The sequence below is a fragment of the Melitaea cinxia genome, chromosome 14 (assembly GCF_905220565.1).
Source record: "Melitaea cinxia chromosome 14, ilMelCinx1.1, whole genome shotgun sequence".
Classification (NCBI taxonomy): Eukaryota; Metazoa; Arthropoda; class Insecta; order Lepidoptera; family Nymphalidae; genus Melitaea; species Melitaea cinxia.
The window spans coordinates 7,947,050-8,190,866 of record NC_059407.1 but is presented as its reverse complement, the minus strand read 5'-3'; the positions used below and the strand labels follow the sequence as shown (position 1 = coordinate 8,190,866).

The window sequence follows — 243,817 nt, the reverse complement described above, 5'->3', positions numbered from 1 at the left end:
TACTTCCCTTGTATTGAACTTTTATGTAGTATTGTACAGCATGATATAAACATTTATTATGCAAAAATAGATGTAATCGTAATTTCGATAAGATTAAGTTTCGATTGCATGTTACGTTAATACTTACATCTATACGTACCTATAACAAAGCAAAAGAGTTTGCTTATTTGTATTTGTTAGATTTTCGAACGTGATTATTGAAAAGGCAGTATAATATCACCTTATAACTAATGGAGAGAATAAAATTGTGAATATATTCTAATATAAGAAAAATAAAACAACAACTACACAATATTTTATCTAGCAAAAGTAATTTTAAAACAAAGTAATACGAAATAACAGGTGGAACGTATAAAGGTATAATTACACAATATTTTAAGAAAATAAAGTACACAATGTATATATAACAAACAAGCAGCCCGCCCCGGCTTCGCACGGGTATTTAACAAAATTTCAAAATTAAAAATTATAATACATACAAAATAAGAAAGGTTGAATTTTTTTATTTTAATAAACTTCTATTTGGTTTTTAAATCTTTTAATGATTTCTTGTTTTGTTATTATTTTAAAAATATATATTTTAGCTAATTTTCTTACACCTTTGGTTACATTATTGAAGTTTTAGTAAGGATCTCTAATTTTTTTTTGAAAATATAATATAGCCTATGTCACCCGGGGATAGTCTAGTTTCCCAACAGTGAAAGAATTTTTCAAATCGGTTCAGTAGTTTCGGAGACTATTCAATGAAAAACAACCAGACAATCCAATCTTTCTTCTTTATAATATTAGTATAGATAGCTATTAATTACGTTAAAGTAGTTTAAAACCCATGATTAAATACATGTTATCAAAAACCAGTAACATCGGGTATGTGTAACCTGACAGAATTATAATTAGTTAACTTTAAATGCTAATTGAGTACAGATAATTCATTAAGATACTGTTTTATACATATATGTATCGCTCCCGTGAAACCCACCAGAGCACGTCGGTCATTGTCCTCGGGGTAAATGAAAAACTTTAAACAACGCCATATAAATAAGGTACCACAAAAAGTATATTTATTTGCACACATGCAGAACGTGTTTTGTACATAAACACGATTGAATATACCTAAGACTTTTGCACAACTTGTAACGTTAATTTCTTAATTTACAAAAATATCTATATTTCGTTACCAGGGTTGTTGCGAATCACCCGCATTGATTTGAAATCTGCATTCGTATCCGCATCCGCATGAATTGATGCGTATTTGCAAATGCGGATTTGGTAAATGATAACATGAAAATCAAATATAAAAATGTGGTGTCATGGCCCATGGGACACCAGGTAGGAACGAAGTTCCTTCGGATAGTATTGAAGCAACACAATTAAAAAAAAATGTTGAATTTTATATACATATATGTTCTAGTTTTTGTTTTTTTTTTTTAATTTTGTTCATTGTTTTTTAATTAAGTACATAAAAGTTATAATAATAGCATAAGGTTCGAACCCCGCTGGAGCGGTCAATTTTTGATATGATATTCCAAAATGTTTACATAAAAGTATTTAGGAAATTTAGTATTTTAGAAAATAACAAATACCGTAAAATAAAGTAAATCAAACAAAATAATAATAATAGTAATAATTTAAACTATTAAGTGAAATAAATAAACATATGTCTTTATTTATTTTTGTCGACAGTGTCAAATTACATAAATAATTTAAAAAAAATGTTTTAGTTTTACAAACGTCATATTATACAGTCGTGTGACTGATATTACGCCACTTCCGTTATATATTTTTTTACGGTTTTAGTATAACATTTTTTTCAGTTCGCTCGCCTAGCCAAATGTCAAGCCTGCCGCAAGGAACTTCGTTCCAAAAATCACTATTAATGATAAGGCCGACTGCACATTTTTAACCGACTTCCAAAAAAGGAGGAGGTTCTCAATTCGACTGTATTTTTTTATTTTTTTTTATGTATGTTACATCAGAACTTTTGACCGTGTGGACCGATTTCGACATTTTTTTTTTAATCGAAAGATGGCGTGTGTCAATTGATCCCATTTAAATTTATTTGAGATCTAACAACAACTTTTCGAGTTATATCTAATAATGCGTTTTTACTTGACGCTTTTTTCGTCGACCTACGTTGTATTATTCCGCATAACTCTACTGGATGTACCGATTTTGATAATTCTTTTTTTGTTGGAAAGCAGATATCCCTAGTTTAATACCATGATAAGGAAACCAGGATCTGATGATAGGATCCCAGAGACATCGAGGGAAACTCTTGAAAATCCGCAATAACTTTTTACTGGGTGTACCGATTTTAATAACTTTTAATTTAATCGAAAGCTGGTGTTTGTCATGTGGTCACATATAAATTTTATGGAGATCTGATGACTACTTTTTGAGTAATCTTTGATAACGCGTAGTTACTTGACTATTTTTTCGTCGATCTACGTTGTATTACTCGTCGATGTAATTGAAGTCGGTTTTCTTTCGTTTGCGAGCAAACACAATTATTAAGTTATACTATTGACGCCACGTTGGCACAACGGTCACAGCCATGGATTGTATCTATTGCGCTGGCGGTTGCGGGTTCCCCGCACATGACAAACATTTGTATTGGCCATACAGGTGTTTGCCGTGGTCTGGGTGTTTGTGCAGTCATTTTGGGTCTCCCCACCGTGCCTCGGAGAGCACGTTAAGCCGTCGGTCGTTATCATGTACACCTGATAGCGATCGTTACTTATAGCAGAGAATATATCCGCCAACCCGCATTGGAGCAGCGTGGTGGATTAAGCTCTGATCCTTCTCCTACATGGGGAAAGAAGCCTATGCCTAGTAGTGGGATATTACAGGCTGAAGCGTTATACTATTATATTTTCTTATGTAATTTCAAATGTCCAAGAAAGTGTTAAATGAAATAAATAATAGAAAAGAAAAGTGCATATTTTTGCCAAGATCCAACCTATTTTCTTATCTTGTTATAGTTGTCGATGTGATTCCTTTTGTGAATGAATCTATTACAGTGTATGTTTAAAGTGCATATTCAAGTTACTTATGTTGTTGATGAATATTTTAACGTAAGTGTTGAGTAAAAAGTAAATAAGTGTCGTGACTCACTAAGAACCAGGTTGGAGACTAAGGAGGATGCAATATTTACTATTTATTAAAGATAAATCATATTTTTTTTTATATTTAGCTATTAAACATTATTTATTATTATTATTATTATTTTGATTGATAGATTAAAACATTTTTTATAATATGCATAGAACTCTATACTTAAATCTATAATATAAAAATGAGTCGCTGAATGTGTTGCTAAGCGCAAAACTCGAGAACGGTTGGACCGATTTCGCTAATTCTTTTTTATAAATATTCCTTGAAGTACGAGGATGGTTCTTACGGAGAGAAAAATTCTAAAAAAAAAATTAAATTTCCTGAAAAAGTCTAAAAACAACACTTTTCTATACTCCCATACAAAAGATTTGTGATATAATACTTAATACTTAAAAGTCACTGTTAGGCGATACGAAGTTCGCCGGCTCAGCTAGTTTTTAATATAAGAAAGTTTAACAATTATAATTTTATTTTCAAAAAAGAGTTAAATAAAACATATTAGTAATTAATCGATTTTCATTGATTTTATGAGCATAAAATTAAAATATTTTGATAAACCCTGGTATACGCTGCCGCATCCGCTAATGGCAAAATTTTCGCATCCGTAACAACATTTACGTTACAGTAAAAAATAGTTTTACAGTAAAATATAGGTAAGGTTATATTATAAGGTTATATATTTTATACGATATAATATTTGTGACCTGTACATTTATAATTTTATAGGATTGAATTAAACATTTTCAAAATCATTTGATAATATCATATATACAAATAGTCAATAAATAAAACAAAGTACTACTATTACTATTTAGCAACAGTAACGTACATATATGTATAACAGAATTAAAACTTCCTTAACTTGTAAGGCTTTCTAGTTGCTTCCGCTTAATATTGATGATAGCTTATAACGCACCTTTGTGAGGTTCTTGTCAGTTTGTCCAATACAAAATTACAGACATAGGTACTTTTTGGATTTACTTTTTTATAAATATCTGTCCAGAAAATTTCTCACTTTTTAAAATTTTTCCGCGCAATTCATAAAAAAGATTAAATCTAACATAGTAAATATACTTAAAGATAGCTTATAATTTATTTTTAAATGCTGTTGCTGACACTTCGCTAGTTTTTTTATTCTTTAAAAAGACCTAAAAAATTTATTACTATACTGACTATAAAAATATTGTCGATAAGAACATTATATTTTTGTTAAAAGAATATTTGAACGGTATTTATTATTTAAGATTTTTAAAAAGTAACTGTAATATTTTATTTTTCTTCCAGTCTAAAAACTAAAGAAAACTACATAATCATATATTTTTCCGCTGAGGCATCCGAATCAAATTCCTCACGTCAAATGTGTACGAATCTTTAGTAAACAAAGATTAAAGGTGGGCATTGACGATCAGTTTTTCGCGTCAGTTTAACTGATCAGTTTTTCGCGCTCTCTGAAATTTGATCGTGTGTGTAAAACCATCGCTCTAGAGTTTTAATTCGTCGACGTTCGACGCGCCACGAAAATCCAATCCGGCGCGTCGCGCCGAACTGCCCGTGTGTGTGTAATCGTCGCTCGAACCAATCGCGTCATTTTGCTCGCAGCGTCCGCGGTGATTGAGAGTGCACTAGTGTAGTTTTTGTTTTTAAAATGTCGGCGTCGGTGTCCCCTAGTGAGTGTCATAATGACAACATTTATTGAAAAATATAAAAATTCAGAATGTTTGTGGAAAACGGGCGAAAATTATAAAATTAAACAGCATCGACAAAAAGTTTTATTTTACACACCTACTATGTTTATTTTATTTTTATATTTATAACATATACACACGGTCGTCTCTTCCTACAGTAAGCAATGTAATACTTGTACTATAGGTATCTGCCGGCTGATACAGATACATTTTTTTTAAATAAATACATATAAATAATACTTAGAAATAAATAAATTTATAATTAATGTCTATATAATTGATGAATTATAGACCATTGTAGATGGAGATGGACCATATATGGCAACAAACAGTTATTAATGTTTCTTCTTCGGAATCAGAATCCATTTTTTTTTCTTAACAAAAATAGGTAGTTCCTACACGTCCTTAAAACAACCCGGTCGGTCAAAACTGAAGAGCCGGAGTGACGCCAGTCAGTGAGGAAATTTTTCAACTGAAGCGAAAAACTGAAACTGAATTAATGTTTCTTCTTCGGAATCAGAATCCAATTTCTTCCTTAACCTACACGTCCTTTAACCATCCCGGTCGGTCGAAAACTGAAGAGCCGGAGTGACGCCAGTCAGTGGGGAAATATTTCAACTAACGCAAAAAACTGATCAGTTTAACTGACACCAAAAACTGATCAGTTAAACTGACGCGAAAAACTGATCGTCAATGCCCACCTTTAAACTGACGCGAAAAACTGATCGTCAATGGCCTGCTTAAAGATTCATTTATAGCTATATTCTACATCTACAATATCGCCTGTTGCGATGCCTTTGTAAATGTAATCTATGGTTTCGCGAACATGAACTACTATGCACGTGTGTGTGTGTGAGTGTGTTTATTTAAAAGTTTAAAACGTTATTCTAATGCATTTTGAGCTGCTATTACTTTCATATTGTAAGCAATTTGTGTGCGACAAAGTATTCAACAAGAACAGTATAGATAGACACGTGACGATTGAAAATATTAATAGTTTATTTATTTTTATTCTCCTATTTGTTATTGGTAATTCAAAACACTCAATATATATATATATATATATATATATATATATATATATATATAAATTAAACGTAACATGCGGATACAGCCATGAATCTTTCATTCAACAACAAACTTTTGTAACGTACGTAAGAAAAAGTACGTTATATTTAGACATGTAAATATTCTTCTATATTAACATAAATCTATTATAGGCGCAGTGGTTATAAATACGAGGTGTGATTTAAAGGAGAGCAGCAGTTGGCGATGCCGTACGCAGTACGCACAGTGTATAGGTATACGCTGGTATTCCAGGGAGTGGAATGTCTTCTACTTACATACTCTTATTCACATCCCGCGCGTCTAGACATCGACATCAAAGGCTGATTTCTAAAACAAGTCTTAGTTCACTCACATAAGATTCTAAATACAATCAAAACTAAAAAATTTAACCCGTATAAAAACGGCCTCGCTGTCCTCGGAAAGTGCATTGATCTCATGGCGCGTCCTTCTATGGTACAAAAATCGCTGCACGTGATATGCGCATCCCTTTCTTATAGCAAGGCATTATACGTGTGCGAGAAGGATATGAAAACGTAGTAAGCAGGATGCGCGTAGCGAACTGCGGGCAATACACCCAGGCGGGCGCAATGAACGGCGGCCATTAACGTGGAAGTACCATACCACGTTTTGGCGCCAACCGAATAGGAAATAGGGAACAGTTCCGTAAGTGCGTGGCACATACGTTATTTCTTATATGTTTAAATCAAAACAGTCACGTTAAAAACGATTCTATAGACTTCACACTACGCGATGCTATTGACGACAATACTTATTGTAATTTATTGTAGTCAACATAACAAAAACAAGTTGACAATGACGTTGTTTTCGTTTTAAAAGTTTCTAATCGTGTATTCTGTTTCATTTTAATTTTTTTAAATTCATTAGGTAACAGGACAATGTAGGTATAAATCATTTTCGTAAACAAGATAGATTGAAATACGTTGACATACAATAGAATCAAGCATTTAACTTATTTACTTCTCGAATAAAACCTCTACTTACATATTAAAGTAAACTTGGCGCCAAAATCTATAAAACATCAAAATGGCGGCGGCGACCACGTGCTTCTCACGTTGCTCAGCAATTTCAATGTCTTAATTCTGTATGTTTTTTAAACGAGGTGTTATCCCATGACATGTTGATTTAAAAAATTTAGTAAATATTAAACCTATATATATATTTTCCTATTTCTTATGCTATAAATAAAAAAGATATATAATTATGTATATATGTAGTATAATAAAATATACATAGTGATTTAAATTAACGTGATATAAAATAAAGTGTCTACAACATTGCATTTTTGTTTCAAAAATTAACAATCAAAATAAAATATTTTAAGATTATATCGTTCTAAGTACCTATTAAGTACGAAAATAACCTACATAATCTAAATAGTCTAATTATTAATATAATATTTACTAAAAATTTTAAATTATAATTTTCAGGTGTGCTGGAAGAAATCTCTTCTAGGGATAACCCTACTTTATACGTGCGTTTCAATGACGAATATTGTACGTATAATAAAATGTTAAATAAATAAAACCTTGAGAGGTACTATGGGCTCCTAATGCCGAGATGCGTGAGTGCAAATTCCACGAAGGACGAGATCCCTTCGGTAATACATTGAACTCATCGGTCAGTTCGACGAGACAATTTGCGACGCCATTGTCAATTTCATTTTAAAATAACGTTTTTTTTTTGTCCACCCGAATGGATAGTAAGAAGGATAATTCGTAATGTTTATTCAAAAAAAAAAAAAAATTATTATCACATTTATGAAAATGAAATAAATGGTAGAGCTAATAACTTTTATACTAATTTAATAAAATAATGATATTAATATGTCTTCTGTTAGCAATAAAATAGTTTAAAAAGAAAATAATTGGTGCATCCAATTTAAATGCTTTGTGTATACTAACAAAAGGTATTTTTTTCAATTGCTTTCAAGACAATTTTCATTAAAGAAAATGAAACAAATTTGAACAAGACTCGTTCTTCGAATATTTGTACAGGACATTTTAAAAGATTTTTTTCATTGAAACTATTAAATAATAGAGGTGCTAAATATCATCGGGGTACGGGAGGCTGCCATACAAAACTTATAAAATGGGATAGCAAGAAAACATTAGAATACAATCGAATTGAGGACCTCCTCATTTTTTGGAAGTCGGTTAAAAACTAAAAATAATATACCGTGAATCAACCAAAGGGAATGCGCGCTAGGTCGGCGCGCGCCGACGCGGTCGTTAGCCGATGCAAACGGCATCCTCCGTGAGACCAAATTCCACACATTCATAGACTGCAAAATATTCTTACTGAAGAAAAAGGTATCCCTTACTTTTAGTTCTTTTTTCCAATTTATTACTCAGGTCAAAACAGAATATCTGATAGCATACTTAGCAATTTCAAAAAAACCGGGCAAGTGCGAGTCGGACTCACGCATCGAGGTTTCCGTATAAAGAAAATTATAAAAAATATTTTCATGATATGATTTATGAAGTCAAGTCTTTACTTTATTTATAAATTATAAGTTAATAATTTATACTTTTCGCAATTTTTTAAGGACGGAACCCCAAAAACAAACACTACTATCAAAGTATTTACTAGTCTCACGATCCGTTAAGCTACCCTAATAAAATGTTCACAAACAACACCGTATAGACTGAATATTATCGTCATTTTAATTAAACCTCTTACACTAAACGGCCCTCAGATGGATGAGAATCCTTTGTCGGTGGTCCGGAAATAAACACAATAACAGACGACAACCAAAATCTCTAGTACAGCACCCGATTTATTCAATTCGTCAATAGTACTAGTATTATTCAGTTTTACACGTTAGGTTAAATATAACGTTGATATCGAGTAAGACGGTTGGTTATACTGTGCTATGATTGTTTTTTACATACAAATATTTTGTTCACATCTGACTAAAAAACACTACTACACTACTACTAAAACAGAATTTACGTCTTAAAAGGTAATAGTCGTGATTGTTCTCAAAAAAAAAACCGCCATCAAATCATACAAGTAATAAAATGGAAGCATCATCAACGTAGTCGAGTCATCTAAATACGCATTGTTAGGGCTAACTCAAAAATTACTCGTCAGATCTGGACCACATTTAAATAAGAGTATATAAAAATAAACAGCTTTCGAATACAAAAAAAAAAAAACAATAAATAAATTAGTAAACACACATTACATAAAAACAGTATATTTGGGTCTTTTTTGAAGTCACTTGAAATTACACTAGACTTCTAGAGTATTGATTACAAAAACTAAGACTGCACTTAATACTCTTATAAACACAATAGTAAACAGTGCGTAAACAATGGAAATGTAGGGAACTCACCTTTAAGTCATTTAACCGACTTCAAAAAAGGAGGAGGTTACTCAGTTCGACCATATATATATATTTATTTTTTAAATGTATGTTCGGGGATAACTTCGTCGTTTATGAGCCAATTTTGATAATTCTTTTTTTGTTGGAAAGGAGATATCCTAAGTGTAATAACCAAGAATAAACCAGGATCTGATGATGGGATCCCAGAGAAATCGAGGGAATCTCTCGAAAATCTGCATAACTTTTTACTGGGTGTACCGATTTTGATGATATTTAATTTAATCAAAAGCCGATGTTTATCATGTGGTCACATTTAAATTTCATCGAGATCTGATTACAACTTTTGAAGTAATCTTTAATAATGCGTATTTAATTGACTATTTTTTCGTCTACCTACGTTGTATCACTTGTCGGTGTAATTGAAGTCGGTTTTTTTTCGTTTTACAGCAAACACAATTATGTTTATTGTTTTAAATTTGGATTTTACTTTATTATTTAATTTTGTCATAATTTGGTATTTTATTTACAAACGACTTGCTTGAGTGATAAATAACAACGGGACATAGTATTCTATGCCATCATTTAACAATATGATATTTAATTGAATCTCAATTAAGTGTTCCAAAGGTTCATTCAGTAACTTATATACGTTGATAATTAATAAATATGTCGTTTGACATAAGTATTATTATATTTTACATCGCACTCAAACGTTTTTTTTTTTTTTATAAACCACGATGAACTGCCAAGGTCACAGGACGTTAGGTAGCCTGCGTCATTGCGCTCAGGTTGTAGACCCAGTCATTCACACCACTGTAACTCGCTCTCGTACCTTCATCGTGGCCGAATTTTACTAACCATATTTTAATTCACATATTCGTCGCTAGTGACCACGTTTGCAACGTCGCCGAAATATAGCGAGTTTGAAAATGATAATCGCAGTAAATCCCGTTTAAGTAAAAGTGTTTACATAGTAATATATCCTCTGACGATCTTCAGACAGTAAAATCACACTTAGATGTCTCTCTTGAATTGTTGATTGGCAGTCTTGTTAGAAAATATCTAGCTTATATGATTTGACTAAATTACAAAACCAAAAATACAACCGTTGCAAATTCGAATTGGTTTCGTGCCATAAAAAGGGAACTCCTTAAAAGTCTGTCGTTACTGAAAATCCGCCTAGTATTTTTTTATAGGTAATTCCGTTCCAATTACTAGTCACGTGAAGTTATTGAGCAAGAATATTTTGATTTTATCTCAAATTCGGAAGTATATCGAGCCTATAGCAAAAGTATCCGTCAAAATCTCATTATTTTAAAAAAAGTGAATAGTCAGTCACTTTATGCTGAAACTATTCCTCAAAATGTAGCCAAATCAGGTTTTTATGATATACTGCTTGCTGCAAATATTTTGATGGATTTACCGAAACCACTACCGAGCTCCGTGTACTAGGCTCGACAGAATACAGGCGAATTTTCTTCGTTTAAAAACAAGACCGGTGTAATATTCTATGTTTATCGATTTATTTATTTTATAAAAGTACTCTTCGTGTGGTCAATATCCAGGCGTAGAACGCGCCAAATATCCCGGTTGTCCGCAATCCCTCATCCAGCCGCCGTCGAAGATCGTCGGTCCAGCGGGTCAGAGGATGATACTGCGTATGCGGAAACGCGGTCTCCGAGACATCGTTTGTTATAAATAAAAATAAAAATGATTGTAAATCAAGCGAAAAAAGGCTAAAATCATTTATTATTATTACGCTACGTCAGCTTAATTACGTTGCTCGAAAAATTACTTTTTTATTTCATTTCTTATACTGTTTTTTAAGTTAACTTAAAACCACCAAACAATAAATCAAGGATACAGTTAAAATGCGTAATAAATTATGTATACTTACACGAAAAACTGGCAAAAAGCTATTACGCATGTAGGTAATATGAATATAAAAAAAAACCTAAAGTCTAGATGTAAGGAGCGAGATGAGTGTGTAACATTTAATGTCGTAGAATTTGTTTGTATATAAGATCATCGTATCGAATTTTTTTAACTTACATATTTTAATGTGATTAAATAAGTTTTAAATATTTTTTTTTGGAAAAATAATAAATAAAGCATTTCCGAAGTTCTATTTTACTTTATATGTCATTGAAATAAACAGTGCCTTTTAATCAACAACAATCCCAAAAGAATATCAACTCTTTGATGTAGGTTTGTCATTTTTAAATTTCGCAACATATAACTACTATAACTATGTTCGTACGACATGGTTATAGAAATTATATTTCCTACTAGCTGTTCCCGCTACTTCGTCCGCGTGGAATAGTGATTTTGGACAGCATTTTTTGATTATATATTTTGGTTTATTTTGCATATCAGTCAGTATCAACTTTCATCCTCTATTCCCTATTGTTATTTTACACCCTTGAGGGTAAAACTTTTACAAACATTGAATGTCATATTTATTTATATCGAATCAACAGCCTAAAAAATAAGTTTAAAGCTTCTAGCTCTAAAAATGACGATACTTCCATACAACTTTTCATCCAGACCTTTCAACCCCTTACACCTCTTTTGCCTATATCCTTTCTTAGGCTCTAGACTATCTGTGTACCGAATTTCATTTAACTTATAAAAAAAATGTTTGAAAACACGAGGAAGATTTTTTTTTCATCAAAACATAAAACCATTTTAGCCTTAAGCAATATTTCAATTCTAATAATATTATAAAAACTTGTTTACTTAGCAACATTATCACTAAAAATAAGTAAACAACTTAATACTCGTCTGGATAGAACAAATATATCTTTAGGATTTTTTTTTTAATAATTTAATTAAATTAAATTCAATTGTCCCTTTGCAGTACGAGTTTCCTGCTTCAGCTCTTATTACCTACAAATTAAGACGCTAGAATTTATCTTGTACCTACAATTTAAACATTTATCGATATGTATCGTTGTATTATGTTGTATCGTACGATTAATATATTTAAATATACGTATATTGTAGTAAAAATTCACCTAGACTGATATAATTATGCCTAATATCGTTTTAATATACCCAATCTACTCTATATTAATATTCTATTTCAAATATCAAATTAACAAACATTTGTTTTACAATCATAGTCTTTAGACGTTAGTCACTAAATTTAAATGAATGTTTCTCAGAATACGGTCACGACTCACGAATGGCAATAACACAAAACCCCGCCTAAATCGCGTCTGCGTCTGGCCTCTTATATTTAAATGTGTCCTTGTCTGCGTGCGCCAGGCTGACACAAAGCCGGCGGACCACGTGAAGCGTCACCTGCCCCTGCTACGTATCGTTTTAAGAATATTGATCAATGTCATGTAAAGGTTTTTCTCAAAAAAATTTCATCCTACATGCACACAACGGCTGTGTATAATTTTACACATTCGAATAAAATAGGCGGAATCCTTCTAGAATTACACATGCGTCACTGTCTGTCTGTTCTGCTAACGTTTTAGTGACTCAACATGGAAATGCAAGATGAAAAAAAAGTTTTGTAAATTATTATATATATTTTTTTTTATAACAACTAGGTCGGCAAACAAGCGTACGGCTCGCCAGATGGCAAGCGATTACCGTGGCTTACAGACGTCTGCAAAACCAAAAGCATTGCAAGCGCGTTGCCGACACTAACCCCAATTCCCCCCTGTAGCTCTTGTCACCTTACTCAACAACAGAAACACATTACTGCTTTAAAACAGTATTATTAAGCAGCGCTCTTCTGTAAGGTCGAGGTCCTACCCCAGTCAGGCCGCTCCATATTTTGAGCATGATATTTTCTGCTGTGCCCTACCTCAGTAAATTTCCGTAAATTAATGAATTTTATATTAAAATTCACACGTTTGTTTTGAGGAGAAAATTGGATTTTGAAGTGTATTGTAAACATGAATTGGATGGCAGTGATTATCAAAATAACGAAAAAAAAAATATTGAACCAGAAATTATGTATCATATATTACATTTAGAGTTCCCAAAACAATTAAATTAACATATTCGTCATCATCACTTCAGCCTATCGCAGTCCACTGCTGGACGTAGGCCTCCACAAGTTCGCGCCAAAAATAGCGTGAACTCATGTGTGTTGCCCATAGTTACCACGCTGGGCAGGCGGCTGGCTTTGTTGCACCGATAAGACTGCTGCTGTGTAGCTACGGCAGTAAAGAATATAGCCACTCCCTCTCTTCTCGTGGGTGTCGTAAGAGGCGACTAAGGGATAACACAGTTCCACTACCACCTTGAAACTTAAAAGCCGACCGATGGCAGGATAACCATCCAATTGCTGGCTTTGAAATATACAGGTCGAACATATTCGTACTTATTGTTTAATTATCTTAAAACTAGGCCCAGCCTGTATCTCAGACAGGTAGTCTCTTCCCATTGTGTAGGTACGAGTTCAAAAGGAGAGTAAATCTCTACTAATATTATAAAGAGCGCCAACGTGTCGTCGTCAACTATATAAATTATTTAAAATGTCATCATATATGTATGTATATATATATTTATGTCTAGAAATCGGATTCGAAATATCTCGTATTAAAGATGAAACGGATATCCGGAAACTATACGGTATCCGGCATATCCGGTGGCCTGAATTCTATCCGCCTGAATACCGGGATAACTAGCGCCTATCCGGCCAAATACTGGATTTAAAAAATATTTATTTTTAGGTGATTACTTGCTTTATTTAACACTTAAGAAATACAATCACACCTTGTTGCCTTAGTTCTTGTATGTTCCAATACAAATTGTAAACTTTAAATGCATTCCTTTTTGTTTAAACTAAAGAAATTGTATTAAACGAACGGAAGGGACTGGACCCCACTACACCAGGGGACCAGACATATATTGTTTCTAGTGACTAAATATAATTGATGTAATGTGTTTATGTGATATACTAATGTTTGGAGGAATAAAGATTATTATAGATTATTATTATAATCAGTAGGTAATCTATAATAATATTATAAAGCTGAAAAGTTTGTTTGTTTGTTTGTTTGTTTGCTTGAACGCGCTAATCTCAGAAACTACTAGTCCGATTTAGAAAATTATTTCAGTGTTAGATAGCCCATTCATCGAGGAAGGCTATAGGCTATATATCATCACGCTAAGACCAATAAGAGTGGATCGCAAAAGACGAATGTTTCAAAATAGTTTTTTTTTTTTAATTTCATTTTAAGAGCTATCGCTGCGTGCGCTGCATAAACAGTTAAAGTTTCGCAAAAAATGTATGACAGAATTGTTCCCTTTTAAAAGTTCTAAAAAAAAGTCCGTGACATCATATGTCCATCTTTTAAGGTTGGCTCACTATAACCTTTTTTTGCTAACCCAATTTGTTCTAAAATAATGCATCTCAAAGTAACTATTCCGCGGATGAAGTCACCGGCAGAAGCTAGTCACAATATAATTCTACAACTTAGAAAATGAATTACTAAGTACTCATATTGCAATAAGGGCAAATTATTGTGAATTAGTACTAATTTTTCAGCATCAAGAGGAAGCAAGCGGCTTAGTCTTCGTAAATAAGGCCAGCTCAGAAAAGTCTGTACACGATGATGCAAGATAGATTTTGGCAAACTTTCTTAAATATGGGTGTAATGTTTAGCGTTAGCTGCCCACCAAGAATAAAGGTTACAGTTACGATCAATCGCATTGCCTGAAAACATCAAACTCACATAATATCGCGTTTCTTTCTTCATGTTGAACTTGGTAAGTAGTTTTCATTCGTTACCCCATCTAATCTCCTGGGCAATGTTCCACCAGATATTCGGCGGCCGAATAATCCGGCTATCCGGCTAAAAGGTTGGCCGAATATACGGTTTTCGGTATCCGGCTAAACTACTATCCGTTTCATCTCTACAATGTATGTATGTATGTATGTATGTATATATGCGTGTGTGAGTATGCGTGTGTGAGTGTGCGTTTGTGAGTATGCGTGTGTGAGTATGTGTGTGTGTGTGTATGAGTGTGAACGTGTATATGTATTGAGAATAAGAAGGAACATAAATCATAGTTAGGAGAAAGAATATCAAAAATGCTATACAAGTCAGACGAAATTAATTCGTTTTATTAACTTATTAATAATGTCAGCAGAAAAAAAGACAAAAAAAAAACAAAGCAGATTAACATTGTTTAATGATATGATATAATATTATAAAATAACAATAAAATAAATTTACACAATAAAAATTAGTGCATTATACCTAACTAATGCAACGTAACACGTCTCAAGTTGCGATATTTTCAAATGCGACAAATTTTTGGTAGTTGTGATTCACATTCAAGTTTATATAATTGTGTTTGCTCGCAAACGATAAAAAACCGACTTCAATTACATCGACGAGTAATACAACGTAGATCGACGAAAAAATAGTCAAGCAACTACGCGTTATCAAAGATTACTCAAAAAATAATTATCAGATCTCAATAAAATTTATATGTGACCACATGACAAACATCAGCTTTCGATTAAATTAAAAATTATTAAAATCGGTACACTTAGTAAAAAGTTATTGCGGATTTTCAAGAGTTTCCCTCGATTTCTCTGGGATCCCATCATCAGATCCTGGTTTCCTTATCATGGTACTAAACTAGGGGTATCTTCTTTCCAACAAAAAAAGAATTATCAAAATCGATACACCAAGTAGAAAGTTATGCGGTAAAATACAACGTAGGTCAACGAAAAAAGCGTCAAGTAAAAACGCATTATTAGATATAACTCGAAAAGTAGTTGTTAGATCTGAAATAAATTTAAATGGGACCAATAGACACGCCACCTTTCGATTAAAAAAATTTTTGTCGAAATCGGTCCACACGGTCAAAAGTTCTGATGTAACATACATTAAAAAAAATACAGTCGAATTGAGAACCTCCTCCTTTTTTGGAAGTCGGTTAAAAATATAGATTAACATATTAATAACAAAGTTATATAACTTATAAATTATTAACGTCCGTATTAAAAAAACATGATGAACAGTTTTGTTTTACATCACGTTTTGTTACACAGACTGGACTCGCCCTTAAAAATTTATATATATATATTCATTTTATTTTGAAATACCATCGAAATAATCTACTCATCAAATATTTATTTGAATAATTTATATGTATGTCTAATGGGTATTCGCGACCGAAGATACAAGATTTTTATATATTTGAAAATTGCTGTGAGTTAAGTGTGTAGCTATAATTAAATATAGCAAATACGATTTAGATATATGTACTATGAAAATAAAATAAAAAAAGTTATTTAAATCAACAATAAAACAGTGTCTACTAAATGATTATTTTAATTCGTACATTCTGCCGGAACCGGGCAGACGGTATTGAATTTCTAAAGCGACTATAAAGCAATGATTTATTTAAAAAAAAACCCGTATGTCGAGCAAAGAGGTCGTCGTGCACCTCGTCGCCTCGCCGTCTGCTCACCTTGGAACACCACTAGAGAGAACATCCGGCCAGCGACATCTTTATTTATATAATTATACTATGCATTTGTTTATCAACACGAGTATCGAATGAAGTGGGCCAACGTAGACCTCGTTCGTACTTCGTTACTTTCACTCGGTATTCACATAAACATACCGTGGAAACGAGTTTATAGTCGCCAGCGTGAGAATACAAATACCTACATCCTAGAGACAGCGCCGTTCAATCATTTTAATCTCTATTGCCTACATCTCATCGTTTCAATATAGGGGTACAGGGGGTCAACATTCGACGTCTAATAATCCAGCCACAATTATATATTTATCCCGTATAGCTTAATGAAAATCGATTACGATCGTAGAGCCACACTAAATTGAATACTGAACAGATTGACGACGAAAATAATTATTCAATATTTTTACAAAAAAGTGTGTAAATTGTAACATAGTAAATTAGCACGTGCAAAGCGATAAGAGTAAAAGGCAAAACACCTACAAGCATACTAACATACGTTGATTATGCACGGTTTCGAAAAGCTACGGTACAAATCTATACTGGTTGCATAACAGCATCTACCGTAGTTTAGTTTCCATAGTAAACGTACTTCGTTCTATAAGTGACGCTCGTGCAACGCTCTTACACGTGGTACACGCAACATTGCACTCGGCGACATTAACTTCTTATCGCCGACAAGGAACAATATTGAAAAGCACGAAAAACCAATAAAAATTTCCATTATCGAAATGAACTCGAATGAAAACAAACGTAATCTATATATATAAATTAAACTGGAATGTCTGTTTGTAATATTAAAAATACCGCTTTTTACTAAATGCATATGGATGTATAAGACCGGTCATCATTTCATCATCATCATCATCATCATCATCACCATCTAAGTTTATTGCAGTCCACTGCTGGACATAGGCCTCTCTAAGTTCGTGCCAAAAATGGTGCGATCTCATGTGTTTTGTGCCCATAGTCACCACGCTGGGGCAGGCGGGTTGGTAACCGCAGGGCTGGCTTTGCCGCACCGAAGATGCTGCTGCCCGTCTTTGTCTTGTGTGTTTAAAAGCCAGCAGTTGGATGGTTATACCGCCATCGGTCGGCTTTTTAAGTTCCAAGGTGGTAGTGGAACTGTGTTATCCCTTAGTCGCCTGTTACAACTCCCACGGGAAAAGAGGGGGTGGCTATATTCTTTATTACCACACACGCGATCGTAGCCATACAACCACACAGCCAAAGCCAAAATAACATTTTTTACAATTTTTGTCTGTCTGTCTGTCTGTTTATTCCGGCTAATCTCTGAAACGGCTGGACCGATTTTGACGGGACTTTCATTGGCAGATAGGTGATGTAATAAGGAGTAACTTAGGCTACTTTTATTTTAGAAATGTATTTATTTTATAACTTTGCGAACTGAACAATAACTTTTTTGTTAAATTCCACGCGGACGAAATCGCGGGCACAGCTAGTTTTGCAGTAATATCCAACAAACAACGAATAAAAATTGTATAAAGTAATGCAACAAACAACAAATGACAAACATGACGATAATAATAATTAAAATTTTAGATAGACATCCATTTTGCTACTATATGCATAGGGCCAATAAATGTCCCAGCTATTTTAAATTACGTCGACTAGAGGCATAACATTGTAAAGCAAACATTTTCTCTTCATTGGGTTTTGTTCTGGTATTTTTTTTTTAAATATAAGCGTCTTATGCTTGTATTCACAATAATACGAATCCAGTGCACACTAATAATACATTGTTATTGACATCCAGACACAGGAAGTATGTTCATGATCTTCCCAGAAACAATCGATCCCACTGTCGCGACAAACGACACTCGTATACGAACGTAGACCGACAACGGACTTCGACCTTTTGATTGCAACGCAGTAACCAAACTTAGCATATACATACATATACGTGCAATACACACAGAAGTACGTACTAAAACAGAGAAGGCAATGATCTACTCCTAAATAAATTACAATTACACAATTTGCATAAATAATAATGCGCAGTTTATATTGAAAAACAGAAATAAACATATATAAAAAATGTATGATTCAATTTGTAAAACGTAGGATAATCGTATTTGCTTACCGGTGCAGGGTTGTCGGTTCGATTCTGGCTCCGAGTCTAATTTTAATATGATGTATGTACACATTTATTTAAATATATAAAAAACGAATGTATTTTAGACCACACGACTGAAGTAAAACTTTCTATCTTCACTAACTTATATCTCCTCCTCAACTTCCGTTCGCCTCGCTCGATCTCACTTGTCGTAACGCTTTCGTCACGCATTCGCCAGCTTACTCTCCAAGTCAAGCGTGCGTAAAGAAGTTTTACTTCAAAAATATTTATAATTAATATCTACGATTTTATTTTTGCGTTACCCACACATAAGGAATTCTAAACATTTTTGAATATCATATCAAAAATTGACCGCTCCAGCGGGGTTCGAACCCGCGTCTCCGACTGACCGTGTCGGACACACGAACGATAAATATTTATAATTAAGTACACCCTTTGGCTGTTACCAAAACGAGCGTTAATTCGCCTTACGAACTGACGGCCGCGTATGACCGTGTCAAACATATTGATAATATTTATTTATTATCTGAAAACTATTACTATTTCCATGGTTCCGTCACAGTGCAATTCATACAAATGACTTATTTTCTAACGAATGTGTAGTGTGGTGACACTAGTCAGAGTTCGTGTAAAGGAAAACGGATCAGCAGGGCGCGGCGTCTACAAGCTTTATTTATATTTTCATTGAGTCTCCTTAGCCCCCGTCTGCCGCGCCTCTGCCATTTGACACGCCTTTTAAAAGTGCTTGGTTTCATACTTCATTATGTTTTGTATAATTAGATTGATTAAAAAATTCTTGATTACGTAATCCAAACACATTCATCAATCGCTTTGTAAGTATAGATTTAAAAAAACACTAACTACGTCACGCGGTGTAAAATACAAAACAAATTACGCTTACGCGTTACAAACAAATTATTCATTGATAAAACATGTCGTTATACCAAATACAAGCGCCACAGAATAAATAATAGCAGTATATTCAATTAAAACACGATTTTAATAAACATCTTATTTCATTATGAATAAATAAGATCTTATTTAATTATTTCTATTAATATCAATTAATAATTTAAAGTTACTAATTGCATCTATACCTAATATCGATGTGTTCAAGATTTCTAAGAAAAAAGGGTTCTAAAATAGAAATAAAAATTATGGGAATATTTATAAGTTCTAGCATTCCCAGTTAAAACATATAGTAATGCCATATAAATAACAACGCACAGTGTTTTGTATATAAGTTTTAGTGTCTTATCAAAATACGTCGAAAACTGCGGCCATAGATAAGATAAATATTACAAAATGCGTATTCTCTATTATTTATATGCGTATTCTCTATTATGTATAGGGTGAGCCTCGTCTCAAATCAAAAGTGAAGTTTATTGGTGTCAAAGGCAGTTTTTTGTATTTCAAAACATTTCAATCAGTTGGTATGTAAATGGAAAGTGAAAGTGAATTGTAGTTTTTAAGTTATAAGTCCTATCAGCAACCTTTAGACTTAAATTATGGCTTAATATAGTATTTTTTTGCTAAAGTTAATACAAAAATAATAGCTACATTATAAGGAAAAAATCGAAAATTCAAAAGCATAAACTATTTTAAGTTATTGTTAAATGCATAAAAATTTTACGGCCGAACACTATTACTGAGTAGGTATTCTTTTATTCGATTAATGGAATAGACTATAAACCTTTGGACACGCGAATTAACAACTGCACGAGTGATGCACGCTGTCGACATCGCATTTAAGCATTATTTATTGCATAATAAATTGCCAATTTCCTAAATGATAAAAAATTACGATAACGATGATAACAGCATACTAATTACGTTTCAGAGTCCAAAAACTTTTAAAGATATATCTGGACAAAAAAAAATTAAATAAAAATGGTATTTTACATTGTAACAAGGACAGATTTATGAGTTTTAATGCGAATATAAGAGTTTAATTTTAGTAAGTAACATTCCTAAGTGCAGCGGGTATGTAAAACAAGAACATTAGCGCGGCGTCCGGCGTCCTATTGTTGGCGCGATGCGCCTACGTGTGAATGTGGTACGTCGCCGCTGCAACACACTAGTATCATGTTGCGGCTAAATGCGGACTCGCCAGCGCAGCGCGCGCGGAAATAAACACAAACAACACATACACACACACAAATAAATCTGTCTTGTAGTAAAGTAAACCTACGACCCTCCTGCTACTAGTTACTACATAGACAGGCCTACTTCAAAACAGTTTAGCCCTGAGCTTACGTTACTATATGTAACTAAAATGACTTAATATCTATTTCGTAACGACTAGACAGAGGAACACAATCTTCAATTTAAATTCATTATAAATATAATCACTCAGTCAGCAATTAGTAGACAAAAAGTAGTAATTAGTTTTACTAAATTATATTTGAAGTACAACAAAACAACAACAACACATTTGGTAAACAGTTACTGTAAAATCCAACTATATTAAAAAACCACCGATTATTCGGCCGACTAAATCTGTACTTCTTATATGAATAACTGGCATTTCAGTGTAGAAACACTACCGTCTAGGCGTCTAGACCAAAATGTGTTGCAAGAACCGCCCGTCTAGACATTTGAGTTTATACCATATTTACACATCATTTGTCACGATCACATCGTGTTATTCCTTTATTATTTGTACGGGACGTCAGTATGGAGGACAAATATATTTAATACACGATATATTGAGTAGTTAATGATAAGAGTTTCCATTCACCAAACACTACTTTTTATGTGGACGCATATTTCGTTCTTTAAATAAAATAAAACAAAATTTTAAGCAATATAGAGATTAAATTCTTCTCCTACATGGGAAAGGAGGCCTATGCCCAGCGGTGAGATATTACAGGCTGAAACGTAGAAAACTTATATACTTACTTCCTAGATTAATCTTCAAATAAATCATAATTTACTATATCAGTCATTGAACTATTAAAGGAAAATTAAAGACACGTCTCAAATCTAACGCGTTGGCGCAACGGTCACAGCACTGGTTTGTGATTGTTGCAGGTTCGATCTTGTACCTTTGTATTGGCCATACAGATGTTTGCCGTGGTCTGGGTGTTTGTGCAATTTTTGTGGGTCTCCCCACCGTGCCTCGGAGAGCACGTTAATCCGTCGGTCCTGGTTATTATCATGTATACATGATAGCTATCGTTACTCATAGTAGGGAATATATCCGCCAACTCGCATTGGAGCAATGTGGTGGATTAGGCTCTAATCCTTCTCTTACATGGGGAAAGAGGTATATGCCCAGCAATGGGATATTGCAGGCTGAAGCTAGCGAGCTCAAATCTAAGTTTTTTTTATAATTTTATATCTAAAACTATAGGTACATTATGGTAGAAGCCACACTAAGGAGTGAATAATCACTAATTAATTAACAAAAACCTTTAGAAGTAATACAGTAGAAGCCTTTACAAATCAATAACACATTACGAAGAAGCTAGGTTTTAGCTTAAGTTACCTTATACTGTAATGAGGGTAATGTTTACCGTTGGGCGACTGAACGAATGAATCACGTGCGACGTGGGTGCCGGCGGCGGTGACCAAATCGGTCCCGTATTGTCGCACTAACTCATTTTCATTTTAAATCATACTATAAATAATATCATTGACATCAACACTCTTTTGACGTCAATTCACATGAAAAATCATAAACTGCCTAATGTCGTCACTAAACTAATTATTTACAAGTTAAAATTCAATAGGTGTTGCAAAACACAGAAATAGCACTGTTCTTTCATTCTACGCGCAGTACGCAGAAACAGTAATACCTCCAATAGGTATTTCAAATGTTTAGTTGTAGATCCGATATTATATGACAGTACGAGTATATCGTAACATATATATCACAACCTTCACAACGACATAAACATATGTAAAACTCGGTCGCTTGAGTATTAAGTCCATTGAGTACAAGAATATAAACATAAAATGACATCATCTATGAGCGACGATCTGAAAGCCGCGTCATCATATGAGGTAGTCAGTTCTGGTATGCAGCATTATAATGGACTTATGTTAAATATAGACTGCATGTATAGGTGTATAGCAAGTTTACCCTCGTGATCGGCGGCGCTCGCCGGCGCCGAGCCAAACCGGGGCGTTGCAGCGACGGCGTCGGCGAGGCCGCGTCATCCATCCATCACATCTCTCATCATCTGCTATGAATAGAACACAAGCCTAGTGTTTCATTCCTCGAATTCCGTTTTCCGTAAACAATTCTGTCATGCGCTACAAAACGAATAAGAAACTATGTGATATTTTTGTAGATATTTCCACGATTACAACACAGTTGCATCGATATCACTCGATAACCTTTTATAACAAGGTCTTGTTTGTAAACATAGAGTGTTGAATTTATTTATATTTAAATGATTTATTTGTAAAGGTTAGTACTTATAAAACATTGAGGTTAGCTTACATAATAACTAAGACATATATAAATTTTCTACGACATTCATAGCTCGGTTGCCAAGAAATTAGTCAAAGAATTGATATCTAATCTTATATATAAAAATGAATCGTAAAATGTCTTAGTAAGCGTATAACTCAACAACGCCTGGACCAATTTTACCAATTCTTTTTTTTTAATGTTCGTTGAAGTCCAAGGATGGTTTTTACGGCGAGAAAAATTCCAATAATTTCCGTGAAAACCCTAAAAACAGCCATTTTCATTTTCCCATACAAACGTTTTCTAACTAAAATATAGAGTCAATTTGAATATTATTGCTATTCAATAAAGTTCATGTTAAATAATATATTAGGGCGCATTTGACGTAAGTTATAAATGATTAAATTGATCTTATTCGTAGACCGTATTTTAATTTAATTTACATACAGTAAAAATGGTGTTAACTAACTATTTCACATTACTTATTATATTGTTGCAGGGGTGTTAACAATGGAAATTTCCCGTTTTTAAACTATCGACTCCAAATTTGGTACGAATCTCCTATATGTGATGTAGAAATGATCGATGAGCGGATTTTAGGATAACTCATGCCCAATAAGGATTACGGGGGTGGGCATTAACAATGAAATTTTTTAATGTATGTAACTCCGAAACTACTGAACCAATTTTTATCAAATTTTTTAAGCATCTGTAATTTGGTCCAACTTGGGAAATAGGGTAGTTTTTATCTCAATTGGTCCCGATAGGTAGCGCTACTATTGGTATGTAACTCCGAAACTACTGAACCAATTTTTATCAAATTTTATACGCATCTATAATTTTGTCCAACTTGGGAGATATGGTAGTTTTTATCTCAATTGGACTTGGTAGGTGGCGCTGCTATCTGTATGTAGCTCTGAAACTACAGAATCAATTTTTATCAAATTTTGTAAGCATCTGTAATTTTGTCTAACTTGGAAGATATGGTAGTTTTTATCTCAATCGGAACCGGTAGATGGCGCTGCTATCGGTATGTAAGCTATTAAATTTGGTAGCTGTTTTCCGGGCAGGACAACGTCTGCCGGGCCCGCTAGTATACAATATAATCAATAATATATCGCACTAATATTCGTTTAATATTTCAAAAATAAAGCAATTGGCAAACTTTAAGCTGGACTAAAGTTACAGGTATTTAATATACACATAATAGATTGAGTGGTGCTAAACAAGGGCCATCGCACGAATGAGAATATTGCGTTGGACTCTAACACTTCGCACCATATCTACTCCTATGTATTACGCATAACGCTGCACCGGAAATAGCCCGATGCATACCCGTATCCTCCACGAAAACATATACAGAAATTAAAGTGCAATATCGTAAGAAGAGAGATATTTATTTTTAAGCTTATTGTGACACATATAATATTTTTTGATACAACTAGGTCGGCAAACAAGCGTACGGCTCACCTGATGGTAGGCGATTACCGTAGCCTATAAATGCCTGCAAGACTAGAAACATTGCAAGCGCGATGCTGACCTTATCCCCTATGCTCTGGACTCCTCCAAGAGCTCTGGTCACCTTAACTCACCGCAGGAACACAACATTGATTGAAAGCAGTATTATTTATGGCCCGAGAGTCAGGTACAAGTTCGGTAAATTATTTCCTCTCGAGCGAAACTTTGCAAAATGCATTAGGGATTTATATTACGAAATTCGCGACCGTCAAGCTGCGACTTCGTGGGTGTAGAATGCATTGGCAGCCTCCCACGCATGAAGAAAAAAAATTTTTTTAGTAGTTTCCTGCTACTTTAAAATTGTTAAGAATTCCAAATTCAAATTTATACAGCTCATGCATTTGCATTTCGAAAACCGGAATTCATTTGTTTTATCTTCTCTTGTTTTTCACCTTTGCGTCACTCAATTTACAGTTATAGTAATTGGCCTTTATGTTACATTTCGTTCTTGTTTTAACTATTTCTGTACATCCCTAATAAATAAATAAATAAAATTGAAAACTTGAAATATCGTGTTATTTATGAGTACGAGGCACCAGTGCTGCAGAAACGGCTCAAAGCGTTAATAATGTGTATGGCTGCGGTGTCGCAAAAGAAAACACAGTGCGTTTTTGGTTCCAACGTTTTCGCTCTGGAAATTTCGATCTGCAGAACAAGCTTCGTGGATGGCTGGAGACCACAGTTGACCATGAAGAATTGAAAACTATTGTGGAAGCAGATCTATCACAAACCACGTCCGAGTAAGCTGCAGGCTGCGGTGTTAGTGATAAAATTGTTTTAATCCACTTGAAGCAAATTGGGAAGGTAAAAAAGCTTGAAAGGTGGGTACCTCGTGATTTGAGTGAAGGAAACCGAAAAACGCGCTTAGAATGCTGCGTTACATTACTCAGCCGGCACAATAATGAAGAAATTTTAAATCAAATCATTACGTGTGATGAAAAGTGGATTCTGTACGATAATCGGAAGCGCTCATCGCAATGTCTGAATCCTGGCAAGCCAGCCAAATCCTGCTAAACAACCAAGGCTAGTCAATCGCTCTAGGCCACTGCTGTTTCAGTAAAGGACCTTCAATTGGAATGTCTAAGACATCCACCATTTACCTTTTTTTTTGAAATTTTGATAACTTCTTGCAGGGGAAAAAATTCTACTCCGATGGGGCCGTTCAAGCTGCCTTCAAACATTTTATTGATTTTGTCCGAATGGTTTTTGTAGTAAAGGTATCAATGAACTACCTATAAAATGTCAAAAGAGCATAGATAGCAATGGTACATACTTTGATTAGTTAAATATATTATATACTAGCTGTGCCCGCGACTTCGACCGCGTGGAATAAAAAAAAATTGTCAGAATAAATAAATTTCTGGAATAAAAGTAATTTAAGTTACTCCTTATTACATCAGCTATCTGTCAGTTACTGAATGTCAAACATTATATAGCTAATTAGATATACGACATAGTACAAAAATAATGACAAATTATAAAATACATTAAACCTTATAAATATTTATAATTCACGTGAAACAATTGTCGTGTTTATTGCAGAACAAATATTTTCCTGTATTTTGTATTTATATTTCGTGTTTATTTATGATTATTCGGTCGATGGACTTGAAGTAAGGACTAAACAACGAGTATCTCGTATAAAACGATACGTAATACATATATACGTATCGTTTCATTACATGCGATAGGAAAAAGAATTATTTGTAGCTTTTTTCAGTTTTTTGATGTCAGCAACCTGAGGTAGGTCAGTCCCCGGTCTGACTTAGGTGTTGTCTCAAGGCCAAAGCAATACTTTATGAACCTAAAACGCTAGATTTTTTTTCGTTTTAAATGTAACGTGTTTTGTTGATAATTTTTAACATAACTTGCGTACAAAATATAATAGTTAAATTTTATTTCAAACATACGTTCTCATTTCTGTATCTAATCGATCCGTTTGATTTTAACAGTGATAAAATATTCTAATAAATGAATAAACTCTAACCCTTTATTAATTAGTATTTAATCAATTACGCCTAAAATATAATTTGACAAAAAGTACGATCACAAAGTATCTGCCAAGTCTCAAAAAGAATATATGTATTATAAAAATTGGTTGCCTGTAAAGTCGGTATACGGGCGAAAGTTTTACGTGACAACGACTTTGAGTGGTAAAATAATTTTAATGTGAATATTCATTCGTATAGTAGGAAGAAGGATGAAATAATAGTAACAATTTAAAACATTTATTTATACAAAGAATTATATTTAAAACATTAATTTATACAAAGAATCTCGCTCTTAGGCGGGCTAACCATGCCCGAGTGGAAGGGACGCGTGCCTCTCACTCGCTCTCATTGTGAGCGCATAACGTGAGCGGAGCGTAACGCAGTTTCTTGAAGTGTCACCCGGCAAACCAATTTATAAGACGTTGTCACGTCAAAATTAAAATATATTTAGATAAATATTTTATGCAGAACAAAATAAAAATAAAAATGAACATGTGTTAAATCATAAATACACCTTTTAAGTATCTATTAAAATTGTCAATATTTGTATTTCAGGAAATAGACAAACATGAATTGTATCAATGTAGAATATACTGTTTATGACGTCAACCAATATAGTTTAGTTTTCTTGTCAGTCGTTTTCAAAAGTTAGCTATAATAATTATTAATTAACTTCACAGTCCTTCGTAAACAATATAATGTAGAAGCCATTATGACCTTTTATAGTAACTAACCTATGTTCCCATGATATTTTCAAGAAGATCATATATATATGTATATAATAAAGTCTTTGAGAAAAAAATATCAACAATTTTGTGAGATATATCAAACAAGTAACAAAAGTTTTAGATAACAATTAACGAAGATTCCATCAAATTTTAAAACTTAGTGACAAACATACCTAATCATTAGAGACCATCTTTGACTAATATGCACACGTGCTCTATGTGTATGTGTGTTGTATATTTTCACTACACCTATTTGTAATATTTTTGTGGTCTACTTACTTTACTGACATACAGCGGTGTAAAAATAAAAGTTGTTACAAAAAAATTCCATATGACTGCCAGTTTTAAAATGTTCGAAACTCGTGGTTTGGCATAGACTAAATCTATTCCGTAAATGATTAAAATCCACCAAAAGAACCCTCCCGCATTGATGGAGGCATACTAGCGTAATTTTCAAAACATTTTGATCGGGTAATATCGTACATCATATAATTAATAGTTCAAGTTTTAAAAATTTGTGTGAAATTATTAGTTTTAAAAATTTTGTCCAGTACCGAGTTGATCGAAGAACAATCTCACCACTGATCACAACATTATTAAAAAAGCTAAGTATTCGTTTATTAGTTTTTTTTTTATATTAAAATGAGTCAACAAAAATTTTATAGTAACTTGTAAATTTTGAGTGTACGTACTGTCAATTTTGAAGAAAGAGATCTGATAAATAATTGTTCAGTGCCTACTGAGACACCGTTTAATCGTTATTGTTATCTCTCGGTGTAACAAAAATAATATAACATATTCACAATACAAATAACATAAATCTTTGGAAAGCATATCACGAGAGAGGTTTTTATTTTTAGCATAATTAAATGTACCATACAAGCGAATCAAAAATAATAAAATTTAATCACTGAAATGTTTGCGAAGTAAAAATTAATATTATCAGTAAAGTTTGAAAATAAATACACACTGTTTTGACTAGTGACATGCTTTTATTGCATGATACATGTGAATCTATATAGATATATGTCATATATATGTCACACACAGAATAATTTCTAAGCATTAAACTTACTACACACTATGTGAGGCATGTTATACGTTAAACAATTATGTTGACGTAGATTATGTAATTTTCGGGAAAAGACTTCAAATATTTCTTACTGCGTAACCATCTTATTGTTTTTCATTCCAACGGATATATTGGTTAAGTTTAGATAAATCATTATCAATAAACACGATGATTAAATAAATTTGTTGCGGTACCAACGAGCAGTAACGTCATCGCCACATCAAATATTGACAATGGTCGACACTGCTATTGTTTGTTAGACTTTATTATACATAGGACGTAACTTTTTGTTATTGTGTTTACGAGTGAGATGAAAACTTCTGCATTCAATTAATAAAAACAATATTATTATATTTCTAATGAGGAACCAAACAAGCTATAAGAGGTGTAACTATGATAAATGAGTATAGAAGCAAGTAAGAATTTAAGAGTAGTAAGAATTTGAAAAAAAATTGTTGAATTTTATATAGGTATATTTCCATGTTCTTGATTTTTTATTTTATTTTGTTGATTGGTTTTTAATTAAGTACATAAAAGTATTTAGGAAATTTAGTATTTTAGAAAATAACAAATACCGTAAAATAAAATAAATCAAACAAAATAATAATAATAATTCAAACTATTTAGTGAAATGAAAAAAACATATATATGTCTTTATTTATTTTTGTCGACAGTATAAAATTACATAAATATTTTTAAAAAAGTTTACTAGTTATATTTTAGTTTTACAAACGTCATATTATACAGTGGTGTGACTGATATTACGTCACTTCCGTTTTATGTTTTTCTTACGGTTTTAGTATCACATGTTTTTCAGTTCGGTCGCCCAGCCAAATTTCAAGCCTGCCATAAGGAACTTTTCAAAAAAACCGCCAAGTGCGAGTCGGACTCGCGCACTGAGGGTTCCGTACAAACAAAACTTTTAAAAATATTTTTATTATATTATGTAACTAAAAATTTATACTTTTCGCAATTTTCCCCCTATCTTTGCTATAAGACGCTGCTTCGTACCAAATTTCAAGATTCTAAGTTCCTGGGAAGTACCCTTTTCTCTCAAAGACAGGATTAAAAATGAGACTATCCGCGAGAGAACGAAAGTAACAGACGTAGCCCACAGAATTAGCAAGTTGAAGTGGCAGTGGGCTGGTCAGCTGTGTTACAGGAGCGATGGCCGATGGAGCAGACGGGTCCTGGAGTGGAGACCGCGTCTTGGGAAACGCAGTGTGGGATGTCCTCCGGCCCGTTGGGCCGACGATCTACGTAAGATTGTCGGTGTAGGCTGGATGAGGATTGCGGAAAACCGGTATGTCTGGCACGAACTTGGGGAGGCCTATGTCCAGCAGTGGACTGCGATAGGCTGAGCTGACTGATTGACCCTGTAGGTTTTGATTCCCTTGCGAGCATTGATCTATATTTTTTTATAGATCAATGCTTGCGAGTGTTGAAAATTTTACAGCATAAACGGCTATGTCTTTTGATTGCGTTTACTTTGAAGGGTCTTGTCTGACAGACGGACAACAAAGTGATCCTATAAGGGTTTCGTTTTTTCCTTTTGAGGCACGGAACACTAAGAAAACGATCGAAAACACGATCGTTTGTCGTCTCATTTGATTTTATCCTTAGAAATAGATACAATTTATTCATTAGATAATGATTAAAAAAAAATCCTCATACATTACTTATTTGTTGTTATTTGATCTTATTTTTTAACCGACTTCCAAAAAAGGAGGAGGTTCTCAATTCGACTGTATTTTTTTTATTTTGTATGTTACATCAGAACTTTTGACCAGGTGGACCGATTTCGACATTTTTTTTTAATCGAAAGGTGGTGTGTGTCAATTGGTCCCATTTAAATTTATTTGAGATCTAACAACTACTTTTCGAGTTATATCTAATAATGCATTTTACTTGACGCTTTTTTCGTCGACCTACGTTATATTATATCGCATAACTTTCTACTGGATGTACCGATTTTGATAATTCTTTTTTTGTTGGAAAGGGGATATCTCTCCTTTACGTACTACGTTTGGTACTATGATAAGGAAACCAGGATCTGATGATGGAATCCCAGAGAAATCGAGGGAAACTCTCGAAAATCCGCAATAACTTTTTACCGGGTGTACCGATTTTGATAATTTTTAATTTAATCGAAAGCTGATGTTTATCATGTGGTCACTTATAAGTTTTATTGAGATCTGATAACTACTTTTTGAGTAATCTTTGATAACGCGTAGTTACTTGACTATTTTTTCGTCGATCTACGTTGTATTACTCGTCGATGTAATTGAAGTCGGTTTTTTTTTTCGTTTGCGAGCAAACACAATTATTGTGTTCATATGTTCAATAAATATGCTTGATACTGATAATTAAAAAAACAAAACGTTTCTATTTTAGGACGCCATATACTTAAAAAAAGAGATAATAAAGTCTTTTATTTATTTATATATTAATTTATATTTATAACGTATTTACAAAGAAAATAATATGACGAAACGTTTTAAGGACAAGTTAATGACAGTTGTAATTTATATTTAATTGTGTGATAAATATGTATTTAGAGTTTATTTCACGGCGGGCGGGACGACCGGCGCCCGACTAAAGACGTAGGTAAACAGGTTCAATGACACCAACCTTGGAGACATCGACGCAAACTGTATTGTGTACGCATTATTAAACAAAATCATTATGTAAGGAACGTTACTTGTTATTTTTTCTAGTTTTAGTTCCGTTATTGTCATTTGTACAGCAGCATTTATATCGCTGGCTAAAAATATATCATTACAAAAAAGACAAGAGACGGAATAAACATTTATTATTTCTGGTTTTCGAAATATCATGTGTTTTCATTTTTATAAACATGAATTTGTGAATGAATAATGATATGATCATGGTTATTAAATAGAAATGAAATCGCTGTTAATAAAAGCGGTTAAAAATGACTTTTGACTGTAGAAAAATAAGAATTAAGTTGTTTACGTACCTATTTTTAAATAACCAATCCAGGAAGTGTTAACTCATTAGCATCATCATTTCAGCCTATTGCAGTACACAGCTGGACATAGGCCTCCACACGTTCGCGCCAAAAATGGCGCGAACTCGTGTGTGTTTCCCATAGTCACCACGCTGTGCAGGTGGGTTGGTGACTGCAGGGCTGGCTTTGTCGCACCGAAGACGCTGCTGCCTGTCTTCGGCCTGTGTATTTCAAAACCAGCAGTTGGATGGTTATCCCGCCATCGGTCGGCTTTATAAGTACCAAGGTGGTAGTGGAACTGTGCTATCTCTTAGTCGCCTCTTACGACACCCACGGGAAGATAGGGGGTTGCTAGGTAGGTAGCTAGGTATTCTTGAATGCCGTAGCCACAGCACGATAGTAGGTGTTACCTACTATCGTACAATCAAATATAATGTCTTGTATTTGTTCGTAGTCATCAAAATTTTCAATTAGTTGATTTTTTTTTGTAATGATACAAACCAGACAAAAATTCTGCAAATCACAGTTGAAAACTAATGAACAGAATCGGTCCCGCTAAAATTGTATGTGTACTAAATATAGTAGGATCGATCACTTATCTACGGCATGGGCCATAGGTTGATCAGACAATGACCGTGGGAATAGATTGATACCTACGCGTTTCCCACGGAAGATAGTCACTGTTGGAGGTAGTGTTCAATCAACTATATCAATTTAAGATATAAAGGCAAAACTGAGTAATTTGAGACAATTTACTCCATGTCCTTGTAGACGTGAGAATGGGGCTACAAAACATCGATCATTATTATATTATAATATACTAAGACATTTATTTGAAAAATTTTGTATTATTAATAACTCTTAGTTTTCCTGAACTATTTTTTTCAAAAGATGATATTTTAAATTATATACTGATTTAAGTTATCGTCTAAATAATAATGTTAGTTCAATTAACTACATGAATTTAGTAAAGAGTGACACTAATAAAAAAATTATGTTAGGTACCTATTTCCCCTAGCAACGTTATCAAAATGTACTAACCGATATTTGTATCTAAAATTATTATTGAGAGTATATAAATATATACTGTAAATCGTTTATCACCTTTAGTTAAGTTGAAATTTTATTAACAGCAATCAATAAAAATTGTGTTTTTCCTTTCTCTTTTCATAACTAACAACATACAGCCACTGCTTACTCTTAACATAAAATCAGAAAATTATAGTAACACTGAAACGTTTCCGGTATAGAGAAGTTGCATCGGAATAGTGCGGAACTAACGAAGCAACGGTGACGTATAAATGGATTGAAAGCGCGGGCACCAGCATCCATCGCAAGAAACGCCTCGTTGAGCAAAAGTAATGAGTTATCGTTATTTTCCACAGAAAAACTGAAGTAGAAATTAATGAATATATTAAATATTTTTACGATATACCACTGAGCTCAATAGTCGAATCGTAATTTCGTTAAACGTCTAACATTCATTTAACTTTTAAATGATTATAATTCAAAACTAGAATGTCTTATTATCTGTTTAAAATTATAGATTTATTTTTAATAAAATTAATTAAAGAATATCATCGCATACAAGCTGTCGGTTGTTTTCAAAATATTTTTGCGGATGATATCTGATTACAACAACGTGTTTGCCAAAGTCGTTGCTTATTTGCCGATAGTGCAAACCACGCCAAGTAAACAACAGAAAAATAAAGCAGTCCTGTCTAGACTAAACTGAAATCTAGCTTTGTCTAGACGTCTGAATAATTTAGAAGTGAACATACTTTACTATTTTATTATTTAGTGATTGTAACATGTTGTACATGTCAATTTAGTTTTATAAGTTTATTAAAATATTTAACACAATGATATGTTAAGGTTGTAAGAGAATATTAATATATTCTAATGTGGTAGTAGAAAAGTAGATTTGTAGATAAAATAATAAATAAAATCTATGCAAATAAATAAAATTGAAGTGTCTGTTTGTAATATTAAAATAACCGCTTTTGGATAAATGCACATGGATGATGCACACGGTACATATACTAAAGTAACATTTTGTCTGTCTGTGTGTTCGTTCCGACTAATCTCTAAAACGGGCTGGAATTTGACGGGATTTTCACTGGCAGATAGCTGATGTAGTAAGGAGTAACTTAGGCTACTTTCATGTTAGAAATATATTTATTTTATAACTCTACGAACTGAACAATAACTTTTTTGTTAAATTCCACGCGGACGAAGTCGCGGTCACAGCTAGTATTTTAATACGATATAAGAGTAGCAAGTTATCATATTAAGGATCAACAAATAATATATACGTAACATGATTGTATTTATAATAATTGATTGGTGACTCATTAATGTGTGGCTACGGCACTACAGAATTTAGCCACCCCCTCTCTTCCCGTGGGGCGAGTTCTTAAGAGGCGACTAAGGGATAGCAAAGTTCCAATACCACCATGGACCTAGCGAAGCCGACCGATGGCGGGATAGCCATACAGCTGGTTTTTTAAATGCACAGACCGAGGGCGGACAGCAGCGTCTTCGGTGCGACAAAGTCAGCCCTGCGGTCACCAACCCGCCTGCCCAGCGTTGTGACTATAAGCAACTTTCTCGAATCGGAGAGGCTCTTCTTGATAAACTCATTTTTTGAAAAGAACCCCCAAAGGAGGTGGACATGGCAAAGCCCCGATACTGAGACGAGGAACGAGATAGATTTCATCATAGCGGATAAAAAAGGCATATATTCAGGATATATACATAGACATATATCCACCGGCTAATACGGGGCACTCTGAATATATGTCTCCGAAAAGAGCGGGCCCGCTTGATGAAATCTATCCTCCGACCTACGCTGCCCCAAATACTATGTGGCTCCGAGTAGTTCCAACTGGAACTCCAAAACCGATTCAATTCGCTGGAAACTACTGGCGACGTGGACGAAATAACCGACAACGTGGTGAAGACTATGTGTACACTGGGTCGCAGGCACTTTCCACCAACAAAGCCAACGAAGCAGTCCAAACTTTCTTCCGAAGCCTTGGATCTGATGCGGCAGAGGCGCGAGTTGTCGGCTGCTTCGCCAGAACAGAGGGCTCTTTCCAAGAGGATACGGAAACTTGTACGCCGAGACTTCCGCTGCTCAAATACGAGAGAGATTGCTACTCTGATTGAGCAGAATAGAGGGTCTAAAGTTTTCCAAGGACCATTGGGGAGAAACCTTCTTACGAAGCTCAAAACAGCGGATGGCAAAACCGTCTGCGCTCGACCTCAGATCCGAGAAGAGGTTGAGAATTTTTATGGACAGCTGTACTCATCGAGCGCACGCAAGCCTGCGACTTGGGAAACCGAAGATCCACGGGCACCATTGTTGCGCCATTATTCGGAGTGTATCCCGGACTTTGAAGAGGATGAGATTAGTGCAGCGCTCGGACAGCTTAAAAACGGAAAGGCCCCGGGGGATGACGGAGTTACCACTGAACTTGTTAAAGCCGCAGGGCCACATGTCCTAAAAGCCTTGGCAAGACTCTTTAACGCCGTCATCCACCGAGGTACCACGCCGGAGGCGTGGTCCAGGAGTGTGGTGGTGCTGTTCTTTAAGAGAAGTGATAAATCTGTGTTGAAGAATTGCCGTGTCTCTCGATATCTCGAAGGCTTGTGATAGGGTTTGGCACGCGAGCCTTATAAACAAGCTTCCTTCATATGGTATTCCACCTGGCCTTTGCACTTGGATTTCTGATTTCCTGAGTGAACGTTCAATACAAGTTGTCCTTGACGGGTACTCGTCGGACCAAAAGGCTATCGACGCCGGTGTTCCTCAGGGATCAGTCTTGTCTACTACCCTCTTCCTGCAAGATCGTTAATATGCATATTAACGATCTGCTCGTCCCTGGTACCTTTGGGTATGCTGACGACAGCACAGTGACGGACACATACTTTTCGAGTGCAAGAGCTAGTAAGGATGTTATCCAATCTTGTCGAGAGGATATGGTCAGCCGCTTGAACGTCGCCCTCCAGGCAGTCTCCGAATGGGGCGATGCCAATCTGGTCACGTTCAACGCTACAAAAACACAGGCGTGTGTGTTCTCCTCTAAACGGAGCCCTTTACACCTGGCTCCGACTTTCCGGGATGTTTCTGTGGAAATTACCGACTCCCTACAGCTCCTCGGTGTAGAGCTATCGTCCAATCTGAACTTTGGGCAACACATCGAGTCCAAAGCAAAAACTGCAGCAAAAAAACTAGGTATTCTCTCTAAGGTCAGGCGATACTTCACTCCAGAACAGCTGCTTCAACTATGTCAAGCATAAGTTCGGTCTTGTATGGAGTATTGCTGCCACCTTTGGGATGGATCCGCCAAATACCAACTGGCAACTTTGGGCTCGGTGGAAAAACGAGCTAAGAGACTCATAGGTGACCCTACTCTGACAGACACCAAGTTGCAGAGTCTCGATCATCGGCGTAGGGTAGCTCGTCTGTCGGTGTTCTACAAAATATATTTCGGTGAGTGTGCGAAGGAATTACACGATCTAATTCCCCCAACAACCTTCCGCCATCGGGACACTAGGCGCGGTCGATTGTTCCATCCTTATGTCATTGATATGCCACCTACGCGCACAAAACGCTTTGGCACTACTTTCCTGATGCGCACAGCTAAGGAATGGAACTCGTTGCCCGCGTCTATGTTTCCCGAACGATACAATGTGGGTGCCTTCAAGGCCAGAGTGAATAGGCTGTTATTAGGCAGGCATGCTCCACCTTCGACCGCATCGTCACTTAACATCAGGTGAGATTGTGGTCAAATACCTGTCTATTTGTCATTAAAAAAAAAAAAAAAAAAAACAGACCGATCTCACTTCTAAGCCACGTCTATAACCTGTTTTCGAGGGTTGTTACGAATCGTCTCGCCAGAAGACTCGACGAATTCCAACCACCAGAGCAGGCTGGGTTTCGAAATGGCTACAGCACCGTGGACCACATCCATACTGTTCGGCAGATTATTCAAAAGACAGAAGAATATAATCAACCGCTGTGTATGGCATTTGTGGACTACGAGAAAGCCTTCGACTCTGTCGAGACCTGGGCTGTCCTGGACTCTCTGCAGAGAAGTCATATCGACTGGCGATATATCGAGATACAGAAATGTATGTACGACGCGGCGACGATGACCGTTCATGTCCAGAACCAGAGAACAGGACCTATTTCTCTCCGGCGTGGGGTAAGACAGGGAGATGTAATATCACCGAAACTGTTTACCACTGCGCTGGAGGATGTTTTTAAGACCTTAGGTGGGGGGAACGAGGCATTAACGTCAACGGTGAATTCATCTCTCACCTTCGTTTCGCCGACGATATTGTCATCTTTGCGGAGACTTTGGATAAGTTAGGCCAGATGCTGGCCGGCCTAAACGAGTCTTCCCAGCGTGTCGGTCTCTGTATGAACTTGGATAAAACAAAAGTTATGTTTAACAACCAAGTCATATCGAGACCGGTATCGGTCGATGGTACCCTTCTCAAAGTTGTTCAGGATTATATTTACCTAGGCCATACTATCCAACTAGGCCGCAACAATTTCGAGAAGGAGGCCGACAGGAGGATTCGGTAAGGCTATATTTACCTAGGCCATACTATCCAACTAGGCCGCAACAATTTCGAGAAGGAGGCCGACAGGAGGATTCGGTAAGGCTGAGAGGCGTTTGGCAGGCTTCGTCGAGTCTTCACTTCGAAGATTCCGCAATGCTTGAAGATAAGTCTTCGAGCAATGCGTCCTGCCTGTGATAACATACGGAGCCGAGACGTGGACACTAACGAAGGGACTGGTCCACAAATTTAAAGTCACTCAACGTGCAATGGAACGGGCTATGCTTGGGGTTTCTCTCAAAGATAGGATTAAAAATGAGACTATCCGCGAGAGAACGAAAGTAACCGACATAGCGCACAGAATTAGCAAGTTGAAGTGGCAGTGGGCTGGTCATCTGTGTCGCAGGACCGATGACCGTTGGAGTAGACGGGTCCTGGAGTGGAGACCGCGTCTTGGCAAACGCAGTGTGGGACGTCCTCCGCCCCGTTGGACCGACGATCTACGTAAGATTGCCGGTGTAGGCTGGATGAGGATTGCGGAAAACCGGGATGTCTGGCGTGAACTTAGGAAGGCCTATGTCCAGCAGTGGACTACCATAGGCTGAAGTGAGTGACTCATTAATCTCATAAATCTCATTATAACAAGAAATGAATGAATTATACTATCAGTTACTTTTAATAATAAAAAAAATTAAGATTTTTATTCGTTAATCTTATCAGAATCTAGCTAAGAAAAAAAAGTGTGCCAACAACATTCAAAAATCCGCAATATCTTTATGAGAACAAACTTTTCAAGCACGACTATAATTATTAAGTGCGTATACATATATGAAGTAATTAGCCATGCCGGAAATAATTTGTACACTAGATTTATTTATTTTTTTGTTCTCCATAAATATTTATTGTAAATAAAATAAAAAATTAATTGCTAAAAGAACACAAAACCCAACTGTGGTAAATAACCAGTAAAAAGGAAAAAACAAGCTTAACAATTAAGTGTTAAGTGTACCTATACCAGTGCACCGATTTTTCATAAACAACATTCGATACTATCATAAACAACAGAAATTTCAACTGACTTCCAAAAAAAGGAGGTTCTCAATTCGATTGTATTTTTTTTAAAACATATGTCACTTCAGAACTTTTGAATTTTTGCCTGGATACTATTATTTCTAGTGTACGGTAGTATCTAATGGCATATCCTATTGGTATAATTTTGAAAGAATAATAGACAATATAAAAGATTTCGAAAGAATAATATATAATATAGATAGTTCTTGTTTCGAAGTCTTTTAAATATAATTTAAATTGACATACATGGTTAAATAGATGTAATAATATGTTTGACTAGCTTTCCGGGGCCAGCTTGATGTTTGTTTACGTTTCGAGATTTTACCGGAATAAATACTTGAACATTTTATTTGTGCTTGTCGCATTATCAGCATTTAGCCGATAACGGCAAATTGCATGATAGAATTCTAGTGTGCAATCGAACTGCAATTATTTAGAATACTAATTTTCCGTCTGCGTTTTTGCCCGTGTGGTCTACATGATTTTGGCTATTGAGCCAACTGAATAATAAGTAATAATATATTGTATAAATATTTAAAATCATCAAGTAGTTTTTAATGGATAAACCATTAAACCATTAAATTTATTAGTTTATTATATTATGTTTATATATAGTTTATTAAATATATAGTACCTGGGTGACCGAGCCTAGCTCGGTATTTTTAGTAAATCGTGTTTTTTGGAATTCATATTTAAATTCGAATTACATATTTATAAAATATGAATAATATTTTTTTTAAAATAACGAGTGCAATTAAAAAAAAGGAAAAAAATAATTGATCAGGGACATTGGGATTTGAACCATGATCTCCTCGGTTGATCCCGACCGGCCGATTTCCCACCGAGCTATTACAACTTTAGTGACAGTTGCGAAATATACCTTCGTATTCTAACGATATTGTAGCTATTTTTTCATTCCCTAAAAACAGGGATAAAACGTCATTTTCTAAAAATGAATCCTAGTTAGATGGATTTATCTCCCCCGAAACCTCCTATATACTAAATTTTATGGAAATCGTTGGAGCCGTTTCCGAGATTCAGATTATATATATATATACAAGAATTGCTCGTTTAATAGTATAAGATATATATATATATATATATATATATATATATATATTGCTTGTAAGTATTAATGTGTAGATATATTTGTATGTAAGTTTATTACAATGTAACTGCACCACCTACCCGATCTTCAAATAAATAGTATGCAATCCTAGTTCGGGTTGTCTGGAAGAAATGGCTAACTAGCCATAAGACCGCCTCTTGTACTACACATTCTTAAGTTATCTGTATTATTATTATAATTTTGTATTTGCATATTGTGGTGTACAATAAAGAGTAAAATAAATAATAAATAAAATAAATAAATAAAATATGAAACAAAAAATGAAATCGTCCTTCCTCTTTATAATATAAGTATAGATGTAGAAGAATGGATTACTTAGGAAACAATGTTTTTACTATTAAAAAACTGTACTGTGATAACAACTAAAACTGCGCTTAAACACAACAGTAACACATTATAATATCTTTGTTTATGCGTTCGTAGGTCATTCAAATTAAATAAATCATCTAAGATACATCTTATCTGCAATAGTCTCATAGATTTTCATTTTTTGTCGTCAGCATAGAGTAAGTGTTTTGAGTTTACAAGAACCGTACTTATGTCATAAATATACACGCTATAGAAAAGAGGGCCGAGATGAGATCCCTGGGGTATCCCAGAGAGTACATGGATGTAGTCGAACCTATAACCTCCAAGAACAACAGTCTGCGTACGGTTTGTAAGATATGACGCACCCAACGTAACAAATCACCATGAATTCCGAGACCGAGTAGCTTTTCAAGAAGGATGTCATGGTCTACACGGTCGAAAGCTTTCTCAAAATCCGTATAGACCACGTCAACCTGTCCACCCTTCTACATTGCTTTTAAAACAAAATCAGAAAATGTAGCTAAATTAGATAAGGTTGACCTAACGCGTATGAATCCGTGTTGTGTATGTGGGATGCCCTTAGCAATAATTGAACAGATATCTCGAATCGATATACACCACTTTTTCAAACAACTTAGCGATAGTATTGAGGATGGATATTGAACGATAGTTAGAAATTAAGGACTTTGAACCTTTTTATGGAGGGGAACAATTTGGGCTTTTTTTCAGGCATCAGGAAAAATTCCTTGTTGTAGTGACCTGTCAATATTGCAATAGGATAGCAGAGGCTGTCAGCACAAGAAACGAAAAACAATGGCGGGATACCGTCACATACTGCACCTTTACTTGTGTCTATAGTTCGTAAAATTTTCGAAACATTATGTATATATATAATTTATGATATATATTTAATATATATTTATGATATATATTTATTATATGATATATATTTATTATATGATATATATTTATTATATATGATATACGTAGTTATTATATTTAAGGAAAAAAATAAGGTGATACGAAGTTCGCCAGGTCAGCTAGTATAAGTATAGATTTGTCGTGTTACATTCGGCAAATATTTTAAATTCAGTTTGTAAATAATAAATTAATCAAACGTATCGTGAAGCGCATTACATGATTTCTTTGAGTTAAAACTCAATTTATTTAAAATTAATAAATTAAGTTTTTCTTTACGGTTTTAATAAATATTTTCAAATATGTTATTAAAAAGTTAAAAATTATAAATATCCCAATTATCAGAATATTACAAGGAAAAAATTGGAATTGCACTGAATATCCTTATTTAACTAATTGCAATGTTATATTATTAATTATTTATAACTCATATCAGTGGAAATTCCGTTTTAAGACACCAGATAAGCGCCATTTTTGCAACAAAAACCCAGTCGATACCTAAATAAAATTATACAAAAATACTAGGTGTGACCGCAACTCTATCCGCGTTCTTAGTTACAATAGAATAGAATTTGACATGGGACTAATTAATTATACGGCAAGGTGAGACGTTCTGGACATTAAAAGGAATTTTTTTCTTATTCCTTTACCTTCTTCTTCTCACAGTGCCTCTTCTCTACAAGGTTCGCGACCATTATGGCTATCTTAATCTTCGAAGCTGCAGCACGGAAAAGAGAGCGAGTACTTAGCTTAAACTATTCACGGAGGTCTTCAGCCAGGATGTTTTCCTTCTGCCAGGTCGGCGTTTTCCCTCGATTTTTCCTTGAATCACAAGCTGAAGAATCCGATATCTGTGTCCTCTCATTATGTGACCAAAATACTGCAGCTTCCTCTCCTTCTCATTATTTCCATCTTTTTATTCATTCAACGCAGAACCTCAACATTTATTATTTTCATAGTCCAGGATATTCGGAGCATATGTCTATCCAAATTTCAAAAGCTTCCAGTTTTGAACATAATGTCGAGGTTAAGGTCCAACTTTCAACCTCATAAAGAAGGACACTGAATACATAACAGCGCACGAGTCACATGCGGAGTTTTAGGTTAAAGCGTTTAGTAGTTAGGCATATACCGTTTAAATGTATGAATATTGTATTATATAACTACGCTTAGTACTATAAATTGATTTAATTATTTGTAATGAAACTTGCGTTGTTGATTGCGCACTACTACCGACATATTTTTCATGTACTACTTTTATTAAAGGTTGCCTGGGAGAGATCGCAATAAGCGATAAGGCCGCCTTTGCATACATTACTTGTTTTTGTATCTAATCGTTCTGAAATGTATCTTTTTTTGTGCAATAAAGTTTAATAAATAAAAATAAAGCGTTTACCATAAGAGTTTCAATTTGGCTGTGTGTACATTTCAGTTGTGAAGTAATAAAAATATTCTATCTACATAAATAATACTTGCCATGTAAAAAAATAATAATAGGTTATATGATTATTTATTAATAATAGGTTATTTTATCCGCTATCTAATGTAACGAAAACCTCTATTACCGACTATGTGTGTCATTTTTCCGCACCCAGGAACCCCATTTATCCGCGTCAGTTTGGCAAATCCCACCTCACGAGGCCCACGTTAAAATCAATAGCTCCAATCAATAGGATGCCATGCAGCATTACTCTCGTGCACTTGGCAACTACCACAACCGGGTCTTTCACAACTGCTAGAAATTTCTGAGACGTGTCTTTTCGCCTCGTAGCTTCCACAGCTCCTACAAACTACTACTAGCCATATATTTTCCCGGAATATGTCCTTTGATAATCTAGGACGTATCGTTATTATATATAGCAGCTTTATCGGTAGCTTTTTGTTGGTAGGTCTGCAGGATATTTTTTGACGATGGCCAAGTTGACTTCTTGATTAGCTTTTACTATGGCCTTGAATTCGATAAATGCATTTACAGCACGGTCTAGCGGGCTCGAAGCCGGTCTCAGCTTGGGTTGGGTGGATTTACTTCGCCCGCGGTGAAATCAGTGTGTCACAAAGTTTTCCCGGCAAACTTCCAATGAAACTCTCATCAAAATCGGCTTAGCCGTTCCGTAAACCTTCCTCTTGAAGCACTCTCTTTATTGGTGAAACCGCATGAAAATTCGTTCATTCGTTCATAAGGAGCCTACCTGCTAAATTTCAAGTTTGTAAGTGTTATAGTTTCGGAGATTTCGTGATGAGTTAGTGACCTTTCCTTCCTTTTATATATATATATATATAATCTTTTTATATATATCGTATCGTACAAACACGCGCACACACACACACACACACACACACACACATGCACATACGCACACACGCGCACACATGCGTATTTAATAAATAATCTGTTACCTAAAAGTTATGGACGTTCGAATACCTTAAATATCTTTTAAATTATTTATGTCTTATAAAAGTCATGTACCCGTACATTAAAATATTTCATATTATTTTCTTAAAGAGTAAACAAACGACGAAAGGCTGAGTTAAAATGCCGACAGAATGTATTATTTTGAATCAAGTAACCGCGACATTTATAAAACATATGATAAAAAATTTGGAGTTACGACAAAGTAACCGAAAGCTATCTATAAATATAAAATTAAGCTTCTATTATTGAACCTGGTAAACAAAATTTCATAAACCTCTCATAATTGTTTTAGAATAATAAATTGTTCACATATAAATAAAAGTATTTGTGTCTTTATAATTAGAGAATTCGCTTGTACGTGTTATTTTTACATTACCTTGTAGTTGTTTACTACAAGCGCTCTTAAGCTGTCTATAAATAGCACTCGGTATAAACAGGCAATCATTCAGAAACGCGATTACTCAGCAGTGTTGCGGGAAACTCCGCGGGTAACATTTTAACACGGATGTCATGGTATGCATGTCGATGAATAGAATTATTTATGAGTATCCTTGTACTATCTGTTTCTGTCACCAGCCAAGTTTATATTAAGATATGATTTTTAATAATAGTTTAGTAACTTAAAAATAGGGAAACTGACGAAATTAATGACTGACCGAATAAACAATATGACGGAGCGTAACAACCAGATCTGCCAGAAACTTAGTTTCATGTGTTTGTCAAAACCTTTGTCTTGCTAGATACATAATAGTGTTTTCTCGCAAACGAAAAAAACTAACTTCAATTACATCGACAAGCAATATAAAGTAGGTCGAAAAAAAAAAAACAAGTAAATACGCATTATTCGATAGCTCTAATAGTTGTCAGATCTCAATTAAATTCATAATTGTGTTTGCTCGCAAACGAAAAAAAACCGACTTCAATTACATCGACGAGTAATACAACGTAGATCGAAGAAAAAATTGTCAAGTAACTACGCGTTATCAAAGATTACTCAAAAAGTAGTCATCAGATCTCGATAAAATTTATATGTGACCGCATGATAAACATCAGCTTTCGATTAAATCGAAAATTATCAAAATCGATATACCCATTAAAAAGTTATTGCGGATTTTCGAGAGTTTCCCTCGATTTCTCTGGGATCCCATCATCAGATCCTGGTTTCCTTATCATGGTACTAAACTAGAGATATCCTCTTTCAAACAAAAAAAGAATTATCAAAATCGGTACATCTAGTAGAAAGTTATGCGGTATAATACAACGTAGGTCGAAGAAAAAAGCGTCAAGTAAAAACGCATTATTAGATATAACTCGAAAAGTAGTTGTTAGATCTCAAATAAATTTAAATGGGACCAACTGACACACACCACCTTTCGATTAAAACAAAATTTGTCGAAATCGGTCCACCCGGTCAAAAGTTCTGATGTAACATACATAAAAAAAAAAAAAAAATACAGTCGAATTGAGAACCTCCTCCTTTTTTGGAAGTCGGTTAAAAATAGGGCGGCACATGACATGCACGACCTTTCGATTTAAAAAAAAATCATCGAAATCGGTGCACCCAGTAACATAAATAAAATAAAGCAATCCAATTGAGATCATCCTCCCTTTTTGGAAGTCGGTTAAAAATACGTTTGCCTCTTAATATAGACTACCTGCATTAACTGATGTATTATAGCCGAACGTAAAAGATTGAAACTAAAATACAATTATTGTATAGATACATCTTCAACTGCATACTTGTATTATAAAGTTGTAGCTAGTATGCGCGTATTCAAAGAAAACAAAGAAAAAAACAGATTAGTTTGGTAATAATAGGTACTTTCATAATATTTTCAGTGTAGAAAAACAATATGATTAACCTAAAAATGACGTTAGCGATAAAAATCACTGACGTATGAAACAACTTACGCAAATATGTTAAAAACTGTTACCTAAGTCAATTGTATATGGAAAAACATATCTATGTTTACGAAGTATTACTTCATAGGTTTTTTCTGTTACGCGTAGATTACGATTTTCCTTACTCACGAATAGATTAATTTGCGTATTATTTGATATAAATATCGCTTATAAATTTATTAAATAGCTATCAGCATTTTGAAGTAACTTAAATTAATATCTTATCCAAATCATACAATATATCGCACATCATACAAATGAACAAAGTGCTTTGAGTTTTCACGTTTATTTTTATTTACCTTTTCTATTATTTATACACACAGCGTTAAAACTAAAAAAAAAAAAAAAAAACAAAATACTTCGCTGTCTCTATGCCGCAGGGCTTTCATCCATATATTTATTTATCTATACTATTCTTAATTTACCTATCGGAAGTGTGTGTGTGAGACTAACGTAACAAGAGTATGTGTATTTAAAATTTAAAACAGGTATTTATTACTTTTTCACAGGTATTTATTATTTTTTTTTTAGATTTTGCTTTTGAAAATAGACTTTCAGTGATAAATACTTATTTCAAAAAAAAACCAAGTCACAGGTGGACTTGGCGTTCACCCAGCGGAGAATACAAAAATGAAATCGATTATATACTGTCCAACCAACCTAAGTTATTCCTAAATATAGAAACACTGAACCTTAACTTCTCTACAGACCATAGAATGGTAAGAGCAACAATAACTTTAAAAAAAACCAATAAAAGCCGAATCAGATTCACCAGCAACCAAAGTAGTACTTTAAAAACGAGAGAAGAAATTGAAGCTTATATCCAAAATCTGAGGCATCAAATATCCAACATAGTTAATTATCAATTGGAAACGACAGTGCAGGATTTTTATAACAAATTATTACATGTAATCAACGTCAGTCTACAACAAGCACGACAAGTTAAGCCTACCCACACTAGACACAAAATTCTCTCAGAGAGGACAACTACGCTACTAAAAAGGAGACAAATATTACAAAAGAAGCCAGTCAAATTCAGATCAGAAAAGAACGAACTTAGCGCACTATATAAACTAACAAGTAAATATATCAAATATGACTATAAAAACTACCGGAATCAAAAAATACAAAAATACCTTACACAAGGAAAAAGCTTCAAAAAAGCCATTAAAGAACTTCGAACAAATAAGGTATGGATTGAGGGATTAAACCAATCAGGACAAACAACACGCAACCGTAGAGAAATAATAAATATTGCTACAGAATTCTACAAAAACTTATACAGTTTGAATACACAACAGACAATTGAAAATAAAGAGGAAGCCTACAACAATCACGAAAACCTAGAAAATAATATAAACTATATCAGCGAACTGGAAGTTATACAAGCAGCTAATAAGTTAAAACTGGAGAAGAGCACAGGCCCAGACTTCATTCCCAATGAAGCAATTAAATATGGATGCGAAATACTAGCATCACCACTGGCCTCGTTATTCAATTTAATACTCAAAACTGCGAATACACCTGCACAATGGTCGGAATCCACCATAATCTTGCTCTATAAAAAAGGAAACCCCAATGACATCGCCAACTATAGGCCAATAAGCCTTCTACCAACTGTTTACAAACTCTTCTCCTCTATAATTAATAGAAGATTGTCTGAAACTTTAGAAAAGGGACAGCCCATAGAACAAGCTGGCTTTCGGAAGGGATATTCAACCATAGACCACATACACACTCTGGAACTTATTATTGAAAAATACCAAGAGAAACGAAGACCACTCTACATAGCCTTCATAGATTACCAGAAAGCTTTTGACACAATTTCACACACAAGTATACTGGAAGCACTAAGTAAACAAGGAGTAGAAAAAAAGTACATACAAGTAATAAGAAATATATACAGCAACAGCGTCAGTAAAATCAAACTGGATTCAACTGGCCCTGATTTCAGCATCAATAGAGGAGTAAGACAAGGGGACCCGCTATCTCCAAAACTATTTATTGCAGTATTAGAATCTATTATAAAACAATTAGACTGGAAAAAGTACGGCTTGTATATCAAAGGTGAATACCTGAATCACTTAAGGTTCGCGGATGACTTGGTACTGCTATCTGAAACCGGCGGCAACTTAGAGCTAATGATACAGTCATTACACAAAGCCAGCAGACAAGTTGGATTGGAAATAAACCTGACAAAGACAAACACCATGACAAACAGTTTTAAAAGAATCATCTCACTAGAAGATAAACCTTTGCAGTACGTGGAACAATATATCTACTTGGGGAAACAAATAACAATGGCCAGCAATAGCAACGAACTAGACTGCGCTCTAGCGCAGAACAAGAATTACGTGGAATAAGTTCTGGAGTTACAGAGAAGTAATGAAAAGTAACATGCCAATAGAAGTGAAAAGAAAAATGATGGACTCTTGCATTTTACCATGTCTTACATACGCTTGCCAGACATGGAAATTTACGAATAACATCAAGAATAAAATAATAACGTGCCAGAGGGGAATGGAACGAAGTATGCTGAATATAAGAAAATCTCACAGAATCCGTCATACAAGGATAAGAAGCTTAACCAAAACCGTAGATGCTGTCAAATATGCTCAAAGATTGAAATTCAAGTGGGCTGGCCACGTAGCGAGACTAAACGACAAGAGATGGACATCAAAAATAACTACATGGGACGGTCCACAGGGCAAGCGGCGAGTAGGTAGACCGTACACACGCTGGGAGGACGACATTAAAAAAATCGCTGGACCGCACTGGATTTATGTCGCCAGAGACAGAGACAAGTGGAAATCTTTGGAGGAGGCCTTCACCTGAGAGGGGTCCATGCATATAAAAATTAAAATAATAAATAATAATAAAATAATAAATGATAATAAATTGGAATAATAATAATGAAAAGAATTAATTAAAATAATAATAGGAATAAACTAAAATAATAAATAGAATAATAACTTGAATAATAATAATAATAACTTGAATATTAATAATTTACCTATATTATAATATATTTGATTATTCCATTTTTCTATAAGATACATACAACTGAATCTTTTTTATATACTGTTAATTGTTAATTTTATTGTTGATTGTTAATTTTTTGTTTTAGATTTATATTAATAATAATAATAATAATAATAATCAAATAATAATCAAGCATGTAATTTTTGAATTAAATTTTGTTAAATATTCTGTAAATGCATGGAATAAAAGGCTTTTTTATTTTTTTTTATTTTTATTTATTTATTACTTTTTAATTTTGTTTAATTGTTTTTAAATACGATTAGTGCGGCCGAAAACGTACGGCCTTGAACCGCTTACTGCCTACTACGCGGTAGATGCTTGCTACACCAAAAGCATCGCAAACGTGTTGCCGACCCTACCGTCGACTCTCCCTAAGCTCTGGCTACTCACCACAGGAACACAACACTACAGCAGCAGTATTACTTAGCTGTGAACTTATGTAAGGTAGAGGTACTTCCTAAAGTCGGGCTGGTCCTGATTTTGAGCAGGATATTTCCTACTGTGTCCAATCTCAATTAATATAATTATTTAACAGTAATTTATATCTATTATATATGAATGCATATATGTATAATATGTGGCCTGTAACACAGCTTTTTTAAGCCAGCACGGGTCGCAGGGCTTTTTGATAATGTAACTTACATAATTTGAGTAAAATAAAAACTATTTATTTATTTATTTATAAAAGTATTATGTAGGGCGTTCAACTCCTAACTACGTTCCTTCAAGTGAGGAGTTCTATAAGTGTAATAGATCATGTTCTACCTGAAAAAACATACCTAGGACTTTTTTAACTTACCTACTCCTAATATATGAGCTACTCTGGCAAGTACTTCTGCATAACCATCAAATGAGCGCGAAAGCAAATCTATAATTTACAATAAATAACATTCTAGAAAGCAAATAATTCTTTCCAATACGCATTTCTTTAGTTGTATTCGTCAGTTAGTAAAAATTTCTCTTTTAAAGGCGTGTTTACATGTTTGCAAGAGTTATCATACAAAACGAGTCTATCAAAGGCATGCAAATGCTTATTGAAAAAAAATTGAAGCCTTCATATTCAATAGACTTCTAAAGTTAATATTTAGTTTCCTGACATAATAAAAAATAAAGCCGGCTAAGTGCGAGTCGGACTCGCGCACCGAGGGTTCAGTACGATTAAAATTATAAAAAGTATTTTTATCATATAAAGTAACTAAAAATTTATGTTTTTCACATTTTTTTCTTTATCTGTGCTATAAGACGTCGCTTCGTATCGAATTCCAAGATTCTAAGCTCACGGGAAGTACACTGTAGGTTTTGATTCCCTTGCGAGTGCCGAAAATTTGCAGCATTTACGGCTGTATCTTTTGATTGCGTTGGCTTAGAAGTTAGATTTTTTCACTGCTTTTAAGGGACAGTAGACCTGAGTATTTGATATGAATTTCAGCTTGATACCTTCACGCGTTCTTGAGAAAAAACTATTCTTGACAGACACACGGACAACAAAGTGATCCTATAAGCGTTCCGTTTTTACCTTTTGAGGTACGGAACCCTTAAAACAACTTATTTAGTCAAGTGGTTCTCACATTGTTTTGCAATCATCTGTACATCTAAAAATTTGACGTTCCAACATAATATGTATATAATCGATTCTTTTTACAATAATAGTATTCAAAACAGACTTCAAATCATATTTAATTAATATCTTGATGTGTATGATATATAAAAGTGCTTGCCGTACTTTTCACTTTGTGAGAATATAGGACAACCTCCTTGGAGGCGTGAGAAAATATATTTATATGATAAACAGTGCAGAAAACTGTGTTTCTAAAGCAATAATACTAAAGTACACACGATATTATATACTAATATAAAAGTATGATATAAAGCTGTACAAATAATATGTAGATTATACATGTGAATATAATTGGAAAGAAAAAAAAATAAAATCAAGTGGTTAAAGAATAATAATTATTATAATAAAAATAATACGTGTCCCATAAAAGTGTATAGCAACATAGTATTAACATCAAGTCACTTAATCAAGCTTTCAAAATATAAAATTTAATTTTAGAACTTATATGTTCTAGACTTTCTGATTCTCAAATGCACTATCTGCCAGGCAAAATATTCAATTTCACTTTTGTAAGGTTAGTTACTTAACATTTATTATTAATTTTCGTATGCAGACTCCACGTTACTGCAATATATAAGAAATAGGACATATTGAGATCAGGGTTAAAATATGACAGATACACTTCTACAACTTTTATTACCCTTATACTATTTTATGTTCCTTTGTGTGTTATATTGATATGTTACAAAATTATTCAAAACTAGCTGACCCCGCAAACGTTGTTTTTCCATATACGTTATTATCCCCCCCTTAATCCCCCTCCTCCAGCTGTATGAAAAATAGATGTTGGCCGATTCTCAGACCTATCTAATATGCACACAAAATTTTATAAAAATCAGTTCAGCCGTTTCAGAGGAGTATTGTAAACATGTGACACGAGAATTTTATATATAAAATTTTTCACTGAATTTTTTGTTCAATCACAATAAAATTTAGCCTATGTCACTCCTGAATAGTGTAGCTTTCTATTAGTGAAAGAATTTTCGTGATCGAATCAGTATTTGCGAAGATTAACCAAACTTATTACCCCCTACAAACAAACGAAGTTAGAAACTTTACCTCTTTTTAATATTAGTATAGATAACATTATATCGAGTAACAAAAAATCTTAACCTATGATAAAATCATCAATAAAGATAGAAAGCTAATACTTACGGTGTCAATGGATACACTGAACGGCACTGACACGAAATTTTATCCTAACATTTCATGTGCTACTCGGCGGTTGTAATTCATCAGCTTCCAATTTTATAGCAAGAATTTATAGTAATTTGTAATTTCCTACACATCCTATGTTTTTTTTTTGACCAAAGCACTGGAGATTAGTAAAATAATGTAAATACTTGTTTTTTTTTCTTCGATTAAAGTTTTATCATACTACAAAAGCTTATAAAAATATATTACCTTTTGGTACATGGGAATTGTTTTTGTCAAGAAGGATACTATAATGTCTTCTGGGTTTCATTAATGTATACAAATATACAAATAAATAAAATTGGAGTGTCTGGAGTTACCACGCCGTAACACAAGAATCCAGCTTACTAAGGAAGAATGGATGGAACATGGGAACAATAGAATAAGCGATTCAGCATTTTGATTGTTTTACAATTAAATTATTAAAATATATTTTAAATCAGTCTTGTATCAACTATCTCAAAGAACAGTTACTTTTATTTTAATTTAATTGTAATTTCATTTTATATTTTGAATTAATAAATATTGTGAATTTAAATAAAATTGTTTTTTAAAAAGACTTTCATCGGTCGCCATATCATAACTGGCGCAGTCGGTAGTTGTTGCGGCAATTGAGTGAATAAAATCTTCGGTCAATTGAACGATTTTGATCGTTAAAACGTTAACCGCGACCTTCTCTACAACGAATCTACAACGGCGGCATCGGTGAAGTCTTCAAGAGAAGATACAAGACCCGGAGAGGAGATGCAGAAGGCGCTTTGGTGAGTACTCTCTCAATTCCAAGTTCCTTTGCTATATTTCCTTCCGTATATATTTTAATTACACTTTTAAAGGTGTTTTTGTCTAAAGGCTAAAATCGCTGTAGGCATTTACTTCCTATTAAAATAAAATAGGTTTTTAATATTAGTAAATAAGTGTATAGTATATAGTGAAATAAATAAACACTATATTTTTAGGGTGTATATCTTAAATGCTAAAATCGCTATAGAGATTTACGTCCTAGTATAATAGTAATAACAATTAATTAAAATTAAAATAATTATATAATTAATAATTTTTTTTTATTTTGAAATAATTAAATAAATACTTATACTTAAAACTATTGTCTTTTTAAATTTTATAAAGTTTAGTATAAAGAATAACAATGTCGTTCGAAACGTGTGATGCCTCAAGTTTCAAGCTTATCTCAGAATTCATGCCGCGATACGATGATAATCCGAAACTATTGAATTACTATATTAGAGAAGTAGAAAACATTTTAAATCTTTTAGATAGTTCAGTTAGAGCTCATCCAGCTATATTATGTTTAATTAAAAGCCGATTAAGTGGGTTAGCCACAGAAGCTATCGCGTATGAGGAAACTCTCACCTCTTGGGAAGTCATTAAGGCTGCCCTCATACAAAGATTGCGGGAACCGCGTAATGAAATACAATTAATGCAGGAATTAAGTCGTATGAGACGTCATAAAAATGAAGACGCAGAATCGTTTGGCAAACGCTTACGAGATATATTGGATGCACTTTTCTCAGTAGGCGCGCATTCTGATAAATCATATTATGAAAAGATGGTAATAGAACAATATACCAATAATTTAGATTTCCAAGTTTCAATAGGAGTGAGAATAGCTCAGCCGCTTAATTTAGAATCAGCTATAGTTATAGCCAGACAGGAGGAGGCGAGACTTGCATATAGCAAGACATTCAATAATAATCAGGTTAATATACCAACATCATCTCCAGTCAAGGTTAGAGACCCAATTAAAAACTTAATTCAGTTGCCAAATTATACACCATTCGTAAATAACCCAGTCCAAAGACAAAATAACAACTTTGTACCACAAAAAAATAATTTGTCACCTGAACAACGCCAGCAATGGGTTCAGTCCATGTTACCATGGAAGAACCGCCCTTCATCAAGCAACTATAGACCACCAGCGGGAGGTTTTCAAAGAAACTTTCCCCAACAGCAGGTAAGTCAGCCTAAGCAACAAAAAGTTTCAGACGTGACCATGAGATCAGTCAATAGACCTCAAAAGCCACAGTTTGCAGTGGAAGAGTTATACTACACAGGTTCACCCGAAGAACAGCCATACGAAAACGAACAAGGTATGTACCATGAACATTATCCGTACGATAGCGTATTGAATGAACAAGAATCATATTTAAATGAAGAGGTAAGTGACCAGCAGGTTTTTACGATAAGCCCAGACCCAGGAGAAGAGAAGTAATAAAATTAAACAACCAAGATAAAGACCATCTGCCTTATATAGAATTACCGGAATTTAAAGGTAAGTTCCTAATAGATACTGGTGCTTCTAGATCATTGATATCCCCCGAAGTAATTATAAATTCCATCTTTCAATATTGTGTAGAATTTGAACCGTTCGAAATAAAGACAGCACATGCAACCACGCAGCATAATTATGTAGCTTATTTACCATTACCTCCAGCTTTTAACACAGATATAGTTCATAAATTTCTAATATTTGACTTTGACCCGAAGTACAAAGGACTGATAGGTTTCATCATCATCATCTGAGGCATTACAGCCGCGGGTGGGCCTTAGCCTGGTCCAGCAAAGCTCTCCAGTCCGATCTGTTAGAGGCTTTCCTTCTCCAACTTGTTATTCCCAAGGTCTTGATGTCCTGTTCGACGCCGTCCAACCATCTGAGCTTGGGCCTTCCTCGACTTCTGCGGCCCTCCGGTCGGCCTTCTAAAAGGCGCTTGGGTACTCTGGCCTCGTCCATTCGCAATACGTGCCCTGCCCAACGCAGGCGCCCAATCTTTATGGTCTTAATTATATTTGGCTCATCGTACATTTGGTAAAGCTCGTGGTTATAACGCGTTCGCCATCTCTCATTTTCCATCACAGCTCCGAAAATGCGTCTTAGTATTTTCCGCTCAAATACCAACAAGGAATTTTCGTCTTTTTTGCTCAGCACCCAACATTCGGAACCGTAGGTGAGTATGGGCCTTAGTAAGGTTTTGTACAAGAGAAGTTTTATGCTTCTTGAAAGGAGTTTCGAACGTAAGTATCTTAGTAGTCCGAAGTAGCACTTGTTAGCCGCCATTATTCTTCTACTTATTTCTGAAGACACATCGTTGTTATCGGTTACCAAGGATCCCAGGTATACGAAATGATTGACGCTAGCGAAGGTGTTATTGCCAATATTAACTCCTTGTAGTAGGGTTTGCTGGTCTTTTGACGCTTTCAGGTACTTAGTCTTAGCCATGTTAATTTGAAGACCGGCCTCCACAGCTGATTTTTCAAGAGCAAGGTATGCACTCTCCATTGCAGGTAGAGATCTTCCTATCACATCGAGGTCACCCCCCTAGGACTGATAGGTTTAGACCTACTTAAAACATTATGTAGTAATATCGACTTAAAAAATAAGATTTTACATACATCGACAGCAGACTTACCTATTTATTTTGACCATCCCAATAAAAAATTAACCATCGAACCCAGATGTGAAAAAGTTATAACTGTAAAAACTAATTATTCTGACGGTGAATATATTCATGACGAGTACATTTGGTCTAATGGTTTAAAATCACCCGCGGCAATAGTTCAAGTTAGTAGAGGAAAATTCAAAACTTCTATTATTAATTTTAATACAGTTAAGAAAGTAATACGTAATACGGAGAATATTCCTTTAGAATTCTATAATTGTAACTCGAATATAACTCAATGTAGCTTAAATTCTCATACAGTGAACCCGGACTTAGACAAAGAGTTGTGTAATAATTTACGAAAAATACGTACAGACCACATGAATGACGAAGAGCGTCGCGAAATCACTAAGATTTGCTATCGGTACAGAGACATCTTCTACTCTGAAAATATTCCGCTTTCTTTCACGCACGATGTTAAGCATAAACTTAGACTGACTGACCAAACCCCAATATTTGTTAGAAATTATCGACAGGCCCCACAGCAGCGTAAGGAAATACAAAAACAAGTAGATAACTTACTAAAACAGGGTATTATACGTGAGAGTATATCTCCATGGTCTTTTCCCGTCCATATTGTTCCAAAAAAGGCAGACTCATCCGGAAAGGTGAAGTGGAGGCTAGTTATCGACTATCGAAGACTTAATGACCGACTCATAGAGGACAAATACCCCTTACCTAACATTAATGACATCTTAGACAGACTAGGACGAGCACAATACTTCACGACGTTAGATCTTGCTAGTGGGTATCACCAAGTAGAAATGCATCCAGACGATATCGAAAAGACAGCTTTCTCTACCGAGAGAGGACATTATGAGTTTCTTAGAATGCCGTTTGGTCTGAAAAATGCACCTAGCACTTTTCAAAGACTAATGGATCACATCCTTAGGGGTATAGAAAACGTTTTCACTTATTTAGACGATGTCATAATAATATCCACATCATTACAAGAGCACATTGAAAAAATTAAACAAGTTTTTGATAAGTTTAAGATTCATAACTTAAAAATCCAATTAGAAAAATCCGAATTTTTGAAAAAGCACGTCAAATTCTTAGGTCATGAACTAACAGAACAAGGAGTCGTTCCAAACCAGGACAAAATTAAAGCTGTTTTGAACTTTCCTTTACCTAAAACCCCTAAAGACATTAAAAGTTTTTTAGGACTAGTAGGGTACTATAGAAAATTCATTAAAGATTTCGCAAAACTGACCAAGCCCATGACTCTATGTCTAAAGAAACATAGTAAGGTGATACATTCACCAGAATTCGTAGAATCTTTTAATAAATGCAAACAAATCTTGACGAATGCACCTATCTTACAATATCCAAATTTTGACCAGACTTTTATACTGACAACAGACGCATCAGACGTAGCCCTTGGTGCAATATTATCACAAGGACCCGTAGGCGCGGATAAGCCCGTAGCTTATGCATCTAGGACTCTTTCTGCCACCGAGACTCAACAATAGAAAAAGAATTATTGGCTATAGTATGGGCAGTTAAATACTTCAGACCATACTTTTATGGTCGAAAATTTATAATATATACCGATCATAGGCCCCTAACATGGTTAATGTCGTTAAAAGACCCCAACTCTAAATTAACGCGATGGAGATTAAAACTAGCTGAGTATGACTACGAGGTTATTTATAAAAAAGGACGACAAAATACAAACGTAGACGCTCTCTCCCGAGTAAAAATTTTCCATAAAAGCATCGATTCTCTTGCAGTAAATCTAGATGACAATGACGATGACGAAATAATAAATAGGATATTTGAGAATGTACGCCGAGAAGAAGAGACCGAAACCGAAACACAACAAGAAATCCCTTCTGTAGGTAATAATACTAATATTGACGAGGACACAACACTTAGACATGACGAACAACCTCTTAGCATAGAACCTGAATCTGACAGTATGAGTGCAATTGACCCTGACAATCTCGTTTCGACCAATCATACCCAACCCGATAACGAAAACCAAGGAATACCAATTTTAGAAGATGCCATAGACAGACAACTTAAGCAATTTCATATTAGATCAACCCCTGGTTCAACTTATAGGGTAGACAATAGATCAACAAGTTCTCGTAAAATTATTAAGGATGTATTCATCCCAGTGAATAATACTGAAAAAGAAATTATACAATTTTTAAAAGAGCATACCATAGCCGATCGAGTATTCCATTGTTATTTCTATAATGAAGATCTTTATCACGCATTCTCTAGAGTGTATACAACGATATTCAACGATAGAGGCCCTAAGCTATTGAGATGTACTACACGCGTTACTTTGGTAGAAAATAAGACAGAACAACAAGAAATAATTAAAAAGTATCACGAAGGAAAGACGATTCATCGTGGTATCCAAGAAACGTACAAGAAAATCCATAGAAGTTACCATTGGCCCAACATGTTACTCACTATTCAAGCATTTGTCAATCAATGTAATATATGTTTACAAGCTAAGTATGAAAGAAATCCCTTAAGACCCCCATTAGCCCTAACAGAAACCCCAACTAAACCTATGCAGCATCTATTCATGGACTTATATTCCACGGAAGGAGCTACTTTTCTTACTATCATCGATAATTTCTCAAAATATGCTCAGGCAATCCCTTTAAGTGCAAATTCTAGCGTACATATAGCAGAAGCTTTATTTGATGTTTTCTCAGTGTTAGGAACCCCTTTTAAAATTACAACTGACTCTGACAGTAAGTTTGATAACGATGTCATAAAGGAGATGTGTGCCTTACATGATATCAATATTCATTTCACAACTCCATATAATCCAAATTCAAATTCACCCATAGAGCGTTTTCATTCGACAATAGGAGAAATAATTAGGATCCAAAGAATGACTAATAAAGACGACCCCATACAATTAATCATGAAATTCTCTGTTATTGCATACAATAATACTATTCATTCAGCAACAGAATACACCCCACATGAGTTACTTTTTGGACATACTGCATCTCGAAACCCCTTAGAGCTTCATTATACTAAGCAATTTTACCAAGATTATGTACTTAAACACCAAAAAAACGCTGAAGCCGTACAGGAGTGTGTTGCAGCAAGCATGTCAAAGCACAAGGAACAAATCATAGCAAAACGCAATCAGACAGCAGAGGAAATAACATTTAAGGTAGGTGAAACAGTTTTCAAACAGGTCGCCAAAACCGCGAGAAACAACAAAACGAAGCCGGTATTTAAAGGCCCGTATAAAATCATCCATCTTCATCCCAATAATGTAGCAGAAATTATAGGTAACCATCCTAACTCTAAGTCTATAAGAGTTCACTTCAAACTCCTACGTAGACCTCATCTTGTTCCAGGGTCATCATCTTCATCACCGGATCCTTCGTGTTCCAATCAAAATCCGACGTAGCAATACAACCCATTGATAACACTAACGGAATTCTACTACTTAAACAAGGTCATATCATTAAACAAATTGATTCCTTTAACCTTGCCTGCACTTACAATATAACTCATCTACATAAAGTTTCCACTAAACTGATGTCCCTATATGCAAGTACAAAAGCAGCCGAAAACAAGACTCCATTAGTAGACCTACATAAAACCTATAGGGATCAGATCGAACACAATCTGAACCTTATTGACAAAAAGTTAAGTTTCATGGCGCCTAGAAATAGAGTCAAGCGCGGTCTCATTAACGGTTTAGGTTCCTTAGTAAAAGTTATCACTGGTAATTTAGATAACGAAGACGCGATTCGTATAGAAAATGAAATTAATAATATCCGTTCTTCAGTCAATAAAATTAGCAACTCCCAGAAACGAACAGTGTCATTAGCGCAGGATACTATTAATGAATTTTCTATTCAGGTAAATAAGATAAATGAAAATGAAAACCGAATAGCTTCTATGTTAAAAAATATTACCGTAAATGCAAACACTGTTATAAATCAGTTGCACTTTTTAGAGATATACGTACAAATAAGTTTTAGTTTGCAGTTAATTTTAGATAAGCTGATGTTGTTAGAAGATGCTATGTCATTCTCGCAATTAGGCATAATGCATCCTAGTATTATAAACCCGTGTAATTTAATTTTAGAAATAAATAATTTGCAGAAAATTTCATCTTTCAAACCAGTTGTAGAGATTTCTATGGAAAATATCCATAAAATAGAAAAGTCTATTGTCGTAAAAGCCTATAGTACAAGACATTCTTTAACTTTCATATTGGAAATCCCATCCAGTGATGATAATATATATGATTATATCCATATCTATTCCATCCCTAATAAACAAAGCCTTACTATAATTCCTATGTCCAAATTCCTTGCACTTGGAAGAGATGAGTACGCATACTTAGAGGAAGATTGCAAGAAGATCTCCGATGACACCATGCTTTGCAAATCGTTGGACACAAGAATAATAGAAAAATCAGAAGATTGCATCATCTCTCTTATCAGACAACAAGCTGGAAACTGCACGCATGCTCGTCTAAACTTGAAACGGGGAAAGCTTCAGAAGATATCAGAAACTACGTGGCTAACAATATTAACTACACCTGAAATCTCAAGAATTCAATGTGGACCCAAAACAAAATATTTGAAAACGTCAAATGTCTTTCTCGTCACCGTCACAGAAGATTGCCAAATTAATTTATTGAACAGAATGTTGAGAACACATAGAAATATTATCAATATCAATGAAATTATCCCGTTACCTAATCAAAACATCATACATGAAGAAGAGGTCAAGTTAATTACATTTGAATTACATTTAGACGACCTTTCGTTAGACAGCATCCATGAACTCATGAATAAAGCAGAAGACATTCAAGAAGTAGAAGAATCCAATTGGCTCAATACTATGCTAATCCCGAGTTGGTCTACACTACTCCTCTATGTCTTGATAGGAGGCGTAGTCGCGTGGAAAGTATATAGCAGAAGCAAACAGTCAAATGTCAGAACAGAAAGATGTCGCGAGGACGCTCCTGGAAGCTGCGTCACTAGCTTCCATCTTAAGGAGGGAGGAGTTACCACGCCGTAACACAAGAATCCAGCTTACTAAGGAAGAATGGATGGAACATGGGAACAATAGAATAAGCGATTCAGCATTTTGATTGTTTTACAATTTAATTATTAAAATATATTTTAAATCAGTCTTGTATCAACTATCTCAAAGAACAGTTACTTTTATTTTAATTTAATTGTAATTTCATTTTATATTTTGAATTAATACATAAATATTGTGAATTTAAATAAAATTGTTTTTTAAAAAGACTTTCATCGGTCGCCATATCATAACTCTGGTTGTAATATTAAAATAACTGCTTTTTACTAAATTCATCTGTACGTATGTATACACAGTACATTACCAAAATAACATTTTTTAGAATTTTTGTCTGTCGGTCTGTCTGTCTGTTCCGGCTAATCTCTAAAAAGGCTGGACCGATTAATTATCACGGGACTTTCACTTGCATAGATGATGTAATAAGGAGTAATTTAGGCTACTTTTATTTTAGAAATTTATTTATTTTGTAGCTCTGCGAACTGAACAATATTTTTTTTTTGTAAATTTTACACGGACGATTAAGTCGCGGGCACAGCTAGTATAAAAAAAAAGTAAATAATTTTTTAACTACACTAAGTAAATAGGTATTTTATAACTACAAATGGATCTAAACGTTAGCGCGTCACTCGCGGTAATAAATATAACGGCTAAACAAAAATGGAAAATTATATTGTTTAGTTGTGTCAAGAAAAATAACTTGCAGAGTTGTATATAGAAATATGGTTTTGTTAGAAGTTTGTAAACATTAAGAACAAGAACTTTCGTATGTATTTAATATGTCTACAGAACATAATTATCTTAATTTTATGTTCTTATTAATCTATATTACACATAATATATATATATATATATATATATATATATATATATATATATATATATATATATATATATATATATATATATATATATATATATATATATATATATATATATATATATGCAAGTATATTTATGTCGATGATTGTCTATATAGGTATGTATGTACGCCTCCATGCCGTCTAATTCTTTGTCATGTCTTTTTCATACTTGAGGCCCTCAAGTTGAAGTTTGTCTTGAAAAGATCGCTCTTTCGGCGATAAGACCGCCTTTTGTACATGTTAATATTTTCTTTTTCGATTTAAAAGTTTCCTCTTTTAGTGGTCATTAAAGTATATTTGTATTAACAACTAAACATGTAAATTATAATTGATAATATTAAATGCGCTCACAAAATAACAAAAAAGCGTCATAAACAAGTTAAACATTTAATAAATATAAAATTATATATTTATCTGGCTTGTCACCCGATGCAGCCGGAAAAAACGCAATGCAACTAATTAATAGCGCAGGTGATCATGTCATCGACATGTGTTATTGGGGCGCATGTGACGAGTGTATTTATTTACATAGCGAGCCTTGTATCACTTTAGATTTGGCTCGAGCAAACGTCGACACTTTCGAGAAATCGGTATTTGTTTACATCGGAAACGAGGGCGCCTTTTTTCCTTACCAAACAGTCGAGTGACTAAGAGAAGTGAGCAAAACAAGTTGCATCATACCCAAGGTACGATAAATACTCTTGGCAAAGTGATTTCAACATAATTCTAAACTTTTTCTACGAGAAACCATGAAACCTCCAGAAGTTTTACTGCCAATAAACGAACTTTGATGAGGTGTTTCTTATTTTTTAAGAATATTTGCTTAACTTGAATTACTTTAATGCTAACAACAAAACCCAGGTCGGCTTACTTGTACAAAATACATTGTTTTAGTATTCCTTGAGAACGTCATAAACTGAGTATACGTTTTTGAGAATTTATACTTGATCGAGATATTTATATAATACTTATATATATTCGTTATTTAAGGAAAACGTTTAAATGTATATTAGAGGTAGCTAAATTTAGCACAAACGTCAATGATTGATAAAAGTAAAATTTTTACTCATAAAGAAATTTAGACTGTGAGTATTTAGTTCAGTAAATGTCTAACAGTCATGCTTTTTTACCTTTTTGTTAGGCATCATTTTCTTTAGTTTTGCAGATCCACCCGACTTCGTAATTTATTAATGATGAAAATGGAAACTATATTAAGTTATTAAGTATTTATTAAATACTACAATCTCACAAGATATACTTTTGAAATTCAATGTTAGTAATTTACCTATAGTCACTGTACTAGAAAAACAAAAATGTACTGTACTAGAAAGACTAAGTAAAAATCATACTAATAATATTATATTAACAAAATTAAGAACATTGTATAAGCTTTCGTCATAATGATTACTAAATGCAGAAAATACGTTTTCAATATAATGATAAATTCTAGGAATATATATAAGAACATTTACGTGAGTAGGCGATGTATATAATTGTTATACAGAACGTAATGGTTTGTTGTTAGCACAAGCGGCTACGGTTCTTACCTAGTCGATGCATCTTAATTTGCAATTAAACAAATAGTACATTGAAATTAGATACGTCACTGAAAAAAACGGTTTCTACGTCCGGTTTATTTTTCATATAAGCAGGTTGGATTTTTTTTATACTACTAGGATGGCAAACAAGTACGGTCAGATTAATAATGGAGCATATGGACGTCGGCAGTACTCCTGAATGCTTCTGAGTATTGCAAGCGCGATGCCGACACCGCTGTCAATACAGTGCATCCCTAGGAGCTCTGCCTCTCTCATCACAGGAACAGAATACCACTTAGGAGCGGCATTATCGGGATGTAATCTACTGTAAGATTTAATAAAAGCAGTAGTTTAGGCACAAGAATTATTTTTATACTAATGATTCTAAACTTTTGCTTTTTTGACTGAATACGTATAAATTACATAAATATACGTAGTAAATATGGCTTAATTTAATGCCTCTCAATGGATTCTCCATTTTGTATAACGTAAAAAAACTGGCTTTGGTTTTATTTATTAACTAGACGTCCTGTGAGTGGCGCTTACGTTTGTGGTCACTGCCTTATACATATTAGAGTTAGCGGTTAGTTTTATATGATAGGCTTCAACACCAAAAAACTATGACCAAGCAGTCAAACAAACTTTTTAATCTTAGAGAAAACATGTATGCGCTAAGGATTCACGTTGAAAAAATAGTAAGTTGTCATTTTCTGTCAGTTAAAGGACGATAGTTTTCTTATAAATGTTAACAATTGCCTTTTACCTTCATGCGAAACAAAATAAAGAAAAATAAACCCTTAAAGATCACTAATGGAAAAACATTTTTAAAGAATTAAAAATTATAAATGACTAGCACCACCCGGCAGACGGCATTACATGTGACATACCGTCAGACAGGGTCCAATTGTGTCTTTAAACCATCTATGTACTCACTGAAATGTACACACAAAATTTAAACCAAGTCGTTTAGGAAAAGGTGGGTAAGAGGTAACAAATACACCGTAAGGAAAAATTATATATATTAAGATAATAAAAGCTTTGTCATTAAAATACTTAAAAAAAACTTCATAGCCTCTTTTATAAATATATACAAACAAACATTGTACATTAATTTTAATTTGAGATATTTAATTTGTTTTTCTCAATAAATCTTTGAAAATATAAATTTTTCCTTAACTTTGGGTAAAACCACAAGATGTTAACATTAATGTTACCCACGTTCTGAAAGAGCACACTATTTCCTTAACGCGAAAGGATAATAATTATTTTGAACTTCATTGTTAACTTTAACATATATATACACACATATAGTTATAACCAAAATATATTTTTGGATACCGTTTAATGGTAAATTATTATGAATAACTAGCTGACCCGGCAAACGTTGTTTTGCCAATAAACTATCTACTATAAGTGTGCGGGGATTTACTTATAATCGAAAGCGTTGTAGGCGTTGTTGTGTGAAAGTATGCTTTGTTTAATGCACAGAAAAAAATAAAAAAATACGTATAACAGTCACTGCTACGATCGATACACAAATAAAACTATAAAAAATGGCCGAAAATGGTATAGTGAGTAAGACAGGAGACCAGCTTCATTCTCATCCCTACTCCGTGATGTTTGCTGGATGCGAGGTGACAACGGTAGACATCTAGCGGGGATAATTGATCGATTTATAGTTATAGACCGGCGAAGGCAGGAGATCAAATTTAATTGAGAAAAAAAAACATAATTAAAGGAAATTATTAAATGTAATAAAAAATAAAAATTACGATGGAAAAATAGGGGTTGATCGTAGAGAGGTGGAAAAATTAAGAAATATTTTTTTTTAAATTCTAAGCCATGACAAAATAAAAGTAAAAATCTTGCCAAAAAAATTAAAGTTTATAATTAACAAATAAAATATAAGGGTTGATCGTAGAGGGTTGAAAATTTAGGGTTGCATGTATTTTTTAATGTTGTATCATAAAAAAATAAAAAATTAATAATTTATCTAAAATTAACAAAAAATAGGGGTAGACTACTACCTTAACATTTAGGGGGATGAAAAATAGATGTTGTTCGATTCTCAGACCTACCCAATATGCACACAAAATTTCATGAGAATCGGTCAAGCCGTTTCGGAGGAGTTTAACTACAAACACCGCGACACGAGAATTTTATATATTAGATAAAAAAATAAGCAACTATTGTTGTACAAAAACAGTCATCATAAGCGATAATCTCATCATTTTATTACGCGAAATCAGCAAAAAAAAAACATATTTGAAGTTATAAGTTGGATAGTCCTATTGTTTGAGGTAAAAGTTCTGATGGAGCAATGACTAGGGTGGTAAACATGCATATGACCTACCTGATGGTAAGCGGTTACCCGTAGCCTATAGAAGCCTGCAACGTCAAAAGCACCGCAAGCGCGTTAACGTGTGGCAACCAAATGTGATGGATTCGGATGTACGGTTTAGAAATAAGCGATTTAAAAGTAGACTTTTAAATGGGCGAATGACAGGCGAACGAAAAGATTTAGATTTCAAAATCAGTAATTCAGCTTTTGAACACCATTCTCGAGATGGGATAAAAGTCTTTCTAGACAAAGCGAAAATTTCGGAGTGGATCAAAATAAATTTGAAGTAAGTAAGCAGGAAATAGTTCTCTAATATCTGAGGTAGTGTCAAATTAGCGACCAAACCCAACGTGACAAATACAAATTAAATAATTAATAAATACGATTTTTTTGTTAAAATATATTAATCAATATCATTACATAGTAAACATATTTGTTACCTATCTGGATGTCTGTCATTACGGGTCTACCTACCGTGCCTCGGAGAGCACGTTACGCTGTCGTTCTCTTTTGTTATCATAGACGATTGATAGAGATCTTTACTCAAGAAATCCGCAGTGATGCAGCACGTTGGATTAAAACTTCAACCCTTCTTCTGCCAGAAAAACGAAGCTTTTGCCCAGCAGTAGCGTGATACGGGCTGAATCAATTAATTAAGATATCTGGAGAGTACAAAAAACTTACGACAGTGAAACAACACAAGTTTCTGATCAAGCTCCATTGAAAAAACAATTATTTGGAACATCATCCTAGAACCTCAAATCCAAAAGTTGCATAAGCATATGCGGAATATAACGCCTTAATATTATTATTATTCTTTATTGCACTTTAAAAAAAAGAAACATAATCACAAATCCTTTTTACAGGGAATGTTGGTAAGAGCGAAGTTATCTCTAAGAGATATCTACCAGTCTACCGATGGTGGTGAGAAATGATATTTATAAGATCAGTCAATTTAGCATCCTAGAGTACACCGTCAACAAGGCGTCAACTGTCGTAACGGAGTGGGAATCTCATAACAATATTAACTTTGCTGTACATACGAGCTTTGTCATAATCTCTACAAAGGCTGAGGTATGAGCGTAAGCCAACTCCATATCTGTCCATTGACGGATAAACTGAGTTTTGCAGTATACGCGGTTATAATACAATTGGTTAGAATACGATTACTTACGAACGTTGATACAGCTAGATTAGTTTATTTCAGCTATTTCCATAGTATAATGTCCTATGGTATTTTGCTATGGCGCATTGCGGTTGATATTAATGTCAATTTCATTCTGCAGAAAAAGGCTATCCGTTATTCTTATACATAAAATTCTCGTGTCACAATGTTAGTTACCATACTCTTCCGAAACGTATGGACCGATTTTTATTAAAATTTGTGTCCATATTCAAAAATAGGCTTTTATTTGTTTGTCATAGAGACATGCTTCAATAATGATGTATTTCAGTCCAGATAAGTATTTCAGTCTAAATCTAATTTCTTCGCCTTATATTTTACGTCATATCGGAAGATAAAAATAAGAAATTCTATTTTTAGGCTTTTGGTTGCATATTAAATAAATTAGTACTCCAGCGTTTGTGAAAATTCTGGATGATAAAATGGGGTATTAATTCATATTACTGAAATAGCCTAAAAATTGAGATTGTATTTCGCACAACTGTTTATCGGTCACAGCCATGGATTGTACCTGTTGCGCTGGCGGTTGCGGGTTTGATCCCCGCACATGACAAACATTTGTATTGGCCATACAGGTGTTTGCCGTGGTTTGGGTGTTTGTGCAGTCCTAGTGGGTCTCCCCACCGTGCCTCGGAGAGCACGTTAAGCCGTCGGTTCCGGTTGTTATCATGTAAACCTGATAGCGATCGTTACTCATAGCAGGGAATATATCCGCCAACCCGCATTGGAGCAGCGTGGTGGATTAAGCTCTGATCCTTGTCCTACATGAGGAAAGAGGCCTATGCCCAGTAGTGGGCAATTACAGGCTAAAGCGCGAGCGAGCGACAACTGTTTGTCTTTGTTGTTTGTACGACAGCTCTGCACTGCAATTCTGGTAGTTCTAGCGCAAAAAAGTCGATAACTCTTTGTAAACATAATCCATTTCTAAGCGAGCAAAGCCGCGAGCAACAGCTAGTATAATATATTAAAATGGCCGTGACAGAAAGTAATTTCGACTATGTCTAGACACTGAAAAGGGCAATCCAATAACCATAAAAATAGAACTATTAATACAATATTGTTTAAATACAATACAAACACAATATTATGTTTATATATTTAAAATAAATTATGTACTATTTATAACCTACTTTCAGTTAACTTGAGTAAATAATGCCGAGTTTTGTGAACATTTTGTGATCGTAATATGGTATTTGTAAAAACGTCACGCCGACGGGCGAGGAATTTAATCGATATCGTAATTATCGAACACAAACGTTACACACACCGACAAAAATATTTTAGTTTCTGAGAATCCATTTATAATAACAATTCAAATTAAAAACTATTTGAAACGTGCATGATTTTATTGAATCGACTAGTTGTGGTCTATGTTGTTATGGATTTACGTACACGTACATATCTGTTTTACCTGATAAACAGTAACGTTAGTCGTGGCGCCATCGCTTTAAACACCTACTCTTGCACGTGCCTCGACCGTGCGTCACGGTTTTGCATCAATTCTCCCTATGAATAACATTTCACGTTTATCTAGTATATTAGTTTTCGATAAAGTTTGTTTTCAACCTCATTATCTGATTTAAACGTAAAGATAACGATTGCAAACATCACACGAAGGCACGTTTACTTCGATATATTACGGTAAAAATTACTAGGAATTATAACCAGTTGTTACTAACAACTACATATTTTCTAAAAAATTTATACATTAACACATGTATAACTTTGAAAAAGTTTTAATACCTACCTTTTTTACGAATATATCTTAATATTAGATGATATGCTACCCAATTTCTTTTCGCCAATATGAATCTAAAAGTTGTAGTGTATTAATTGACGAGAAACAGGTAACTTATTTGCAACATAAAGTTTATCCACAACATGTGAAACCGGACCCAATAAGAATAACAACATTCAAGAGTATTTTTATCTCTGTACTAATTTCAGGATCAGGAGGCAAATCATGTTGTGTGGAAGACGGGCTAAGCGATTTTGTTCTATCAAGCAGGCCCGGATTTAGAGGTCTGGAGGCCTCGGGGTAACAAAAGAGTAGAGGCCCCTTGGCCCCAAATTATTCATCAAAATTAAATGGACAATTTTTTTAAAAGGTAAAACGCGAAAAAAAATATGAAGGTTAAATGGATTTCTAGTGTTTCACTCACTTCAGACTATAGCAGTCCACTGCTGGACATAGGCCTCCACAAGTACGCGCCAAAAATGGTGCGAACTAATGTGTTTTGCCCATAGTCGCCACGCTGGGCAGGCGGGTTGGTGACCGCAGAATTGGCTTTGATGCACCGAAGACGCTGATGCCCGTCTTCGACCTGTGTATTTCAAATATGGCATCAGAGGGGAGGCATTAGAATGGCTAAAAAATTACTTATCCAATCGCACACAATGCGCGGAAATTATAAAAATTGTAAATAAAGAAAAAACGGTATTTCAGTCTTTTTGCCAAATAATTAAGATAGTATAATGTACGTACGTAAAGATGGCTTTAACACTGTTTTATAATCTATTAACAAATTATAATTCGTGAAAATTTAAAATATAGGTAAAGAGCACGGCCTATTTTATGGCTCATGCTGTTCATTCACTTATACTCATTCACCTCTAAAAATATTATGACCACATCCCTATTTGCCTTTTAAAAAAAGATATTAAAATGTCATATTCAAAAATATTAGTTAACTGTAATCTCATAATTCGTATTTTAATAGTTTTTATATGTTTAAAATAATAAATTGATATTTGTTTTTAGTGAAATAAATAGTAAATCGAGTTATACAAATGTCAAAGTGAGTGATAAATGCGGAAAAAAAAGTGAATTACGTATTGACAGGGGTTTGTTTACTAAGACTGTTCTAAAAAAAATAGAATAAACATTTAATTATTTCAACAAATTAAACACTTAAAAATCAGTAAAAATTTTAATTTGAAGTATATATTCTATTTATTGGAAATTAAATAGCTTTTGATATAAATTTATATTCAATGAGCAATTCGGCTAGGAGTCCTGGGAGATAAACAGTAAACATCTTTATAAATGTCGACCAAGACGGCGAATAATGAAATTTAATGCTAAAACATTATTATATTGAGTTGCCTTTGATTATTGAAGTAAATACTATTATAATTTGTCACCTTGAGGCTCATCATCTCACGATAAGAGATAAAGTGGGTACTCACAACTTTAAGTCATAGTTATAAAATTAATAACACATATTATGTTACTATCTAGTTATCCACTAATCAGCATTGGAGCAGCGTGGTGGATTAAGCTCTGCTCCTTCTCCTAAAAGGAGAAAGAGGCCTATTCCCAGCAGTGGGGTGTTTCAGGCTGAAGTGAATGAGAGAGAGAGATTATGTTACTATGACGAAAAAATGTTTTACATAAAAATTATTCATAATTATGTCACTGTCATTTTTGATTACACTGACGAGTTCCGTTAAAACCAAACACGGAATGGCAATTGCATAGTCAAGGTTGCATAATTAAGTTCAAAACGATGAGCTGTGAAGAGTAATTCCCCTCGATTACCATGATTTTGCAAAATTACTCTGTGAGAATAATAAATAATGAGTTACTATTGTATGTGTATAGTGATTAGTGACTTCAGACAGTCGACCTTATGCTCAACAACCTTCAGAATTAGCGGAACTGGCTATGTATTTACGACGTAGACTTATATAACTGGCCTCCCGCCTCCAAGACGCCTACCTGCCCACCCCCCACGGCTCACTGCAGCTGCACTGCACCACGACCTTTGCCATTTCCACCTCCGTAACCTATAAAACGCTAGCATTGTGTTTGTGTTTCAAACAGGCGTAGGCAGAGAATGTTGAGTTGAACAATAAAGCGATATACATATGTTATGATAAGTTTTAGTTAATTTCGCTTATCCAATTTATATATTACCATCTTTTCCTATAACCATCTCTTACCGAGTTTATTTATAACAAGATCTAAACTTGATTTTTATTTAACGTTATACAAGGAAAAGAAAATATAATTATGTCCTTATACTACTCGCAAATGATATTAATAAAATTATATAAATATTGATATTCCTTAAATATATTTTTTTTAACCTTTCTCCCACTCTTTTACTTGACATCGGCAGTTCGCCCCTGCTACATGATCCAAACATCATAAAAAATGTCAATGAAGAGATGACAAATCAAAATTATATATTCTCTAAATACCATATCATATAAAAGTATATTTATTAAATTCATAAATCTTGATATTTTCGTTTTTCAAATGTATTCAACAATATAATACGTCTATTACTTACGTATTATTGGAAATACTTAAACACGATAACAGTTACAACAATCTGCATTATTACGTACAAGTGATTATTGTACATACTATTAATAGGTATTTTTTTTTAAATTAAAACACTTCCTGCTCAATGGTAATTACATTTTTATTGTTGATAAAAAGAAGAATAGTATTTATTTAACATTACAACAACTATAGAATTACATGCATAGACACGAAACCAATAGTTAAAATATCGCGTCTGTGATACTGAAGTATCTGTATGCAATATGCTGGTGTACCTACATAGTATATCTATCAATTACTTTTAAATATCATTATTGCGCCACCTTATGCCATAAAATGTTATGAAATTTTACAAGACACTTGATACTTTATAACAGTGAAAATTTAATTTTACAATTAATCTCTAAGATCATGTATAAATTATTAAATTAAACTATAGAAGTATATAATAATAAATGTGGTGAAAGAAGCAACTGCGCAATATTTCAGGCGTACGTCATTAGCGTCGCGGCGTGATCATGACATGGTCACGGCTTGTGTTTAGACAAACACTATTTCAGTATTGCTTACGTGTATTTGTTTGTAACACTTAAATATTTTTGAAATCTTATGTAAAAAATCTATTGTAATCTAACTTTCTGTGAATGAATTAAAAAAAAAACTGTTTTTTAAACAGCGTATAAATATATATAATAATCTTATAAATTCCATTCAATTTTTTTTATTTTTTTTTCTGGCGTTGTATACGTAACTTATGTAGGTACTTTAAACGAATACTTATTTACATTATAATTGTTAAAAGATAAACATTTGTTATTTATCACTCATACTACTTACCCACTTACTTATATAATACCTAATAGCATCATGTTTACTCAGGGCCTCTTATCTACCTACTTGCCTCACAGGAAATCAATAAGGCTACTTACTACCAGATCAGCACCCAATAAACGATACTGCAAAACATTTTTACTCATTTAAGTCTCAGATATTCCAGAGAGCCAAGGAACATCAAAAAGACAGCTTTGTGTTCACAGTCTTGCGAACACAACCTGATTTACTGGGAAAAACTATTAATCTAACCATAACAACGTTTTCCTCGTATTACAATAATTATAAGCATCAAGTAATCGTACACTTATGTTAATTTTGTAGTCTTCAATCGTATCAAATTCATAATTTCAGTCATTTATTTTTAAAGATACACAACGTCAACGAAAAAGTGGAACAACCTCCGTTTCTGGAGCCAGTAGTGCAAGTTAAACAAATTATAGTATGTGTTCATTAACGCTATCGCCGGAGAAACTAGGCTCACGGTTGGATAAGTAGGTAGGGTACATAATGCTATTAACTGCAGAATACAAGCTTCAGGGGGACGACGTGGGGGTGACTTGGGTGACAGGGGTGTACGGAGAGGGTGTACTATCGACGCGACAGCGCTACGTCATTTACGGCGCCACGTGGGCGATCAATAGTGACGTCGGCGTATCGGGCGGGAGGCGGCGAGGCTGCGCGCGCACTACCGCCGACCTACTTACGATTACGTTTCAAATTTTCACGTAGCGTCTACGTAACTCAATCGAACGCTTGGCTGGCAGGACTCAAGACGGACGTGGCGCGCATGCGCGATTCTCGAACAAGCCAGACGATGCTTTGCAACGTGCCCCACATAGAATTCTCCATTCATTGCACAATATTGCTCAAAACAAGAAAACGTAATAATACCTACAAAACTAAACCTAACAAAATAGTAATCTAAATTAGTTGACTAGTTCATACGCCTAGTTTACAGTGGCCCAGCTTTATTCTCCGCGGGTTGTGGTTTTGATTCCCGCCTGAGTCTGGGTATAATATTTGTATTTGTGTACTTACATAGGTATTATTTTCACGAATGCTTTAAAAAATATATTAGCTATAGCAGTCCACTATTACCAATAACACGCACTAAGTTATTTACCTTAGGAACAGATGACCGTGTGTGAATGTTATAAGACATTTATTTAAATCTAAGTCCAAAGGTTGTTTTCATTACTATTTAACCAATCATTACACGTTTATACACAATTTATAAACTACTTCATCATCATGATTCATAACTACTCTTACAGTCAAAAAAATATGTAGGTACATATATATGTAGGTACACACACCTCTACATAGATACCGCGAGTAAGTCTTATCATTTTCTTTAAAGCACGACGAATCAATGCTTTAAAATAATTATAGGAAATAACAACTACGAAAACTAATACATTTAAATTTATGTAGATTTAGAATACATTTTGCAAAATAAAATATATTTATTATACACTTATTTAATACAAAACAAATCACTTCAATTTCTAATATAATTCAGATGAAAGAATACGAATTATGCGATAATAATGTTACATGAGCCACCCCTGATAGACGAGAAAGCCTACATCGACGGTTTCATAATAACTCATTAAATAAAACTGCAGTAAAAATTACTACGCTTATCAAAGGCAGTAGCTACTAGCTAGTAGCCGTGGCCTACTTGTTAGTGTGTCGCACGCCGCAGCTCGTCGGCATTGCACTCCTACATTCAACCTAGTGACATATACTCTATTCTTACCAATAGCTAGCTCTAGATTCTAGAATAATTATTGTTCATAATACCTATTATTCTACTCAGTCGTTAACGAAATTATTTCAAAACTTTATAGGGAAAAAAGGTTTACATGGGTATTCAAACCTATTTTCCCTATAAATCGTATCTAATAATTTGTATAAAAAAACTGTTGTTACGAATAGTACTCGTAACATGACCTAAATTCGACATAAAAATATTAGAATGTAAAAAGTCACTATACATTAAATCAATTTCGAAGTGTCTATAAAGTATTTTAAAATATACATTTGCGTAAATATTTCAGCTAAATTTCATAATTGCTTATATACGAAGATCAGTAAGAAAACCAGCATACTTTTAATTTACTGATAAAAAATCGAAGTCGATCTGACACAGAATATACTGCGTCCAAAGATAAATTTTATTACATAACTATCAAAAATATGTATTTGTATGTTTTGTTAGTTTCTTGTTAATCAGTTACGTAGTACCTACGCTTGAACACGAAATTGTATTATTAACACTTTAATAAATTCTGATTTAATTGATATGCAAAAAAATCTTAATATATATAAATCTCGTGTCACAATGTTTGTCCTCAATTGACTCCTAAACCACTAAACGATTATAATAAAATTCGCACACCATGTGCAGTTCGATCCAACTTAAAAGATAGGCTATATTTTATTTTGATATATTATGTTATTATTATATTTCAGGAAAAAATAAGGTGATACGAAGTTCGCCAGGTCAGCTAGTAATACATATAAATATAGAATTGGATAACTTTTTACCTTATTAAAAAGGTCCCATGAAACTATTATCAAATTTTTTTTGAATTAGTTCTGAAGTGTATAAAAATGAAGTGAGATGAAGTGCAATTGGGAGCGGTATATTACAAATAAATGCATACACTGCATTGGCACACTATGGATCTGCTGCGTGCGCATATTGGCAACTGTCGACGCGGAATCAATACGGGGGACCCAAACAAACTGTGAGGTCTTTACGGTTAAGGCACCGTGGGCAAGTGACCTATTTTCGAGACCATGTCGCACCTGAGCACCAGAGATCGTTATATTTCTTATATATAACAATATCTAATTTATTACAACACGATAATTACAATATATAAAAAATAAATAAAATTATCCAAACATAAAGAATACAAAGTACATAACTAATTTATTTTTGTAAAAGAATTTTAAATGAAGTAAAGAGAAATTAAAAATGCATCGATTTTGGAATTTAGATAGGTACTTACAGATTTGTTTTATAGTTACCGTCATACAAAATGATTTTTTTTTTTGTTATCGCTGTTTAAATAACATAAACATAGCGGTATAAGGCAGTGCAGTCTGTTATATTTATTATTAGTATACAAGCTGGACCGATATATGCAAATAGACCGTTTAATGACATTCGAATAATGAACACTTTCATCATTTAAAAAATCCAGATAAGGTATATCATCATATATATCGGAATCAATAACTAAAAATATTATTATTGCTTTTGTCTTTTTAAATTAATTAATTATTATAATTATATATAGGTATGACGGCTTTACTTTTAAAACAACGTCAACATGATTGACGCTCGGTAAATTTTTTGTTCACTTTCAAATCAACTCACATATAAATATTTTTTGGAATGTTGTAAAGTTATAATTGTTATAGTTAATTAATGCGAATTATTCTCATGGGTATAACTAGTATGCATTATTTGCGATAACTCAGGACACAGAAAAATATTTTATTAATAATAATTATATTAACTCGCAAACGAATAAAAAACCAACTTCAATTACATCGACAAGTAATAAAACGTAGACGAAAAAATAGTCAAGTAAATACGTGTTATCAAAGATTAGTCGAAAAGTTTTTATCAGATCTCAATAAAATTTAAATGTGATCACATGATAAACATTAGTTTTCGATTAAATTAAAACTCATCAAAATCGTTACACCCAGTAAAAATTTATGGGGAATACATAGATCAAGGGGGAATAATACAACGTAGGTCGACGTAAAAATAGTCAAGTAAAAACGCATTATTAGATATAAAAAATAAATAAAAATAAAATAAAAATCTTTTATTGTCAAGCTACATAGGGTCATAGTTGGTTAGTATAATATAATTACTTAAGAACTATGTTAGTAAAACTAAATACAAACAAAAATTAAAAATGAATAAATAGAAATAAATAGCTACCACAGGGAGATTGATCCAGTCACATTTTGTACGTGCAACTTGATAAACCTCCCCATGGTCGGCCATCCAGTCTTTCTGCAAATAACTTCAGGATGCTGTTGGTGCTTACCCTCACCATTCGTATTATTGACGCCGCCTTCTTACGCATTATCGCGAAATAATCGTCAGTGTGAGCATCTGCAAACATGCCTGACGCACTACAGTAATATGGTAGCCTCAACAGCTATATACCTCAAAAAGTAGTTGTTAGATCTCAAATAAATTTAAATGGGACCAAATAACACACACTACCTTTCGATTAAAAAAAATGTCGTAATCGGTCCACCCACTCAAAAGTTCTGAAGTAACATACATTTAAAAAAAATACAGTCGAATTGAGAACCTCCTCCTATTTTGGAAGTCGGTTAAAAAGGTCAAATAGGTACATGCGTTTTCAAGTCTTGTGCTTAGCAACATATTTAAGGATTCATTTTTGAAGTAAAACTTATTCACGCACGCTTGAGATGGGGAGGAAGCTGGTGAATGCGTGATAAGAGCTTTATGAAAAGTGTGATCGGGCGAGGCGAACGGAAGTTGAGAAGGTGATATAAAGTAGTGAAGATAGAAAGAGAGAGTTACGCTTTGTAAGTTTTACTTAAGTCGTGTGTTCTAAAGCACAATCGTTTTTATTTATTTATACAGATATATTACTGATATATACAGACAATGCGATCAGTGCATGCAATGAGTGATCGGTGTTTTAATTTTAGCCTACTTCTAATTCAGGAGGACCCAAACAAACCATCGCAAGCAGTGGCCTACATTCCGCCGTCTGAGGCTAGCGCAAGATACGGCATGAATCATGAAGGCGCGCCGACCGCCCGCCCGCTGAGCTATTCTAAGTGCCTGTGATGACAAAACCCCGAACGCTTTACATTTTGTACTTTGAACTTTACGACGAACGTTCAAAACTAAGTCTTCATACCTAAACTATAAAGACTATATATAAATGCATAGCCGAAATTACAAAAGAATTAAACATTAATGCATCGTTAAAAAAATATTATGGTAACAGTGAAAGATTTGTCTGTACACGTAACAAATAACAACACACAACCGTCCCAGATATCCAGTTGCCTCAGATGGAGAGTGAGGCTAACCGAGATCAATATATATAATTTTGCGAACCTCAACCCCACATGTCGGCAATCGCGTGCGCCAGATCCAGATATTTACGTTTTTGAAGTAAAACTTCTTTACCCACGCTTGACTTGAGGAGTAAGCTGGTTGAATGCGTGACGAGAGCATTACGAAAAGTGTAATCGGGTGAGGCGAGCGGAAGTTGAGAGGGAGATATCAGTTAGTGAAGATAGAAAGAAAGAGTTACGTTTCGTAAGTTTTAATTCATCGTGTGGTTTTAAAGCACACTCGTTTCTTTCTGTTTTGGCTTTCACGAGGTTTTTATCACTATTATTATTATTGATAATTGATAATAGTAATATATTTATTAACTTCAATGTCATGTCAGTGTAAACATCTACTCCGTAAATTTTATTGTTTAAAATAGTATAAATATCTGATTTCGCGTAAAACAGTTGCAAAATCAAGTGAATTTTGTGTAATATTATTGTGCTGTACGATTTATTGGTGATTCTGTATGAGAGCCTTGTTATTCTTTGTCTTGAGCTGCGGTCGGAGATTGTTACCCGAAGATCTTCAAGACAACCAAAAGTGCTTAGAAGTATTAAATTACCACTAAATGTGTTCATATTTAATCAAATAAAAGATACTTTATAGTGTAAACAATTAAATTATGAAACTGGTAAATTGATTTGTACAAGGACTTGTTATGTCGGTATCCTAAAATAGTTTAACTCAAAGTTGCTGATCAGTTAACGAACTTACAACAGTTACAATTGGTTCGAAAAATTCACCGCTACATATTATCTAGCGTTGGCCTAGTGGTTGCGTATTTCAGTCGCATATCGCATCATCCAAGTTCAAACCCAAGCTTAATTAAATAACATAAGAAAAATATTATTTTAGTTTCTTCATTTTATAATTAAAGACAGATCATGCCGAAAGGTAGATTCGAATGTTGTCAACGATTGTCAAACTCAGCTGAGATTATTAAATGTAAGACTTGTAAAAAAAAGTTCCATTATGCGTGCATCAGTACGTCAAAAACACCGTATACACAAGTAACCGAAGACTTTAGAAATGAGTGGGTTTGTTCTGTTTGTCTCCGGCGTAATAAAGAAGACATCATTGAGACGATAGGTGGCGTCATGGCGCACACAGCAACTTCCGACTGTGATGAAAATGTCACTATCAGATGTAATGAAACGACTAACAGTAATATCGACCATACTATCACAACAAATGTCTCGATGCAGGAAGTCCGCAATATTGTGCGCGAAGAGCTCCAAATTGTCTTCGAGGGCTTTAGTAAAGACATGATGAAACAATTCGAATGCAAGTTTCAAGAAATGTTAAATAATATGTCGGCAATCAATACATCTATCGAATTCCTGGAACAAAAGTACGAAGATGTTAGGCAGGAGCTATCTCTTAAATCTGAGGCGATAATGAATCTGGAACGTGAAAATAAGACCCTGCGAGCTGACGTGAGTGACCTGCAGTCGCGATTGTCACTGATGGAACTGCAGTCGCGGGCCTGTAATGTCGAAGTTCAGTGTGTGCCGGAGTTTAAAAATGAGAACCTCGTAGCCATGTTGGGCCAAGTGGCATCCGTAATAAAATGTGATATAGATAACAAAGATGTAATATCGTGTACTCGAGTAATGAAATTGAACAAGGACTCACCACGCCCAAGGTCTATTTTGGTAAAGTTCAGCAGCCCACGTGTGCGGGATACTTTTCTCGCTGCATCGATAGATTTCAATAAGAAAGCAAAAACCAACTTAGATAAATTGAACACGAGTCATCTGGGAATCGGCGGTGATAAGAAGCCAGTGTACATATGCGAACATCTAACGCCCGCTGTTAAAGCACTACACGCTGAAGCAAGGTTGTGTTCGAAAAAACTTGGATATCGTTTTGTATGGGTAAAGAATGGTAGGATTTTTATGCGCAAATCGGATAAATCTGATTACATATACATTAGGAATTCCGAAGTACTTAAAGGTCTTAAATAACTACATTTTTGATTGTTGTTGTAAGATGATTTTTTTTTACACTCTTTGTATAAAAAATTCACTGTGTTAAATTGCTATTACCAAAATATTAGGGGCATTAATACTGATATGCAAGATGTGCGAAACCGGGTATTGAACAATAATTTTGACATAATACTGCTTACCGAAACCTGGCTGAATGGTGACGTGTTTGATGCTGAAATTTTCGATAGCAGATATTTAATTTATCGTCGTGACCGCGAAACTAGTGTTAAGTCATCGCATAAAAAATCTGGTGGCGGTGTCCTTATAGCGGTTTCCAATAAATACGTGTCAAGTCGTCATCTGGATTGGGAAAGCGATTGCGAGGATCTATGGGTCTCGATACAGATGGGGGTCGGCAGATGTAGACAGACTTTATATGTGTGCACTGTCTATCTGCCACCTCCCGTAAATATGTCACTTCTCGAGACATTTGTTAACAAAGTAAACAGTACCATACCCTTCTCTCGAAATGATAACAGTTCTGTCTTAATGGTTGGTGACTTTAATTTACCTAATTTAATCTGGTCGGATCCTGTCAATTGTATTAGTAGCAATAATAGCTCTCTAAATAACATGTTTATTGATTTTTTGGACTTCAATTCATTGTTTCAATTTAATAGCGTAAAAAATATTAAAAATAAATTTCTTGATTTGGTACTTTATAATAAAAATGATAACAGCATCAAGGTCGAAGAATGCATGTCACCCATTCGTAAAATTGAGTCTTTGCACCCTGCTTTGAATATTGAGGTAAGTATCAAAACCTCTCTTAAGTCGTCCACCTCTCGTAACTCATCAATGAACAAATACAACTTTTTCAAAGCGGATTATGATAAAATAATAATGTCCCTTGATAATATAAACTGGTTATATGAATTTCGGGACTCTTTTAGCAATGTTAATGATATGCTTAAACTTTTTCTTCAAATACTTTCAAATATTATCGAGCTTCATGTTCCAAAAAAACACAAATCAAAATCGTTGTATCCGGCCTGGTTCTCTTACAAACTAATTTTTGCCTTGAAAAGGAAAAACAAATACCGAATTAAAGTAAAAAAATACAACAATCCTCTCGATTTAATTGAATTCAAATATCTTAAAAAAGACTGTGATAGATTAATAAAACAATGCTATAACAATTACATAGAATCTGTCGAGGACGCCATTTCTAAAAACCCTAAATATTTTTGGACTCACATAAAAAATACACGCAATAGAAATAGTTCATATCCAAACACAATGATATTAGGTGATTTGATAGCCGAAAATAAGAGGGACATTTCAAACTTGTTTGCTGCTCAGTTTTCTTCTGTATACGAAGATAATAATATTATCAGTCATGAAAAACATGAACCTAAGACATACATAGGGAATATTTATCTATCGCAGGAAGCTGTTGAAAAGAAATTAAAAAGACTTGACACTAGTAAAGGTTCTGGACCCGACGATATTCCTCCGGTTTTTCTTGTTCGTTGTGCCGCAGTACTGTCTTTTCCTCTATATGTCATCTACAACGTATCCCTAAAAACAGGTATCTTTCCTGAACAATGGAAGGAAGCCAGGATTGTTCCTATTCACAAGGGCGGTAGAGTGGAGTTGGCAGACAATTATCGCCCAATCTCTATTTTGTCGGCTATGTCAAAGGTCTTCGAATCCCTAGTTTACCAACAACTTTTTACCTATGTCAAGCCGTATCTCAGTATACATCAGCATGGTTTTATATCCGGAAGATCTACGAATACAAATTTAATAACATATGTCAATGAAATAATCCTGAACTTAGATAAAGGTGCGCAGATAGACGCAATATACACAGACTTTTCGAAGGCCTTTGACAAAGTCAACCATAATATGTTATTGGATAGACTTAGATCCTTGGGCATAACGGATAATCTATTGGAATGGTGTAGCTCATACCTTCGAATGAGACCGTCACGCGTTGTTATTGATGGATTCCAATCTGAACCATTCTGTGCGCACTCGGGCGTACCACAAGGGTCTATTCTAGGTCCCATGTTTTTCAATATATTTATAGATAGTTTATGCTCTAAATTTAAATATTCTAAAATTTTTCTCTATGCCGATGATCTGAAGATAATTCGCACAATAAGTTCTCAATCTGATGTATCACTACTCCAAAAAGATATTGATTCTCTCGTTGACTGGTGTAAAACTAACAGCATGAAATTAAATATAAATAAATGCCTCCACATGAAATTCACAAGGAAGAAGCACGCTATAGAGAGCGAATACAAAATATTTAATGTTGCAATTAAAAGGGTTGACACTGTTCGTGATCTCGGCGTAATTTTAGATTCAAAAATGCAATTTACAGAACACGTAAACCATATCGTTAAAGCAGCTTTAAAATCTCTCGGTTTTGTAATGAGAAGGGGAAAAGAATTTCGTAAGACCTCAACAGTTATCACTCTTTACAACAGTTACGTCCGAAGTAAACTTGAATACTGTTCAATTGTTTGGTCACCACATTACAAAGTACACGTTGATAGGGTTGAAAGGGTTAAAAAAAAATTTACGAAATTCCTTTCTTTCCGTTTTGGCAATACCTCCGACAGGAATGATTACTCGAATAGGTTGAGAGAGTATCGAATGCTACCGTTGGCCGGTCGGAGACAATTCATGGACATGACTTTTCTACACAAAATTTTGAACAACGCAATCGATTGTCCCCAACTTCTTGCTTTGATTTTCTTTAATATTCCTGTTAGAATGCCTAGAAAACATATAACATTATTTTTTATTCCCAAAACTAAGACCCAGTTGGGAAAGCATTCTCCAGTAAACAGAATAACACGTACTTATAACCTTTTGTCTCAAACCCATAAGGACTTGGATATCTTGCATATCGGTCTTAGCAGTTTTAAACGTATTATTTTAGAAGAATTATTTTCGAAACATTATTTTGAATAAATTCTGACTGATATTTTTACTTTGAAATGGATTTATTTGTGGGTAGTCGATTGTAGTCGCCCTTGATTTACAGAATATTTTGAATCTTGTTTATTTTTTTTTCTTTATGTATAAGCATTTTGTTATTGTTTTTCCTTTTTTTTTAAGTGTATAAAGTATATTTTTTCTTTCTTTTTCCTTTGCTTTAAATGTTTACATATACCATGCTGTGACAATTTGTAAATAAAGCAGCACTTATCAAAATATTGTAAAACACGTCTGTAAATCATATTTATTAGTGTATGTTTTGTAAGTTGTCCTAAATAAAATAAATAAATAAATAAATAAATAAATTACGCTGGGTGACCGAGCTTAGCAGGTTATTTTTAGTTAATCGTGTTTTTTGGAAATCATTTTTAAATACGAATTATGTATTGATAAAATATGAATAATATTTTCCGATTTGTAACAAAATAACAATGACAGTGTAAAAAAGATTGCGCATTAGTTTCAAAATAAGATGAATAATTTGAAATGAAATTAAAATACAGCTCCTTTGAAAAAGACAATAATAAAAAATCACGAAACTTTAAAACTAATAAACATAATATATTTGCATTTTGTCACCTTTTATCTCGTAAACTTACTACCGTGAGGCACCCTAACATAGTAATATAAAGATATTGACTAAAAATCACTTAGTATGTGTCCGAACTATCTGTAAATGCACTTTTTATTATTTAGAACAAAAACTTGTTGTAACATAAAAAACTAGGCGCAATGAAAAATGCAGGTTCATGACCTTAGCCCACTTACCAACACCGACACGGTCTGCTAATAGTAAATCGCTAAGAAAATGACAACTCAATACGGAGGATTAATTTAATAACCATTGATCGTTAAAAGTGTTTTTCTTTTAAAAGTACTTACTTCATTCGACATCAATGCACGTTGAACAACAAGTATTTTTCGACCGTTCTTGTCCTCGTTAGCTTTCTACGTATGTACGAGAACACTCGATGGCTGCGTGAAACCGCGCGCCAACAAAAGGAGAACTGTCTTGTCTCACTATTATGGCACAATTTCAAAATATTAGGATGTTGACAGACAGAAATTGTTGTTCACAATTATTCTTTTCTATATTTTATTCAAGTTTAACATCATTTATATTCATTTTGGCACCAAACGTATTGTATAAAGATACTTGTGGTGATCATTGGATATGATTAAAATAACCTACTTTCAATGTACTCTATGTACTTGTATGTAGTACTAATTTACTTTGTCTTTCTTTATATCTTATACTATTAAACGAGCAATTCTTGTATATATATATATATAGAATCTGAATCTCGGAAACGGCTCCAACGATTTTCATAAAATTTAGTATTTAGGGGGTTTCGGGGGAGATAAATCTATCTAGCTAGGATTCATTTTCAGGAAATGTCGTTTTATCCCTGTTTTTAGGAATTGAAAAAAATATCGTTAGAATACGAAGGTAAATTTCGCATAGGTCAATGTAGTTGAAATAGCTCGGTGGGAAATCGGCCGCTCGGGATCAACCGAGAAGATCATGGTTCAAATCCACATGTCCGTGATCAATTATTTTTTCTTTTTCTTTTTCTAATTGCACTCGTTATTTTTTATTTAAATAGACTGTTCTTATTTTTTATTATTATGTCGGTAAAATCGAAAAATATTATTCATATTTTATCAATATGTAATTCGTATTTATACTTTATGATTTCCAAAAAACACGATTTACTAAAAATACCGAGCTTAGCTCGGTCAACCGGGTACTATATATAGTTAGATGTAACTATTATAAGTATCACATATAAGTTTTATCCAACAGGTAAAGCCATACAAAATAGAGCTAGGTCATGTAACACACAATACTAAGTAACTTAAGTAGGCTATGGTAGCAATTACAACTACAAGTATTGTACGCCACGTGATTGACAGCGGCCGCCTGTGCATAGTGGAAGCACGAGTCGACCTTGCCGTAGCCTTTTGAATTGAGCAACAATCAAACGGACGTTTGTTTAACCCTATAAGCCAAATCTAGGTCATTTTTACCTATACGCAAACAAATATCTTTTCTGTATTGTGATTGATCGAACCAACTTAGTACACCAAGAGCACATAGTAGACGGCTGAGTTGCCTTGGTAAGTCCCTTCATATTGGAGTTATCTTACAGTTGTAGGTCAATTTGACCTATGAATTTATTTTACTGTACATTTATTTTAAATTTTTAAGGAAAGCTACTTCAAAAGGCATGTTTTTCTAGTTAACGAATCAATATTATTTGATGAATGAACTGACGAGATTGCGTCTCCCATTAAGGTCCGTTGACCCTAGTGTCTTATAAACCCAATGCATCTAAAATAGTGTACCTCTCGTAACAATGTGATCAAGATGTTGTTATCGACCACAATAATAGAAAGCCAGATATCTAATTTTATAATCAGACAAAAGGACGTGTAGACGAAGACAAATCGATGGAATATGGCTGTCTAATACAGCATACTTAATGTATTTTGTATATCCATATACTATTTATTGCCGCAACAATTAATCTAATAAATAAAAATCGTTAAATAGCAAAAACTTTACGAAAAAATTGAGCACGAATATGACCAGTACCTACAAGGGATCAACAGCAGCTGGAAATCCCTATTGCGTTCAGTGTGTGACAATATCACTAATATCGTACAAAATGAGCCGCAACCAGTGCCAGAGGACCTCATAGAAAAACCAGAACTGGGAAAGTGTCTCTATCATTTTAAATATAACGGCTCCAACGATTTTCATGAAATTTAGTATGCAGGGGGCTTCGAGGGCGATAGATCGATCAAGCTAGGATTCATTTTTATAAATGTCGTTTTGTTCTTGTTTTCAGGCAATGAAGAACTACTAGGTGAATTTCAGATTTTTTTACAAAATTATATAAGCTCAGGTAGGAAATCGGCCGGTCTCGAAACAAGAAAACCCCGGTTTAAATCCACATGTATCCAGATCGATTATTTTTCCCCCTTTTTTCTTATTGAATTTTCCTTAAAATTGATTTTTCATTAAAATAACCAGTTCGTATTTTTTTATTATTATGTCGGTAAGATCGAATAAATATGTAATTCGTATTTAAATAAGATTTCCAAAACACACTATTTACTAAAAAAAAAAAACGAGCTAAGCTCGGGCACCCAGGTACTTTTTGATTTAAAAGAAGAAAACAGAACATTTTGTGCCAAATTTTTGTATTAATTAGTCATAGTTGTTTTTTCAATCTAATAAGTAAATATTATTCTAATTATGCGTTTTTCTTTTCTTAATAGTTAATATAATAAAATAATCAACAGAATAAACTATGTTATAAGGGTACGATTGGGCTTCTAAGGTTACCAAAGCGCGCACAAGCAGTAACACAAACAAGAGTGACAAACGAGAACAAACAGGAAACTACGTCACTTTATATAAGAATTAGTTTATAACTGCTAGCGCGCTTCGACAGTTTTCCGTTATTTACAGTTGGTTGATTCTTGTGGCACATGGAATAAACTTTCAAAAATTAATTTATAAAATTAAAATCCCATTAAATAACAAAATAATATTATAGAAAAGACGATTATTGTATCGAGTGCCATTAGAATTGAAAAAGGAATCCCAAGAAATGTAGGTAGAATATTTCCTATTTGTAACAGACGTTTCTTTGACGTAACACAGACTTATATAAGATATAAAAATAAGTACGTATGTACTTATTTTTATAATGCAAGTGAGCAGTATTGACCTGAAAAGTTTTATAAAAACGATTGACGGGTTTTGTTTGTACAAATGCTATTCACTTCAACATATGGCGCGTTCTAAAACTTAATGAGACACATCGAGGGTCTTGTCTCTCGTAATAATGTTGGAAATTGGAGATTGTGGTTAGATGTGGCAATGACGTTGTTTTGTAAAATCACTGCCGTCGGCAAGGCTACCGACAACTCAACTTGACACCGATGTTACATTCCAATCCAGTTTTGTTATCCAATACACTTGGTACAGCTAAATACAGCTAATTTCTTTTATTATTTTTGCATCTATAAACAAATTCTATCAAGCGTGTTCAGCGCCGTGAAAACTTCAATAACCTTAATAACAAATTTTACAAAATTAAATAAAAAAAAACACCAAAAAGTTTGCTACGTTATAATTTATTATGGTCTACAGTTGTAGGATTGAGTACTTATAGTATTTTAACAATATAACAACAGAGGTAGGGTATGAAATGTTAATATTTTGGATAAGATCGACATGTTATTGTAAGTTTATAAATAAAATGCAAGGTAATAATTATACTCGGTTTAACATTACATGTATCGTATAGATAAGTTTTTCATATTGAGATGAATAACAACACGAAATTTGAAATAGTTAAAAGTTTTTTTTAACCCTAGATCACGTCCTTTGTCCAATCGACGATTTTGTGAGCGCGAAGATACTGCTTTCATATTTCGGGTAATCTCAATAGAACCGTTCCCCCGCAACTGACGGTAGTATTTTTTGTGTAGGAGGCTTATAAGCGCTATTTCAGCAGCCATGACTCGTTAATCGGCATCAATGACTGTTAGTAATAACGGAATATTTTGAACTAGTTGTACTATTTTTTCTTTTGTAGATTTTTTTAAATATTGAATGCTATTTATTATTCGTGGTTTTAGATATAATTCGTCAGCCGTTACTACGTACAAGAAGAAAGTGATAACGGAAATTCATCAGGTAGTGAGACGGACGACATCCTTGAGGCTGATCCTGTTCATGAAACAGATGGTGAAGATGAATTTTCTACTTTGACTCAGCAGCAACGTGTCCATAAAAGTAGTATCTACCTTACAGTATATTGAAGAACCAATACCTTGTTATTCATTACCATCTAGGGATTTAATAAAACGACCATCGCGTTCCTTTCTTCGTGAAAAAAATAAACCCATATGGTCATCATCTCAGTCTAAGGTTACGAAGCAGCACAGCTTCAAAGAACATTATAGTTATATTATATTAGCTCCTTAAATATGAAATTGGCGTTTTGTCGGCTCTTTGGTTAAGAATTCCAAATTCAAATTTATACAGCTCATGCATTTGCATTTCGAAAACCGTAATTCATTTGTTTTTTCCTCTTTTGTTTTTCATCTTTGCGTCACTCAGTTTACAGTAGTAGTAATTGGCCTTTAGATTACATTTCGTTCTTGTTTTTTATAACTATTTTTGTACTGTGTACCATCATAACATCATAAAACACAGTGCGTTTTGGTTCCAACGTTTTTGTTCTGAAAATTTCGCCTCCAGAACAAGCCCCGTGGACGGCTGGAGACCACAGTTGATCATGAAGAATTGAAAACTATTGTGGAAGCGGATCCATCAAGAACCACGTCCGAGTTAGCTGCGGGCTGCGGTGTTAGTGATAAAACTGTTTTAATCCACTTTAAGAAAGTTTTTTTTTAGTCTTTATTACAGCCATACTGCCTTAAAGAAGTTAAACTGTGTAACCTAAGTTGGACTGTGTACAATTATTTACATAGTTTGGTCGTCTGAGTCTGATTGTCTGAGAAACATAGAGTGAAATATGAAACTGAGGGTTCTATCACTGAAAGTTGTTGTAAATTTGGAGCTAAAAACGTTATTGAAAAAAGAGGTTTTTCCCTGCCACAATCAATTTCTGTTAAGAGTTCCTGTCTCCATGAGTACTTTTTTTTTATATCACTAGGTCGGCAAACAAGCGTACGGGTCACCTGATGGTAAGAGATTACCGTAGCTTATAGACGCCTGCAACACCAGACGCATCGCAAGCGCGTTGCCGACCAAATCCCCAATCCCCCCCCCCCCAGGAGCTCTGGTCACCTTACTCACCAACAGGAACACAATACTGATTGAAAACAGTATTATTTTGCTGTGATTTTCTGTAAGGTCGAGGTACTACCCCAGTCGGGCTGCTCCATATTTTGAGCAGGAAATTCCTGCTGTGCCCTACCTCAGTTAAAAAGTACATTGTAAAGATCCTCATGGGAGCCACAGACGGTACTGTTAGGACTATTAGCTTTTTGCATAAGATAAAGAAAACAAGTAAGTGGAATGTGGTAGGATCTAACTCTTAAAGCAAGTGAAAGGTCTCGTTTGTTAAGTTTGGGAAGGTAAAAAAGCTTGAAAGTTAGACCTCACGAATTGAGTGAAGCAAACTTACAGATGCGCTTAGACTGCTGCGTTACATTACTCAACCTTCACAATAATGAAGGCATTTTAAATCGAATCTTTACATGTGATGAAAATTGGATCATGTACGATAATCTGAATCACTCGCCGTAAAGGCTGAACCCTGGCGAGCGAGCCATTTCTGCCTCAAGCGAAAATTAATTCAAAAATAGTTACTTGTGAGCGTTTGGTGGACTAGTGCCGGTGTTCACTACAGCTTTCTTAAATCTGGCCTGATGATTATGGCGGATGTCTATTGTGAGCAACTGCAAACCATGGCGGCAAAGTTAGCTGCTAAACAAACGAGGCTAGTCAATCGCTCTAGGCCACTGCTGCTTCAAGACAACGCTTGACCACACACAGCACAATAGACAGCTACCAAATTAGAGGAGCTACAATTGAAATGTCCCATCCACCGTACTCCCCGGACCTTGCTCCAACAGATTACCATTTTTTTCCAAATTGGGATAACTTCTTGCAAAGGAAAAAATTTAACTCCGATGGGGCAGTCCAAGCCGCCTTCAATCATTTTATTGATTCCTGTCCGAATGTTTTTTTTTTTAGTAAATCTATCAATGAACTACCCATAAAATGGCAAAAGTGCATAGATAGCAATGGTACATACTTTAAGCTTAAGACTTTTAACAAACGATACAACTGATGAAGAAGAAGAAAAAACCGTGTGAAAACATTAAATTAACGTGTGAAATGTTAAAATCATGTGCGAAATGTGAAAATAACATGTGAAAACTACGGAACGGAGCATGAGTAACGTAAGTTGTATCGTTTGTTTATCTTGGAGTCGAGATCGTTTTTACGTACTCCTGTTTGAAAACAACTTATGAAACGTGAAAAGAACGTGTGAAACGTGAAAATAGCGTGTGAAATGTGGAAAAAACGCTTGTGAAATGTGAAAATAACGTGTGAAAGCTAGGAAATTCCTCTTTTAACCTCAAAACTTTAACCATGGATGTTTCCATAACCATGGGGTTTCGAAGTGTGACAGTGGTACTAGGGGTAGCGTTCCCCCCTCCCCCCACGATCCCGAAATTCGGTTTTTCCTAATCTAAAGCTTTACCCTTTGATCAATTATATTATACTAGCAATACCCGTGCGAATAATTCGCACTAAATAAATATAATATTATCGACATATATATAAATTTAATAATTAATTTATAAAAACAAAAGCAATAATAAATTGTATAACTGTGGATGCTGGTAGAACAAGCAATTATCTATAAAATGATATATAATTTATGTGGAGTAATCGGGAGATTTTTTCTAAAAAGGGAGGCAAACATCAATAATTAACAATAACTTGATATAAAAAAATCAGCTTTATGTTCCGACCATACAAAACGCCAATTTCATGTGTAAGGATCTAAAAATTTTTAGAATGCGACATGTGAAACGACGGAGGTTCGTAATAAGCGTCGAAAAATAACGTTCATAATCTAGGGTTAAAGTAACATAATAACACCGCGAAAGAAGTCGGACATTGTAATATAACCAGCTTACACATTACGTGTGTAAAGGCCGTACCGTACGGCAATGAAGCATCGTTTCTCCGCCGTCAAAACACATTGCGCAACGCACGCATTCTTCACAAGTGCGCATGTCTATTATATCTCTCCTTTGTTTTAAATATTCCTTAGAATATTTAAAATCGAATATTTGCATGGTAATGTACAAGAAATAATTACGTGTTTTCAAAAAGAACACGTAAAATAATAAAATAATCCAGCAAAAACAACATTTTCAGCCGTCAAAACACGTTGCGCAATGGCGCTTACATTCTAACGTGACCGACCGCGTCGCCAACGGTGCCACTTACAACACTCGACTTTCAATTTCTACTAAAATATTTATTTATCTTTTTATTATTTTCGTCTGTGATATATAAGGTCTTCTACTCCTAACTGCGTTTCTTCAAACGGGGAGTTCTGTAGGTGTATTAGATCACCCTACGCGTGAAATGAGGAATTCCTAGCTCAGTTGAATTTGACCGTTTAAAGAGACGAGCTACTTTGATTGCTTTCGTGAGCACGTAAACATGGCTATAATAACACTGGTAAACACTGTTTTTGTCACACGAACTTTGTGATGATCTTTGTTCATGTTGATGTATCCTCATTAACAATATACAATAATTTTGTTTCAATCACGTCCAGTTTTTTTGTGACAGCTACATATTCATTTCTGACCTCATACACGTGTCTTTTTTGAATAACTTCAGTTGGAAGACTGTATAACTATTGCATTCAATTAACTTACATCTTATGTACGTTTGGTACATCGTAAACATGCCACGAAATTGTTCTAACAACCCCGACAGTTTTTGTTATGTGTGTGGAGAGGTAACTCTTACATCTCATCGTCGAAATTTCACATCACATAATTGAACAGTACTACTTAGACTATTTTGGATTTCCTGTGAGGAATTAAGATAAATCCTGGATCTACATAAATGTTGTGTAGCGTGTGTGAGACTGCTATTGGGTTGGGTTAAACAAGAACACAGTCATATGCCATTTGTTATTGAAAATGATTTTGTCCGAAGCAAAGGATGATGTAAGTGATTGTTATTTTTGTTTGACCCAAACATAAGGAATTACAACCAATTTCAAACACACTATCTAATATCCAAACTTGTCTTCGGCCAACAGACCCACCCTACATAGTGCCGAACTGATAAAAAATGTTTTCGTAAAAACTATACCTAAAGATGTCATTGAATTTGTATCTCTTAAAGAGAAATTTCCCAAATCAGCGAGGCAAATATTAAAGATGAAATATTTGTAGAGCCACAAATATGGTAACGGATAAAGGATAAGAGCTTTGAAGAAAAACTGAATGATCAGGAAAAACTCGCCTGGAAATGTTTTCTGAACGTTGTCCAAAATTTTCTAGGAAATCATAAATCTGAAAATTACAAAGACTTAATAAATGAAATTATAATGTCATATAAAGCTTTGTGGTGTAATATGTCCTTAAAAATACATATGCTGGACTCTCATCTGGATTTCTTTCTGGCAAATTTGGGAACTGTGAGTGACGAACAAGGCAAGAGGCCATTCCATCCATTCCATCAGGACATTTCCTTAATGGAGAAGCGCTATCAAGGGAAATGGAGTCCAGGAATTCTAGCAGATTATTATTGGAGACTAAAAAAAGACCGTCCAGAAGCCAAATATTCACGAAAAATCATAAATATTTATTCTATATTAAGCAATAATTTCTCTAAATGCAGCTGATGTCTGTACTTTTTACGAAAATATATGTTTTGATGTCACAAGGAAACCTGACGTGTCAATTTTTTTTTCCATTCATGTATTATTGTTTGGTGGCCCTAGTACATTCAAAATTTGATACAAGTATTCATGTGACAGAAAAAAGTTCAAATTTTGTTGACCAGTGTAATTTACAATAAAAATATTCTACGTGAAAAAGAATTCGATTCCATGTTCGGTTCTTTAGTTAGATGCGACCGTTGTTAGTATTAATATTTCACTTTATCGATGTTTTAGTCAAAAGAAAAATAGTATTAGACGGTTATGCAGAAGTACATTGCCATTGCAAAAAGGGCTAAGAATTTTCGTTCCACGCGTAACTTGATCTATAACACCTACGGAACTCCCCTTCGAGGGAACGCAGTTAGAAGTCGAACAGTCTTCCTGGCTAAATAAAACTTTTTGGTTTTGATGGTAAAATTGTATAATACAAATATCTACTTACATATACATACTCGTATAAACTTGAAAAAGTTTTTTTTGGTCTAGCAATCAATTAAAAAGCATTAACAAAATATTTATGATTTTTTAATTGATCGATGACGCTTTGGCGCAACGGTCACAGCACTGGTTTGTGGTTGTTGCGCTGGCGGTTGCGGGTTCGATCCCCGCTCATGACAAGCATTTGTATTGACCATACAGATGTTTGCCGTGGTCTGCGTGTTTTTGCAGTACTTGTGGGTCTCCTCACCGTGTCTCGGAGAGCACGTTAAGCCGTCGGTCCCGGTTGTTATCATGTACATCGGATAGCAATCGTTACTCATAGTAGGGAATATATCCGCCAACCCGCATTGGCGCAGCGTGGTGGATTAAGCTCTGATCTTTCTCCTACATGGAGAAAGATGTCTATGACCAACAGTGGCATATTACAGGCTGATCGATGAAGCGAAACAAAATATTCGTCGCTTTGCGACTTTAATTCTCGCTTCTCTAGCCAGGCCACATAAATTGGATATTTAGGTAAATTTTAGACGCTTCTAAATGCTTTTAATTTAAGTCTATTTGGCGTTGAAAATCATTTCTTTTTTTATATATCGATATAAACCAATTTGAAAATAGTTATGGCTAATTTTCACCATAATTAGGGATCGAGTATACCATGTATTATAATAATTTGAGTGATTCTAAGGGCTTATACTTTATTGGCCATAAAAATTTTACTTAGCAGTCCTTAACTCAAGATTTTAAATCAAAATATCAGAAAAACAATCGAATCTAATAAAAATTACACAATTTATTTAACTGCAGGCTAAATCATGATCGACATAACTTTTATACTTATAATTTATTAATTTTATATATAGATTATACTAGTTCCCTTGTAAACAATTCACGGTGAATATTTTTAACGGCGAATATGACACAGTTTCATTTAAAAACAAACGATTTTACCGTTAAGTAAGATAGAAAGTACGTCTGAACAATGAACATAGTATACTCCTTGACTTTAGGCCTTTACTATGTCTAATGTTTTATATATAATTAACACTAATTTACTTAAGCTTTTAATATTGATATAATTTATGATAATTTATAATAATAAATAAGTCTCTCGACTTATAACTTACTTACTTGTATATCTATTGCGTATATATGAAATAATATTAATATAGGAATCCATTGAATATGCAAATTTTAATAAAATGTTTTTTTTTTTATGAAATGAATTGAACATTTAAAAAAAGAAGCATTACAAAAGAGGCATTGAATGCAATTATAGCGACATGGCATTCACGCTAGAGCGTTCACGTTGTATTTGTTTGTAAACATACATCAGTCGTACTTGTGAAGGTTATATGTATTTAAAAGTGCGCTTTACCCATAATAAAACCGTTCAAGTACATACGAATTAAACTGTTACAATGTTTACTACGAAAGAGAATAACGATAAAAAAAATCACATATATTTGTGACAAGATCTATCGGTAATACAAGATCAGATTATCATCACCTTTCGTCGTGATCACACAAACTATAAGTAGTAGTAGTATAAATTAAAGGGCAGAGTGGCCTCTGATAGTGAGTCCAGAATTTTTTACTCAACTACCCTCACAATATTGATATTACTATTATTGTCATTATCTACTATATAAAATTCTCGTGTCGCGGTGTTTGTAGTTAAACTCCTCCGAAACGGCTTAAACGATTCTCATGAAATTTTGTGTGCATATTGGGTAGGTCTGAGAATCGAACAACATCTAGTTTTCATCCCCCTAAATGTAGTCCACCCTAAATGGGTAGTCCACCCCTAATTATTTTTTTAATTTTCAGATAAATTATTTATTTTTTATTTTATTATGATTTGGCGTTGAAAAATACATACAACCCTAAATTTTCACACTTCTACCACCAACCTCTATTTTTAAATAGCGTTTAGCGGCAAGACGTTTGCCGAGTCAGCTAGTAATTATATGTGTACAACACACTAACAATATGAGCATGTACACAAAAGTTTATAAACAAACACCTTTTTTTTCTTACGTTTTAAGAACGTTATGTAAAGAATGCAGATTTTTTAAACATCATAAAGGTTGTTTTTATAGAGGTATAGAAGTTTAAGAATGAAGTTTAGGAAGAGATGAAGCTCACTTATTTTTGATAAAGCCATGATTACTGACTTTTTTATCCATCGATTGAACAACCATAATGTGCAGGAGCTGTGGTTTCAGCAAGACGGCGCAACATGTGTCCACTAATGCCACAATTGATTTATTGAAGGAAACGTTTGGTAATCGCATAGTTTCACGTTTCGACTCATGAATTGGCCTCCAAGATCGTGCGATTTAACGCCGCTAGACTATCTTCTGTAGGGCTATGTAAAGTCGGTAGTCTACGCTGATAAGCCCGAAACGATTGACCACTTGGATGACAATATTCGCCGCGTTTATTGCCAATAAGCGGCCACAAATATTGGAAAAAATCATCGAAAATTGGAACTCCAGATTAGACTACGTCAGAGCCAGCTGTGGCGGTCATACGCCAGAAGTCTTATTTAAATTATAATGCCAGAAAATTATCTTTCGCATAAAGTAAATTTTATGTCAATTAAAAAAAATCATCTACGTTTTATTCCATTTCAAAGTTCTATACCTCTATAACAAAAAACAGCCTATATATTCACAATCAGACCGGTATACTATGTCATATTGTCTTCGAGATATTTAATTGCCTCTCATCTTTTAGTAATTTTTTTTATCAACTTTTTGAATACTTGAATATTTGTTGCATTCGATAAATGTAAAGAAAGTTGTACAATTAAGTCCGACGCCCACTTTTAGAGTTGCTCAACACTGAATTACTTCTTAAAAATTTAAAATTCCCTTATGTAATTTATGTAATACGTTGGTTACACCGGGAGATCAAACAAGGAATTATTTTTTTAACCTGTGTATGTATGTGCGAGTATTAATTTTTCGCACTTCGGTTCCTTAGTCCTAAATCCTTATATGGTTAAGTAGTCCCTTTTGCGGTATATTTAGGTACGTTACGCTCATATTATTTAATAAGCCACAAATGTTTGATGTTTTCTAATCATAATTAAATTCAACTACTGTGTTGCTGGAAACTATGTGACTGCTGTAAGTATTTCGTACTTTAGGACATTTTTCAATCGTAGTATTTCATGTAGTGTCGATAACTCATGAATACCAGTTACTTTTAAAAAGTTTATAATAATATTTTTCAGTCACGCTTTTTAATTTCTTTAATTAATTTAATTCCTCTTAATATTTTGATAAAGCGCGTAAAATAATACTGAGATATAAAATAGGTGCGAACAAAGCACAAAAAAGAAACGAAAGTCGGACGGAAACAATCAACGGAACAATGGATAAGCATTCATATTTAATAGATACTGTAGTTCAGAATAAGTTGCTATAGTACGCAGTCGAATCTTACCTTATTTGCTATCACGAAACAGTTACATAGGTGCTGTAGGACGCCTTAACCTAGTTGTCGTCGCCCTTCTCGACCATCTGCTGGTTTTCTGAAGAATCCTTTAAGGCAAATATTTAGTTATGATTTAACAATTATGGTATAAAAATATATTTTTATTTAAAAATATTTTTTGCATTTAAATAAGGCTATTAATATAATTATTATATACATAGAAAATTATTTGAACCCAAGATACAGTCATCAAATATATATTTAGAAATGAGAAAACTATTTTTGTACCGATAATATATAGATTTCTTGTTGAATTGTTATTTTTTGTATAAGTGTTGTGTACATAGTTACATACATCGGGGAATTTTCAAAGGCGACCATAAATTATTTCTAGGAACGCCTACAATCCATAATATATATAAAATTACAGCCAGGTGGCCAATCAAAGTATTAAGTAGTAAAAGATATAATAATATACCTAGGCACTTTTTCTTTGTTCTGAAAAACTCAAGACCCGACTACATATATGCATATTACCAAATGTTCTAATTTTTATTATACCAAATTGATCAATAACAAATTGACGTTTTCGAAAATATTTAATTGATCAAGGATTGAAATTAAAATTTATTTTACCATTAATATATCTATTTTGATAAATAAACGACATTGACTTCACAAGATTAGACTCAAGGTCGTCTAGACCAATATGTAATGTGAAAGTGGGGTTATATTAAAATTATTATAAAAACCGATAATTCTCTATTAAAAAGCAATATATACGATCACAATAGCAGTATATTAAAGAAATTTAATAAAAATTCATACCATTACAGCTTCGACACATTATACGACCGTAGTTGTCTTCGTTGCAAATTTCATCGCAAAAACTACATTAATTGACAAAAAACCACAGTCTTCTATAATAAAATACACGTATTATTTATCAAGGCAACTTAAAATGCACTTTGTGATTATATTTTCGTTTTTTTTTTTTAGTAATTACCAAAAAAACACGGTCCAATCATCTATCAGACGGTGGTAGACATAAACGTCAAATTTTAGTTTCGGAACGGGAGCCGTATAGCGCCATCTGTTGAAAATTACGAGAAGCGTCATATGAACATTTTAACGCGAACATAGATATACATATAATAACACGATGTTTTGTACACTACCAAGAGATGGTGCTTACTGCCTAGAACCTTTACTAGGGTCGATTTCAGGAACTGAGGTGGTGAGACTGAACCTCGGTTTCTGTGCCAAGTATGATATTATTTCTATCTATTGTGCTTTCTCAGATTAAATACGATAGTATTCTATTTAAGAGTACGGTGTGCTTCATATTCAGTCATAGAGCTCCATGTTGCTCTGTGTATTTAGTACATAAAAACTATTTAGGAAAGAAGTAATATTAGATCCTCGAGGAATATTATGCCAAAAATGCATACAGTAATTTTGCACTTTCTGGATCTTCGCTTTAGTTAGTTTCAATAGACATGGTCCATAAACTATATCATAATAATCCAAGTGAGACAGTATCAGTGCATTCACAATTTTCCCTCTAACAACAGTACTAAAAAATGGTCTTAACTTGAAATGCTTTATCATTTTAAGTGAAGCGTAACTATTGGCTACTTTTTATGACATGCTCTCTAAATCTTAAAGACAATTCAAACTCATAACCAAGATTTATCACTTGAACTTCTGGAATAACACAGTTATCTTTTATCTATAATACTGGGACTAATCCGATGGATTTATATCGATTTGTCTTTTTGTATCAAAAATTGTGAAAGAACATTTTTGTGGATTCAAAATATAGGTTATGCTTATAAGACCATTTACTAGTCGATACCAGATCTTCATTTAAATAATTTAGGGTTTTGCTCAAGTCTACATTAAAACCTGCGTTCAATTTAATTAGGATCTGCGTATCATCTGCATACATTGTATGAAAGAATATTTAATACAGTAAACCGAGTCTGGTGTATAAACAGAATATAGAAGTGAGGGATCCAAAATAGGTCCCTTCACTCTGCACCTCTATTCACTGGGATCGGGTTCGACCAAGCCAACTTTATCTACGCTGTTTAAATAATATAGCCACCCCCTCTCTTCCCGTTGGTGGGTGTCGCAAGAGGCGATTAAGGGATAACACAGTTCCACTACCACCTTGGAACTTATAAAGCCGCCCGATGGCGCGATGACCATCTAACTGCTGGCTTTGAAATACACATGCCGAAGACGGGCACAGGCGTCTTCGGTACGTGCGACAAAGCCAGCCCTGCGGTCACCAGCCCGTCTGCCCAGCGTGGTGACTATGGGCAACATACGAGTTCACGCCATTTTTAGTGCGGACTTGTGGAGGCCTATGTCCAGCTGTGGACTGCGATAGGCTAAAGTGATGACTGATAAACTTACCACAATTGTCCATGCACTCTACAACCTGTAACCGCCTCTACAAATAATTTTTAAATCAAACACACATTCGTCACACACAACCATACAATTTACCTATTAATTAAAATTTCATTAAGGAGACAGGTGCTATACTAAGTAAGACCAATATACTTATATTATTTTCATTTGACGCTGTAAAAGTCCATCTACAATATGCAAAAGCGCAGTTGTAGTGCTATGCATTTTACGAAATCCTGACTGATGAAATGGTATAATTTGATTTTCTTCAAAATAATTGGATATTTGTGCATGAACTATTTTTTCTAATATCTTTGATAAAACTAATAATAGTTCTATTGGCCTCAAATCTTTAATTGTTTCAATATTTGATTTTTTGGGCAATGGTTTTACTAAGGCTATTTGCCATTTACGTAGATATTCACCTCTGCGTAAAGAAGAAAATGCGAAATTTGTTATGCTTATGTGTTATAGCGTGTAGTGAATGGTAGCAATGAACTGATTGATAATAATTGTGTTTGCTCGCAAACGAAAAAAAAGCCGACTTCAATTACATCGACGAGTAATACAACGTAGATCGACGAAAAAATAGTCAAGTAACTACGCGTTATCAAAGATTACTCAAAGAGTAGTTATCAGATCTCAATAAAATTTATATGTGACCACATGACAAATATAAGCTTTCGATTAAATTAAAAATTATTAAAATCGGTACACCCAGTAAAAAGTTATTGCGGATTTTCAAGTTTCCCTCGATTTCTCTGGGATCCCATCATCAGATCCTGGTTTCCTTATCATGGTACTAAACTAAGGATATTTTTTTTCCAACAAAAAAGAATTATCAAAATCTGTACACCCAGTAAAAAGTTATTGCGGATTTTCAAGTTTCCCCCGATTTCTCTGGGATCCTATCATCAGACCCTGGTTTTCTTATCATGGTACTAAACTAGGGATATCTCCTTTCCAACAAAAAAAGAATTATCAAAATCGGTACATCGGTAAAAACGCATTATTAGGTATAACTCGAAAAGTAGTTGTTAGATCTCAAATAAATTTAAATGGGACCAATTGACACATACCACCTTTCGATCAAAAAAAAATTTGTCGAAAACGGTCCACCCGGTCAAAAGTTCTGATGTAACATACATATAAAAAAAAAATACTGAATATATGACTCGCATGAACGAAAAAAAAACACCGAAATTTCATACATCAATTTATTAATCAGAATTTAATACTGTATTACATAGAAGAAATGCACTTCTTAGAAACATTCAGAAGACTTCCCTTTGGGACAGTTGAACGGAGTCAATATCCATTTATATTTATATATCTTATAAATTGAATAAATATGAACTATGTACTTTGTTATAGAATCAACATTTATGAAGATCTGCATTGCCACATACTTAAAAATCTATGTATATTTTTCACAAACCTATAATTTTAGAAAATAAATCCTTAAATAGTATATAGATAAAGCGTGAAACTACGATCGTCTATGAGATAATCTTGTTGAATAAATAAAATTTTGTAAATTAACAACAAATAACATACTTTTAACTTTTAGTTCTCATACTGTCGCTGCCACAATTTGTCAACAACATTTTACCATGACAAAAAAAAACAACTTATAAATGAGTTAAATATATTTTCAATAGGTGACCGCATAGAAAGGCTCTTTGACACATATCCAACATAGTGAATAAAAAAAATTTGGAGAGAACACACATCACAAGGATACTACCAATATAAATACAGACATCTTAATTCATTCAGTCAAAGTGAAACTTGTATAAAATATTCAATTAGAAATAATTATAATCAGTCTTGTTTAGAGAAAAAAGTTTATCAATCCGTGTTGGAATAGTTTACACGTTTTGATATATTTATATTATCACAATACAATATGTCAGATATGGTGTCATTCCTTTTCTTGGACGTAACTAGTATACAAATCGCCTGCTACGCTACTTAGTGTTATTATCACAGTTGTTTAGAAGAGGTGGGTGCAGTACTTTGTACATAAAACAGGAGCTACCTGCAATCCGCGACCATACTCAACACAATACGATTGCCGACTAAACGGACAAACATTTAGCCTTTTTTGCCGTACCATCAATGGCATTTATTTTCTAACATGATCTCTTGCATAACAAATTTGAAATTAACGATATGAAAGGCAGGCAAGCATGTAGGACAAACATCTTTAAGATGAATTACATTTACACATTCTTCATTGCAGTCTTTCTCTTATAATAGTGTACATAAATAGCATGTGAATCTCGCCTCATATAAGTGCGTTTTAAACGCGAGATTCAATCGAGTTGTTCACCCCTTGAATCTATCAGACCCGTGTTAATTTTTAATTTGTATCTTTAAGATGCATTTTAATAACGGGATTCCTAGATAATAACTATTACGTCCCTTTGAACTGGTACATATTGTCACCTTGCGGTAAACTGAAAACTAAATTGAATAACAATAAAAGATTCTTATACCTATAATATAATATTTTTGTGAACGACTTGCAAGCTTTGTTGTCACAAACATTCATGAAATTCCCGCAAATTCTTAAAAAAATATATTTTTGTCTAGTGTTTACACTCTCCAAATAAAGGAAGTGTTCTTATGTATTAACAATTGACCAACGCAACGACAGGTTAATGTTTAATGGAATATCACAGATTTTTCCTCTTTGGACAGTAATGGGCTTCTAACACAACATAATACCTGTTTTATAATTATTATTATTTTGTACCAATTGACTTTCCTATCGTTAGCCCTTAGAACCCCTTTACGTACAAAGAAACTCCAGTAATTAACTAGAATTATGTGAAATTTACATTATATAAAATAATCGAAAAACAATTATTAAGAAATGACTTAGTCCACTAAAAAAAGAAAGTAACCATTGTTTGGCTATTTATAAAGATCAAAATTCTAATGATCCTACAGTAAATGTACGTATTTACATACATCCTTTTTTTTTTTTTGAGAAAAGACAATTTATTTGCATTCGAAACCTAAGCTATTCCAATTGTTCTAGACTAAGACCCCCTACACATAATACTCAAGGTCTAATAATAATTATTAATAAAATATACATTTTTGAAACCATGACTTGAAATGTCACCGACATATAAGAAAAATATTCACAATTTTATCTGGCAATACAGATTGTTTTAAAGTATATGAAAAGCATTTTTATTTTCTTATACTAAGGTGTCCCGCACGTTTTCACTGGTTAAGATCATCTTTATACACAATGAAAATAATTGATAATAGAATAATACACTTTATATCTGATATTTTAACCCCACCCACTTAAATTTTACTAATCTTCTATATGTTTCGTGCATTTCGTACATTATACAGACGTATTTAAAACGAAAAGGCACCCGGGATTACATAAGAGGGTACCACACAGACTACTCTAAATACATACAAATATTGATTAAAATCTAATGGTGGAAACATCGAGTCTCTTTAAGTCTCCACCAACATTGGATCATTCTCTGTTGACCGTATTTACAGGTTGTTCTATTTCAGTTGTAATCAAGATGTCAAATGTTATTTCTACAAATTTTGTTATCTATTTTGTGTAACTTCTATATCACTATACAAGGTTATTAACTTTTTTTTTACTCTTTAAATATGTCAAGAAATTAACAAATATTTTTTCTAATAGGCATGGTATGCTTTTCAGAACTCGTAATTTTAAATCACAAAGTAAATGCTTCCATTAAATGCTTTTTAGCCATTTGTTAAACTTTGAGGTGTGAACATAAACACCATATAATTGCTTTTTTAATATTAATTATTTGTAAATACTGTTATGGTCAACAGTTAATAAACCAGTTATAACCTAACACACCTACTTAATTCATACATCTTGATCTGAAAGAGAAATCACAAGCATTTAAGAATCATCAATAATTTGCAAAATTACTCTTAATAAAAGAAATATCTAGTTTAACTCCAAAAATAAGAAAACGTAAATTTCTTTATGTACTTACTTAACAATAATGTTTGCAAGCTTTCAATCAGATCTATAAAAATATTCTAACCATATATTAGTGATTAAACTATTACAAAAAGAATTGTCCCATTTTGTCAAGTGTTCAAATACAATAAAAATTTAAGCTAAGTACAATATTAATTTTTAATCTATTATGAATATTAGGAGCATGAGAGTGAAGAAATAGGCGCAAAAGAAGAAAAATTTCCTTTGTCTTCACAGAAATGGGACCGCGGTTGCGATAAAATTACTGTTGAACTGGTGCAGCGTATAGCAGAGGGCCGGGAGGGAGGTGCGGGTAGGGCACGCCGGCGCCCACCGCCGCTTGGTAGCCGCAGGGGCCGCCGCCGCCGACACCACCGCCGTAGAATTTGCCTCCTGATTTTATAACAATTATTTTTATTTTCAATGCAAAATTCAGCCTTAACACAAATAGTAATTTGTATAACAAAACATTATAAAGCTTCTGTTTTTGTGAAATCACTATTTTAACTTGAAAGATTTTTAAAGTCCATAGTCTATTAATGAAAGAATGTTACAACAATGAATGAAATAGTACTTAATTCTGAGAATCTCAAAATTGTAAAGTAAAATATAAAGGCTAACCAAGCATTTCCTGATGATGAGGATGCATTTGAGGATAGTGAGGTGGTGTAGCAAAATGAGGCGGAGGAGATCCATAAGACGATCCCGAACCAGCAGACTTATTTCCAACTGAATTTGTATTACGATTGTACTGTTGTCCACCATTTCCACGTGTATCTACAAAACCAATAGTGAAAATTAAACATTAAATTGCTTTACAGCTCTCACCACTACAACATAAAGAACTACTTCAAAGAAATTTAATTATGTTAACTTACTGTTGAATGTACGTTGACCATAGCCATTTTGGTTGTTATAAGCATTTTGATACCCATTATTGTATCCACCTTGGTAGCTACCCATTGAATCAAATACATTCGGACTAGGGAATGGTACAGTTTTTTGGTAATTGTTTTGTCTATAACCCTGATTTGTGTTTTGATTTTGATTCTGATTCTGATTAGAAAATCGAGGAGGTTGTTGAAGATTGGGATTACGATTTTGATAATTATTTTGACTTTCTTCATTTGGCAAGTTGTTGGCCATTTTATTGTTCCATTGATTACTCTTCTGACGAGGTGAACTTGCACCACTATTATTTTCTTTACGCTGTTGCCAGCGGTTGCGACCTATAAAGTTTTATATTTTAATAAAATTGTAAAGATAGTAAAAAAAAGCACGAAAATATGTTGTCAAGTCTTACTTGAGCCGTTGTTGTTGTTTCTTGCCATATCATTTAGTTTAGCAGGGGGATTTTGTCCCGTTTCACGGAGAACAGCTACTAAAGCTCGAGCTTGACGAGCATCGCCACTCGTAAAATAAGTGTAGGCTGTACCAGACTGTTGACAGCGGCCAGTGCGACCTTGGAAAATTAAAAAAAAATATATATAAATTTAAAATTTAGTCCAACAGAGTATTTAAATTAAATGCGGTCTTGAAAATAATTTAATGTATTAAGTTATATAATATTTTATTTTCATTTTTTTTTTTTTGTTTTAATGTAAGGTCATCAACAATTGTCCTTTTTGGGTAAAAATACTAACCAATTCTGTGAATGTAATCTTCTGATGAATTAGGATAGTCAAAATTAACAACAAACTTCACATCTTCGACATCTAAACCACGAGCAGCGACATCAGTAGCAATTAGAATTGTTGTGGCTCCATTCCTGAACTCCGTTAATACGGCGTCGCGCTCCGGCTGCGACTTATCTCCATGAATAGCCAAAGCTTTATGTCCATTACGCCGCACTGCACGTGCTATGTCGTCTACCTGAAATAACAATATTTTATTTTATTTATGTTCTTTGGTGAGTGAATTAATTTATGCTTATAATTTTTTTTAATCCAATATAATTTACTTACTTTTTTCTTTGTCTCTACAAAAACAATGACTTTGTTGTCCTTTTCTGAAGCAATTTCTTTCAAAAGGTTTGAAAGTTTAAGTTCTTTTTCATGTTCTTCACAAATTTCAATTATTTGTTTTATATTGTTATTAGCAGAGAGATTCAATGAACCAATATTTACTTTGATATAATCAGTTAAGAAGTCTTCAGCCAAAGCTTGAATTTCTTTTGGCCAAGTAGCAGACCACATCAAAACTTGACGGTCAGGGCGGATCTGTTCAATAATTTTACGGATTTGCGGTTCGAATCCCATATCTAACATTCTATCTGCTTCATCCAAAACCAAATAAGTGCACCGACGTAAATTTGTAGTTCCACGCTCTAAGAAATCAATCAATCGTCCGGGTGTTGCAATAACAATCTCTACACCTCTTTCCAAGTCTCTTGCTTGAGGTCCTTTGGGAGAACCACCGAATAGGCAAGTGTTCCTTATGCAACCTCGAGCACTGTACGCCTGAGCTACAGATTGAATCTGTTGAGCCAGTTCTCTTGTTGGAGCCAAAATAAGAGCAATAGGACCATCACCACGTTGAATTCTTTGTTGATGAACAATATGAACTGCTGCAGGAAGCATATAGGCTAAAGTTTTGCCTGAACCAGTTGATGCAATACCAACCATATCCCGACCTGATAGTGCAATAGGCCATCCTTGGGCTTGTATTCCTGTAGGTTCTTCCCAACCTTGCTCTTTGATGGTATTCATTATATGATCAGGAAAATTACCTTCATCAAACACTTGATTAGGACGAGGAATATTATTGCCACTTACAGTGATTTCCTTGGCTGCACGAAACATCTGAACTTCATCTTCTGAACGCGCTTCAACATTGGCATGTGGTTTGTAAAAATTCTTTTGAATTGATCCAAGATTAGCCATATCCCATTCAGGCTTTATCAAACTGTCACCAGGATGTTTAGCCTTTCGGCTCTGTAACTTACGATCATTAAAATCTGATGACGGAGAGCTGGAACTGTTGTAAATTTTCTTGGGGACAAAATTTTGGAGGCAGTTATTAGGTCCGTTTTGATTGTTAAAATTTTTGGGATAATTTTGCTTGGGACCACCAAAGTCACCTTTTCCATTATAAAATTGCATATTTCCTCCAGAAGCATTTTCTACATCGTAGTCATTTTTCTTTTGAGGCTGAATATAGTTGTTTCTGGGCCTGTATTCTTTGGGTCCACCAAAATCATTTGGATTTCCATTTTCATTCTTGAAATTATTGTAATCGTTTCTTATACCATTAAAATCATTTCGTGGCCTAAAGTTTTTGTTGGCCATTCCGTTTCTCGGTGTAAAGTTTTTCGGTCCCCCAAAATCATGCATGTTATTAAAAAAGGGGATTTTTCCGAATTGTTCATTCCGGTCTAGTCGAGGTCTGAAGCTGACAAAAAAATCAATAATAAAAAATTAACAAATAATTTAATACCTTACATTAATCAATCATGAATTATGGTATTTGTCAACATTTATTTATTTATTCCAAGTTTGAATCATCAACTTTATTTATTTAAATGGAAAATATCTAATAATAGTATTGAACATACCAAGTCTTTAATCAATGAACTTTGTCTACAATTGAATCTATTCGCAAAAAAAGTTGAACAAAAAAATTTTTTTTATAGCTCATCCATAGATGAAGTAAAAAAAAAGTAGATAATGCGCGGCCTTTGTTGTTACATGAAGCCACAAAACTCGGCTCCTTCAAGTAAACACACGCGCTCACGCACACATATAAATCAAACTACGCTCATTTTCGTTAGTATCTCACGGGGCCTCATACAGTAACTTTGCCTATAAAATGCCGTTCTTTTGTAATTAAATGGTGCAAAAACAATACCAAAGTGAACAAAAAGTCTGAAGAAATATCGTTTTACATGTAAGTACATACAAAACTTTATATTTTTTTGTTATTCCAAAATAATATTGAGGTTATTCGGAACTTATAATTTCTATGCCCCGAAATGACGTACCAAGGGAGTGTTACCAGTAATTCTTTTTCCATTAGCCCAAAATGCGGGTAACTAAATTGTAGGCAATCATAGAAAAATAATTAAGTAGAAAGTGGACATCATTATTGTTTTTTTTTTTATCGTGTGATTTTATGTTTTACCTAAATTGAAGTCAATATGAATTTTTAACTCGTTTGTGTCTGTTTAAATTTGTGAATTAACTATTCATATTTTACTACTAAATATCATGATTTTAAGTTTCGAACGAATATTTTAATAGGAGATAGATAGAATAGGTAGCTGCTGTGCGACTGAGCTGAAATAAACTACAACGACAGCCATCCTCATCTAGTGTGGTTTGTTCAAACCATTTCGATAAAGCTGACATGTACGGTACAAAACGTGGACTTCGCAGAGTACCATCACGTATATACTACTACTTACCACTAGGTATTTTAATGTTGAATTTTTTGTTCTAGGACCTACCGGATGAGTCTAAAATTAGTCGTTAACCAAGATTCAATCTTTGATACACCTAGAAAATATAGACTAAGAGAAAGTTAAAAAAACAGGAACTTTATTTTTAAAAAAAAATGTAAAAAAATTAAATCATTGCAGCAAAGAGTTAGACGTCTTTAAAACAGGAACTTGCCCTAGGAGTAAATATATTTAAAACTATAAACAGATTTTTATTTTCGCATACCCATTTTACCTATATTAAATTAATTGTGTTTAATCCCATTTAATAAAATTTTCAGGGACTTTTTTTAAAAAGTGTCAACACTTCACTCACACATATTTAAAAAAGTGGCTTCACTTTTTTGTTCTAAGTGCGTATCTATTTTTTTTTACTTGATCTATGAGCTCATCAAAATAGATTCAAACAAAGTAAACATAATAAAGTATCAGATAGAGCTTTAATTGTAATAGAAGAATTTCAAATAATACGACTTAAATATAACTGCAGAAAAACCTCTCATATTTTTTGTTATGTAATAAATTGCCAAGTTTATATAACGTAAAATAAGCTCTTCTTTGTTAAATATTTTTTTTTTATTTCTCATCCAAAAATTTCTAGTAAATATTTAAAAACAATTTTTTTTAAATTAAATCTGTCATGATGTTTTAGTTGTGACATAAGAAAAACCGATTAAAAAATATTTTGTAGGTTTTTTTTTAACAGGTACCTATAACATTAACCTACCAAGAATGAAAATTTTATTTTTATAATTTTTTTTTTTAAATAAAGTTACTTTTGATACTTAACCAATTTAAATTCATAAATTAAGAAGTATAAAAGTACTTACCAATTTTTAAAACACTCCCATCCCCCCGTCAGGAACAATTCTTAAACTCATAGTTTTTAAGTGTTTCTCATTATATAAAAAGATATGTTAAATTAACAACAACTTTTATGTAAAAAAAGACCTCAGTAAATAGCAAATTTTACACATTTCTTTACTAGCGATAATAAAGGTTATAAAATATATTTATCATATAATCACAACTATTATTAGTTTCCACAGAAAAAACGTAAATTTAGATATTTAACGTTTTTTTAGTCATGACAGATTTAACGAATAACCTTATGACGTTCATTGTTCGTTATTTGTTACATAATGATATCACTTTAGCCTATTGCAGTCCACTGCTGGACATAGGCCTCCCCAAGTTCGCGCCAGACATCCCGGTCTTCCGCAATCCTCATCCAGCAATATATATCCACATAATGATATATAACTCGAAAATTACACACGTGTGTGGTGTTACACACACATCAACCTATCGTAGTCCACTGCTGGACATAGGCCTACCAAATTCGCGCCAAAAACGGCGTGAACTCATGTGTTTTGCCCATAGTCACCACGACGGGCAGGTGGGTTGGTGACCGCAGGGCTGGCTTTGTCATACCGAAGACGCTGCTGGATGGTTATCCCGCCATCGGTCAGCTTTTTAAGTTCCAACGTGGTAGTGGAACTGTGTTTTCCCTTAGTAGTCTCTTTAGACACCCACGGGAAGAGGGGGTGGCTATATTCTGTGCTGCCGTAACCACCCTCAAAAATTACTTGTTAGATCTCAATTATATATAAATGGGACCACATGATACACATTATAACTATCGATTAAAACAAAAATCTTCAAAATCGGTCAACCCAGCCAAAAGGAGGTAACATACATTAAAAATAAGGCAAAAAAAATACAATCAAATTGATAACCTCCCTTTTTATAAGTCTGTTAAAAATTTATATCTATTAGGTAACATACCCATACTACATGACCCATTCAAGGGGGTTTCAAGGGTATTTAAAAATACCACATTTAACCACAGGTGTGGAGGTCGGGTGGTCTTAGGTTACCTTCACGTAGTCAATAATCGCTAGAAAAATCTCACGCTTTATCGTATTAATAAGGACAAATGTGAGCCAAAATATATTTAATTTAATTTCTGTTTGCAATAACCATATTTAAACCATACTTCTGAATTACGTGAAGACTCGAGGTTGGTTGGGGGACGGGGCAGGGGGATGTTCAGCACATACTACGGGTGGTTCCCGTTTAATAAATGTATATTTGATACTGTTTAAGTTTTAAATATTAAATTAATAGACTTATATAGAAGACAATAAATTTAATCATCATCCCAAAAAATGGCAATTTACACAATTGTCCTTGAAGGACATTTAAATGATAGTGTAGCTTTAGAAGTAAATGAAAGACATCATACTTTTTTTTGTGTCAAATGTATCATTAGAAATATTATGGGTTTGTCACACAAAATCTTAGTTTCTTCGTAAGTGTGAACAGTTGTATATTATTTTCAGAGTTGGCACTTCAGAAGATGCCAGCTCCATTTAATTTACATTTATTTTGTTGTTTTACCATTAATAAAATAGAAGGTAGTTTTATATTTGAAACTGTAGAAAATTAGAAAATGGCAAATAATTGTCTTGTTGTCAACAGATTAGTAGGACTTTTTTTTTTTTAATTAACATAATAATCAAATAGGTGTTTTTTTTTTGGAATGCAAAACTACTTTCAATTAATCAATAACATCGACGGCAAAAGAACTAAGGAAAGGTAAGAATATCTGTCACGTAAGATAGGTAGCAAAACCTAATAAAATTCAGATAATATATCTAACAAATAGTTTAATGCAAAAAAGAAATCGTAATAGTTGGAGACATTTTGATAACTCAAATCAAAACTTGTTTAGACTTTTAATTTAGTTCAAATATTTGAAATTCATCATATTAAATTAAATCAACCACTGTTACGAAATATTAGAATACTAAGGATTATTTTTTCTTAAATTTCTTTGGAATAATCTATAGTTGACAAAAAATAGCAAACAAAGGACTTGGTACACGAACGTTCTTCCTTATTGATTTTTTCTAATAGAATTCGAAGTAGAAGTGCGTCCATTATCAGCTGTGCAAAATACATTGCACAAAATGGCCGCCAGTACAGTAATTATTGAGGTCTCACGCGGTATGACAATTATATTGTAACGTATAAATGTATTCGAAATATACAAACAGAATGAAAAATACTCAACTTACATAGGATGTTGATTATGAAAACTGTTGTATTGCATGTTGAAGTATTTTATATATCCTGTAGGTAGAATACCTACGTGGTCGTATACGCTCGAGTTGGTATCTATAAAAGTATAGTACAAATCGGTAAGCAATTACAGCAAATCTGTATAGCTTAAAGATTTTATTACAGATAACTAAAATAACTTACCTCTCTATTGAGAGAATTTAAAATTTTTACTAATTTTTCATTTACCAGTGGCGACCTAACAGACCCGGCGAACGAACAACTCGATAATGAGAATGTATTGTAATGGCCGACGGAAAGGGAAACTCAAACAAGAAAGTGTAGCCTTATACAAAAAAAAAAGTTCTTGAATAGCGTCGATGATCACCTTCGACCGATTTTTTTTTTTGCGTAAATTTTTTGCGGCATATTTATAATAATAAAAATAATTATATATTTATCATACTTATACTAATATCATACTAATACAATTTATCAGTAGTTAAAGGACGGAAATGAAATATGATCCCTGCCAAACCAATTGGCAGTGCAATTTCAAATATTTAAAATATCAACTTGAAAAATATTACGTAAGAATCACCTTTACGTAATTAATGAATGGTCCCTCACATATCACTTAAATTTTTATTACAAAAGCAAGTTCAATAAAAAACAATAAAGTATATTGCAGGACAAAGCGTGCGATTCAAACAATAGAAAGTCAGGAAACAATTGATAAAAGACCCAAAGATATAGAAAAAAAAAACCGGCCAAGTGCTAGTCGGACTTGCGCAACAAGGGTTCCGTACAAACAAAGTTATTAATAATATTTTTATTATAGTATGTAACTGTTTTGATTTCCTTGCACGTGTTGAAAATTTGCAGCATAAACTTAAGTATTTGATATAAATTTACGCTCGATACCACGCGTTTCCGAAAAAAAGGGTCTTAACAGACAGACGGACAAAGTGTTTCTATAAAGGTTCCATTTTTTCCCTATGAAATATTTATGCCTTATTTGTTATAAAAAGAATTTGAAATAAATAACATAGGTGGTAGAGGCTGGGTAAAAGTATACTATTGAAAAAATTCTTATCGGGAATTTTTGAAATCCAGATATATATGACAATACGAAATTCTTTCAACTTTTTTAATACCTATATTTTTGTTTATCTTAATCATCAAGATAATTATTTAGAGTTCCTCCGAAATGATTTACCGGAACTCACGTGGAATCTGCTAATAATAGAAGAAGATAGGTCCATCATTTTCCAACATGACGGATGTCCTGACCACTGGCGCCTGACAGTTAGAGAATATTTAAGCGATGTATTTCCTAATTCCTGGATTCGTCGCCATGGTCCTATACCATGGCCTCCACGCTCTCCAGTCCCAGTACTCCAGTTGATTTTATGTCTGGGGACGTGCGAAGGAACTCGTCTATACGGAAGAAATACAAAGTCGCGACTATTTGACGACGGAAATAAAAAAAATATACCGTGCTTGTATTAGAAATGGTGGCGAACAATTCGAACAACTTTTGTAATAAAAGCCTTGTTTTTAATTTTGTTTTGCTTTTATTTATTGTCTATTAATGCCAAACAATGCTAAAGTGAGGTCAGTTATTTAAGTAAACGATTTTAGACCACGCGTTATGTTTTGGTATATATCTCTACTCTAATTTTTTTTTTTTTGATAGCAAATAATACATTGTTGGAAAGAACATAAATGCAGGATATTTTTGAAAAACAAATTAAATCCCTATCGTGTATGGTTTTTTTTATATCACTTTAAAGTTTGTAGTTTGGTAAAATTTTGCAACTCTAAAAAATTTTGAAGTCCCATATTGTCGTATTTATTCGTGTTACACTTACAAATATGGTTTCAAAATGTTGGGAATTTGCTCAAAACAAGAAATCAAAATAATTTGGGCCCGTAACCCTTTTTTTGTGTTTCATGAGTTTGAATGATGAATTCTGGAGATATTGTAAAAAACAATTAATTGCTGCATGAAAAAAAAATTAAAATGTCAATGACTTAAGTTAAGTGACCAAGATATATTGGCAATGACCCCCTCTTACCCCCCTGACCGTTTGTTCAACCCGCCACCAAACATCCTGTATAATTGTAAAGGAGATATAGTTGATTTGTTCATAAAAATATAACAAATGCTTTAAAATCTATTGACATTCAAGTTTGATACAAAACAGAAATGGGACATCCTATTTTTTGATAATTTTTTACAGTGAGTCAGTTTGAGTGTTTTGTTTTAGTTTTGTGCAGTATTTGTTTTAATATTAATGTATTGTTTTTTAATTTTTAGGCGATTTTCACTCATTATAATGACTGACAACTTTTTCGGGTCTTATTAAGTTTTTTACAAGCCCAACGATCACAATTTTCGTAACTTTCTCGTCACGCAATCACCAGCTTACTCCCCAAATTAAGCGTGCATAAAGAAGTTTAACTTTAATAATTATATTTTTCAACTATTGTTCAACGAAAGGAGATGCTAGGGCAGAAGTAAACATTTACTCGTAGCGACGACGGAACAAACAAAATATAGTCTATCTCTATCTATCTTGTATGTTTGCTACACAGAAATATAAGTGTGGTTTGCTATCTGCTGCACAGCTCTCGGGTAAGGACGGGCAAGGCCAAATGAGACTTTAGGGACTATTGATGTGTCGAAATAAAAGTCTTGATCAGAAGATGTCGATCGAATATATTTATCGAATAAAAAATGGCAAAATTTATATAAAAGTATTAACAAAAAAAAGTAAGTATAACAATAGTAAAGAAGTTTTATGACCAATCGGAGATGTTTATTATTTAAGCCTTGAGTCCCTTTCTCGCACGTGGCTATCTGTTTTTCCGCGCGTGCCGCTGTCGATGACTCGTGCGCATCGTTAAAGGCCTTCTACACGGTCCGGATCGACCGCCGACCATCGTGTTCTTAGTCGGGTCAACCAATTTTTGTATTCATTCTACACGGTCGGTGGTTGACTCAACTTGTCAGTTCTTCTCTGGTATTTGAAGCGATGGCTCCTTTCATTTTAAAGCAACAGAAGGTGGGTTTGGCAATAACTTTTTTATGCTAAAGTGAAGTGAAGTTTTTTGGTTCTTTTCTTTGTATAAATCGGATCCAATGTCCCAAAGACATGGCAAATCAATATATAAAGATATAAATTCGGTCAAAACCTCTCGTTCGTGGCGTTCGTTTTGCGAATCCATTGGAACACGTGATGACATGCGCCCGTGACCATAGATAATACACTTAAACTAGCTACCCGTGACGACTGACAAGCGCAAACTGAAGCGCTCGCATCGGCCGCCAGCGTTCCAGACGGTCGGAATATAGTCGGGACCGACCACGAACGTAGCCTGTCGCGAGAGATACGCTCGCGACCAAGGCCGTTGACATCAATCGAATATTGGTCGGGTTAACCGTTTTCCACACTGTCCATTTTTATATCAACCCGACCAAGGACACGATGGTCGGCGGTCGATCCCGACCGAGTAGAAGGCCTTTAAACGTCGAAGGTGCAGTAGCGCAGAGCGATAATTATAAATAGGACATACGTTTCCGATCCCGCGGCTCGCTCTTTTCGGCAGCGATCGGCGCGGCGTACAGATGTCTGACGTGTACTTTACTCAGCGGTGGCGTGATTATACTTCGCGAAGATATGCATAAAGAATACGTGCTCGTTAGCTTAAAGACTTCTGTAAAGATCTGTGCATGTGATTGGTGGTGCTTCTTGCATGGTGTGCTGTGATACTTCTATTTACAAACAGTTCTTTTCAGAGCTAAAGACGTCTTGTTTCTTGAACATAAAACAGTTCTTTTCAGAGTTAACAATCTTGTTTCACGAACATTTAAATAGCTCTTTTCAGAGTTATATACTTCCTGTTTCACGATCGCATCGTGTTTCTTGGTAACGGTAATGGTTTGAGGTTATGAACGGTAAAGGTATTTTTAAGGTAAAGGTATCGGTAAGGTTAAAAGGTAATGGTATCAGGTAAGTTATATTGTAGTAGCCTCATTGAATTACTATTACTACTTAAGTAATAATATGTAGTTCGATGTGGTAGGTAGTCACAAGACTTTAGATGGGTTTGAAAATATTCGGACGGCCCTTTGATTTTGACGTTATTTATTTTTATTTCGTTCCATCTCCTGAAGAGTTAAGTAATATATAATTATATATTTTTTTATGTCACTAGGGCGGCAAACAAGCGTACGGCTCACCTGATGGTAAGAGATAACCGTAGCTTATAGACACCTGCAACACCAGAAGCATCGCAAGCGCGTTGCTGACCCAATTTCCAATCTCCCCAGGAGCTCTGGTCACCTTACTCACCAACAGGAACACAATACTGCTTGAAAACAGTATTATTTTGCTGTGACCTTACGGTCGAGGTACTACCCCAGTCGGGCTGCTCCATATTTTGAGCAGGAGATTCCTGGTGTGCCCTACCTCAGTTAGATATAAGATTTAATACTTTTTAAATAGTAATTAAAAAAATATAAATTTATTTAACATTTTAATAATTTGTGTAAGTTTAAAAGGTACAAAATCCTGCATAGGCGAATGACTTGACATTTGTTTGTTTACGTCTAGTATCTCCTTTCATTGAACGCACTCTACTCGAAATTGGTATTCTATAATAATACGTTTGTCTCAGATCCTCTTAGTGTAAACGCTTAATCACAAGCGAGATAAAGGTGATATTTTCTAAAAACTAGCGTTCCCTGAAATCAATGGAACCAGATGGCACTTTATATTCACGTATTAAAAATATTACGTTTGTCTCACCTCTTAACCCTTGATATATCCGGTGACCTTATACATACACAATTTACCTGGTGGAGTCCCCTGGACTCCCGGAAAAAAAATCGTAATTTTAACATGAAATAAATACTTTTTTAAATAAAAATGCTTATATTTATTTATTATATATTTGGTTTAACAATGCCATAAGTTTTTACTTAAATTTATACAATCACAGCCTTTATTTAAGGAACTTCTAGAATATGCCACTTTTTGTAATAAAATTACGAGACCTAACTTCTAGTCTCAACATTTCAAAAACAAAACCATTTTTCAAAGTAAATTTTTAAGAAATATAACAAAAATATAATCAATTTTTATAAAGAGCAAAAAAAAAAGAACATGGTCCGAACAAAAAAAAAAAAAAAACGTGCAAAACCTTTTAGTCACGATTGGTGACACAGTCATTGCATATATATTTTTTTTTGTACAGGTAAGGCACACAGGCATAGTACAGCTATGACCAACATATGCAGATTTCCTTTTTAGACGCGGTGGACACAGGTGACAATACGTTCTCTCGTTTCGGGGCAGATTCTGCTCATTATTGCTCTCTACAGGTAAGTGGAGTGGAGTTCGAATGCCTGTTATCTCCGAAATGATAGCGCGTAACTGCCGAGGAAGTTTGGTATTATATTATACAATCTACTTTTTAGATTACTTTCATTGAGTTCGGTTATAATATAAAGCTATTGAGCTTTGATGAAATCGAGGCGAGATAATTTAGGTATATGGTGCTGCGATTGATGTACTCCGTAGCAGAGATGTGGTCTGAGAGCTCACAGTCATCCTCGGATTCAGACACCACCTCGATAGGTTCTAGTCTCCTAGGCTGGTTCAACGCTATATTTTGTTGATCCTCACCATCACCATCCGTGTTGCTGTCACCTACTTGTGCGAGCCAGTTGTTTATTACAGACTCAGCATCATCGTCAAATACGTTTATCGTACTGTGAGACGCCATTATATCATCTGAAAAAAAAAAACAGTAAAAATACCGCAAATAGGCTAAAACTATAATAAATAAATATAAGATAGATATGAATAATAGGTACTAGATAATAAATATAATACTTATATTCTTTTTTTGTAAATATATACTTATAATACATAGTAAACACCCAGACAAACACAAACACTAATGTTCATCATAGTAACATTAATACCCCGGTGGAGTCCCACGGACTCCACTAGCGTGATTACTTACCGGTTTATACCATAGTACTTTGTGGTCACTGCTTGGTCACTGCGTGATGGTACTGGAACGCATAATTTCTAAATCCAAAAACTAACGGTTTTATGAGCGCGTAAAGTTTTCAATGGAGTCCCAGGGACCTACCGAGTAAATTAAGGGAGTACAAGCGAAATCTAGACGATATTTTCTAAAAACTAGCGTTCCTTGAAATCACCGGAACAAAATGGCACTTTATATTATATGAAAAATAATACGTTTGTTTCACTTCCTCATAATGTAAACGCTTAAGTACGAGTGAGGTGGCGATGATATTTTCTAAAAACTTCGCGCGTTCATTATAACCACGGATAATAGCTAAAAATACTACGGTAACTGTCTTATCTCCCCTTGGTGTATTCACATGTACAAGCACAGCGTAAAAAGAACTTCATAGGCTGTGGTACAAGTGAGATAAAACTAATATTTTCATACTTGTTAGTGCTCCCGCAGACATACAATTGTAAGTTGGCCGGCTAAATCGCAGAGTATACTAATAGGTCTAGTGACATATGGTAGCCCGCACATCTTCTCCAACTAAATTGTCCAACTAATTAAGTAATTGGATACCGATCGCATCAGAATCGAAATTCACTTCCGATCGACGTACAATTAAAAAGTTCCAACTGTTCATTAGCACGGTTACCTTATACAAGCTCGCTGACTATCCAACTTAGTTGGTCAGTCGCACGGCAAGATGAAAGACGACTACACGCGTGCGCGTGATTTCCCTACGCCCGGATCTTCATCGACGGGTACGACGTCTGCGTCCCGATCACTTGTTGCAAACGAAAAAGTAGAAGAAGTTATAGATGAACGTTAATTAAAAAATATAGCATGTTTTAGAAATAAAAAAGGACATGGGTTTCAAAAGCCCGTGGACATATATTAATTATATTTTTAAAAAATCCTTTTTTCAACGACTATAGCGAGTCGGAAAGGTGTATCCTGTTTGATTATTGCTTGCCCAATTAGATATACGAGCTCATCAAAAGACGAAATACTCATTCTGTAGTATGAAGATTTTTTTGCTGGATAACATCTGAGTTTAGAATGCAATGTATGATGCTTCCTATATTCTAATCTATTACTTAATATAGGATGCACCCAAATTTTCTCTTTTGTTTTCGTCTTCTTTTTATTATTAGAGCAATTAGAGCGTTTTTTTTCCGTAGTAAGTAAAGTAAGTAAAGTTGAACAACTAAATTGTAAAAGTACGCAATTTAGTTGTTCGGTAGTCGGCCAACTCACAATTGTATGTGTGCGGGTGCACTAAGTTGGCCGACTAAATTGCAGAGTATACTAATAGGTATAGTGACATAAATGGTAGGCCGCACATCTTCTCCAACTAAATTGTCCAACTAATTAATTGGATACCGATCGCATCAGAATCGAAATTCACTTCCGATCGACGTACAATTAAAAAGTTGTCCAACTGTTCATTACCACGGTTACCTTATACAAGCTGACTATCCAACTTAGTTGGTGAGTCGCACGGCAAGGTGAAAGACGACTACACGCGTGCGCGTGATTTCCTTACGCCCGGATCTTCGTCGACGGGTACGACGTCTGCGTCCCGATCACTTGTTGCAAACGAAAAAGTAGAAGAACTTATAGATGAACCTTAATTTAAAAAAATAGCATGTTTTAGAAATCAAAAAGGACATGGGTTTCAAAAGCCCGTGGATATATATTAATTCTATTTTAAAAAAAAATCCTTTCTTCAACAAAAGCAACACGGAGGGGAGTAGCCATGTACAGGCGTTCCCCTCTGTCAAGGTATAAGACCAAATGGCCATATGCATACAATAAAACTAATTGCAGCCGCACTGATCACTAGACTAAATCTAGTTGCGCGATTGAATCAACGTCCTTCAAAAAATGCCAAATTGTTCTGTTTTTTGCTGCAAAAAAAGCTCTGCCACGTCAAATTTACTAAAACATCGCTTTACCTTTCATACGTAAGTATTTTTTAACCACATTATTACTTGTATACTTCTTTTAAACCTTTTTTAAATTTAAAAATTACAAATATTATCGGTCGTGTGGACTCGATTTATTTGCCAACACAGGCCGCTCGCCCTCATACAATATGCGGATCGGTCGAGCGACTGATCGGAGTCTATTTCCGAGAAGTCACTGTCGCCGAGCGATAGTGTTGTTACCGGTTTGTTTGTAGATAATTATCGATAAAAACGGCAAAGCCAAAACGGAGACAGACATTTTTGAGATTTTGATTTATTTAAAATATTATATTGCTAGCTTTTTTTTTTAATAAACATAGTTATATAATAAAATTGCATTAAATTAAATATAATACACGTATTATGAGTATTAATACATTTTACTAGAATAACTTAATGTGAACTTCCACCATAATGTTTTATATAAAAATTTGGCAGGTTTTCTAAAAATCCAAATTTAAGGGATACATGGAAAAAAAATGGTAATAACAGATTAACCTAGACGCCCACAAAAAATAGTATAATTTGTTCAGATCATATCAATACCACCATTAGTCGAGGGCACCAAACCAACACTAACGCCACACTGTTTTTGTCCCGTAAGATTTTTTTGGTCTCATGTACAAGGTAATCAAGATATGGTTCACCTTAGTCATAGTAGTGAAATAAAGCTTAGATTTATCAACTTTGAAAATTAACAATGTCCATCCTTTCAGAGTCATCAACAAATCATTCAATCTAGCAGATGACAAGCTATCATCTTATGATGCCATTAGTGCTACGCTCCCTATTTCTGATTTGTTGACATCACCGTGTACATCATCAACTCCTTAAAATGTGGGTTAACTTTAAATCGTTTATTGTAGACTGGCATTGTTTGGCACGACAACGTTGCACCTAACGTATTGTGACATAATTATAATAGACATATGCTGTCGCGATACTTTTTAACCGACTTCCAAAAAGGGAGGAGGTTCTCAATTCGACTGTATTTTTTTATGTATTCTTCAGAACTTTTGACTGGGTTGACCGATTTTGATGATTTTTAATTCAATAGAAAGCTGATGTTTAACATGTGATCGCGTTCAAATTTCATCGAAATCTGATAACAACTTTTTGAGTAACCTTTGATAACGCGTATATATTACGTATATTGTATTACTTGTCGATGAAATTGAAGTCGTTTTTTTTTTCCTTTGCGAGCAAATACAATTATTGTAGATAATTTGTGTTCTACAAAGTCTTACTACATTATATATTTCTATTATCATTAGTTTTTGCAGCACACGCAATGTAAGGAATTTTTTAAGTTATTTTTTTATCCCCTGGGTTACATTATTGGAGTTTTAGTAAGGATCTCTAATATTTTTGAAAATATAGTATAACCTATGTCACTCAGGATAGTGTAGCTTTTCAATGCTGAAATAATTTTTTAAATCGGTCCAGTAGTTTCGGAGCCTATTCAATGCTAACAAACAAACAATCAAATCTTTACTCTTTATAATCGTTTATTTTACATGAAGATGTTTGATTTGTAGTATAAAATAAATTAAGTCTATTTTTATAATAACATCTTACCTTTGTATCACTTTAAAAACCTTATTTCCCTAACCGAGTACTTGAATTTATCGATAATGAATATCGACAGTTGGTACAACCACGGCTGTAAGCAACTTGTCAGTGTAGTTGCGGCGTGTCATTATACTGCAATGACACAGAATGACACAGTGTGTGAAAAATGTAAGTGTGATTTTAATATAGTATGTGTGAGTTTCGTAGTGACAGACGATTATTTTTGTGTGGGGATTAGATAAAGTGTGCATGTGTGTAATTTCCCCCCCAAAAAATGACAGACAGTTTTGTATCGGTAACAAACGCAATGGCTACCAAAGAGTATATAAGTACTGATGGCTACTCCCCTCCGTGTTGCTCTATGGCTTTAGTACAACATATCGATTTAAAAAATCCATTTATTTGGTCCCAGAAATCGATTCATGGATTAATCGATTTCAGATCGGCATGCCTAGTTCAATATAGTACTCTGTGAAGTCAAGAAAGAAGCCGAGTCAAAGCCTAGATTATTTGTGGTTTATTTAAGTCAGTTCATTCAAGTCAAAGCCTAGTTTATTTAAATATTATTGATTATTGATTTCTCCTTCGTCAAATGCCGATATAATGCGAAATTCGCGCATTTACAAAAAGTTGGAAACATATATAGGTTGCCATATATAGAAGAATTGATTGATAAACGTAGGTTACAGAAGTTCCATACTCTTAATTTCTTCAGTAATAAGTAGTAATTTATTTATAGTTGTAAATGTGTTGTTTACGAACGTTTCTTTATAAATGGGAACCATTTTTTTTTCGTAATTAAATTACAATTTAATATTCATTAAAATATCCATTATTTTCATTAAATTTACAGTATTTCATAGTTCATGTTTTTCTTCATAATATTTTGAAGATAGTATCAATTTTCTCCCTGATCTTTGCGAGTGATTTTTGACACACATTGATAACATTATTTTGTTTACTTACAGTTATCAGCCTATTCTCATAAAATAATTAAAATAAAAAAATAATTAGAGATGGATACAAACGCCAAAGTTATTGTTAATGATTCAGTATCAGATCATTTGTGTCCAGCTTTATTTCAGTGCTTTACAATTATTATTTGTGGGTAAGTTATTAATTTTTAAAATAATTTGTCTTAAGCATGAACTTTTGCTGTAATACTATTCTTAATGATATATATTTTTTAAGGTATGTAGCAGGGCGCCTCAATGTTGTCTCTAAATTGGAATCAAAAGGAATTGCTACGTTTGTGGGCACTTTTGCTCTTCCATCTCTTATTTTCTTATCACTAGCTCGCCTTGACTTTAGTGTTGTAAACTGGACATTTTTGGTTGCGATATTGTTAGCAAAAGGTCTTGTATTTTTTCTTGTAATCATGGTTACATTGCTAGTATCAAGACCAACGCATTTAGGACAAGCTGGAATATTTGCTATATTTTGTACACAGAGTAATGATTTTGCATTAGGGTTTCCTATAAGTGAGTATTAATTTTCCAAGATTATTGTAGTTATATTATTTTTGATATTCCTATTTAATAATAATATATTTTTTAGTTGATGCAATATATAATAAAACACATCCAGAGTTTGCATTGTATTTATATCTGATGGCACCAATATCTCTTGCTATTCTTAATCCTGTTGCATTTATTCTGATGGAGCTACACAAACAGAGAGAAAATTCGCAAACAGTTGTAAATTCTCCACCTCACTTACAAAAACTAAAGATGTTCATTCAACTGTGTAAGGGAATAATCTTCAATCCAGTACTGATCATGACAATTCTGGGTATTATTGGTAATATTGCTTTTAAACATCAACTGTCTGTTTACATTGAGGGCTTATTAGATGTAAGTTAAATATTTTTTTCTGTACTAAATCAGCCTTATTATAATTACATCTATAAAGAGATGAAATGCTTTGTTACTATCCCTTATCCTCCTGTTAGATGTTTAAATTAGTTTTATTCTATAGGTATAACAGGATTATTTCATGTACAAAATCCCCCACTTCAAATTGCTTTACCTAACTTAAATTTTTATAAATTAATCCCTCATAGTTTTACCTTTGTTATTACTGATACCTTGATTATTCAGGTATATCATTGCAAACACTTAAGTAGTTTTTATGTCAAAGAGTAAGAAGCCTCCATCCATCTATCCATGCATAGCGTAATATTGGTAGAATAAACAAAAATAAATAAATAATAATATTTCAGGTATTTGGACAATCTTTCTCTGCTGCGGCATTGTTTTTATTAGGATTGCGAATGGTTGGACAAATAATGAGATTAAGAGGACCGGCTCTTATATTGCCCTGTGTACTGATAATTGTTAAACTGTAAGTTATAAAACATGTATAAAAAATCCTTTATGCTCAAAAACCCTCAGTAGGATGAGAATGCCATTTCATTTACAATCAATATCCCTAGTGGTTCAGCTATATTTTAAGATAAATGTAAACTAGGCAAGATTCACTGTGTCATAGCATCCGCATCGTAAAGTAAAGTGTTTTACTGTGCAGAAACTTTGCTTTAAACTAAATGAGTGATAATATTTAATAAACGCTTACTACATTAGATATTTTAATATATGTCTTAAATAGTCATGTGCATTTTTAATCAAATAAAAATGTTCTTATTTTATATTCAGTTGGTTCATAAATATATTTTTTTTAATATTTTAGTATTATCTTGCCAGTGGTAATGAGGGAATGTGTGAGTGCATTAGACGCGGGAGCAAATCAATCTGAAACTCAATCTCTATCTACATATGCATTCTTGTATGGAACTATACCTACTGCACCGGCAGTTTTCGTTTTCTCCAATCTTTATCAACTGGAAATTGACTTGGTAAGAGAAATTTATCTACTTATTTATTATTGATTGGTTATTAACAATTAGGGAAAAATCTATAATTTACTTAGATACTAGCTATATTTTGTATTTTAGAAAAAAGTTTTTGCCATCGGTTTTTAATGATATTTTAATTTATTTTCGGCTGTTTAAGTATTTATTATATGCTTGCTTACGACGCCGCGTTGGCGCAATGGTCATAGCACTGGTTTGTGGCTGTTGTACTGGTGGTTGCAATTCGATACCCGCACATCACAAGCATTTCTATTGGCCAAACAAATGTTTGCCATGATCTGGGTGCTTGTGCAGTCCTTATGGGGCTCCCCACAGTGCCTCGAAGAGCACGTCAGCCCCAGTTGTTATAGCGATGGTTACTAATAATAGGGAATATATCCGCCAACCCACATTGGAGCAGCGTGGTGGATTAAGCTCTGATCCTTCTACATGGAGAAAGAAGCCTAAAAGCCTGCTGGCCAGCAGTGGGATATTACAGGCTGAAAGTATATTTAGCCATTCGGATTTCATACCACGAGTGACGTGCTAACGTTTAGATCTAATTGTAGTTATGAAAAAATATTAACTATTATCTTATGCAGTGGAATATTACAGGCTGAAGCGATATGCTTGCTTAAACCTGTAGGTATAATAACAATTATTTAAAGTAGATTTCATGTATGAAATAAAATCAAATTACCTTATACATTAACAAATAAAAAAAATGTTCTTGTACACTACTACTGCAATTTAATTTAACATCATTTGAAGCTAGGCGTGTCGCTAGTATATTTAAGAATAGTCCACTACTCTTTCGATGGGATATTGTTTTAAATTAGATTTTATGATTACAATAAAAAGTCATCTATTTGAGCAGCTATTGGTATGTATAATAAATAATGTAACATATATATAAATTATTTTCAACCTAAAAACTCAAGTATTTTTTTTTTAGTTTTGATTGATACTGATAAGAATCAATTAAATTACCAATTCGGTATTTAAAAATAATATCATTTTTAGCATATTATTATAATAAGTTCAAGTCAAAGAACCAGAATTTTAGTTCGAGTAGTAGTAAAGCACGGACGCGGAGCACGAAGAATTTCGTACATTGACCTCTCATCTTTTGTCTTTGTCGCTCGCGTATATTATTATATTGCCGTTGCGCTCACACAGGTGTAGTGACAGCCGTATTCACAGATTGTCAACCTTATCACTTTTATTTTTCTTACGAAATTTAAGTCACAAGATTCATCGTTTTTCATTTTTAATTTAACTCAAAAGTTAACAATACTTATATTAAATGCGAATGTGCAGCAACAGATCGAAGATTTTTTTGCCTATACAAAGTATGGCCACCAAATTGTACACATAGCAATATATATATATATGTTCTTTTCTATGATTAAACAAAAAAAAAAATCTGTGACACAGCGTAGATTTAGTGTAGTATGCAAAAAAACGAGTTCTAAGACATCCCGAATTCTAAACTACTCTACCTATTTTTTAAACCTTCGTACTTTATATAAAAAATTTGAGAACCACTGGCAGTAGGCAAAAGGGTCACACGACCAAATTTATTACAATTTCTTAAACTTAAGTTTTCAAATATCAGACTTGTCGTATTTAAACCAAAATTTGGAGATGATATGCCAGATGCCATAAAGTTAACTTGTTGAATTTTTTATGGTAGAAACTAGATAAACTAAGGAAGTTTTTAAGATTCTTTTAAATAAATTATTTTGTTGCTATTTTTTTTTTAATCTTCGAAGTTATGTTTTTTTTGCACTTTTCTTTTTTTAAGTACTTCTTTTATGTTTAAGCGCATGATTTTACTTTTAGGGTTTATTTGTGTATGTATTAGTTAGGACCCAAGGTTTAGCTAAATTACAAAAAAAAAATCAGGCGTTTATCTCAATTTTTACAAAGTTATGATCAAAGATAGCGCTAATGTCGAAAAACACTGAAAAAATTAAAAAAAAATCACATCTCCTAAACTATAAAAAAATAGGATCATATACATAGGGGTGATTTGGAATCCCCAAGGGGTGTTCTAGCTCTGGACTTCCGCTTGACAGTCTTTCCTGGGACACCTGTATAAATACTAGCGACCCGCCCCGGCTTCGCACGGTTTCAAAAACTATCAGTGTTCCTCTACTATATTACGCATGTATTAACCTTCTACATTCACATACTACAAACCTTCCTCTGGAATCACTCTATTTACTTAAGAAAACCGCTTCACAGTCCGTTGCGTAGTTTTAAAGATGCTATGTAATGATATATCGGATATTATAATGTTCCTTATTACGCCTAAAAATTTTGTACTGTTATTTGTATACACATTTAGTTAACAACGGTGGACTTATCTCTAGAAGAAATCTCTTACAACCTGTAATAGATTATTACACATACGAAGGTGTTCGACTCCTTACTGCGTTCCTCCAAATGTTCCGTTCTGGGGTTCCGTATGTGTTATAGATCACGTTCCAAAAAATATATCCTAGCCATTTTTTTAATTTGGTTTACTTTAAACAGAGGAGCTACTTTGATAGACTCGTTCCGCATGATATTTTTCGTGAGCGCGTAAGCAGGGCTATATTATAATTATATATTTTTTTCAATGAAAAACATTCAACGTGTAAAAGAATTCGTTTCCATTTTTTACTTCTTCAGTTGTATGCGGCAGTTAGTATTAATATTTCATTTCGACGACCTTTTAAGGGCCAAGGATAATATTTAGTAGATATGGGACAGTTATGTACTTTGCCAAAGTAGCTCGTATAATAAGACAAAGTAAAATTTAAAAAAGAGCTAGGAATTTATTTTCTACGAACGTAGTAAGGAGTTGAATGCCCTATATATGTATAATGCACAAAATTATCTCTTATAACATTATAAATAGTAGTATTAGTTTTTTTAACCGACTTCAAAAAAGGAGTAGGTTACTCAATTCGACCTTTTAATGTATGTTCGGGGATAACTTTGTCGTTTATGAACCGCTTTTGATAATTCTTTTTTTGTTGAAAAGCCGATGTTTATCATGTGGTCACATTTAAATTTCATCGAGATCCAATTACAACTTTTGGAGTAATCTTTGAAAATGCGTATTTACTTGACTAATTTTTCGTCTACCTACGTTGTATTACTTGTCGATATAATTGAAGTTTTTTTTTTTCGTTTGCCTGCAAACACAATTATTGTAATATGTTTCAAAGTAGTAAACTAATTTTAATACCATTCTTGCCGTTACAAATTATGTACTTTTGTTAACCAAAGCAATATAGGCTACATTAATAAAACGAACAAAAAAGGTCTGCCGTTCATGCGTAACAAAAACTAGTGTGGTGGGTAGTTTTGGAACTGGTTTTACAACTCCTTTTTTTTATCGAAATTGTACTGAGCGTTTGTAAAGGTCGCGTTAAAGAGTAAAGACTAAAGACCCGTACCCCTATAAAAAGAAAGGGTTAGATCTTTGACCTTTTTACCACCCAATTCCTATATTCACCACGACTACCTACACATGAATCAATTTCTTCCAAAAAGTGCAAATGTTCTACAATATTTTCCCTAACTGACTTGAAATAAATTTATAAGCAGCTCACACTTCGAATTTCAGTACTGCCATTCTGGTTTCAAAAATATGTAAATTTTATGCAAATAGGTATGTATTTTTTCATAGAAAAATTATATGTAAATATTACACAATACATTTTTGAATATTAATGTTTTGTGATATTCATTGTACCATTAAAAGTAATTAATATTATGCAAGTATATTTTGAGTTAAGACAGCAGAGAATAGTTTGCTCTAGATCTGGAGCAGCTCGACTAAGGACGCACCTGATCCGTACAGAAGTTCACAGCTAAATAATAGTGCTCTCAACTAGTATTGCTTATCTTTGGCGAATAAACGTAGCCAGGGGCTCCTGGGAACGACAAGAGTAGGGTCAGAAACACGCTTGCGACGCTCTTGGTCTTGTAGGCGATCATAGGCTAGGTAACCGCTTACCATAATGTGTACCGTCCGTTTATTTGCCATGCGAGAAGTACACGATACGATACGATTCAGTAAGCTGAATCCACCACGCTGCTCCACTTCGGTTTGGCGGATATGTTCGCCACTATGAGTAACGATCGCTGTCAGTTATATATAACAACCGAGACTGACAGCTTAACGTGCTCTCCGAGTCACGGTGGGGTGACCGACAGGGACAGACATCATAACCGGAAACAAATATTTGTGTAAATACAAATATCCATCCCGTAGGGGAATCGAACATGCAAACCGCCGGTGTTTTAGGCGCCTAAAACAAGTAAGTTTGGCTAATTATATAATAACGACAGTGAACTTGTTAAAATTGACATTAAAATAAATAACTACTAAAAACTTTATTTATAAAACAACAACACTTAAAGTGTAAATATTTATAGAGTAAATGTGTTTATAAGTAGCTAGACTAGTATTACTTTTATATATATATATATATATATATATATATATATATATACATATACACATACATATATACATACATATATACATATACACATTTATGTATATTCTTTTTTTTTGTAGATGGCATCATCTATGGTGTTCTGCACATTTTTGTCTGCACCTATAATATTTCTCTCCGCTGAAGTTATCTCCATAAACAAGGACTTCGCAGATCAAATACAGAAGTTTGCTTTCGATGTATCAATTGTGGCTTTAATAGCTGCACTTTGGATTCTACTTGTCTTTACAGTTACCAAGAAATATAAGAGCATACCGCATAAATTGACGTTGTGTTTGAATATTTCTCAGGTAAATAAAATTACAGTTTTTTATTAAATTTTATAAGTTAATTAACATTATCTATATCTCGTGGTTGGAACTGAGTGAACTCTTATCCTTAGACAATTTTAGAATAAAAGTTAGTCTTTGACTCAAACTACTAGATACGCATCACTTAACAAAATTACAATTTATCACTAACGATATAATATTCTTATGACAGAAAACTGACTATACGTCCAATTTGTAATAAAAATATAATGATTATGTTTCTTCTAGATATTGCAGGCTATAAGTGTAATATGGGGTGGGCCTGTGAACAATAGCCCACTGTCATGGAATACCACAATACAACAAGCCTTCCAGTTGTTTAGCTCCTATTCATGTTTACTATGGACATCAATGCTGACCATTGGAATATTAATGCTTGAGGTTAGTCTGATAAGCCATAAATAATTTAAGAGGTAATTTTCAATGTTAGTTATTCAACTATTTCACATAGAGATTACATTGGCTATTTTTAAAATTATGTCCATATTTTTCGACTTAAAATTTTAAATCTTTAATTTAAATAAATATCATTATTTGAGTACAAGAATTAAAATAGTTCCAGTATTTAGAAATATCTAAAAATTTTAATTTTTGAGATTTCCTCCTTAATTGTAGTGTAGTATGTTCTTTACAAATAAATCAATGTTTTTATAATTTTTGAATACATTTATCACATAATAATTTTTTAATGTTATCTTATAAGTAATATTTTGTTATAAGTAGTAATATTTATCTTTGTGCAAGACGAATTAAGGTCGTCTTGAATGTTTCAATATTAAAAATATTTGGCAATGATTATCCGTGAGCCTTATCAGTATTTTAACGTATTATTTTTAACATTATAATTTTATGTAACAGGTTTTGCCTAACTTTAATTTGTGGAATTAAAGACTTGATCCAAAAGATCAGAGATCAAGTCTTTAATTCCACGAATTAACGTAACGCAAAACCTGTTTAAATCGAATATCAAATCACTCTATTCAATTTATGTGCAAATATATATGTTAGCCTGAATATTTATTGTATAACTTATATAAACGCTCCATTAGTCCCAAAACATTTGCGTTAAATTAAATTATTAAAATTCTTATTAAAGATAAAGTTAAATAAAAAATATATATATCAAGAAATACTTAAGAAAATTGGATCTTTAAAAAATATGTCTATAATTTTAATGTTAGACTAGCTGTGCCCGCGACTTCGTCCGCGTGGGATGGAATAAAATAATTATTGTTCAGTTCGCAGAGTTATAAAATAAATAAATTTCTAAAATAAAAGTAGTCTAAGTTACTCCTTACTATTTCAGCTATCTGCCAGTGAAAGACCCGTCAAAATCGGTCCTGCCGTTTCAGAGATTAGCCGGAACAAACAGACAGACAGACAAAAATTATAAAAAATGTTATTTTGGTATATGTACCCTATATACATACATACGAATTTAGTTAAAAGCGGTTATTTTAATATTACAAACAGACATTTCAATTTTGTTTATTTGTATAGATTTTCTATTAATAATACCAAATATCATAAATTAGACTGATTATGAGTTACGCAACTCATGATAATACCAAAATAGAAAATAAGGTACTACAAAGAAGAAAAAGAATGACAAAATATTAAACGTTTTCTTTAAGCCCCACATATTTGTACAAAAATCAAAAGCCGAGAAACGATTTTAAAATTAAATCCCAATAAATAAATCTGTGGCTTGCATAAAAATCTCTTTATTAGCAAAAGCACTATATAATTACTATTTTGACTAGCCCATTGGCGCAGTTTGTCGTGGCCCTGCTTTCTGTTCTGCGGGTTGCGGGTTTGATTCTCGCCTGAGTCTGGGTTTAATATTATATTTGTATTAATATATTTCAATATATGTATAATTTCTATGTATGTTTATAAAAAAATAGTTATAACTTGCTTACCATAGGAACAGACGACCATGTAGAATCGACCGGATAAAATTAATGTGTAGTATTAGTATATTCTATTTTTTTGGAAGTCTTATTTAGTAAACAAATATGGCGTACTTCCGACCACAGACAATAGAGTAATATTGTAAGTTTAGTAAAGTGACACAAAGGGCAAATGAATGAACAATATTAATAAGCCATAGACGAAAGTAAAATTCCTTTTATGTTCTAATATTTAACGATACCATATTGCTAAAATGATTGCAAAATTTGATAATTATAATTATATATATGAATATTTTTGCTAAGAATTAGTAGAGGTACAGAATTTCGAAAGATATATATATATTATTAATCGAGTATTTTTATAAAAGACAAAAAATTTATATTTCGTTTATGTAAAATGGTAAAAAAGACGTCACAAAAAAAATTTATAACACAATAGGACGGCCTGTGTCTAGAAAAAAAAGTCGACCCTATTAGTATTATTGTCAGATTTTTTGTATTTACTATGAATAAAAAACCTTGCGCCGGCGATACACTCTAACATCTAAAAAAAAGGACTAATATCATTGTTCTCCACGAAGCTCTTATTGGGTAATCCTAAGTCTCATCCTAAAGTCTCAAAAAAAATTCCTGTGAACTACAGTAAACTTTTATGCCATTGCTATGTGATATACTTTAATATTATATGGGATAGCGTTAAAAATGTTCAGGGTGAAAGTGATATTCAGAAATATTCATAAAATTAAATAAAACCTTTACAATGAATACTTTACTATGAAAGATTGACATTTGCAATATTTTGTAAGCATTTTTTTGCGCTCAACATAAAAAAAAGAAATAATAACAATATATAAAATATAATAACAAATCGCTTGACGGTAAGATTAGTGGAACGAAATTCCTTACGGCAGGCTTGACATTTGGCTGGGCGAGCGAACTGAAAAAATGTGATAGTAAAACCGTAAGAAAAATATATAACAGAAGTGACGTTATATCAGTCATACGACTGTATAATATGACGTTTGTAAAACTAAAATATTACTAGTGAACTTTTTTTTTTAAATTATTTATGTAATTTTATACTGTCGACAAAAATAAATAAAGCCATATGTTTTTTTATTTCACTTAATAGTTTGAATTATTATTATTATTATTTTGTTTGATTTATTTTACGGTATTTATTTTCTAAAATACTAAATTTCCTAAATACTTTTATGTACTTAATTAAAAACCAATCAACAAAATTAAAAAAAATCAAGAACTAGAAAATATACATACATAAATTAATTCAACATTTTTTTTTTCAAATTGTGTTGCTTCTATACTATCCGAAGGAACTTCGTTCCTACCTGGTGTCCTATGTTTTATAACTTATTAACAAATTAAAATTTAAAATATAGGTAAAGAACACGGCCTATTTTATCGCTCATGCTGTTCATTCACTTTACTACCTCTAATTTCGGATAAATTTACGTGAATTTAGTGATTCTGAAAAAGAAAAACTTCTAAAACTTCTTTAGCCACGCTTGACTTGGGGAGTAAGCTGGGTAATGCGTGACGAAAGCATTACGAAAAGAGTGATCGGGCAAGGTGATCGGAAGTTAGTTAAAAAGGAAATATAAGTTAGTGAACACAGAAAGAGAGAGAGTTACGTTTCGTATATTACTGTAGGGGTAGGAGACAGAGGTGCGAGCACACATTTTCTTTCTTTCTCATAATTTGAATTATTAATATAAACATACGTATAGATGAAGCTAAAGAAGTTTTACTTCAGTCGTGTGGTTTTAAGCATCTTTGTTTTATATATAAAAAAAAAGTTTCTTTGCCGATTCTTCTCTGAGAATCTACATTCCAAATCGGTGGTAGCTTCAATTTTAACTATAGTTTATTTATTTAACTAATAAAATTTTAATTTGTAAAATGACAATTTAAAAGTGCTTTTGAAGCTTACATTAGATTTTTGCTTTTGGCTTCCAATAGTGCCAACGTAATTTATATGATTTGGCTAATGTCACGTAGAATGGAGAAGACACGAAGAAATTGAATATGTTATTGGCTCTTATTTTTGTGTTATGTTGTACTGTTTGTTTTCCAAATACAATTGAATCCATATCTCCTCAGAACGATCGCTATGGTGTAGTGGTGCGTGTGCCGTGTAGGTGCCTAAACACTGATGGCTTGCGGGTTCGATAACCTCTCCGGGGGATATATGTATTTGTACCAATATTTGTTCCCGGTTTTGGATGTCTGTCCTTAAGGGTCTCCCTACCGTGCCTCGGAGAGCACGTCAAGCTGTCGGTCCCGGTTGTTACCATATACACCTGATAGCGATCGTTACTCATAATAGGGAATCTATCCGCCAACCCGTAGTGGAGCAGCGTGCTGGATTAAGTTCCAAACCTTCTTCTACATGGAGGAAGGCCTATGCCCAGCAGTGGGATGTTACAGGCTAAAGTGAACGTGATATCCACAGAGTCGCGGGCCGAGTTTCGTGGTGACGCTATGGCCGGTGCTGGCGTTCGTGGCGTGGGGCGCGCCCGCGGTCATGGTGGGGGTGTTGTTGGCGGCCACGGGCGGAGTCGTGGGCGGGGACGCGGCCGATGCTATCCGTCTCTGCGTGCTGTTCTTTTGTATCACGCGTGAGTAGAGGAATTTATGTTTGACTACAATTGGCTAGACCGACGATCTACGTAAGATTGCCGGTGTAGGCTGGATGAGAATCGCGGAAAACCGGGATGTCTGGCGCGAACTTGGGGAGGCTTTCGGTAGTGAAAAAAAAATTATAAAATTTGATAAAAATTAAAATTTATGTAAAAATACACTTAATGTTCTGATTTGGAATCATAAAAGCACATTATTGTTTTATTATATTGAAATTAAAAGTCGTATATTTTAATTTGTATATCACGTGGCCTAAAACACGACCCGCCACGGTATGACGTCACACGGACAGTAACAAAAACAAAGTTCTGTCAGGGCTGTAAACAGCTAGGTACATATCTATCAACTTTAACTTCAAGTGGTAATATTTGTGCATTTCTTTTGTATCTATTTATTTATTAAAATGCAAAAAGGTTTTGTAAAAGCAGATAGTTTGAATCTGCCAAAAATTGATTCAATGATGGTGCAAAGTTTTTGCATGTAACCCAGACTTCTGTTCTGCCGAATTGCGGAATGTTAAAACATCTTTGTAAGTAACTTATATTATACTGTTTTTTAACCGACTTCCAAAAAAGGAGGAGGTTCTCAATTCGACTGTATTTTTTTTTTCCGATTCGACAAATTTTGTTTTAATCGAAAAGTGGTGTGTGCCAATTGGTCCCATTTAAATTTATTTGAGATCTAACAACTACTTTTCGAGTTATATCTAATAATGCGTTTTTACTTGACGCTTTTTTCGTCGACCTACGTTGTATTATACCGCATAACTTTCTACTGGAGGTACCGATTTTGATAATTCTTTTTTTGTTGGAAAGGGAATATCCCTAGTTTAGTACCGTGATAAGGAAACCAGGATCTGATGATGGGATCCCAGAGAAATCGAGGGAAACTCTCGAAAATCCATAATAACTTTTTACTGGGTGTACCGATTTTGATAATTTTTAATTTAATCGAAAGCTGATGTTTATCATGTGGTCACATATAAATTTTATCGAGATCTGATAACTACTTTTTGAGTAATCTTTGATAACGCGTAGTTGCTTGACTATGTTTTCGTCGATCTACGTTGTATTACTTGTCGATGTAATTGAAGTCGGTTTTTTTTTCGTTTGCGAGCAAACACAATTATTTATGTAGGTATACTTAATTTGAAAAACAATGTTAGAAAGTTTTGGGTTATGTTTTATTCCTTATGTTACTGCCAAATTAAACAATAGTTTTTTTTACATTTATTATACATACATATAAATATATTACATATATATTATACATATATTACATATTTGTACAGCTAGACACTACACACCAATGATAGCCATTGTAATTCATTATTTTACACAAAAACACCAAATATTTGTACCTGTTAACGTTGAACGACAAAGAGTATACAGGGTATCCCAGGAAAGACTGTCAAGCGGAAGTCCAGAGCTAAAACACCCCTTGGGGATTCTAAATCACCCCTACGTATATAATCCGATTTTTTATAGTTTAGGAGATATGATTTTTTTTTTAATTTTTTCAGTGTTTTTCGACCTTAGCGCTATTTTTGATCACAACTCCGTAAATAATTGAGATAAATGGCTGATTTTTTTTTGTAATTTAGCTAAACCTTGGGTCCTAACTAATACATACACAAATAAACCCTAAAAGTAAAATCATGCGCTTAAACATAAAATACCTTCGAAGATAAAAAAAAAATAATAGCAACAAAATAATTTATTAAAAGAATCTTAAAAACTTCCTTAGTTTATCTAGTTTCTACCATAAAAAATTCAACAAGTTAACTTTATGGCATCATCTCCAAATTTTGGTTTAAATACGACAAGTCTGATATTTGAAAACTTAAGTTTAAGAAATTGTAATAAATTTGGTCGTGTTTACTGGGAGTATGACTTTGAAAACAGATAAAAAACACTTCCTATCTGAATCTTTTGTATTCTAAGCAATAGTTAAACGGTATGATAGCCGCGCCAGTTGTTCGGAAAGTGAAAAATAGAGTTAATGAATTAGTGTTAGAGTGAGATAGGGGAATTGTCGCTGCTATCGGTATGTAAGCTATCAAATTTGGTAGCTGTTTTCCGGGCAGGACAACGTCTGCCGGGTCCGCTAGTTTATCATAAACGTTTATCCGCTGGATACCATTTTCCATCAAATGGCGTGACAACCACGGCGTGTTCTTACATTTTACTTATCGACTTAACTGTAGTTTTCGTAATCCGTATTCGAATAAATTCAAAAATTCAAATCGACCCAGTATTCTTGCTAAAATTTAAAAAAAAAATTCGTTGCTGCTTTGTAATTTTCGATATAATTATAAAATTCTGAGATCACTCAAGCACACCCAACATTTAGCTCAATCTTTTGGAGGATAAATGTTATGCAATATGGTTCCAATAAATATCTAAACCTCGACCACCTAGTGACGACGGGCTGCCTGCTCCTATACGCGCGGCTCCGGAGGCGCGACGCGCGCGCGGATGAGACCGAACGCCTCATCGACAACGAGCACGCCTCGGGCAACCATTTCTTTTCCAACTACGGTAACTTAGCTCTCTTGATACATATATACGTACTTATAAATGAGGACTGACTCAGTCGCCAACCCGCCTGTCAAGCGTGGTGACAATGGGCAAAACACATGAGTTCGCGCCATTGTTGGCGCGAACTTGTAGAGGCCTATGTCCAACAGTGAACAGTAGTAGGCTGAAGTGAGTGAGTGAGTGAGTGAGGACTGACTGAAATTTTAGTATCTGCGAGTTTCGGCCTTATTTTCGATTTTGGCCAAAAATAATCCAAAACTTTCGACCTTGCCGAAACTTTGTGTTCGTAGAATGTCGTGCGTTGTCAAGAATTAAATATTATTATCTTAAGAATAATGTATTGTAAACTAGCGACGCGCCCCAGCTTCGCACGAGTGCAATGCTGATACTAAATATAAAATAAAATAAATATAATATATGCGCAAACAATGTGTTTATTTACGACATCACATTAGAAACCTCTAAAACTATCAATGTTTCTCTACTATATTGTGCATTTATACGAGAACCTTCCTCTGGAATTACTCTATTTACTGAAGAAAACCGCATCAAAATCTGTTGTATAGTTTTAAAGATCTAAGCATACAGACAGCGGGAAGCGACTTTGTTTTATATTATGTAGTGATACAAAACCTATTGTATCAAATATATGCAAAAATGCTTAAATTACATTTCAGTGTACACTGATCACTGACTACGTGAGTTTCGGTTTCGACCAAAAAATCTGATTCGATCAGGCACTACATATAAGGAGAGACCGCCTATACGTTATCATCGAATTGGCTTAAAATATCATGTGTAGGGCTAGGCTTTAATTGAAAGTACCCGAGCTGGAACTACAGATGGCGAACGTTTTTAAAAAGAAAAATTTACGCGGTTCAGGTAAAGCAAGAACCATTTATTTTAACCTGTTTGCCAAGTAGCGGCTGCAAACGGGTTAAAATATGATGCTTAGAGGTTCATTCAGTTCTTTGTGTAGAGGTTTTTTTTCAGCTCTTTCTCAATTTTTACAATATTTGTCATAGTTCGATGGAATATGTGGTCGTTAAAAGAAATGAAGAAATGAAATATATTTTTTGTAGTCGCAAAAAGAAATGAATCTGCAAAAAAATCTGCTTAATATTATAATTTTATAAACAGGAAATCTATTTTTGTTTCATATTCACCAAAAGGAATGGAGGATCCCGGTAAGATAGTCCTGTTTGCTTCAGTGAAAGAATTCACATTGCACGCAGTCAATCCATTCACATATAATAAGAGCGCAGTTGAACAATACCCAAAATTGCTTAGTTACAATTACTCATTTTACACTACATAATCACAGCATTTTTGGAACGAAGTTCCTTACGGCAGCCTTGACATTTGGCTGGGCGACCGAACTGAAAACATGTGATACTAAAACCGTAAGAAAAATATATAACGGAAGTGACGTTATATCAGTCGCACGACTGTATAATATGACGTTTGTAAAACTAAAATATTACTAGTAAACTTTTTTTAAATTATTTATGTAATTTTATACCGTCGACAAAAATAAATAAAGCCATATGTTTTTTTATTTCACTTAATAGTTTGAATTATTATTATTAATATTATTTTGTTTGATTTATTTTATTTTACGGTATTTGTTATTTTCTAAAATACTAAATTTCCTAAATACTTTTATGTACTTAATTAAAAACCACTCAATAAAATTAAAAAAAAAAAAAATCAAGAACTAGAAAATATATATAAAATTCCACATTTTTTTTTTCAAATTGTGTTGCTTCTATACCACCTGAAGGTACTTCGTTCCTACCTGGTGCCCCATGACACCACATATTTTTAATATTAAATTTAAGTTCATTTAACCTTTCATATGTAGTAAAATTCTCGTACATTTGATTTATAGTTAATTATATTTACAGGGACCTATGGAACTATAACTGCTTCTCCATCGCCGAATAGGAATGACGATTGCTCTAATGATCTTAATTGTAATAATGGACTTGTCGCCAATAACTCACAGGATATTGAAGATATAACCAACGAGAGGTTAGTCATTTTTTTCATTCTTTATGGATTAATATATGGATTGGATTAATACCCGGTGGTTAATCATTAACACCATAACGGATAGTTCGACCATTTCAGTGATCTTTTTGTTGGAATATATGGTTTTTTTGGTGATATTCTGAAATGATTAGACTAAAGTTATTAAAACCATTGATAACATATGATTGAAATAGTATACTTGTAGATTAATGCTATAAAAAAAACTCTATCTCTCTCATTGCTGTTGCCCTTTAATTTAAATTGTAAGTATGTGACTTAAACTAGTCGAACCTATTTTTAGCAGACTATTAGATAAGCAGGTAGTTTTGTTGATAAGTTTTGTCACATATTTCTATAATATTTATTTACAAATCTATTCAATTTTATTCTTTTTAAACGTTGGCGGTTTCTATTAAAATATTTATTTGTAAAGAGATTGGGTTTGAGAAAATTACTTTGTTCACAAACAAAGCGGAATAAGTGTGTATGTGGATCGTCATGGCAGGCCCTAGGGCCTGTCTGGGTATGGGTTTCCAGGCTATGCCTGCCTACTCGGGCTTTTCCTCACCGGCAGTTCCCACTGCCGGGTGCTTCCTTTCCGGTCCGACGGGCCTAGGATGCGCTCACCGAGAGAGCGCTACCCTATAGGCTACTTGGATCTTCGGTTATTTATTGTGCAGTCTCCTCTGCGTCGTCCTCTTCGTCGCCACCGTTTCCACCGTTGGTGCGGTGCTGCATCTGCAGCAGGAGGACACGAGGTAGTGGACGCCCCTCCAGCGGTCTTGCGTGAAGCGGGGCAGTCCCGTGGAAGTGTACGTAGGCGTCGTGGTGTCTCGATATATGACGTCGTTTCTGACGTAAATAATAATATAATACGGAATAAGTGTGTACTATTCTAATGTGAAACTGTCCGTCTATCAATAGATGGTGTTGATAACGTTTAAATTGTACTATAAAGAATCCCTTACTTTATTGCTTAGGAAAGCACTTTAGATAAAGATTAAACTTCATGTTCTTAGACTTTGAAATTTCAAATCATACGTACAAACATACGAAGTGTCACGAAATTGAAGGTTAAGTGTTGTCGCGTTAAAGGGAGTGCGCGTGTCCGCCGTCTCAGCAGCTCCGGTGCAAGTCGTCGGAGTCGTGCCCCTGTCTGCGGCCGCCGGACGGGGCGGCGCGCGGTCGCGGCGCCCAGCTGCTGCGGCACACCGTGCTCATCATCGCCTACAGCCTCATGATGTTTCTGGTAACCTGACACTGTCGTACGTGCGTCCAGGGGAATACACAATCATACGAGTACAATGTAGGTATAGTTCGCGTCATGTAAAAAGAACGCTGAAAGAAACTGGAGGGGGGTGCGTTTGCGCATGGGTATACTCGCGCACATAAGTACTACTGTTTTATTTTTTAATTAGGCTTTCACTCGCGGCTTCGTTTAATGGTTATTGGTAGGTACATAAAAAAATACTAGAAATACAAGTGCGAATAATTCGGACTAAATAAGTATAATAATTATCACTTTACAAAATTAAATTTTTTAGTTATTGAAATGTCGTATTCAAAAATATCAATTATCTACTGTCGATATTCGTATCTTAATAGTTTTTATGTGTTTAAAATGATAAATTGATATTTGTTTTTTAGTGAAATAAATAGTAAATGGAGAATTTTGTAATTTAAAACTTTGGTGCGCGATAATATTTTGAGTCGACGTCGAACTGTCCAACCAATAGCACACCGGCAAGCATGCGACTCGTGATAAACACTCCGGTCCCCTACCCCGTACCACCAAATAGACCGATAAATCGCTTCTGCGTAGTTTCAAGGCCAGCGTTCTTTTTACATGACGCGAACTATATATGTGCAAGTATGTGTGTATGTTAATGTGCATGTATGTCCGTGTGCATGTATACATTAAAAAAAAACTGAACGGTCTTTAGGTAGGGGCAGCCGGAAATATCCTGCGTAAAATCTGGAGCAGCCCGATTGGGAAGTAACTCGACCTTACAGAACATCACAGCTAAATCAAACTGCTTTCAAGTAGTGTTGTGTCCGTGTGGTGAGAAAAGTGACCAAAGCTCCTGGGGAGGGTCAGAATAGGGTTAGCAACGCGTTTGCGATGATTCTGTTGTTGTGTCCGTCTATAAAGTAATTGCTTACCATCAGATGCTCACCCGCGTGTGTACGTACGTACGCTTTTCAGCATCAGCAATGACTTAGTTGTATAAAAAAAAAAAACTTGGCATAATGTGTTCTTCGTGATCAATATCTAAAAATATTATATAATTATTTATTGTGTAACACCGGCATTAGTAGGTTCGATTACTGCTCGGAGGCGATATTTGTATTAGCACTTAACAATTTTTTTTCTTTATTAGGCTTTGACCATAACGGCTTGGAGGGTGATGCGTAAAGATCAAACGGGAGTTTTCATAGAAGTTGAATTTTTGGATACGGCGTTCTGCTACGGACAGGCTTTAATTATGTTCGTGCTTTTTGGACTCAATCCTGAAGAAATATTTATACCTACTGTAAGATATCTAAAGAAAAAGTGGTAAGTATAAAAGAAATCATATTTTTTGATTTAATAAAATTGAATTGAAATATCAATCAAATATACACGCATTCAAGGTACGGAACAGACACGGTAGTGCTGCCACCAATCGATGAGTTACCATTTGAAACCAAACATATTTGTGAGCAGTTCATTACACATCATCTCGAGCGCTGCAAGAAAGATATTGCAGAGGATATCAGGTGACGTATTAGAATAATAATGTTTAGAATATTATATAGCACATTTTATGTGACCAATTACAATTGACGGAAGCGACGATAGGAAGGAAGAATTATTCTTCAAATCCCAGTCCTTCTAATTTTAGCAGACACGGGACCCCGTTTATATATTTAAAAAACACGCGTTTATTAAAGTTTAACTCGCGACTAAGTGTATTATATAAATAATAGCTGTTACTGTCGATTTTGTTAGGAATAAATTTTCCACGTCTTGCAACATTTTTATTAATGCTTCGCTACTATTGTTCATAGCTTCATCAATCAAACATCGTTCAAGCATCGATCTTCGACCCAGTTTTTAAACTATTTAGCTTTACAATATCATTATACTGATATATATGTAGATCTGACTAGGTTAGGTTAGACGTTTATTATTTATTATTATACTGCCGTGTTTGTGTAAAAGGCAGTACCGTATATATCGAAATCTGAGAAAATTCAATACAAAGTTTTGTGTTTGTTCAAACTAAATTATATATATAATAGGTTTAAGAGAGTAGGGTTATTAATTATATATTTTACAAATGTTATCGTAAAAGTAATGCAATGTTCTCAAAATTTTACAATATAGTACGGACGCGGAGCACGAAGAATTTCGTACATTGACCCCTCATCTTTTGTCATTGTCGCTCGCCTATAAACATATTTCCGTTGCGCTCACACAGTGACAGCCGTATTCACAGATTGTCAACCTTTTTACTTTTATTTTTTTTTTACCAAATTTAAGTCACAAGATTCATCGTTTTTCATTTTTAATTTAAATCAAAAGTTAACATTACTTTTATTTAATGCGAATGTGTGTTTATTGGTGTCTTTTTTCACACAGCAACAGAGCTAAGATTTTTTTCCATATACAAAGTACAGACACCAAATTGTACACATAGTAATATATACATACACTAACTTATATATATATATATTGCTGATTATACAAAAGTTGGGTAACTTCTGAGGATATTTTGTTTACTATAGTTATTAAATCAAACTATTACAAATTCGGGTGTATATGATGGCTAATCTAATGAATATATTGTTCCAAATCGGGCCAGTCAATTTTTTAATTAGATTGTGAGGTATTTAAAAATTTCCGAATTCGACTGCCAGGGGACTGACGAGGGTAACATAGTATTGATGAAATACACAATTTTGTGAGAATTATAATGAAATTTAATAAAAATTAGTACAAATCTCTTGGTTTTAATAATGGCACATGCCTTTAAAGTATTAAAAACACTCAGTAACAATTAAAAATAATTATTAATATGTAATACTACGAGAAAATACTATCTCAGTTTTCAATACAGCCTTTTGACATTTAACGTTACGTTATTCACTTAGCTTTTACTACTTTGACTTAGTTTTACTTAATATTTCTAAGTAATCAACAAACAATAGAAACAAAAATCTAACAATATTTATCTTAAAAGTACTAATTATCATGAATTTAGGAAAAATAACAATATAATTGTCAAACAAATTGCTTGACAATTGTTTGAAAGATTTAAAAGAGAATGAAAGTGGGTTGAGAATGAATGAGTTACGTCAAAGTCTTCTCTATGCTGATGACCAAGTATTACTTCCGTCTTCTAAATAAAGTGGAGAACATTGCATTATGAGAGTTTTAGTATATAATACTATTTACATCACAGATTGTAGTAAATTAGTAAGATTTTTGAAATCAGTGATAATGTTTAATGGATAATGTCTTGAATGTTGGTTTTCGGGATTGTGACATGCCAAAGGACTAACGTTTTAAGTACTAATTTTGTTTTTTTTACTAACTTGTATTTAAAATGAAGAAGTGAAATTGAGTGACCAAATAAAGGACATTTCATTGTTTTAAAATAAATAGTAATTTCAATAAAATATTATTAAGACTTTATATACTGGCTGATGACATTGAGTTACCTATTTTTTGTATATTCACCCATATATATATATATATATATATATATATATAAGATCTTTTCTATGATTAAACCGATCCACGGACAGACTAGTAATATTTAGTGTAGTGTGCAAAAAACGAGTTTTAAGACATTCCAAATTCTAAACTCTACCGATTTTTTAAAGTTTCGTACTTTATATAAAAATTTTGAGAACCGCTGGCAATAGGCAAAAAGGTCATTGTACGTAATTCTTCGTGCTCCGCGTCCGTACTATAGCAGTAAAAAACGATTACTATCATTTACTTAAGGGATCGACAATTTAATGGTAATTATGAGGTGAGCATCGTGATACAAAATTTCTAGACAGACATTAAGGTTGCAGGGTGTCTGTCGGTCGTTTTTTGGTATAGAGATCTCTCTCTTTCGACGAAAAAAAAAATACACGTGATTATTACAGACTCCTTACTTCTTGTGATATTTCGTGATTTTTCCCGAACACCCATTGAAAGCCCTCAAAGCACAGCCCTTGACGCGCTCGCCGCCGCAGGTGGCGCATGCGCACGCACCGGCGCGTGTTCCGCGGCGCGAGCCTGGTGCGCTGGCTGGTGCGCGCCGGGCTGGCGGCGGACGCGCGCGAGGCGGAGCTGTACGCGCGCCACCTGCTGGACGGCCGCCTCCTGGCGCACGTGGCGCGCCGCCACCACTTCTCCAACTCGCCGCTGCTCTACACCTTCGACTAGCGACGCCTGCCCGGTACCCCTCCTACTGTACTAGTTTACAGTTTTACCGCAAGCACCACACTCCAATTCGCCGCTGCTCTACACCTTGAATTACTGACACCTCCCCCCCGTTAACAACCCTCCACCATTTTCTATCTTGTACTAGAGTAAGCCTTCAACTAGTGCTACCACCCCCCCCCCCCACCACCCACCCGGCACCGTTCCCTATGTTGTACTAATACGAACCTTTACCTAGTGCTACCATTTCCCCTTCGTCACCTACTCTACGCGCTACAACTAATCTTTCACGTTAGCCTCTTGATAGCCTTTGTACTAGTGTGTGAGCTAAAAATGATTTGATTATGTGTCTTGCCTCTAGATCCGCTATACTCATCCTGTGGCCCGCATGCGCATATAATATATCTTTATCAAAACTTATTTTTTCATTAATAAAGTAACTACATTGTTAACTTGGAATTACGTTTTAATTAAAACCTAAATAATTTTTGCTTGCAGCTCACGACACCATGACTGAAACGTATTTGTGGCCCCTATAAAGAAAAGGTTGAGTAATGCTGCTCTAGCCAATAAAAACAGATTTTGTTCTTCTAGTCTTGAGTTTACATTTTTGTGATTATAATTTAGATTTGTGCTCAAAGTTAGCGTAAAATTATTTGATATTTTAGTTCCACAAAAATTGAATAATATTTTATAAATGATTTACGATTTTAGCGAATATATCGATATTTCAGAAATTTTATATTAGAAATTTCGTTTTATTAACAGTGTTAAAAAAATCATTTCTGATTTGGTACTTAAATTTCATATCTAATAAGTCTACATACATTTCACTCTAGATACTTTTATTTAATTTATTCGTATGTCACAATCAATCATCTCGTTTCTATTTTTAAGTAGTATTTACTTGTTTTGTGATGATTTTCTAATTCCATTTAATAAGTGTAAACACTATAAGTAACTTAACATTAGCTACACAGAAGTTATACTTGCCGTGTTACTTTTTTTTCGTATTTCGTCTACAGTATTATAAGATAACATAGATCTGACCATATTATATTTAATGTAAGAACAGATCACAAATTTTCTTTAAATGAGATATGTGCTTGGTTGCTATGTTCTATTTCTACGCAAAACTAGCCGTTTTCCGAATATAACAACCAGGCTATAGCTTACATACCCCGTAATAACAATTCGTAACATTATTTATTATAGCTTGCTTTTAGCTATCTAGTTAACATCACTGTCATAAACATACAAGTAGTTTAAAGTAATGAAAAACCAACAAGTTTACATTAGTATGGCAAATATAATAACAAAAAGTAATAGAGATTAGATATCTAATATGACAAGAACTAAAGTGTTAATAGGAGTTATAAGTAAGTTTTACAGATAATTATCATAATTGAATCAGACATTTTAGAAACAGATAATTTCAATGAGAGTAGCATTAGTTCATTTTAAATCTCATTGTCGCCTTCATTAAATTCCATGAAATAATTTTTTTAAATAAATAAACAGACAAAAGACAAATTAATATTCTAAAATACATGTTATTTATATCTAAGTTTAAAATTTTAAAAACTAAAAATGTTATTATTATATATATTTTAGTATATATTTTGTTGCTGTAAATTATACAATTAAAAAAGGAATTAATCTAAGTAGCACAATTGTAGAAAAGTTAAAAATTAAAACATCAATTTTTTTATTACGGGTTATTAAAAAAAAATAATATAATATTGAAATGAAATATTTTAGTTTAAGTTACGTTTAACATCACAAAATACACATTATATTGAGATCCCTTAAAATTAATTCTATCCAAAATTCTATTTTTATTTTCGTAGAGATTATTTTTGTAAGTTTTGGTGTTGGATTTAGAATGTGGTACAAATAGTTCTTCCTTGGGAAATTTTGTAAAAAAAATAAATAACAAATCTTGTTCAAATATGTACAATTCAGTGATGCAGTATTATAAAGTACTTATATATTGCTAATCTAATTCCAGTGTTCAGGACTTCAGGAATAGACAGTTTAAGGGGGCTCTCTTTTTGTTAGGAAAGTTTTATATGTCGCATAATTTTTCTATAGGTACAAGGTGAGTAAGGGGATATCCATTAATTACGTGAGCTATTTTTCGATCAGTCGATCGATCAGACCCTTCCCCCCTTAGGTGAGATTTACCTGGACCCCTAGGTGTTTACAGGTGTTTGCCGTGGTCTGGATGTTTGTGCAGTCTTTGTGGGTCTCCCCACCGTTCCTCGGAGAGCACGTTAAGCCGTCGGTTCCGGTTGTTATCATGTACACCTGATAGCGATCGTTACTCATAGTAGGGAATATATCCGCCAACCCGCATTGGAGCAGTGTGGTGGATTAAGTTCTGATACTTCTCCTACATAGGAAAAGAGGCCTATGCCTAGTAGTGGGATATTACAGGCTGAAGCGTATTTCGGTTATCCCCCCTCCCTCGTTTAAATGAGATTTGGTGAGATTTCATTGGACCCCTCCCCCCATTCTGAGTTCACGTAATTAATGGATGTCCCCCTAACTACATATAGGGTTGCTTCTAAAAAATTATTGATTTTAATTCAATTTATTAAGACGATAATTATGATATTTGTGATTTATTTCGCGGTTGTTTTCATGTACTATATGATCAAAAGTTGATCTCTGTTGTAATTTTATTGTAAAATAATTTTAAGTATTAAATATTTTTAAATTAAATCTTTAAAGATTTAAATAAAAATACAATATTAGACTTTTCGCTTGCTATGCAGTTTTATTATTTCATGTGATATAAAAGGCTGTTGCTTTGTTTTAATAATATGTAAAAAGTTAGCTTCAAATATAATGTTGATGCTACAGTTTTAGTATATCATAGTCTATTTACGAAAATAAACTGTAACATTATTATATTTTGTGTAATGAAGATGGAATATATTATTGTTGCATATGAATTTAAATGTGTTTTATTTAGTACATTTTTGCATTTTATTATATTTAATATTGACAGTCAAAAATTATCGTCAAAAACCTATACTGCAACGTTCGATACGTTACGTAGCTAATCAAACATAATTGTGTTTGCTCGCAAACGAAAAAAAACCGACTTCAATTACATCGACGAGTAATACAACGTAAATCGACGAAAAAATACTCAAGTAACTGCGCGTTATCTAAGATTACTCAAAAAGTAGTTATCAGATCTCAATGAAATTTATATGTGACCACATGACAAACATCAGCTTTCGATTAAATTAAAAATTATTAAAATCGGTACACCCAGTAAAAAGTTATTGCGGATTTTCAAGAAGTTCCCTTGATTTCTCTGGGATCCCATTCTCAGATCCTGGTTTCCTTATCATGGTACTAAACTAAGGATATCTTCTTTCCAACAAAAAAAGAATTATCAAAATCGGTACACCCAGTAAAAAGTTATTGCGGATTTTCAAGAGTTTCCCTCGATTTCTCTGGGATCCCACCATCAGATCCTGGTTTCCTTATCATCATACTAAACTTGGGATGTCTCCTTTCTAACAAAAAAAGAATTATCAAAATCGGTACATCCAGTAGAAAGTTATGCGGTATAATAACAACGTAGGTCAACGAAAAAAGCGTCAAGTAAAAACGCATCATTAGATATAGCTCGAAAAGTAGTTGTTAGATCTCAAATAAATTTAAATGGGACCAATTGGCACACACCACCTTTCGATTAAAAGAAAATTTGTCGAAATCGCTCCACCCATTCAAAGATTCTGATGTAACATACATAAAAAAAAAAAAAAAAATACAGTCGAATTGAGAACCTCCGCCTTTTTTGGAAATCGGTTAAAAAGTAAAGAAAATTTGTCTAACTACTGAGAGTCAGACAGCGGTCGGTCGAGACACTCTCGGAGCAGCTGTTAGCATTAGTAATTTAGTATAAACATTTATTTCCGACCTGGGAGTGGCCTTGTCATTCTGCCGCTCTGCCTCGGCGAACATGGTAAGCTGTCCTCAATGGAGAAAGAGGCCTTTTACCATCTGTGGAACTTAACAGGCTGATTTAGGCCAGTTCATGGATGGGTAACGCTTTTTCCTTTGTTTAGCGAAACCTTTTGTACGCCTCCGCGGAGGATGTGGTTTACTCTCAAAACATGAAAATACGGGAAGCGCTTACTCTAAATCCTCTATTTTTAATCGACTTAAAAAAAAGGAGGAGGTTACTCAATTTATATATTTTTTTAATGTATGTTCGGGGGTAATTTCGTCGTTTATGAACCCATTTTGATAATTCTTTTTTTGTTGGAAAGGAGATATCCCTAGTTTAGTACCATGATAAGGAAACCAAGATCTGATGATGGGATCCCAGAGAAATCGAGGGAAACTCTCGAAAATCCGCATAACTTTATACTGTGTGTACCGATTTTGATGATTTTTAATTTAATCGAAAGCCGATGTTTATCATGTGGTCACATTTAAATTTCATCGAGATCTGATTACAACTTTTGGAGTAATCTTTGATAATGCGTATTTACTTGACTATTTTGTCGTCTACCTACTTTGTATTACTTGTCGATATAATTGTAGTCGGTTTTTTTTTCGTTGCCCTTTTGTTTATCATAAACATCAAATTATAAATTAAATATCATTTCAAGTCTTTTAACCAACTTCCAAAAAAGAAGAAGATTCTTAATTCCATTGTATTTTTTAATTTTATATAGGTACCAGCGACCCGCTCCGGCTTCGCACGGGTACAATGCTGAACTAAATTTAATATATCCCTACTTCCCTACTTATAAATGTGAATGTAAGTTTGTTTGTTACGCTTTCACGCTAAAACTACTTAAGCGATCATTCTGAAACTTTGTATACATATTCTTGAGGTATTTCGAGGTATTAGAAGTAGCATACTTAGAGAGAATACGTAGATACTTTTCATTAAAAAAAAAATTCAATGTGAACGAAGCCGCGGGTAAAAGCTAGTACTAAATAAACCACAGAATCAACATCACTTCAGCCTATCACAGGCCACTGTTGGACATAGACCTCCAGTTTCCACAATTTCGCGCCAAAAATGGCGTGAACTCATGTGTGTTGCCTATAGTCACCGCGCTGGGCAGGCGGGTTGGTGACCGCAGGGCTGGTTTGTCGCTTCGAAGACGCTACTGCCCGTCTTCAGCTTGTGTATTTCAAAGCCAGCAGTTGGATGGTCATCCCGCCATCGGTAGGGATTTAAAATTCCAAGGTGGTAGTAAAGTATTACAGAATGTCTTTATATAATTATAATTTTCACAACTGTTTTGTCAGTAGACAATACAAACATGTTTTCTCTAGAGGTTCCTCTTGAATTAGTAAATTATGGTTTTAGTCTAATCCTGTTCAACCTAATGTACTTACTATAAACGCGGTTTAAAAATCAACCTTAATACCGACTAAAGTACGAACATACAATTTCAAAAAAATTGTCGCGCCGGCCCGCCGGCACCGCCGGCCGGTACCGCCGGACGCATTTTTCGTCGATCTACGTTGTATTATACCGCATAACTTTCTACTAGATGTACCGATTGTGATAATTCTGTTGGAAAGGAGATATCTCTAGTTTAGTACCATGATAAGGAAACCAGGATCGGATGGTGGGATCCCAGAGAAATCGAGGGAAACTCTTGAAAATCCGCAATAACTTTTTACTGGGTGTACGGATTTTAAAATTTTTTAATTTAATTGAAAGCTGATGTTTGTCATGTGGTCACATATAAATTTTATTGAGATCTGATAACTACTTTTTGAGTAATTTTTGATAACGCGTAGTTACTTGACTATTTTTTCGTCGATCTACGTTGTATTACTCGTCGATGTATGTTGTGGGTTATCCCTAAGAGATAAACATATATCACGGACTTTTTTGTAGACCTTTGTAAGTTGTATAATACTGTAGTACATTATTTTGATATATCTCGCAGAGTTCAACCAGCTTTTGCAATGTAAGCGCAAAAAATGCGTGAAATCTCTAAAATTATCAGCGTTTCTCTATCATATTATGCATGTATTATACATATAAACCTTCTTCTTGAATGACTCTATCTATTAAAAAAACCGCATCAAAATCCGTTGCGTAGTTAAAGATCTAAGCAATCATAGGGACACAGATAGCGGAAAGCGACTTTGTTTTATACTATGTAGTGATGTTACCTTAGAACTTTTGACTGGGTGGACTAATTTTGATGATTTTTATTTTAATCGAAAGGTAGTGCGTGGCATGTGGTCCCATTTAAATTTAATTCAGATCTAACAAGTACTTTTCGAAGTACAGGTATTTAATAATGCGTATTTACTTTACTATGTTTTCGTCGACCTACGTTGTATTATTAACTTTTTACTGGGTATACCGATTTTGATGATTCTTGTTTTAATCGAAAGTTTAAGCAGTAAAGCTTGTCTTGCAGTCCAATTTAAATTTGATCGAGATCTGATGACTGGTATTTGAGTAATCTTTAATAACGCGCATTTACTTGTTTTTTTTTCGAGTTACGTTGTACTTGTCGATGTATTTGAAGTCATTTTTTTCGTTTGCGAGCAAACACAATAATTTGAATATTATTATAGTAAAAATAATGCGAGAACCACTTGATGAAATAAAGTTTTTTTTTTTTTTATTATGTTAGGATATTATAAACTAAAAAACCTCTTGAAAATGAAGACTGAAAAAACTTCAATTTTTTACTAGGTATAAATATATATATTTTTAGAAGAGGACAAATGGACAGTTGGCTCAACTGGTGGAAAGTGAAAACAACATCCACTGACACCCGCCACATCAGAGGATTAGCAGGCGCTTTGCCGGCCTTTCAAATAATAAACTAATGAATCAGGCAATGTGTGATTATCTGCAAGAACCTATAATCGTTGTACGGTCGACTATTACTTTCTAAACAATATACTAGAGGGCGTGGTGGCGTGCACTTTTCAGAGTATATCTGTTAGGCCTCTAAAAATAGACAGGATTCTATTGGTACAAAATTTTAAGATTTATTTCATTTAAAACAAATAAATAATAAACGCTTCACACTCAACGGCCTCCAGTAGGATTTTCTCCTATAACGGGAGTCCGAAAAACACACAATACACAAGCACAAACGCCCAGACCACGACAAATATCTATATGGCCAATATTACAACCCGCGACCTCGATATATATATATATATATATATATATATATATATATATATATATATATATAATCTATTTCTTTTTAGAAGTTGTCGTATTTAGTTTGTTAGGTACTAGCAGTTCCCGAAATCAGTCTATCCAAATAATTATTAGCCTCATCAGTATTATGACATATTGTATAACTAGCGACAGGACTAGCGACGGGTATAAAATATAATTATAGCCTATGACATTCACTGAAAAAATGATTAAAATCGATACAGTAGTTTTGATTTATTCATTACTGCCCGTGGCCCGCACGCGTTAACTTAGAGTAAAAGCCGGCCGGAACCGCCGCAAACGCTACGTACCGCGATTTTTAAATCTGTAATATCTTCGAAAATATTCATTTAAATCATATGCTGTAAAGGGCCATATAGATCTATATTAAATAAAAAATATATTTAAGGTATTTAATTGGATAAGGATTAATGCTGTATTGGTTAAAATCGCTTCGAAAATTAGCCATTATTTGTCGTAAAAAGTAAATGACAAAAAAATGTTATTGTGGGATATCCATAAGAGATAGGTATATACCATCGCGGAGTTTTCTGTAGACCTTTTCAATGTGTACAATACTTAGTACATTATTTTGATAAATCTCGTAGGGTTCAGCCTGCGTTTGCAATTTAAGCGAAAAAAATAATAATTATTTACGACATAACATTAGAAAACTCAAAAATAACAGTATTACTCCACTATTTAATGGATGTTATTATACATATAAACCTTCCTCTTGAATCAATCTATCTATTAAAAAGAACCGCATCAAAATCCGTTGCGTAGTTTTAAAGATTTAAGCGTACATACATGTGCAGGGACAGAGAAAGCGACTTTGTTTTATACTATGTAGTGATGGTTTGTTTTAAAAATAGCAGATAATAAAGGAAACAGTCCTGGTACAGGTTCAATTCCCACTCGGGAATATGTTTAATTAATTATTTGTATTTACAATATTTCATTTCCTGTCTGGTTGTCTGACCCTGTTGGTTTCGCCACTGTGCCTCGGACAAGCAGTCAGTCTCGGTTGTCATAGACACCTGATATCGATCGTCACCCATAGTAGGGAATATATACGCCGACCTGCAGTGTCTTGGATTAAGTTCCGACTCTACCTTTCTCCTACATGGAGATCTAAGAGGCCCATGCCTAGCATTGGGTTGCTACAGATTGGATCGTTTTAATGACAATTATTAATATATTAATAAAAATATATTAATACATATATTATTATTCATTATCTTGGTCATCATTATTGTCATCGTCATCTCCTTGAGCGGCTGTTTCCCACCACGTCAGTAAACCTAGGCCTGGTTCATTAATAGCAGCTGTAAGTTTATAAGGGGCAATAGTATGTACAGGACGTTCACTGCCAGGTGGACCAGTAGGCAAACTTTCTTCGAAGACCTCACTCGTCACTCTAAATCTAATTGGCTCGCCTGTAAATAAAATTAACAGAAATTAATTTAGTACGTTTTGTACAATTCATTAAATTTCATATTTTTAATAGTTTCTCCAACTACCTGCATCCATAAACAGGTCATGTTTTTCTCCATCTTCTTTTGGATACTCCCATACCCAAGCCTGATCTGTTTCATCAAATCTAGATGGATGTTGTAGAGCATTGACCGGTATTAAAATATCATCAAAAAAACCCAACGTAACTGAAATAAATATTTAATAATATAAAAATTTGTCCACTTTATTTGTAATTTAAATGTAATAATAAATTTTTAAACTTATTTTTATTACCGTGAACACCTTCTCTACTACAACTCCGTATTTTTCCTATTAATATTTCTTCAACAAGTGGTCTAAACACTATGTACTTGAATTTTACTTCAGTATGTGACGAACCATCGCCAGGAAAAGTGTAAGAATGGCCTATATGTGTAATATCATACAGTGCGATGCATAAACCTACATTTAAAACTACCTGAAAGTTTCAAATTGATATAATTATTACATAATCATCATTACAGCCTATACAGTCCACTGCTGGACATAGGCCTCCACAAGTTTACGTCAAAAATAACGTGAACTCATGTGTTTTGCCCATAGTCACCACGCTGGGCAGGCGGGTTGGTGACCGCAGTACTGGCTTTGTCGCACCAAAGACGCTGCTGCCCGTCTTTGGCCTGTGTATTTCAAAGCCAGCAGTTGGATGGTTATCCCGCCATCGGTCGGCTTCTTAAGTTCCAAGATGGTTGTGGAACCTTGTTATCCCTTAGTCGCCTCTTACGACACCCACGGGAAGAGAGGGGGTGGCTAAATTCTTTAGTGCCGTAGCCACACAGCACAGCAGGCCTTAAATATTACATAATCTCAATGGATAAAAAATATCATAAAATTATACACGTAAAATTTAAATATTAAGGGTTATTTCCCAATTATTTACCTTGTTTGCAAGTTTTCTATTTAATAAGGTTGTTATTGAATGTTTTAGACTGTGATGGAAGTTTTCAGGTGTAACTCTAATAACATCTTTCATTTCTGCTGCGACAAACATTTTTTAAATAAAATGTTTTATTTACAGTTTTAAAATAAAGAACAAATTGTCATTATAACATCAACAATTAGTTAATTTGGTGAATTTCAGAAGCATGGTAAATTTCGCCAATGTCACTTATGATGGAGAAGACACAATAGACTATTGTTCATCAATTTGGTTTGAATAAAGATGAAAAGAGTCAGCCATTTATATATTAAATGTCAACCGAATCTGAAACAACACAATCATTTATACTTATGCTAGTTCAGACCAATTTATTAGAACTTAATTTTGGTATTCATGCTTAGTTATGGAGGTTTATAATTAGCAATATCTTCAAAGGAAAACATAAAAGATCTTATGGGGTGTTTAAATAACAAAATATTTCACTGAACACCAGAGGTAGGGCACAGCAGGAACCGAGGGAGTTGCTGAACTCCTATTCGGCGTGTCCCCGGGTGGTGGATAGCGAAACTCCGCTCGCGGTTTAACCGCTGTGGGTGGTATGGGTCTTTGGACCCCCGCGGAACCAAAACCAGACGATGTGCTCCGGGTTCTCAGAGTGGACCTGTGAACGCAGGCCTGTTGGCACGGAGCTGCGGCGGTGTGTGTGGCGCTGAGACGGCGCGGAGACGTAGGGGTGGGGTTTTCCTTCCCCCACATGGTGGATGGGGTTTGCTTTGCGGGTAGCCCTGGGCGCCCTGCAGTTTCTGCGGGGCTGCTAGGTGCGGCCCGGTGGCCGAGGACGGGCTGGACCTCACGGTCGCCTGAACTAGCAGCTAGCCTGTAGAGCAGCTCCTGCATCTCGCCTCTTTCTTGCAGACGGCGGAGGAATTGACTTAGAAAAGTTGAGCATCCCTTCCAACGGGGCCGAAAGGCCATCACCGGAAGGGCATCGTGGTAATGTGCGAAGGCGATCCCATGGGGATATTTATTAAGACGCCGGCGGAAAAAAGATGTGGGTTTTAGTGGATAGTCTGGCATTGCACTTTAGGCTGGGAGTTCCACACTACCATCACCCTCGTGTGGCAGGGTTAATGCGTAAATTGCATTTCCCCATCTAAAAAAAAGGGCAGGGCACAGCAGGAAATATCCTACTGAACCTCAACCTTAAAGAAGATCAGAGCTAAATAATACTGCATTCAAGCAATGTTGTAGTCCTGTGGTAAGTCCTGGGTCAGGGGAGATTGGGTCAGTAACGCATTTGTAATGGTTCTGGCATATTATGCAAGCATCTATATGCTACAGTAATCGCTTACCATCAGGTGAGCTGTTTCCTTGTTTGCTGACCTAGTTTTCATAAAAGACAAAGACCAATTTAATTGGCAACTGGAGCTGAAAAAACTTAACTTAAATTTTATTGATCAATTCACAATTTCTAACCTATTGTCTAAATTTGAGCTAATTCAACATGTGTATTGTAGTTTTATTTAGAGGTAACATTTAAGGCCTTCGACCTCAATCTGTAGGCCTTAAAAATTAATTTAACCTGAAGAACTAGTTGACTAGCTATCGATAAGTGAACAAATAAGTGCATTTGTGAATAACATATCGCTGAAATAATGAGCATTAGTTAGAGAGTTACCCAAATTTCGTCAACAATAGGAGAGATCAAATAATTTAAATAACACATATACAAATAAACAATTAAAAATTTATTTTTACCTAACCCAGGTTATTTTTTAAACCAACAATCCGAAAAATCAACCATTTAAAGTAATAACATTAAAAAGATATAATATCTCAGTCAGTTCTTGGCTTAATGGCTTTTGTGTGATTGTGTCAGTTTGACACATCATTTCGCTAATGTCACGTGGGAAATAATATCTCAAAACAAAAATAAAGGTTTCTTCGCGAGGTTTCTTCGTCTAAGATCTAAGACATGGAGCATAGAGAAAAAATAAAATTTAAAAAAAGAATAAAAATAAAAATTAAAAGAATTTCTCTATGCTCCATGAATGGTACTTTAGTCTTGGGCTTAATCGGACATTGTCAGATGCGCACTATATTCGTATGTACTAGTACACCTTATTAGTACTATTAGTGACCAATGATAATAAATAGTACCTGGCTACAAAACAGTGCACAGTTCGAAATACTTTTTTTTTTCATCAATTTGTTTTTTTTTTGCCTTTTAGCACTAAAGATACGATTGTGAAATAACAAACCTCATTATACAAATTATTTGATTCCCATAGAGATAACGTAAGCAAATTCCTTTTACGTAAAAGTGTATTGTAAAGGTTTTTTTAATCACTAAAATTCGCAATTTTTACTTTCCCACGCTAAACAAAAACTATGACAAAAAAAAATACTTTTACGTAAAAGGAATTAATTTACGTTATGTTCATAAAACTTTGATTAAAAAGGGGACATTAAAACGCGAAATGTAACTGCGATGTAACTCGTTCTTTCGTACAGTTCTTCTGTATAGCTCTATTTCTTTATACAGCTAACGAACGTCGTACGAAGGTACGAATAACATTATCTCGGACAGTCAGACAGTTGGACAATCGGAGAGTGTGATACTTGGACCTATAGACTTACAATACAAACTCGTCGGACCGCGGTAAACGTAGTTCAAGTAACATAGATTATACAGTTGATAGTACTGTTACAGTGTACGATTAGTCCGATTAGGTTCGAATAGCGATTGACGTTTGGTACTATTACATTTCGTACCCTACTAAGTAACGTAACTTATTAGTACATCGTACATGTGCTACCCAAGACTATGATATTTCCCAGAGGCATTTTATACGGGCCTCTTCTTAAACAAGCTAATTTAAACTGTATTTTATAGTTACTAAGAATCAAATATTATTGTTCTTGGAATGTAGGGGCTTCCCACGGTTATCAGTTCCGAGTGAAACACAAAATTTCAATAAAAAAGTGGAATAGGTTATAGATGCTAAGAAATAGGGCTTTCAAATCAAAGTAATGGACTCAAAACAGCTTTATGACAAAGTTAACCAACATAATAAACCGACCATAACTCGATCACAATTTAAAAATTCCTATATTTCTGTAGATTTTAATTAAAGTAATAAACATTGATTTATCTAATTTACGGTGTTTTCTTTGTTCATCTTATTGTTTTATCGTTATAATCAAGAAAACAATATTTTACTCTTTCTTTGTAACACAACAGCGAAAACATGTAATAGATTTTTAGTATTTTCTCGTTCTCTTTTGGTAGAATTTAGTAGTTTTTAACCTCCAAAAGCAGTAGATTCGTTAAATGAAATCTGGTCACACAGATTCTACTCTAGTCTCTAGTGATGAGTAACCCGTCATTTTAATTTGAGGATGAAGAAGCCCCTCATTTCAGCTATTGAGGCCTCACGAGATACCCCTCATTTGAGGCAACTTGAGGCGAGGTATCGTACGAGCACAGCCGAACTCATCCGATTGTCCGAGGAAGCGGCAAGCGTGAGTCACGCATGCCTCACGAGTAGCTAACTTATAAACGATACACTACTTTTATTTTTTATAATTATCACTTTGCTTCTTAGAATGACGCATTTTGATGCGTGCTGTTAAACGTTACATATTATTTAACACTAAACCAAATATTTATTCATAAATAATGTTTTGTTTTAAATGATTTTTCAAATTAGAGTTCCTGGGTTATTGACTTTAGCTCGGTATTTTTAGTAAAACGTGTTTTTTGGAAATCATATTTAAATACGAATTACATATTGACAAAAAATGAATAATATTTTTCAATTTTACCGAAATAATAATAAGAAATATGAACTGGTTATTTAAATAAAAAAATCGCGAGTACAATTAGAAAAAAAAGAAAAAAATAATCATATGGGGATTTGACTCCTCACCTTACTCATTCTCTAACTCGCTGTTCAATTATGAAATAAGTACTTCGACCTTATCCTCAAAGAATCGTCCTCATAGAGGTGAGATTTAATCGTCCTCGTCAAGTCCTCATGAGTCACGTCAATAATGTCAATGTGAGGACGCGTAAACGAATGAGGTGATATTGTTTGAGTAACTCTTTCAATTTTCGATCACGAGTACCTCAAATGGCACCTCATGAGTGAATAACCCATCTCTACTAGTCTCTAATCTGTGTTCTACTCTATGGTAGTATTCATCAAAACGAACGGTCAGATTTTTTTTATATATAATACCACGGACCACCATATTTTTTTTTAAATAATCCTTATTATAAAACACTCAGTGATTTTAGAGTAAAAATTGACTTTCATATTAATTAAAATACTTGCGTTCTTCTTGTGTCTATCAACTAGCTGATTGCAGTGTTTGAAGGAAGAAATGTCAGGTAATCATTTTGTTTTCGATAGTCGCAGTCAATTCTATGAAATAGGTGTTTTAATTGTATGCTAGCTTTTCACTAGACGACGCTATTCTTGTCTATTTTTTAGCCCAATGGTTTCACATACAATACACCTAGACCGTAGATGTACTCGGCCAACTCGTTGAATGTGAATATTGAAATAAATTTTATCTTTTCATTCAATATTTGCCGGGTAAATGACTATATACCTAGTAGGAAAAAATAAGGTAAGGCTTTAGATTAAGAACCGTCGAATTATCTAAGCTCAAAATTTAACCGTTTATCGGCATAATTTCTTACAAAAAATAAATAAATAACCCTAATCTATCTAACTTCAAAATGGCGGTTCTTTATCTAAAGCCTAACCAAAAATAATTAATTATAGAAGAAAAAAAAATTGTATCAAGATAAGGTAAATTTAAAGACCTAGTCCTTTAATCAAGTTCCACATTAAAGTTATTCTAAGATTAAATTGTAATAAGATTCTTAAGATTCTAATCACAAAAGTACCAAAAATTATCATCTAAATACACTTGTATCTGACATACATGCCTTAAGGTTAAACAAGTCGCTCGTCTTTCCATACAAACGTATAACAGTAACTACTACAATGTTCGACGTTGACCATTCAAAATTAAGGATAATATCAATTGATCTCGTCATTATCTATGTATGTATGTACTCAAAACCGTAAAAAAAGTGTACATTTAAAAAATACAAGCTTCTAAACTTTCGTATTTCAACACTGATTTTAGCCCAACTTTGGGCGAAAATAAATAGTATACGGAGAAAGAAAACTCTAAAATAAAGCCCATACCGATATAGTTTAGTTATTCAAAAGCGGAAATAAATTTATTTCGAAAAGATACATTTAGTAGTTTTTCTATAATAACTGTTATGCTAAAAGTCTATTCACATTTTTTTACGCGGTCGTTTTAGTTATGAATCTATGTGCCTTTCAACCTACGCGCGGGGAGTGGGAGGGAAGGCAAGCGCCGCGCCATCCGCGCGCGCGGCTTTACATTATTATTAAACAATGTCTTGTTCTGCTGCCTGTCTTATTATTACTTTGAATTCCCATTTTGAGTGAAACATACGTTGCGTTTGAATTTTGACTTTGTCTCGCTAATCGCTATTATTAGTACAGTGAAGGGAAGTGACTTGTATATTGTTTCTCTATAAAACAATCAATAATAATAATAATAATTATTATTATTATTATAAATTCTTTATTTGACCAAATACTGTAGAATTTTATAATCCACCAAACTGCGTGACAGATTATCGGCGGAATTAATGCTTGTCAATCATTGATCTATAGTTTTTAACCGACTTCCAAAAAAGGAGGAGGTTCTCAATTCGACTGTATTTTTTTATGTATTTTACATCAGAACTTTTGACCGTGTGGACCGATTTCGACATATTTTTTTTTAATCGAAAGGTGGTGTGTGTCAATTGGTCCCATTTAAATTTATTTGAGATCTAACAACTACTTTTCGAGTTATATCTAATAATGCGTTTTTACTTGATGCTTTTTTCGTCGACCTACGTTGTATTATACCGCATAACTTTCTACTGAATGTACCGATTTTGATAATTCTTTTTTTGTTGGAAAGGGAATATCCTTAGTTTGGTACCATGGTAAGGAAACCAGGATCTGATGATGGGATCCCAGAGAAACCGAGGGAAACTTTCAAAAATCCGCATAACTTTTTACTGGGTGTACTGATTTTGATAATTTTTAATTTAATCGAAAGCTGATGTTTATCATGTGGTCACATATAAATTTTATCGAGATCTGATAACTACTTTTTGAGTAATCTTTGATAACGCGTAGTTACTTGACTATTTTTTCGTCGATCTACGTTGTATTACTCGTCGATGTAATTGAAGTCGGTTTTTTTTTCGTTTGCGAGCAAACACAATTATTTACATATCAATGTTGTCAATAAGTAAAGTACCTTTTCTAGTCGTTTACTAAGTTCTTAGTAACCTGCCAGCAACATTTTACACAATAACTAAATAGGTTTAAAAGACTCGCAAATTTTTATGAATTCTGTGAACATAGCCTCGAATGCGAATCTGATATAGGTATACGCTGACAATTGGTGGTCCTTGCTAAACCGTTCACAATATTTTTAACCGACTTCCAAAAAAGGAGGAGGTTCTCAATTCGACTGTATTTTTTTTTTTTATGTCAGAACTTTTGACTGGGTGGAGCGATTTCGACAAATTTTCTTTTAATCGAAAGGTGGTGTGTGCCAATTGGTCCTATTTAAATTTATTTGAGATCTAACAACTACTTTTCGAGCTATATCTAATAATGCGTTTTTACTTGACGCTTTTTTCGTCGACCTACGTTGTATTATACCACATAACTTTCTACTGGATGTACCGATTTTGATAATTCTTTTTTTGTTGGAAAGGGGATATCCCTAGTTTGGTACCATGATAAGGAAACCAGGATCTGATGATGGGATCCCAGAGAAATCGAAGGAACTTCTTGAAAATCCGCAATAACTTTTTACTGGGTGTACCGATTTTAATAATTTTTAATTTAATCGATAGCTGATGTTTGTCATGTAGTCACATATAAATTTTATTGAGATCTGATAACTACTTTTTGAGTAATCTTTGATAACGCGTAGTTACTTGACAATTTTTTCGTCGATCTACGTTGTATTACTCGTCGATGTAATTGAAGTCGGTTTTTTTTTCGTTTGCGAGCAAACACAATTATTTTGACAAGAAATAGGCAACAGTCGCGTCGTTGTCGCGTGTCGCGGCAGTAGGTACATCAAAGGTAGACAGACGTATTTACGTAAACATGAATGCTCTTATTCATTGCAGCGGTTGATTGTTCGTGTTAGCGCGAAATTTATAAGTAGTGTGAAAAATATTTTGTGTTTTTTATTATTATTGCGTTCTACAAGGAAATGAACTAGAAAGTAATCGGAAGTTAATTATTCTAAAAACTATATTTATTAGTTATACTATTTACCTAAATGATATCTTTGGGGCACTTGGGAGCAAGAGATTTAGGGTTTTATATAAATCATCGCTTTCCCTAATACTATGAAAAAAAAACAATTTAATCGAAATTTTGTTTTTATCGTGATTTATAGAAAATGGTTTACAATTGCGGTAAATTCCCTTTCCCTTTAGTTGTACCTAATTTGTAATCCTTGTAGGATCCTGTAGGCAATGCGTACCTACCGCAGCGTACCTATGTAGCTTTAATTTATTAACTAGCTACATACATCTGACAACCTCCGTAGCGCGGTGGCTAAGTCGCCAGCTGAGGGACTCGTGAAGCCACAGGTTCGATCCCGCACGGCGCAACAAAAAAAATTTAGGCTAAAAACTTTAGATTATGGACCGTCGATTTATGGGGATTTGTGAGCATAATCTAAACTTTAACCAGTATGTATATTCCGAGTCTAGGTGTGTATGTATTTATGTATGATTATACTAGGATCACCCCTAGTTCACTAGGTACATGGTAACATAACACAAGCCTTTGCTTTTAGTTAGTGTGATTGCTTGGGGAGGTTATTCTTTATTTTAGTATAGTTAGTAGTCTCACTACTTCCGAAAATTTTGACACTTTGAGACTAAATGAAGCACAGGAATATCTTCATAATCCGCCGCAACAGTTATGTCCTTGCAATTTAAATTTGTAATATCTTCGAAAATATTCATTTAAATTACATGCTGTAAAGAGCTATATTGATCTATATTAAATGCATAGTGTATTGAAGATACTTAATGGGACAAGAATTAATGCTGTATTGCTTAAAATTGCTTCGTAAATAAGACATTATTTCTCGTAAAAAGTAAAGGATAAAAAATGGTTTATTGTGGGTTATCCCTAAGAGATAGACATATACCATCGCGGACTTTTTTGTAGATCTTTTTAAGATCTACAATACTATAGTACAATATTTTGATCCATCTCGTAGGGTTCTTCAGCCAGCGCGAGCGTTTGCAATGTAAGCGCAAAAAAATGTGTTTATTAACGACATCACATTAGAAACCTCTAAAATTATCAGTGTTTCTCTACTATATTATGCATGTATTATACATATAAACCATCCTCTTGAATCACCCTATGTAGTAAAATCGCATCAAAATCCGTCGCGTAGTTTTAAAGATCTAAGTATACATAGGGACAAACAGAGAGCGCGAAGCGACTTTGTTGTATACTGTGAAAGTGATAGCTCATATCTCAAAAATATCTTGAAAAGAAATAGGTAGGTAATTACTATACATAATCTAAAAAATGAGCCGCGCCGATGCCGACGCGCGCTTTATACCTACAATATAGGTATCTACCTACCGTTGCGCCCCAAATTATTTATTTTATGTTTTTTATTTTATTGTCATTGGTGTTCAAAAAAAAAAAAAAAAAAAAAACATCTACAGTAAGCAGTCTTGTTATGGGTTACCATGTAGCGATTTAATGCTAATAATGTGACTGGTTGTTTGATGTTTTTTGAGATTGAGATTATTTCAGTAATGTTATTATTAGGTATTGATTATTTATTTCTCTATGATAATACGTACTAATCTATTTCTTTTCATTTATTTATATTATGATATCTTTATATAAATAAAAATGAAATGCCAAAATGTATGTACACGCAATTTTTTTTTCAGTTATATACTAATAATAATAAAAAATCTACATATTAACTCCCAGATGGATCCCAGATGGGATTCCCAGACTCGGAACTCACGAGACTCATAGTGGTGGCGGTTTAGCCACCGCGCTACGGAGGTCGTCAATGAGATCGTAAACGCATTTGCTAGCTTGTCACATGTACGCGCGCGATATTTTCTCACTGCTCTTCTCGGAGTCTTTCCCGTTCGCACACTATGTCAGGTGAAATAGCATTCATTTAGGCCTCGCCTACCAACGAGTTCGCGCCGTCGACTTGTTGACCCTTAAAGTAGTTGGTTTCCGAGAAACATACAAATTCTGTATTACCACACATCCATTTCTTACATCCTGTCAGCTTTGAAGTAAATGTGTTAGATATTGTACTGGTTCTACTTCTAAGTAAAATACTGGTCACGCAGCCGTTTTCTAGATATCAATTTAAAATAGCTTTCGATTCTGCAGTTATTACTATGATAACTGTAGGATCAGAAAAGTGCATAGGCACTGTTTTTGAGTACTTATGTCAAGTTTTGATGTAGATCATTCTAAATCAGATAAACCTAATTAATTTTGTTTTAAAATTTTCTCAAATAAATTTCTAGTCACTTTGGTTATGATTAATCATAATCCTCTCTAATTCTTTACTATTTAATTTTTATAAATATTTAATGTACAATTTTTTGATCTTTTAGATAATAATACAATTCATGTTTGTAATGCGGTGTAGATTTTGATTTTTGAACTGATTAAATTTTGGAAAATTAAGCATTGTGATACAAATTTCCAGACAGACATCAAGGTTGGAGGATGTTTAGTTGTTTTTTTTTTATAGTTTAGAAATCACGAGTTCCGCAATAAATAAATTTTATCATAATTTGTATGAATTTTACAAAATTTGTATTTAAAGTTTAAAATTGTGTTTTATAGTTGATCATTGACTCTTAACCTTTTTATTTTTTAAATTAAGATTGCCCAATTAATGATCACAAATGAAGTAGGTTAAAATTGAAAATCAAATATTAATGATACATAAATGTGATTCAATAACTTTGTATTTCTATTCAGGAAGAAGAGATAGATCAAGGTCTCCTATGAGAGGAGATAATAATGGACGCAGAAGAGATAACAAAAATGCAGATCAAAGTAAAAATTCTGATAACATGCCAAATATTATGACTCCCATGATGATGCAAAACCTTTATTCCCAAGGTATAGATTTTTTTTACCGACTTCCAAAAAAGGAGGAGGTTCTCAATTCGACTGTATTTTTTTTTTATGTATGTTACATCAGAACTTTTGACCGTGTGAACCGATTTCGACAATTTTTTTTTTAATCGAAAGGTGATGTGTGTCAATTGGTCCCATTTAAATTTATTTGAGATATAACAACTACTTTTCGAGTTATATCTAATAATGCGTTTTTACTTGACGCTTTTTTCGTCGACCTACGTTGTATTATACCGCATAACTTTTTACTGGATGTACCGATTTTGATAATTCTTTTTTTTTTTGTTGGAGAGCAGATATCCCTAGTTTGGCACCATGATAAGGAAACCAGGATCTGATGATGAAATCCCAAAGAAATCGAGGGAAACTCTTGAAAATCCGCAATAACTTTTTTACTGGGATTTTAATAATTTTTAATTTAATCGAAAGCTGGTGTTTGTCATGTGGTCACATATAAATTTTATTGAGATCTGATAACTACTTTTTGAGTAATCTTTGATAACGCGTAGTTACTTGACTATTTTTTCGTCGATCTACGTTGTATTACTTGTCGATGTAATTGAAGTCGGTTTTTTTTCGTTTGCGAGCAAACAATTATTGATATTATTTTTCAAATTTATTTAATATTAGGCTAGATCAAAAAGGTTCCAGGATTATGCTAAAGACAACTCAACAGTTTTTCTATTTTATTTCTTCATATTCACTACCACAGGTCCTTGTTGTCCTTCCCCACATTGTGTGTAAGTTTTAGGAAAGAAAAAAATAGCAGTTTTAATATCTATATCTCTTTAAATATTACAAATGTGACAGTATGTGAAAATATTGAACAGGTACAGGTACAATTGACTGGAAAAGTAAGAAATTATACTGGATTATCACAAGTATAGCTAATATTTAAAAAAATATGAATCCTTGGAAACTTTTTGCCTCAACCTTGTATTTATTGGGTGTTCAACTCCTAACTTCGTCCCTTCAAATGCTCTGTTCTGGGATTCTGTATGTATAATAGATCACATTCCATGTACAAAAAAAAGTTCCTAGCCCTTTTTAAAATTATACTTTGTCTTAATACATGAGCTACTCTGGCAATGTACTTCTGCATAACCATCCAATACTATTTTGATTAGCCCTAAAAACGTTGATAAAGTGGAATTTTAATACTAACTACCGCATACAAGTAAAGAACTGCATATGAAAACGGTTTTTATTTTTAATTTTAAATTATAGCCCTGCTTACGTGCTTATGCTGCTGTGTGGCTACGGCACTAAAGAATTTAGCCACCCCCTCTCTTCCCGTGGGTGTCGTAAGAGGCGACTAAGGGATAACAAGGTTCCACAACCATCTTGGAACTTAAGAAGCCGACCGATGGCGGGATAACCATCCAACTGCTGGCTTTGAAATACACAGGCCGAAGACGGGCAGCAGCGTCTTCGGTGCGACAAAGCCAGTACTGCGGTCACCAACCCGCCTGCCCAGCGTGGTGACTATGGGCAAAACACATGAGTTCACGTTATTTTTGACGTAAACTTGTGGAGGCCTATGTCCAGCAGTGGACTGTATAGGCTGTAATGATGATTACGTGCTTATGAAAGGTATCATGTGGAACGAGTATATCAAAGTAGCTTGTCTGTTAAAATAAAGTAACATTTAAACATGGTCTAGGATTTTTTTTCACGCAGTGTGATTTATTACACCTACATTCACACAGATCAGACCATTTGAAGGAACGCAGCTAAGAGTCGAACACCTGATAAAAATTTCTACTTATTTTATTTAAGGGAACATGATGATGGGTGGTATGTTCAATATGTTGATGCCCAATGCAATGATGGGTGGAAGCATGATGCCTGCTGCGGGTATGGACATGATGCAGGGGCCGGGGATGGAAATGATAGCTCAAGCACCAATGGAGATGTCAACACTCACACCACAGTCTGTGCCTCCAGCACCTTCATCAATGGAGATGAGTATGATGGGAGGAGTCATGGTGGATCCTGCTATGATGGGAATGTTTCCCAATATGGGAAATGAAGTGACACACGAGAAGAAAGAAATAACTTTGAAACATTGCAAATTGACTCCACCAGAACTGGGAATTCAGCAGCCTCCACGGCGATCAAGGCCTCCAGGTTGTCGAACTATATTTGTAGGCGGCCTACCTGATAAGATACGAGAAACAACCGTTCGAGAGATATTTGAACGGTATGGCAGGATCCAAATTTTAAGATTGTCGAAAAAAAATTTTTGTCATATACGTTTCGACAGAGAAAATTGTGTAGATGCAGCGATGGCTATATCAGGTTACAAAATAAAGCTTTTGAGTAAGGATAAAGATGACAAGGAAGAAGACGAAGATTCTCACGCTACTAGTGGCTGGCTTCACGTTGATTATGCCTTGGTAATTTTATTTAAATGTATTCATAAATATTATTACTTATTTTTAATGGTCAAGGGATTTTTCGAAGAACATTAATCAGGCTTATAATATACATAAAATTTGCTGTTTGTTTGTTTTGCTAAAACTTGAAAATCGCTTGATTGATTTGACGAATTTTGATCTTGAAATATTTCTTGAAGTTTAGAGAGGGTTTAAACGGTGCCAAACATAAATAATAAGTATCGAAAAGTAGTAAAAACGACAATTTAATTTTCCAATACAAGATTTTCGTAGCTGTGAAACATCTGATGTCTTTTGTAAAAAAGAATTGTCACGTCACGGTAGTCAAATATTTGTTGGTCCGTTCGGAAAGTCTTTGGTCCTTATTTTTCATAAATATATAAAGGTGATTCGAAGTTCACCAAGTCATCTACTATAAAATAATTATAAGTGTAAACTAACACGGGTCACCGTGACTATATGGCCAGTCAAAATTGTTTATTGTAGTACTCAATTATTAATTTTTTTTGTAGAGTAGAGATGATCAAAATGAATATGAGAGGCGGCAACGCCAAGCTGTGCGCTTACAACAACAACAGATACAGCAATTAACAGCTCAACAAGAAGCTATAGCAAGTCGCAATATGAACTATCGCCGATCACCTTCGCCCGTCAGAATACAACCATTTTCGAATACTGCTGTTGTTCAACTTGCTGAAAAAATAAAAAGTGAAGAACATTTTGCAAACACACTTCCTGTTAGTGCTGAAACTAAAAACATTTAAATTAAATTTTTCAATTCACAACATTGATATTCATTAATTTTGCAGACATTAATTTCTTGGTTAGAAAGGGGAGAATGTTCAAAAAAGAATTCCAATCAGTTTTATTCAATGATTCAAGCGACTAATTCACACATTCGTAGGCTATTTAACGAGAAAATGCAGTCCGAGGAAGAGTTACAAGAATGCAGGGAAAGAGTGAAAACTAATATACAGAACATAATTGAGCAACGTAAGTAAGTTTTTATATTCTCTATGAAAACTCCCGTCATACATTCACCTAGGTGAATGAACAGTCGGTCACTCTAATCTCTCTTATACAAACGCATCCCATAGAATTTATTTCTATAATATTACAAACTCTGAGGTAAGACGTTGACTGCCACTGTAATACGTAAGTTTAACTTTTTGATATAATTATGGTCATTTTATATTTATTTATGATAATATTTTAAAAACTTATGCTTATTTAAAGTATTTGTTTTAAAATATTCTTTAATTATCATTAATTAATTTATTATTTAAAGAGTCAATACCTTTTCCAAGGTTTTTGATTAAAGTGTCGTATTATGGAAAGGAGTATACAGGCAAAAAACAAACTATTAAGTTTTATACCAATATATGTGTCATTGAAATAATGATAAACAAAATAATGATAAAGGATTATACAAATGGAAACAAATTTCTCTTTTTTTTTCTATTTTTAACTGAAGACAGTGTTAGTCATCAATTAACTACGAGCTCCAACCGGACATGTCGATTTCCTCTCGGTACTCAGGAATTGTGTGTAAGTTGTAATATATTGACAAATGATATCTTTTTATTCAAATTTCAATAATTAATCGATCACAGCAAAATAGAATGAAAAGAACATTGTCACAATATTACCGTAACGGGGCAACCTCCGTGACACCACACTTGTCTCGTCTCGAAGGATCGTCGGCAGTCACCAGTATCTCGACCGTACCGTGAGCTCCGTGACTAGGTAGTAACGCTCGTAATCCAATGTAAAGTCTGCTCCTTGGGGCTCACGAGGCTGGGCGGTCGCGATAGTGCCACGGTATGTTTCTCTAGGGGCCCGGTTCATGCTCTAAACATAATCTTTGTGAACATCAGTCGAACAGGTGGCGAAAGTGTTTAGCGCGGCCACCCATCAGCGAGTGTGGGACCACTTTACTAAACCGCAGCGCAAGAACATCGAAACTTGGCAGAAAATGACCCAGGTAATTGAGCCTTCGTAACAAAATTAATAGCGAAGACAAATCTACTCGTATTGTCGAATAGATTTTCGGTTTAATATTTGCCGTGTCTTCGTTTACGTGACTCAACGATGGACAACGAAGTCGAGGGCGAAAAGTATTGCTTTATATCTCCCCTTTTTAAATTACTGTAAGTTAAAGGTCAAACTACAAAGCAAGTCAACTATATCGTAGACAAAAACCAGTACAGTTGAAAAATCGAAGTTAGATTTATGTGTTCGAATCTGGGCTCGCAGCAGTTACAGGTAAATGTTGACTGTGTGGAGAAGGTATAATAAAATTTACTAGTTTTATATTTACTAGTTATACTTAATAATATTTATTCATAGTTTTAAAAACTATTGTACACTAACCAACAGATTCGTGTTATTTTATATCTGTACTACTTTAGCTAATTGCAAAACATAGGCCGTGGGCAGTGGCGTAGCGTGTGGGGTGCCGGGGGCCCATGGCTCCGGCGGCACACTATTAGGCGCGGCAAAATCATCGAGTTTTATCAATTGACAAATAAAAAAAATCCAAATGACACATAAAAATATGATAGAATTGAGAATCCTTTTTAATTTGTTTAATGAACATAATGAAAATTGTGCTTGAAATGAGTGTGTAAAATTAATTCGGTAAAAAAATTAAATGATTTATTAGGGATGGCAAATGTTCGGTGAACTCCGAGCGGCAAGAAATCACTCTACGCCATTGCACGTGGGGCTTTCTCGAAACCAAAATAAACATTGTTTCATAATGACAATTATTTTCAGGAGTTTAATACTTTAAAGGAGGAATTTAATGAAAAATTTCTTGGAGACGATACAGACTTTAATGGGTTTAATAACCGTGTAATTAATTTCGACAATAACAATGAAGAACTACAAGAACTAAAGGTAATTATTTAGGAGCTCGAGAACAAAAAAGTGTGATCACAAGATTTGTTACATTTTACAAGAGGTTAAAAATTTTAAAAAAAATACGAGTGTGCTTTATAGACCACACGACTGAAGTAAAACATTCTATCTTCACTAACTTATATCTCTCTCTCACAACTTCCGTTCGCCTCGCCTGATCATATTTTTCGTCTCTTTCTCGTCACGCATTCACCAGCTCACCCCCTAAGTCAAGCGTGCGTAAAGAAATAAAATTTATACTTAATTAATTCTTAAAGGAGCAGGAGAGTTAATGTTTAATCGTAATTTATTTGCTGGATAACTTTTATCCACAACTGGTTGAACAGGTCTTTAGTTTTATTGTTCCTTACATTTGAATATTTTCTGTAGTAGTATCAGAGATAGACTCGATATATACAAAACCTTAACAAATTGTAAACTTAACCTATACCATAATATATACATAATAAGATAGATGTGGCAAGGGATTTTATTTATGATACTTAGAAATAGTTTTTATTCGACATTATTTGGGAATAAAATAATACAATGATTCTTTTGATTTATTTTCAGCGTGAAAATGAAAGTCTTCGTTTTCAACTTGAAGCATACAAGAATGAAGTTGATGTAATAAAAGCAGACGCACAAAAAGAAATGGAAAAATTCAAAGCTCAGTTTATAGCTCGGCAAGCATTACAAGGAGCGATGGAAAAGAATGTAAGTGTTATGTAAATAATAGTTTGTGAAGACAAATGTACATAGCTTGAAATTATATTCTCACATGTTTAAAAAAATCTTGTTCTTATGAAAACCTAAAAATGCGTAGCAAAAGAGAAAGTAAGATTAAGTTCCTAGTCCTCCACTTGACTGATTTAGCCTGAAACATCATACTGCTGGGCATAGTATATAGTTATATACTTTTTCCATGTGGTAGAAAGACTGAGTTTAATCTACCACTGCTTCACTGCAGTTTGGCGGATATATTCCCTATATGTCCCCTATGAGTAACATCGTTAGCAATTGTCTATGATAACTTACGGGAACGATAGATAAACGTGCTCTCCGAGGCACGGTGTCGAGACCCACAAGGTCAGACACAGACCGGAAATCAATCAACATAAATAAAAATATTCACTCCGAGCGAAAATCGCACCCTCGACCACCGGTGTTTGGAAACCGCGTTAACACGGCACGCTCACCACTCTGGTGGTCGAGGTAGCCTATAATTGCAATGTATAATGCAAGCTGTGTGGTTACGGCATTAAGAATATAGCCACCCCCTCTCTTCCCGTGGGTGTCGCAAGAGGCGACTAAGGGATAACACAGTTCCACTACCTACCTTGGAACTTAAAAGCCGACTGATGGCGGGATAACCATCCAACTGCTGGTTTTGAAATTCACAGGTCGAAGACGGGCAGCAGCGTCTTCGATGCAACAAAGTCAGCCCTGTGGTCACCAAACCGCCTGCCCAGCGTGGTGACGATGGGCAAAACACATGAGTTCATGCCATTTTTAGCGTGAACTTGTGGAGGCCTATGTCCAACAGTGGACTGTATTAGGCTGAAGTGATTGAATGAAAAATACTGTTAATTTTTTGTATAAAAAAATTGTAATGTTGTACATTGGCTAAAAAAGTTAATAAAATAAAAATATAATGAATTCCCAGCCACCGCTGCCCGCGCCGGTAGACAAGCCGCCGCCCCCGCCTCCCCTTCCCGAAGATGTAGACTCTAAGGTTCACTTGAAAGAGGACGTCGAGTTGCAATGTGGGGAAGCGAAATTGATCGGTGTAATGTCCGCGTTTTTGCAGGTACATTTAACATAAACTATTTTATAAACTGTTATATTGAATACTGTTTATATTCTTAGATATCTGTTTATATATATATTGTTTGTATTAATATTCCAGGTTCACCCGCAAGGTGCCAGTCTTGACTATGTAGTATCATATGTTCGAGCGTTGTTTCCGACCATCTCGCAGGCGACTATACACCACGTGTTACAAAAACATGACGAAGTGTTTGCAATAACCACTAGTGGCGTGGGAGCTAATATTGAAAACCGCTGGACATTTGTTGCTTTTAATAATAACATAGTAAAATCAAAATCAGAATAATGGAAATTTCTATTTTGTATATGAATGTCTTAAAGGTGTAAGAATTTAACCATACGTCAACTTGGAAATGAGTATCGTAATTACTAGTATGATTAATAATTTGGTCAAGGAGTGTCTGACTGACAGAACCTTATGTCGGGTCAGCCGATCCGCATTAGAGTGGTGTTGTGCTAGTGGATTGGCTCTAACTTGGTCAGGAGAAGTGTCATTCCCCAATAGGGTAGCATCTATACTATCATCAATCATTTATAATTGCATTTCAATCTAAAATAAATTTAATTCATAAAAATATTTCTTGGTCCACAGTTTTTCTGGTTCAGCTTTCATTTGTCAGAAATAAAGTAAAGATAAATCTAGATTAGGGCAAATTTCAGTATTATTTAACAGGGCAGTGTGACAAGAGAGAGAGAGAGATAAACATGAAGATTTCTCACTTCTGTTTGCAACAGAGCAAACAGGATTTTTTGAAAACTAAATTTTTGAACATTTAACACTTACTACTTGAGTAAATTACCAGCATAATATGAACTAGTCTTGCCATTAACGAGGATACCATTCGTGATGAAGCTGATCGTCAACATTATATCTATTTTCAAAAAATAAATATATAATGCACATCCTTGAAAGCACAGCTTGGGTTGTTTTCAAAGGTCAATGTGTATTATTCACGGCCGGGTACTGTAATAAAGCTGTGTTCATTCATTTTGTTTGTTGAAAAATTGACTTCAATTCAAAACTACAAAGTCATGTAGCTGATAATCATTTCTGGCATCAAAAAAAGACCACCTCTTGTTTCCTATGTACGGAATGTGTATATTAGTATAAGAAAATCTTAATGTAGGTACTAAATTGATGTACTACATATGTAACACAAAATTAATTAAAATATTAGTTTTTTAAAATTGTGTTTTGATTAATAGCTGGTACTTGATACCCTTTTATGCCTTTAATGTTTTTTAAATTTGTTATTTTTATTGTGATACTTCTTCAAGTTGAAGTTAAAAAAATAAGGCTATAGTACCATCAAGTCAATTTTCAAAGGCGATATGAGATGTTATCTATATATAAAAAATAGCAGTGCCCGCGGCTTCGCCCTCGTTGAAATCAGTGTGTCACAAAGTTATCCCGGCAAACTTCCAGTGAAAATCTCATCAAAATCGGCTTAGCCGTTCCGTAAACCTTCCTCTTGAACCGAATGAAAATCCGTTCAGTAGATTTTGAGGGAATCGATCACATACACTTTTGGGGACTTTGTTTTATAATACACTAACTGTTGCCCGCGATTATGTCCGCGTGTTTATGAAGATATGCATTACTATTAACCTTTTGAACGCCATAGTCACCTATACTTGACAAGGGCTTGCGAGTCCTGCAGGCCTAGCATGCGTACAACGAGATATCTCTTGACGAGAGAGAGAGATAATGTCTACATCGAGTATTTTCTCGATTACCCTAACATGCGCACTGCGAGAGACAAAATTCTCTTCCGAAGACTTCGCCTTGTCGAGTAGAGAAAATTGTGCTGCCCTTAAAAAAAAATATACCATTTTTTTATAATGAATAATATAAACACTAACTAAATATTACTAACTAACAACAATAACTAACTAACTATTAAACTAATTTAAAAAACAAGAAATACAAGAATCTTAAAATTTCGCCTATCACTTCCAAAATTCAAAACACTTTGTACTTCGTTAGATTATGAAATTTTAATAAAGAAGGAATTTCAAATAATAAAACACTTTTTTCGGATTTTATCGCGGTTTATTGTTAACTTTTGATTCTCGACGTTTCGGATACTTTACAGCAACCATGGTCACGGGAGGACTTATTTATTTATACAGTCCTCCCGTGACCATGGTTGCTGTAAAGTATCCGAAACGTCGGGAATCAAAAGTTAACAATAAACCGCGATAAAATCCGAAAAAAGTGTTTTATTAAATGAGTAAAATTCGCGTAAACATTAGAAAACAATAAGGAATTTCAAAAATTAAACATTATCAACCATAATCACAACTGAATATCATTCTTATTTCTTATGTCGTAAAGTTGAATTTACAAGGTTATTGACCAATCGTGCCGAACCGGGATGAGCCAACGTTTGGATTCACAGTATAATTTCAAACGAGTGACACATGTTTTATTTAACAATGTTCTCGGCCTTTTGGCTAAGATAAAAAGTGTATATCAAATTTAAAAAATCTAATGTGGAAAATAAAACGGCATAAGTAAATGAATTTAGTTATATATGTAAAACAATATGCTCGTGTTGTGCTTTATATCTTGTCGCACATTAGATAATTGTAATTCTATCACGCATTGTTTTAGATTATGAAGCAACTGGGCGCAAATACGTTTTTTGTGCCATTATATGGCACACTTCACTCGACTTTTCGCGCTTCCCGCTCTTCGTATACCGAAATTATATCATTATAATAGGGAAACGCCATGGTATACAAAAAATAGGCACCCGGTTTTATTTATTTTTTACTTATAGTCTTTCTCGTCGATAATATTGAAGACGAGAAGTTTCTCTTCCTAAAACGACAAAATTCGACAAAATTACGATATCATGTTAGCTTCCGTAGAGATAAATATCACAGATCACTAAAATTTAATGATTATCTCTTCTATTGGCGTAACGAGAAGAGTATCACGTGCACGCATGTTAGCTACTGTAGACATAGAGAGATAATACGAGAAAAGGGGTAGACAAAATTTTGTCGTGGCGCGCATGCTAGGCCTGCTGTGCGCCAACGACGTCTATAGGCGACAAAAAACCCGGACCACAAAAATATGAAATAAAATTATTAAAAAAATATTTCTCGTATTTTAATTCAACATTTCTGAAAATAGAATATCCCAGCAACATTTGAGTATAAAAAACAAGTCTTTTAGAGCTACACGTACTGAGAAACATTGAAATAAAAACATGCACTCTTATTCCACGTAAATGATATGTCGCCGTAGTTGACCGCTAGGGATGTGACGCAAGAGGTATAAATAAATAATAAATAAATAAATATTTCTAATTTACACACAGCGTCATCTGTTCCTAAAGTAAGCAATTTAATGCTTGTGTTATAGATAACAGCCGACTGGTATAGCTACATTTTTTTTTGTGCTTTCTGCTCCGGGGGTTGTGGGTCGATTCCTACCCCGAGTCTAGGTGTAATACATATTTATTTTTATAAAATTCTAATATAAGTAAAAACTGAAAATGTTAAGTTACACATGTGAGTATTTTATTTTTATAATTATAACAAATGCTTTTCTCGTGTCATTTTACAGGAAATTTTATCTGATCTATTTATTTAAATATGTATTATTTATATGTAAGTTGAGCAAAAAAAATGTAAGTTTAGCATTCCAAAATTAACAACTACTTATAAATGAAAAATTAGTTAAATAAACATTTTCCAGTGGACCAAATTGTGAATTTAAACCATCCTCGAATCCCCTTGAACTCACATAAAAATTTCATCAAAATCCGTCCAGCCGTCTAGGAGGAGTTCAGTGACATACACACGCACACAAGAAATATATATATATAAAGATATGTCGTTTCGATTCGAACTTCATATATAGCGTGCGGCTTCCTTGCGTGCGGCACAGCACGTCTCTAAGAAAGTTTCAAAACCGTAGGTCAGCTGCGCCGTAGTCGTCCAGTCGTGACAGTGACGTCATGGCGATAGAAAAGAGTGTTGTGCTTTACTACGATTATTTTTGTAATGTTTGTTTTTATTTATGTTATTGTAAGTATATATAACGAGTATATAAAGTAATATATATAACAAAAAAAAAATATTGTGGTACAATGTGGTGTGGTGCCAAATGAGCACAGATGATTTTGCCATTTTCACGTAGAATTCATACAAACTTGTGAGAGCTCTTAGACCCCTTTAATCTGGCCCTATCAAAAAAACTGTTATAGTCGTCCGTAGACTAACTATAAACTACTTTTGTGTCAAATATCAAATTTGTAGTACTAAAACTGTAGACCTCCTTTTTATGTGGTCCTGTCACAAAATTAATTCTAAGTGGATGTCTACAAACTGTTAACCACCTGCCTTCAAAATTTAAAGCTTGCACAAAAAATGGAGGACTTTCATACAAACTTTTTCCACCCCTTTAATACGGCTCTATCGAAATATCCATCCTTAGCAGACGCTTACTAACCGGAGCGTTCCCCTCGAAGCGGACAACTAGAAAATGTTGATGTTCCCGATTTTAGTAATTTTCGAATATGTTATACCAATGTATGCCCACAATACATATTATGTGTAATATTATTATAGTATATTGTTTAATAAACGAGTTATTAGTTATTAAAGTTTTGAGTAACCAGCAGGAAGTTCCAATATTAGGCAGCCAATATTAGGTTCCAATATTACTGGAAGTTCCAATATTAGGCAGTTTAAAGTTATTTTAAAATTTTAAACAAGATAAATAAGTGTTTACTTGATGAAATGAGCTTTGTAATAATATTTTTAAAAATTTGTTAATTTTTAAATTATTTAAACTATCTACCTATATTTTTATATAAAACACATTTATTTTTGATTTTTTTTAAAAGTTGGACTAATTTATTTTTTATTTTCAAAATAGCTAATGGTATATTGAAGATACTTGCAAAGTTAGAATATCGGTCGAAAAGTCGTTTAGGAGCTAGATATAATGCCTGAGCGCAGTAGCCGGTGGTTGCCGTCTAGGCTACATCTGACGCCCGCTAGCAAGTTTTCATTCCTTCGTTTTTTTTTTTCATTTCAGTTTTCGTAACAAAGTTCATTTTACCACAACATTTCAAAGAAATATTTAATTTCATTGAATCTTTTCCATTTTAAACAGAACTTTGGTAAAGATGCAAAATTTCATTTTCGCGCCACATCACATGGCAAGGGACTAGTATGTGATAGTCTCGGTGGCAATTTAAAACGTCTAGCTGCATTTCATTTCATCGTTATATTTAAATATTGTTGTAAACTATAAATGGGACAATTTTTAAGTTTTTAGCAAAAAAAAATCAGGAATTTTATAAAATATTTCGAGAGCTCTTAGACCTTATTAATGTAACATCGAGGGAGGGACCCCTCTGCTAAATTTCATCATTACGCGTATAGTGGTTTTGGGGATTTTGTGATGAGTGAATGACAACGATTTTTTATATGTTTATAGATAATACATTGATTCAATTCGAAACTTAAACTTAACCAAAACCTTAGAACTTAACTTAAACCGAATATAAAATCATCATATCGAAAATTTCGATCTAACGGGTACATCGTTCCATAGCTTAATTGGCTAGAGCACCGACACGGTCAGTCGGAGATGCAGGGTTGATCCCCGCTGGAACGATCGATTTTTGATATGATATTTAAAAACATTTATTCAAGTTTGAATTTGAATTCCAAGGTCAAAGTGTCAGTGTCTTCCGGTAGATGGCGGTCGTAGAATCAGTTTTCTAGGGCATGGGTGTACTCAAGGCGGGGCATTTGCCCCACCTTGATTCGAAATTGATATTTTAAATTTGAAAAAGAGAACTTGAGTTAGATTTAGCCAATAACTCCGCAAGCTATCATTGAAATTGCATAGATAGCGAAAGTAAAAGAAAAGTTGCAGCTAATAATTTTTTTTTTTAAGTTTAACATTTTTTTCCCCCACTTTTATAAAATTCTGGGTACGTCCATTCCTGTGGAACCAATCTTACAAATCTCAAAAAAAAATATATGGACAAATGCAGACCATATGCTCATAGATCTCATAGCGTCTCGTAACTCGGTACGAGAATTTGGCCTGTATTTGTCTACGTTTTCGAGGTTTACCAGATTTGTTCCATAGGATGTTCTAGGGTTGCTGCGCACACTGTCGCGCGCGCAGCTCGTCGAGCGCGGTGCGGTAGTCGGCGGCGGCCTCCTGCAGGTCCAGGTCCCGGCGCGGCGCGTCCTCGCCGGCCGGCGCGCCGGGCTCGCGCTCGTGCCGCATCTTCAGGCGCAACTCGCGCATGCGCGCCTCTAGGATGCGCTCCCGCTTGTTCTCGCGCTCGAGGATCTGAGCGAGGACAATACGTGTTGAGAACTTTTGGCGGAATAATAATGGACTGGTCCGCATTCAACGCAGATTTTAAAAGGTGTCTTACAAACTAAACTCTAATCGTAAGTTTAAAGTTAAAAACCGTTTATGAAAGACGTTTTAAAAACTTATTAAAAAGATTTCTCAGACAGCAAAGAGAACATAAATATTGGACGTAATTTCAAAACCAGACTGTCGTCGCTATTGCTTAAATAACTAATTAGTTATTCATTGAATTTAAGGTAATAATACTTACGTGGGTCAGAAGTTGTTTATCGTTTTTATCTGCAGTACCGAGGTTCTGTGACAGTTCAGCCAAGTAAATTGTTCCCTTACTACTTCCACACGCTACCAGCAGACCCTAATAATTTGACATCATTATTTTTTAAGGGTTACTGTGGCTTATATTAAAAACAAAAATTTGGGGATGAATTAATATAGGGCACATCATGATATATTCTGTTCAACATATGGAGCAGCCTGTCTGGGCAAGTTCCTCAACCTTACAGAAGATCACAGCTAAATAAGACTGCTCTCAAGTAGTGTTGTGTTATGTTCCTGTGGTAAGGTGCCCAAAGCTCCTAAGGAGGGTTGGCAACGCTCTTCCAATGTTTCTGATACTGCTGCGTCCATAGGCTACGGTAACCAACTAAGTAAAAAATCTTGTACGGATGGGACGGAGGAGCGTTAATTTAAAAATACGTGTTCATAGCAAAACTGCATGTTTATTACTAACTATATATATAAAGCTTATAAGGTATACAACATACCTACTCGTATACTACATACTTAGGAGGTATATAACATATCATACACTATAATATATGCCGAACCAAAAAAAGAAGAAAAAAAATGCAATAACACAATAATTGTATATATATTTTTTAGTTTTGAACAAATAAAAGCTTCAATGAGAAGTAAAGAAAATTAAAGTAAAATTACATTAGTATTTTTTTTAAATGTCGGTACATAGGTTGATTAACTTATACCACTTATCTAAATAAGTACTAAGTAAAGGGAAGAAGTATAATCAGCTCCTATTGCTATTGCAGTCCACTGCTGGAGGCCTCCCCAAGTTCGCGCCAGACATCCCGGTTTTTCGCAATCCTCATCCAGCCTACACCAGCAATCTTACGTAGATCGTCGATTCAACGGGCCGGAGGACGTCCCAAACTGCGTTTGCCAAGACGCGATCTCCACTCCAGGACCCGTCTGCTCCAACGGCCATCGGTCCTGCGACACAGATGACCGGCCCACTGCCACTTCAACTCGATAATTCTGTGGGCTATGTCGGTTACTTTCGTTCTCTCGCAGACAGTTTCATTTTTGGAACGAAGTTCCTTACGGCAGGTTTGACTTTTGGCTGGGCGAGCGAACTGAAAAAAATGTGATACTAAAACCGTAAGAAAAATATACATATATCGGAAGTAACGTAATATCAGTCACACGACTGTATGTACTACTACTACTACTACTACTGTATATGACGTTTGTAAAACTAAAATAGTAAACTTTTTTTAAATTATTTATGTAATTTTATACTGTCGACAAAAATAAATAAAGCCATATGTTATTTTATTTCACTTAATAGTTTGAATTATTATTATTGTTATTATTTTGTTTGATTTATTTTATTTTACGGTATTCGTTATTTTCTAAAATACTAAATTTCCTAAATACTTTTATTTACTTAATTAAAAAACAATCAACAAAAAAAAAAAAAAAAAAAATCATAACTAGATATTGTATATAAAATTCAATATTTTTTTTTTCAAATTGTGTTGCTTCTATACTATCCGATGGAACTTCGTTCCTACCTGGTGTCCCATGACACCACATAATTTTAATCCTATCTTTGAGAGAAACCCCAAGCATAGCTCGTTCCATTACTCGTTGAGCTACTTTAAACTTGTGGACCAGTCCCTTCGTCAGTGTCCACGTCTCGACTCCGTATCTTAACACAGGCAGGACGCATTGCTCGAAGACTTTTGTCTTCAAGCATTGCGGAATTTTTGAAGTGAAGACTCGACGAAGCCTGCCAAACGCCGCCCAGCCTTACCGAATCCTCCTGTCGCCCTTGTTGTCGAAGTTGTTGCGGCCTAGTTGGATAGTATGGCCTAGGTAAATGATACAGAGACCGACTCACTGGGAGGATACGTTTAGGCCAGCCAGCATTTGGCCTAACTCATCCAACGTCTCCGCAAAGATGACAATATCGTCGGCGAAACGAAGGTGAGAGATGAATTCACCGTTGACGTTGATGCCTCGTTCCCCCCAATCCAAGGTCTTTAAGACATCCTCCAGCGCAGTGATAAACAGTTTTGGTGATATTACATCTCCCTGTCTTACCCCACGCAGGAGGGAAATAGATCTTGTTCTCTGGTCCTGGAAATAAACGGTCATCGTCGCCGCGTCGTACATACATTTCAGTATCTCATCTCCACAGACAGACATCTCTGCAGAGATTCCAGGACAGCCCAGGTCTCGACAGAGTCAAAGGCTTTCTCGTAGTCTACAAATGCCATACACAGCGGTTGATTATATTCTTGTCTTTTGAATAATGTTCCGAACAGTGTGGATGTGGTCTACGGTGCTGTAGGCATTTCGAAACCTAGCCTGCTCTGGTGGTTAGAATTCGTCGAAACATCTGGCGAGACGATTCGTAACAATCCTCGAAAAAAGGTTATAGACGTGGCTTAGAAAGTGAGATCGGTCTGTAATTCTTCAACAGAGATTTATCACTTCTCTTAAAGAACAGCACCACCACACTCCTGGACCACGTCTCCAGCGTGGTACCTCGGTGGATGACGGCGTTAAAGAGTCTTGCCAAGACTTTTAAGACAGGTCGTCCTGCGTTTAAGGAGCTCAGTGGTAACTCTGTCATCCCCCGGGGCCTTTCCGTTTTTAAGCTGCCCGAGCGCTGCACTAATCTCATCCTCTTCAAAGTCCGGGATACACTCCGAATAATGGCGCAACAATGGTGCCCGTGGATCTTCGGTGTCCCAAGTCGCAGGCTTGCGTGCGCTTGACGAGTACAGCTGTCCATAAAAATTCTCAACCTCTTCTCTAATATATCTTCTCTAATTTTTCTGCACCTTTGTATACAATTATAACATTAGGGTTAATTTCCTTAACAATTAAATATGGTCCAATATAAACAGGATCAAACATCTTTCTGTTTTCATTTTTAAAAAAAACAGAATCCCCTTTTTTGTATGAAATAGGATTTACACAACCATCATATCTTAACTTTCTCATATACTTACATTTACATAAATTTTCTCTAGCTTGCATTTGAGACTTTTGTAAGCGAAACTTAAGTTCGTGAGGATAACTTGAATAATTATATAATGGCTCTAAAGAGTTTACTAAGTTACTAGAGATGTTACAAGGTTTTCCATAAAGTAATTCATATGGAGTATATTTGGTTTCACTATGTACTGTAGTTTTATAGGCAAAACACTAATATGGAAGCCATGTACTCCACTCGCGTGGTTCATTTTTAGTCTGAATTCTGAGAAATGATATTAAATGTTTATGATTATTTTCTAAAGATCCTATTATCTCGTGGTGATAAGGGTTGGAAAACATAGGTTTGATATTTAAAATTTTACAAGCCTCACGCATTGTTTGCGAAACGAACTTGGTGCCTCTGTCACTTAGAATTTCTCGAGGTATGCCATGCTGTAAAATAAATTTACTTATCAATGTTGATGCCACGGTGTTTGTTTCATTGTTTTCGAGCGGATAAGTCTGCATAAATGTCGTTAAATTGCACTGAACAGTAAATATATAAGTATAGTTATATAAATCTCCATCTAAAGGACCTACTAAGTCTACAAGTATACGATCAAATGATGACCCACTGGTTTCGGTAATCACCATGGGTTCTTTAATGTACTTGAAATGCTTTTGCCGTTGGCATTGATCACATTTTCGTACAAACTCTGTCACATCTTTTTCTAATCCTACTACTAACAAGTGGTAGTCATTTAAAATAACGCGTTTGTCGTCATTTGATATTATTTTCCTTACGCCTTGTATTACATGTAATCTTAGTCCGGACCATTCTTTCCTTTTACTTTTATACATTTACTTAACTTCTTTATAATTTCTATATTTTCATTTGAACGTACAATATTATTTATGTTTAATTTTTTACTAATTAAACAGATCCCTCGCAAAGACACATCGTGTACATTGTGATTGAGCCTCTACGCAAAATACTTGTTTTCTTCTGTCACACAACTTTTACATTTCTGCCACTCTTTCTTACTAACAAAATTTAACTCTACATAATCCTTCCGTTTTCTGAGAACTTTAGAACTCAGAATTGTGGTATAAATTTTCAATAGTAGTTAGCAAATGCTATGAATCGTTGTACTTCTTCTGCTGATTTTGGAATGGGATAATTTTCTATTACTTTTGACTTATTTGCGTCGGTTAGACGAAACTGCATGTCCGAGATAAAGTAACTCTTTTTGTAGGAAAACACATTTGACCGGATTTAATTTTAAATTAAATTTCCGGAGTCGTTCAAATATTGCGTGTAAATTTCGTCCGAAACATACTAAATCATCCAAATAAATAAGACATATTTCATAATTTAAACCAGACATCGCTACTGTCATAGCTCTATAAAAGGCATTGGGACTTGTTTTTAACTTGTTTAAGTTTCGCTTAAACCGAATATAAAATCATCATATCAAAAATTGCAATCTAGCGGGTACATCGTTCCATAGTTTAATTAGCTAGAGCCCCGATACGGTCAGTCGGAGATGTAGGTTCGATTCCCGCTGGAACGGTCGATTTTTGATATGATATAAAAAAATGCTCAGAAATCAGAAAACTCTTCATAGCTCTGTTCGTAGCCACACAACGATTCTACAGAAAGTTTAATAAATTAATAATAACTCTTTTGGCAGAGTCCCTAATTTTCCAATTACTCTGACTTATTAAATCATACAAAATGTTTCTTTGACTTAATAATACTTTTTCAGTTTTTAAGAGAAAAAAAAAAATCGAATTATTATTCATACTTCGTCAAAAAGTCATAAGTTTTTTCAGAGACCTTTTTCCACAAGCGCTGTAAGCTCTGCTGACCTAGTCGTTAAAAAAATATTATATTCATCATACCCCTTCATGAGGTCGAAGACGTAATAACGGTTCATCACATAACTGTGCAGTTACAATGGGTGCACTTCGTCTTCGTAGCAGATCCCAACAGGAAAGACAGCCGTCCCATTGAGTCACTAGCATCAATGAAAATCTGAAATTAGAATTGTACATTGGTTTACTAACAACAAAACAAACCCAAGTCTGATCTAATACAATATTATGTTACCGAATGGGATTCCAAGCTCCATCAGTAAGTTTAGTTCGATGAGAATAAGTCCATAGAATGGAAGATTCTCGACAATCTTCACTCCATACTCGAGCTGTCCAGTCTCCGACTGTCAGGAAATTCTTTAAAAATGTTGGATTCCTTTGCAATGCATAAACTGGTCCTAAATGAGCTTCATACTATAACAACGATACAGTAATTATAAAGTTTCAAAATAATGTAGTTGATATAAATATAAAAAATAACTAAATTGTTTTATCAAATGAAGATAACCTTAGAAGGAAGTTTTTCCAACGGCGTTTTGCCTTTCCGGTTACCACCTATAACCAGTCCTGTTTCTGTTCCAACCATAAATCTAAAAAAAAATTTAGTGCAGAACGTTGTGTTCTTATAGTGTTTTTCAACTAAAAAATATTTACCTGGTAGGTAGGTAATAATTATTACCTGGTAGGAATTGTTTGTTCATATTCGAGTGCAGAAATACCTAAAGCATTATCTACACATTGGGTGTCGTTATTTGTTTTTACTATATCTATGATCATTGAATCCGTCGGTTCATTCATGTTTCTTATGTCCCACCTAAAAAACGGCACATTTATTTCTAGGTATATACACGTCAGTCAGTCGTCATACAGTCTTGCCTTAAATATTGTTACAAAGAAAAAAAACATTTCTTTCAACGCACGTAACATTTATTACTATTACAGTGTGTTAGTTTAACTTTAATACATTAATATAAAACCATTAAAAATATATAAAGCTTATTCGAAGTTGCCTCCATTGGCTGCAATACAGTCCTATAAACGTTGAGGCCAGTTATTAAGATCGGGACTAGATGATGGCCAGAGTCTTCAGCTCTGATGAAGTCGGGAACGTTTTGGTTCCTAACCAATCTTCTTATACTCGTATCTTGATATACTCGTGCCGATGTTTTGATACCTTTTTCACAAAAATATGGCTCAGTCACTACTTCATAGCTAACACCCTACCAAAGCATCACTGAAGTGGGATAATGTACACGTTGTACTCTGTTGACTAATTGGGAAACTTCCTTAGAGTTTTGAGCATAGATACGCTTATTTTGTTTCTTAACATATTGCTCAATCATAAAAATTTTCTCATCCGTAAACTAAAATTTTCTGTGACCTCGCTTTGCGTACCGCATAAGTAGTTGATTTTATTTTACCAACATTCTATTTTAAATTATCAGTTAAGAAATGACCAGAGCGACTCAATGGACGGCCAGATCTTTTTCTGTCACAAACAGAGGAGGTTTCCTTGTACCTATCAATAGCCCAGTACACAAACATTTGACTAATACCAAGCGTATGATGAGTTTTGAAAATTGTATTTGGCTCCATAACTATTTTGTGTAACGCACAGCGATTCAGTTCTCTTGATCACCCCACTCCATTTTCATATCACAAAATATTTTACAATGTACTGCGCGAAAATTTTGTTTATTTTTAATTGTAACAGTATTTATAGCCAGACTATATACCAAAAGTACCAAAATTATTAATCGTACCTATTTGAAAACTATTTTACATATATATGATTGATATATATATGAGTTTCAGAACTTAATAAGATCGAACATCTTGATATATCTACCTATTAACAATAGTAGTGTAGTGTAGATACATATTGAATATTGGCCGTGGACCTGGTCGGCAGTTGGGAGTAACCCTTCAGTTCGTTCTAAGTTTATGTAGGTACCTATTCGATTTCCACCTCGAGTTATGTTACTATGCCTACTTTAGGTTTAACAGTCGTGTGAATTTGTTGGAAAAGAACCAAGATCAACTTTTGATATGATATTCAAAAATGTAAAGAACCAAGAGTTACATATATCGCCAATAACAGTCAATACACACCATTTGACAACACCATCAGGTGACGCTGAAAAGAATTCTGCTCCAGTTTTTGAATTAATAAAGAGAACATTTTGTACAAGATCCCTATGAGCCACGTGAGGTGGACAAATTGCAACAGCATCACTACCCTTTCTCATGTCCCAGCAGCCCACCTTAAAAGATTAATAAACATTAAGATAATTAATAAAATTTATACGGAAGTTATTGATTTCTTTTTTAAAATGTAAGATAAACTCAAAAAAGAATCGACGCAAATAATCAAAACTTTTCATACATTGACATCTCGAATTAATTTGAACTAGAGTGAGTAGTAATCGATCAAGTTTTTATATGCACTTTATTGCTGTAGTTTAGCGGACCAAGAATAACTAAATATAAGGTTTACCTATAAAGTAACATCTCAGATAGACAGGTTTTGCATGTTCTGCGAGGCATGATGCAGGTCAACAAAAATCATAACTCAAAGAACAAATGATTTGTATAATATGGATATATTAAGAGCGGAAATTAATTTCACGACTCACACGAAATAATATATACCTATTTAATATTAGAAGGAGTATAGTCCGTACTTAATATGGCAAGGAGAAGGAATTAAAATAGTTTGATTTATAATGGACAAACTCTGAAACTAAGAAACATATTTTATTGATTGTTTCTATTAGACCGGTCAATCTAGACATTCGAAAGTAGATAAATTGGGGTTTTCGCGATTTTCTTCAAAACGGTTAGGTTTATTACAAAATTACTTGGAACAAAAATTGTAGATCATAAAATTATTTATAAAAAAGATTTCAGTAATTTTTTTCCTAAAAGTATCGTTAAACTGCCGTTTCTGAGATATAACAATTCAAAAAGTTATAGGCGTTATAATATGATACGTTTCCACGCCACCTCATTTTTTTTACCTTTAGACCTTTTTCCATATTTTTTTCCATGTACCGGAACGATAGAGAATTTTGAAATGTTGTTTTTAATTATGTTTTGAACAATTTTACTAACTTTCAGCTTGATGTGAATTTATGTAGGTACCTTCACTCTTATTTTTCGATCTAATTTGACCAGAATATATTAATATATACCTAATGGTAGTTGAATTATTTAAAAATAATATTTGTAGTAACATTTTAATACAATGAGTATGATACCTTAACATCACGAAACTTACTTGACCGTTCATTAATCCTCCTGCGAGAATATGTTGATCTCGAGGATTGTACTGCAGATCCAGTAATGGTTGCGGTGGTACTATTACTAATTCTGGTGCATTCGCATTTTCTAGAAGAGATGTAAATAGATTTAAGAATTCGTCTTCCTTGTTTTGCTTAGTAATTCAGTAATTAATGTTTGAGTCCCAGTGAAAAATGACTTAATAGGACATAGTTTTGTCAACGTCGGCTTTTCCGTTGATTTTGCATCATTCACCATCACTTCATTTCATTTCAATGCATTATTATTCGTCTTCAGGTCTACATTAATACTATTCTATTCTATTGAAGTCAATTGAGTGCAGGACGTATTTGAATTATAAAATAACGTCATGAGGAAAGCTGGATGTGCCAGAAAAAATCTTATAGAAACTGATTATGTATTCAAGGTGCTTCCAACTCGCCAATAAGTAGCACGGTATTTAACGTCTTATATATATTGACACTTTAACATAGGAAATGACCTCAGCTTAACACAGTTCGTTACCTATGTCCCAAATGTATGAAAATTGCAGAGTTCTTGCACATCTCATAAAATTAATATCAGCATGAGCTGAAGCTAGCCGAGCTCCATCCGTCTGCCAGGATAGTGAACGAATTGGTCGTCTAGAGGAACCCGGCTCTCTGTACACGTTGACTGTATGGCAACTGCTACGTTCTACCGGAGGGATTGTGGGTAGCTCAGAGTAATATATCTGATACATGTCCACGGCGTTATTTTGAAGAATATTGTGTTCCATGCTCTGCCAAATCATCACGAACAACATAACAATTTTCACAATTTACTTAAAAAATTAAGTATAATTATTTTTAATAATTATAATTTCATGCACAGGTTTTTATATCGAGAACGATACTCACATGGCCCAAATGCATAACAGCATGAATGTAAGCATCATCTTTTTCAATTTTTCGTCTATATCTCTGTGTTGCTTCAGGATCGTTTGTGTTTATATCCTTTGGCCAGCCACCTTCTACATGATTGACACCAGAACTGGTATATTCAGCTCTAAAAGGTATGTAACATTTTTAACCACTTCCGAAAAAGGAGGAAGTTCTAAATTCAACTATATTTTTTTTTTAATGTTTGTTAGCTCAAAACTTTTTAATGGGTGGACCGATGTCGATGTTTTTTTTTTTAATCGAAAGGTGGTGTGTGTCGTGTAGTCGCATTTGAATTTAATTGAGATCTAACAAGTGCTTTTTGAGTTATATCTAATGATAGATACGTATTTGCTTGACTATTTTTTCGTCGACCTACGTTGAATTATACCGCATAACTTTTCGCTGGAAGTACCGATTTTGATGATTATTATTTTAATCGAAAGCTGATGCTTTTTTTTTAATCATATTTAATACATATAAATTTGATTGAGATCTATTGACTACTTTTTGAATAATCTTTGATAACACGGATGTACTTGAGTATTTCAAAATAGTCAATTAAATCAGTGTTATCAAAGACTCAAGTCTATTTACGTTGTATTACTCGTCAATGTAATAGAAGTCGGTTTTTTGCGAATGAATTAATATAGGGCACATCATGATATATTCTGTTCAACATATGGAGCAGCCTGTCTGGGAAAGTTCCTCAACGGTTCCTCAACTCATCAGTTTTTTTTTTTGCGAGTAAACACAATTATTATTTTTTCTATATTTCAATGGTATACCATATATGAGAAAAAAACTAAACATAAAACCGCTTACAGCTTTAAAAATAAAATATTTCCGTATCCAGCACTATCTTACATCCTAAGGAATTATAGTAATGTCCCAAATCCTTCCATATTGAAATTTTAAATTATGAAATTCTAACTAATTAAAGTATTTAAGATTTAGTGGTTTACACTCGATGATGATCAACAACCGCTCTGATGTAGTTGTGCGTGTTCCATGTACGCGCCTAACAACCGGTGGTTTGCGGGTTTGCTTGTACGAATATTTCTTTCCGGTTTGAATGTCTATCCTTCTGGGTCCCGGTCATTATCATATACAGCTGATAGCGATCGTTACTCATAGCTTTCTCCTCTATGGAGAAAGATGCCTATGTCCAGCAGTGGGATGTGGGACTGAATCGTGATAAGTCAGCCAATTGTAAAAGAAGATTGTTAGGAATTAATACACAGACCAAAGACGGATTGACAACACAGCAAGAGTCACAAGACAAGACAAGTCAGCTCTGCGGTCACCACCCCGCCTGTCCGGCGTGGTGACTATGGGCGCAAAACACATGAGTTCGCGCCATTTTTGGCGCAAACTTGTGGAGGCCTATGTCCAGCAGTGAACTGCTATAGGTTGAAGTGTGTGTGTGTGTGTGTGTGTGACAGAGAGGAATTTATAGGTTTTTACAGATTACAAAGTATTATTAAACAATACCTCACAGAATTAACCCAATGCTCAGACGTAGTTCCTGTATTTTGTATGCCGACATCTACTGGATTTCGAAGAACGTAATTTTTGTACAAAGATGGATTCGACGGTATGTTGACAAGCAACTCCGGACCGTAATCACAAAAAAGAGTTTGTCTTCCAAAATATTTTCTGCGTTTTGTATATTCGTATGTAAAATCACTTTTATCCGTTTTTTCCATCGATTGCCGTTTATTTATTACTTATCTTTCGAAAATGTACGTAATCGTAACTAGCTTACTTACAAATACATCCGTAAGTAGCGTAAAGTTTGATCAATAAACCAAAAGTATCAGCAAGACATCAGAAGCCATGGCAATAACACTAAGCATTTGTTAACTATACTTATTATGGTGGTTACTTTTTATGTTTACTTAAAGAATTTTGATTGTTTTTTTTTCTATTGAAAAGATTATTAAGAAAAAAAAAATAAATATCTATGGTGAAGTGGGGTTAAAAGTAAATATTTATGTGAAAAGTAGGTATCTATAGTTGACTGTAAAGGAAAAGGGTCAGTTAGAAAATCTTCAATATCTTCAAAAGTACCTGACCTATATTTATGAAAATGCCTTAATTAAAGAATATTTAATGCCACATAAAAAAATATATAAAACCAAGTTTTTGAATTTAGTGCCCAAAAATTCAAATCAATTGTTTCCTGCTTGTTTTAGTTTTGCAATAAAATGTTAAAAAGTATGGTGTCTATCTCTTATAAATTTTATTATTCTGAAGTCATCGTGTCGTTAAACCTTAAAGTATGTACCAATGTAACAAGATTTTTAAAATGCTTGATGATGGGCACAATCAACGAAATACAGCTAGAACTGATGGTGTAATTCTTTCTATAGTGCAGCGAGTACTCCAGCGTTTGTATGAGACTAAACCCAGCATTCGAAGACCAGAAACAGACCGAAAGAGGTCCAGTTTATTATGGATATTTTATTTAAGAAATTAAACCATTTGGTATATTTAAGAAAACCGTTTAATATAAAGGTATTGGATCAGCTGGCGACGCTCTCAGAAAAGTTAAAATCATGAGACGCGGAGGAGTCACCGCGACTTTAACACTGCATTGCTCAAGAAGGAACCTCCAACGAATAGATCCTCTCTCTTCTGTTGTCATTGTTCTTAACTGCTGCACCTATATTTTAATAAAATAAAATCAATTAAGACAAATAGTCTAAGTATTATTTTATTAAATTTGTTATATATGGCATTCTCTCACCGAATACCCAAAAGTGTCTTCTACGACGTTAACAGGCAAAAGTGCGTTAAGCTCGCCTGTATGGTCTGCGAAACGTACTCTTATTTCTTCTATATTTTCATCTCTGCTAATTTGAAATTGTAAAAGATTAAAAACCCATATGACGTAGGTACCTATTTGTAATTCTCAGTAGGATTTAACTAGTAAAGTAAATTATTAGTCTGCTTACGTAGAAGTCACGAACTCCTCCAAATCTATGTGTGTGAGTATGGCATGCAAGGAAGCGCAAAACGGGATTCCGTTCTTGAGACGGTCTTGTATTTGCGATACTGACGCGCTGCATGCACGTTCGCCACTCCAATCTGCCCAGGCAGCTGCCTCTCCGCCACCTTTATGAGACAATTTTTAATTTGTATAAGTAATATTACATATTAAAAAACGTGTGATAACTTAAACTTATCTAAGTGAGCAAGAAGCGTATGTCCGAAATACGGCTAGCACTGTGGTCTAGAGTGAGAGAGAGGAGAAGCCTGCCTACCGTTGCTGTATGCGTGAGAGAATGGGAAGCCAGACAGATTGGCGCCATAACGCGTTACGTAACGAAGCGGTTTACCCTCCCATAAGAAATTATAAAAAAAACTTCAAAACGTACAATACATACCCGAAACGCCTCTAACTCACCGGCTCCCACTTAAATGTCAGGGGTCCGGAAATACACACAATACACAAGCACAAACGCCCAGACGATGGTAAACCTCTGTGTGGCCAATACAAATGTTTGTCCTGTGCGGGCATTGAACCCGCAACCGCCAGCACAACAGCCGTAAGCCAATATTATTTTCAAAAGAAAAAATGTTTTGCAGGAAACAATGGACAGGTACCTTAACTATGTGCTTGATGATAATTTAGTTACCTATAGTTTAACAAAAGCTTATAGTCTTAATTGAAATCATGACGTGATAGGGAAATCTCGTCTATCGTACGTACATACCTTTTTTTAGGTGCTTACAATATTGTAAGCATTTTAAAAGTAAGGTATTTGTTTCTGCATTATTCCCGAGGTTGTAGGTATTTTATTATTATCGTGTGTAAAGGAAAAGCGAAAAAACAAAGAAAGCTTCGTATTAATCAACCAATTTTTTACTTCATTTAGTCTAATAATATGAGTACGCACACTCCATGGAAAGAATGCAGACCAAATTCTCATAAATTCCATAGCCTCTAATAATTCGATATACGAGAATTTGGTCTTCTATTGTCAAAGTTTTTTTTTTAAATGGAAGATCTTAGTTAAATAATAATACTCTCAAGTAGTATTATATTCTTGTGGTGAATAAGTGAGCAAGAAGCGTATGTCCGAAATACGGCTAGCACTGTGGTCTAGAGCCAGAATTCCTGGAAAGGGTCAGGTGTAGGGTCAGCAGTGCGTTGGCGATGCTTGTGGTGTTGGGACTATAAGCTATGGTAACCGTCTACCATCAGGTGAGAACTATGCCTGTTTGCAGCCCTAGTCACATTAAAAAAAAAAAACACTTAAAAATGATCACCGCCTTTGTCAAATGGAAATCGACATAATTTTAATTTTTTTTGAGTTCATTAACATTATATAATAGCTGTGTGGCTACGGCATTATAGAATATAGTCACCTCCTCTCTTCCCGTGGGTGTCGTAAGAGGCGACTAAGGGATAACACAGTTAGACTACCACCTTGGATCTTATAAAGCCGACCGATGGCGGGATAACCATCTAACTGCTGGCTTTGAAATACAGAGACCGAAGACGGGCAACAGCTTCTCTTGGGTGCAACAAAGCCAGCCATACGGTAACCAACCCGCCTGCCCAGCGTGGTGACTATGGGCAACACACATGATTTCGCGCCATTTTTGGCACGAACTTGTGGAGGCATATGTCCAGCAGTGGACTGCAAAAGGCTGAAATGATGATGATGATGAACATTATACTATTATGTGGTGTTCAATGAAATGCACAATAAATAAATACATAACGAGTTCGAAAAATGTTAATATTCGTCTTCAAACGATTTTTTTTTTTTTTTTATATCACTAGGTCGGCAAACAAGCGTACGGCTCACCTGATGGTAAGCGATTACCGTAGCTTATAGACGCCTGCAACACCAGAAGCATCGCAAACGCGTTGCCGAACCAATCCCCAATCCCCCCAGGAGCTCTGGTCACCTTACTCACCAACAGGAACACAATACTGCTTGAAAACAGTATTATTTAGCTGTGATCTTCTGTAAGGTCGAGGTACTACCCCAGTCGGGCTGCTCCATATTTTGAGCAGGAAATTCCTGTTGTGCCCTACCTCAGTTAAAATAATTCGTAAGTTCGAATATTTCGCACAGCCCTAGTAATGATATGACGTGTGCTCACGCGCGGCGGCGCGGGCCTGCAGCTGCAGCCGCAGCGCCTCCGCCTCGGGCGCGTGCGGCGCGTGCGTGATGACGGAGCGCGCGCACGCCTGCAGCCGAGCCGCGCGCGCGCGCCACGCCACGCGCGCGTCCGCCACGAACAGCACGCTCTCGGACGGCCGCCACTCCTCCGCTCTACATTTAAACGGTCGCCCATTCATCGCGTGAAGAACCACACCGACTTCGTCCTAAATCCAGGTGCGATCTCGCTCGGAGACACACTTATGACGAACGGCCAAATCGAGTCCTCCTAGAGGGCTCAACTTTTTCTTTCACGACAGGGTCTCAGTACCCGGTCACCTCACCTAGTGACGCTGTCAAGGCTAGGGCTAACTTATTTACACAACTGTATTAGACACTCCGAAAAATAAAACGCGTGACGAAATTTCGGAAAAAAATCACGAAATATCAAAAGGAGGAGAAAGGACTATGATGAGATATCACGTGTATTTATTTTTCAGTATTTCAGTTTAACGCGCGATTGCTAAACCAAACAACTACAAATGCCTTGCAACCTCGATATCTGTGTAGAATTTTGTATCACGATGCTTTATTTTACAATAAGTATTTAATCAAATCTTGTCTATATTTATACTAATATTATAAACCTGAAGAGTTTGTTTATTTGTTTGTTTGTTTGTTTGAACGCGCTAATCTCACCAACTACTGGTCCGATTTGAAAAAAATTTTCAGTGTTAAATAGCTCATTTATTAAGGAAGGAAGAAATTTATATCATAACGCTAAGACCAATAGAAGCGGAGCACCAATGAAATATGTTTCAAAATCAGGATGTTTTTCTTTTGAGAGCTTCCGATGCGTAACCTGCGTAAACATTTAAAGTTTTGCAAAAATCATATATGCCCCAATTCCTATTTCCTTTTAATCCCTATTTCACGCGGACGGAGTCGCAGGCAGAAGCTAGTTTAAAAATAATATTCGGCGCCGTTTAGTAAAATATCATCATTTCTTCATCGTAATTAAGTAATGTTTCAATTTATTTGTTCTTTGTGTTAAATTATTACCTCTGTATTGTGTCAATATCAAAAATATCTAGGACGAGTGAAGCTGGAGTAGTATTGTCGATAATTTCAACTGCTCGCACTGACATTTCCGCACCTTTTGCAAATAAGACACATCAGCGATGGAAATAACTAGTCAATACTTAACATATTATTAATTAAACAAAATAAAAAATACCTGTTTTAGTTTTAATAGCTCTGACTGGCTTCACCGACTTCACCACGACCAGTAAATCTACATAGATGCTGTCGTTTTGTTCTGTGTCATAAAATGTAACATTAAAAGACGAAAACAGGAATGGCATAGAAATTAAACAATTAAAATTTACCTTTAAATTTAAGCACTTCCGAGAGTCCACAATAGCCAGCAATAGGCTTCGAAGGTATATGTAACAGCGGAAAATACATCCCAATAGTGTCTCCACTAAATATGCCGACTTCAGATGAACCTTCATTAAGTGAGAGATAGAAAGGCGAACTGACCTTAAAGATATTGAGATTTACTAATTCGACTTTATATTCAATGAATATGTAGATCAAAAGTAGTAAAATATACGGATATATTTTATAAAAAAGTGCACCAATTTAAAAATTTCGTTTTATCATGTTTACTTTCAAAAGGTATGAAATACCAGAGTAGAAAGAGTGTGCTTAAAGAAATAAATTCTCGTGTTTTCTGAAGAATTTACACTATAATCGTAAGTTATAAATTTATTATTAACCGACTTTTAAAAAGCAGGAGGCTACTCAATTCGATCGTGTATATATATACTAGCGACCCGCCCCGGCTTCGCACGAGTGCAATGCTGATACTAAATATACTACAGAATGTCTTTATTTAGTGTGAAGCTAGCTTATAGCATGGTTATTAACATAATAACAACAACATTCAAATATGCGTCGTTAGATTATGCGTTGTTACAGAATGCGTTGAAGAAATAAAGGTTCACTACTCATTCCCCGTAAGTGATAGCGTGATAATATGTAGCCTATATGTTGACCCGACTTCTTAATAATATTCGTGCCAAATTTGAAGTAAATCCATGCAGTACTTTTTGAGTTTATCCCGGACATACATACAGACAAACAGACAAAAATTCTAAATACTCTATTTTTGGCTTCGGTATCGATTATAGATCACACCCCAAGTATTCTTTTAAAAAATATTCAATGTATAGTTATGATTTTCCTACCATTTTATTATATGTATATATATTATGTATGTTCGGGGATAGCTTCGATGATTATGAACCGATTTTGATAATTCTTTTGTCGTTGGAAAGGAAATTTCCCAAGTGTGGTACCATGATAAGGAAACCAGGAACCAGGGAAGCCCTCGAAAATCGTAGTGACGTCTAGTGCGTTTGTTAATTTTTTTCGTCTACTTATGTTGTATTACTTGTCAATATATTTGAAGTCGGTTTTTCTTCGTTTGCGAACAAACACAATTATTTATTAAATTGAATGGCACTAATAAAATCATTACGAACGTGCGGTCTATAGATTTCGCTATCTCCACTCTTCACGCAAATTTTTGGAGATGATATTTCGACTGAAAAAGTAAAAATTTAATAATTGGTATCATACCCTATATTCAAAAAACAAAAAGAAGAAACACCAGTGAAGTGTATTTATTTCATTATTACCAACATCTCCAACTAGAAATCTTTCGTAAAAAGTAATCACAAAGTATTCTGAACCCCATACATCTGCATTAATAGTATCAATATACGAATCTCGCAAAGTGAAAGACATAACTCCTCGTGATTCACCATTTTTCTTTTTCGAACCAACCGCACGTGGACTATTTTTTGCAATAATAATACCAACAATCAAAGCATTTTTTATATTGATATTTAAATTATTAAGGCACACTTTTTGAACACCCGCCATTCTTTCGATTTCCCGCCGAATATGAACAAACGGTAAATAAATATATTAAAAAAAAAAAAAAAACAAACTGCGACAAAAAGTCAAGTTATTAAATCTTAAGCCTTCATACTGTTTTTTTTTTTAATAAAAATAATAGGTTTTTACGAATTTACGAATAAATTAATAAAAATATATAGTTGTATATGTTTTTCTTATATTTAATGGTCGATATAAGTTACAACAGACCATTTCTAATCCCGTGGATATGTCAAGATAAAAGGTCTCCTAGGTATGTGTTTTTCTACATCTCTAGCGGTCGACGTACCAAGTTATATTACAATTACAACCAGTTCAATAATTTTTGCTTGAAAGAGTAACTAACAAACACCCATTCATCCTTACAAAGTTTCGCATTTTTAGTAGTAGGATGATGAATTATGAATAAGTCTTAAATAAGATTAGTAAACTCTACGTGACACTGGCGAAATCATCTGTGCTCATTTGGCACTATTAAAAGCCATTAACCCTAAAGAAGAAGAAAAAGAAGATTATAAAATTCATAATGACATTACCTTTTGAGGATTTTTTAAAACAACATAATGACATTAATGACAATAATAGTTATCTGTGGACAGATTTGCAGTTTGCAGGTTTATACTCTTTGGCAGATTTATGAAAGTTGAGTTAATGATTTGTGAATTTTGGCGGTAAAGAAATTGACATTTTTCCTTTATAAAAATATAAATAAATAATTGTATGAGACATTAAAGTTTATACCAATCAATCAATTGCATGAGTTGTGAGATTAAACATTCTAATATAAATAGTTATTACTTTTATATACTCTTTGATAATTATTCAACATGTTGTTCAAAGTGGACTCTACCGGTAGTGAAACCGAAAAGACTGAAAACAACGAATTTAAAGTTCTGGATATAGAAAGGCATTGTCTTGATTATACAGACAATTCTACACGTTTTTATCAAGCTTCTCGAGATTTTTCTCGGCAGTATGCTCACATATACTCGGCAAGATTGAATACTTTTCGAAATATATTGATTCCTATAATAAATAAAAGATGGTCTAACAAATACAAAATATTAAAACTGTGTGAACTGCGAGATAAAGGCACAACATGTATTATTATAGGAACACTTTTTAAATTACAAGAATTAAAGCCGAGTATTCTAAAAGAACTCTCAGATCAACTAGAGATATTGCCTCAGCCAGCTAGGTATGTGTTAAAAGTGTTTAAACCAAAATGCTCAAGATTTACATACTTCCCATTTATCAATCTTCTGTTAATAATCTCGTATCTTAATATTATAATCTCTTTTTTATATGTATACAGAACTCACTTTGTTCATGATACCGATTCAGTTGTGTTGGAAGATGAATTACAAAGAATTAAATTATCTGGTGATTGTATAGATGTTAACAAAATTGTAACGGGTGTTGTTGCTGCTTTACTAGGTAATACTGAAAATAATCCTGGATGTTTTTATTAATTTTAAATAATTATTTACATTTATTTTAGAAACTAAATGCTATTGTATTTTACAGGAAGTGAAGATGAAGATGGAGTTTTTACAATTAAAGATGTCTGCTGGGCTGAGTGTCCGATACAAAAACCACTTCCAGAATTAAATGATGATAGGTGCAGTATATCATAGAGATTGTGTTCACTAAGGTAGTAAAGTGCAGTAACGTAATGGTAATATTTTTTTTTAGGTATGTGGTTTTAATGTCAGGCTTAAATTTAGCATCAAAAACTGGGGATCATCTCTTTTCACTAAACTTATTTCTGGAATGGTTATCTGGTTTCTGTGGTACATCTCAATATCAAGAACAAATGTCTAAAGTAGTCAGAGTTATAATAGCAGGTATGTATAAGTAAAAAAAGCCAAAACATTACAAACAATTGCTTAGAAGAATAGTTTTTTGTCATTATTACCTACTATTTCAGGTGGAATATATGCAAATCAATCAAATGCAAGTACACTTACAGAATCAGATGTGATAGTTGCTTCAGATGTGGTGGATTCCTTTGCTGCAGCGGTCAGTGCAGTTGTCCCATTAGACTTAATGCCTGGTTGTAAAGATCCTAATGGAATAATGTTACCTCAAAAACCTTTCCACTATTGTAAGTTTTACGCTTATTGTTAAGGATTCTTATATATATATATATATATATATATATATATATATATATATATATATATATATATATGTGCAAACACGTGCATGTTAGATTGAAATGTACAAAAAAAAACTTTGATGACCTATTGGACAATTGACTGGTGCATTAGCGGTTGTGGGTTTTATTCGTCAAATGTTTATATAGGCCATATGTTTATCATTTTCTGGGTGTTCGTTTGTGTTGTGAGAGTTTAATTTATTTACTATTTACATTTTTGTTTCAGGTCTATTTCCAAAAGCAATAGAATACAAATCATTTAATCGTGTTTCTAATCCATATGAGTGTGATATTGGAGGTGTGTGTAATGTTATTGACTAAGGACACTTACTATTGAAATTATTGTATTTCATTAATATATCCTTAGAAGTTGATGAAAACTAAAAAGTTTATATTAAAAAAGTATTATCATTATATTTAAATTTATATATCGTATTCATAGAATTGCTGCTTTTTATAATTACTAAATTATCATCCTTTTATTTTAAAAATCTGTCTCTACAAAAATTAAAAAAAAAAAAAAAAATGTAATGACAGGTAACAACTCTTATTCATAGTATCTGATGAATCAATTATTTGGCATTGGTATGGCTGTAATATTTCTCTGTAACATCAACTTAATTGCTAAAACATACTTATATAAAATACTAAAGTATATCAATAGAACTTTACTTTTTAGGTTTTACATGTTTAGGAAACTCTGGAGAGCCTATTAACGATATCATGCGGTATAGCGAGCTTGACAAACATTTAGACGTAATGAAGAAGACCTTGCAATGGCGCCATGTAGCCCCTACCTGTCCAGACACAGTACCCTGCACACCATGCCTAGACACTGATCCATTTACTATATACAATTGTCCTGCAGTGTATTTCACTGGAAACTGTGCTGAATTTTCAACTGAACTTTTTACAGGTAAAGTCTAGTATTATTAGGTGAACCAATTTATTAAATATTTTAAAGTTGTAACAATTTTTATAAAAGCCAATTTATTTTTATAGTTTATAGGCTGTAGTATAAAGTCAATACCAGCAATTTATAGTCACAAATTCATAAAAGTGAACTTTACAATAGAGGCTTATAAATGTGAAAAACGTAATGCTTTTTATATTAACTATGAAACTTATTTAAAATATGGTATCTTTAATTTATTCATTGCAATTTCATAATTTTTTACTACAAATATAAAAACACATTTGATCAAGTTTGCATAAAAAAACCAATCTAAAATTCGAGTTGGCATAGTATAAATTGTTAGTGTCGAAACTTTAGTTGGCAAAAAATATGGTTTGTTTTTAGAGTGTTTGTTTGCATGAAAAAGGTTTATATGCCAGGAACGTTAAACCTGTGTACAAACTTTCATCCTATAAATCCGCCATTGGTTGAATTTTCACAATAAAAAATTATATTAATTAAAAATAAAACTTTTTTACTTATTGTGTACTCTCCTCCTTGCATCATTTTCTCATTGCTGAGGATCGAGATCTTTAAAGGATGTTGTCCTGGATTAGTTTTCGCCATCTGTCTCGATCCTACGCTGTGTGGATGGCTTAGTGGAGATTACTATCAGCGTTTGTACGAATATTGGTCTATTCATCGCATAGGCGTACATCTGGGGAAACACAACTATTCGATGTTAGCTCCTCTCATTCTCACAATGTGCCCAAAGTATTTGCAAATCGCACATAAGCAACCCAACTAAATGTTAAAATTTAAGTAGTGTTGAATTTATAATACTTTTCATTAATACTAATTACAGACTAAATTAATTATTTTGTTTTTAGGAGCTCAACAACAACAGATACGATTAGTATGTATACCTGATTTTTGTGAAACAAAAACCGTGGCTCTTGTTAATCTTAAAAACTTGGAATGTTATAGCATGTTATTTAATTAAATGGAATGTAATGCCTCAGGTTAATAAAATAATACTGTAATTAAGTGAATAAATATTGTATCAAATGGAATGAAGGAAGACCTTTTTGTATTAGAAAAAGTATCGTTAATAACAACAACAGATATTGAGTTATGTGTATTTTTAAATAAAGGTATTTTTTATTAATAAAGTTGTTTTTATAAAACACCATATTATGGCATTTCCATCAAACTAAAAATTTATTGTAAAATAGTTTTATTTCGCATAGACCATAAAGCATAGACAGGAGTATTATTTGCATTATTTGTCTGATACATAGAGCAACACGGAGTCTGATACAGTTTACAGCTATGTAATACAACTATGCAAGTGATAAAAAAGAGGTCGCTATATATATATATATATATATATATATATATGTGTATGTAAAATTGTATTTATGAGTATTACATACGTGGAAAATAAATACATAGTAGGGATATGTTAAATAGTTCCGTTTCATTGTATTTTACTGCGAGGTGTTTATTTTGTTGTTAAAAAACACTAATTATTATAGGGCTTTATCACTAGAACACCCTATTCTATATTATCTTCTTGAAAATTTACTAGTGTGCACAACGCACTATTTACGTCAGTTATTATGTAGGCTTTTTATTATGTCAAAGGCATTTGAAGCCCTAAACTTTGTCTATTACTCATCATGGTTTACAAGTAGAAGGACGTGTTATTTGTTTTCTTTTGTGCTATAAATTGCATCAAGATGGGTTTCTAGTTTTCTAAAAGTTTTGCACACCTGCGTGTGCCTTCACAAGTTAATAAAAAATGTTGTAAGTACTGATTTATATTAATATAACTAAACTGTATTTGTACAATTGTAAATTCCAAAGCGTCCTCATTACGCCATGAATCTGGCTTTCACATGCTACTTGAGTCATAACTGTGTAATATCTATGTGTGTAATATGATTCGTCATGTTATCAAGAAATATAAACGTATGTCAAACATTTGACGATATATAGTTTTTGATTTTTATTCTTTTATTTATACACAGGTTATAAAACAATGAATTTTGCGAAATTTACATTATTATATTTAATAAGTTAATAATGAAATATTCATTTAATACAATGTAAATCAATAATATGTAAGAAATAAAATATAAAGAAATCAAATTTTTTTTATATTCAAACAGAATCACGTTTTGTATTGAAAAATAACCACTAACATGTTGTGTCAACAAAGATCTTACCAATTTCTAGGTAATTTCATTAAAAAATTTTAGGATTCATATTTTGTTTCTTTTGATATAAACTAGATTCAGTTAGTCAATTGTATTATTTTTGTATAACTTTCTAAGCATGTAAAAATGAGTTGTGAAATATTTTGTAATACAAAATAACGTGAGACTGGCTTTCAAAACTAGACAGGTGTTGTATAGGCAGACAAATTATTAGTTTTGCAACTTGCTCTTTAGATTGTTAAAGTTTGTTCATGTTAAGGTTAACCTGTCACTATGGAGTTGCTACAGATATTGGTTTTGTTAGATTCCAATCTAGAACAATTACAAGCTTGATTATTTATAGAGACAACAATTTCTTTATCACCAAAGCACCTTACCTTACCTGTACCTTATGATTTGCATTTTTGTTATATTGTTTCATTTGATTTTTTGGCTGTTAATATGTTTACCGTAACTACAGCCTAGCGCATTAAAAAACCAAGTTCTTCATTATTATATAAGCTAGACAACTTCTCTATATTTTATATTAATGAAAATAAATAAAGTGATAGGTAAATTGCTGTAATTATTGTCTTTAAGTTTCCTGTTTGCATAATTTAAGCTTGGGTTTTATATCTTCATAAGTGCTTTGATGATTTGTAGTTATTTTTGGTTAATTCTCTAAAAATAAAATTCTCGTGTCACAGTTTTCGTTGCCATACTCCTCCGAAACGGCTTGACCGATTTTGATGAAATTTTTTGTGCCTATCCGGTATCTATGAGAATCGGCCAACATCTATTTTTCATCCCCCTAAATGTTAGGGGTAGTCTACCCCTAAATTTTATTTTTTATTTTTTAGACAAAATTTTTAATTTCTATTTTTTTATGATGCAACATTAAAAAATACATACAACCCTAAATTTTCAACCCTCTACCATCAACCCCTATTTTTAAATAGCGTTTAGCGGCAAGACAACGTTTGCCGGGTCAGCTAGTTCTCTAAAAATTTTACCTATCATTGTTTCAACAAATAATAATATGCAATTTTTTTTTAAGTAGCTTATTTAAAATGATATAACAATTAAAATAATTATTTAATTAATGGTTGGTAGAAAACTAATAAGGGTGTAGGCCACCTACTTGTATTCACCAATACCACTGAAATTTATATCACACTAGCTGTCCCCTGCGTGCGTTGCTATGCTTTTTTTTACCAACTCAGAAACCTTTGTCGGCTCATGCACAACACTGCTGAAGATCATGATATGAACAAATGCATAGTTTATGATTCTATAAAGGATATACAGACAAACATTCATTTCATATAGAGACTAGCAGCCCGCCTCGGCTACGCGTGGCTATTTAACAAAAATATCAAAATTAAGAAATGATAATACATGCATTACATATTAAGAAACGCCCCATACACAGCGATGCCTACATCCCATAAGGGAACATTCATTAATTACGTGAGCTATTTTTCGATCAGTTTAGACCTCTCCCCCCTTAGGTGAGATTTAGTGAGATTTGCTGGACCTTGCCTTTGCCCTCCCCTTACGTGAGATTGACACTGAATATAAAAGAGATTGACGGGAAATAATAAACTGTTCAAGTATACTGTAGTTAATTTATTTAAATTAAATAAACTTTAAAGTAAAACTAAATGATTTTAATAGCCATGAGATTTATTTGGTGGGCAAAATTAACACTCAAAATAATTATTTTTTTTATATTTTATATTTTTTTGAAGTTGATGTGAGATTTTCGATTATCCTCGGCTTAAATAAGATTTGGTGAAATTTCCCTCCCATTCTGAGCTTATGTAATTAATGGATGTCCCCTAAGGCTAGCCGAGCAAGGTGAGCGGCGACCACGCAACTTTTATCTAATACTTATATTTTTAAACTCGTGATATCTTTCGAATGGGATGTCCAAATTGAATAATTGAACCTGTATATAACTATATATAGGTCTTGATGCAGTCTTGAATATGAAGTAATTTAAATTGTTAAGGATTAATATCAAGAAATAAAGAGCCTTTTCTAGTGGTGGCATTCCAATTAAGTTTGTAAAATAAAAGAACACTTATTGTAGCATAACTATAATCGTTAAACATGCTGTCGTGGTTGAGTAAGAACCACTTTTCAACTTTAAGCTAAACCACAGTTGGCCTAGTGGTAAGCAGTCAAGGTTTTGTAACGCGATGATCATGGGTTTGATTCCTGTATGGCAGAATTTTTTCATCCACTGTCTTCGTCGTATTTTTTTGTTTTTATTTTTATTATTTGTTTTCTTATATTTATAATAAAGACAACTTATTTAAATGTTATGGCCGATATAACTTCGATGTCAGTCATGCTTGCCTCTTTTGAGAACAAACTAAAGCACTTGCAAACGCGTGGATGGCGTTTTTGATTCCCAAAATCTATCCAAACGTTTGTAGTGATTTGGAGTTTGTGGCAAGTGCCAAGCGTGCGGACGCGGCATTATATAAAAATGTATTGACGTCAGACCGGCGTTGCCTTAAAATCAGCATAATGTAGTTTTATGAAACTGTAGCGACAAGCTTAGGCAACGGCCTTTTTTGGCTGAGGAAGGGTAATTTATTAAGTAGTATTGTTGTTGTGGAATTTTATTTTATTTTCTAGTCTTTATATTTGTGTAGACTTTTATTTTTTAACCGACTTCAAAAAAGGAGGAGGTTACTCTTTTACTGGGTGTACCGATTTTAATGATTTTTAATTTAATCGAAAGCCGATGTTTATCATGTGGTCACATTTAAATTTCATCGAGATCTGATTACAACTTTTGGAGTAATCTATACTTGTCGATATAATTGAAGTCGGTTTTTCTTCGTTTGCCTGCAAACACAATTATGTTATTATAGGTATTTGTCGCCTAAAACCGACGGTTTGGGGGGTTCGATTCCCGCTCGGGATGGGTCATTGTACAAATATTTTATTCCGGTTTGGATGTCTGACCTTTTGGGTCTCCCCACCGTGTCTCGTAGAGTACGAATCGTAATGCTAAATACACTTTCTATAGTTATTGATGTACGTATACAAGTTAATTTAAGGTAAATGGATCTAGAATAAGATAGATGTTCTTAATAGATACTGAAATGAAAAATCTGACGTTATACAAGGTTCAGCACACGAAGGGCACACTTGAATTACGAACACAATAGTTTAATTATTTGAGATTGGGGACCTGCTGCATGCAACTTTCAGTTTCTGGTCGTAATTAATGCTGGGTTTAATATCGAAGTTTGCTATTATAACTATGGTCAAATGGAAATATTACGGTCGTCGAGTTATGCAGTAACGCCACGAAGAGGCGTTTCATTACAAAAAAGACGATTTCTAAAAAAAAAACTTGTTTTATTATTTTTGTGACCCTAGTGTTTTCTATTAGCAGTATACATACATAATGTAGATAAATTATAGCTATTTAATATATTATAAATATATTTAATAAGTTAATATTTATTTTTATTAAATTACAAATACACAAAGTATCTAACAAACATTTTATTAAATTACAAATACACAAAGTATCTAACAAACATTCAGCCTGTAATATCCCATTGTTGGGCATAGGCCAGTTACTCCATGTAGAAAGATTGGAGCTTAGACCACCACGCTGCTCCACTGCGGATTGGCGGATATGTTCCCTACTACGTGACTATTGCTATCAGGTAATTTTGTTAATGACCGGAATCGATGGCCTAACGTGCTGTCCGAGGTACGATGGGGAGACACACAAAGACACACATCCAAACTGGAAAAAAATATTTGTTTGAATATAAATATCCATTCCGAGCGGGAATCGAACCCGCAAATCATCGATGTTAGGCGACTACTCGCACAATTACACCAGAGCGGTTGTTGTAGGTATCTAACACAAAAGTGTAATTGTAAATAGGTCGACTCTCAAAGTTTCATTGCATTACTGTTAGTTTGTTTAAATCTCATTAACATCTTTCTAATTTATGAAATTTTATTTTTCAGTGCCACAATGGCGCCTTCTACGGACATCTCTGTCCCTCGACAAATACCAAAATCATCAAAGGACCTCGACCAATCGACCAGTTGGTTTTTATTTGACTTTGTGGTAAGTGTTGATGTTTTTATTTTAAAATCTTTCCAATTCTTAAAAATGCATGCACGTAGTGAATGTTAATTCTTATGCCCAATGATAGTATGTTACATCCTTTAAATATTAATGAGATAATACTGATGATTTCCTTGAAACGTTTCAGAGTAACGTCGACTCGAACATCAACAATGAGTACGACGAGTCAATGGTCATCTTCGTTGGCTTCGGCCGGCGGCCTCTTAACTGATAATGAATGTTCTATGCTGCTCGAAGTTGATCTTTTTAACACTGAAGGAGGTAATTTAGCGATATGACGTTTTTATTCATTTTGTAATTAAACCTTTTGTTTTGTCTGGTCTCATATATTGAAATGTGACTGAATTTATTATTGCAATGAGTTTAAGTATTTTGTATTTAAGTAACCAATTATGGTGTATTAAAAACTTACTAATACAATAAAACAAAATGGACATCGACAATAGATAGTGAACAGTTCATGAGTAAAAGTTTTATAGTAAATTACCTGTTGCAATTTAAAAACCAATATTGAAACATACGCGAATCACGTAAATATAATATGGATACATACTATGCCATAAGGCATAGCATGTTATGTTAGTTATGGCGTCGCAATTAATTAGCGGAATAGTCTAAATTAGAGCTTATTAAAGTGCGTATTAACAGTTTATATTTCTATATCGAACTTGTTAGGTTAAAGTGAGTCTTATCGCACAGAAATAAGTTATACTTTTCAGATTACTGGATAAAACGATGATGACACAGCGACGAATTGTTTGTTCTATTAGGAAGATTTGATAAATATAATCAATCGATAAGATTCTCACACTAATCAAAATATTTTTTCACATCGTTAATCACGAGTGATTGAATACAATGTTCAGTGTGAAATTCCCTGATATTGTAGTAAATATGTCATCAGCCTCGAATAAACAGTCGTAGTAGACGTTTAGATACGTATCATCTGTACCTAATAATAGTCAATAGCTTTATATTGCAAGAAATATTTTTTCAATACCATCGTACGGTTTATTTCCATTGTGTACCTTCCTTTATGTAAATAGAAAGTCACATGTGTCATGTGAAAGTCAACTAATATTGTTAAACTTCTGAAACAGATTTTTTAATTTTTTGTTTTTGCAATATTCGTCATTATGGTAATTAGGTATGAACATTGAAATATTACTGGAGAAGAATGAGGATGTGTAACTTTTATTTAAAAAAGCAGGAAGTGCAACCTATTATTAAAAAAAAGAAAAACTATTTATTTAATTCTATTTTTAACCAACTTCCAAAAAAGGAGGAGGTTCTCAATTCGACTGTACTTTTTTTTTTTTTTTATGTAACATCAGAACTTTTGACCGGGTGGACCGATTTCGACGAATTTTGTTTTCATCGAAAGGTGGTGTGTGTCATTTGGTCCCATTTAAATTTATTTTTGAGATCTAACAATAACTTTTCGAGTTATATCTAATAATGCGTTTTTACTTGACGCTTTTTTCGTCGATCTACGTTGTATTATACCGCATAACTTTCTACTGGATGTACCGATTTTGATAATTCTTTTTTTGTTGGAAAGGAGATATCCCTAGTTTGGTGCCATGATAAGGAAACCAGGATCTGATGATGGGATTCCAGAGAAACCGAGGGAAACTCTCGAAAATCCGCAATAACTTTTTACTGGGTGTTTCGATTTTGATAATTTTTAATTTAATCGAAAGCTGGTGTTTATCATGTGGTCACATATAAATTTTATCGAGTACACGCGTAGTTACTTGACTATTTTTTCGTCGATCTATGTTGTATTACTCGTCGATGTAATTGAAGTCGGTTTTTTTTCGTTTGTGAGCAAACACAATTATTTTAAATTAAATCCTTGATTTTTTAAATAAATTCTTGGCATGCAACTTGCAAAGTCAGTTTAATTTACGAAGATATGTCGGCTTGGCAAAGAGATGCTGCGATTTACAAATATTGCAATAATATTATATTATAATATATATAGTAAATATAGGAGATTATAAAGTAAATTAGTTCAGTAAAACATTCTTTTTTAACATTATGTTCATATGTCATTAAAAAAAGATATTAGCAATCTAGTTGCATAGCGTAACTGTGCAAAGACTTTTTATCAAGGTGTTACGATTTTTTCTCGCATTTGTTTACAAAACATTATTTTATCATAAAGACATTAGACAACAAACACCTTGCAACCTTGTCTGACTAGAACTTGTATTACAATGCTTACTGTTTTACGGACTTCAAACAGGAGCTTCTTAATTCGACTCTATTATTTTTATGTTTTATTTATTGAGGTTTTTAAATTATGAGATTCTTTACCGGGTTTAACACCCAGTAAAAAGGTATGGGGTTTTTAAATTATATGAGGTTTTTAAATTTAATTGAGAATTTTAATTATTCTTGATTTAAACGAAAGCTGTTTGTTGTTATGTGGTCCCATTTAAATTTGATCGAGATCTGACGTGTACTGTTTGAATTATCTCTAATAATCTGTAATGACTTCACAAATTTTTCGTCTACCTACGTTGTAATTATCCAAAATTTAATAAATTATACCTGTATTTAAGTATAATATTCTGAACATTTCAATACATTTTACATTAAAAGTACGTGATTTTTGGGTATGGGAGAAGTCTAAAATCTCACCACAAAACCATGGGGGTATGGGGTAAAAGTTACAAAAAATATGTTACTTGGCGACCATTTGACGCCGCGTTGGCGCAACGGTCACAACTATGGATTGTACCTGTTGCGCTGGCGGTTGCGGGTTCGATCCCCGCACATGACAAACATTTGTATTGGCCATACGGGTGTTTGCCGTGGTCTGGGTATATGTGCAGTCCTCGTGGGTCACCCCACCGTGTCTCAGAGAGCACGTTAAGCCGTCGGTCCCGGTTGTTATCATGTAGGTACGATATCATATACGATACGACGTATGATATCAATCGTTACTCATAGTAGGGAATATATCCGCCAACCGCAGTGGAGCAGCGTGGTGGATTAAGCTCTGATCCTTCTCCTATATGGGGACAGAGGCCTATGCCCAGTATTGGGATATTACAAGCTGAAGCGTGACGACCGTTTATGCGCAAAATAATGACGCTGAATTAAGTTTATTTATCTGTTACGTAACCGTTAATTATATTAATTTGTCTTTCCTTACGCTTCACCAATCTATACGTGACCAACCGATACATGTAAGGTCAAAGGTTACCTGATTACAGAATAAATATCTACTTAAGTTACAAAAAGTATCTGGTTAAAATGTCAAAATTCCAGAAAATTCCTTGTGATTTTTTTAATGTATCAGAAATATGAATTTATTCTAGCTGTAACTATTGGCAAGGAGTAAATTCAATTACCAAAATGCTCTTCTAACTAATATTTCACATACACAAAGTATGTGATTGTTCTTTATTCGTTATTTTATTTAAACTTCATTAGTTAAACGAATACTCGTATGGGATTTACATGAGAATTAGTTTGATAGTTGATAATAATTATTTTATACCACTCGCTACTACTACTATTTATTTTAAGATAGTAAAGTAACTTATGTATATATAGCGAAGGTCGACTAGTTATGAATGTTGTAAGGTTATAAATTGGAACAGTGATCATAATGATGGTTTAAACTTTCTCTTTCAAATGAGCTTGTTATAAAGAGTAGACCAGCAAGGAGGTCATGGATTCCATTCCATTTATTTTTAATTTTTTATCGAAAGATGTATACAAACACCTGATTGAAAAGTTTCTATTACAATAATAGTACAAATAGTCTATAAGAATATTATCATTAATATTATCTATGTAACAAAAATTAAAGAAATTGTTGTGTTATATTTCGTGCAATCACTTTTTTTTCTTAAATAAAGTTATGAAATTAAAAAGTATTTTTAAAATCGGTTGCTTTATATATATCAGTACTTCAGAGGTAATGTGTGTCAAGTCACAATTGGCGAACTTTACAGGAGAGGCAGATTATGAAAAATTTATATGAATTTTACATTTTATTTTTAAATGTTTTTAGAAAACATTGATTATTACCATGGTTTTTATGCTTAAAGGAGTACTTTTTAATATCATAGTGTTAAAAATATTTTAGCATGTGCCTAACGTTCACAGAAGGACTTAACGCATTGTTCTCCGAAAATATATTACTTACCTATATTAATAAAATTACTGTGTTAAGTCCATTATTTATTAAGAATTATACTTTCAGCCGTGGTTTCGTCTGCATTATTACATTTTATGACGAAATTCAAAATTATATATTTGTACTGCAAACTATTTCAATACAACTATATAATTTTATATGAAAAGTTTAGCATCTATGCTTTAAAAGGGAACAGACAGACAGATAACTTATGCATGTATTTTATTATTTAGTAAGGATTTTTTTTTATGTCAGTAGGTCGGCAAACAAGCGTACGGCTCACCTGATGGTAAGCAATTACCGTAGCTTATAGACGCCTGTAACACCAGAAGCATCCCAAGCGCGTTGCCGACACAATCCCCAATCCCTCGGGAAGCTCTGGTCACCTTACTCACCAACGGGAACACAATACTGCTTGAAAACAGTATTATTTTGCTGTGATCTTCTGTAAGGTCGAGGTACTACCCCAGTCGGGCTGCTCCATATTTTGAGCAGAAAATTCCTGCTGTGCCCTACCTCAGTTAAATTTTATTATAATAGACTAATCTAATAATAGTGAATATTATGATAGGTGAAAATGAAACAAAATTGTTATAGCTTAATGTTTATTTATTAATTTCAAAACTGTATACATTCACTTTCCTTCTTAAACTATTTTTTTTCAATCTTCTTCTTCAGGGAATTCCGGTATTTCTGCTCCATGCTGCAATTTTTTATAGTAATCGTGAAAAATTGTTGGGACCCATTTTAGAAAATTCATCAAATCTTTATATTTTTTAGAATTTACAGGTTTTCTACCTGACCTTATGGGTTGTACATCTTCAGGCCATGGTCTTGGTAAACGTTTTGTACCTCTTCTTAAGTCTGTCCTCTGAAATTCAATATCATTAAAACTCGTTTTATAAAATAGGATATCTGGCTGTGATGCTCTTACTTGCATCCAAACCATTTCGGAAATTAGCACTTGTTGACTATTGGCACCATTTTTTCTTATTACAAGAGGAGCTTCAGGTCTTGAATACAATGATTTAAAGTTTTTAAAGTCATTGGTTTCCATGCTTATGACTTCCATGGGATTGTTGGGTGAATTACAACTCCGCACAAATTGCATCCAATCCCAAGGCATCACGATTTGAAAACTGTCCAGTTTCAACCCCTCTACATTTGTGTCTGCTAGTTCAGTCGATGTCAGTAGTGTCAGTAGTTCAGATAGGGCCCATTTATTCAAACATGATGCTATCTCTTCACCACCTCTACCCGAAATAGATTCATCCCACATGCATTCTATTCATTGCAAATTTATCAGGCGGAGCTTTAGCTTTCTGTAAAGAAATCACTGTTTATAAAAGCAGCTAAAGAACACATTTAAATATGTTATTTGAATCATGTTGGGGTCACTCATGGGAGCTGCTTAATTGAAGCCCCATAAGTACACGCTTACCCAGATAACAGATAAGTACACAAAAAAATTATAGAAATCATTACTTACTTCTACCATCTTATATCCTCTAGAAGATCGCTTCATAATTGATAGCTTAAATAACACAAATACCTATATACTTTGTCACAATAACACTTTATTCTTATAAATTTCAATTATTTAGAAACAATCTTTAAGCATGTCTCGCTGGAAATTATAGAAATGCATTAAATTACAAATACAAACAAACAGAATACAGAAACCAATATTTGCGCGAGTCGACATGTTAGAACGACAACTGATGGGTGCAATGCTGATACTAAATATCCTATAGAATGTCTTTATTTATAGTGTAAAGCTAGCTTATAGCATGGTTATTAACATAATAACAACAACATTCAAATATTTGTTGTTAGATTACACGTTGTTACAGAATGCGTTGAAGAAATAAAGGATCACTGCTCGTTCCCCGTAGGTGATAGCGTGATAATATGTAGCCTATATGTTGACGCGACTTCTTAATAATATTTGTGCCAAATTTGAAGTAAATCCATGCAGTACTTTTTGAGTTTATTCCGGACATACATACAGACAAACAGACAAGTATTCTAAAAACTATATTTTTGGCTTCGGTGTCGATTGTAGATCACACCCCAAGTATTCTTTAAAAAAAAAATATTCAATGTACAGTTTTGACTTTCCTACCATTTAATTTTATGTATAGATTCTATTATTTTCACGTCCCATGGAACTAATAGGTATACGACCCAGTATGTTAAAAATTTATTTTATTATAAAAGGATGTAATTTTTAAGGTATTTATCCTTGTTGTTGTTTTTATTTAATTAAGACTAATGCATTAAAAATTCAAGTGCCATAAAATACTTGGAGGTAAAATGTGTTATGAGGGACTTAACTTAAAATTGTACCATAGAGTAAAAATTTCACAATTCCAAAGTGTTATGTGGGACATAAATTAGTTTACCCTGTGTTAGTTTGTCACTTAACATAATTTATTTCTGAGTATTTTTTTATCTATAGAAGTTAGGACTTGCCGCAATTTACCACTAAATCCGTCTTAACAAATTTGACATAAATCATTGAAAAAGCAAAATTCATAAAAAATGGACTTGACACAGTTTACCTCTGAGGTACAGATATATAATTTTATATTTTTATTATCGATAGAAATAAGAATAAGAGTTTTTTTTTCGTTTGCGAGCAAACACAATTATTTAGGTATTTTCATTTTCAAAGGTACTAATCGCAGGTGTCTGAAAGTAAGATACTTGGAGACAAAACTCAATGATTTAACAAAGTGACACTATAATAAATAATATGCTGACAGTTGACTAGATAACTAATTAAATAATGATAAAAATGATAAATACGTACGTTTGAGTCGACATTGTGCAAAATCTGCAGCAAATGTGATGTTTGAAAATTATGATGGTTTTAAGACATGTAATCTTAGGAGTTTTAATTGAATTTGTTAATTTATTGCTATAGTAATGAAAAATAGCAGCTATTTCTCTATGGGCAATTGCAATGAAATCGTAACTAAATAAGCTTACGAGGTTGCGGGTTAATTTGATACAGAAAAGTTACTAAAAATACCATCAAAAAGTTCGTGGTCTGCCATACAGACAGACGTACCTATATTTCATTTTTACGATATTACCATCATTAGGTACTATACATTCTTTGTGGTCTACACATAATAAAATTTTGTTGCCGTAGCGAGGGGTGTTTTTTTTAGAGTTATACATGTTTAAATCATAATATATCTAATCTAATATCAATGAAACGGGCTTTTTGGACACAAACTTGTATGTTATTAATGTTAAAAAATATTGTGGTCATGTGGCCGCTACGGCTGGCGCGTACAAAGTGCAATCTGAAACACCAATTTTCACAAACTTTTTGGCAGCATTTGCAACCATATTTCGACAATAACTCTTCAAATATTTATTTCCAGGTGTTCAATTGCCTCTTGTTTATCGACATAGACAAGTGACTTTAAATAACCCCAAAGAAAATAATCAAATGGGATCAAATCATACGATCTTGGTCGCCAATTAGTTGGACCATTAAGTGATTCCTGGATGTAATGTCTATTTTGACGAAATATTTTGGATAATCTTCACTCCAAATGCGACAATTCTGCTTAATTATGCACCCCTTCAACCAAAAATGGGCTTCACCGCAGCAAAAAAAATTTGAATCGAAATTCAATATAAACTTGTGCTTTAGCTCATTCGCCGAATTGACGGTTCATACGATCGTCTTTTGGCTTTAATTTCTGCATAAGTTGAATCTTGAAAGCTTTTAAGCGAAGCTCCTTTCTTAAATCTTCCATAAAGTGAAGGAGCCACAAGCCCGGCTGCTGAGAACTGTTACGAATTGATTGATTTCCATCTTCAATGCTTTCCTGTACAGCGGCTACAGCTTCTTCAGTGCGCACTGTTTGGCATCTCACAAAATGTACATTATCATTAAGTGTAAACGTGATCCGAAAACGGTCCGAAATCCGAATTCCAGTTAACCGCTCTGGCGATTATGTACTCCATAAAATGGAAAAAGTGCACGATAAGGTGACGAACAGAACCATTATTTGATAAAAAACTTCAACAATTTGCAAGTGTTGCTCTGGTGTGACGCTTTCCATAATGAAATGTGCAACTATACTAAATAGCAGTGTCGCCAATTCAAAGTTGTGAACCTCTAAAAAATACTCATTATTTGTGGTTTTTAAGTTATAATGTGTTGTGTAACAACGTGCAGAGATCAAATATTTGCTTAAAAAGTGACGAAACAGATCATTGACGATATGACGAAAACATTAGGGGAATCTGGTCCATCATATACCATTATAATAGAATGGGTAGTAGAATTTAAACGTTGACGAAAGAGCATTGAAGATGACCTTTGCTCCGGTCGGCCTATTACGTCTACGACCGAAGAAAACATCCACAAAGTATTGGAAAACCGCAACAATCTGCGGATATCATAAGGAGATAATAACAATAAGGAAAATGCAGAAGAGATGAAATATAATAATAACATAATATATCAAAATAAAATATAGCCTATCTTTTAAGTTGGATCAAACTGCACACGGTGTGCAAATTTGACTAAAATCGGTTAAGTAGTTTAGGAGTCCATTGAGGACAAACATTGTGACACGAGATTTATATATATTAAGATGTCATTTTACAACTAATTGATTTGTTTTGACGTTTTGTTGTTTGTGACCTTGCGAAAAAGAGATAGCATGCTAAGTTAGAGTGACATAAGTTGTAATCTAAGGAACCACATTCTTCATTGTTACAACATTGCTTAACAACTTGTCGATCAACCGAGAATGATAGTAGATTATTTAATTTTATGATATTAGCCGTGCTACTACACGTTTTATATAAACAGAAGCTTATCGTTGCTATTAGGTAATAATAAGGTTGGCCCTTCACTCCGAAAAGATCATTGAGGCCGAGAAATATTTGGGTGAGCCTGAAGTTGTTGTTAGAAAATGTCTTATATTTTTATTGTAATATAAAAACTTATGGTATATTAAATGAATATCTAATTATTGCCTGAAATGTCAATAATAATTTCGTTATTTTCTAGGCTATTTTAAACGAAAAGGAAACTTTTCTGCCGAGTATTATTTTTGATGAATTTTGTTTGAATAATTTTGTTCTATTTTAATAATCATCATATCTTAATTGCTTTATTAATACTTGTGTGACCGCCATTTAGCCCCCCACAGATTCATCTCATGTACAGATAACTAGAGGTCAATAATTGACGTGTCAATATACATAATATAGTACGCCGATATACTTAACAATAAAAATTGAAACTATTGTATATAAAAAGTATTAATATTAAATGTGTATATAAGCGAGTAAATTCATATAAATTAAATGCTTCTCATATTATTTTAGTTAACACTTGTTTAGGGTTTGTTGCTAATAATTCTTTAAAAAACGAATGTATAAAGTATGTGCATGTCTATACTAATATTATAAAGCTGAACAGTTTGTTTGTTTGAACGCGCTAATCTCAGGAACTGCTGGTTCAAATTGAAAAATTATTTTTGTGTTGGATAGTCTATTTATTATATATTAAAGAGATGATAATAGAGTGATGTTATATAGCTCAAAGGCTATATAACATCACGACAAATAGGAGCGAAGAATCAGTGGAAAATGTTGCCAAATCGGGGAAAATTATTCACATTTGAAGGGTTCCGTTGCGTGCGCTGTGTGAACGGTTCAAGTTACCCAAAAAATGTGTATGAAAGAATTATTCCTCTTTAAATGATCTAAAAAAATGTCCGTGAGAATCCGTGAGATGAGTATATCTATCTTTTAAGATTCTTTTTACGGTAATCAAATTTGGTCGAAATTAATGCATTAATGTCAATTATTTGCCAACGAATTTTATAAACATATTAGTAATCCTTATCCAAATAAATGTATTGTTGATTAAGACTATTTAATTGTAAACAAAATTGTCCTTGACATCACTTATCTTCAATTAACTTCTTAGAGGATAATACAATTTTAAAATTACTCCGCAACAAAATTAACACGTGCGCATGATGCGCAAGACAAGACGCTGCGCTGGTCGACTGGCGAGAGGGAGGCAGGAGATATTACCTACACATCTAAGAGATGTTACCTACACATCTATTGATAATGTACCTAATGGATCAAGAAGATGCGGTCCATTACCCACAGGAGTTTTTTAATTCTTTGAACCCGAGTGGCCTTCCCCCACATTCTCTCAAGTTAAAAATAGGTGCTCCAATAATTTTACTTAGAAATCTTAAACCATCTAATTTATGTAACGGGACCCGAATTCAAGTTAAATTTCTGCGCAACAACGTGATTGTAGCAATAGTTTTGATTGGTACAGCAGTTGGTCAAACAGTGCTTATACCTCGCATCCCAATGATTCCAAATGATTTACCTTTTAATTTTAGAAGAATCCAATTTCCCGTTAAGTTATCTTTTGCCGTAACAATTAATAAATCACAGGGGCAAACATTTAAAAATGTAGGAATCTATTTACGTCAAGACTGCTCTTCACACGGCCAACTAACTATATGTCGCGTTGTCAAGATCAGTAAGAGCGGAGAAAATCAGTATGTTCTTCTGCCACAAGAAAAAAAAAAAAAAAAAAAAAAAAAAATAAAAATATCATTTACGCAGAAGTACTTTAAAATATATTATTTTAAAAACTTCTTAATTGCGATCATAATAACAGAAATTTACGAATGGACGAAGTCGTGGGTAACAGCTAGTATATTTATATAACCATTATTATTTAATCGTATTTATGTAAAATATTCCATCCAAACAAATTTCCATTATCGTTATCAGGCGACTTTTGTTTAAAATTAAATACTCTTTATTAGTTGCCATGCTAAATGCGTGGGTGTGTCTTAACAATCATTTAGTGGACGTGTGATTCGCTCAACTATTGTTTACATTTAACGCAAAGACGTCACGACATGTTCGAAAACATATTTGTTTTTAGCTAGTTAACCCTGTGCATGTTTTTAACGGAATATATCGAAGTTTATTGTTTTCCATTATTTTTCTTGTTTGCAATGAGCTTTATCCTAACATATGTAATGGTTTGTTTATTTAAATGTACATGTTTATAAGAGAACGCCTTTTAGTCAACTCAATAGTTAAAATAATTGTGTTTTCTCATAAGCGACAAAAAGCGACTTTAATTACATCGACAATTAGTAACACAGCGTAGGTAGACGAAAAAATAGTCAAGCAAATACGTATAATTAGGTCAAAAAGTACTTGTCAAATCTCGATTAAATTTATATGAAACACCATGACAAGTATCAGTTTTTGACTAAAATAAGAATCATTAAAATCGGTACACCCAGTAAAAAGTTATGCGGTATTATATCATAAGTCGACCAAAAAATAGTGAAGTAAATTACCATTATTAGATATAACTCAAAAATTACTTGTTAGATCACAATTACATTTAATTAGGATCACGTGACGTACACCACCTTTCGATTAAAAGATATCGAAATCGGTCCACCCAGTCAAAAGTTCTGAAGTAACATATATATAAAAAAGCAATACAATCGAATTGAGAACCTCCTCTTTTTTTAGAAGTCATTTTGCATATATTTTTTCTGCTTTTTGCTTTAGGCATAGTAAGTCTAAATGAAAAACGTTTTTTTTTTCTTTTTATCTGAACTGCATGTTAGTGGAATTTTCAAACGCGTAGTCTGTCAAGGAGTTATTTTACTGCGGCGGATAATTTCGTACCATGAATAACCATGTATTTGGTTGTTATGGCATAACACGGTCTCTAAGTCACGATGGAAAGACCCACAAGGGTAAAACGAAACAGGGGTTCAGTATTTTAAGTATAACTAAAAAAAGTATTTGAAATGTAAATATTTGTTTCGAGTAGGAATTAAACTCACCGCCGTAGGCGTTGGCGTGCAGCTTTCGTCATTACTAAACTAGAACTAGTCCGAAATAAATCTGATCTAACTAATATTACATATGTTCATGAATTTGGTGAAGATTCCCCATGTTTAATAGAAGACCTAAAGGTTAACTAAGTATTTTTATTGTTAATTAAATAAATGTTAGTATGAACTAATGACTCCTACTCTATCTCCAGTTTTATTTTTATGTACATCATGATATCACGATGAATTGTTATTTAACATGTTTTTAAAATAGTGGCTGTCGCGACATTATCAAATAAGATTTAAAGCATCACGACAACTGGGCGTTTCTTTGACGTAATATCGTGTGATAGATATCGTCCATATATATATTGACGTCTTCGGCCCCTCTTCGTATTTTGTACATTACTTATCTAAGCTCCTTACCTTGAAGCTTCTTCCATTTAAGAACGCGAATTCTCCTATCATTCTTGTTATAAATCGTGTCCGTGTAGCAAGACTTTATCGTTTATATTAATTTAATTTTCCAAAATGTGTTGTTATAAAGGTTCAGGAATGTGCGATTTGTGTAGGGAATTTCAATTGTCACTTTTACAAAGTAAGAATTGTTATAATGTCCTGAATACAAAGTAAATATAACAAAAAGAAAAAAAAAAATTTTTTTTGAAAGCTGTATGGATTTGTAATTCCAAAACAGTTGCTTATGTATTTATATTAATTATTTGTTACTAGATCTCCTCAAGACCTTTCCGAGCGCTGCACCGAAGATCGATTCGATAAATTACCTTCAGGATGACATATCAAACACCATGTATCCGCCTTCTCCTCCTGAAATTAAACCCAGCCAAGCCGAACTCGCTAACGATCTTCTGCAGCAGCTGGAAAACCAATGCAAACAAGGTCAGTTATTCATACATTTTAAATGAATAATAAATGTATTTTATTTAATGTTTAGTAATTAGACATTTCTACTGAAAAGATATTCTTAGTAATTAATTTGGTAAGCTTGTTTCTTATAATGAAATATATGATTGAAATTATGAAAATTTAATGTAATATATGCAAATAAATGGGCTTAACCAATGGTAATTCAATCGCAAATCGATAGTTAATTTAATTAATAGAAATAATAACGTTTATTTTTAAAACAGAATAATAAATCTTAATTTAAAATTGGTACCTATATATGTTTAATAACAGTTTTCGATGGGGATAAAATTCAAATTATACTAAAGTTGGATTCTGCGGAATGTCATTTATAAAAAAAATTAATGAAATTTTAGAAATAAGTATCCAATACTTATGTTAAAATTTATAGGCTCTTCAATGCTTATGGTATACTGTCCTCATTCATTATATAAAATGTAATATTAAAAATTCGTCTCCTCTTTCGAGATGATGATGACACATGGTACATACGGCAGTGGTTGAAGGGGTAAGCTTATGAATTAAGTACTTTTTTAACAGACTTCAAAAAAGAAGGAGTTATCAATTCGATTGAATTTTTGTGTGTTATCTCAGAATTTTTTACTGGGTTGACCGATTTCGATGATTTTTTAATGAACGGTGTTGCTTGTCTTGTGGTCCTATTTAAATTGATTTAATCGGGATATGGCAAGTACTTTTTAAGTTATCTCTAATAATGTGTTAATCGCTTCAGCCTGTAATATCCCACTACTGGGCATAGGATCAGAGCTTAATCCACCACCCTGCTCCAATGCGGGTTGGCGGTACACGGTTGTGATAAATACACACTTAACTATTTTTCGGTCTGTCTACGTTGTATTGTTACTGTCGATGTAATTGAAGTCGTTTTTTTTTTTTCGTTTGCGAGCAAACATAATTATTATGACGAGACTTCTGTGTAAATTCAATTTTTGGGAACTATTTGTCTTAGTATTTTTTTATGTAAGAACTTGATAATGGACGATTTTAGGAATATTTCTATTTAATGAGTACAATGCATTTGCACCTTGCGTCGAATCTATTCACATTTAAATTGACACATTTCGCAAAGATTGTTTTTTTTTTTTATAAATCCTCTTACGTTTTTTCTATCGCATGGTATAATTATTTTCGTATCCTTCGAATTTTATCCGCTGAAACATTTAATTCTAAAATATTATGGCATATTTCTTATAAATTTAACCCGAGGGTAGAATCTACTTCCCTTTTACTTCTGACTTCTTCCACTCATATCATTAATCAAATTTCAATTTTATAGATGTAGTTATTTCGAAATTTCGTAATTTGATAGTGAATGATGAGTGTGTGACCTTTCACTTTTATACATACAATAGATGATGTGGCTATTCCTTTTTAATTGTCAGAACCTCAATTATTGTAGTAAATTAATCTAAAATGTACACTTATCATTAAGAATGAATTGACTTTAATTGATTAGTGTAATGAAAACGTGTAGAGGAGATTCTGTAGTTTTATAATAAAGATAACATTTAATTTACTTTAAATATATTTTTTAAATATATCCTCTATGATAAAACATTGTTAGTCGGAGGTGATATAACCTCCGACTAATCAATCACTTAAAAATTAAATATTAAATAATGTCGATATATGTGTGACTATAACATCAATTACCAATAGATTAAAATGACACACCCCTGATCTTTTTGCAAGTGTCACGCGAGCTTTGCGTGTTTACTTAGTTTATCAGTGTTACACTAATTAGCAATATTGAAATATAGCTTTGACGATTTAAGATATAATTTTAATGTTTATTGATACTGTGTTTAAACTTTACATAAACTTTAAACAACATCTATATGTATGCTTTATTTATGGCGGGCCAATTTGAAATCTAACAAAAGGAAAGCCTATTCATGGTGCGTAAATTAAAATAATAAAGTTTACATAATTTAACTATTCGATACCACTTAGGGAATTCTTTAAACACTTGATATACTTTTTTTTTATATATATTTGCCTTATATGAATGCTGATGCTAAATTAAACAATTATTTGACGTTGTCTAGTTTGTTATTAGCCGACTTCAAAAATGAGGATTCTCAATTTACCTCATAACATATCTAATAATGCGTATTTAAATAGCTGTTATATTGACTACCAACGTCCTATTACTACGTAGATGAACGTAGATGTAATTGATGGTTTTGTTTCGTTTGCGAGTACACACAATTATTTGGAGTTTACTCCTTTAGAAATTGTATGAGGCGCGATATAAAAATTATGAGAAGTGAAAACGTGTAAAACAACGAAACAGCAATGACTCTTAGAGTGACGCTGACTGGGGAGTTAGGGTGTGAGTGACGCTTTACAGTGCTTTTAGCTGTTGCAAGTTATATCCCTAGCATTTACTGTACTGATACGTATAGCATTCTAAAAAAAGTTTGTAATAAGACTTTCATGAGTTACACTCATTTATAAAAACAGGATTATTATTTTCGCTTTCAAAACTAAATGGAATTTTTGCATACAGAAATTTCGTCCAAAGATTGAGATTGTAGCTATGTTGTTGCATTTTGTTGTGATAACTTAATTATGTATTCAGAGAGGCAAGGAGGGGAAAGGCAAGTCGTTTCGGAGTTGACATTGTATGCGCGCGCGCACTCAGTAGTAGCTGGTCTCGCGCCGCGTCTGCAGGTTTATTTACCCGTGACAATAAATTCGTTTCGAGAAGCATATTACGGGCGTTCGCGCTCGGCTCGCGACCTATGCCTGCCAACGTCCATGTGCCCCTGGGACTCTGTTAGAATGAAGTACCATTATCGCTGCATTTGGAATAAGGAAATAGTGTTCAATTCACAAAAACTTGTCAAAAGACGTTAGGTTTATGTGCCCGTTTCTTGATTTCAACGACGACTATCGCTCGCATAACGAGGATTCCAGTTTCTGCACTCCACTGCCCATTTAATCGTATAGAAGTAATATTAGAACTGTATTATAGCAGTAAGGACATTTAAAGAGGACAATTGGTTCTTAATATTGAACTTCGTGATGGCTCTTGCAGATCTGTATGCTGGTACGTGCTTTCAGCTACTTGAAATGAACAATAAAAATGATTTGGTTTGATTTAGTTTTTTTGATTGCATGAAGTTGTGATATTTGGTTTCAAGGTTTCCGCGCATTAATACTTGTCCGGTTTTGCTACTTGAATACAAAAGATAGTTTACGACTTGATAAGTTACAGTAATTTCGCAAATGTTTAATATTATAAACAACAATTAGGTATAACCTAGACTGGCGCTTTGTTTTTGTGAGAAATAAATTTCTGAGATGATACGAACTTCGAAAAATTCGTTAGATAGAATATCATATATTTTGAGGCACTTATTTGTATCAAATACTTGTCCAAATTGTTCACGTTCGCATTCGGCCATTGAAATATTTACTTTTTAGATATATTATAGATTATATGATATTACGATCCATACAATATTATTCTGCATATCATAATCTACAATATATGTCGCAGATTGAATGCATATAACTTCAAGTTATTATAATTCCATGAGACAAGTTATTTATTATTTATTTGCCACTTTGAATCCACGTGTTCGAATAGTTTGAGGCGTAGGTTACCGAGGTGTGAAGCATGCTTAATTGTTTAATTATTTCTCATTCGGTGGTTCGTTAGTTATGTGCGCAGGCAATTAATACGTGGAACGAAGCCTTTCCACGCTTGTGCCACGACTAACTGATAAACCAGTTCATTTCCAAGGCGACCTCGTTCGCTGTTTGCTCAATAATTAAAGCGAATTATTGGCTACTTGTTTTCATTCCTACGCATTGATATAGATTACGATCAGTTAGCAAAGGCGTGTTGTTATTGGTCTGATTTACTTATGTCCTTTGTGATTTACTTTTGTTTTTGTTCCATAGTTAATACATTCTTGCATGTTTAAATTATTTGTAATTAATTTAATTTAATCCTTGCTTTTATGACATTACAAAACTAATAAATAATGTGAATTAGTCGTAAAAATTGTTTAAATCAGAATAACATTACATTAAAAACATATTTAGTAGACATTACATTTAATTAAATCCACGGTTTTCATTGTATACTTTATTAACATAAATAATATAAATGTTCCAAGACTCGTACCAATTTAGTCATTAAATAGTCATAATAATTTTATCTCATATCATAATCAAATTGTTGTACTGAATTATATTGTTTTATGTTAGTATTTATTACAATAAAAATTAATTTATTCAGCAAAAAATTGGTTTACTAGTAACAGTTTACATTTTAGTGTTTTCGTGTGTTGTTTTATGGAAATATTATAAAGAGCTGGGTAAAATACAAGTCATTTTGGCGTTGTAAAATAAATATTTATCTAGCGCTGACCAAGCTGGGGTCACATCGGTGAACCTTATTGATTGTCAGAGTTTATCTGCTGGTCAACCTTTGACGCGCCTCTCGCAGCATATCTGTGTCGCCAGCTCCATGATTGACAAAAATACAATAAGATTCAAAGTTTAAAATCACTGAGAGTCTTTGTCGATTTTAATTACATATATTTTGTGTTAAAAACATGTGCATGTACATTTATTGTGTACGATAGTAAAATTTATCCTCAACATTTAAGGCATCAATGCCATAAAAAAGAATCAGAATCTTGCACCCAGACAACTTTTCAATTACTTTCAATTTATCGTAGTATATTTGAGTCTATTAACATTACTAATAAAAATACACTGTCGATTGTCCAACAAATAACTCTTGAGTTAACCAGATATATTATGAATCAATTGCGTATAAAATGTCATAAGGAAAATCATTAGTATTTATTTAAACAGAGGAATTTATATATTTACTATGACTTGAATAAAACAATTAATGTTATCTAAAATGACAAATAAATTAAAAGGTTTTTTATTGACGTTACATTTCTATTATACGTTTGATTGAAAGGTATTTATTAAGTTTGGTTATGAAGGAGAACGCGAATGCAGCCGGCCATCAAAAAATTTGACCTTTAAATAAAGTACGCCAGTTTCATAATTAATAATATTTTTGTAAAATAGTTTTTACTACAAAGTTACAATAGAATTAAATTAAACAACATTTAACTTTATAATTAGAATGGCTAATTGAAATCCTTCTATTGATGAGCTAGTTTAAAAATAGTAAGGTTATTTTAATCTTGATATTATCATAATTAAAGGATTGAATAATTATTATTGTTATTGGGAAATGTTTTTATTACTGTGAATCAATTGATTATTTATGGTGTTCGCGAGAGCTGACTGCGTGCAACATGATATTTTGTTTATTTCATTTCGAGAGCTTACTCGACATTCATTAAATACACAATTTACTCAGTATTTGAGCCTTTTATTTAAAAATGATTGTAGACATTAATGTTATATTTAAGTAAAACAATGATAACTTGTTTCGTCTTATGAAGAAGACAATAAAAATATATCTTCACTTCAGCCTTATACAGTCCACTGCTGGACATAGGCCTTCACAACTTTGCGCCAAAAATGGCGCGAACTTATTTGTTTTGCCTATAGTAACCACGCTGGGCAGTGGGTTTGTCGCACCAAAGACGCTGATAGCCGTTTTCGGCCTGTGTATTTCAAAGCCAGCAGTTGGATGGTTATGCCGCCATCGGTCGGCTTTTTAAGTTCCAAGGTGGTAGTGGAACTGTGTTATCCCTTAGCTGCCTCTTACGACACCCACGGGAATAGAGGGGGTGGCTATATTCTAAATGCCGTAATCACACAGCAAAATATATATCTTAAATATTAATTACAGTTAACACATACTAAAGTAGCATTTTGAGAGAATTTTAATAGAGTAATGTTTTAGTTAAATTAACAGTTGAGTAACACTGAGTCGATTGATATTTAACTGTAGCATAAGTTTATAAAGAAACTTGCAATATTGTACAAAATTCGAAATTGCATACGTCATGTTGTTAGTTTAAATAACGCTATGGAGACTTTTCGACGCCTCAGCCTGTAATATCCCACTACTGGGCATATGCCTCTTTCCCCATATAGGAGAAGGATCAGAGCTTAATCCACCACGTTGCTCCAATGCGGGTTGGCGGATATATTCCCTACTATGAGTAACGATCGCTATCAGGTGTACATGATAACAACCGGGACCGACGGCTTAACGTGCTCTCCGAGGCACGGTGGTGAGACCCACAAGGACTGCACAGACACCCAGACCACGGAAAACACCTGTATGGCCAATACAAATGTTTGTCATGTGCGGGGATCGAACCCGCAACCGCCAGCGCAACAGGTACAATCCATGGCTGTAACCGTTGCGCCAACGCGGCGTCTTAGCTACTTTACAGTCAACTATAAATAAAAAACTAGCTAGGTCCCGCGGTTTCAGCCGCGTTGATTTGAGGAATAAAATAACCTTCCTTTTTAAATAGTTAAAATTTTTTAGTTGTTGATGTCGGTAGAGCAAGCAATTATCTAGAAAATGACATATAATTTATGTGGAGTAATTGTGAGGTTTTTATTTAATAAATAAAGGAGGCAAACATCGTACTTAACCTTAGCGTATTATTTAGCAATTTAATTTCTTGTAGATTGAGGTTATTCTATTATATATTAAGAATATTTTTTATAGTATATTTATTGTAATAGTCATTAAAAATAGATTTTCCAATCACTATGTTTGAAATCTGGGACTTTTCCTTATATATATTATGCTACGTAATATGCTTGGTGTATAGTAGTATTATAAATTAAAATTAATTTATTATTGGTTACAGAAAACATATTCCAAAACTGGTTAGAAGAGAAAGTGGAGCTTCCCATTTTCGAAAATATCTCCCAGGTGCCCGAGCGCGTAGAGTTGCCGCCACCGGCACACGCGCCCGCTTCGTATCCGCAATCTGTGCCGCAACCAACCGAAGAGCTCCTGCGTGAATTCGAAACGGTGTACGGCGCCGTCGAGCTCACTCACCTCACGCCGCCGCAGAGCCCGCCCGGACCCGCCACACAGCTCCTGCTCAGCTACGCGCAGCAAGCTCAATGCGCCTCACTCCCATCCGCCCTTCAATTAGCCCCTGCTGCCGACCAGTGGCAAGTCCCTCCCGTAGTTCTACCGGAGTACGACTGCGATTCCCAGGCTCTCGAGGAGCTAGTTCGTCATCGCGCCGCCCAGCTCGCGTCCCCGCAGCCGTCCCCCAGCAGCGGTTCCCCCTCCCCCCGCTCCAGTCCGCGCTCCTCCCCGCCCTCGTCTCCGCGCTCGTCCGACGAGGAGTGGTGCTCTTCTTCTCGCCCGAAGCCGTACTCGCGTAACGTCGACGACCGTCGCTCGCGCAAGAAGGAGCAGAACAAGAACGCGGCCACCCGCTACCGTCAGAAGAAGAAGGCGGAGGTCGAGGTGTTGCTCAACGAGGAGCAGGCTTTGCGTAAGCGTCACGTCGAACTTGGAGACAAGTGCTCGGACCTGCAACGCGAGATCCGCTACCTCAAAGGGCTCATGCGCGATCTGTTCAAGGCGAAAGGTCTTATAAAATAATTTCACGCTCTACTGGCCGAGTGAAAAGATTTCAGCACCGCGCGATACGATCGCGGTATATTTGAAAATTCGTTCAAACAGAAGTTATGAAGTTTAATAAATTTCGATGATATACCTAAATATAATTTCTAGTTTAACCTAGATAAGTTTATTGTTTGCATCATATATCTAACTTCGAGCAGCATAAGTCACACATGTCACTTCGTCGAGGGCAATATCTCAGTAATGTAACAACTACTAAATTTAAAGGTGGCGCTGTCTTCTCATCATTCATTTTCTTAAATTTAGAGGATAGGTTGCATTCATTGTTATGAAATGTGAACGACTAATTATAAAAAATTACAGCAGCATATGCATATTTGATCTTATATTTTATTATTTGTAAAATTTGAAATTTTATTTAAATATATGTAATATCAAGCCATGTTCTATTTTCATACAATATAAGGAATGCGACGGCGGAGATAAGTTGTTTTTTTTAATCCTTGTAAAAATATCTTATCTGTCACAAATGTTACCTTTTGCCTTTAAAGCTTAAGCATTTATTGTGTTATTTTCCTTTTTTTTATTCTTTTATTAATTTAACGGAATGTTACTTTCTTAAAAGTTGGTTACATTCTCTATACTACGTATTATTTATACGATATTTATGAGTATTTACGATATAAAGCTTCAGCCTGTACTATTCCACTACTGGACACAGGCCTCTTTCTCCACGTGGAAGAAGGATCAGAGCTTAATCCACCACGTTGCTCCTATGCGGGTTGGCGGATATATTTCCTACTATGAGTAACGATCGCTATCAGGTGTACGTGATAACAACCGGGACCGACGGCTTAACGTGCTCCCCGAGGCACGGTGGGGAGACCCACAAGGACTGCACAAACACCCAGACCACGGCAAACACCTTCATGGCCAATACAAATGTTTGTCACGTGCGGGAATCGCTTCCGCAACCGCCAGCGCAACAGGCACAAACCAGTGCTATAACTGTTGCACCTATGTAGCGTCTTAAAATATAACTGAAATATTTTTGAATACATTTACTTTGCTTCTAATAATGCTTATCCCCTGCTCTTTATTTAAAGAATGCACAAGTAAATAATAAGAGGGTAAAATTGCGATAAAGTAACAAAATAAACACGAGTATTTATGTATAATATCAAAAATTATTAAACTATGAAGTTTCCTATTATTACCAGTGAAGTAATTTGTATAATTTAGGTATTCTATACAGTACCTATAAATAAGAAATAATATGAATGTTGTTGTACCTAACGTATTTTAACTATGTATTCCAAGAGGGACTTCTGAACTTGAGCAGTTGATAACGGCCATCTTGTTGAAGTTACATCATATTAGATGTCATTTATTCCGTCTGTATTACCACATCATCATGGACGGATATAGAATTGAACAACATGTACAAATAATAAAATTGTTTTATCAAAATGGGTGTTCCGTTCGGGCAACGTACCGCGCGCTTCGCCTATTTTACGGGCGCCATAATCGTCCTACCGAGAGGTCTATTCGCCAGGTGGATAAGTTTGAGTCCACTGGTTCTGTAAACGATCGACCCCTAAACGTTACCACCACGAACCTGCCCTTACGTCGACGAAACGCAAGATCTGCCGAAAACATCGCAGCTGTATGTAAGTGTGCAGGAGAATCCGAGGCAGTCGATTTCGCGTCGCTCATAAGAACTCGCAGTTTCACAGACTATAGTATCAGAGGAGCTGCTTAGAAAATTGGAGTGACTTCAGAATCTCGCAGTGCGTATCATTTTTAACATGCGAAAGTTTGATCGTATCTCACTTCCGCGCTCAGATCAAATGGCTCCCTTTACGCTTTTGCAGTGATTTGCATATCCTATCTACTCTCTTACATCCTACGTGACCCAAACTTTCCTTCTTATCTTCTGTCCCGTTTTCACTTCCTACCCTTTGCTAATCGTTCCAGGCGCCCTGGCATTACAACAAAGCTGGATGTACTAAAGTGCAATACCAAATTCAAACTGAATGTAAAAGTCAAAGCGCGAAAAGGCCAGTGTACGTATTGATAAGGCCACCGCTAAGATGAAGCGAAACTGAAAAACGCCGCAAAAGGAATCATATTTACAAAAAGAGGGACTTGGTTCTATGGAGGCAGGCGCCTACAAGTAGTACTGATAAGGTTAACATTAAACTAGATGACTTATATTCAAGTCCCTCCTATATTGTAACTAAAGTCATCGGTAACGATAGGTACTGAATTAGGAGCATAAAGGGGTTAAGAGGCTACAAAAACTTTACTGGGCAGGTTTCCTCTGACTCTGCGACCCTATCGTAATGTAGCTCTAGTGTTAGATAGCGTGAACAGCTTTGACGACCAACTAGAAACTGAAGATCTTATTGAGCTTCTAGAAAGCTAATCGACAACGTCTTCCCATTGCGGGAGCAATCCTTTCAGGATGGCCGACTGTAACGTCACCATATTATCTAGCCGAGCTTTATTGCGCCCCGCCAAAGCCAAGCGAAGCTAAGCAAAAGCCATACGGTTCGTTAACTATCATGAGTGACGTCACATCCAACCGCCAAATGAAGAGGGTATAAATGCCCAGATTGTTGATTTATGTGATTATTCCTGTGTTAGCATTGAAATAAGTGGAAACGCTACCGGTTTGTATAGTGTTTATTAATAAAATAATAGTTGCAAAAAGTTCGCACGTCTTTGTTTACCGTCGTCCGCACGTCCCGCTTCTGAGTAAAATGGCAGAGGTAAAAACCTCTGCCATTTTACTCAGAAGCGGGATAATCAAACGTAGTCGCCCTAATGAAGCCGGCAACGGAGTCCGTCCGCCTGGATGAAGCGAGCAAGAATAATATCATACCAGCGAAGATGAAGAATGTCCGTCACCACCCGCGAGAAAATTACTAAAGTGCTTGCTAGAGAACAAAGTTGAGTTGGCAATACGCGAGCTTAATGAAGAAAGCGTACCTTTTGGTCATTGTTAAGGCCATCGGGCAGCGTCCGTCATACCAGAATTTGACTCCGATGGAGATGATTGCACATTATCAATATGGTTAAAGAAAGTTGATCAGTTGGGTGACATACATGGCTGGAACGATAAAGTAAAAGCCTTTCACCTACGAGACAAACTTCACGGGCGAGCTCGAAAGTGACAAACAGACAGAAACAGACTACCTGGGATGAGTGGAAACATTTGTTGGTACGAGCTTTTCCCAAACATCGCGATTATAGTAATTATTAGACGAAATGATGCATAGGAAGAAATTGCCGAACAATGACACAAGACAATGACGAAATACTATCAAAATAAAATCACCATGTGTTTTCGCTGCAACCTATCTGATGCTGCCAGTGTCTCTTGCACAATCAGAGGATTACCGATTTCATTACAACCGAATGTACGTGCTTTCAAATACCAGCGTCCGAATGAACTTTATGAGGCCTTTCTCTGTGCCCTCGATGATTATCGTTCACCAATATTTGAAGTACGCGCACCAATCAAGGATACTAAGTAAATGTTCATCCCAGATAAAAAAAGTTATCCCTGAAATCGATCCCTGTCCGCGTTGCAAGAAGACAGGTCACACTTTACAAAATTGTACACTACCAGATCAACGAGTTTGTTTCAAGTGCGGTCTGCAAGGTCATATTGCCTCCCGCTGTTTATGTATATTAACTTCACAAGCCAAACCTAACCTTGAATCGAATGGCAACGAAAACAGTGCAAAATTATAACGAAATGTATAAAAAGGTTGTAAAGGTGATATGATACTTGGCACAGAAACTGAGGTGGCTAAACGCATCTGACACCGATAATTATCGGCTATCGCGTATCGCAATCCTTATTATTCTTCGGCCGTGTTCAATAGCATTTAGATGTAGTTTTCGCTCTGCAACTTCCAAATGTTGGAACGGCATCCCACATCTCATCACATTTGCTGCAACTGGCTCGAAATTTTGAAATCTCCGCAAGAAATGGCTCCCTGAGCAGCAAAAATCAGAATTAAATTAGCAATAAGTGAAGCTATTATAATATTGATATAGGCGAATATAGCATTTCATCAGACAATTTGGTACGAAACGCTCACCGAGCAGTATTTGTAGTAACTATGACTTTATTATGAGCATATAGTGTATCTCACGTGGCTCGCTTCTTTGTCTACTTGTATCTTCGGCGACATATTTTTATTCATTTTAAAGGTACATCCACGGAATATATTTATATAACATTATCATTACGGAGTACACAACACTCTACAATACCTATATTAATGTCATGAAGCAAGTATCTTTAAAATTATTGGATACATCACATCTATACTATTTACAAATAAATAAAATTTTAGTGTCTGTTTGTATATTAAAATAACCGCTTTTTACTTAATGCATATGTATGTATACATGATACATACCTATACCAAAATAACATTTTTTTACAATTTTTGTCTTTCTGTCTGTCTGTCTGTCGAGGTCGCGGGCCCAGCTAGACTCAGCTAGTAAATAAATAAAAATATTTATTTTACTTCTAAACTATTTTTTATACATAAAAAATAAAGTTTAACTAGTAAATAATGCCACAATTATTTTGCACTTTTAATATTGTTTTAATAGTTAGGTATGGATAAAATTAATGTGGGCCTTATTTGGTGATCTTTTTATGTAGTACAAAAATATATCACTAAGCGATTTTTTTCACCAAAACCATATATCATTCAGTATGAAAATTATTATTGCCTAATATTGAAATGGCAAGTAATAGGTTCTGTTACCGTTTTAAAAATGTGATTAACATTTTACTACAATAGTTATACCTACTTATAACTCTTCGAATGTTCATTTTCACAAACATTCTAAAGAGTACATGTGTTTACATATAAGTACTACCCTGCTGAAAATTCCAAATAAAAAACAATGATTTATATGGGTAGTATAAGTTATAGTAAACTATTGTGTGTTTGAAACGGATTTTATTCAGGAAATTTTCATACAATTTGAATCTGTTTTGTATGGGCTATCTGGATCCAGATAAAAATAGCGCGTAGGTTTTAACGTGCAATAATAAAATTAGGTATAATTTTTTGAGGCAAGAATGATACAGATACCGTAAATCTATCTATATCTATATCTATATTCTATATTCTATATATGTATATAAAAGCGCTAGCTAACTAAGCTAGTAAAGAATAATTTGCGTTAAGCATCTTAATAGTAATGCATATCTTCATAACCACGCGGACGTAGAAGCGGGCGACAGTTAGTGTATTATAAAACAAAGTCCCCAAAAGTGAATGTGATTGATTCCCTCAAAATCTACTTAACGGATTTTCATGCGGTTCAAGAGGGAAGGTTTACGGAACAGCTAAGCCGATTTTGATGAGAGTTTCACTGGAAGTTTGCCGGGAAAACTTTGTGACTCACTTATTTCAACGCGGTCGAAGCCGCGAGCACAGCTAGTATATTATAATTTCATCAATAAATCTTATTTTCTCCTAACGTAACAAAAAAATTCGTATAAATACGAAAACCGCGATTATTTGTAGCTTTTGAATGCTTGGTGGATGTTTGTGACTCACGAAAATTGACGTAAGTAGATAAAGATCCGAATTATGTAGACTTTTAAACCCAAAATTTTCATTCTACCGGGATTTTACGAATATAAAATCACGGGTTATAGTATATTATTATTTATATTTTATATATGATTTATCACTTAAAAATTTAGCACTCAGTCCACATTTAGACCTATGATAGTATGATATGTATCCACTGTTAAGTAATAAATAAAATTAGGTTTATTTCATGAAATATATATTTTCATCGTACATAGTTGATAATATTAATATTGATAAGTATGCCTCAAAAGCTTTTTATTGAGATACGAAGGTAGGGAACGCCGTTTTATGAATTAAATTAATGCATTAGGTTCGCCGAGTTGGCGCGAAGGTATTTTCATGGATACCACAAGCTTAGACCAAGGCTACAATAGGATTACGTCAACGAATTAAACAAGAAAATTAAATTATGATGACGTGAATAATTCTTTGTCGCGAATTCAAGATTGGTTTAAAATTAAAATAAACAGCTTGGTTTTGAAGGCCAAAAAAACCAAGTGCGTTGTGTTTTCGTTACCTAATGTTAAGCATCCAAATTATAATTTTATAATAAACAACGAGAGGCTTATCGTCAATGAGACTACAGTTTTCTTAGGGATACATTTGGACTCAAAACTTCAGTGGAATTCTCATTTGTCATCCTTGAATGGTAGACTCAGCTCTGCAGAATTCGCAGTTAGAAAAGTACGACAACTGACCGACGTTGCAACTGCACGCTTAGTATATTTTAGCTATTTCCATAGTGTTATGTCTTACGGCCTGTTATTATGGGGTAATGCTGCAGATATTGAGCCTATATTATTTATCTTGCAAAAAAGGGCTATTCGCGGCGTTTACGATCTTGGAGCTCGAGTCTCCCTACGGGATGTTTTCCAAAAGGTAGAAATATTAACAATTGCGTCGCAGTATATTTATAACAATATTATGTATATTCACCAACATATTCATTATTTTGAAATAAATAGTAATAATCGCATTGTAAACACGAGAAGAAATAACAAAATTGTAACTCCAAGTTTCCGACTGCGAAAAGTAAACATTTCCTTTCTGGGTCATGGTATTCGCATGTATAATAAAATCACACAAACGATTTTGGAATTGTCTCAACATAAATTTAAAGTTTTTATTAAAAATAAATTATAGATAAAGCTTATTACTCGGTGCAGGATTACATAGTTGATAAAGATGTGTGGACTTAGTGACGCTGTATTTTATGCAACATGTTACTAATTTTATACTAAAACACAGTTTATATATTATTTTTCAAAAGAGTAACTGCGGAGTTTCTTGCCGATTCTTCTCTGCAGAATCTACATTCCGAATCGGTGGTAGCTTTACTTCTACATATATATTAATTGATTTTTAAAGTTTTAATTTGTAAAATGACGATTCGAAGTTTTTGATTTTGATTTTGAATTCCATATTAAAAATATGTATGATATTCTAAACGCATCTTATATAAACTCGTGCGTTTGTATAGAAAATTTAGTTTATATGAATGTAATCTAAATTATAAAGTATTGTAATGTATATATTTTACGCAATTCTTGTAATCACTATTCAGTCATCACTTATTGCGAGCAAATAAATGGTGTTAATAGAGACCGTACTAACTAGTATAACAAAAAAAAAAACTCAAATTCTGGAGCAGCCCATCTGAGGAAGCAACTTTACAGAGCTTTTGGGGGGGATCGGGGGTCGATAACGCGCTTGCGACGTTTTTGCTGTTCTTGTAAATTTATTACGCTTGCATTCTGCAATGTTTAAAGACATTTTTTTTATTACTATTCTGACAACATAATTACAACTGTTTGGAACAAGAGTGAATCCGCCTTTAAATCTTCTGCAAATAATTTATAGTAATACTAGCTGCCCGGACAGACTTCGTTCTGTCAAAAGTTAATCACTACATAGTATAAAACAAAGTCGCTTCCTGCTATCTGTGTGCTTAGATCTTTAAAACTACGCCACAGATTTTGTTGTGATTTTCTTTAGTAAATAGAGTGATTCCAGAGGAAGGTTTATATGTATAATACATGCATAATAGAGTAGACGAACACTGATAGTTTTAGAGGTTTCTAATGTGATAGCGTAAATAAACACATTTTGACGAAGTCGCGGGCACAGCTAGTAGATATATAACATATATATATATATATATATATATATATATATATATGCTTATACGAAGGCTTATAACATCAAAAACATAACTATTTTAAATTTCATACGAGCACGAGATAATTATTTCAAATATTTTAAAATCAGTTTTCAGGGTAGCGCGGATATTGTTATGGAATGGTCATACAATCAATATGGATAATATAAGTGCAAAAATAAATGTGTAATCCGCAACACAAAGGCCGCAAATACACATGTATATATTATGCAATAATAATACAAAGAACGGAAATTTTATCATACAGTGTTCTTTGAGTCCTGTTTTTAATAAAGATCTGTTTGTAATTTTATGTAAATAAACAAATTATAAACTAATTTTGGTTGTTTAAATGAAATGTCCGCATTAGGTACTTCTGTATTTATGTTCATTGAAAATGAATTAAAATTTTAATGTAACATTAGTGTTTACGGCTTGAACATTATTGAAATTTTTTTTTCCATAGTCTCTTTCATTCTTCAGTGTCTCATCTTAAGCTGCACACAATTCATGAGCTACAAGAATGACTCACTTTCTGGTAACCAGTCAGTATCTTTTGCTGTCCAATAAAATAAAATAAAAAAATACTTGTAACTCCCCATCTCACGCAAAATTCTAACGAGACAGGGTGTTAATTGAAGTATAGATATTATTGCTGAGTGAATTTTAATTCACGCATTTGACCTGCTTTGAGTCAAGAAAGGAAGGAGATAGCTTAAGAAACCGAATATTCAAGTACTAATTTATTTAAAATAGTAATGCATACTTTTTACTATTTAATTCTTCTTAAAAAAATCAACATTTAAAGAATACCTTCTGTATCAGTTGTGTTTATTTAAGTTTAGTCAATAGTACACATTTTTTAAAAACGATTTTTACAGTCAACAGACCTTAAATATATATTGATTTATATTATGATGGAAAAAAATCTATTTCAACTTGATATTCTTATATAATAAGTTATGGAAAAAAATTAAACTGAATTTTACGATACTTATTAATAACTATGTAGTTGGCTTGTAGCCATCTCACCTGTGTGATCGACGTGATTTGCTTCGAGAGAAGACGTGTTTCTAGCTTAATTCTGGGGATTATCGCAATTTGTCGAGTATGTTCGTACATGCTCGTCTACGTGGCTGACATCGCCCATCTATTGATTGGCATGCCATCAAACAGAGTATGACTGACACGTTCATAATTTGGCTATTTTTATCGTATTTAACCATGCTTAGGATTAATGTATCAATGTAACAGAATTGAAGAATCAATTTAGTGTACAAAAATTATAGATGAACAGTGAAGTTGTCATCAAAGTGATTTGTTTTTATAAATAAAAAAATAATATTGAGAAATACTTATATTTTTTAAACTTAATTTTACGATACTTATTAATAACTATGTAGTTGGCTTGTAGCCATCTCACATATAATCTATAGTAACTGGGTGACCGAGCTTAGCTCGGTATTTTTAACCGACTTCCAAAAAAGGAGGAGGTTCTCAATTCGACTGTATTTTTTTTTATGTATGTTACATCAGAAATTTTGACTGGGTGGAGCGATTTCGACAAATTTTCTTTTAATCGAAAGGTGGTGTGTGTAATTGGTCCCATTTAAATTTATTTGAGATCTAACAACTACTTTTCGAGCTATATCTAATAATGCGTTTTTACTTGACGCTTTTTTTCGTCGACCTACGTTGTATTATACCGCATAACTTTCTACTGGATGTACCGATTTTGATAATTCTTTTTTTGTTGCAAAGGAGATATCCCTAGTTTGGTATCATGATAAGGAAACCAGGATCTGATGATGGGATCCTAGAGAAATTGATGGAAATTCTTGAAAATCCGCAATAACTTTTTACTGGGTGTACCGATTTTGATAATTCTTTTTTTGTTGGAAAGAAGATATCCTTAGTTTAGTACCATGATAAGGAAACCAGGATCTGATAATGGGATCCCAGAGAAATCGAGGGAACTTCTTGAAAATCCGCAATAACTTTTTACTGGGTGTACCGATTTTAATAATTTTTGATTTAATGGAAAGCTGATGTTTGTCATGTGGTCATATATAAATTTCATTGAGATCTGATAACTACTTTTTGAGTAATCTTTGATAACGCGCAGTTACTTGAGTATTTTTTCGTCGATCTACGTTGTATTTATTACTCGTCGACGTAATTGAAGTCGGTTTTTTTTCGTTTGCGAGCAAACACAATTATTAGTAAATAGTGTTTTTTGAAAATCATATTTAAATACGAATTACATATTTATAAAATATGAATAATATTTTTCGATTTTACCGATAATAATAAACAATATAAATAAACACAAAAAATAAAAAAATAATTATAATCGACCTGGAGACATGGGGATTTTAACCGTGGTCTTCTCGTCATTTCCGGCCGATTTCCCATCCGAACTATTACAACTTTATTGACAATTACGAAATTTACCTTCGTATTCTTACGGTATTGTAGCCATTTTTTATCGCCTAAAAACAGGGATAAAACGACATTTTCTAAAAATTAATCCTAGCTAGATGGATGAATTATCGCCCCCAATATCTCCCTGTATACTAAATTTCATGAAAATAGTTGGAGCCGTTTCTGAGATTCAGATTATATATATATATACAAGAATTGCTCGTTTAATAGTATTAGATAAAAAAAATACACTTTTACCTTAGCTAGAAAAGATACTAATCTTAGCAATTCCTTAATTGAACTTACGTTGTTCTCGTAAGGGCAAAGCTGGATTTATATAGTATCGTCTCAATGATCTGAAGGAATGTAGATATAGATTAAATTTATTTATTTTTATTTATTTATTTATTTATTTATTTACAGAAAAAAATAGATACAATTTATGTGAAAAACAGTACAGCAAAAACAATGAGCAGTTTAACAGTGCACTGTGTTTTGTTTGTGTGAATTGTTTATTTGTGTGAATGAATGTTATTTGTTGTTAATAATGTTAATAATGAAGTGGTTATTTGTAATACAGATTTATTACTTTGATAGTAATTTAAACGAATATGTACTAAAAGTAATGGTTGTCATCGTATTAAGTTGGCTGTTACGCTGGCGGCCGCGGGTTCGACCCGCTCATGACAGACATTTGTATTGGCCATATAGATGTTTGTCGTGGTCTGGGCGTTGTGCTTGTGTATTGTGTGTGTTTCCGAGCCCCCGACACAGGAGAAAATCCTACTGGGTTCAGTGTGAAGCGTTTATTAATTATTTATAATATTTTATTTTTTAAACCAACTAAATTGTAATTTATACCAATAAATAAAATTGGAGTGTCTGTTTGGAATATTAAAATTACCGCTTTTTACTAAATGTATATACGAAATGCATAGACGTGTATACACGGTACATATACCAAAATAACATTTTTTTACAATTTTTGTTTGTCTGTCTGTCTGTCGGTCTGTCGGTTTGTTCCGGCTAATCTCTGAAACGGCTGGACCGATTTTGACGGGAATTCCACTGGTAGACAGCTATGTAATAAGGAGTAACTTAGGCTACCTTTATTTTAGAAATCTATTTATCTTATAACTTTGCGAACTGAACTGAACTTTTAAATTCAATGCGGACGAAGTTGCGTGCACAGCTACTATTTATATAAAATTGTAATTCAATGCCACATTATTATACATAACACACAAATTACTTGTCTTTCAAAAAATAATATTTAGGACTTTGTCAAATCACGTCACTTCACTTCAGCTTCTCGCAGTTCACTGCTGTACATAGGCCTCCACAAGTTCACGGCAAAAATGGCGCGAACTCATTTGTTTTGCCCATAGTCACTACGCTGGGCAGGTGGGTTAGTGACCGCATGGTTGGCTTTGTCACACCGAAGACACTGATACCCGTTTTCGGCCTGTGTATTTCAAAGCCAACAGTTGGATAATTCCCGCCATCGGTCGGCTTTTTAAATTCCAAGGTGGTAGTGGAACTGTGTTATCCCTTAGTCGCCTCTTACGACACCCACGGGAATAGAGGGGGTGGCTATATTCTTTATTGCTGTAGCCACATAGCTTTGTCAAATACCTGATTCAAATGGCGAAAATGAAAAACAAGGTATGCATGCTATGGTAAGGGCTCTTTGCGGTTCGGAATATAAGTTTAAAATTTACATAATATATTGGGGTAGAATAAACCACAGCACAGTATCCGTCGTAATTTATCCGGTAAAGATAATTTAAAAGATTCGGATGATGATTTATATTAGACTTAGAACACGATTGGTATCAGGTACGCCGATTCAATAAAAATGGGTGATTGAGCTTTACTTTATAATGTGTTAAATAATTGCTCATAATACCTACCCCACGTCGTAATAAATTACGACAATATATTTAGTACAATTTTAGAAATATAATTGTTATAATTTTTTTACGATTTTTCATTTATTAAGGCTCGTATAATCGTACAAGTAAATAATACAAAACCAGTATTGATGTTTGGTAATTGTTGAGGTGAACAAGCGAGGTTAATAAAATAATTGTGTTTGCTCGGAAACGAAAAAAAAAACCGACTTCAATTATATCGACAAGTAATACAACGTAGGTAGACGAAATAATAGTCAAGTAAATAAGCTCTATCAAAGATTACTCAAAAGCAGTCATCAAATCTCGATCTAAGTTAAATGAAACTAAGCAGCAGCTTTCGATTAAAATAAAAAGCATCAAAATCGTCATACCCAGGTACCAACATAATTCATCATCATTACACAATCATTCATCATTAAATGATATATAAAATAATAAGTATTTAAAAATAATCAATTACGTTATGTTAGTAAAATCTAGTTTTGTCAAATTTCATATCCTTAAGGCCCAATTCACATCACAGTGTCGAGCTCAGTTCGTCCTCGGTTCGATCTCGATCCGGTAAGATATTGTAAACAAGAAACAATAGGCAGATCGTTGCTGGAGTATGATTTGATCGGAACTTGACTGTTCAGGATAGTATGAATACACTCATTTTCTCTTGTTTAACAATATTTTACCACTGTTAACACTGTTATGTAGATCAAGCCTTAATGATGATGTTAATTATGATAGTATCCTTCCAACTCATGGCCTATTTATTGATGAGTCAAGACTGTCGCCGCCAATATGTCGTGATGCAAACGTCCTGATATTTAATATCTTATTATCATTGAAGGTTTTATATGGAAATATATTAAAATTATGTGGTGTCATGGGACACCAGGTAGGAACGAAGTTCCTTCGGATAGTACAATTAATTTTACAATTTTACTTAAGCAATACAATTAAAAAAAAAAAAATGTTGAATTTTATATATATTTTCTAGTTCTTGTTTTTTTTTTTAATTTTGTTGATTGGTTTTTAATTAAGTACATAAAAGTATTTAGGAAATTTAGTATTATAGTAAATAACAAATACCGTAAAATAAAATAAATCAAACACAATAATAATTCAAACTATTAAGTGAAATAAAAAAACATGCGTCTTTATTTCTTTTTGTCGACAGTATAAAATCTACTTGATTTCAGTAATGCATTCAATTGTGTTGATTATGACATCCTACTGAGTGTGTTGCGTTCCTTCAACATATCTCCATCGGTGATAGATTGGTTTCTGAGTTATCTCAGGGGGCGTCGTCAACGCATATGTCTTGATGAGGCTTTCTCCTCATGGTGCGACGTCCAATCTGGGGTACCTCAAGGCGGCGTTTTATCTCCTTTGCTTTTTTCAATTTTTATTAATTCAATTACTCACTATATTTCTTCTCACTACCACATGTATGCAGACGATATTCAGATTTATCGCCATTCCACGCCTGAGGATGTTGTGAGTGCAATCAACTTAATTAATATGGACCTTAAAAAAATTTCTGATTGGAGCAAGCGATATGGGCTTAGTATCAACCCTGGCAAGTCGGAAGTCATTGTTATAGGCAGTCCTGGCATGATCGCAAAAATAAATAATTTACCACCTATTACCTATAATGATACTAGCTTGCCTTACTGCTCCACTGTCAGAGATCTCGGCATTCACTTAGACAAGACGCTGTCATGGTCGGATCATTTAAAGGTAATTACTAAGAAAACTTTTGCGACACTGAGTTCGTTACGTCGCCTTAAATCCGTTCTGCCAATCCCTACAAAAATTATGTTAGCAAACTCTCTTCTCTTATCCATTCTAGATTATGCAGATGCGAGCTACACTAATTTGACCGAGGACCAACTTAATAGGCTTGGGCGACTTCAAAATCTTGCCATTCGGTTCATATTTTGCCTACGCAAATTTGACCATGTTTCGGAGTTTCGTTCCAAGCTCAAGTGGCTTCCTATACGCCTTCGCCGGAACCTACATATTCTTTCTCTGTTGTACTGTGTGCTATTTAATCCAAATTCTCCTTCTTATTTAAAAGATAAATTTATATATCTCGGCGAAGCTTCAGAATTAAGAACATCTCGAAGACTTATGCTGAAGCTACCCGTACATAAGTCCAAGTACTTTAGTCAGTCTTTTACTGTTCAGGCTATTAAATTATGGAATAGTCTGCCCTTAGCCATAAGGGAGGCCAAATCACTGTTGACTTTTAAAAAAAACGTTAAGGATTATTATCTTAAGACGGAGACGATTTAGTGTATATATGGTGCAATCTCTTTTTTTTTTCTCTTCTCATTTTGTTTATAATATATGTATATTTGTGTTTATATCATTTCACTTAATTGTTATCTTCAATTTACGTTCATTGCTTACACACTTTATTAGTTTATAATAGAATATATATTTATATTATATTTTTATTCTTCTTTTTATTTATTTATGTATTTTTTACGATAGTGCTAATGATAATAATAAATTCTTTATTTTATTATAAGTATTTGAATGTAGACATTTGTATGTAAGTTTATTATACATCTACACCACCTACCCAATTTAGATAATAAGTTTCCTTTCTATGTATGGGTTGTCTGGAAGAAATGGCTAATTAGCCATAAGTCCGCCCATTGTACTTCACTGTCTGTAACTATCTTTATGCTTTGTTTGTAATATATTTGTGGTATACAATAAAGTATAAAATAAATAAATAAATAAATAAAATTACATAAATAATTTAAAAAAAGTTTACTAGTAATATTTTAGTTTTACAAATGTCATATTATACAGTCGTGTGACTGATATTACGTCACTTCCATTACATATTTTTCTTACGGTTTTAGTATCACATTTTTTTCAGATCCTGTCGCCCAGTCAAATTTCAAGCCTGCCGTAAGGAACTTCGTTCCAATAATTATAAAAAGGTATGTGATTATGAACATAAGCATTAACTTCTTATTGTTTAATATAAAGTACCTGGGTGACCGAGCTCAGCTCGGTATTTTTAGTAAATCGTGAAGGATTAGTAGTAGAAGAGAGAGTTAAAATGATTCGGTGCTGGTTTGGATGAAGTCTTTTTTAACCGACTTCAAAAAAGGAGAAGGTTACTCAAATCGGCCGGAGGAAACTCAATATATATATATTTTAATGTAACTTCGTTGTTTATGAAAAGATTTTGATAATTCTTTTTTTATTGGAAAGGAGATATCCCTGGTGTGGTACCATGATAAGGAAACCATGATCTGATGATGGGATCCCAGAGAAATCGAGGGAAACTCTCGAAAATCCGCATAACTTTTTACTGGGTGGACCGATTTTGATGATTTTTAACTTAATCGAAAGCCGATGTTTATCATGTGGTCATATTTCATCGAGATCTGATTACAATTTTTGAAGTAATCTTTGATAATGCGTAGTTCTTGACTATTTTTACGCGTACCTACATTGTTTTACTTGTCGATGTAATTAAAGTCGATTTTTTTTTCGTTTTCCTGCAAACACAATTATTAATAACGAATTAACGCAAAATAAAAATAAAAAATAACGATAAATTAAAAATTGATACAAAATACATAGTTACAAGATTGAGAGTAATTGCTTCTCAAAAACTGATAGGCGCTCCAATAAATCGTGTTTTTTTTAAATCGTATTTCAATACGAATTACATATTCATAAAATATGAATAATATTTTTTTTTACCGACAATAATAAAAAATATAAATAAATATAAAAAAATCAAAAATAAAATATAATTAAAAAATAATAATGACAAAATACGAATAATATTTTTCGATTTTACCGACATAATAATAAAAAATAAGAACTGCCTATTTAAATAAAAAATAACGAGTGATATGGGGATTTGAACCATGATCTTCTTGGTTGATCCCGACCGGCCGATTTCCCACCGAGCTATTGCAACTAAATTGGCAGATTCGAAACTTACCTTCGTATTCGAACGATATATTTTTCACTCCCGGGAACAGGGATAAAACGACATTTTCTAAAAATGAATCCTAGCTAGATGGATTTATTTCCCCGAAACCTCCTATATACTAAATTTTATGCAAATCGTTGAAGCTGTTTCCGAGATTCAGATTCTATATATATATACAAGAATTGCTCGTTTAATATTATTAGATAAATATGCGCTTCACACTCAACGGCTCCCAGTATGATGTACTCCTGTGTCGGGGGTCCGAAAATACACACGATACACAAGTACAAACGCTCAGACTGCGACAAACATCTATATGGCCAATAAAAATGACTGTCGTGATCGGGGATCGAGCCCGCGACCTCCAGCGCAACAGCCAGTGCTGTGACCGCTGCGATAACGCGTTGTTTAATATGAGTCGAAAAATCTTATACCTAAGATATTTTTATATTTTTTCTTAATTTAGTTATTAAGAGCAATTTATAATTATGTTAAGTATATTTGTGTTATAAAGTGACAAAAGCAATTATAAGTGTACGTGATTGTGACAGAAACAAGAAAATAATGTAAAAAAGTAGTACTATTTATTAAATCATCTCTCAAGTGGAGAAAATTCATTCAAGAGATGTTGTACCATTTTTAAATTGGAAGGTAGACTTTGATGTGTACCTCGCTTAGGTGAGTAAGGACGCTGCAAAGTGAAAGCTCCGTGATATTGGTGAGCGGATGCGGGGTGGGGTTCCCGGGGCGGGAGCGGTGGTAGGCGAGAGAGGTGATACGGGAGGGTGAGGGAGGTAGTCCAGGGTAAGCGTGCAGGGGCGCAGGGAGGCGGGTAACACGTAACAAGTGAAGCGGCCCTGGGAGCAACAGTCTGCCGCAGCCCGGCCACGCGGCCTCACACGCTACTACAAGCGTCGTATCCCGATCTGGACCGCGCTCTTCGCGTAAGTAAGCCTTATTGCCTATCCGTAACCCAGTAAACGAGATATAAACGCGCGGTCAACCCCGCCCGCCTGTAACCGCGTTGCTCGTAGCACTCTGTAGCGCACCGTAGCGCTTCGTAGCGCACCGCGGCCCATCGCTACGGTTGTTAAAAACGTTCGCTTGAAGGGTGTCTATCACTACAGCGATATACCTGTTGAATGTGTATTGCGATATAGGATAACGGCTTCCAGTTTAAATGTCGCTTTTTTCTTAAAATGTCGCCTTTTTCATTGTTTTAATTTATATATAGAATATTATCAATGTTATGTTACTAAGCGTAATCGACTGTTTCTAAGCATGATAGACGACAATAATAGTTCTGAATTACTATAGTAAGGATATAAATACTTGTGTAGTATACAAGTACCTTAAAGTCCAATTTGAAGGTATATAACATTAAGATAGTATAGAAGGCAGCTACAGGCTTATGACTAGCTGACTTAATACATCTCTATAGTCCATTCAATGGGTAAACTTTTGGGGACTTGAATTACTAAACTTTGTGATTCATATATCAACACATAAATTATACGTTAAAGTGTGTGTACTAAGTATTGTAATAGAGTTATTTACAAGAATTAAACATTATTTCATATTGGTATCATTTTATCCCGACAGCTTTTAAAGTGATTGAAATGCAAATTTTAGCGAATTATATATGTATATATACTCGATTATATATTTTGTTAAGTTCACTTTGAAAAGTATGAATCTGGTAACGTAATGAAATTTGGAATTTTGTTTGCGAGCGACTATTCTTATTTTTTATTTTTTGTAAATCAGTAATATAACAATGACGTCGTTTAGATATTAAAGATCTACAAAGACAGTTGCATAGTGTGCTAGCAATTTAGTAGATGTTCGAGTTTCATAGTGTTCGAGACAAAAGCCAGCGCTTTTGTCAGTTCTTTTGTTACTGATTTTTGCATTATTATTTCTATAAATAAATTAATATCTATTCAGTATTTGTTTAAGAACATCCATTTATAATTACTTATTGCGACTTTATTTCAAACAAATGAAGGTTATTATTAAATTTACGTTTATTCGTAAACACTGCAAGATTATAAATATCAAAGAAACACTATTTCATCTAAAATTAAAAAATAAAACGTACAAATAACTGCTGTAGATGTCAAATTAATTAAATTTATATGTGTATAAATATGTGGAACTACGTATTGCTTATGGCTGTTTCCACGCTGGCGTTTACTTTGCTACTCTTATAAAATTACTGAAATGGGTTAATTATTATTACAAATAAAAAACAAAAATAAGTCTATATTGTTTTGAAATAAAGAAAAAACTTTACAAGGTTGTTGTTTGTTACAAAGAAGACGTCTAACGAAAGTTTTTAATTAGAAAGGTACAGTTTCGAAGTAGCTTTGTTGATAGTTCACTAAGAAATCCCGATATACCTTGGTTGATCTTAGGTAGGTTGAATGTAATGAAATTCATGTCAGAAAATTTAATTAAAAAGTAAAGAGTTTTACTTGGAAAATGTAAACATTTGCTTTATTTAAATATTTAGTTAAATAACTATATATAGGCCTAATAAAAGAACAAAGTGTAATTCTTACAAATATATGTTTTTGTGATAATAGTGACTTTCAATTACACCTAGGTGTGAAATATAACAATAATAAAATCATTGTGGTAGTATGAAATAGAAAAAATGGCGAATAGTGATGAATGAACGTGTTTCACATTCGATCATAACAAGGATCATGAATAAAATTATGCGATTTTAGTTATTTTTACATGTTACATTTTATTTATATTTTCACTACTTGTCAATATTGTTTTAACAAAATATTTCAAACAATTAATATCAAAGGTTTCTAGACAAAATTATTGCTCACCAATTATACTCCATGAAATTTCACGCACGTTTTCCTTTTGTGTAAATTATGGGATAAAAGTATTATGTTCATGAATTTATTTTAATTTAATGTGTTTGATGACGTGTTGGCGCAATGATCACAGCACTGGTTTGCGGCTGTTGCGCTGGTGGTTGCGGGTTCGATACCTGCACATGCCAAACAATTGTATTGGCTAATTGGCTATACAGATGTTTGCTGTTATCTCGGAATTGGTGCTTGTGTCTTGTATGTGTTTGTCTAGGGTCTGGACACAAAAGTGAATCCTATTAGGGGCAGTTGATTTTGAGGCGTTTATTTATTTAATATAATTAATTATACTTTCAAATATTAAAGTGTAGATTAGATTAATTTAAAATTTTCTTATCTACTTCCATATTGAAACTTTTGAAAATTGAGAGCCATAAGGTAATGTTGAAATGAAACTACTTTAAAAAGATAAGGCTAAGTAGTTTCTGATACTTCAGGCAATAAAATGAGTTTATTAATAAAAAGAAATTGGAGATAGTTTATTTTTCACTTTAATAGTTTAAAGCAAGTATGAGATCTTAATTTTTATTGCAATTAAAAATAAATTATAGTTTAAAAAACCTAAAAAACCACGCTTTTATAGCTAATCGAACTTAAAAGTAGAAAATAATTTTTAATTACAAAGAGTTTATATCACAGTAGTAGAAGATCGGAACCATCCAACTGCTGGCTTTGAAATACACAGGCCCAAGACGGGCAGCAGCGTTTTCGGTGCGACAAGGCCAGTACTGCGGTCACCAACCCGCCTGCCCAGCGTGGTGACTATGGGCAAAACACATGAGTTCACGTTATTTTTGGCGTAAACTTGTGGAGGCCTATGTCCAGCAGTGGACTGTATAGGCTGTAATGATGATGTAATGATGAGTAGAAGATCGAACAATCAGTCATAATTCATTACTTCAAAATAAAATTATCATAAAATTTAAGTTATTAAGAAAATAATTCAATTTTTATTTACTATATTTTCATAACTTTTTACTATATTTTTATAACTCTCCGCACATAGATAGTTGCAAGTAGAATAATTGTTACATTTAATATATCAAGCACCCCACGCTTATTATAATTTTATTTTGAAGTAATTAATTATGATTGATTGTTCGACATTCTACTACTGTAATATTACATACACACATACATTACAGCCTATACAGTCCACTGCTGGACATAGGCCTCCACAAGTTTACGCCAAAAATAACGTGAACTCATGTGTTTTGCCATAGTCACCACGCTGGGCAGGCGGGTTGGTGACCGCAATACTGGCTTTGTCGCACCGAAGACGCTGCTGCCCGTCTTCGGCCTGTGTATTTCAAAGCCAGCAGTTGGATGGTTATCCCGCCATCGGTCGGCTTCTTAAGTTCCAAGGTGGTTGTGGAACCTTGTTATCCCTTAGTCGCCTCTTACGACACCCACGGGAAGAGAAGGGGTGGCTAAATTCTTTAGTGCCGTAGCCACACAGCACTGTAATATTAACTCTTTGTAATTACAAATTATTTTCTACTTTTTAGTTCGATTAGCTATAAAAGCGTGGATTTTTAGTTTTTTTTAAACTATAACTTATTTTTTATTTTTTAGGTCGATTTTTAAATTAATTATTAGCGGACATGTGATAGTATTGAAATGCCTTACGAACTATTTCTTTATCTAGTCATTTCGTCTAAAGCTTCACTGTTGCATGGGCTTTTTCCTGTTAACTTAGAGCAATCAAGTTCTTTAATCCGAATAGAATAATTATTCCGCGCGGAGCGAAGCCACGAACTTACGCCACGCGAAACAGGCGGGAAACAGCTAGTAAGGAATAAACAAGGTAAAAAATGCAACTAGCCTGAAAAAGTATCTGCCTCCGTTGTGCTGTGCCGAGTGCCCAAGAGTAAGTCCGAAACTGCAGGCATGCGCAGATCGCGCGCTAGCTTTATCTTTCTTACTTCCTCACAGAGGATCCACGAAAGAATTTATTAATCCTGGCGGTCCTAATAAGGATATTGGGAAACTGTTATTAAATTATTGCATTGTTATCGGTCTTTGATAGGTGTGCAAAGTTTCAAGTTAATCAAACTTCTGGAAATTGGTGAAAATTATATATTAAAAAAAAAGAAATTTTGAAGGGACAACTTTTTTTTTGGAAGTCGAAGTATCAATACTTCGAGGCATCGAGTACTTTTGTGTTTGTAATATATATATATATATATATATATATATATATACATTAGTTATTAGCCAAATACCGCTCTATTTAAATTAATTATGGTCGAATTTCGACCACTAGGCGACCACTACTAGATCGTTCAATAAGTCCCGAGACTAACCTGTAAATGGCGCATATATTAAAAACTCTTTTGATTTTTAAAAAGTACTGGTTATCAATACAAGAATATGTGTCAAATTTTTAAAAATGGAACAATAAAATTATTGATTTTGAAACATTTAAGTGACGCTACGGTTGTAATTTCGATACAATGGAAAAAAACGAGTTTCGCGTGTTGATAAAACATCGTTTTTTAATGGGAAAAAATACCGTTGAAGCACAGCAATGGCTTATAAAATGTTATGCAGGATCAGCTCCCTCTAAAGCAACCATTTGTCGGTGGTATGCTGACTTCAAACGCGGTCGCATGGACACCAATGATGGGGAACGCTCAGGTCGTCCAAATGAAGCTGTGACTCAAAAAAATATTAACCAAGTCCTCAAAATCGTATTGGAAGATCGGAAGGTAAAAGTGCGAGAGATAGCCGAGATAGTGGAGATTTCAGCTGGTTGTGTTTTCACTATTTTACATAAAAATTTGGCCATGAAAAAGCTTTTTTCTAAGGGGGTGCCGCGCTTGCTTACAAATAATCAAAAGGAACAACGTATCAATGATTCAGAGCGATGTTTGGCGCTGATGAATCATAATAAAAAGGATTTTTTACGTCGGTATGTAACAATGGATGAAACCTGGATATACCATTTCACTCCGGAATCCAATCGGCAGGCAGCGGAGTGGAGAGCGGCTGGTGAAAGCCGCCCGAAGCGTCCAAAGACTCAGAAATCGGCTGGTAAGGTTATGGCGTCTATATTTTGGGATGTGCATGGAATACTTTTCATCGACTATCTTGAAAAGGGGCAAAATATAAATAGTGACTATTACATGTGCTTATTGGAGCGATTGAAGTACGAAATTGCGGATAAACGGCCTCACATGAACAAAAAGAAAGTGGTGTTTCACTAGGACAACGCGCCTTGTCACAAGTCCGTGAGAACGATGGCCAAAATTAACGAATTGGGCTTCGAATTGCTTCCTCATCCCCCTTATTCGCCAGACTTGGCCCCCAGCGATTACTGGCTGTTTGCAGACCTCAAAAAAATGCTTCAGGGTAAGAAATTTGACTCAAATAGTGAAGTTATCGCAGCAACGGAGGCTTATTTTGAAGCCAAAGACAAATTGTTCTACACACATTGGATAGAAAAGTTAGAAAAGCGTTGGAGGGACTGTATCGCTCTTGGAGGAGACTATGTTGATGAATAAAAATTAATTTTATAAAAAAGACCTTTTTTTAGTACTTAGTCTCGGGACTTATTGAACCACGTGTTAGTTTATTTTAATATTAAATTCAATAACGACAATTGCTTTAATACAATCTATTAAAAGGCTACGTAGATCTTAGTTAATATCATTACATTTTAAGTTGAATACCTCATGCAATTTAGGGTTCTCCAGCCTATTTTACGACCTGAACAATGATGTTATCATGAAATTAACTGTTTACTTAGATATAAAAAAATAGACATGTAAAGGGTTTATTTTGCGTAAACTTTGTTTAGTAATTCTCTAAATGGATTCAAGGCTATTCATTTAGACTTGACGACCGCTCTGGTGTAATGATGTGTGTGCCCGCCATACCCGCTAACCCGCACTGGAGTAGCGTGGTGGATTAAGCTCTGATCCTTCTCCTACATAGGGAAAGAGGTCTATGCTAGAGCAGGCTGAGGCTATTATATTACAAGCTCAAGCGTTTTAGCGTTACAGAAATAAGTTAGAGGAGAATTGTTATTAAGAATTGATCCACAGAAACGCGAAAAGAACGATTACTATACATCATAGAGAGTTAGGTTACGAAAAAGATTTAAATTAAATGTTAGACGGCTGCGTCGTTCAGCTCTCGTTCAGCATGATTTGCTTATATCAAGTGCACGTCTTTTGACTTTCTAGGCTAGTGTTGCATTATGCACATTTTGTGAAAGAAAAATGCAATAATATTTCCCGTAATATTATTTTTTACTTATGTTATTTTTTTAAATCCTGTAAACTGTATACTATTCCTCCGCAGACATTGTTTTTAAAACTGTAAACAGTTCATTTATATAATTTTATGTTATTAACTAGCAGTTGCCCGCAACTGCGCTCGCGTAGAAGTTGATAATATTTATAAAGGGCTTTAGTCGTGCATAATCATTATATTACAAAAATTTTGGACCTCTTTGTATACCACATTAAGGTTCATCTTACGTGCACTAGAACTACCAGACACAGCGACTACAGTGTGGAAAACTGTCTTTCCTTAGGTCTTCTCAAGCCGTTTTTAGGTAATTTCAGTAATACGAACTAATTTCTTACTTTAGTATACAGATTTGCGCCAATGCTGGAATACTTATGTTATATGCGATCAAAAGCCTAAAATTAAAATTTCATGCTTCTAACATTTCTACTTCCA

The 243,817-nt window shown here is 34.0% G+C and overlaps 9 protein-coding genes and 2 long non-coding RNA genes across 11 annotated transcripts; 6 read left to right on the top strand and 5 right to left on the bottom strand.

Moving 5' to 3' along the window:
• Nucleotides 1-60,424: 60,424 nt before the first annotated feature.
• On the top strand, nucleotides 60,425-62,001 carry LOC123659779. The gene is made up of 2 exons (XR_006744085.1): nucleotides 60,425-60,698; nucleotides 61,689-62,001. It is a non-coding gene; the product is annotated as an uncharacterized LOC123659779 (long non-coding RNA).
• A 14,228-nt stretch (nucleotides 62,002-76,229) lies between these two features.
• Nucleotides 76,230-77,312, top strand: LOC123659904. The gene has a single exon (XM_045595065.1). The coding sequence runs from the start codon at nucleotides 76,230-76,232 to the stop codon at nucleotides 77,310-77,312; it is 1,083 nt and encodes a 360-aa protein (XP_045451021.1).
• Nucleotides 77,313-92,959: 15,647 nt separating this feature from the next.
• On the bottom strand, nucleotides 92,960-94,928 carry LOC123659674. Its single transcript, XR_006744055.1, has 3 exons — nucleotides 94,837-94,928; nucleotides 94,487-94,751; nucleotides 92,960-93,765 (listed from the first exon to the last, which is right to left on the bottom strand). It is a non-coding gene; the product is annotated as an uncharacterized LOC123659674 (long non-coding RNA).
• Nucleotides 94,929-97,282: 2,354 nt separating this feature from the next.
• On the bottom strand, nucleotides 97,283-107,921 carry LOC123659799 (ATP-dependent RNA helicase dbp2-like). Its single transcript, XM_045594971.1, has 8 exons — nucleotides 107,791-107,921; nucleotides 107,604-107,703; nucleotides 102,050-103,475; nucleotides 101,729-101,957; nucleotides 101,389-101,547; nucleotides 100,964-101,314; nucleotides 100,707-100,862; nucleotides 97,283-100,478 (listed from the first exon to the last, which is right to left on the bottom strand). Exons 2-8 carry the CDS (start codon nucleotides 107,636-107,638, stop codon nucleotides 100,348-100,350), a joined length of 2,487 nt encoding a protein of 828 aa, XP_045450927.1. The 5' UTR covers nucleotides 107,639-107,703; nucleotides 107,791-107,921; the 3' UTR covers nucleotides 97,283-100,347.
• Nucleotides 107,922-118,201: 10,280 nt separating this feature from the next.
• LOC123659899 (integral membrane protein GPR155) lies at nucleotides 118,202-139,902 on the top strand. Its single transcript, XM_045595062.1, has 14 exons — nucleotides 118,202-118,293; nucleotides 118,377-118,666; nucleotides 118,743-119,038; nucleotides 119,407-119,528; nucleotides 119,874-120,039; nucleotides 124,619-124,846; nucleotides 125,096-125,248; nucleotides 129,257-129,422; nucleotides 131,865-132,013; nucleotides 133,876-134,033; nucleotides 135,114-135,267; nucleotides 136,400-136,575; nucleotides 136,653-136,778; nucleotides 139,254-139,902. Exons 1-14 carry the CDS (start codon nucleotides 118,202-118,204, stop codon nucleotides 139,444-139,446), a joined length of 2,469 nt encoding a protein of 822 aa, XP_045451018.1. The 3' UTR covers nucleotides 139,447-139,902.
• Nucleotides 139,903-147,535: 7,633 nt separating this feature from the next.
• On the bottom strand, nucleotides 147,536-149,144 carry LOC123659633 (DNA-directed RNA polymerase III subunit RPC8). The gene is made up of 4 exons (XM_045594834.1): nucleotides 149,034-149,144; nucleotides 148,388-148,571; nucleotides 148,159-148,299; nucleotides 147,536-148,074 (listed from the first exon to the last, which is right to left on the bottom strand). The coding sequence occupies exons 1-4, from the start codon at nucleotides 149,142-149,144 to the stop codon at nucleotides 147,866-147,868; spliced, it is 645 nt and encodes a 214-aa protein (XP_045450790.1). The 3' UTR covers nucleotides 147,536-147,865.
• Nucleotides 149,145-153,202: 4,058 nt separating this feature from the next.
• LOC123659697 (ecto-NOX disulfide-thiol exchanger 2-like) lies at nucleotides 153,203-166,993 on the top strand. The gene is made up of 10 exons (XM_045594886.1): nucleotides 153,203-153,429; nucleotides 159,173-159,316; nucleotides 161,114-161,733; nucleotides 162,246-162,470; nucleotides 162,543-162,726; nucleotides 163,611-163,717; nucleotides 164,512-164,634; nucleotides 165,208-165,351; nucleotides 166,301-166,444; nucleotides 166,544-166,993. The coding sequence occupies exons 1-10, from the start codon at nucleotides 153,423-153,425 to the stop codon at nucleotides 166,748-166,750; spliced, it is 1,905 nt and encodes a 634-aa protein (XP_045450842.1). The 5' UTR covers nucleotides 153,203-153,422; the 3' UTR covers nucleotides 166,751-166,993.
• A 5,521-nt stretch (nucleotides 166,994-172,514) lies between these two features.
• Nucleotides 172,515-183,842, bottom strand: LOC123659948 (dynein axonemal intermediate chain 2). The gene is made up of 11 exons (XM_045595106.1): nucleotides 183,628-183,842; nucleotides 182,113-182,260; nucleotides 181,739-181,994; nucleotides 181,212-181,321; nucleotides 180,044-180,195; nucleotides 178,611-178,745; nucleotides 178,440-178,521; nucleotides 178,167-178,345; nucleotides 177,959-178,091; nucleotides 173,079-173,183; nucleotides 172,515-172,801 (listed from the first exon to the last, which is right to left on the bottom strand). Exons 1-11 carry the CDS (start codon nucleotides 183,840-183,842, stop codon nucleotides 172,598-172,600), a joined length of 1,719 nt encoding a protein of 572 aa, XP_045451062.1. The 3' UTR covers nucleotides 172,515-172,597.
• Nucleotides 183,843-184,624: 782 nt separating this feature from the next.
• LOC123659754 (meiosis-specific with OB domain-containing protein) lies at nucleotides 184,625-190,208 on the bottom strand. Its single transcript, XM_045594935.1, has 9 exons — nucleotides 189,962-190,208; nucleotides 189,806-189,867; nucleotides 188,645-188,798; nucleotides 188,494-188,574; nucleotides 188,319-188,412; nucleotides 187,258-187,430; nucleotides 185,094-185,253; nucleotides 184,886-184,988; nucleotides 184,625-184,801 (listed from the first exon to the last, which is right to left on the bottom strand). The coding sequence occupies exons 1-9, from the start codon at nucleotides 190,206-190,208 to the stop codon at nucleotides 184,643-184,645; spliced, it is 1,233 nt and encodes a 410-aa protein (XP_045450891.1). The 3' UTR covers nucleotides 184,625-184,642.
• An 842-nt stretch (nucleotides 190,209-191,050) lies between these two features.
• Nucleotides 191,051-194,447, top strand: LOC123659898 (DNA polymerase delta subunit 2). The gene is made up of 8 exons (XM_045595061.1): nucleotides 191,051-191,421; nucleotides 191,539-191,660; nucleotides 191,751-191,844; nucleotides 191,919-192,070; nucleotides 192,154-192,330; nucleotides 192,611-192,682; nucleotides 193,064-193,300; nucleotides 194,170-194,447. Exons 1-8 carry the CDS (start codon nucleotides 191,051-191,053, stop codon nucleotides 194,280-194,282), a joined length of 1,338 nt encoding a protein of 445 aa, XP_045451017.1. The 3' UTR covers nucleotides 194,283-194,447.
• Nucleotides 194,448-194,923: 476 nt separating this feature from the next.
• On the top strand, nucleotides 194,924-220,613 carry LOC123659735 (activating transcription factor of chaperone). The gene is made up of 5 exons (XM_045594916.1): nucleotides 194,924-195,088; nucleotides 199,492-199,594; nucleotides 199,743-199,876; nucleotides 212,393-212,560; nucleotides 219,394-220,613. Exons 3-5 carry the CDS (start codon nucleotides 199,768-199,770, stop codon nucleotides 220,146-220,148), a joined length of 1,032 nt encoding a protein of 343 aa, XP_045450872.1. The 5' UTR covers nucleotides 194,924-195,088; nucleotides 199,492-199,594; nucleotides 199,743-199,767; the 3' UTR covers nucleotides 220,149-220,613.
• Nucleotides 220,614-243,817: the final 23,204 nt, after the last annotated feature.

Coding starts and splice junctions, on each gene's coding strand:
- LOC123659904 (XM_045595065.1), top strand. CDS start 76,230: ATGCCGAAAGGTAGATTCGAATGTTGTCAACGATTGTCAAACTCAGCT.
- LOC123659799 (XM_045594971.1), bottom strand. CDS start 107,638: ATGCAATACAACAGTTTTCATAATCAACATCCTAT. Junction 101,958..102,049: donor TTGTAGAGACAAAGAAAAAA/GTAAGTAAATTA, acceptor TTGTTATTTCAG/GTAGACGACATAGCACGTGC. Junction 100,863..100,963: donor TGGTCAACGTACATTCAACA/GTAAGTTAACAT, acceptor TTGGTTTTGTAG/ATACACGTGGAAATGGTGGA.
- LOC123659899 (XM_045595062.1), top strand. CDS start 118,202: ATGGATACAAACGCCAAAGTTATTGTTAATGATTCAGTATCAGATCAT. Junction 119,529..119,873: donor GTACTGATAATTGTTAAACT/GTAAGTTATAAA, acceptor TTAATATTTTAG/TATTATCTTGCCAGTGGTAA. Junction 125,249..129,256: donor TTGGAATATTAATGCTTGAG/GTTAGTCTGATA, acceptor TGATATCCACAG/AGTCGCGGGCCGAGTTTCGT.
- LOC123659633 (XM_045594834.1), bottom strand. CDS start 149,144: ATGTTTGTCGCAGCAGAAATGAAAGATGTTATTAGAGTTACACCTGAA. Junction 148,572..149,033: donor ATAGAAAACTTGCAAACAAG/GTAAATAATTGG, acceptor TGAAACTTTCAG/GTAGTTTTAAATGTAGGTTT. Junction 148,075..148,158: donor TGACCTGTTTATGGATGCAG/GTAGTTGGAGAA, acceptor TTTTATTTACAG/GCGAGCCAATTAGATTTAGA.
- LOC123659697 (XM_045594886.1), top strand. Junction 162,727..163,610: donor ACAGAACATAATTGAGCAAC/GTAAGTAAGTTT, acceptor TGTGAACATCAG/TCGAACAGGTGGCGAAAGTG. Junction 164,635..165,207: donor AAGAACTACAAGAACTAAAG/GTAATTATTTAG, acceptor ATTTATTTTCAG/CGTGAAAATGAAAGTCTTCG.
- LOC123659948 (XM_045595106.1), bottom strand. CDS start 183,842: ATGGAAAAAACGGATAAAAGTGATTTTACATACGAATATACAAAACGC. Junction 178,746..180,043: donor CCTGATGGTGTTGTCAAATG/GTGTGTATTGAC, acceptor GCCGTTTTTTAG/GTGGGACATAAGAAACATGA. Junction 172,802..173,078: donor ATAAACAACTTCTGACCCAC/GTAAGTATTATT, acceptor GTCCTCGCTCAG/ATCCTCGAGCGCGAGAACAA.
- LOC123659754 (XM_045594935.1), bottom strand. CDS start 190,208: ATGGCGGGTGTTCAAAAAGTGTGCCTTAATAATTTAAATATCAATATA. Junction 188,575..188,644: donor GGAAGTGCTTAAATTTAAAG/GTAAATTTTAAT, acceptor TTTATGACACAG/AACAAAACGACAGCATCTAT. Junction 185,254..187,257: donor GCAGGCCCGCGCCGCCGCGC/GTGAGCACACGT, acceptor TGTCTCATAAAG/GTGGCGGAGAGGCAGCTGCC.
- LOC123659898 (XM_045595061.1), top strand. CDS start 191,051: ATGTTGTTCAAAGTGGACTCTACCGGTAGTGAAACCGAAAAGACTGAA. Junction 191,845..191,918: donor CCAGAATTAAATGATGATAG/GTGCAGTATATC, acceptor ATTTTTTTTTAG/GTATGTGGTTTTAATGTCAG. Junction 192,071..192,153: donor AGTCAGAGTTATAATAGCAG/GTATGTATAAGT, acceptor CTACTATTTCAG/GTGGAATATATGCAAATCAA.
- LOC123659735 (XM_045594916.1), top strand. CDS start 199,768: ATGAGTACGACGAGTCAATGGTCATCTTCGTTGGCTTCGGCCGGCGGC. Junction 199,877..212,392: donor TCTTTTTAACACTGAAGGAG/GTAATTTAGCGA, acceptor ATTTGTTACTAG/ATCTCCTCAAGACCTTTCCG. Junction 212,561..219,393: donor GGAAAACCAATGCAAACAAG/GTCAGTTATTCA, acceptor TATTGGTTACAG/AAAACATATTCCAAAACTGG.